Consider the following 288,358-nt stretch of genomic DNA (forward strand, 5'->3'; position numbering starts at 1 on the left):
AGTGGCATCGTAAAAATTTGAATATGTTATGTCAAAACTTTCTTTATGTTGTTGGGGAAATTACAACAAAAATACTTTTTTTATAAAGTGGTTTTACTTTTCATATTCGATCAGCTGGTGTGATACCACTACCTGGTAGTTCTGCCATGGTAAGAATATGAGAATAATGCCTCCAAAAACTCAAACTTTCTGCTGGTAGAATACGTTTACGTTTGTCCATAATTTATCCCACCGAAATGGCTTAGATTTGGTATCTAGTGTCCGTTGGGGTAATACATGCATTCCTATAAGAATTTTCGGTACAGGTCCACGTTTTTATATAGCCCCCATAGAACGGTTCCGCCGATATTGATTGTTTTGAAGGCTGTAGCCACGTTATCCAACCGAATTAGTTGAAACTTGGCATTTAGTCTACGTTGGGAGTATAAAATATTCCGACGGAGAATTGTCTGCACAGGTTCATGTTTTGATATGACCCCCATAGAAATGTACCGCCCGAATTTTGCTAATATTAGATAGAAAATAATAATAAAAACAATTATAAAATATTTTGTTGCACTTTGTTGCAGCTAAAACTTTACAAATTTGGTAAGAACTATATGTACTAAAAATAAAATAAAAAATCTACGCGCCATCCCGCGACACTCCCTACTAAGAAGCTTTAACAAAGTACAGAATTTGAAAGAAAAGCGGATGTCACGTGATTTACATATGTGTAAAATCCGAGTTACAATAAATAACATATTATATAAAATATTTTTTGCTCACCTGTCTTCACGAAAAACTTTAAAATTACTTTGTAGGAAGACTGCATACGACGATAGCAAATTTACTACTAAAATATATTATAAAAACCAGTCCATAAATTGTGAACAAAAAATTAAACGTTATTTTGCTTTGGCTGATGTAAAACAAAGTATTTTAACTGTCGTTAGATTCTGTGGACACCTTAGATCAATACTGCACCAATAATTTTTACATAGGCGTATGTGATTTTTTTAAGTTTTGGCGCGCTATATCTGTATTTTTTCTACTGTTCGTTTGGCCCAAAAAACATCAATGTGACACCAACACGTGCCTTATTACTTTATACAAATATTTTGGATATACATATGTATATAACACAATTATGGGGTCAATTTATATAGTCTTCCATAATAAAACAAAAAACCATTAAATATTTTACATTTTCTCATAATTCATAAAAACACATGTATGTTACATTACAGATACGTATATTATTTTCATTGTTCCAACAATACGAACTACGAAGTTTTACTGCTTCGTCCTTTTCAGTAGTACCACAAAGTAACAGGCAAAATTCTCGTTGATCGTCCACATTACCTTGCTATGAATAGATTTTCTGTTATTGGTGCCGCCAATAATAATGATTTTGCACATCCTTAAACATCCTTATGACATCAATTAGTAACCTCATACTGGTGTTATGATAAATACATTCCATATTGAAAAACTCATATTAAAATTTGTAATTTGGCTACAAATACTTTTAAATGTGTAAATAAACATAGCTTGGAAAAAAACCTTAGTGATGAACAGTACTGTTCGCTACAAACAAAATAGATGGGTATTTTTTGTTGGTACTGGTAATATTAATGTGGATTGTATAGCAAATATTAAATTTTTCTGAATAATCTTTTTCCAAAAAATGCTAATAACAAAAAAAGTAAAATTATTCTTTACTCATTCATGTAAATGATTTTATAATTCACTATTTTTATACCCTCAGCCTTTAGGCTATGAAGGGTATATACACTTTCATACGGGCAAAATGTGCCTCATCGAAATAATAGTTTTAGACCCCAAGTATGTTTGGACGAAATGTGTTTCAGACAATTTGGAGTCGATTGAGCAATGTCCGTCCGTCTGTCTGTCTGTCTGGCTGGCTGGAGCGCACGATAACTCTCGAAGGGATGAACCGATTCGGTTCAAATTTTGGCTTTCGTAATATTATTTCCAAACTTAGTTTAAGTTCGAAGATGAGCTATATCGGTCCAGTCCTTCCGGTACCTCCCCCACAAAAGTTCGAAAATGTTCGGAAAATTTGTACGCACGATAACTCTTGAAGGGTGTAACCGATTTGGTCCATACTTTGCCCATCGTGGAGCGTGTACCAGACTTAGATCAGGTTTTAATATGGACTCAATCGGTCCACTCCGTCGGGTACCTCCCACACAAAATTTTGGAAAAGTTCAGTTTAGGAACATCTCTCGAATCGCTTTGATCTTTGCTTTACCGTCTTGTATTCACTGCCCTCCATACGACGGTATAAGTTTCATCAGGGGCAAGTCCATACTTCCTGAGAAAATAGCCTGAAAGTTGCAAAAAACCCCTATGACACCGTGTGAGGAGGTTGGAGGGCAAAATAACTCTCGAACAGGTCTGCCGATTCGGTCCAAAGTTTGGCCTTAGTAATATTTTGTCCAAACATAGTTTAAGTTCGAAGATAAGCCATATCGGTCCACTCCCTCAGGTACCTCCCCCACAAAAGTTCAAAAATGTTCGGAAAAATTGTGCGTACGATAACTCTTGAAGAGAGTGGCCGAATTGGTCCATACTTTACACATCCTAATATATCTACCAGATATAGATCAGGTTCAAATATGGACTATATTTGTCCACTCCATCCGGTACCTCCCACTGAAAATTTCGGATACATGTTCACTTTAAGACCTGCTTTCGAATCACTTTGATTTTTGTTGAAGCAACTTGCATTGCTGCCTCAATTGCGATGGTAAAAGTTGTTTCAGGGGCAAGTTCATACTTCTTGAGCAAACATCCCTGAAGTTCTAAAAAACCCCTATGGTACCATATGTAGTGGCTGGAGATCCATTCTTTTTAGTATCTCCTCCGCAAAACTTTTGATATTAAATCCTAATCAACATTTTTGTCAGTTCAAACGCCCAAAATTCTTAAAACTCCCTAAATACATGCGTTTTTTGGAAAAAAATTGTTTCAATATACACAGGCTGAGGGTATATCTCTGTCGGCAAAGCCGACTGATACTTTTTTACTTGTTTTAAACAACATTATATTTTCTAGTAATTTTCTCAATATTTATAAACGATTAAAATGTAATTAATTTATACAATATTGAATTTTATTTATTATATTTGCCTTCTTTCCCAAGAAAGCATATAACAATTCATATTTCCTCATAGTTAAAAAAACACATGTGTGGTACATTACCGGTACGTTATTTTTTAGTGAACCGACCAGTGGTACACTACGATATTTTAGTGTACCGACTGCGGTACGCTACGATTTTTTAGTGTACCGACTGCGGTTCACTACAATTTTCGTTGTGCTCCGGTACGGTACGCTAAAATATTTTTTAGTGGTTGCGTACCGGTACGGTACACTAAAATATTTTTTAGTGATACCGTACCTGGTACGGTACGTTATTTTAGTGTACTGTTTCTTTTCGAACACTGGTTATTTTTGTTTGACGAGATGTGGCTTTGTTTTTAAATTGCTTACTTAGACCATAGTAGCATCTGTTGGCCAATACAATTCTTCTTCTTATTTCACAACTGATGTTGTTTGTTGTATTTATGGCAGTGCCGAGGTAGACGAAGTCTTTACCTCAAAATTGTAGGTACCAACTTCCACAGTTGCTCTGAGCTCTATGGACGCTTTGCGCGTCGACACCATCAATTTGGTCTTTTCGCCGTTTACCGCCAGACCCACTTTAGCAGATTCTGCTTCGATCTTCCTAAAGGTATCAGTTACTTCCTTTACTGATCGTCCCATGATGTCTATGTCATCAGCATAGGCAAGTAACATGTGGCTATTGGTGTAAATTGTGGTATTTCTTTTGACATTTGCATCTCGTATTACCTTTTCCAGCAAAATGTTGAATAGATCACTCGAAAGGCTGTCTCCTTGTCTGAAACCTCTTTTGGTACAAAATTCTTCGGAGAGGTTCTTTCCAATTTTAACTGAGGACCTAGTATCAGTTAAAGTCACCTTACAAAGCCGTATGAGCTTTGCGGGGATACCAAATTCAGACATTGCGTGGAATACCTTTGATCGGAAGGGACTGTCGAATGCTGCTTTATAATCGACAAGAAGGTGAAATATGTTGATCTGCATCTCTTGGGTCTTCTCTAGGATTTGCCGCAGGGTAAATATCTGGTCAATGGTGGACTTGCCAGGTCTTAAGCCACATTGGTATGGTCCAATTATTTCGTTGACCATTGGCTTTAGCCGTTCGCACAATATCCCTGACACTATCTTATAGGCAATAGGGAGAAGACTTATGCCCCTATAGTTGGAACATACAGTCTAATATCCTTTCTTGTTGACGGGACATAGGATGCTCAGGTTCCAATCGTCGGGTACGCGTTCTTCCTGCCAGATGGTGCTAACTAGCTGATGCATACACCTTATCAGCGCTTCGCCGCCGGTTTAAAATAGCTCGGCTGGTAAGCCATTGGCTCCTGCTGCTTTATTATTCTTCAGCCGGTTGATTGCTGTTTTTATCTCATCTTGGCCAGGCGGTATACATTCTATACCATCTTCTGGGATTGGATCTGTGGTATCATCGTCTTCGCTACTATTGGATACCAGCAGATTGGAGAAATGTTCCTTCCATATACTGAGCACACTATCTGTATCTGTTACCAGATTACCTTGCTGGTCTCTACAGTAGGATGTGCCTGTACCAAAGCCATCTGTTTGATGTTTCACTCTTTGGTAGAATTTTCGGACTTCATTCTGGCTCCTGTACATCTCGATATTTTCACACTCCCGCTTTTCCATTTCTCTCTTTTTCTTGCGGAAAAGACGTTTCTCTTCTCTCCTTTTCTCCCGATATCTCTCTCGCGCGATACGCGTTGCTACTGATTGCAAAGTAGCTCTATATGCCGCATTTTTCTCTTCGGTAGCGGCACGACACTCCTGGTCATACCATGAATTCCTTTGTGGAGATCTCTGGAATCCAAGTATGGATTTTGCGGCTGTTTGCATGGAGTGAGCAATATGTTGCCATTGTGTTGTTATGTTATCGGGACAAGGAGTCCTCGCATTAAGCAATTGGGCTAGTTGAGTGGAATATGCTGTGGCTATTTGTTGTGTTTGCAGCCTATCGATGTCCAACTTCGGCGTTGTGTCTGTTCGTGCTTTATTTGCAACGTTTAGACGGGTACGTACCTTTGCTGCAACAAGGTAGTGGTCCGAATCAATGTTTGCGCCTCGGAACGATCGTACATCCAACACGCTGGATTAATGTCTTCCATCTATTACAACATGATCAATTTGATTACTTGTTCTTTGATCTGGAGACAGCCAGGTGCCCTTATGAATATCGAGATGATTAAATCTGGTACTGCTAACTACCATGTTTTTGCACCTGCAAAGTCTATCAGCCTCATACCATTGTCAGATGTTTCACTGTGGAGACTGAATTTCCCGACTGTTGGGCCAAAGATATTCTCCTTTCCAATTTTGGCATTAAAATTGCCTAGAATGATTTTAAGGTCATGGGCAGGGCAACGGTCATATGTTTCTTCTAAGCGCTCGTAAAATATATCTTTGGTCTGTTCGTCCTTTTCTTCAGTGGGAGCATGAGCGCAAATAAAGCTGATGTTGAAGAATTTAGCTTTTATTCGAATTGCAGCAAGTCTTTCATTCACTGGGGTGAAGCTGGATACCAGATATTTTAGTCTCCGACTAACTACGAATCCGCAAACAAACTCATGCTTTACGTCATGGCAGCTATAATATAGTGCGTCACCTTTAGGTGTTGTTGTGACGCCTTTCCCAATCCATCGTATTTCCTGTATGGCAGTAATATCGGCTTTGTACTTTTCAAGTTCGTCTGCCAATGCGAAGACTGCACCTTCTCTATAAAGAGTGCGAACATTCCAGGTGCAGATTCGCAGATCATGGTCCTTAAAACGTTTGCGGGGTTCGTCAACTTTAGAGGGGTTTGTTTTTCTTTTCTTTCGTTTTTTCATAGTAGGATGTTTTTTCTAGGGGAGGGTTACTAACCCGACGCCCAAACCCAAGTTTTTAACGTTCTTATGGGTGATCGCGCGGCACATGTTAGCTCACTACCTTTAACGGGTGTTAAAGACAGTTCCTCAGGTGACACCACGGGGAGGTCAGTGTCCACTTGAGATGAAAGAGGGACCAAGATAAATCCTGGGCTTTGCCATGTTAAAGCCGGTCAAGACCGTTGCTTGATATCATTCATCCCCTACGTCACCCAAGATGTGGTATATCAAAATTCATATCTCGACGAGATAAAGGGATTTTGAGACGTGTTTCTGTCCGTCCATTAAAAACTGTAATCACGCTACAGCCCCCAATTATGGACCAATCTTTACGAAATTTTGTACGGACTTACAATAAGGATGAAGCTTGCAATTTATCATGGTGATCAGATAATATTTAGCTGGTTAAATGGATCGAAATTTTTGTTTGAAAATGGGTAAAATTTTTATATACATCTTATATTTTCATTTCTGGAAGAAACACTCCATCCCCGTATGCCATATTCGGAAGACGAATTTTTAACCTTTCCACTGGTGTCAATTATGCTGATATACGTGGTCAGTTATAGCCTAATATATGCAGGGATTGCACAGCTTAAATTATGAAAAGTGTAACCATATTCACGCTAGAGGTCCCATTTATAGCTCAAAACTAACAAAATTTTGCACAAGGTAAGGGTTTTAGTCAATCATGATGCCAATAATTTTGGATATTGATCAGATAGTATCTTGCGGGTAAAATTGACCATAATTTTGTGAAAAAAATATCCTAATTTAAATTTTGGAATATATTTTAATTGCGGTGGGTCATATTCCGGCAAATTATGACTACAAAACTTGGTGCAAATTACATCAACGTAGCGGATAGTTAACGGAACTGTCTAAAATACATATACATATGTGGGTTCCTTTATGCTTTGGCTTGTCCGTAAGGAAATACATTTACCGTGCCTGCTTCAAAATGTCGCAATCATGATAGACAATTTCTAAGTCTTGATAGAGATATTCCCAGTATTTAAATTGAATTGGGAGGGTTACTAACCCGACGCCCAAACCCAAGTTTTTAACGTTCTTATGGGTGATCGCGCGGCACATGTTAGCTCACTACCTTTAACGGGTGTTAAAGACAGTTCCCCAGGTGACACCACGGGGAGGTCAGTGTCCACTTGAGATGAAAGAGGGACCAAGATAAATCCTGGGCTTTGCCATGTTAAAGCCGGTCAAGACCGTTGCTTGATATCATTCATCCCCTTCGTCACCCAAGATGTGGTATATCAAAATTCATATCTCGACGAGATAAAGGGATTTTGAGACGTGTTTCTGTCCGTCCATTAAAAACTGTAATCACGCTACAGCCCCCAATTATGGACCAATCTTTACGAAATTTTGTACGGACTTACAATAAGGATGAAGCTTGCAATTTATCATGGTGATCAGATAATATTTAGCTGGTTAAATGGATCGAAATTTTTGTTTGAAAATGGGTAACATTTTTATATACATCTTATATTTTCATTTCTGGAAGAAACACTCCACCCCCGTATGCCATATTCGGAAGACGAATTTTTAACCTTTCCACTGGTGTCAATTATGCTGATATACGTGGTCAGTTATAGCCTAATATATGCAGGGATTGCACAGCTTAAATTATGAAAAGTGTATTCATATTCACGCTAGAGGTCCCAGTTATAGCTCAAAACTAAAAAAAATTTTGCACAAGGTAAGGGTTTTAGTCAATGAAGATGCCAATAATTTTGGATATTGATCAGATAGTATCTTGCGGGTAAAATTGACCATAACTTTTGTGGGAAAAATATCCTAATTTAAATTTTGGAATATATTTTAATTGCGGTGGGTCATATTCCGGCAAATTATGACTACAAAACTTGGTGCAAATTACATCAACGTAGCGGATAGTTAACGGAACTGTCTAAGATACATATACATATGTGGGTTCCTTTATGCTTTGGCTTGTCTGTAAGGAAATACATTTACCGTGCATGCTACAAAATGTCGCAATCATGATAGACAATTTCTAAGTCTTGATAGAGAAATTCCCAGTATTTAAATTGAGGTAATATACAATGATCCACGGGGTCTTGAAGTTTTTTTGGCCCCTCTTAGGCAATGGTAATATAATAGCACGAAATATTGGTCCTTTTTATACCCTCCACCATAGGATGGGGGTATATTAAGTTTGTCACTACGTTTGTAACTACTCGAAATAATCATCGTAGACCCCACAAAGTATATATATTCTTGATCAGCGTGCAATTCTACATCGATATAGCCATGTCCGTCCGTCTGTCCGTCTGTGGAAATCACTCTAGCGTCCGAACGGATTGACGTAGGTTGATGAAATTTTGGGAAAATATGTTATATTTACGTAGGACTTTTGGTATTGAAAGCGGGCTATGTAGGTCCACGCTTTCGTATAGCCCCCATACAAAATGACGCGTGACGCGTCGTCGTTTTAAGGCATTTTTAAGATATTTGGCCCATTTTACCACCGAATTGGTTGTAATTTGGTACTTTGTGTCTCCAGAGGCCAACAAATATTCCTACCAAAGTTGGGTTATATAGGTCCACGTTTTGGTATAGCCCCCATATAAGGTCCCATATAAAGTACGCGTCATTTTAATATATTTTGAATGTATTAGACCCATTTGACCACAGAATTGGTTGTAATATGGTATTTTGTGTCTTCAGAGGCCAAAAAACATTCCTACCAAAGTTGGGTTATATAGGTCCACGTTTCGGTATAGCCCCCATATAACGCCCCATATAAAGTACGCGTCATTTTAATATATTTTGAATGTATTAGACCCATTTGACCAAAGAATCGGTTGTAACTTTGTATTTTGTGTTTCCAGAGGCTAAGAAACATTTCTACCATAAAATGTTTATATAGGTCCACGTGTTGATATAGCCCCCATAATACAATATCTCCCGATTTTCGATATTTTGAACGTTTTAGCCTCATTATCACACCGAGATGGCTGAAATTTGGTATTTAGTCTTCTTTAGGCGTATAAAACTTTCCCCCAGAAATTTGTAGGTATAGGTCCACGGCATCATATAGCCCCCATAGAACGGTACCTTCCGAATTTCGGTATTTTGAAGGTTGTGGCCACATTAATCCACCGAAATGGCTGACATTTGTGGTGGAGGGTATAATAAGTTCGGCCCGACCGAACTTAACGCTTTTCTTACTTGTTTATTGGTCGATTCTGTAAAAATCGCTAAAAGCTATTATAAAGGCCTTTTGATATTTTTTGTCAGTTTTAATTTTTTAAGAAGCAATCCGTCTACCCGTTATGACTAGAAAACGAATCCTACAAAATTTTTTATATAGCTCCAATAGCATATTTTACCAAATTTAGGTATAGCCATATATTGAAATCCAGCCGATTTTAACAATTTTTTGTAGGATTAGTTCTTTGAGGCCCCAGTGGTACGTCTTAACATATTTCAATTGTGCTCAAACTTTGCCAATTTTAAAATAAAACAAGTGAGCAAAAGCTATAGTCGGGACGGAGCCAACCATGTGGTACCCTACACCACTACCCCTGTGCATAAGCTTTTCACTGGTAAACATTTCTTTTTGGGAATATAATCCGACTACCACCAAACATTATATGCCTCTTTCTCTCTGGGACCCCCATAAGCAATCAAAATTTCGTGACCATCCGATCAAAATTATGACCTGTAGCGTGATTGCAAAAAATGGAAGTAGTGGATGCATTACCGACAATAAAGAATAAAACTTTGAATTTGTCTCCACATGGGTTTTCCCCATTCCGACCCCTAAATGTTATCCGACTATCACCGAAATCAATATTCCTCTCCCTCTGTGGGGCCCCAAAATTTCGTGACTATCCGATCAAAATTTCAACCTGTAGCGTGATTACAAAAAAAATGAAAAAAATGGATATATTACTGACTTTTGCGATATCTCGGTTGTTTGCCCACTTACGCCATCATACTTTGCATCAATATAAAGGAGATCTTTCTTTCTTCCATTGACGGGCTTTCCTTTTGGAATACTCCTACCAGAAGCGGAGATATTCGCATAAGAAATAAGCTTTTTACTTATTCCGACTCCTGAATATTATTCAACTATCCCCAAACTAATAATAGGCTTCTTCCTCTGAGGGACCCGCATTAACTCCCAAAAAAAACGTGACGATCCGATCAAAATTGCGACCTGTTGCGTGATTACAAAAAAATCGGAAATAAAACGTAGACCTTTTCTCCAAATAAGTTTTTGCCAATTCCGACCCCTGAATATTATCCGACCATCATTAAAATCAGTAGGCTTCTTCCTCTGTGGGACCCCCATTAACTCCTAAAATTTCTTGACGATCCGATCAAAATTGCGACCTGTGGCGTGATTACAAAAAATCGGAAAATGGAATGCATTACCGACTATTGCCATATCTCTGCCATTTGACCACCTACGACAACCTACTTTACATCGTTGTAGAGGTGATATTTCCTACTTTCCTTGCCAGGTTTTGCTTTTGATATACCTTTTAAAGAAACAGAGATATCGGCTTTGAAATAAAATGTTGACTTTTCTCCAAATAAGTGTTTGCCCATTCCGACCCCAAAATATTATCCGACCATCACCAAAATCAATAGGCTTCTTCATCTGTGAGACCCCTACTAACCCACAAATTTTCGTGACCATCCGATCAAAATTGCGACCTGTAGCGTGATTTCCAAAAAATAGAAAAATGGGATGTATTACCGACTATTGCGATATCTCCGTTATTTGGTTACCTACGCCAACCTAGTTTGCATCATTGAAAAACGGGATCTTCTACTTTCATAGACAAGCTTTGCTTTTGGAAAATTTTCAACCACAGCTGTGTATTCGTCAATATAATTAAAATCGCAAAAATGAAAATTGGGGTTTTATTTGCGACTATTTTGATATCTTCTTTGTTTGATCAACTACGAGCACCCACTGTACATCATTAGAAAGGTGATATTTTCTACTCTCATTGTCAGGTTTTGCTTTTGGTATACCCCATACAGAAGCTGAAATATTCGCTTTGGAAAAAAACGTTGTCTTTTTATTCACCTAAGTTTTTTGCCCTTTCCGACCCCTAAATATTATCCGATCATCACCAAAATCAATAGGCTTCTTCCGCTCCGGGACCCCCATCAACGTCCAAAATTTCGTGACGATCCGATCAAAATTGCGACCTGTAGCGTGATTACAAGGTTTAGATGGACAGACGGACGGACGGACGGACTGACGGACGGACACACATAGCCAGATCGACTCAGCTCGTCGAGACATTCATTTTGGTATATATAAGTATGGGTCTACGACCATTATTTCGAAGCGTTACAAACTTTTTGGCCAAAACCAACTTATAATACCCTCCCCACATAGTGGTGTAGGGTATAAAAAATAATTTTATAGGAGTTCAACCTAAATAATCCGACATCGATTTTTCTCTTTGAGTTAAAAAACAGTTAAAACCAGCCTAGTTATTATGTTTGTATGCCAACATAAGGCTAAGATATGTCGCAGTCATATAAAAAAACTTCCGTGGAAAACATATACCAAGGGTTAGTGGTGTAGGGTATCACAGGGTTAGTGGTGTAGGGTATCCACATTGGTGACCCCGTACATTAAACACGAATTGCAAACTTGGAGTCAATAACAACGAACCAATTCCTCAATCATCTCAAATTTTGCCTCTACAAATTTCAGCAACAGTTGCCGGTAAAATTCCATCGGTTTGGAAACCAAATACTAAATTGTGGTTCTTTCAAGTGGAGGCAGTTTTTAAAGTCAAAAGATTTACTCGGGATTAAACAAAATTCGTTCATATACTATGCAATCTGGACCCTGAAACACTGGAGTTTGTAGCGGATATTATTTTGGCCACTGATTTTCATGTATGCAAATACGAAGCATTGAAAAATAAGTTAATTGCTGCGTTTACGGAATCAGACGAGAAAATGCTTCGCAGGCTCTTGGTAGGTCATGCAATTGGTGACCAGAAATCAAGTCATTACTTGCAATTTATGCGCAATAGAGGACTGGTTCCAATAAGTGATTCAGTTCTAAAATCATTGTAGCTAGAGCAGATGCCCGAAAATGTGCGTATTATCCTTGTTGATAACAAAGGTACATTGGATGAAACAGCGGCACAGGCAGACAATATCATGGAACAATTATCTCCGTCCATTTCGATGGTTTCAAATAGCAAAATTTCCCTTAATGCAATATTGGACAAAATAGATGCACTTGAGAAACGTCTCAAAGCACGAGAAGTAGAGAAAGGAATATTGCTTTTAAAGACAAAGCTTTAAAATATGTTTCTCCATGTTCGTTTTTAAAAAAAAAACTAAGGACCTGTTTATGTATGTCGATAAGAAAACGAATGCGGAAGAAAAACTACCAAATTTGAGTGTGTATTTCAAATTTGTTTTTTGTTTTGAAGCAAAAGCAAATGAAATAATATTTCAAAAACTAAAGTTTGGGTGTCTAAAGTTTGGGTGTCGAAATACATAAACTGGGGGTAATTTTGTATTCGGACATCAAAATTTATGCTTAATACTTCATGCCGCCTTTTTATTAGAGATCAATGTTCCAAATATGATTTGTTGGTAGACACTGGAGCTGACGTTTCTGTTGTATTAAAATCCTTCCTCAAGAAGTCAACACTTATCATAAACAATAACAGTACTGCCGTTAATCTTTTTGCTGCGACTGGTACACCAATTAAAATATCCGGAACCAGTATTGTCTCATTGGTCTCCGGCGCAGTATCAAATGGAGATTTGTTATAGCGGATGTAACCAAACCAATAATTGGTTCAGACTTCCTAACATATTTTCACATTCTTCCACATTTGAAAAATAAACAACTAGTTGACGGTAAAACATTAATGAAGTCTCAAGCAGAGCTTGCAAATATATCATGGAATAGCATAACTACAATACCGATAACTCTCCATTGTCAAAATTAAAAATTAAAACCTCTCGGTACGGTTGCAAACGTCATTATACTAAAAGTTGGACGAATAACTACTCGATCTTAAAGATAAATTTACTTTCATACCGAATTCGAAAAGCCGAATTAAATCTAAATATATTGGAAATTTCTATATAGAATCAATTTACAGCTAATTCGGTTTTAAAACTGGAAACAGTTTTACGGTTATTATCTCAGAAAGTAAGGAGTTGTCCTCAAAATATACCATCTTATTATGAGCCGCGGGTTTAAGCTGCTGTAAAAATATCAACACCATCCGATACATGTTTTTATACTACACTTTAGAGAAAAATTTTGGAATTTTGTGTGGAAGGAGTGGACCATATTTGAATTTTATCTATATCTGGAAGAAATATTACGGTATTCAAGGTTTAAAACAAATCGATTACCCCCTTCGAGATGTTATGTAGGCACCATATTAACGAAAATAAGTAAGCAATCGTTGAATATTCTTAACTTAAAAATAATATATTCTTAACTAAATATGAATAATTAGTTTTCTTTCCTCTTCACAATTTTAGGTGTAGATATTTTTTGACCATGGATGCCTAAATTAGGCCAGAAAATGTGTCTAAAATGTCTTCAACCAATCAAAACCTTTATATGAACTTATGTTGACAATTTTTGTGGATGTTTTGACCACTGGGTACCTCAAATGGCAGATATAGATAGTTCGGTCAACAAATGTTGCTAAGCTTATCAAAACACCTAAAATCGCGATAAACAATTACACGGGGCTATACCAAACCATTGACGCCGGTTGACGATTTTTGGGTAGAGAAGTTTTGTGACCAATGGGAATCACAAATGCAGAATTACAGGTAGTTAGCAAATTTAGCTTGGGGATATATCAACCACCGTTGTCTCGCAAACTATTTTTCAAACCGATATATTCGTAGATTTTGAATATGTTGCGTTCTTAAGAAGATAGAAATAAAAAGATACCCCGCTCCCTCCAAAATTCAACAAAATATGTAGCATTTCATGTACTTTTGGAGATATAACATATTTAAACAAGAAAGAACGCTGTTAAGTTCGGCCCAGCCTAACTTGTTATACCCTCCACCACCAGTTGTATTGAAGTTAAACTGAACAATTAGTTTCCTTTCGTTTATGAAGAAGAATAAATACCAAATTGCAGCAATTTCGGTAAAACAATGTGACTAACTTTCAAAATACAGAAATTCTGGAGGTACCGTTCTATGGGCGCTATATGGAGGCTTGAACCTGTATAGACAAATTTCGGGGGAAAATTTTATACGACCAACGAAGACTAAATTCAAAATGTCAGCTATTTCGGTGGAATATTGAAGCCACAACCTTCGGAAGGAGTGCACCTATGGGGGCAATATAAAGGCGTACACCTATACCGACATATTTAGAGGACTAAGTTTTGGTATAGCCCCCATATAAGGATACCACCCGAATTAGCCATAAATTTACATTTAGGGCAGACGGACATTGTCAGATCCAGTTCGGATTTTATGGCCTCATCTAAACCAGGCTAATTCTACACTTTTTTGTACTTATTAGGCCTTTATCTGTTTTTAACAATATTGTAGCCCTAAACTAGTAGAATTTATCTTTTAAAAAAACACATAAATCTATAAAATATAGAACATTTTACATAATTGCTGAAATTCTTCTCAGTATCGGCTAAACTACTGGGAGTTGAACCAAGTAACCTTTTCCAAAAATCTTCCAAATAAAGTTCTCAACAATTCTTTAAAACATTCTGAAACTCTAAAATGCCTACTTCATGTTGTTTCAGCGGTATTTCGTATCATATCTTTTACAACACGTATTTCAAACACAGTTCACACCAAGAGTTTATTCTAGCATTTCGGATTTCACTACATTATTGACATTTTTAGTAAATCGTCGTTGAAAAATTTACTGAAAACAATGGCAGAGAGGCATGACATGTTCTGAAGAGTTGTGTATTACATTCCAGGGAACATTTTTCTAAAATAAAATATTCAGAAAAATTAACGGTTTTGGAGATACGGTGCGAAATGTATAGAAACTGTGGAATTTTTGCATATATTTTGAAATTTGAGGCAATAAATGTTGTTTTTCGAGTTTATTATTTCTCCAAATATTTTATTCTTGTCTTTATCTTATCTTTATGGAAGATACCAAGCAACGGTACTGACCGGTTTTAACATGGCAAAGCCCAGGATTTATCTTGGTCCCTCTTTCATCTCAAGTGGACACTGACCTCCCCGTGGTGTCACCTGGGGAACTGCCTTTAACATCCGTTAAAGGTAGTGAGCTAACATGTGCCGCGCGATCCCCGTGGTGTCACCTGTTGAACTGCCTTTAACATCCGTTAAAGGTAGTGAGCTAACATGTGCCGCGCGATCACCCATAAGAACGTTAACAACTTGGGCTTGGGCGTCGGGTTAGTAACCCTCCCCTAAAAACAAACAGCCTACTATGAAAAAACGAAAGAAAAGAAAAACAAACCCCTCTAAAGCTGACGAACCCCGCAAACGTTTCAAGGACCATGATCTGCGAATCTGCACCTGGAATGTTCGCACTTTTTATAGAGAAGGTGCAGTCTTCGCATTGGCAGACGTACTTGAAAAGTACAAGGCCGATATTACTGCCATACAGGAAATACGATGGATTGGGAAAGGCGTCACAACAACACCTAAAGGTGACGCACTGTATTATAGCTGCCATGACGTAAAGCATGAGTTTGGTTGCGGATTCGTAGTTAGTCGGAGACTAAAACATCTGGTATCCAGCTTCACCCCAGTGAATGAAAGACTTGCTGCAATTCGAATAAAAGCTAAATTCTTCAACATCAGCTTTATTTGCGCTCATGCTTCCACTGAAGAAAAGGACGAACAGACCATAGATATATTTTACGAGCGCTTAGAAGAAACATATGACTGTTGCCCTGCCCATGACATTAAAATCATTCTAGGCGATTTTAATGCGAAAATTGGAAAGGAGAATATCTTTGGCCCATCAGTCGGGAAATTCAGTCTCCACAGTGAAACATCTGACAATGGTATGAGGCTGATAGACTTTGCAGCTGCAAAAAACATGGTAGTTAGCAGTACCAGATTTAATCATCTCGATATTCATAAGGGCACCTGGCTGTCGCCAGATCAAAGAACAAATAATCAAATTGATCATGTTGTAATAGATGGAAGACATTCATCCAGCGTGTTGGATGTACGATCGTTCCGAGGCGCAAACATTGATTCGGAACACTACCTTGTTGCAGCAAAGGTACGTACCCGTCTAAACGTTGCAATTAAAGCACGAACAGACACAACGCGAAAGTTGGACATCGATAGGCTGCACACACAACAGATAGCCACAGCATATTCCACTCAACTAGCCCAATTGCTTAACGCGAGCACTCCTTGTCCCGATAACATAACAACACAATGGCAAAATATTGCCCACTCCATGCAAACAGCCGCAAAATCCATACTTGGATTCCAGAGACCTCCACAAAGGAATTCATGGTATGACAAAGGAATTCATGGTATGCGGCATACAGAGCTACTTTACAATCAGTAGCAACGCGTAGCGCACGAGAGAGATATCGGGAGAAAAGGAGAGAAGAGAAACGTCTTTTTCGCAAGAAAAAGAGAGAAATGGAAAAGCGGGAGTGTGGAAAAATCGAGAAGTACAGGAGCCAGAATGAAGTCCGAAAGTTCTACCAAAGAGTGTAACACCAAACAGATGGCTTTGGTACAGGCACATCCTCCTGTAGAGACCAGCAAGGTGCACAATTTACACCAATAGCCACATGTTACTTGCCTATGCTGATGACATAGACAGCATGGGACGATCAGTAAAGGAAGTAACTGATACCTTTAGGAAGGTCGAAGCAGAATCTGCGAAAGTGGGTCTGGCGGTAAACGGCGAAAAGACCAAATTGATGGCAAAGCGTCCATAGAGCTCGGACCAACTGTGGAAGTTGATACCTACAATTTTGAGGTAGATAAAGACTTCGTCTACCTCGGCACTGCCATAAACACAACAAACAACATCAGTTGTGAAATAAGAAGAGGAATTGTATTGGCCAACATATGCTACTATTGTTTAAGTAAGTAATTTAAAACAAAGACACATCTCGTCAAACAAAAATAACACTATACAAAACGCTGATACTACCCGTGCTAATGTATGCGCAAGCAGATAAGGCAGTGCTTGGTGTGTTTGAGAGGAAAATTCCTCGAAAGATCTACGGGCCGATTTGCCTTGACGGTGAATATCGACGTCGTATGAACCACGAGCTCTATCAGCTATACAAAGACATGAATATAGTTAAACGTATCGAGATGCAACGATTGCGTTGGCTAGGCCATATCATGAGAATGAGCGATGATGAACCCACTAAAAAGGGGTATGAATATATGCCACATGGCGGTGCACGCAGAATAGGCAGGCCTAAGCTTCGATGGAGCATACAAGTGGATGAAGAAATGAAAAGGCGCGGTATTCCAAAAAGTCAAGCGAAAAACAGAGAGGAATGGAGATCTTTTCTTAGTTCGGTCTATATAACAAATGTTCTGTAATGGGCCAACTAAGTAAGTAAGTAAGCATCATGTTAGCATCATGGAGTATTTTGTGATTCTTTCTTTGGGCATAGGTCAATAAAGTATAGGGTTAAGCAAGAAATCGGAAGAGAACATAAAAAACTTGTAGGCTTCTACCAATTTTTCTACATTGATGCTAACACAGTTCCCACGAAAATTAATTCTAATGGTTGACATTATGGGATCCCTCATAAAACACTTCATTTTAAAGAATGGCGGTGCACGCAGAATAGGCAGGCCTAAGCTTCGATGGAGCATACAAGTGGATGAAGAAATGAAAAGGCGCGGTATTCCAAAAAGTCAAGCGAAAAACAGAGAGGAATGGAGATCTTTTCTTAGTTCGGTCTATATAACAAATGTTCTGTAATGGGCCAACTAAGTAAGTAAGTAAGTAAGTAAGCATCATGTTAGCATCATGGAGTATTTTGTGATTCTTTCTTTGGGCATAGGTCAATAAAGTGTAGGGTTAAGCAAGAAATCGGAAGAGAACATAAAAAAACTTGTTGGCTTCTACCAATTTTTCTACATTGATGCTAACACAGTTCCCACGAAAATTAATTCTAATGATTGACATTATGGGATCCCTCATAAAACACTTCATTTTAAAGAATTTTAATCATGCTATATGGAATATGTTAACAGTTCGCGAATTCTGAATGGGTGAAACTCGGATTCATCGATTGTAAAACATTTGTGGTTTTTACCATATAACCCATTTTCCAAATCGATCTATGTTTTACAAAATATTACGGTGGCAAAATTTGGACCAAATCTGTTCATAAGTTCTAGAGTTATAGTGCCCACCAACCAGACAGGCAAACGGGTGGGCAGGGATTTTGATCTTACCAAATTTTGATCTTATCTTATATATAATCGATTTTTGTTTTAATATTACTCTTAGGAAAATTATTCCATCCAATATCTGAACCGATTTCTGTCAAAATCAGTAAAAATGTTCAGAAGGGTGAGAAAATTTCGTATAATAAATTTAGTTTACCAGATTTAGCGATATATAAAAAGTGTTATCCTAACGACATCATATGGATGCAAGTTTCCACATGTGAAGGAAGAAGTAACAACGTAAATCGTGGACTTGACCAACCCAAATAAATTAATAACGATTTTAAGTATTTTTTTCTCACATGCAAAGCTTGAAGGACAAGGGGAGACATCTTTCGTGTCAATTTTTTTAGCCTTATTCCAAATGTTGTTCACTGGTATTAGATCTCATTTTTATCGCCAAGTCCCACCTGCAATTCGCACGGCAACACTTGTATTTTATCTGCATGACAAAGAAAACAGGAAGCATAAAGTGACATTATTCTGAGGAATTTTGGCACTGTTGACATTTTTTATAGAATCGACACCAGAATTCTGGGTACTTGGCGAGCACGCGAATTGTTGCATCACATAGCATCAATTTTGGAAAAAGTCCACATTAAATTACTAGAATGATATCCGTTCGATTTTCTTTACAATTTACAATTTAAATTTTAGTTATTCAACGGCCCCATTTAACAAGAGTAAGCAAATGCGGTCATTGTGTTTCCAAACTGAATTATCCTCTGAATACCCATCACCTTGTACGGTGGAGTTACAAATTCAACAATTAAAAATAATACAAATTTAAAATATTTGTTCTCTCTTACCTATCGAACATGAAATATTCTGTATTTGACATTTTTATAAATTCAAAATCTGACCATAGAATTGAGTTGTTTTGGAATTGCTTTCCACTCTACTGGCACTTGGAATACATAGGTACCTGCATATATGTGTGCTTGGTAAAGGTACTCCAGTGAGTCATTCAGAGTGTCGCACATTTCAAGTGAAACCGTCCATGGCAAACATGTGAGAGGGCATGAACGCCATCTAAAATTCCAATTAAGATACAATTTGTTCTCTTTAGACTTTCAACGAGAAGTTTTTCATTCTGCTGGAGCAATTGAATTTTTTAGAAGCACTTTACCAACACCACTACTGCTGAGCAATGGCTCAGAATGAAAACCAACAAAGATGGGTTTTTTTGACAAATTCTATTGGAACAGACTCATGATGTGAGGGTGTAGTATAGGTTCAGTTCGTTTGGTTTTTATTGATACAATTACTTTAGTCGCTATGAAATTCAGATGCGATGCGTATTTGTTAAGCCAATTTACATTGATCCTTTGTGAAATCATTCGTTGAATAGAGGTAGAAGGCTGATGAATGATGCTACTGACATAGGTACGGGACCAAGTTTTATTGATGGTGACGAGTACCTGCTTTTGAATTCACAAGAGAGATTATAAAGAATGTTTTACTTTAAATCAATTTGACAAAAAAAAAAAAATAGTCATCCTCCAGTCATGGCCAATAATAAACAAAATTGACAGTTTTGTAGTGGCAGAAATACGAACACACAAAACATAACAAATGCTAGCTAGTCAGCCAGCCAGTCAGTCGATTCACATTTACGGATTATTGATATATTACCTATCTAGAGCATATCAAAGAGAATTTAAAAAAGAAACACGTAAGAACGGCACTAAGTTCAGCCGGGCCGAACTTTTTACACCCGTCACCACGAACTGTATTGAAGTGAATAAGAACAATTAGTTTCCTTTCGTTTATGACAGTACTAAGCTCTTCCTCTTATTACAGACTGATAATATTCCCTTCAAAAGAGCTCATATGTGGCGCCATCGTAGTTCTTTCTAAAACATAGATCAATTTATCGATGCATTACTTCCTCAACCTCGTATCTTAAAAAAGTGCGATTTTGACTTTTTTGTATCAAATGATTGTTATTTTTGTGTTTTATTACTGCAACCACTTATTATTCCAATATGTTGCGCGGTTCTCTAAATATTAATAAAATATATTCTCGTATCTCATTCACTCCAATTTTCATAACTGCCTCAAACTCGTATCTTAATACCTGAGCAATAATGTCTGACTGACAAACAATGCCCGGCGGAAGGTTACTTGCTTACTTAGCTGGCCCATTACAGAACATTTGTTCCACAGGCCGAACTAAGAAAAGATCTCCAATTCTCTCTATTTGTTGCTTCGCACTCTGGAATGCCTCGTCTTTGCATCTCTTCATCCACTTGTTTGCGCCATCTATTCCTTGGCCTGCCAATTCTGCGTGCACCGCCAAGCGGTGCGTATTTATACGCCTTTTTAGCGGGTTCATCTTCGCCCATTCTTATGATATGACCTAGCCAACGCAATTGCTGTATCTCGATACGTTTAACTATATTGATGTCATTGTATAGCAGATACATCTCGTGGTTCATACGACGTCGATATTCAACGTCAACGCAGATTGCTCCGTAGATCTTTCGAAGAATTTTTCTCTCAAACACGCCAAGCACTGTCTTATCTGCTTGCCCAAGCACCCAGGCTTCGGAACCATACATCAGCACGGGTAGTATCAGTGTTTTGTAAAGCGTTATTTTTGTTTGACGAGTTGTGGCTTTGTTTTTAAAGTGTTTACATAAGCCAAAGTAGCATCTGTTGGCCAACACAATTCTTCTGATATTGTCTGCTGTTTTTACGACGGTGCCGAGGTAGACGAAGTCGTTTACTTCCTCAAAATTATAGGAACCAACTTCGACAGGTGGCCCGATCTCAATGGACGCATTGCGCGCAGTTTACCGCCAGACCCACTTTAGCAGATTCTCCTTCGACCTTCATAAAGGTATCCGTTACTTCTTTAACTGATCGTCCAATAATGCCTATCTCATCAGCATAAGCAAGTAACATGTGGCTATTGGTGCAGATTGTGCCACTTCTTTTGCAGTTTGCCTCTCATATAACCTTTTCTAGCTGGATGTAGAAAAGATCACACGAAAGGCTGTCTCCTTGCCTGAAACCTCTTTTGGTACAAAACTCTTCAATTTTAACTGAAGTTCTTTTGTCAGTTAAAGTCATTTTACAAAGCCGAATAAGCTATGCAGGGACACCAAATTCAGACATGGTTTGGAATACCTTTGAACGTAGCGGGCTGTCGAAGGCTGCTTTATAATCGACAAAACGGTGGTAGGTGTCGATCTGCATCTCATGGGTCTTCACCAGGATTTGCCGCAGGGTAAATATCTGGTCAATGTTGGACTTGCAAGGTCTAAAGCCGCATTGGTATGGTCAATTATTTCGTTGACCATGGGCTTTAGTCGTTCGCACAATATCCCTGACACTATCTTGTAGGCGATAGGGAGAAGACTTATGCCACTATAGTTGGAGCAAAAAATCTTATCTCCTTTCTTATGGACGGGACACAGGATGCTCAGTTTCTAATCGTCGGGTACGCGTTCTTCCTGCCAGATGGAGCTAACTAGCTGATGCATACACCTTTTTAGCGTGTCGCCTCCGGTTTTAAACAGCTCGGGTGTTAGGCCATCAGCTTCTGCTGCCTTGTTATTCTAAAGCCAGTTTATTGCTGTCTTTACCTTATCTTGGCCGGGTGGTATACATTCAATACCATCTTCTGGGATTGGCCCAGTGGTATCTTCGTCGGCTTCGCTACTATTGGATACCAACAGTTTGGAATAATGCTCTTTCCATATCCTTAGCACATTATCTGTATCAGTTACCAAATTACCTTGCTGGTCTCTACAGGAGGATGTGCCTGTACCGAAGCCATCAGTTTGATTCTTGACTCTTTGGTAGAATTTTCGGACTTCATTCTGGCTCCTGTACATCTCGATTTTATCACACTCCCGATTTTCCATCTCTCTCTTTTTTCTGCGGAAAAGACGTTTCTCCTCTCTCCTTTTCTCCGTGTTTCTCTCTCGTGCGCTACGCGTTGCTACGGATTGTAAAGTAGCCCTATATGCCGCATTTTTCTCTTCGGTGGCAGCACGACACTCCTGATAATACCATGGATTCCTTGGTGGAGGTCTCTGGTATCCAAGTATGGATTGTGCGGCTGTTTGCATGGAGTGGGCAATGCTTTGCCATTGTCCTTATATGTTATCGGGACGAGGAGTGCTTTGATTAAGCAGCTGGGCCAGTTGCGTGGAGTATGCTGTGGATATCTTACCGATGTCCAACTTCCGTGTTGTGTCCAACTTCCGTGTTGTGTCTGTTCGCACTTTGTTTGTTACGTTTAATCTAGTACGTACCTTTGCGGCAACAAGGTAGTGGTCCGAGTCTATGTTTGCACCTCGAAACGATCGTACATCCAACGTGAACAGTTTGACTTCTTGTTCTTTGATCTGGCGACAGCCAGGTGCCCTTATGAATGTCGATATGCTTAAATCTGGTGCTGCTAACTACCATGTTTCTTGCAGCTGCAAAGTCTATCAGCCTCATATCAATGTCAGATGTTTCACTGTGGAGACTGAATTTCCCGACTATTGGGCCAAAGATATTCTCCTTTCCAATTTTGGCATTAAAATCGCCTAGTATAATTTTAATGTCATGGGCAGGGAAACGGTCATATGTTTATACTAGTTGCTCGTAAAATATATCTTTGGTCTGTTCGTCCTTGTCTTAAGTGGGAGCATGAGCGCAAATAAAGCTGATGTTGAAGAATTTAGATTTTAATCGAATTGCAGCGAGTCTTTCATTCACTGTTTTAATCTCCGACCAACTACAAATCCGCAACCAAAATCATGCTTTGTGTCATGGCAGCTATAATACAGTGTGTCACCTTTAGGTGTTGTTGTGACGGCTTTCCCGTTCCATCGTATTTCCTGTATGGCAGTAATGTCGGCCTTGTACGTTTCAAGTGCATCTGCCAATGCGTAAACTGCACCTTCTCTATAAAGAGTGCGAACATTCCAGGTGCAGAGTCGCAGATCATGGTCCTTAAAACGTTTGCGGTGTTCGTCAACTTTGGAGGGGTTTGTTTTTCTTTTCTTTCGGCACATGTTAGCTCACTACCTTTAACGGGTATTAAAGGCAGTTCCCCAGGAGACACCACGGGGAGGTCAGTGTCCACTTGAGATGAAATAAGGACCAAGACAATTCCTGGGCTTTGCCATGTTAAAGCCGGTCAGGACCGTTCCTTGGTATCATCCATCCCTTACGTTACCCAAGATACAGTGTTATAGTACCATCCAATATTCTCATAACACCTACAAATATTATTTAACAGAATCATGTCTCTAAAAATTCCCTTACACGCGCAACCCAATTTTCATAATTTTTACAATTAAATGAAATAAAAACTAAAATCATTTTTGTTGTTCTTTTTGTTCTTCCGCTTAAATAAACGAAAGAACAAACACACAAACATACCCTCTTTAACAAGTACACATGCCACCTTAACTTTCATCATCCATAAACAAAAGAAGAAATAACATTCGATTTTGCAATAGTAATTCAGGTTGTACTTCCGTTCAAATAAACGCGCTGCCTAAAGATTGCATTATTAGCATTTCTTTTCAGCAGACAAAATTCTAATTAATTTGACAACTTGTAAAATTAATTCGGTGAAATTGTGGTTGACATAAACATTTTAATCTTTATATATAAAACTCAATTGTCGTTTGTTGGTAATTGAATCAGTTGAAAACGGCTAAAGCGATTTGGATATTTTTTTGTGGAAATGTTAGTCATAGTCCAGTTTAGGTTTTTATGCAAAGAAAAATTTGCCACGCCCACTTTTCCGCCCACTTTTATAAATATGTTATATCTACGGAACTACTCAATAGATTTTCCTGAAATTTGCAGGGAACGTAAAGTGATGGCCCCCGGTTGAAATATGCTACATATTTGGTTGAATTTCGGATCGGGCGGGGTACCTCCCCTATGCCCTATTTTTGTAAAAAATGCAATATTTGCAACAATTACAAATGTATCGCCTTGAAAATTAATTTCCGAGTCAATGGCGATTGTGTCTCCGACCTTACGTGCTTATTTGGGGCATTAAGACTGGACAACGCCCACTTTTTTAAATATGTTATATCTACGAAACTACTAAATCGATTTTCCTGAAACTTTCAGCGAATGTACAGGTTTGGTCCCCGACTTGACTTTCGGATCGGGCGGGTACCTCCCATATGCCCTATTTTTGTAAAAAATGCAATATTTGCAACAAATACGAATGTATCTGTTTGGGAATTTATTTGCGAGTCAATGGCGATTGTGTCTCCAACCTTACGTACTTATTTTGTAACTTAAGATCCGACCACGCCCACTTTCTAATTAGGTTATATCTACAGGGTATTTTCAAGAAAATCGCGATTTTTCTATATCAAATATCGTTCGTTGATAATGGCATCAATTGAGAACGGCTGGACCGATTTTCGACCTGGGTTTTTATGCAAAGAAAATTTGACCATGCCCACTTTTACGCCCAATTTCTTCAATTTTCTATTTTTATCATTTCAAAAAAACTACTGAACCGATTTTCCTGAAATTGCCAGGAAATGCACAGAGATGGTCCCCGCTTAAAATAGGCTACAAATTCAGTTGAATTTGGGAAAGGGCGGGGAACTTCTCCTATAGCCTGCTTTTTTAAAAATGTTATATTTACAATAATTACGAATGTATCTATTTGGATGTTAATTTGCGAGACAATTGTGGTTGTGTCTCCGACCTTTCGTACTATTTAAGAACTACAGACTTGACCATACCCACTTTTTAAAATATGTTACATCTACAAAACTACTGAACAGATATTCTTGAAAATATCAGGGAATGTACAGGCATATTTTCTTGAATTTTGAAGAGGGCATATTTAAAAAAACGCCTTACCTTTATGAATAAGAATCAAATGCTGTCATAACCCAACTTAGGTTTTTTGGAAAGAAAAGTTTACTACGCCCCCGAAAACAGGCTACATATTTTATTGAATTCCAGAGGGGACGGGGTACTTCCCATATGCGATATTAAAAAAAAAAACGTTGTATTTGCCAAAATTTTGTATGTATCGGAATAAAAATTTACGGATTAATCTACAATCTAGGTACTTCTTTGGGGCCTATGTCATAACTCCAATACTACTGAAGGGATTTCCATAAAATTTGCAGCAAAAGCTCAATGTTTGCCGTTGTTATGTGGGGTACCTTCCCCATGCCTTTCTGTTAACGCTATATGTATAAGCCAAACTTATGATTATATCGGTCAGCATACATTTTGGTAGGCGATGAAGTTTTGTGCACCCTAGGACCGGACCAGGCCCGCTTTTTTAATATGTTATATCTTGAAAACTGATGACCACGCCCACTCTTTTCAAAACATTATTTTTCCAAAACTACTGAACCTAATTTTCAGCAAATATTCAGGAATGTCCCGTGGTCCAAGATGCTATATATTTGTAGACGAATTTCGGGGCCTATCATTTTATAATCGCTGTATTTGCTAAACTTATGCGTGCATCAGGTTGCAAATTAGTTTTCGAGACAACCGTGGTTGTCCCCCGATCAAGAAAAACTATATATTTTCAAATGTACTTAAATGGTGAGGTTCAACGTTCCATCAGCCATGAAAAGATAAAACATATACATAGGTCTGAATAAGCGGGAGAATTCGATTTAATATTTTTTTAACTTTTATTATTAGATCGCTTTAGGATAAAGACACTGACATGGACGATAATAAATCCTAAAAGGCACTAATTGGCGAAAAATCCGACAAAGCCCGTAAGAAAAAAGAAACGTTACAGACAAAATCTGTTGATAAATTTAAAATCCTTCTCGGTTTGACAATGGACCGAAGAAGAGAGGTAGAAAATACCTACTTTTGAATTAAAGCTCATTACGACGGGCCAGCAACGCGGACCGGGGTCTGCTAGTCTTTATATATAAAACTCAATTGTCGTTTGTTGGTAATTGAATCAGTTGAAAACGGCTAGAGCGATTTGGATAATTTTTTGTGGAAATGTTAGTCATAGTCCAATTTAGGTTTTTATGCAAAGAAAAATTGGCCACGCCCACTTTTCCGCCCACTTTTATAAATATGTTATATCTACGGAACTACTCAATAGATTTTCCTGAAATTTGCAGGGAACGTAAAGTGATGGCCCCCGGTTGAAATAGGCTATATATTTGGTTGAATTTCGGATCGGGCGGGGTACCTCCCCTATGCCCTATTTTTGTAAAAATACCATATTTGCAACAATTACAAATGTATCGCTTTGAAAATTAGTTTCCGAGTCAATGGCGATTGTGTCTCCGACCTTACGTGCTTATTTGGGGCATTAAGACTGGACAACGCCCACTTTCTTAAATATGTTATATCTACGAAACTACTGAATCGATTTTCCTGAAACTTTCAGCGAATGTACAGGGTTGGTCCCTGATAAAAATAGGCTACATATTTTTTGACTTTCGGATTGGGCGGGTACTTCCCCTATGCCCTATTTTTGTAAAAATGCAATATTTGCGACAAATACGAATGTATCGGTTTCGGAATTTATTTGCGAATCAATGGCGATTGTGTCTCCAACATTACGTACTTATTTTGGGACTTAAGATCCGACCACGCTCACTTTCTAATTAGGTTATATCTACAAAACTACTGAAAGGATTTTCAAGGAAATCGCGATTTGTCTAAACTTTTAAATGTTTTAATAGTATACAAAAGTTGTTTAACATACAGAAAAAATTGTGCCCGTGCACTTTTATTGTACTGTTGGGTAATTTCATTTTCGAGTTTAAAAAAAAATTATTGTTTTGAATTTTGACAGTTTTCAAAACTGTTAATTTTTGTTTGCACTTTTTATCAATGAACACAAACAAATGATACGATCCAGTACCAATCACACAAAGTCATAAACTGTTCAACTATCAAATTGTGGATTAACTTAATCGTGCGACGAAAAATAAAATAAGATTAATTGTAAATTGAATACAATTGTGAATTTCAAAAAAAGATAAATAATTTTTTTTAAACGGTGATAAGTTTTTTGTAATTAGAATTCCATTGTAAGTACATTGCAATCGTTTCGTGAATTGAAATAAGTTACATGGTTTTATATCAACAAAATATATAGATTAACCTGTGGGTTTTGAAGTTATTAGCGGTTGCAAGGTAAGAAAAAAGTGAATAAATTCACTCGCGTTGTAATGCCGCCAATAAGAAGGAGCAATTTAGGTCGCAGAACTCGCAATGCTTCAAATCAACAATATTTTCGATCTACTCAAACTGCGGAGCAACTGCAAGAGCGAAATGAAATTGAACGAAATCGGTTATCACAAATACGTTCAGTACGTAGACGTGAAGGACGCGAAGGTGTCAACGAAGCAGATATGCATCGAATGAACCACGATGAACCAAATGTTCGTGCAAGAAGACAAACAAATGTTGCGTTCAATACTCATCGAGCTGCATTCCATTACAATAGGACGATTGATTACAGTGCTGACCAATTAGTTGCTATTGGTTCGATGAGCGTTGTATGTCCACACTGTAACGCATTGAAATATAGGAATGAATCTCCTGGTATGTGTTGCGCAAGTGGCAAGGTAAAATTGGCACCGTTGATGCCACCACCAGAACCATTGCGCTCATTGCTTTCTGGAACAGGAGCACAGTCCAAACATTTCCTGACACAAATCCAAAAGTACAACAATTGTTTCCAAATGACTTCATTTGGCGCAACAAATGTTGTTCAGAATAATTTTATGCCTACTTTCAAGGTAATTTCAATACAATCACAGCATTTCGTTTTGTTAATGTAAATTAAAAACTACAGATTCAAGGCCAAATATATCATCAAGCAGGTTCACTTTTGCCAGTTCCGGGTGCTGACCATAAATTTCTGCAGATTTACTTCATGGGCAATGCACCACAAGAAGTAGATCAGCGTTGTGCATATAACAGTTCGGTACAGAGACCAATAGTTGAGCAACTGCAACATTTTTTTCATCAACATAATCAATTAATTGCATTGTTCAAAACCGCAATAGACCGCATGCCCTCTGACAATCACAAAATAGTTATTAGAGCCGATAAGACTCCTGCGGGAGAACACTCAAGGCGTTTCAATGCACCAACAATTGACGATGTTGCTATTGTCATAGTTGGTGAAAATTTCGAATCCCGTGATATTGTTCTACATCGACGAAATAGTCAGCTACAGCGTGTGCACGAAACCCACCGATCATATGATGCGTTACAATATCCCATCATATTTTGGCAAGGTGAAGACGGTTATGATTTCTCGATCAAAATGATAAATCCGCTTACAGGTGAATAGCAAATCTAAAATTTCTCTAATATAAAATTCATTCATTTTGGCACTACATTTAATTTACAGGCGCTGAAACCAACAAAAAAGTAAGTTCAATGAACTATTATTCATATAGACTAATGATTCGTCAGAATGAAGACAATCACATATTGAAATGTCGTCGTCTTTTCCACCAATATGCTGTCGATATGTATGTAAAAATTGAGACAGAACGACTTAAATTCATCCGATTGAACCAGAAAAAACTCCGTTCCGAAGAGTATATTCATCTTCGAGATGCCATAAATGCGGACGGAAACGCCCAGAATGTCGGCCGAATGACAATTCTTCCGGCAACGTACATCGGAAGTCCGCGACACATGCATGAATATGCCCAAGACGCCATGTCGTACGTTCGACAATACGGCACAGCAGATTTATTCATAACATTCACTTGCAATCCCCAGTGGATAGAGATTCGGCAAGAGTTATTCCCTGGCCAATCACCCTCCGACCGCCATGACATCACTGCAAGGGTCTTCAAACAAAAATTAAAATCACTGATGGATTTCATTGTGAAGCATCGCGTGTTCGGTGAGACGCGCTGTTGGATGTATTCAGTGGAGTGGCAAAAACGCGGATTGCCACATGCACATATTCTGATTTGGTTAATTGAGAAGATAAGACCAAATGAAATCGATGATGTAATATCAGCTGAAATTCCTGATGAATCAGAAGATCCAGACTTACATGAGGTTGTTACTAAGAACATGATCCATGGCCCCTGTGGATCGTTAAATATCAATTCTCCCTGCATGGTCGACGGAAAATGTTCGAAGCGTTTTCCTCGACCATTAGTAGCTGAAACAATAACCGGAAATGACGGTTACCCATTGTACCGTCGTCGTTCAACTTCGGACAATGGAAGATCTACAATGGTGAAAGTGAATCAGCAGGACATTGAAATTGATAACAGTTGGATTGTTCCGTATTCTCCACTACTCTCCAAAACATTCAAAGCACACATCAACGTCGAATCTTGCCATTCTGTTAAATCCATCAAATACATATGCAAATATGTGACCAAAGGCAGTGACATGGCAGTGATTGGAGTAAATGCGGAGAATTCCAACGATGAACTCACTCAATTTCAAATGGGCCGTTATGTTAGCAGTAACGAAGCACTTTGGCGCATCTATTCATTTGCCATTCACGAAAGACATCCACCTGTTGTTCATTTAGCCGTGCATTTGGAAAATTGTCAAAGAGTGTACTTTACTGAGGATAACGTATTACAACGAGTTGATCGACCGCCTTCTACAACACTGACCAGCTTTTTTGAACTGTGTCAGAATGATGAATTTGCGCGAAGGCTTCTATATTCCGAAATTCCAAGGTATTATACTTGGAATAAATCAGCAAAGAAATTTCAACGGCGAAAGCAAGGAAATTCAGTTGCAGGTTACCCCAATTTATTTTCCACCGATTCATTAGGTCGAATTTATACAGTCCATCCAAAAAACGATGAGTGCTTCTATTTACGTTTGTTGTTAGTCAACGTACGTGGCCCAACATCATTTCAAGATTTGCGTACTATAAATGGTGAACTGTGTGACACATATAGAGAAGCGTGTCAGCGTTTGCGATTGCTGGAAAATGACTCTCATTGGATATACACTCTCGAAGATGCAGTGCTTTCGTCAAATCCTCATCAAATACGAACACTATTTTCCATAATTATCTCAACATGTTTCCCATCCAAACCAACTGATTTGTGGAACAATTACAAAGATGCTATGTGTGATGATATTTTGCATCAGATTCGTATAACAACATCAAATCCAAATTTACAACTGAGCGATGAAATTTACAACGAGGCTTTGATATTAATTGAGGACATGTGCTTGATGATGTCCACCAAGCCATTATCTGACTTAGGCATGGCAGCTCCCAATCGCCCGATGCACCACGCATTCAATCAAGAGTTGCGACGCGAAAAGCAATATGATTGCGATGCCTTAAGGGAATTAGTTCGAACGAGCGTTCCCCTGTTAAATCGACAACAAAAATATGCGTATCAAACCATTATGCAGGCTGTGAACAATGGCACTGGAGGATTCTTTTTTCTGGATGCTCCCGGTGGAACTGGAAAAACTTTTTTGCTTGCGTTGATTTTAGCAACGATACGCTCAGAGAATGATATCGCACTTGCACTAGCTTCATCAGGAATTGCAGCTACGTTGTTGGAAGGCGGTCGAACTGCCCATTCAGCACTCAAGTTGCCATTGAATATGCAAATAAATGAAAATCCAACATGCAACATTTCCAAGAACAGCGCGATGGCCAAAGTTTTGCAACAAAGCAAATTGATCGTTTGGGATGAGTGTACAATGGCGCATAAAAAGTCTCTAGAGGCATTACACAAAACGATGCAAGATTTACGAAACAATCAAAACCTGTTTGGTGGTGCAATGATTCTGTTGGCAGGTGATTTTCGTCAAACATTGCCAGTGATTCCACGCTCAACTCCAGCCGATGAGCTTAATGCATGCTTGAAGTCGTCCGTCTTATGGAAACACGTCAAGAAACTCAAATTGACTGTGAACATGCGTGTCGAGCTGCTGAACGATCAAAACGGAGAAGTATTTTCAAAAATGTTGCTGGACATTGGCGATGGCAAAATCTCGGTTGATATTTCGACCGGTTGTATTCAATTTCCAGTCGGCTTCTGCCAGTTCACTGAATCAAAATCCGAACTCATCCGAAAGATTTTTCCAAACATTGCACACAATTATAAAAATCATGATTGGTTAAGCGAACGTGCTATATTGGCTGCGAAAAATATTGATGTCGACGAATTGAATTTTGAGATTCAATCTGAAATAGATTCTGTATCTATGACGTACAAATCGGTGGATTCAGTTACTTCCCAAGACGATGTCGTCAACTATCCAACTGAGTTTTTAAACTCGCTAGAGTTACCCGGATTACCGCCTCACAACCTCCAACTGAAAGTCGGGTCGGTAATCATAATGTTACGAAACATAAACCAACCACGTCTTTGTAATGGCACCAGGCTTGCGGTTAAAAAACTGATGAATAACGTAATCGAAGCAACAATACTTAAAGGAAAGTACAAAGGTGAAGACGTATTGATACCACGGATCCCAATGATTCCGACGGACATGCCATTCGATTTTAAACGCTTGCAGTTTCCGGTAAGGCTTGCATTTGCAATGACAATTAACAAGTCTCAAGGGCAGTCATTGAGAGTTTGCGGCATTAACCTTGAAAATCCATGTTTTTCGCATGGCCAATTGTATGTCGCCTGTTCCCGCGTGGGAACACCATCAGCATTATATGTTTTCGCGCCAGATAACAAAACAAAAAATGTCGTGTATCATAGAGCATTGCAATGAACGAAATTATGTTATTACAGCTAAACAATCGAAAAACTATTTATTTTTACAATTATTGGTGATTGTACCATGCCCCAAACCTATATAACAAATTATCACTACAAACGTTGTTTTTTCACATTTGCAATAGCTTTCTACAAAATTAAGAGCAGAACAGAACAACGTCTGTCGGGTCAGCTAGTATTGTTCTAAGTTAAGGAAAAAATATATAAATAGCTAGTAAAATTATTGTAAAGTCAGTCTAAAGATAAATTCAAAAGTGAACTCGTGAATAAAGTGATCATCTGAAAGAGTGATAAAAAAAGTTTTTTTTTTGTTTTATTACAAGAAGGTGATAATAATTGGCGCAGTCGGTAGGATCCGCAATATATGTATCGTACATATATACGTGTTAACGTTTAATTGCGGATTTCGCGAGTGAATAAAAAAGAGGAATTAAAAAAGTCCCTAGTTCCAAAGGACCTTAAATAAAAGATCCTACTGAACATTTTAAAGGTTGCTGAAGATCCTTTAATAAAAAAAGGGAACTCCTCTTGAACACTTTTAAAGGATGCAGAAGATCCTCTAAAAATATATATACGTGTTTTACAAAGTATATGAAATAACATTCCTCTTGAACACTTTTAAAAGGATGCAGAAGATCCTCTAAAAATATATATACGTGTTTTACAAAGGACATGAAATAACATTCCTCTTGAACAGTTTTAAAAGGATGGAAAATATCCTGTAATACAAAAAAAATATATACGTGATTTAATGGACCTTAAAGACAAGATCCTCGCAAACATTCTAACAAGGATATAGAAGATCCTTTAATACAAAGACTTTTTGAACATTACAAAAGTTAATACAAACCCAAAACTCCAATAAACCTAAACGTAGCAAAAGACGATACAAAAATAAATCCTTGAAACAACAAATTTAAAGAAGACCTAAAGAACAAGAACCAACGAACCTGTAAGGCAATAATCAACAAAGGACGTGAAAATCTCAACTAAACTTTGAAAACCAAGAAGACCATTGCAGCACCAGGAAATTAAAACATAAAGTCGGAAAAATGGTAGAACCAAACGCCCCTCTCTCTGTTCGTATCGATCCATTGAAATATTTAGATCGATTACCCGAATTCAGTGGAGACAGAAGTGACTTACAAACATTCATAAATTTGATAGAAAGAGTTTACCCTATTTTAAGGGCATACGACGAATTATCCCAATATCTCTTTAGTGATATAATAAAGAGTAAATTGAAAGGTAAGGCTAGAGAAATTATAGAAATAAATTGCCAGGATCAATCATGGGAAGAAATAAAAGCCGTATTGGTAAATAATTTCAGAGAAAAACTCAGTTTGGAAGAACTTTTTGACAAACTTAAAAGCACTACTTTCAAAACAAATTGTGCAGAGTTCTATAAGGACATAAAACAGAATCTGAGAAGTCTTAATAATAAAACTGTTACTGTAGTAGGCTCTGGGCAAGCAGCAAATGAGTGCGCAAGAAATAATATGCGAACAGCTCTCAAAGAAAAAATGCCAGAGCCTATGAAAACGATTCTAATATGTAGGAATCCTGAATCTTTAGAAGATGCCACGGATATCTTATTTCAGTCCGGTTACGCATACTGTACTAATTCAAATACAGTATTCGGACCAAATAGTAAACAAACTACAAACAATACAAGGACAAAACAAGACAATAGAGGAGTTCAACAAAACACAAATGGCAATCAAGTTTTCAGACAAAACTATGTTCCGAGACAAAATAATACAACAGGAAATAATGTTAGATTTAGTCAAAATAACGGGAACAGTTGGAATAACCAACAACGTATTTGGTCACAAAATTATCAAAACCCACAACCAAACCACGGACCTCGACCAAAAACGTACCAGTCAAACAACCAACCACGGTCAGAGCCTATGGATATAAATATGGTTCAAAATAATATTGAACAGACTATAGGTATAGATGATATATATCATTCCACCGACGGAAGAATTTTGCGACGACCCAATTTCATACGGAGTTCTGAAGAGGTAGATAACGGAGAAAATTGTGATCAGTGTTTTGACACACCCGAAAATTTTCATATACAGGCCTTAGCGGAGAGTTACCCCATATAATAGTAAAAGGAAGACTAAAATTTTTAATAGACACGGGAGCCACACATTCCATTGTGAACCCTGGTCTGTGCAATCCCAAATGGAAGATTAAAACTGGACCATTAACTCTCAGGACTCTTCAAAATCATGTGAGAACTACAACTATCTATAGAGTTCCACTATTTTCTGAAATTGGTGATCCAAACGACAATATAAATTTGATTGAATGTAAGTTCCATGATTTCTACGATGGGATAATAGGAAATGACGTTTTGAAACGATTTAGAGCAGTAATAGACTATACTAATAATACGTTAAAAATAAACGATAAACAAATTGCGCTTCTATATGTAAAAACTAGAACCATTCAATTTGTAGTTGGTCAAAAAAATGGTCTAACTCATATTTCTGAACAACGAAATGACAAGGGCGAATTGGTCCTCAAAGAAGGATTATACAATATTGAAAATTACAAGCTTGAAATAAAAACGTCTATAAATAGTTCTAACATAGTAAGAGTTACTGATTCTACCACAGTTGATGCAAAAAACTTCTGTGTATGTAATGAAGAATTCCAACAAGGAGAACCGGCATTGGACCAAATTCGTACATCTCATATGAATTTGGAAGAGAAAACCATAATTATGAATATAATTAAACGATATAACAACTTGTTTTATCAACCTGGTTCAAACTTAACCTTCACCAATGCTATAAAGCATAAAATAAATACGATAAACAATATCCCTATCCATTCTAAATCGTACAGATATCCATATATCCACAAAGAAGAAGTAGAAAATCAGATTCAAGAAATGTTGGATAACGGTATCATACGGCACAGCACTTCCCCATATTCTGCACCCATTTGGATAGTGCCAAAAAAGGAAGATGCAAGTGGCAAAAAGAAATGGCGTCTCGTAGTGGACTATAGAAAGTTGAATGAAGTAACCATCGACGACCGCTACCCAATTCCAAATATCGACGAAATCCTTGATAAACTCGGGAAATGCATGTATTTTACAACAATCGACTTAGCCAAAGGTTTCTATCAGATAGAAGTAGACGAGAAAGACATACACAAAACAGCCTTTACAGTTGAGGGAGGCCACTACGAATTTCTGAGAATGCCATTTGGGTTGAAAACAGCACCCGCGACTTTCCAAAGATTAATGAATACAATTCTTAAAGAATATATTAATAAAATATGTCTGGTCTACCTCGACGACATTATAATGTTCTCCACATCCCTCCAAGAGCATACAGAATCTATAAAGCTAATTTTCAACAGACTTGAAGAAGCTAATTTAAAAATCCAACTAGATAAATCCGAATTTTTCAAACGAGAAACCGAATTCCTTGGGCATATTGTTACACAAAATGGTATAAAACCTAACCCCAAAAAAATAGAATGTGTTATAAATTTTCCGTTACACAGAACTGCAAAACAAATTAAACAATTCTTGGGGCTCACAGGATATTACAGAAAGTTTATTAAGGACTACTCACTGATTGCTAAACCAATGACCGTATTTTTAAAGAAAGGAGCTAAAATTGACCCTACTGATGAACAATATCAACACAGCTTTAATACATTTAAATTGCTACTGACAAACGACCCAATACTTATATATCCAGACTTTTCCAAGAAATTCACTCTGACGACAAACGCTAGCAACTTTGCGCTAGGCGCAATACTTTCTCAAGAAGACCACCCAATTTGTTATGCTAGCAGGACACTCAATGAGCATGAGATCAATTACAGTACAATTGAAAAGGAATTACTAGCAATAGTTTGGGCTACCAAATATTTCCGCCCATACCTTTTCGGACGTAAGTTTATCATCGAAACCGATCATAGACCATTGACTTGGCTTTTCTCGATTAAAGAACCAAACTCTAAGCTCGTTAGATGGAGACTCCGGCTATCAGAATTTGACTACGAAATAAAATATAAAAAAGGAAAGAAAAATAGCAATGCCGACGCATTATCTAGAATCGAACAAGGACTTCCAAACATTAATTTGACACTATTTGAGGACCCAGTCATCAAAGAAAGTAACTCACCCATTAATACGTATAAAACTCAGATTATAATAAAGAAAATCTTGTCAGGTTCAGCTAAAATCAAGACAGAAAATATATTCAAAAATGTTAGGAAAACTATTGGAATCAAAACTCTTGACAGAGAATATGCAATCACCCTATTAAAAAACCATTTTGACCCAAATCATCTAAATGCAATTATAATTGATCCTGAATTTTTCGACACATTTCGTAACACATATTTAGAAATGTTCTCAGAGAATAAAAGCTTTAGAATAATCAGATGCTTTAAGAAATTAGAAGATGTCGAAGACGAACTTAAATTGACAGAACTCATACAAAAGGAACACCTAGACAAAAATCACAGAGGAATACAGGCTGTATTCGAAGAACTAAAAATACAGATATATAACCCCAAACTGAAATTAAGAATAACTCAATTCATAAACAATCGTGAGATATGCGCTCTAGAAAAATATGACAGAAACCCTCCAAAAATTCCGTTTAAAATCACAGAAACTCCAAGCAAACCACGTGAAATAATACATATTGACGTTTTTTATACACTAGAAAAATGTCTCTTTTGACTATTATCGATAAATTCTCAAAATTTGCTGTGGCTTATAAATTACTCGGAAGATCGTGGACAGAATTTAAAACAAAACTTTTACAATATATAAACACCTATGGGAGAGTAGAAAAGATTATCGTTGACAATGAACTTGGCTTTAAAGCCATCCCAATGCGACAATTTTTATCCGATGAAAACATCGATATACATTTTACATCAAACAGTAATCATACATCTAATGCTGATGTAGAAAGATTACACAATACTATTAATGAGCACATTAGACTCCTTAGGCACAACGATCAAAATAAAGACGAAACCATAGAAGAGAAAATACTTCGAATAATAGGATTCTACAACAACACAATACATAGTACTACTGGCATCAAACCCATAGATTTCATTAATGGAAAAATTCATGAAGATAGATACTTGGACATTTATGAGAAAACGGTCTCAAAGAATTAAAAATACATTAGAAGGTTGAACGAAGACAGGAGAGATGAAGACCTAAAAGAAGGGACCAATTTCATAAGAGAAATAAGAGGTGGCAAAAACCACCGCAAGTATAGGAAAATAGATGCTATAAAACTAGACGGAGAACACATTGCAAGCAAGACAACAGGACACAAGTACTACAAGACACATGTTAGACCAAAGAAGCGTTATCAGGACAGAGATAACACCACAATAACTACTAACAAATAACTTGCCGACTCTTTTTAGATGACGACATGGATATTGATTATATTATTCTCTGTGACCGTTGCACCTCAAACTATCGACATCCAGGACCTAACAAACAACAATGGATATATACCTATTAAGACGGAAGAAGTAAAAGTAATTGAACACTACAATAAAATAATTCACATCATCAATACGACCTACTACACAGAAACTTTAGATCTAATACTGCAAAATATACATTCCTTGAACGTGACAACTACTGAAAAAAAAACCCTACTGGACACAACAAACAAAAATTTTGTTTTACTAAAGAACAAAATAGAAGATCTTAATCCACATTTCAGATCAAAACGGGGATTAATAAACATACTAGGCACAGGTCTGAAATTTATAACTGGATCAATGGACAATGACGATGAAATAAAAATTAACAACTCCCTGCAGTCACTGTATAAAAATCAGAAGACATTGAACAACAGAATGGACAATTTGACTTACGTCAATAATTTTATATCCGACCAAATACAAAATATTACCCATCACATAAACCAGAAACAACTTTTAGTAGAAAAATACCTCAACAACTTTAAAAACTATCTACAAAATAAAATTGCAACAATAGAAGACGAAATCTCATTTATAACACAAATCTACCAAATAAACAATGACATCTCACTTTTAAAAGATCACATAGACAATATCGGACAAATAATATTCTGAAATAAATTAGGCATCATTCCCTCAAATATTTTAACAAAAACTGAACTAGACTTAATCAATGACTTTGACAGTTACACAAACATAAAGGTTGCAGTCGCTATTGACAATACTAATATTATAATTATTTTACTAATTCCAAATTACTGGGATAATATCCTATCAAAAATTGTATTTACACCCATTCCAAACAATCATAATAAATCAATAGTTTTAAATAGAAATGAAGTTCTAATAGATATCAACAACAATATTTTCGATGTAAACATAAAAAATAATATGCAAAAGAATTTGGTAAAAATTAATGACACATGTTTGAGTAATATCATAAATTTTAAAGAAGCATATTGCAATATGGAAGAACATAACCATACTGCTGTCACCGAAATTGTCCCAGGTATCATAATTTTCCAAAACTATTTCAAAAGCGTAACACATAACTGCAATAAAAATAATATAAGTATGACAGGAACTTTCATTATAAGATTTAAAAATTGTGAAATCATAGCCCTGAACAAAACGTACCATAACATTAAAATCAGAATACATGACAAATTTATACTACCAAACATTATAACTAAGGTCAAAGAAAACCCAAATCAAATGCCAAAACTTAAATTAGAATCATTATACCTAAAACAACTAAAACATGAAGAAACTATTCAATCAATTATATACCACTACAGAAATTCAAACGCAATTGGCATAAGTATAGATCTAACAATCTTTATTATTATTATTTGTCTAACTATAATGTTTATAACAAGAAAAATGTCAACCATAAAAATTTCGTCGGAGCCTCAAACTAGCAGTGGGGGTGTTATAGTACCATCCAATATTCTCATAACACCTACAAATATTATTTAACAGAATCATGTCTCTAAAAATTCCCTTACACGCGCAACCCAATTTTCATAATTTTTACAATTAAATGAAATAAAAACTAAAATCATTTTTGTTGTTCTTTTTGTTCTTCCGCTTAAATAAACGAAAGAACAAACACACAAACATACCCTCTTTAACAAGTACACATGCCACCTTAACTTTCATCATCCATAAACAAAAGAAGAAATAACATTCGATTTTGCAATAGTAATTCAGGTTGTACTTCCGTTCAAATAAACGCGCTGCCTAAAGAATTCATTATTATCATTTCTTTTCAGCAGTCAAAATTCTAATTAATTTGACAACTTGTAAAATTAATTCGGTGAAATTGTGGTTGACATAAACATTTTAATATTGTTCTAAGTTAAGGAAAAAATATATAAATAGCAAGTAAAATTATTGTAAAGTCAGTCTAAAGATAGATTCAAAAGTGAACTCGTGAATAAAGTGATCATCTGAAAGAGTGATAAAAAAATGTTTTTTTTTTTGTTTTATTACACTGTGCAACATTTTTGAGCCAATCGCGTGCAAACAACTTCTGTCCAGAATTCTATGAAAGTAGAGGACCAATAGGCAAAAACCATATTTGGGTTTTGTATTCTTAGATCGGGTTCGGTTTTTATGGCCTCATCTAAACATGGTTAAAAATCTAATTTTTAAAACAAATCAGGGCTGTATCTCTGAAACGAATACGAATCTTGTTTTGACATCTGCAGCAAACTTGTAGATAAGAGCAAGAAGAATAGTGAACACGAAAAATTGCAGTTATTGCCTCAAATTTTATAATATATCTAATAATTCTATAATTTGTGAATATTTCGCAGCGTATCTCCCAAAATCTTAAATTCTTCTTAATGTTACCTTACGGGAAAATATTCTCTGGAATGTAATACACAACTCTTCAGAACATTATATTTTTGTAAAATGCCTCTATCGCCTTGTTTATAGCAAATTTTTCAACAACAATTTTGTAAATATTTCAATAATTCATTGAAATCCCCAACATGAGAATAAACAGCCTGTGTGAACATTGTTTAAAATAAGTTTTGTAAAAGGTATGTTATGAAATACCCCTTAAACAACGTGAAAAAAACCATTTTAGAGTTTCAGAATGTTCTGAAGAATTGATGGTCACATTATTTGGAACATTTTTAGAATGGTTACTTGTTTCAACTCCCAACAGTTTAGTAGTTACTGACCAGAATTCCAGAAATTATGTAAACTTTTATATATTTTAACGAGTTTGATGCGTAAGATGCAGCTTTTCCTAGTTCATCTGGTTGACACATAAGTTCTAATACTTTAGGGCTACAATATTGCTGAAGACTGCAAAGCAAAATTCTTATTAGTTTCGGAGATAAAGGTCCGATCACTGGAAAAAAAGGCTAATTTTAGCTTATGAGGCCATAAAATCTAAACCCGATCTACGAACACAAAACCCAATTAAGGTTTTTATAGTCTCAATATGTACTTTCAGAAAATGCCCATTAGAAGTTGTTTGCATTTCCAGTGTTGCACAGTGTTACAAGAAGGTGATAATAATTATACAGCTCCCAATTATTATGATAGAACTTTGTAATTTGGTACAGAAGTTTCTATTACTCCTAGAATGTTTGGTATTGAAATTGATGTAGCCCCCATAGAACAATACCTCCAGATTTTCGGTATTTTAAAGGTTTTAGCTTCATTATCACACCGAAATGGCTGAAATTTGGTATAAAGTCTTCGTTGGGGGTTCACAACTTTCCACCTGTAATTTTTCGGTATAGGTCGACGCCTTCATATAGCCCCCTCCCGATTTCCAGTTTTTTGAAGGTTGTGGCCTCAATATTCCAACGAAATGTCTGAAAGTTGGTACTTAGCCTTCACTTGGGGTATTGAATATTCCATATAAAGTTTGTCGGTGTAGGTCTACGCCTTCATTTAGCCCCCATAGAACGGTACCTCCCGATTTTCGGTGTTTTGAAGGTTATGGCCTCAATATTAATCCAAAATGGCTGAAATTTGGTATGTAGTCTTCGGTGGGGGTATGAAACTTTTCACCTGAAAGTTATCGGTATGGGTCCAATAACTTTTAGCTTATATATGTACAATTGAAATGGCTGGAATTTGGTATTTAGTCTGCGTTGGGGGTAAAAAACTTTCCACGCGTAATTTGTCGGTATAGATCCACGTTTTCATATATCCTCCATAGAACGGTACCTCCTGATTTCCAGTAGTTTGAAGGTTGTGGCCTGAATATTCCACCGAAATGGCTGAAATTGGTATTTAGTATTTATTTGGGGTATTTAACATTCCACATTAAGAATGTCGATATAGGCCCACGCCTTCATGTAGCCCTCATAGAATGGTACCTCCCGATTTTCGGTATTTTGAAGGCTATGGCCACAATAACCCACCAAATGGCTGAAATTCGGTATTTAGTCTTCATTGTTGAAGTGGAATACCCCCAACTTTCCCTCATACATTCGTCGCTTTGGTCCACGCTTTCATATAGCTCCCATAGAACGGTACCTCCCGACATTTCGGTATTTTAAAGGTTTTGGCCTCAATATCCCACCGAAATGACTGAAATTTGGTATTTAGCCTTCGTTGGTGGTATAAAATTTTCTGAAATTTGTCCGTACAGGTCGACGCCTTCATATAGCCCCCAAAGAGCGGTTTCTCCCGATTTTCAGGAGCATAGTTCAGTCGAATTGCTGTCGATGAATCCTCTTGAAGTCTGCGAAATCTCTCATAAAGTTCTTAAGAATTTCTTTGTACCCTAAGATTTACGTATACCAATTACTGTTCTGTGGATAAACAATCTTTATATATAAAACTCAATTGTCGTTTGTTGGTAATTGAATCAGTTGAAAACGGCTGGAGCGATTTAGATGATTTTTTGTGGAAATGTTAGTCATAGTCCGGTTTAGGTTTTTATGCAAAGAAAAATTGGCCACGCCCACTTTTCCGCCCACTTTTATAAATATGTTATAATTACGAAACTACTCAATAGATTTTCCTGAAAATTTCAGGGAACGTGTAGTGATGGCCCACGGTTGAAATAGGCTAAATATTTGGTCGAATTTCGGATCGGTCGGGGTACCTCCCCAATGCCCTATTTTTGTAAAAATGCAATATTTGCAACAATTACAAATGTATCGCTTTGAAAATTAATTTCCGAGTCAATAGCGATTGTAACTCCGACCTTACGTGCTTATTTGGGGCATTAAGACTGGACAACGCCCACTTTTTTAAATATGTTATATCTACGAAACTACTAAATCGATTTTCCTGAAACTTTCAGCGAATGTACAGGGTTGGTCCCCTATAAAAATAGGCTACATATTTGTTGACTTTCGGATCTGGCGGCATTGGGGCCCTATTTTTGTAAAAATGCAATATTTGCAACAAATACGAATGTATATGTTTGGGAATTTATTTGCGAGTCAATGGGGATTGTGTCTCCAACCTTACGTACTTATTTTAGTACTTAAAACCGACCACTCTCACTTTTTAATTAGGTTATATCTACAAAACTACTGAATGGATTTTCAAGAAAAGTCGCGATTTGTCTAAACTTTTAAATCTTTATAAATAAAAACAAATATCGTTCGTTGGTAATGGCATCAGTTGAGAACGGCTGGACCGATTTTCGACTTCTTTATGCAAAGAAAATTTGACCAAGCCCACTTTTACGCCCACTTTTTTCAATTTTCAATTTTTATCATTTCTACAAAAACTATTGAACCGATTTTCCTGAAATTGCCAGGGAATGTACAGAGATGGCCCGCTTAAAATAGGCTACAAGTTCAGTTGAATTTCGGAAAGGGCGGGGTACTTCCCCTATACCCTACTTTTTTTAAAATGTTATATTTACAATAATTGCGAATGTATCTATTTGGAAGTTAATTGGCGAGGCAATTGTGGTTGTGTCTCCGACCTTACCTACTTTTTTATGAACCAAAGACTTGACCATACATACCCACTTTTTAAAATATGTTACATCTACAAAACTACTGAACCGATTTTTCTGAAAATGTCAAGGAATGTACAGACATATTTTCTTGAATTTTGAAGGGGGAGTATTTAAAAAAAACGCCTTACCTTTATGAATAAAAATCAAATGCTGTCATAACCCAACTTAGGTTTTTTGGAAAGAAAAGTTTACCACGCCCGAGAAAACAGGTTACATATTTTATTGATTCCAGAGGGTGCGGGGTACCTCCCCTATGCGATATTTTAAAAAAACGATATACTTGAAAAAATTATGTATGTATCGGAATAAAAATTTACGGATTAATCTACAATCTAGGCACTTCTTTGGGGCCTATAGGCCCGACCAAGCCTGTTTTTTAGTATGTCATAACTCCAATACTACTGAAGGGATTTCCATAAAATTTGCAGCAAAAGCTCAATGTTTGCCGTTGTTATGTGGGGTACCTTCCCCATGCCTTTCTGTTAAACGCTACATGTATAAGCCAAACTTATGATTATATCGGTTTCAGCATACATTTTGGTAGGCAATGAAGTTGTGTGCACCCTAGGACCGGACCAGGCCCACTTTTTTAATATGTTATATCTTAACAACTGATGACCACGCCCACTCTTTTCAAAACATTATTTTTCCAAAACTACTGAACCTACTTTTCAGAAAATATTCAGGAATGTTCCGTGGTCCAAAATGCTATATATTTGTAGACGAATTTCGGGGCCTATTATTTTATAATCGGTGTATTTGTTAAACTTATGAGTGCATCTGATTGCAAATTAGTTTTCGAGACAACGGTGGTTGTCCCCCGATCAAGAAAAACTATATATTTACAAATGTACTTAAATGGTGAGGTTCAACGGTCCATAAGCCATGAAAAGCTAAAACATATAGGTCTAAATAAGCGGGAGAATTCGATTTAACCATTTTTTACTTTTATAATTAGATCGCTTTAGGATAAAGACAGGGACATGGACGATAATAAATCCTAAAAGGCACAAATTGGCAAATCCGACAAAGTCCGTAAGAGAAAAGAAAGGTTACAGACAAAATCTGTTGATAAATTTAAAATCCTTCTCGGTTTGACAATGGACCAAAGAAGTGAGGTAGAAAATACATATTTTTGAATTGTCAAGCATAAAGTCGATAAAAAGTTGTCATCAAAACTCATTACGACGGGCCAGCAACGCGGACCGGGGTCTGCTAGTAAATAATAATTTTCCATCTAAAAATTTCATTCACAGTCGATCTTTGCTTATAAGCAGCATAGCAGCATACCACCTTAACTGAATTATTAAACAACAACATCAACATTCTTTCATTCAACAATGGCTGACAATCAAATGAATACTTTGATTACCGCAAAATAATCGTTTAAATGTCTATAAACACAAATACACGCAGAGATATTACTCAGCATCGTTACTTTTATGATTATTTCTTGTGCATGATATTCGCTGGTCCTCACTCCATGCATCTTTCTTATTTCTGTTACCTTAACCAGGTTTATGTTTTGGCGCTCATATGATGCGGTTATGTTGGTTAGTTGGTTGTTACTGCATCTGTTACCACTTTCCTTTTTTGAGGATATTGGTGCTTAGCACAGTTCAGTTGAACATTTTTGTTTTCTTGGTTCCGTTTATACTGCATTTCCATTGTGTAGCACATTTTGTTTGTAATGGGTATGCGTTTGGTATTCTTTTATTTGTTTGCTGTGTTTCGTTTATCACACCATTATTTAGGCATAATGTAACGTGTGTGCGATACTTGTACCATGCCATGCCTTTTGGCTGAGTTTAATGTTTGCAATGTTTACGAGATATGCGGTTTTTTTATTTTAAACTATAAACGTCTCATTTGTATCGATGTTTTATAATAAAGTTAACTGTGGAAATGATTAAAGAATAACAAATATCATATCATGTTGGCTTTTGTAAATTGACTGGTATTGAAAAGATGTAACCCCATATCGATACAAAGGACAAAAGAGTGATTATCAAATAAATTTTAAATTGTAGGTTATGGTTGCATCTTAATTCGTATGTATATAAGTATATATGGGAATTTCTTAGTGAAATCAGAAACTTTTTTTAAAAAGTGGTTTTTGATTTCCTTTATTATACCCTACACCACTATGTGGGGAAGGGTACACTGTACAACACAAAAAATAATTACAATATAATTCGGCCAGATTTTGAAAGAGGGCCGAAAAGTTTACCTCGGGAAGTAACCTAAATAGGCGTGGCAAGTTCAGCTCATTTCTACTGTTTTTAAAATATTCGACATCAGATTCCTTGGAATCCTTGTATTTTAGGTATTACTCGTAAGTGTCATTAGCAATATTACTGACAAAAATAAGGGGTATCTTTTTATGCGTCACTAAAGGGGTCTTTTTGGTCCTTATTTCCAAAAACGTTTAAAAACTCCTTTAAAAGGTTATCGTATCATATAAAAATATTCTACAAAATTATTTGCCATAAAATTTTACTATAGGTCCTCGAACACACCAAAACTCTAAATCATACCTAAACGCAAGGAATCTGCCAAAAGTAAAATCACGTTTTAATGTTAATGTTGTTTGTACTTTATCTGAGTTTATTAAGTTTTGTCCCACAAATCTTCATTCAATCAAAACCTGTAGAAATGGGCGGAACTTGCCACGCCTATTTAGGTTATTTCCCGACGTAAACTTTCAAAACGCCTATACACGTGTCTTCTTTTTTTCGGTCCACTTTCATAACCTGTGCGGGGTTTTTTGTAATTTTAAAAAAGTTAAATTTTGTTGTACTGTTGTATTATAAGTTGATTTTGGCCAAAATTTTGTAACGCATCGAAATACTTATATATACCAAAATTAATGTCTCGACTAACTGAGTCGTTCTGGCTATGTGTGTCCGTCTGTCCATCTTACCCTTGTAATCACGCTAGAGATCGGATCATCGCCAAATTTTGTGTGTTCATGCGGGTCCCGCAGAGGAAGAAGGCTAATAATTTTGGCGATGGCCGGATAATATTCAGGGGTCGGAGTGGACAAATAACTTATGTGGAGAACATTCAACGTTGTAGTCATGTGCCAATATCTCCGCTTCTGTTAGGCGTATTTCAATGGAAGAAGATAAGTTTTCTTTTAATTTTTCCATTTTTTGTAATCACGCTACAGGTCGCAATTTTGATACGATCGTCAGGAATTAATACGGCTCCCAGAGAGGAAGAAGTTTAGTAATGACCGGATGTAGTCGTATTCCAAAAGGAAAGCCCGTCAATGAATGAGGAAATACTACCTTTATTATGATTCAGAATAGGTTAGCGCACAACCCACTTATACATTTTTCATTTAAATTGTACTGACGAGTATCTCAGCTTTGGTTGGATTCGTTTCAACAATGGAGACATTCTGTTACCAAAACTGGAGAAATTCTTGCGATGTTGAAAAAGACGCTGGGATATCCCAATTTCCAATATATATGGAATTTTATTTCCATTTCAGATGTTTCTGCTTCTGCTAGACATATTCCAAGTAAAGTTTTTAATTTAATAACAAATGCCTCTGCTTCTATTTGGTGTATTAAAGACATGTAAAATGCTAATCAAGAAGACCAGCAAATCGTTCAATCAGTACCAAGTAAATGTTGACAGTCGTCAAATATAAAATTATAAAGTCAAATAGGTGAAAACATTAGTATCTTCCTAAAAGAAATGTTTAAGAGTGAAAATCTTATGCATAGGAATAGTGGTGTAGGGCATCACATAGTCTGCCCGTCCCGACTGTAACCTTTGCTCACTAGTTTTTAGTTAAGATCGAAAAAAATAACTCGACTTCGACTCAGGGCAATTTTTGTGGAAATATTACATTAAATGCGGGACACCAATTTCTTTCAAAAATCATTACATATATTGTACTAAGTTGAAGTCTAGCCACTCCATCATGTCCAATCCTACTGATTACACTGTGACATAAAATGGAAGTCAACGTGTGGGTTTGTATAATTCCCTTTGGGATTGAAAGCCCCTATTGAGTATATAAAGAACTCCAAAGGGTCCCCATTGATGAAGTTATGAGTTATCACGTAAAGATTTTTTGACATCTTTGTTTGGCGATATTGTTTCAACAATTTTAGATAGCATGTTTTCAGTTAAATGAGGAATATTTGTATAGAATATTTTGTCCTTCTAGCTCAGTTCCTTCCATGTCCTTTTTGTTCTAGAATTGATAAAGAAACACAAGATCCGTTTTATTACATGAAAAAATTCGACAAAAGTGTTCCTCCGAAAAGTTTATATGGATTCCCCACATCCAAGATATCGATATTGCCACGATTTTATTGTAGTTTCTCAGTTTTACTCGTTCCTTTCTCAAAAAAAAAAAGTATGTTAATGTATTTCAATACATTTCGTATAAGTTACACGGAGCGCCTTAACTAACTTTAAACGAAAGGTGCTTAAATTTCAAGGTGGAGTTTCAAGTAATTAACTTTCAATGTGAAAATTTTTTTTTAATGCATCCAAATTAGTTTATTTTGCATTTTCATATCCATCAGATAGTAAAAGAACACATGTAATAATGGCCCATAGAAGTTCAAATTGGGACAATGCCTTAACTAACTTTAAATGAAAACTGTTTTCACCTGAGGAAAAATCCAAAAACAAGAAAAAAGTCGCTGGAGGGATTTTCAAATAAATCGCGGTCAAAGGTCACATTTTTAGGGTTTCATAGGCTTTCGCTATTTTTCTCGGAAACGGCAAGTCCTATCGAAATGGGACTAAAGAAAATATTGTAGAGGATTTTCACTGCTACAACATTTTTTAGCCCCATTTGCCGCTTCCAAGCAAAATGCGAACTTTGACCGCGATTTATTGGGATTTTTTTGTTTTTTCTCATCTATGAACATTCTGAATCTGCAAAAACTTCACAGGTGTAAACACTTTAAGGGCGCACCGTGGATGGTAACTGCGTTCTTACTTTTTTACAACCCATATCACTGTATCATATTTTGATGAGCTTTTACATTCCATTAGATAAAATCTTAATTATTAGGTGATTCGATAAAAGTCTAGTAAAGACATCAATATCTAGTAATTCATCGATCGATTTTATTTTTCAAATTGTGTGCTTCACCGTTTATGACCAACAGGTTCAATTTTTAAGCCAACAATTGAAAAATTGAATTTTCTATCCATTATTTCTAATATTTTTTACACATTCGGTCAATGAAGGCCTAATCTTTGTTGGACAAAATATTCTATAAAAATATTCCTCATTTAACTGAAACATGCTATCTCAAATTGTTGAAACAATATCGCCAAACAAAGATGTCAAAAAATCATTACGTCATAATTCAGAAACTTCATCTATGGTATCCTTTGGGTTTCTTAATATACACAATAGGACCTTTCATTCCCAAAGGGAATTTTACAAACCCAGACGTTGACTTCCATTTTGTGTCACAGTGTAATCAGTAGGATTTCCCATAGTGATCACAATGTCTTTCATAGGAGTCCAACAGGTCCTTTAATAGAAGACAAGCAGTAGACCATTGTGAGAAGACCAGTAGGTCTTCTGGCAGAAGACTTGTAGGACTAATATAAAAGTGGTTAAAGGCCCAGTTATAATTAGATTGCCATAAAGTTTTACTTTTGCTTGCAAAAAAAAAAAAAAAATTAAAGAATTAATTGGACCAAAAATATTCTCGACATGCATTCTGTTGTCCTTGATATGACTACAAAAATATATATTATATTCGAACGAATGCCCTTTCTAAAGAATATGTTGGAAAAAACCACCAGATTATCTTATATGGGCCCAAATATAGGAAAAATTTAAACATTTGTAAACATTTTTTTTTTCATTTTTAGTGGTATAGGAATTTACCCTCCGAGCCGACCCGGAGTTGGAATGGGAGCCGGAGTCGTGAAAAAAGTGGTCTGGAGCCGGGGTCGAGCAAAAAATACCTCGGCTTCGAAACCCTGGTTGGCCCGTCCGACTACAGTCCCCCTATAGCCCCGGTTTTAAGCTAACTATGCATATACAACTCCCCTAGGTTATGATAGCTCAATTATATAAAAAGTTTCACAAATACTGACCTACGTCCTTATAAGACGTCATTTGATGAAACGGATGTCGTCCAAACATTCCTAGTGTCTAAAGCCATTAGGTTTCCAGGAAGTGGTCGGCCTTCTGGCATTTTAAACGTATTTTGATATCTTTTTAAGAATGAAATTTTATCCGCCGAAAATTAATGCTAAAAGTAGTGATGTAGTATCACATGGCCCGTTTGACTATAGTCTTTTCATATACATATGGGGATTTCTGAGTGAAATCGGACACTTTTTCAGGATGAGGTTTTTGATTTCCTTTATTTTTTGCTGTGGTGATGCTGCTGATTAACAAAACATTTTAGTATATTTTCAGATTTTTTTGACTAACGGTTCCAGAGATATCGCGCTTTGAAAAAGTCAAATTCTGTAAAAACTACATGCAATGAAATACTCATAACTTCTTTAATATTGGTCCAAATTGAAAAAATCTTTTTTTTATGTTTTGTTGTTTTATCAGCTATTAAATAAAAAATAGCAAAAAAATTGCACAGTGGGCTTGGATGCTATTTTCGCGATTTAATATTTAAAATCAATTTTTAAAAATGTTCAACCCCTTCGATTTTCTTTAAATTTTTTTGTATTGAACTACGTTCAATTACAAAAATTTTAAGTCCTATCTGGTAATGGGATTCGGACGATTACTATTTTTTCCGAATTTTTTAAAATTTTTCAATACAATTTTTCCTTAATACCTTTGTCCAAAATTTGTATTTCCTGTATTTTTGAAGCTAAGAGTACATATTTATCATTATATATTATATATTTTTCATAAAAAATAGAAAAAATGCACAGTGGGCTTTAATAGAATTTTCGCTGATGCATTTTCAAAATCGAAAAATGACGCAGTTTTTATAATGTTTGAGATAAATTCATAAATATAAAATCAAAATAAATATTTATAAATGAAACTTTTAATTTTTTTAATAAAATAATAAATTTTGGACAAAGGTATAAAGGAAAAATTGAATTGACAAATTTTAAAAAATTCGGAAAATATAGTAATCGTCCGAATCCCATTACCAGATAGGACTTAAAATTTTTGTAATTGAACGTAGTTTAATACAAAAAAATTTAAAGAAAATCGAAGGGGTTGAACGTTTTTTAATTTGTTATATACAACTGTTTCCTTTTGTGCTTCCCTCTAATTTATTCTTTATATGTATTTATTAACATTCCATCCCCCAATAATTGTAGGTAGGATTTATCTATATTAAACACAAACAAAACTATTGTTTCTACTTCCTATTTTATTTGGACAACTACATATGCTATTTTTTTATATTTTCTTCAGATGATTTATTGACAAATAAATGTGTACCTTACATTTTATTTGTTTACTCGTTGCTCTGAAAGAACTCGTACAGATTTGTTGCTTTAATCATTTATAGGATCTAAACTTACCACGGAAGTCCGCTTGGTTTTCTTCATAAAATTAAACAAATGGCGTAACGACGACTTCAAAGGAAAATCATTGTTATGCGAGAACAATACATTTATATTAGAAGAAATATATAAATAGAAATAAACAAGATTTTCGATGTATTTTTTGCTAAGAGGGAATCATTAAAAACTATTTTCATACAAATAAACAAGATTGATGAAAGTGGAAGCCTGTGAAGAGTAATCTATTTCAATGCTTTGTGTATTTTTCTACAAATGATTGAATGTGAATTATAAACGTTTTTTCACATGCTTCAATTGTTCCGATAGAGGTAACTGGTTTTAATCATCCACAACAAATGAAAAACAGAAAACATGGTAATGTGTCAAAGTGAAATTGGGATTCCAAACATATTCTGTTTCGAATGGTTTTTATTCGATTTGCTTGGTTGATACATTTTACACATGACAGCATTCGGAGGTGGAGAGAGATTGGAGTAAAATTAGTCCTTTGTGTCATTTATAAATAAATAAAGAATTGATATAATTGGTGTAGTGTATCTACGTATGTTTGTGTGTGTGAGTATTTGATACGGAGGAATCATAAATTTATTTCGCATGTTGGATTCGATGTTTATAACTAGTGGAAACGGACACACAATTTTAGGAAGGTTTTTAGATGTTGGCATGTAGAGAGGGTGGATAATAAGCACCGTTATGCTCAATGTGACAGTTATAGTAACAGAAGAGGGTTTAAAATGTCCACTCTTTGGGACTGAGAAATGACGAACATTTTCCAACTTTAAATTAACAAATAAAATACAAATGCAAGGAGATTTATCATTGTTTGAGAGGATAGGTTAACTGAAGCATGATGTCTTAAAATTTGGTTTCAGTAACTGGAAGACTTTCGCGGTTGGAAGTATTCTTAGTTTGGCTACATGAGCACATTCATGTATATATACTTTATTGTTCCATGTTTCATCCGAATAATACTAACAGTTCCTCCAAGTCTTAACGATGCATTACTCCCACAAACTCGTATCTTAAAACTAAATTTTTTCAGAAGAGATGAAAAAGCGATCGCTTTGTGATATATCAGGGCTTGGGTAAAAGTTTAAAAACAATCATTACGGAATTAGGTATACTCAATTTTCTAATAAATGCATTTAAACTTTTACACAACCACCGATTTCTCAAAAAAAAAAAAAAAAAAAAAAAACTAGTGAGCAAAGGTTTTAGACGGGACAGGCCCGACTGTGTAATATCATATGCCACTACCCCTGTGCATAAGATTTTCATTCGTAAACATTTATGTTGTTGGCGTTTTTTATTGTTGGACTGCAGAATTTTACATCTTTGTGTTTATTTCAGCTTTAGTCCATATTTTGTTGTAATTCAATTGTTTGAATAACAACAAAATACTTTAAAGTGGATATGAAATTGATTAGTTGCGGGCGAAGGGTAGGGAATACTATAGTTTCAGTTGTCACCAAACAACTTCATCAGTTCCCTTTTTCGCCGACTCTGTACCGATAAACAGGTCAATAAATCCCAATCCCTACCCTTCGCCCGCAACTAATCAATTTCATATCCACTTTAAAATATTTTGTTGTTATTCAAACAATTGAATTACAACAAAATATGGACTAAAGCTGAAAAAAACACAAAGATGTAAAATTCTGCTGTCCAACAATAAAAAACGCCAACAACAATAATAGGCATCAGCACGGCCTTGTTAACCAATGCGTAATGCAAAAACAACTTTCTTGTTGTTTTTACCCCCGCTTATTGAAGCAACACTCCTATGTTCATATTCTTTGCGAAGCAAAGACGACATAAAAACAGTGGTGGATATGAAATTCTTTAGTTCCACTCAAATTGTAGGGTAAACAGCTTTAGGGCCATACAGCAAATTTCTCATTTTATTTAATTTGCTAGATGGCTTTATTGACCTGTTTATCGATACAGAGTCGGCGAAAAAGGGAACTGATGAAGTTGTTTGGTGACAACTGAAACTATAGTATTCCCTACCCTTCGCCCGCAACTAACCAATTTCATATCCACTTTAAAATACTTTGTTGTTATTCAAACAATTGAATTACAACAAAATATGGAATAAAGCTGAAATAAACACGTAAACATTTATTTTAGAGAGATACTAAAGTTTTCATCAAAATACCTTTTATACCAAATAATGACTTAAAGCGAACTGAAGCAAAATAATTAATAATTTTATATTTGACTACTGTCGACATCTACTTGGCACTTATTGAAAGCTTTGCTATTCTTCTTTATTAGCATTTAATAATACAATTGTTCCACAAACATCCCAGACGGGACAGGGGAGACTTCTATCATATCAGTGAGTGCACGGCGTGTCTTACGACACCACTTTATAGAGAAGTTTTACATGGCTGAAATACTCAGGAAATGTCGCCAACATTACTGAGGGGTATTTTGCCACCGTTGAAAATGTTTATGTTGCCTGGGAATAGAACCCACGACATTCTGCGTGCAAGGCGGCTGTGCATACCATTGCTCCACAGTGGCACCCAGCATTTTACATGTCTTTAATACACCAAATAGAATCAGAGATATTTATCATTAAAATAAAAACTTTAAAATAGTTTAGCGCCTTTTGCAATAACTCTGATATTTTACCACAAATGCCACATTTTGTATTAATTTAAAGCTCAGATGGTTTAGTTTCATTATCAAGCTATCTCCTTGGAATATGTCCAACAGAAGCAGAAATATCTGACATGGAAATAAAATTTCATAAATTGGAAATTGGGATATCCCATAATTTTTTCAACATCACATGCATTGTCTTCATTTCTGAAACAGATCCAACTAAAGCTGACATACTCGTCAGTACAATTCAAATAAAAAACAAGTAAAAAAGCATTAAGTTCGGCCGGGCCGAACTTTTCATACCCTCCACCATAAAATATTCATTCCTGTCCCCAACTTTAAGTTAGTACGTTAAAATGTCACATAATGTTCATAAAATGCTTCATTCGGGAGGCCCTTTTTTATGGTGCCTATTTAAAATTTTTGGGTGGGCTAGAAATTGGGAGGTATTGTTATATAGGGGTTATAATAAAATATGGACCTATGTTGACAGTTTTTGATGGGAGCCTTTAATGTCAAATAACTCCTAATTCGGTTAAAAAATTTAGCTAGAATCCTCAAAATATCGAAAATCGGTACATAACGTGGGAACTCCAAACGTCATTAACAGCTAGTTCGGAGGTATCTGCGCTATACGAAAATATGAACTTAAATGAACAATTTTTGTTGACTTTTAAATTTCAAATTACAGAAAGTTCGTCCAAAAAATAAAGCTAAGGTACGGAAAATCGGGAGGTTTGTTTTGGGGCTATACAAAAACATGGACCTACGTTCGGTTAAACATTTTAAGTAAAATCCTTAAAGTACCGAAAATCGGGAAGTATCGTTATATTGGGGCTATGTTGAAAATTGTTGATGCAGATGTGTGGTGACCACTACAACCTTCAAATGTCAAATTACAGTTAGTTCTGTTAAAAATTGTAGCTGAAATTGCCAAATTACTGAAAATTGGGAGGTACCGTTACATGGGAGCTATATCCGAACAAGGATCTATGTTGACATTTTTTGATGGAGAGGTGTTGTGACCACTAAGAACTTCAAATGTCAAATTACTGCTAGTTCGGTTTAATATTGTAGCTAAAATCATCAAATTACTGAAAATCGGGAGGTACCGTTATATTGGGGCTTTCTTGACAATTTTTGGGGGAGAGGTGTGGTGACCACTAAGAATTTCAAATGTCAAATGTTCAAATTACAGATAATTCGGTTAAAACTTGTTGGTAAAATTCTCAAAATACCTGAAATCGGGCGGTAACGTTATATGGGGGCTATTCCAAAACATGGACCTATGTCCACTAGTTATATAAGTTTATTGACATTTAAGAACCCTAAATGTCAATTGATAGCTAAATCGGTCTGAAAATGTAGATAAAAACGTCAAAATGCGGTAAATCGGGGGTACTGTTATATGGGGGCTATACCAAAACTTGGACCTAGGTCCCCAACTTTTGTTATATAAGTTTAGTTACACTTAAGAACCCTAAATGTCAAATTATAGCTATATCGGTCTGAAAATGTAGCTAAAAACGTCAAAATACCGTAAATCGGGGGGTACCGTTATATGGGGGCTATACCGAAACGTGGACCTATGTCCACAAGTTTTGTCACATAAGTTTATTGACATTTAAGAACTTCAAATGTCAAAGTATAGCTACATCGGTCTGAAAATGTAGCTAAAAACGTCAAAATACCGTAAATCGGGGGGTACCGTTATATGGGGGCTATACCAAAACGTGTACCTATGTCCACAAGTTTTGTTAAATAAGTTTAATGACACTTAGGAACCCTAAATGTCAAAATATAGCTAAGTCGGTCTGAAGATGTAGCTAAAACCGTCAAAACCGTAAATCGGGGGGTACCGTTATATGGGTGCTATGTCCACAACTTTTGTTATATAAGTTTACTGACATTTAGGAACCCTAAATGTCAAATTATAGCTCCATCGGTCTGAAAATGTAGCTAAAAACGTCAAATGACCGCAAATCGGGGGGTACCGTTGTATGGGGGCTATACCAAAACGTGGACCTATTTCCACAACTTCTAAAATATAAGTTTATTAACACTAAAGAACCCTGAATGTCAAATTATAGCTACATCGGTCTGATAATATAGCTATAAACGTCAAAATACCCTATATCGGGGGGTGCCGTTATATGGGCGCTATACCAAAACGTGGACCTATGTCCACAAGTTTTGTTATATAAGTTTATTGACATTTAAGAACTTCAAATGTCAAATTATAGCTTCATTGGTCTGAAAATGTAGCTAAAAACGTCAAAATACCTTAAATCGGGGGGCACCGTTATATGGGGGCTATACCAAAACGTGGACCTATGTCCACAACTTTCGTTATATAAGTTTATTGAAACTTAAGAACCCTAAATGTCAAATTATAGCTAAATCGGTCTAAAAATGTAGCTAAAAACGTCAAAATACCGCAAATCGGGGGGTACCGTTATATGGGGACTGTACCAAAACGTAGACCTATGTACCAAAACGTAGACCTATGTACACAAGCTTGGTTATATATGTTTATTAACACTTAAGAACCCTAAATGTCAAATTATAGCCAAATCGGTCTGAAAATGTTGCTAAAATCGTCAAAATACCGTAAATCCGGGGGTATCGGTTTATGGGGGCTATACCAAAAAGTGGACCTATGTCCACAACTTTTGTTATATAAGTTTATTGATACTTAAGAACCCTAAATGTCAAATTATAGCTAAATCGGTCTAAAAATGTGGCTAAAAACGTCAAAATACCGCAAATCGGGGGGTACCGTTATATGGGGGCTATACCAAAACGTGGACCGATATAGCCCATCATCGAACTTGCCTGCAAACAAAAGACGCATTTTCCCAAAATTTCAGCGTCCTATCTCCATTTTTGTGGATGCTAGAGTGATTACCACAGACGGACGGACGGACGTGCTCAGATCGACTTAGAAATTTACCCTGATCAAGAATATATATACTTTATAGGGTCGCAAATGAGTATTTCAATGCGGAAAACGGAAAAACAAACTTAATATACCCTCCATACTATGGTGGAGGGTATAAAAAACGTTAAGTTCGGTCGGGCCGAACTTTTTATACCCTCCACCATAAAATAGTCTTGATTAAAATGAAATAATTAGTTTATTTTCAAAATGTTGTTGTTTGTTATTGTTGACCTGGTAAACTTTCAATATTGATGTAGATGTTTCGGCTGAAGGTGATTAAAAACTCAGTGTTTTATTTTGATTTTATTTTTCCTTTTTAAAGCATTGTGGCGTTTTTTTTTATTGGGATAGCGTTTGCAGTTTTGTTTTTTCAAAATAATCCCATTGTTGTTGTTTTAATATTTTAAAACAACTATTTTATTAGTGGAAAAGATTTGGCATTGTTCGCCAAGGGGTAAGGCAGGGAATACTATAGTTTCGATCCACGCCACTGGATCTCATCAGTTCCCTTGTTTCTTGTTTGTGTATATTCTCCACCGAAGTTATTTTTCAATAACTTCTTCAACAAGAAACTTGTTATACCCAAATATCAATCGTCAGCTCGAAGTATAAAGGTAAGCAAAGAAAAAAGTTCAATGAGAAGTTTTTCCTTGGCAACCTCATAAAACTCCGACGAAAGTGTCTGCGAAAACAATTCAAACCTCTTCCACTTGTATGTGTCGTCGAATTTCGACAAATGCACACACCAAAATTTGGTTGGTCTGCTTTACAGCAAAAACAACACACGTCGTGCCAGTGTTTTCAATTTGAAGCATTGTGGCGTTTTTTTATTGGGATAGCGTTTGCAGTTTTGTTTTTTCAAAATAGTCTGGCTTAATCCCATTGTTGTTGTTTTAATATTTTAAAACAACAATTTTATTAGTGGAAAAGATTTGGCATTGTTCGCCAAGGGGTAAGGCAGGGAATACTATAGTTTCGATCCACGCCACTGGATCTCATCAGTTCCCTTGTTTCTTGTTTGTGGATATTCTCCACCGAAGTTATTTTTCAATAACTTCTTCAACAAGAAACTTGTTATACCCAAATATCAATCGTCAGCTCGAAGTATAAAGGTAAGCAAAGAAAAAAGTTCAATGAGAAGTTTTTCCTTGGCAACCTCATACAACTCCGACGAAAGTGTCTGCGAAAACAATTCAAACCTCTTCCACTTGTATGTGTCGTCGAATTTCGACAAATGCACACACCAAAATTTGGTTGGTCTGCTTTACAGCAAAAACAACACACGTCGTGCCAGTGTCTTCAATTTGAAGCATTGTGGCGTTTTTTTATTGGGATAGCGTTTGCAGTTTTGTTTTTTCAAAATAGTCTGGCTTAATCCCATTGTTGTTGTTTTAATATTTTAAAACAACTATTTTATTAGTGGAAAAGATTTGGCATTGTTCGCCAAGGGTAAGGCAGGGAATACTATAGTTTCGATCCACGCCACTGGATCTCATCAGTTCCCTTGTTTCTTGTTTGTGGATATTCTCCACCGAAGTTATTTTTCAATAACTTCTTCAACAAGAAACTTGTTATACCCAAATATCAATCGTCAGCTCGAAGTATAAAGGTAAGCAAAGAAAAAAGTTCAATGAGAAGTTTTTCCTTGGCAACCTCATACAACTCCGACGAAAGTGTCTGCGAAAACAATTCAAACCTCTTCCACTTGTATGTGTCGTCGAATTTCGACAAATGCACACACCAAAATTTGGTTGGTCTGCTTTACAGCAAAAACAACACACGTCGTACCAGTGTCTTCAATTTGAAGCATTGTGGCGTTTTTTTATTGGGATAGCGTTTGCAGTTTTTTTTTTCAAAATAGTCTGGCTTAATCCCATTGTTGTTGTTTTAATTTTTCCTTTTTATTTATCCAATATTTCGATTGTCATCGACAATCATCTTCAGGGATATTTAGTTTGGAAGAAAAGCGTCTACGCGAATTTAACGTCAATGCTAAAAATTGTAGGAGGAAACGTTTTTCTACCATGAATACCCTAAATGCCTAAACTCTAATCTAAACAAGTAAAAAAGTATCATGGACTTGTCCACGGAAAACAATATACCGCTGTAAGCAGGACAACAACGTACAGTATCGGTATACATTTCCAAAGGATTTTCGAACAGACCTTAAACTGCACTTAGACACAAGTGTTGAACTTTTGTGGAAGTTAAAATAAATTTGGAGTTTGGACCAAATTTGTTAAAGAGATATTGTGCATACCATTTAAATTGCATTTTTTAAATATTCGGGGGAAGTACCGGAAGTTGTGGACCCGTATTGTCTATCTTCGAACTGAAAATATGACAAAATATGAGGAAGGCCAAATTTTGCACCATATCTGTTAGTTCGGGAGTTATATACCTTTCGGGCTGTTTTCTCAAGAAGCACTATGGGCCCAATGGCAGGTTCTTGATGCAACAAGTCACTGGAAGCTGCTGGACCTTTCAAATTTAGCCCCGATATTTATAATGAGCATAAAAATACATCTGCAAAATGTGGAAGGAATCGGTTAAGATATAGGTATAGCTTTCATATATGTGTTTCAACCGATTTTATCCGATTTTATATTTAAGGCGCACTAAGGTCACAATTTGCATCCAATCGCTTTAACATTTGATATGGTAAATCCTGTTCAATTTAGAATCACGTCCGGAAATTTTGGTTCTGATCGGTTCAGGCATATATATCTAGATATATATAGAAAATTATTCAGGTCTGCCATCATATTGACAAGTCCCACTCCCAGCGAAGCCCAAAACTTAAAGTATTTTTCTACAAGTTTACGGAACCATACGGGAATAAAATTTCCTACACATATAGTACTCACTATTACCTTCTACCACATATATGAAGTTTCGCAAATACGTCGCAATACCGAGAGTTCTATTCCAAAAACCATATAAACTACAATATAAATTACACACAAAATACACCACACGTCTACATCAAATATTCCTTACCAAATCTAACTTTTTTAATTCTTAATCAGAATATTGATTTACATACCTTTACACGTGTTATCCATTAAAGAGCTGTTTATTATGTTAACGGTTTTTAATTGTCGAGCGAAACAAATTTGTTCTTCGTTTGATAGATTTTTATAAAATTTTAAAATGTAAGATGCAATATCGTTTGCACACCGGTATGAGTTCATGAAGCGTTGCCAGGTTGAAATGATTTTGTTTCTAAGTGGCTCAAAGTGTTAAGAATCTAATCCCGTTACTATTTTATACTTTGGTAAAATGTCCAAAGTATCCTCAAACCACACAAAAATGTTGGATTGGACAGACAGGGCACAAATATGAACATAAACCAAGTTTCGACAATATTTAGAGATCAAAAGTTTGGATCAAATGGGTTGACATTATTGCGAATATTTTCGAACTTTTGTGGGGGAGGTACCGGAAGGAGTGGACCTATAAGCAGCACCTTCGACTTTCATCTAATATTCGAAAAAATATTACAACATCCAAAGTATGGACGAACGCAGTATTCGGTTCGAGCTCTCCAGCCACTACATATGGTGCCATAGTGGTTTTTTGCAACTTTCGGGCTGTTTTATTAAGAAGTGTGGGCTTGCCCCTGAAAAAAAACTTGTACTGCCTTAACCCTGCCTTTTTAAATATGTATAGAGAAAAGTATGAATGTATTGGTGAAAATGGTTTGTAACTATGCTATTATCTTTCCGACAGTGAATACAAGTTGTTACAACAAAAATCAAAGAGATTTGAGAACAAGTCCTAAACTTAACTCTTCCAAAATTTTGTGTGGAGCGAAGAAGGAGTGGAGCGATTGAGTCTAAATTGAAACCTCATCTAAATCTGATAGAAATATCGCGATGTTTCTGCCTTTAAGAGTGATATTGCGCACAAATTTTCCAAACATTTCCGAACTTTTGTGGGGAGGTACCGGAAGGAGTGGACCGATATAACCCATCTACGGACTTAAACTAAGTTTGGACAAAATATTACAAAACCCAAATTTCGAGAGTTATCGCGCGCAGCATCCAGCCAGACAGACAGACGGACATTACTAAATCGACTCCAAATTGTCTAAAACGGATTTCGTCCAAAAATGTGTTTAGCCAAGTGAAAGTGTCTACCAATCTTTAAAATTTTTGGTGGAAAATTTTATAACTGCAGGGAACCTCAAAAGTCAAATTACGGGTAGTTCCGTCAAACAACGTAGCTAAGACCCTCAAAATACCGAAAATCGGTAGGTACCGTTATATGGGAGCTATACCAAAGCACGGTTCTATGTTGACGATTGTTGATGGAGAAGTTTCGTGACCACCGAGAACCTCAAATGGCAAATTACAGCTAGTCAGTTAAAAATTGTAGCTAAAATCCTCATAATACTGAAAATCGGGACGCATCTTTATATGGGAAAGTTTCATGACCATTTAGAACCTCAAATGTCAAATTACAACTTGTTCTGTTAAAAATAGAAGCTAAAATTCCCAAAATACCTAAAATCGGGGGGAACCGTTATATGGGGCTATACCAAAACATAGACCTATGTTGAACATTTTTGGTGGAGAAAGTTCGTGAACACTGAGAACCTTAAGCGTCAAATTACAGATAATTCGGTGCGAAATTGTACCTAAAATTCTCAAAATATCGAAAATCGAGACGTACCTTTATATGGGAGCTATACCAAAAACATTGACCTATGCCCATAATTTTTGAAATATAAGTTGTTGATCACTAGGAACCCTAATTCGGTTTGAATTCCGGCTATCATCAAAATAAGTAATCTTCTTCGCCTCCGGGACCCAAAATTTCGTGACGACTTGATACAAATTGCGACCTGTAGCGTGATTTCATAAATATGAAAAAAGGGGATGTGTTACGGACTATTGCGATATCTCCGATATTTCGTCACCTACGCCAACCTACTTAACATCATTATACAGAGGGCATTTTCTACTTTCATAGTCAGGCTTTGCTTTTGAAAAGCACCCAACCAAAGCTGTGATACTCGTCGTTATAACTATAATCGAAAAAAGGAAAAGGTGGGTTTTATGTGGTACTATTGGGATATCTTCGTTGTTTGACCACTTACGACAACCTCCTTTTCATTGTTAGAGAGGTGATATTTTCTAATTTCATTGTCAGGTTTTGGTTTTGGTAAAAACGTTGAGTTTTTCTCCAAATAAGTTTTTTTGTCCATTCCATAATTGCGACCTGTAGTGAGATTGCAAGGTTTAGATGGAAAGACTGATAGCCAGACGGACGAAGGGACGGACACACATAGCCAGATCGACTCATCTCGTCAAGACATTAATTTAAAACCATTATTTCGATGCGTTAAAAGTTTTTTTGGCCAAAACCACCTTATAATACCCTTCCCATATAGTGGTGTAAGGTATAAACATACTAGTTTACGTTTAGAAAATCTTTTGTTTAATATTGTAAGGAGTAAGCAAATGTACCAATAAAACTGGACTTTTAATGATTTCTAGGAGCAAATCTTGGAAAAAAAATACTATTATGTTCCAGTCAGAAATTTGAAAAATTTACTTTCCTTCATGTACTAATTTAACAAAATTTTCTTTCGCTTCTTCGTATTTAAAAAAAAAAATATATATATAAAATTTGTATTGAAATCTTCATTTGAAAAGCATGAATTTTGGTACTCCTCTAAATATCAGATTTGCCAATTAATGAGTTTTATGCCTGACCTGCCTTGAAAACACAAAGTGTTTGTCTCCAATGTCTTGTCGAGATTTGGAGTTTATTTTTAGTTAGCAATCGTAGATTCAAAAAGGTTAAGCGAAGTTTTGATGTTTTGCAATTATATATTGTCGTTTCAATTTCATTCAATGGGAAAAAGGGATTTATTTCCGTGACTAAAAACCGCAATCTTTTTCCAGCCCTAAAGCATTAGCCATCTAATACAATATCAGAACGTCAAATTCGTTCTTTTGTTCCTAAGGAAAGAAGAGGCAATAAGAAAACAACTTAAGGTATGAAAAGAACATATGAGATTGGTGGCTTAGGGTAGGGTTGGTTTTACGGTAAAAAAATATTGCTGACAGTACAAAAACGATAATATTCACAGATTAATTTCTAATACCTATTGCGACAGATTAATGGGGGTATTTTGATTGCCTATTTGTCGGCAACAAACGAGTTTGTGGTTATGCAATATTGTTGCTTTGTTTTCCTTTCGGCTTCTTGGGGCAATATGATTGCCCATTGACAAAGTAGCACCTCAAGTCAATATCGTATTATCAGCTCAAGAATTCATTCAGGTTACCCGCCCCGCTACCATTGCCTGTGTATATGAAGCTATTGACTAAGACCAATCCTTGGAGAACTTGTTGTTGTGTGTAAATGCGTGCTTGTGTTTGGGATTCGCATTCGATGTGCAAATACATTCACAACATTTAAGCGGATTTACATTTGTTTGTGTTTTTCATGGAGCAGTGTCTTATGTTTTGTGTTGTACAGTCATCAATTTACTTGATTTGAATTCGTTTGGAATATTTGCCATAATGGAAGGAGCGAGGAGTATATTCTTAAAATTACTTCTTTTGGAGGGATTTAAATACAATAAAGCTTTAGAGGGAAACCACGATGAACGTTATGGAAGGTTTCGTTAATAATAGAGAAGTGAATTTTTAAAACGTTAAGTGAATAATGGGAATTCATGATATATTCAAATGAGCAACTAGAAACTAGATTTTCAAATGTTTCTACAAATAAATAGGAACACAAATAAACGCGGAGTTCAAAAAAATAGAAGTAACCAAAAACTATGAAACGTTTATGCTAAAAATTGGAAAACAAACCATTTTCCGTTATTTAATTATTTAAAGTAAAAACAATTTTTGTCCTCCATTGTTCCTCCTAAAAATCTTCAAGAAATTTAAAAGTTATGCTGTTGTATTAGTTTTACAAATATCCATGCCTATTGTCGCTTATAGGTTCTCGTAAAAATCTTTAAAAATTCCAAGCTAACAGCCCGCCAAGAGTGCTCCTAAAAATCTATAAAAATCCCACGCTAACTGCCATCCTAGAGTTCTCCTAAAAACATAAAAAAATCCACTCAAATTGTCGCCTCTGAGTCCTTCTAAAAATATTTAAAATATCCACGAAAATTCTCCTCTGTGGGTTCTTTCCAAAAATCTTTAAAAAATCCAAGCTTTGTGCAGTCCAAGAGTTCTCCTTGAAATCTTTATATAAATCCAATATTTTTGTCGTCTATGGGTTCTCGTAAAAAAACCTTTAAAAATTCCACGTTTATAGCCGACCAAAAGTTCTCCTAAAAATCTTAAAAAAAAAATCCAGAAAGCCTAAAATAAATCCAAGCTCTTCGCAGTCTATGGGTTCTCCAAAAAATCTGTAAAAAACCCAAGCCTTTTGCCGTCCAAAGGTTCTTTTAGAAATCTTCAAAAATATCCAAGCCTTTTGCCATCTAAGGGTTCTCCTAAAAATATTTAAAAAAAATCCACGCCAATATGTTCTCCTAAAAACATTTAAAAAAAATCCACGCCAATATGTTCTCCTAAAAATATTTAAAAAAAATCCACGCCAATATGTTCTCCTAAAAATATTTAAAAAAAAATCCCCGCCAATATGTTCTCCTAAAAATATTAAAAAAAATCCCTAAAAATATTTAAAAAAAATCCACGCCAATATGTTCTCCTAAAAATATTTAAAAAAAAATCCACGCCAATATGTTCTCCTAAAAATATTTAAAAAAAAATCCACGCCAATATGTTCTCCTAAAAATATTTAAAAAAATCCACGCCAATATGTTCTCCTAAACATATTTAAAAAAATCCACGCCAATATGTTCTCCTAAAAATATTTAAAAAAATCCACGCCAATATGTTCTCCTAAAAATATTTAAAAAAATCCACGCCGATATGTTCTCCTAAAAATATTTAAAAAAATCCACGCCAATATGTTCTCCTAAAAATATTTAAAAAAATCCACGCCAATATGTTCTCCTAAAAATATTTAAAAAAATCCACTCCAATATGTTCTCCTAAAAATATTAAAAAAAAAAAAATCCACGCCAATATGTTCTTCTAAAAATATTAAAAAAAACCAAGCCAATATGTTCTCCTAAAAATTTTTTAAAAAATCCGCACACATTTGAATCTATGGACCATCTAAAAATCCTCGCGTATTTAAAACTATGGACCATCTAAAAATCTTTAAAAATCCACGCGTATTTGAAACTATGGACCATCTAAAAATCTTTAAAAATCCACGCGTATTTGAAACTATGGACCATCTAAAAATCTTTAAAAATCCACGCGTATTTGAAACTATGGACCATCTAAAAAGCTTTAAAAATCGACGCATATTTGACTCTTTGGCACAACCTACAAATCTTTAAAAAATCCACGTATGTTTGCCTCTATGGACTATCTACAAATCTTTCAAAATCCACGCGTATTTGAAACTATGGACCATCTAAAAATCTTTAAAAATCCACGCGTTTTTGAAACTATGGACCATCCAAAAATTATTAAAAATCCACTCGTATTTAAAATTATGTACCATCTAAAAATCTTTAAAAATCTCCGCGTTTTTGAAACTATGGATGGTCCATATTTTCCTCTATGGAACCTCCTAAAAATCTTTAAAAAATCCACGCATATGTGCCTCTATGGAACCTCCTAAAAATCTTTAAAAAATCCACGCATATGTGCCTCTATGGAACCTCCTAAAAATCTTTAAAAAATCCACGCATATGTGCCTCTATGGAACCTCCTAAAAATCTTTAAAAAATCCACGCATATGTGCCTCTATGGAACCTCCTAAAAATCTTTAAAAAATCCACGCATATGTGCCTCTATGGAACCTCCTAAAAATCTTTAAAAAATCCACGCATATGTGCCTCTATGGAACCTCCTAAAAATCTTTAAAAAATCCACGCATATGTGCCTCTATGGAACCTCCTAAAAATCTTTAAAAAATCCACGCATATGTGCCTCTATGGAACCTCCTAAAAATCTTTAAAAAATCCACGCATATGTGCCTCTATGGAACCTCCTAAAAATCTTTAAAAAATCCACGCATATGTGCCTCTATGGAACCTCCTAAAAATCTTTAAAAAATCCACGCATATGTGCCTCTATGGAACCTCCTAAAAATCTTTAAAAAATCCACGCATATGTGCCTCTATGGAACCTCCTAAAAATCTTTAAAAAATCCACGCATATGTGCCTCTATGGAACCCCTTGAAAATCTTTAAAAATCCACGCGTATTTGAAACTATGGACCATCCACGCATATTTGCCTCTATGGGACCTCCGAAAAATCTTTAAAAAATCCACGCATATGTGCCTCTATGGAACCCCTTGAAAATCTTTAAAAATCCACGCGTATTTGAAACTATGGACCATCCACGCATATTTGCCTCTATGGGACCTCCGAAAAATCTTTAAAAAATCCACGCATATGTGCCTCTATGGAACCTCTTGAAAATCTTTAAAAAATCCACGCATATTTGCCTCTATGAGACGTCCTCAAAATCTTTAAAAAATCCACGCATATTTGCCTCTATGGAACCTCCTGAAAATCTTTAAAAAATCCACGCATATTTGCCTCTATGAGATGTCCTAAAAATCTTTAAAAAATCCACGCATATTTGCCTCTATGGAACCTCCTGAAAATCTTTAAAAAATCCACGTATATTTGCCTCTATGAGACGTCCTCAAAATCTTTAAAAAATCCACGCATATTTGCCTCTATGGAACCTCCTGAAAATCTTTAAAAAATCCACGCATATTTGCCTCTTTGGAACCTCCTGAAAATCTTTAAAAAATCCTCGCATATTTGCCTCTATTGAACCTCCTGAAAATCTTTAAAAAATCCAAGCATATTTGGCTCTAAGGGACCTCCTAAAAATCTTTAAAAAAATCTCACTATTTGCCCCTATGGGACCTCCTAAAATTTTTTAAAAAATTCACGCATATTTGCCTCTGTGGGACATCCTAAAAATTTGTCTCTTTGAGACCTGCTAAAAATCTTTAAAAAATCGACGCATATTTGCTCTATGGGACCTCATAAAAATCTTTAAAAAATCCACGCAAATTTGCCTCTATGGGACCTCCTAAAAATCTTTAAAAAATTTCCACATATTAGGCTCTATGGGAACTCCTAAAAGTTTTAAAAACTCTCCACATATTTGCCTCTATGGGACCTCCTACAAATCTTTAAAAAATCTACGCATATTTGTCTTTATGGAACCTCCTAAAAATCTTTAAAAAATCCACGCATATTTGGCTCTATGAGACCTCCTAAAAATCTTTAAAAAATCCAAGCGTATTGGCATAGATTTTCCTAAAAACTTTAAAAAATCCATGCATACCCAGCAAAAATTTGGTAGGCACATGTCATTACTTTCTGCATTACCAGGTAATGAGTACTCATTACCCTCCGCATTATCACACAGTACATATATAACATCCTAAAAATTTGTCTCTTTGAGACCTCCTAAAAATCTTTAAAAAATCGACGCATATTTGCTCTATGGGACCTCATAAAAATCTTTAAAAAATCCACGCAAATTTGCCTCTATGGGACCTCCTAAAAATCTTTAAAAAATTTCCACATATTAGGCTCTATGGGAACTCCTAAAAGTTTTAAAAACTCTCCACATATTTGCCTCTATGGGACCTCCTACAAATCTTTAAAAAATCTACGCATATTTGTCTTTATGGAACCTCCTAAAAATCTTTAAAAAATCCACGCATATTTGGCTCTATGAGACCTCCTAAAAATCTTTAAAAAATCCAAGCATATTGGCATAGATTTTCCTAAAAACTTTAAAAAATCCATGCATACCCAGCAAAAATTTGGTAGACACATGTCATTACTTTCTGCATTACCAGGTAATGAGTACTCATTACCCTCCGCATTATCACACAGTACATATATAACAGTTAACACATAACTAGTTACATCCTTACTTACTACTTACTTACTAAGTAATGAGTATGGTGGCACAGAGCTAGTGTGTCCGACTACAAATTCTAGAGTTGTGTGTTCAAAGCTCAGCGTCGGCATGTGTGTTTTTTGTTTACAAAATTTCAAAAACATGTTGATGTACATGGATGAGTTTAACCAACCCTTGCTGTTCGAGCGAGTGGCCTAGTGTGTAGTGTGTTTGACTACAAATCAGAAGTTCGTGTGTTCAAAACTAGCATGTATCGAATGAAAAAGAAAAAAACAAAAAAATGTGTAGTGTTGAATTTGAATATAATTTCACCTCAATTTTTTCTAAAAATAGATCTATGCTTTTTAGCTTCTTTTCGACTGCCGGTATGTGGTTATGTATGTACTTAAAAAAACATGTTTAAGGAAGTACTTCCGCCCTATGACATCCCCATGTAAAAATAATGACTTTTACGGTATATTTGTAATTAGTTACTACTGGCAAATTTTATTGAATAAAGTCATTACTTAGTAATGACTTTTTTTGCTGGGTAGTGCTGAATAAGGAAAAAAAATCATGCTTATTGCCTTTTATGGGTTCTCCCAAAAATTTTAAAAAAATCCACGCCTTTTGCCGTCTTTCTGTTATCCTAAAAATCTTAAAAAAATCCACGTTGATACCGTCTATGGGTTCTCCTTCATGCTCATAACATCTTTAAAAAGGCCACTCTTATTATCCTCCATGAATCCTGCTAAAAATCTTAAAAGAATTATTGTTTTTGTCCTTTATGGATCCTCCTAAAATCTTTAAAATGTCCACTCTTACTGACCTCTATGGATCTTCCAAAAATCTTAAAAGGATCCGCGTTTGCATCCTCACTATATCCGTCTATGGGTTCTCCTTCATGCTCATAAAATCTTTAAAAAGGCCACTCTTATTATCCTCCATGAATCATGCTAAAAATCTTAAAAGAATCATTGTTATTGTCCACTATGGATCCTCTTAAAATCTTTAATAAGTCCACTCTTACTGACCTCTATGGATCTTCCAAAATTCTTAAAAGGATCCACGTTTGCTATCCTCACTATATCGCATTAAAAAACTTCCTCTGTGACACTCGTTATAAAATGTTTACATTAGTGGGACGCATTTGGGCTTTGTTTGATTTTATAATTTGTTTGGGCTAAAGTTTCCAGTTCTTTCATACGGATTTCGTGCCATTTGGTTTGAGATTTTGTCGCTACCGCCAGCTTCTTGACACAATTCGCTGACTATTTTGTTTATTATGCCCTTAGGTTGTAAAGGCATTTAATTTTTTAACCCCTATACTTGCTATACACGGTGATATTAAAACAGTAATGCTGCCTAAGGTTCATCAATGAAAGACATTTTGATGTTTTTGCCCGTTTTCCAATTTTCATACTATTTCGCACTAATCTGATTATTTTTCAAATGAAATAATGAGTAAATCGTACTTGTCCTATAATGACATTTAATCACCTATAGTAATAGCAGCAGTTATGCAAATTTACAGAAAAACATTTTCACAAACATCATTTATGTGAGATTTCCTTATACCTTAAGGCGAAAATATAAATCACACATTTTTCATTAGTTGTGGTGTCATTTATATCCCCAGGGATGAAATATAAATTATGGCATTGTTTGTATGGCCGTATGGTGGGAGTTAATAATTTATAACGTTATTAATAATGACATGGAAATATATATTATTTTAATATAATTATTTTGCCGTGGGCGTTTATCGATACTGAAATAGTGATATATTTGGCTCATGTTGATAGCGACTTGTTAAATTGGTAGATTGATATGGCTGCACATTGAGATAAAACCATGTAAATTACTTTTGAAGAATGTTTGTTAATTTAAAGAAATTTAAAGTGGTATGGGAAGCATGGTGCCAAAGATCATGAGAGCTAAACATTTGTGTGAGATATTGCAGAACATATATTCTGGTCATACTTTATATGACCCAATTATCTCATTGACCATAGGCTTTAGTCGTTCTCACAATATCCCTGACACGATCTTTTAGGCAATCCGGAGTAGACTTATGCCCCTATAATTAGAGCATACTGTCTTATACCTCTCTTCTGGACAGGGCACAGGATACTCAGTTTCAAATCGTCGGGTACTCGTTCTTTCTGCCAGATGGTGCTAACTAGCTGATGAATACACCTTATCTGCATGTTGCCTCCGGTTTTGAACAGCTCGACTGGTAAGCCATCGGCTCCTGCTGCATTATTACACTATGCAACACTGAAAATGCAAACAACTTCTAGTATGCATTTTTTGAAAGTACATTTTTAGACTACAAAAACCCTAGCTGGGTTTTGTCCTGTCAGATCCAGTTCGCATTTTATGGCCTCATCTAAATAAACATGGTTAAATATTGAGTTTTAAAAGAAATTCGGGGCTATATCTCTGAAACCAATGCGAAACTTCTTTTGACTTCTGAAGCAAATTTATAGATAAGAACAAGAATAAAACATTTTGAGAAATACTTACTTTCAAATAATTCTCAGTTGATATTGTTTGCACAAGATCACCTTAAAAATGTTGCACAGTGTTATTCTTCAGCCGATTTATTGCTGTTTCTACCTCATCTTGGCTGGGCGGTATACATTCAATACCATCTTCTGGGATGGCATCTGTGGCATCTTCGTCGTCTTCGCTGCTGTTGGATACCAACAGGTTTGAAAAATGTTCTTTCCATATCCTGAGCACACTATCTGTATCAGTTACCTTGCTGGTCTCTACAGGAGGAGGTGTCTGTAACAAAGCCATCAATTTGATGCTTCACTCTTTGATAGAATTTTCGGACTTCATTCTGGCTCCTGTATATATCAATTTTTTCACACTCCCGCTTTTCCATCTGCTCTTTCCTGCAGAAAAGACGTTTCTCCTCTCTCCTTTTCTCCCAATACCTCTCTCGTGCACTACGCGTTGCTACGGATTGTAAAGTAGTCCTATACACCGCATTTTTCTCTCCGGTAGCAGCACGGCACTCCTGATCATATCATGGATTCCTTGGTGGAGGTCTCTGGTATCCAAGTATGGACTTTGCAGCTATATGCATGGAGTGGGCAATGCTTTGCCATTGCGCTGATATGTTATCGGGATAAGGAGTGCTTTGATTAAGCAACTTGGCTAGTTGAGTGGAATATGCTGTCGTTATCTGTTGTGATTGCAGCTTACCGATGTCTATCTTTCGTGTTTTGTCTGTTCGTACTTTGTTTGCTACGTTTAATCGGGTGTGTACCTTTGCTTCAACAATGTAGTAGTCCGAGTCTATGTTTGCTCCTCGAAATGCTCAATGCACATTCAATGCTCAATCAATTTAATTTCTTGTTCTCTGATCTGAAGAATTTTGCTTTTAATCGAATTGCAGCGAGTCTTTCATTCACTAGGGTGAAGCTGGAGACCAGATGTTTTAACCTCCGACAAACTACAAATCCGCAGCCAAACTCATGCTTTGTGTCATGGCAGCTATAATACAGTGCGTCACCTTTAGGTGTTGTTGTGACGCCTTTCCCAATGCAAGGTATTTCCTGTATGGCAGTAATGTCGGCTTTGTACTTTTCAAGTACATCGACCAATGCGTAAACTGCAAATTCTCTATAAAGAGTGCGAACATTCCAGGTGCAGAATCGCAGATCAAGGACCATGATCTGGGTTTTTGTTTTTTTTTTGTTTGCATAGTAGGCTGCTTTTTTTTGGGTAGGGTTACTAAGCCGGCGCCCTTTTCTACCTTTTAGTACTTGTCGTAAACTTATTATTCGATTCGAATATTTGCTGAAGTTAGTACATGTAGTCGTGATTACAACTATATAGTTTTTTTGTAGGCAGTGCATGGATCGGATATAATGTCCCGAAAAGTCTAAGAACCCCTTCGGTAAAAGGGCTGGTTGGTACGAAAGGAGTGACAAACTTCAGTCGGTCTCCATACATTTAAACACTTTTGAATTTTAATCCACTCAAAGATCAGTTCTCTGATTATGTTTAATTATACAATCCACCATAATATAGTCAGTATAATTAAATTTGTCATTCAGTTCGTAACACATCGAAATATTCGTCGAAGACCCTATAAAGTATAAATATTTTGACAAGCATAAAATTCCAAGTCGAAATGGCAATGTCCTTCTCTCCGTCCTTCTGTTGCAAGCAAGATACAATTTTTAAGATTGAGATATAATTTGGTATAGGAGTTTCTATTACTTCTAGGATGTTTGGTATTGAAAATTGGCTATATCGGTCTACGTTTTCATATAGTCCATTTAGAACTGTATCTCCCTATTTCCTGTACTTTGAAAGTTTTGTCCTCATTATCACACCAAAATGGCTGAAATTTGGTATTAATTCCTCGTTTGGTATAAAACTTCCCACCTGAATCGGTGTAGGTCCAAGCTTTCATATAGCCCCCTTAGAACGGTACCTCCGGATGTTCGGTATTTCTAAAGTTGTAGCTTCAATATCCCACCGAAAGACTGCAATTTGTTCTTTAGTCATTCATTGGGTTTTAAAATATTCCAGAGGAGAATTATCAGTATAGGTCCGCGGGCTCTTATATCCCCCATAGAGGCGTACCTCTTGATTTTATGTATTGTGAAGGTATTACCGAAATATCGGAAATTTGCTATTTAGTCTTTTTTGAGCCTAAATATTTTTATATAGATCGAATTTCGGTATTTTTAAGGTTAGCCACATTATTTACCGAACTTTCTGAAATTTGGTATTTAGTCTTCTGCATAAACGAAAGAAAACTATTTGTTCCATTTAGCTTCAATACAACTCGTAGTGGAGGGTATAACAAATTCGGCCTGGCCGAACTTAACGCTTTCTTACTTGTTTAAAGTTATAAAGGCCTGGGTACATAAGATGCCTCGCCTGCTTGTCTTGCTTGCTTCTGATAAAAGAATAAAGAAGGCCGAGCCAATTTCGAACTAGGTTGCCGTTTTTTCTTTATTCTTTTTTTTTTGTATTACGCCAGAATTGAAGTAAAGAAGCAAGACAAGCAGGCGTGCCGGCTTACGTATTCAGGCCTTAGGAGCTCTCATGGGTGACCGCGGCAATGATGGTTCAATAATCGCCATCAACCAAAGGATCATAGGCATTTGGACATTTAATCTGAGACTCTCTCTTCCCTCACATTCACAGAAGCGTGTAAAAGACTATCCACAGTCTGTGGATGTGACCGAAAGCATACCATGCTTTTCCTATTTACTTATTATAAATAATTTTCTCTGAAAGAACGGTAAAGTTATTTGACGTTATGAAATCGCACATGCCGTCTACCTGATATGGGTGTGGTGTGGTATGGATATGGTTTAAACGAAACATACGCTGCATACCCCAAAGTTTATATTCAAAAGTAATTTATCGCCTTATTAAATTTCTATTTGCTTGTGGTCTTTGCATCCACCCGTATGAGAAATACCTGCATAAATAATTATGTATGTAAACGACATATGCAAATATGAAGAACATTTATTTGACAATCCTCATTTTTGCCCCACTCGTACATAACCTGAAAACAAAATTGTTTTTTAATAAAATGAAAATGAGCGATGAAAAGTTTATTCCAGATGTCATAACTCATAACAAACATTGACGGTTGAAAGAACAATAAAAATGCAATTTGTTGTTTAATATATATACTTTTTTAATTTAATAATTTCGGTTATTATTAAAATGAAGAAAAAGTTTTATAACATGCCGCAGAAATTTGAGTAAACAAATTTTGAGAATGTAGAACAGTGATTACAAAATTAGAAGCCTACAGGTACATATATAAGAGGATTGATTAATGTTAAACCGACAGTCTCATCATTGGATGCTAGATGATGGAAATTGGCATCACGATTGTCAAAATCATTGCTTGTTTATTTAGTTATAAACTATTCCTGATATAAACTTTAAATATTTTTTACTTTACATCTATATTTCATGAATATATTAAAACATTTTTTTATCTCAAATTCCAATAAAACCTAAGAATTGGTTAAATTTAAAATTGGAACAAGTAAAAAAGTATCAGTCGGCTTTGCCGACAGAGATATACCCTCAGCCTGTGTATATTGAAAAAAATTTTTCCCAAAATACGTATTTATTTAGGGGGTTTTAAAAATTTTGAACCGACAACCGTTGAACCGACAAAAATGTTGATTAGGATTAAAGATCAAAAGTTTTGCGAAGGAGATACTAAAAGGAATGAATCGACATGAACCGTTATGGAAGTGGATCTCCAGCTACAACATATGGTGCAATAGGGGGTTTTTACACTATACGGGTTGTTTGCTCAAGAAGTATGAACTTGCCCCTAAAAAACTTTTACCATCGTAATTGAGGAAGCGAATGCAAGTTGCTTCAACAAAAATCAAAGTGATTCGGTCTTAAAGTGAACTTATCCGAAATTTTGTGTGGGAGGTATCGGATGGAGTGGACAAATATGGTCCATATTCGAACCTGATCTATATCTGGTAGATATATTAAGATGTGTAAGGTATAGACCAATTCGGCCACTCCCTTCAAGAGTTACCGTACGAAAAATTTTTCCGAACATTTCTGAACTTTTGTGGGGAGGAGTGGACAGACATGGCTTATTTTCAAACTTAAACTATGTTTAGACGAAATATTACTAAGGCCATATTTTGGACCGAATCGGCAGATCCGCTCGAGAGTTATCTTGCGCTCAACCACCTCACACGATGTCATAGGGGTTTTTTGCAACTTTCATGCTATTTTCTCAGGAAGTATGGACTTGCCCCTGACGAAACTTGTACCGTCGCATGGAGGGCAGTGAATACAAGTTGCTACAACAAAAATCAAAGCGATTCGAGAGATGGCCCTAAACTGAACTTTTCGAAATTTTGTGTGGGAGGTACCCGAAGGAGTAGACCTATTGAGACCATATTGAAACCTCATATTACTCTGGTAGAAAGTTTACGCTATACAAAGTATAAACCAAATCGGTCACGCCCTTCAAAAGTTATCGTGCGCACAAACTTTCCGAACATTTTCGAACTTTTTTGGGGGAGGTACCGGAAGGAGTGGACCGAAGTAGCTCATCTTCGAACTTAAACTAAGTTTGGGCAAAATATTACGAAAGCCAAAATGTTCATTCGTTCGAGAGTTATCGTGCGCTCCAGCCAGCAGGACAGACAGACGGACGGACATGGCTAGATCGACTCAAAATTGTCTGAAACACATTTCGTCCAAACGTACTTGGGGTGTAAAACCATTATTTCGATGAGGCACATTTTCATCGTATCAAAGTGTATATACCCTCCGTAGCCTAAAGGCTGAGGGTATATTTAATGAAATGAAAATTTCCATACTAAATAATATTGGAGACAAGAATGTTGTGTCGTAAATACCTTGCCAATTTACCTACCTAAGTCAGTTTACTCAATTTTAGAAAAGTACCTCAATCATGTCTCACAGCCATAAATGCTGGTTTTCACAAATGAGAATAGGAAGGATGTTAACGTGATCATCTACACCATAAACCACACACACGCACGTGCAAGTTCAAGGTATACAATATTTACAAAAGCAGGACAAACGAAAAATATGTATGTGCGTGTAAGCATGTCCTTAACTACGTGACGAACGTTATGGAACCAAAGGTCAATAAAAATCAATCATTTTAAGAGCTGGTGTGATAGTAGTGCTAGTGTTGTTCTCTCCCCGCAACTTAAAAAACCAATTTGTTTTGGGTTCTAATCTGCATTGTCCTCTGAAGATACAAAGAAAAAGAAAATAATGTTGGAAAAGAAAAAATGCGTTGAACTTCAAAATAACATTTGTTGTATACACAACAACAACCAACACAAACGGAGGATATGAAACAAAACACATACACCATTACTTTTTACAAATAAAGATATATGGCTTCCGGTCATGTTTAAATATATATAAATTATTTCGAAATTTTAAGAGGATACTTTAAAAATTTGCCGCTTGGTTAAGGGTTTTGTAAACTTCTTCAGCCATGTTAAAAGGATGCCTTTAAAAGTTAAGTGTAACATAATCTTTAACTGAGCTGGCAAAAGAATCCTTTGAAGATTTATTGCCATACATAAAACCGATATTTGATGAGTGCAATAATATTGGTAGAGTATCTTTGCCTGTGGGTTTGGGAAATTTAATGCTGGCATTTAAATTTTCGGAAGTCTAATTTATCTTACAGTTGCTACAACTTTACTTTTAACATCCTCCCTTTTTGTTGTTGTATGTCAAAAGGGCAAAGAATAATGAGTATGATATTTAATATTGAAAATACTTAAGGGGTTCGTGTACTATTTTTTATAGAATTTACTAGCTGACCCGGTCCGCGTTGCTGGCCCGTTTTTAGTTTTCCGTGTAAACATTTATAACCCATCTACATATTTATATATCTACACCTTTTCAGATTCAATTCGAATCATTTTAGTTGTAATTCGAGAATTCCATTTTTAATTCGTAATATTTTATTTGTAATTCGATAATTGCATTTGTAATTCGAAACATTTCAATTGTAATTCGAATTATTCCATTTGTGTTTAGAATTTATCTATTTGTAATTTGAATTATTATATTTGTAATTCGAATTATTCCATTTGTAATTCGACTTATTTTACTTGTAATTCGAACTTATTGGAAACTTAACAATTTATAAAATAAAATTTTTAGCAAAACTCTTTTTGCTCCCTTTCTAACACTTCGAATTTTTTTGATCAGAAAAAAATGAACTAATGTAGCGATGTTCTGCAGCTGAAATCAAGATACAGCCCGCAATATTTAACAGGATGTTTGGTATTGGAAATGGGTTATACCGGTCCACGTTTTGATATAAACCCCATGGAACTGTACTTCCCGATTTTCGGTATTCGCCATTAAATGGGATTTAGTCTTCCTTGGTGTATAAGCATTCCCATTCTGTGTCCAGTTTTTGATAAAGCACCCGATGTTGGGTATTTGCAAGATTTTAGCCAAATTATTAAACTGAAATGGCTATAATTTGGTTTGTCGGGGGTCATAAGTACTTCTGCAGAGTATTTTCTCTACAGGTCCACTTTTTGATAAAGCCCCCATAGAACGATACTTCATGAATTTCTATAGTAAAGAGGTTTTGTTTAATTTTCCCACCGAAATGGTTGTTGTTGGTCTCCGTCGGGGGTCGTGAACATACCTGCAGAGACTTGTCGGTTTAAGTCAACGTTCTGATATAGGTACCATAGAACAGTTTGGAGGTTTCCCACCGTCATGGCTACAATTTAGTCCCTACTTTCTGCATTACCAGTAAGCTGAATAATAATGGGTTACTTCTTAAAATTTTTAGAAGGAAAAACTACATTGTGATTATGGGTTCGACTGTAGTCCTTGGCAATATTTGGTTTTCTCTGTCATAATTGTTCGTAAAGAAGACCTGCTCACCTAGGGACCTAGCTGACCCGGTTCCGCGTTGCTGGCCCGTCGTTTTAGATTCCATGTAAGCATTAGTAATCTATCAACAATTTATGTATCTAATATTAATACCTCTAGATTTTCGAACCGAATTGACGATATGTCGATGTTTTGGTATAACCCTCATACAATGGTATCTCCAGATGTAGAATAGAAAGTTACTTTAATTATAGCTTCCACCATACGATGTTTAAGGGTATAATTAACTTTGTGATTCTGTTTGCAACACATCGGAATATTCGTCGGAGAACCTATAAAGTATGTATAAATTTGTGATCAACATAAAAAATAAGTCGATATAACGATATATGTCTATCTGTTTAAATCAAGATACAGCTCGCGATATTTAACATAGAACTCTTCATATTGGTACAGAAGTTTATATTTATTACTCGTAGCATGTTTGGTATTGAAAAGTTATTATATCAGTCCACATTTTGATACAGCCGCCATGCCACTGACCGCCCGATTTGCAGTATTTTCAAGGTTTTAACAGCATTATCTTACCGAAATGACAATAATTTGGTATTTAGTATCCCTTGAAGGCCTAACATATTTCTGTAATAAATTATCGACATAGGTCCACGTTTTGATAGAGCTACTCTAAAACGGTACCTCCCGAGTCTCGATATTTTGAAGGTTTTAGTCTCGTAATCCCACAGAAATGGCTACAATTTGGTAGTAAGTGTTCAGTGTGTGTATAAAATATAGAATATTCGGTACAGGTCCAGGTTTTGTAAATAGTCATCGCTAGATTTCTAACTTCGGTATTTGTATGTGTATAGCCACATTATTCATTCATTATTCATATGTGGCCTCCATTGAACGACACCTTCCGGTTCTCGGTATTTTCAAGGTTTTAGCGGCATTATTCAACATTATTTGGTATGTAGTCTCCTTTAGAGGTATCAAATATTTTAGCAGAGAATTGTCGGTAAAATCTACGTTTCCATATAGCCCCCATAAAACGATACCTACCGATTTTTAGGGATTTTTTTTCAACCGAAATGTCTGAAACTTGATTTTAATATAATTTATGCTGGTGGGTAACGTCGCACAGTGGTTCAGAATCGTTTTTTTCTGGTCAAACACACACTTTTATCCATGTAATTTCAATAAATTGGAAAAAATGTTAAGCGGACGGAACGGGACGGGTACAAAAGTATACATGGGCTGGAAGAGGAGACTTTCGGACATCTTTCTGTGAAAACAGAACTTTGTTCCATGTTGTTCCACAAAAGTTCTAGTCCACTAAATTTGGAATTTCATAAAATTTAGTACCCGAGGAAAAATAAAATAGATCATGTTGTGTAAACGCTACGGTAATGTACTAAAACGGCCACAAGCCTACCTTACAAAAAAGAAGTGAACACAATAACTGTTATAGTTTCAGAGAAATAGCTTCGTCTTTCTCCAGAAATTTGCAAAAATTACTTATTTCACAAAAATGGGGAAAATATTCGTCTTTAGGGGCACGCCAGCTTTCAATATTTGGGCCTAATTTTTTGGTTTCCTTAGTTTCAATATATTTACTATCGAATCCCATAAGAAATTAAATATCTTTGACAAAACAAAATTTTGATTTTTGGCCAGGAAAATCGATTCCTGAACCATTGTGCGTCGTTTTTACTTGTTGTTAGCAAAGTGCTGTTCCATTGAGCACGTTTTTATTTTCCACTTTTAAACATGAAAAAACGGTGATTCATAAAAAATGACTTCAAACTGCTAGTTGAATTTATCTAGACTCTGCTGTATTTCAAGCCCTAAAGTTAATGTTTACGGCGTGTTTGCTGCCCCTTATTAAATTAGTGAATCTGATCAGAAAGAATAATGTTTTCAAAAATTGGATGCAATCGCGATATTCTGATTCAAAAAACCCATTATTGACAGAGGCCACAACTACTATTGTTTTTACTAATACGTCTAATAATCTCTGAGTCTCGCGATTTGTTAAAACCTGTTATGGGAGAGGTCCCCCATCCCCTCCATTTTCTGTATTCTACCACCTTATGAACCTGCACACACGGAAGTCTAATTTAGAACATCATGCTAGTCTTAAAGAATTTATATACATTTAGATAGATCATAGCATAGCTTACCCGTCGTTTTAGTGACCATTTCACATTTTTAGACGTTCCAGTTATTTAACCATCTTACGTTTTGCCTGATTTCTCAATCAATTTTTTTGGAATTTCGATCACGCAGCATTTTACATTGTTGTACTGTATTCCAAAATGTGGGGTTGATCGCGCTTTCCCACTTATTGAAGTCAGTGTTTTTGTAGTCACGCTTACTAAATTAAGGATATTATCTATAATAATACATTTTGAAAAATTGGGCTCACCACGATATTCCACTTCCGAGATGACCATTCAGGATCGAGGCAGTATTTACCATAGTATTGCAAGTAAATTTAAAACAATACGTTCAAAAGTATCCTTAATTTCACGTTTTCTTAAAAAATTTTGTGGGGGAGGTACCCTGGTCACTCCACTGACCAGTATGAAAAATAGCTAAAAACCTATTCTCAGACCTAAAAACTCCACATTCAAAATTTCATCGAATTCGGTCCAGCCGTTTCGGAGGAGTTTAATTTCGAACATCATGGCAAACTCGAAGAATTTTATATATATATAGATATTGATATCCCAAGAAATGTATTATTTAATAAAACCCTATTTCTCATAACTCAAGTGATTATACTCTTTAATTTCTACTAGGACGACATTTAAGAGAAAGCTTTCGCTTTTAAAATTCCTAAAATCGATTGCTTTACCAGAGAAAATTATATTTATTGGGGTGATTAATATTACTTTGCATTAAAATAACACTGCACACACAAAATAATTAAAGGTAGAATCGAGCAGATTATGAAAGAGGACCCAAAAATTTAAGACAGGTATATCGGGATCTTGAAAGTTTACGTCGTGAGGTAACCTAAATATTAGGTCCAATATTTCGCTTTGTGAACTGTTTTGCAAATATTAGGAGTAAGATTCCTCGTAAAATACGAACGTCACCCTTAATAAATGATGTTGAGTATATACCCAAATTGGAGCAAGTTTTTTCATAATAGTTGTTACGTTTACAGATTTCTTTTCTTTAGAAACTTACATTAAAATTTAGTGCGTAACCTTTTTTCTTTGACGTTCACCTCAAGAATGACGTTTTATGGTAGATTTTGGTTCGAATCTGAAACATTTGAAATTATCAAAAAAACAGGAAATCAACATTAAAATTCTTGTTTTTATACCTCAGTTATTGCTGTAATTTTAATAAAATTCGTTACGTCCACATATACAGTTTATTCTGAGATTTATAGTGAAATTTGACGTAGAATATTTCATTCCTTGACACCATATGTTTTCAAAAAAAGTGCAAAATAATTGCAATCAAAAATTTAACAACAAATTTCAGTTTTTTTACAGTGTTTTACTTAACTTGCTTTGGTGTCCGTTTAGTTCAATTTTGGTAACTCGTTTTAAACACAGTTGCAGTTGACCAATCACACTAAAACTTTGCACACTTTTCAGATTTGCATGACAATACATGAATATAAAGTCAAAACCAATATTCGTTATGTTTACACTGTTTTTATATTCTTTCATTTATCTTGCTTTTCAAATCTGGTAACTCAATTTTGACACAGTTGCAGTTGACCAATCGAACTAAAACTTTATCCACTTTTCAGATTTAGATGACAATACATGAATATGAAATCAAAACCAATATTGGTCCTTTTTTACAGTGTATTTTTAACTTGTTACATTGTTTCATTTATCTTTGCATCTGGTAACTCATTTATTCAAATCTGGTAACTCATTTTTGACACAGTTGCAGTTGACCAATCGAACTGAAACTTTGCACACTTCTCAGATTTGGATGACATTCCATGAATATGAAACCAAAATCAAAATGGGTCCATTTTTTCCTATAGCCCCCATATAGCGGTACCACCCGATTTCAAGTATTTTGAGGATATGGTTGTATTTTTGGATTTGGAGTTCCCAATGGAACGGTAATTTGATTATGGGGTTCTCAGTGGTCAAACAAATTTCTTTACTAATAAAAAATTTAAAAATAACAAGTAAAAAGTCGTTAAGTTCGGCCGGGCCGAACTTTTTATACCCTCCACCATAAAATAGTCTTAATTAAAATGGAATAATTAGGGTCCTTTTACAATTTTAGGTGATACAACTTTTCGACAATGGTAAGACACCTACTGCCTCCCACTATTGCTTAAATTACACTGTGAACACAAATGTTGAGACAGAGATAATTCCTTTTGGAGATGAAAGCCCGAAGGACAGATGCGACGTGAATCGAATTTCCGTGTTATGGCGTGAGGAAATTTTTGCAAGAGACCCTGTAAGCCATCATGAATTAGCATTATATCTTTGTTTGTTGTTTTTGTAGAGCACATAAGCAACAGTGAACAAAGATATAACGCTAATTCCTGATGGCCCACAGGGTCTCTAACAAAAATTTCATCACGCCATAACACGGAAGTTCGACTCACGGCGGATCTGTCCTTCGGGGTTCATAATATACTCACCAAGGCCTTTCTTCCCCAAAAAGAATTTTTCGTGCCCCAGACTTTCACCTCCATTTTGTTGCACAGTGTTATCTGATCTAATCTAAAAAAATGTGTTCAGCTAGGTGAAAGGTACCACCTACGGGGCTATATCAAAGAGTCAACCTATCTTTAAATTTTTTGGCAGAAAAGTTTTATAGCTGCAGGGAACTTCAAGAGTCAAATTGAGGGTAGTTTCATCAAAACAATGTAGACCCTCAAAAATGGACCCATGTTGACGAATTTTATTGAAGAAATTTCGTGACCACTGAAAATTCCCGAAAATCGGGAGGTACAGTTATATGGGGGGATATACCAAAACATGGACCTATATTGACGATTATTTTTGAATAGACAAAATTGTAGCTAAAATTCTCAAAACACCGATCATTACAGCTGGTTCGGTTAAAAATTGCAGCTAAAATTCTCAAAATACCGAAAATCGGGAGATACCGTTATATGGGGGCTATACCAAAACATGGACCTATGTGGACGATGTTTCGTTGGAGATGTTTTATGACCACTGAGAACTTCAAATGTCAAATTACAGCTATTTCGGTTAAAAACTGTAGCTAAAATTCTCAAAAAACGGAAATTGGGAGGTACCGTTATATGGGGGCTATACCAAAACATGGTCCTATGTTGACGATGTTTGGTGGAGATATTTCAAAAAGACCCTCGGGTGCAAAATTACAGCACTCTATCTCAATTATTGCGGATGCTAGAGTGATTACAACAGACGAACAGACAGACGGACATGGCTAGATCGTCTTAGAATTTTATCCTGATCAAGAATATATATACTTTATAGGGTCGCAAATGATTAGTTCGATGAGTTACAAACAGATTGACAAACTTAATATACCCTCCATACTATGGTGGAGGGTATAAAAAAATAATTTAAAGAAATTAAGTTACAGTGTTTTATTTATAAATGCACTGAAAACTAGAAAATCATTTTTCGCTTAGCTTCAATATGTATATTCTTCTTCATGATTGAATTTCTCAAATAAAACAGAAAAATAAAATATATATGAACCCGCTGCGAACAACCCTTAAAGAAGATTTAAAAACTTTATTAGAAGAGTACCAAAATGACCCCTTTACCGAGACGTTCTTTCATAATCTTCCGTGGTTTCTTGTAATTTAAAAAATATAATTTTGTTGTACAATGTAATTTTACATAACGACTACATCAGACATAATCAGTTATTCCTAAAAACTACTTATTTTACTCACTGGAACGTGTTTAACATATGACAAAACCAAGGGTTAAGGGCGTTGGCAAACAAACTTTATATACCCAAACTTTATGCTAACGTGTATGGGGATTTCTGAGTAAAATCTGACACTTTTTTCAAAAAGTAAATTTGATTTCCTTTATTGTTGCTGTGGTGCTGCTGCTCATCAGCAATACATTTTAGTATATTTTATTTTTTTACTAACGATTCCAGAGATATCGCGCCTTGAAAAAAGTCTAATTGGAAAAAAATCATTTTTGTATTTTTTGTTGTTTTATCCGCTACTTCGTTGGCGAAAAGCTCAAATTAATAGAAAAGAGGATACAAACAGACTGAAAGAAAAAGCTACGTAATATGAATGAAATCCTACGTCGTATCAATGAAATTATTCATTGATTTTGAACCAACGTAAGCTTCATTGAATAAATGAAAAAAGTTTCATTGAGTTTCATTAAAGTAATATTAACGAATTTGTTCATTAATGCAATGAAACTTCTTTATTGATGCTATGCAACTTCTTCATTGATGCAATGAAACTTTTTCATTAATGCAATGAAACTTATTCATTGGTGCAATGTAACATTTTCATTAATGCAATGAAATACTTTCATTGTCGTAACGAAACTTCTTCATTAATGCAATGAAATACTTTCATTGCTGTAATGATTCTTCTTCATTTATGCAATGAAGCCTTACGTTGGTTCAAAATCAATAACACATTTCATTGATGTAACGTAAGATTTCACTCATGTTATGAACTCATTTCATACTCACGTAACACGGTGCTCTTGAGTCAAATTTAAATGGAAGGTGCTTACACCTGGGAAGTTTTTGCGGATTCTGAAACTACAATGTTCATAGATGAGAAAAATCAAAAAAATAAAATAATTGCCGGAGCGCTTTTTAAATAAATCGCGATTCAAGTTGACATTTTTAGGGGTTGTTGAGGTTTTCACGATTTTGCTTAGAAACCACAAGTCCTATCAAAATAGTACTGAAGAATATGTTGTAGCTATGAAAATTCTCTACAAGATTGACCTTAATTATATTTTCGTATGAGATGAGAAAAATCCAAAAACAAGAAAAAATTGCTGTAGATATTTTTAAATAAATCGCGATCAAAATTCACATTTTTAGGTGTTTTTTAGGGTTTCACGATTTTGCTTGGAAACCGCCAGTGTGGAAATTCTCTACAGGATTGAAGTTTATGATTTGTTCTCAGGCTGTACCATTTTTGAGATAAAGAAGCTCAGTTTACATTTTTGGGTTTTTTTGTTAGGGTTTCGCGATTTTGCTTGAATACGCAAGTCTTATCGGCATGGGACCTGAGAAAATCTTAAAGCTGTGAAAATTCTCTACAAGACTGGCTTATGTAATTTTTCCTAGGTTGTACCATTTTTTTTTTTTTTTGATATATAAGTTTAAGTTTGGAAATTGCAGTCATGGCATTGTTTTAGAGGGAAACGATACAGAATTGGATTGAATTTGAATAGTCCCAATTTCAACTTCTATATCGCATAGTTGTAAAACCTACGAAAATAACACTAAGGTCAATTTTGATAGCTACAACAATTTCTTTATTCCCGTTTTGATAGGACTTGCGGTTTCCAAGCAAAATTGCAAAAACCTAAACAACTCCAAAAAATGTCAACTTGAATCGCGATTTATTTCAAAAGCGCTCCGGCGATTTTTTTTTTGTTTTTTGAATTTTCTCATCTGTGAACATTGTAGTTTCAGAATCCGCAAAAACTTCCCAGGTGTAAACACCTTCCATTTAAATTTGATTCAAGAGCACCGTGGTAATGAACAAAAATTAAGTCAATGCTAAATATGTTTATTTCGTTTTATTGTAATTAATGTTCACCATGAATACAACAAGCTATTTTCATTCCTCAGGTATTGACCACATTAATGATAGTATTGGGCGTTGTCATCTGTAAGTAAAATTGAAATAATAAACAAATTGTTAACAAATTAACTGATTTTCTAAACAATAACTTACCTCCAACTTTTGTCGCGGTGTCATCTCCTGTGAACGTCGATGATCTTGGGATACAGCATTTGGTTTCTTAAGGGAGTAGTGCTTCATAGACCACGGAAACGAAGATATAAAAACTATAAAAAATAGTTAAACCAATATTTGAATTTTCATTTCACATTAAACACTACATACTTACTTTCAGCGAAGTTAATTATTCTCTTGGGCATTGTCATCTGTAAGCAAAATTGAAAAACAATTTTTAGTAATTTATATAGTTTCCTAAACATTAAATTACTTTCATTTTTGCCGTTCTACAGCAAACTATGGGCAATTCAATGTATACGCTGTTAGGATACAAGATTTCCTTTTTCTAAATTTGAGGTTGTTCGTTGGCCAATAATAACAGTTTCTCCGCCATTCCACTCATCTTTAGATTTTCTATTGAATGCTTCCATTACAAAGAAAAATGTAAATGAAAATTCACTTAAAAGAACAGGTGAACACATAAAAGAACAATATTTGCATTTTCTTTTCATATTAAACGCATTACACTTTTTAAAGTTGAAAACACCAGACGTAAAATAACTTTTTTCATCCTCACTTGATTGTGGTATAGCGCAAACTAAAACAAAGTTCTTGAACATCGTTTGATGTAGCTAAGAAAACGGTATTTGTTTTGCAAAGAGAGAGAGAGAGAGTAATTTTGCCTACACGTGTTTTCTGCTTTTTAAATACACACAACAACAGCTGGAATTCAATCAACAACAATATCGAAGAACTGAGAATAGCATTCTTTTTAATGCGAATGAATATTTATGTATACCAATGCCAATCGGCGACAGTAGAGAACTAGCTTCTGCTAGTTTTTGTAAATATTCATTCATACATATTAATGTATGTGATTCCATTCATATGTATGTATGTAGCCTATATATGTGTTTTTTTTTTTGTGATTGTCAAAAATATAATTTGTTTAAAAGAGAAAAAAATAATTAGAAAACAAATGTTATAAATTAACAGATTTACAAAGAATACAAATACAAAAAGAGTGGTAATACCTATACATAAGATAATATTGATAAGATAATATTAAAACATAAAAAAAACATTGTTCCGCAACATCCCATACGGGACAAGGGAGACTTCTCTCATATCAATGAGTGCACCCCGATTCATATTTAGCTCAAATGAAATGGGACCTACTGTTTATCGCCGAGTTCGAACGGCGTGTCATAAGACACCACTTGTGGAGAAGTTTTTCAAGACTGAAATACTCAGGAAATGTCGCCAACATTACTGAGGGGTATTTTGCCACCGTTGAAAAATGTTTGATGTTGCCTGGCCGGGGAATCGAACCCCCGACCTTCTACGTGCAAGGCGGGCGTGCATACCATTGCACCACGGTGGCACCCGGAAAGACAATATTAGGGATTTCAAAAATATTTCATTTATTTAATGAAACTGTTTCATTAATTTTTGGAGCATACCAAAAACATCGAATATATATTTGTAAGCATTTTTTTAAATAGTTTGCGTTGTAGTTCTTTTTTACCCATTATATTTAGTTTGAATTCAAAACTTAAATGTTTTTCTTAACTTTACAAAAATTAAAAGTTTCATTACCTCAATGAAATCCGTTTCGCTTGTACAATGAAACAAAATATCATTAAATGTCACTAAATTTTTAAGTAAAATAAAGTTTCATAGCACGAAAGAAATATTTCTTTATATTAATGGAACGCTACATAGCATCAATGAAAAATAATCAATTCATTAATAAAACGAAGCATTTTGCTTTCAGAGTATTTTGAACATTGACAATTTATAAAGTAAAATATGCACATTTTTTTCAAATTACAAAATTCGTTTCCTAACCTGCCTAATACTTTTCGTACACTTAAGGCGGGTTTCTGTAAGACGATTCGAATTCAAATTCGTTCGTATTAATACCAAACACATTAAATGCGACACTCGTTCCAAATTTTAGAATTAGAATCCTTTCACCCTATACAAAATTTAGTGATTTTTGCAAATTTATAGTACCTATTCCAAAATCAACCTCCAGAATTATCCTTTCATTCTAAATGGTAACAAATTTTGTACCATTTATTACATTTGGTACGCTTATAGTTCCAAAAGGACCTCAGTATCTCAACATCACTCACCAATAGTTACCATGCTACCAAATTTCGGAATTCCCGATATATTCCATTCCAGTACATTTGGTACGATCATGGTTCTAATTTTCCCTTCATATCAACATGTGACCATAATGCAAAATTTTAGGATTCCAGTTCTATTTCTTCATCTAATACCAAAATTATTCTGAATGTTGTACCATTTAGCACTTTTCGAACACTTATAGTATGCATTTACACAATTTCAAAAATCCTGAAAACCAAATACAAAATTTTGTACAATTTATTACTTTAGGTCCTTTATGCTACATTTAGTACCTTTCGTAATAATATAGTACATATTTCAAAAACTTTCCCTGTAACCAATACAAAATATTGTACCATTTAGTACCTTTCGTACACATAAGTACCAATTTCCAAAATGACCAGCTATATCTATTCACCCAAAGAGTACCAAATTTAGTACACATAAGTACGAATTTCCAAAACTACTTCATGTCTCAATCTAACAGTAATCTAAATTTCAAATTTCAGGATACCAGCTTTATCCTTTACCCAAATACAAATTGTACCAAATTAAGTACCATTCAGTACAAATGAGTAAAATTTTCCAAACCTATCTTAATTCAAAATTTCAGGATTTCAGTTCCTCAAATTGTACCCGTTCCTCAAAATTGTACCAAATTTAGTACCATTTAGTACTTTTCGTATATATAAATACGAATCTCCAAAACTACCACCATCCTACACTCTAACATCAAACTTAGTTCCAAATTTTAAGTTTCCCGCTCTACCCGTTAACCCAAATCAAATTGTACCAAATGTAGTATAATTTAGTACACATAATTACGAATTTCCAAAACTACCTTCATGTCTCAATCCTACACTTCAACAGTAATCTTAATTTCGAATTTTAGGGTACAATATATAGAATTGCTACTAATTTTAGTAACTTTTTGTACTTTTCGTACACTTATCGTATGGATCGTATTTCCGAACACCTTTTGGTACATCTTTCTAACTCTCCATCAGTGATTCTCATTCCCGATTTCATCATTCTAGCTTTACTGGTTCGCCTAATACAAAGGGTACTATATTTAATACCTTTTAGTACTTTTCGTACCCTGTAGTCGGAATTTCTAAAAACCCAACCTTATCTGACACCGTTGGACCAAGAAAGTTTCAATTTTCTAGCTTCGGCCGTTTGGTCTGGGCGTTAATGAATCAATCAGTCCGTCAGTGAGTCAATTACTTTACTCTTTCATTGGTATAGATTGGAAAAAGTAGGAAAAAATTGCGCAGTGGGATTGGATGCAATTTTCACGATTTAATATTTAAAATTAATATTTTATAATGATTGTACTCTTGGATTTTCTCTTTTTTTTTTTTTTTTTTTTTTTTGTTAAATGAATGATTACCATATTTTCGCATTTCGCATTGAAATAATCATTTACGACCCTATAAATATATTCTTGATCAGTGTAAAATTCTGAGCCGATCTATGCATGTCCATCTGTCCGCCTACGATAATCACTCTAGCATCCACAAAAATGAAAATAGGACGCTGAAATTTTGGAAAGATGCGTCTTTTGTTTGTAGGCAGGTCAATATGCTTCATGGGATATATAGGTTTACGTTTTGGTATAGCCCCCATATAACGGTACCGGCCGATTTCAGATATTTCGAAGTTTTTAACCATATTTTCAAACCGAATTAGCTATAATTTGACATTTAGGGTTCCTAGCGATCAACAAGCTTATATTCCTAAAATGGGCATAAGTCGATACTTTGGTAGTTCGGTAGTTCCCGATTTTCGGTATATTGAGGATTTTAGTAACAATTTATAACCGGACTACCTGTAATTTAACATTTGATGTTCACTGTGGTCACAAAATATCTTCACAACAAATTTTCGACATAGGTTCTCGTTTTGGTATAGCCCCATAGAACGGTACCTTCTGATTCCCGGCATTTTGAGGATTTTAGCCAAATTTTTTGACTAAACTACCGGTAATTTAACATTGTCAACATATGTCCAACTTTTGGTATAACCGCCATATAACGGTACCTCTCGTTTTTCGGTTTTTTGAGGATTTTACTAAATTTTTTCCCATTATTGACAGAGGCCACAACTACTATTGTTTTTACTAATACGTCTAATAATCTCTGAGTCTCGCGATTTGTTAAAACCTGTTATGGGAGAGGTCCCCCATCCCCTCCATTTTCTGTATTCTACCACCTTATGAACCTGCACACACGGAAGTCTAATTTAGAACATCATGCTAGTCTTAAAGAATTTATATACATTTAGATAGATCATAGCATAGCTTACCCGTCGTTTTAGTGACCATTTCACATTTTTAGACGTTCCAGTTATTTAACCATCTTACGTTTTGCCTGATTTCTCAATCAATTTTTTTGGAATTTCGATCACGCAGCATTTTACATTGTTGTACTGTATTCCAAAATGTGGGGTTGATCGCGCTTTCCCACTTATTGAAGTCAGTGTTTTTGTAGTCACGCTTACTAAATTAAGGATATTATCTATAATAATACATTTTGAAAAATTGGGCTCACCACGATATTCCACTTCCGAGATGACCATTCAGGATCGAGGCAGTATTTACCATAGTATTGCAAGTAAATTTAAAACAATACGTTCAAAAGTATCCTTAATTTCACGTTTTCTTAAAAAATTTTGTGGGGGAGGTACCCTGGTCACTCCACTGACCAGTATGAAAAATAGCTAAAAACCTATTCTCAGACCTAAAAACTCCACATTCAAAATTTCATCGAATTCGGTCCAGCCGTTTCGGAGGAGTTTAATTTCGAACATCATGGCAAACTCGAAGAATTTTATATATATATAGATATTGATATCCCAAGAAATGTATTATTTAATAAAACCCTATTTCTCATAACTCAAGTGATTATACTCTTTAATTTCTACTAGGACGACATTTAAGAGAAAGCTTTCGCTTTTAAAATTCCTAAAATCGATTGCTTTACCAGAGAAAATTATATTTATTGGGGTGATTAATATTACTTTGCATTAAAATAACACTGCACACACAAAATAATTAAAGGTAGAATCGAGCAGATTATGAAAGAGGACCCAAAAATTTAAGACAGGTATATCGGGATCTTGAAAGTTTACGTCGTGAGGTAACCTAAATATTAGGTCCAATATTTCGCTTTGTGAACTGTTTTGCAAATATTAGGAGTAAGATTCCTCGTAAAATACGAACGTCACCCTTAATAAATGATGTTGAGTATATACCCAAATTGGAGCAAGTTTTTTCATAATAGTTGTTACGTTTACAGATTTCTTTTCTTTAGAAACTTACATTAAAATTTAGTGCGTAACCTTTTTTCTTTGACGTTCACCTCAAGAATGACGTTTTATGGTAGATTTTGGTTCGAATCTGAAACATTTGAAATTATCAAAAAAACAACATTAAAATTCTTGTTTTTATACCTCAGTTATTGCTGTAATTTTAATAAAATTCGTTACGTCCACATATACAGTTTATTCTGAGATTTATAGTGAAATTTGACGTAGAATATTTCATTCCTTGACACCATATGTTTTCAAAAAAAGTGCAAAATAATTGCAATCAAAAATTTAACAACAAATTTCAGTTTTTTTACAGTGTTTTACTTAACTTGCTTTGGTGTCCGTTTAGTTCAATTTTGGTAACTCGTTTTAAACACAGTTGCAGTTGACCAATCACACTAAAACTTTGCACACTTTTCAGATTTGCATGACAATACATGAATATAAAGTCAAAACCAATATTCGTTATGTTTACACTGTTTTTATATTCTTTCATTTATCTTGCTTTTCAAATCTGGTAACTCAATTTTGACACAGTTGCAGTTGACCAATCGAACTAAAACTTTATCCACTTTTCAGATTTAGATGACAATACATGAATATGAAATCAAAACCAATATTGGTCCTTTTTTACAGTGTATTTTTAACTTGTTACATTGTTTCATTTATCTTTGCATCTGGTAACTCATTTATTCAAATCTGGTAACTCATTTTTGACACAGTTGCAGTTGACCAATCGAACTGAAACTTTGCACACTTCTCAGATTTGGATGACATTCCATGAATATGAAACCAAAATCAAAATGGGTCCATTTTTTCCTATAGCCCCCATATAGCGGTACCACCCGATTTCAAGTATTTTGAGGATATGGTTGTATTTTTGGATTTGGAGTTCCCAATGGAACGGTAATTTGATTATGGGGTTCTCAGTGGTCAAACAAATTTCTTTACTAATAAAAAATTTAAAAATAACAAGTAAAAAGTCGTTAAGTTCGGCCGGGCCGAACTTTTTATACCCTCCACCATAAAATAGTCTTAATTAAAATGGAATAATTAGGGTCCTTTTACAATTTTAGGTGATACAACTTTTCGACAATGGTAAGACACCTACTGCCTCCCACTATTGCTTAAATTACACTGTGAACACAAATGTTGAGACAGAGATAATTCCTTTTGGAGATGAAAGCCCTTGGTGTGTGTATATTAAAAACCCCGAAGGACAGATGCGACGTGAATCGAATTTCCGTGTTATGGCGTGAGGAAATTTTTGCAAGAGACCCTGTAAGCCATCATGAATTAGCATTATATCTTTGTTTGTTGTTTTTGTAGAGCACATAAGCAACAGTGAACAAAGATATAACGCTAATTCCTGATGGCCCACAGGGTCTCTAACAAAAATTTCATCACGCCATAACACGGAAGTTCGACTCACGGCGGATCTGTCCTTCGGGGTTCATAATATACTCACCAAGGCCTTTCTTCCCCAAAAAGAATTTTTCGTGCCCCAGACTTTCACCTCCATTTTGTTGCACAGTGTTATCTGATCTAATCTAAAAAAATGTGTTCAGCTAGGTGAAAGGTACCACCTACGGGGCTATATCAAAGAGTCAACCTATCTTTAAATTTTTTGGCAGAAAAGTTTTATAGCTGCAGGGAACTTCAAGAGTCAAATTGAGGGTAGTTTCATCAAAACAATGTAGACCCTCAAAAATGGACCCATGTTGACGAATTTTATTGAAGAAATTTCGTGACCACTGAAAATTCCCGAAAATCGGGAGGTACAGTTATATGGGGGGATATACCAAAACATGGACCTATATTGACGATTATTTTTGAATAGACAAAATTGTAGCTAAAATTCTCAAAACACCGATCATTACAGCTGGTTCGGTTAAAAATTGCAGCTAAAATTCTCAAAATACCGAAAATCGGGAGATACCGTTATATGGGGGCTATACCAAAACATGGACCTATGTGGACGATGTTTCGTTGGAGATGTTTTATGACCACTGAGAACTTCAAATGTCAAATTACAGCTATTTCGGTTAAAAACTGTAGCTAAAATTCTCAAAAAACGGAAATTGGGAGGTACCGTTATATGGGGGCTATACCAAAACATGGTCCTATGTTGACGATGTTTGGTGGAGATATTTCAAAAAGACCCTCGGGTGCAAAATTACAGCACTCTATCTCAATTATTGCGGATGCTAGAGTGATTACAACAGACGAACAGACAGACGGACATGGCTAGATCGTCTTAGAATTTTATCCTGATCAAGAATATATATACTTTATAGGGTCGCAAATGATTAGTTCGATGAGTTACAAACAGATTGACAAACTTAATATACCCTCCATACTATGGTGGAGGGTATAAAAAAATAATTTAAAGAAATTAAGTTACAGTGTTTTATTTATAAATGCACTGAAAACTAGAAAATCATTTTTCGCTTAGCTTCAATATGTATATTCTTCTTCATGATTGAATTTCTCAAATAAAACAGAAAAATAAAATATATATGAACCCGCTGCGAACAACCCTTAAAGAAGATTTAAAAACTTTATTAGAAGAGTACCAAAATGACCCCTTTACCGAGACGTTCTTTCATAATCTTCCGTGGTTTCTTGTAATTTAAAAAATATAATTTTGTTGTACAATGTAATTTTACATAACGACTACATCAGACATAATCAGTTATTCCTAAAAACTACTTATTTTACTCACTGGAACGTGTTTAACATATGACAAAACCAAGGGTTAAGGGCGTTGGCAAACAAACTTTATATACCCAAACTTTATGCTAACGTGTATGGGGATTTCTGAGTAAAATCTGACACTTTTTTCAAAAAGTAAATTTGATTTCCTTTATTGTTGCTGTGGTGCTGCTGCTCATCAGCAATACATTTTAGTATATTTTATTTTTTTACTAACGATTCCAGAGATATCGCGCCTTGAAAAAAGTCTAATTGGAAAAAAATCATTTTTGTATTTTTTGTTGTTTTATCCGCTACTTCGTTGGCGAAAAGCTCAAATTAATAGAAAAGAGGATACAAACAGACTGAAAGAAAAAGCTACGTAATATGAATGAAATCCTACGTCGTATCAATGAAATTATTCATTGATTTTGAACCAACGTAAGCTTCATTGAATAAATGAAAAAAGTTTCATTGAGTTTCATTAAAGTAATATTAACGAATTTGTTCATTAATGCAATGAAACTTCTTTATTGATGCTATGCAACTTCTTCATTGATGCAATGAAACTTTTTCATTAATGCAATGAAACTTATTCATTGGTGCAATGTAACATTTTCATTAATGCAATGAAATACTTTCATTGTCGTAACGAAACTTCTTCATTAATGCAATGAAATACTTTCATTGCTGTAATGATTCTTCTTCATTTATGCAATGAAGCCTTACGTTGGTTCAAAATCAATAACACATTTCATTGATGTAACGTAAGATTTCACTCATGTTATGAACTCATTTCATACTCACGTAACACGGTGCTCTTGAGTCAAATTTAAATGGAAGGTGCTTACACCTGGGAAGTTTTTGCGGATTCTGAAACTACAATGTTCATAGATGAGAAAAATCAAAAAAATAAAATAATTGCCGGAGCGCTTTTTAAATAAATCGCGATTCAAGTTGACATTTTTAGGGGTTGTTGAGGTTTTCACGATTTTGCTTAGAAACCACAAGTCCTATCAAAATAGTACTGAAGAATATGTTGTAGCTATGAAAATTCTCTACAAGATTGACCTTAATTATATTTTCGTATGAGATGAGAAAAATCCAAAAACAAGAAAAAATTGCTGTAGATATTTTTAAATAAATCGCGATCAAAATTCACATTTTTAGGTGTTTTTTAGGGTTTCACGATTTTGCTTGGAAACCGCCAGTGTGGAAATTCTCTACAGGATTGAAGTTTATGATTTGTTCTCAGGCTGTACCATTTTTGAGATAAAGAAGCTCAGTTTACATTTTTGGGTTTTTTTGTTAGGGTTTCGCGATTTTGCTTGAATACGCAAGTCTTATCGGCATGGGACCTGAGAAAATCTTAAAGCTGTGAAAATTCTCTACAAGACTGGCTTATGTAATTTTTCCTAGGTTGTACCATTTTTTTTTTTTTTGATATATAAGTTTAAGTTTGGAAATTGCAGTCATGGCATTGTTTTAGAGGGAAACGATACAGAATTGGATTGAATTTGAATAGTCCCAATTTCAACTTCTATATCGCATAGTTGTAAAACCTACGAAAATAACACTAAGGTCAATTTTGATAGCTACAACAATTTCTTTATTCCCGTTTTGATAGGACTTGCGGTTTCCAAGCAAAATTGCAAAAACCTAAACAACTCCAAAAAATGTCAACTTGAATCGCGATTTATTTCAAAAGCGCTCCGGCGATTTTTTTTTTGTTTTTTGAATTTTCTCATCTGTGAACATTGTAGTTTCAGAATCCGCAAAAACTTCCCAGGTGTAAACACCTTCCATTTAAATTTGATTCAAGAGCACCGTGGTAATGAACAAAAATTAAGTCAATGCTAAATATGTTTATTTCGTTTTATTGTAATTAATGTTCACCATGAATACAACAAGCTATTTTCATTCCTCAGGTATTGACCACATTAATGATAGTATTGGGCGTTGTCATCTGTAAGTAAAATTGAAATAATAAACAAATTGTTAACAAATTAACTGATTTTCTAAACAATAACTTACCTCCAACTTTTGTCGCGGTGTCATCTCCTGTGAACGTCGATGATCTTGGGATACAGCATTTGGTTTCTTAAGGGAGTAGTGCTTCATAGACCACGGAAACGAAGATATAAAAACTATAAAAAATAGTTAAACCAATATTTGAATTTTCATTTCACATTAAACACTACATACTTACTTTCAGCGAAGTTAATTATTCTCTTGGGCATTGTCATCTGTAAGCAAAATTGAAAAACAATTTTTAGTAATTTATATAGTTTCCTAAACATTAAATTACTTTCATTTTTGCCGTTCTACAGCAAACTATGGGCAATTCAATGTATACGCTGTTAGGATACAAGATTTCCTTTTTCTAAATTTGAGGTTGTTCGTTGGCCAATAATAACAGTTTCTCCGCCATTCCACTCATCTTTAGATTTTCTATTGAATGCTTCCATTACAAAGAAAAATGTAAATGAAAATTCACTTAAAAGAACAGGTGAACACATAAAAGAACAATATTTGCATTTTCTTTTCATATTAAACGCATTACACTTTTTAAAGTTGAAAACACCAGACGTAAAATAACTTTTTTCATCCTCACTTGATTGTGGTATAGCGCAAACTAAAACAAAGTTCTTGAACATCGTTTGATGTAGCTAAGAAAACGGTATTTGTTTTGCAAAGAGAGAGAGAGAGAGTAATTTTGCCTACACGTGTTTTCTGCTTTTTAAATACACACAACAACAGCTGGAATTCAATCAACAACAATATCGAAGAACTGAGAATAGCATTCTTTTTAATGCGAATGAATATTTATGTATACCAATGCCAATCGGCGACAGTAGAGAACTAGCTTCTGCTAGTTTTTGTAAATATTCATTCATACATATTAATGTATGTGATTCCATTCATATGTATGTATGTAGCCTATATATGTGTTTTTTTTTTTGTGATTGTCAAAAATATAATTTGTTTAAAAGAGAAAAAAATAATTAGAAAACAAATGTTATAAATTAACAGATTTACAAAGAATACAAATACAAAAAGAGTGGTAATACCTATACATAAGATAATATTGATAAGATAATATTAAAACATAAAAAAAACATTGTTCCGCAACATCCCATACGGGACAAGGGAGACTTCTCTCATATCAATGAGTGCACCCCGATTCATATTTAGCTCAAATGAAATGGGACCTACTGTTTATCGCCGAGTTCGAACGGCGTGTCATAAGACACCACTTGTGGAGAAGTTTTTCAAGACTGAAATACTCAGGAAATGTCGCCAACATTACTGAGGGGTATTTTGCCACCGTTGAAAAATGTTTGATGTTGCCTGGCCGGGGAATCGAACCCCCGACCTTCTACGTGCAAGGCGGGCGTGCATACCATTGCACCACGGTGGCACCCGGAAAGACAATATTAGGGATTTCAAAAATATTTCATTTATTTAATGAAACTGTTTCATTAATTTTTGGAGCATACCAAAAACATCGAATATATATTTGTAAGCATTTTTTTAAATAGTTTGCGTTGTAGTTCTTTTTTACCCATTATATTTAGTTTGAATTCAAAACTTAAATGTTTTTCTTAACTTTACAAAAATTAAAAGTTTCATTACCTCAATGAAATCCGTTTCGCTTGTACAATGAAACAAAATATCATTAAATGTCACTAAATTTTTAAGTAAAATAAAGTTTCATAGCACGAAAGAAATATTTCTTTATATTAATGGAACGCTACATAGCATCAATGAAAAATAATCAATTCATTAATAAAACGAAGCATTTTGCTTTCAGAGTATTTTGAACATTGACAATTTATAAAGTAAAATATGCACATTTTTTTCAAATTACAAAATTCGTTTCCTAACCTGCCTAATACTTTTCGTACACTTAAGGCGGGTTTCTGTAAGACGATTCGAATTCAAATTCGTTCGTATTAATACCAAACACATTAAATGCGACACTCGTTCCAAATTTTAGAATTAGAATCCTTTCACCCTATACAAAATTTAGTGATTTTTGCAAATTTATAGTACCTATTCCAAAATCAACCTCCAGAATTATCCTTTCATTCTAAATGGTAACAAATTTTGTACCATTTATTACATTTGGTACGCTTATAGTTCCAAAAGGACCTCAGTATCTCAACATCACTCACCAATAGTTACCATGCTACCAAATTTCGGAATTCCCGATATATTCCATTCCAGTACATTTGGTACGATCATGGTTCTAATTTTCCCTTCATATCAACATGTGACCATAATGCAAAATTTTAGGATTCCAGTTCTATTTCTTCATCTAATACCAAAATTATTCTGAATGTTGTACCATTTAGCACTTTTCGAACACTTATAGTATGCATTTACACAATTTCAAAAATCCTGAAAACCAAATACAAAATTTTGTACAATTTATTACTTTAGGTCCTTTATGCTACATTTAGTACCTTTCGTAATAATATAGTACATATTTCAAAAACTTTCCCTGTAACCAATACAAAATATTGTACCATTTAGTACCTTTCGTACACATAAGTACCAATTTCCAAAATGACCAGCTATATCTATTCACCCAAAGAGTACCAAATTTAGTACACATAAGTACGAATTTCCAAAACTACTTCATGTCTCAATCTAACAGTAATCTAAATTTCAAATTTCAGGATACCAGCTTTATCCTTTACCCAAATACAAATTGTACCAAATTAAGTACCATTCAGTACAAATGAGTAAAATTTTCCAAACCTATCTTAATTCAAAATTTCAGGATTTCAGTTCCTCAAATTGTACCCGTTCCTCAAAATTGTACCAAATTTAGTACCATTTAGTACTTTTCGTATATATAAATACGAATCTCCAAAACTACCACCATCCTACACTCTAACATCAAACTTAGTTCCAAATTTTAAGTTTCCCGCTCTACCCGTTAACCCAAATCAAATTGTACCAAATGTAGTATAATTTAGTACACATAATTACGAATTTCCAAAACTACCTTCATGTCTCAATCCTACACTTCAACAGTAATCTTAATTTCGAATTTTAGGGTACAATATATAGAATTGCTACTAATTTTAGTAACTTTTTGTACTTTTCGTACACTTATCGTATGGATCGTATTTCCGAACACCTTTTGGTACATCTTTCTAACTCTCCATCAGTGATTCTCATTCCCGATTTCATCATTCTAGCTTTACTGGTTCGCCTAATACAAAGGGTACTATATTTAATACCTTTTAGTACTTTTCGTACCCTGTAGTCGGAATTTCTAAAAACCCAACCTTATCTGACACCGTTGGACCAAGAAAGTTTCAATTTTCTAGCTTCGGCCGTTTGGTCTGGGCGTTAATGAATCAATCAGTCCGTCAGTGAGTCAATTACTTTACTCTTTCATTGGTATAGATTGGAAAAAGTAGGAAAAAATTGCGCAGTGGGATTGGATGCAATTTTCACGATTTAATATTTAAAATTAATATTTTATAATGATTGTACTCTTGGATTTTCTCTTTTTTTTTTTTTTTTTTTTTTTTTGTTAAATGAATGATTACCATATTTTCGCATTTCGCATTGAAATAATCATTTACGACCCTATAAATATATTCTTGATCAGTGTAAAATTCTGAGCCGATCTATGCATGTCCATCTGTCCGCCTACGATAATCACTCTAGCATCCACAAAAATGAAAATAGGACGCTGAAATTTTGGAAAGATGCGTCTTTTGTTTGTAGGCAGGTCAATATGCTTCATGGGATATATAGGTTTACGTTTTGGTATAGCCCCCATATAACGGTACCGGCCGATTTCAGATATTTCGAAGTTTTTAACCATATTTTCAAACCGAATTAGCTATAATTTGACATTTAGGGTTCCTAGCGATCAACAAGCTTATATTCCTAAAATGGGCATAAGTCGATACTTTGGTAGTTCGGTAGTTCCCGATTTTCGGTATATTGAGGATTTTAGTAACAATTTATAACCGGACTACCTGTAATTTAACATTTGATGTTCACTGTGGTCACAAAATATCTTCACAACAAATTTTCGACATAGGTTCTCGTTTTGGTATAGCCCCATAGAACGGTACCTTCTGATTCCCGGCATTTTGAGGATTTTAGCCAAATTTTTTGACTAAACTACCGGTAATTTAACATTGTCAACATATGTCCAACTTTTGGTATAACCGCCATATAACGGTACCTCTCGTTTTTCGGTTTTTTGAGGATTTTACTAAATTTTTTCCCTGCGGTCACGAAATATCTGCACCAAAATTTGTCAACAAAAGTCAACTTTTTTGTATAGCCGCAATATACCTTCCGATTTTCGGTATTTTGTGGATTTGAACTAGTTGTTTTTACCGAAATACCTGTAATTTAACGTTTTAGGTTCTATCACGTTCTGCTTGGTATCTTTCCTATCCTAATCACTTTAAACGCTCACTATGTTCAGTGTTTCAAACAGAATATTTACAAACTATGTTCGTCCGTATATCATCTATTTACCAGTCGAGGATGACGTTTAATCACAAAAAAAGAAAATATTTCTTGTCAGGTGTTTTTTAGATCACCTCCATAAAGGAATTAAAATAAAAATGTGGAAATTAATAAATTAAAATTAATATGACATTCTTATTATTTCATAAATTTGGATATTATTTATGAAAAATTCCATTACTTTGAAAACAAACCCCGAAAAAAATTAAAAAAATATAATTTTTTAAATGGTTTTATTTAGCTCACCCCGTTTGTTTTATTTATTACACTGTGCAGCAGCATTTTTGGGGGGTGGAAAATTTCTTTTGGAGATGAAAGCCCTTGATGAGTATACTAAGAACCCAAAAGGAAATTTTCGCCATAGGTCAAGTTTCTGAGATATCGCGCGACGAAGTTTTTGATATTTTCCCTATAATACTTTGGAAAATAGCTCCATATCTCCGTTTGGCGTGGTTGTAGCTTCATTTTGAGGTGACATGTCTTCAGTCAAATCGATTGGTGAATCTTTTTGTATAACATTTCATTCTTCTAACTCAATGCCTTTCATGTCCTTTTCGTTCTTTATTTCTTGAACCGTAGTGAAAGTACCACAAGATGAGATTTTTCAGCATCCAAATATTCTACAAAAATGTTGCTCAGAAGATTTTAGGTACGGTTCTCTTTGACAACTAATCGATTTTGTCCCGTTTTCATTGTCCTTTTTGACATTTAATCGGTTTTGGTTCAGAAATAAACTAAGTTTTGTTTTTCTGTATATTCGTCATTGGGTATTTATTGGTATGTACACATAACCATTGGTTATTGCTTATGTAGACATCTGGGGTGCTGAAATATTTACCACAAATAGCTATTGTAATGATGAACACGTTAATAACAAATTTTCTTGGAGGATAGATCCGGTTATCTCAATTTTTGAACCGGATATTCCGACATTAAAACCGATTTTTGAACCGGTTTTAAGTAACCGAGTAACTTATATGTATACCGTGAAAAAGCTTATAGAGTTGTCAATCAAACTAAATTATTTCGCTTCTGAAAACGTTGTTAGTTGCAGTTCTAGAACAAAATTACCGTTTTCTTGAACCGTTTTTAAGGAAAAATATCAATACGCGCAAATATGGAGATCAAAGGCTGGGGGGCGAAAAATTCTTTTTGGCGATGAAAGTCGATGAAGGTAATATTACGAACCCGGAAGGACAGTTAAGCCATAGGTCAAACAATATACTATAAAAACTTGAAATCCAAGATGGCGGCCGCTACAAAATTGCGGATAACGTAGGTTTTAACAATCTTATCAATATGGGTATCATATGAAAGTGCTCAACCAGTAGAATACAATGTACTATATAAAATTAAAATCCAAGATGGCGGCCTCTACAAAATGGCGGATAACTTAAATTTTATCAATCCCATCAACATGGGTATCAAATGAAAGGTCTCTACAAGTAGAATACAATTTACTATGCAAAATTGGAATCTAAGATGCCCGCCGCTACCAAATGGCTGATAACAATTTCTTATCAATCCCACCAATATGGGTATCAAATAAAGGGCTTGACAAGAAAAATACAGTTAGAAATTGAATCTGTAATTTAGGTATCTGATTAATCCAGCCTAAATCTACCAACCAAGTCAAGATTTTTTATCGTGTTGAGGACTTTGTGGGGTTAGGGTGGCTAAAAATGATACGTCTTTAGCCGTACAGCACCCAAGTTAAGGTGAAAGGTTAAACCGCGCCGAGAACTGTATGGCATTAAGGTGGATAAAAATGATATGTCGTTAGCGTTTTCCCCTCAAGACTCAGGCGCATCTTGTTGTACATAGCCTTGCCCCTTTATTGGACCTCTGGGGGGTCGACCGTTTAAATGTCCATTACTCGTGGGAACAAAATGGTAAAAAATATATATAAAAAATACAAACACAAATAAAACAGAAACTGCAACACAACGTAAACGAAGGCTTCAAAAAGCGAAAGAAAAAGTATAAAACAAAACGAGCTAAAGAAAGTGAAGGTGATAGAAATAGTCGATTACAGAAACGACGGGAACAATTAGCCTCAAAAACATCAGAGCAATATGAGGCTAGGTTAAAAAAGCAACGTCAGCGATATACACAAATGACGGCGTCAGAAACGCCTGCAGAATATGAAGCCAGGTTAACAAAGCAACGTGAGCGGTACACACAGATGATAGCGTCAGAAACGCCTGAAGAATATTAAGCCAGGTTAACAAAACAACGGGAGCGATACACACAGATGTGTGTTGAGTTTAATACAGTCGTGGGAATTATAAACATATGCATAGACTAGACTAAAATAAAACCGTGGGGCGCGTCAATTGTCTACAATCGTTGATTAAAATGTTTGTTTTGTAATGTTAGAGCATATTAGGCAGTTGTTCAACCGACACCGATGGACGTGTGATAAGTAGTGCTAGAATGTGGAAACAAGCTAGCAAGCTCGATTATAAGTGAGTTTTAGGGTTTCATAGTGGTGAGCGAGTAGTACTTTGTCGATTAAAGACAAACCACGAGCAGTGAAACGATTCCTCGCCAGCCAGCAGTGTGAATGTCCAACGATAAACTAGTTGAAACATCTCTTTTATTTACATGGAGTGTAACGAATTAAACGATTCTTCCATCGCACATTAAGTCGATAATTTGTAGACAATTGACGCGGTTTTATTTTAGTCTCGTCTATGCATAGGTTTATAATTCCCACGACTGTATCTATTTTATTAGTTTTTGGTTTTTAGTACATTTATCTTAAACATTGCAATGCATGTTTAACATAAAACCGTTTAGCTTAAAAAGTTTTTTACCTATTTTTATTAACATCAAAGTTTTATGAAAATATTCCATATAAATTATGTCCATAGTGTTGTATATTCAGCATTTGTTGCTATAAGAATGTTAGATCTCTTAAATGATTTAAAAACGTATATTTCAAATCCAATAAAATATTTCATGAATACCTATTTAAACATACAATAAGCGATGACGACGAGGAAGACAATGATAAATTAAATGGCATATAACTTTTAAGGACTAAAGAAAACGTTTCCAAAACATTGCATGACATATTTATGTGATGCTGTCACTTTTCAATTGTTGCAAGAGCTGGCAGATTTACTAAAAAACAAGTAAGAAAAGCGTTAAGTTCGGTCGGGCCGAACTTTTTATACCCTCCACCACAAATTTCAGCCATTTCGGTGGATTGATGTGGCCACAACCTTCAAAATACCGAAATTCGGAAGGTACCGTTCTATGGGGGCTGTATGATGGCGTGGACCTATACCTACAAATTTCTGGGGGAAAGTTTTATACACCCAACGAAGACTAAATACCAAATTTCAGCCATCTCGGTGTGATAATGAGGCCAAAACCTTCAAAATACCGAAAATCTGGAGATATCGTCCTATGGGGGCTATATAAAAACGTTGAACCTATATAAACACTTTACGGTGGAAATGTTTCTTAGCCTCTGGAAACACAAAATACAAAGTTACAACCGATTCTTTGGTCAAATGGGTCTAATACATTCAAAACCTATTAAAATGACGCGTACTTTATAAGGGGTCTTATGTGGGGACTATACCAAAACGTGGACCTATATAACCCAACTTTGGTAGGAATATTTTCTGGCCTCTGAAGACACAAAATACCAAATTACAACCAATTCTGTGGTCAAATGGGTCTAATACATTCAAAATGTATTAAAATGACGCGTACTTTATATTGGGCCTTATATGGGGGCTATACCAAAACGTGGACCTATATAACCCAACTTTGGTAGGAATATTTTTTGGCCTCTGGAGACACACAGTACCAAATTACAACCAATTCGGTGGTAAAATGGGCCAAATATCTTAAAAATTCCTTAAAACGACGACGCGTCACGCGTCATTTTGTATGAGGGCTATACGAAAGCGTGGACCTACATAGCCCGCTTTCAATACCAAAAGTCCTACGTAAATATAACATATTTTCCCAAAATTTCATCAACCTACTTCAATCCGTTCGGACGCTAGAGTGATTTCCACAGACGGACAGACGGACAGACAGACAGACGGACAGACGGACGGACATGGCTATATCGATGTAGAATTGCACGCTGATCAAGAATATATATACTTTGTGGGGTCTATAATGATTATTTCGAGTAGTTACAAACGTAGTGACAAACTTAATATACCCCCATCCTATGGTGGAGGGTATAAAAACACACACACATACACATCTACAACCACTTGAATCACTGAATATATAAATATTTATCGTCAACATTACTTTTTAAATATCATTTCTGTTTAAATAACATATGATGACAAGTACTTTGATGCAAGAAGACGGCACTTTTTGGAATTATTTTGCCCTCACCCCATACAAAGACTAACAACAAATTGTTGAAAAGACACCACATTTGTATGAAAGCAAAGAAAATGCGTGCCCGTTGAGGCGCGTGTGTTTTTTGCTGTGTCTTGAAAAAGACATTCTCCAAGGACTTAATGAAATGATGTTCGTTTATTCAGAAGATGTTGTTGTTGTATAATTCCCTGGCTTCATTTGGCGATGCTTCATCATTTTCGCCTTTTGAAACACCAAGTTTAAGGGAAGTAGCTCCCTGTCTGTCGTTGTGCGTTATGAAAAGGCTACACGCTTGGGCAGCTGTGGTTTGTGAAAAGAATGAAAGGATGTCATTATGTGTATGCATTCTCTGGGTACTATCACCACCTTGAATCATTTATGAATTCTCATTTTTGGACGTATAGGTCGACTTCCGTGGCGAAAAATTTTCCATCCACCATCTGTTCGATTTATGCCTGTTTATGTTTGTCGGGCCAGTGATTTCACCTGGCAAATGTTTATGTGGAACGTGCGTGTTAAAATTATATTAAATTGTGTTTTCTCGTGAAGGAATTGAATATATTTGTGGCTTTGTGGTTAACTTCTGTAACGGTAGTTGGGTAACGAGGGTGATATCAACAACCTTAGCAGAAGAAAGAAGCCTTTATGTGTTATCGTTTTATAAAAATGTTCAATAGAGATGTAGTAATATTGAATAGAAGGCAACCTCCATTTTACTTTTTGATTTAAAATTCTCTTCAATTATCAAACTTAAATTGTAGCTTTTCAACCAATGCACAGTGGTGGCACTTACATGGGAAGGTGTGACAAAAATACTTCAAGATGATATATCGAACTGAAATTTTTAACAATTTGTCCTCGGGGGCTAGAAACACTCTAACAGAAATATTGGAGTCCTAGGTCCAAAATTTCGCGTGGTTCCCATGCGAGTCATTCTGAATTCAAGTATTTTACTGTAGCCAACATATTGTTTAACCGAATTCGCTGTAATTCGGTGCTAGGCGTTGTTAATCCATAGTAAACCACTCTGCGAGAAACTGTCAACATTGGTCCATGATTTGCTATACCCCCATATATGATTTCTATCTCGATTTTATGTATTTTACAGATATTTAGCAAATTCTAAACGGATTAGGCTTTAATAGTTAAGTCGGAGTTTAGAACAGGATTTTATAAATAAATGTGACATTGGTCCACTTTTGGCCACAACTTCCCTAGGGTTATCATATATTTTTCTGTACTTTAAAAGATTTAATCTCCTATTTTCTGCAGAATTACCTGTAATAACGTATTTTTGGTTCTTATGCGGGGAAAATTTCCACGTTTTGACGTGTTGCAACATTAGGGTGTCCAAAACAAGAAAAAATATTTATTAAAGTGTATACCCCCAAAACATTTTATTTTTCAGTCGCGAGTTTTCAGAGCTTCTCCAAGTTACCATGTTAAAAGAAAAAAGAAACTAATAGCACAAAAACATTATTTTGAACATAAATATAATAAAGGATAACAAAAATAATTTTAAAAATTCAAAAAATATTAATTCAGCAGCTAAAAAATGGAGTTAAACTTTTGGCCATAACTGCCAAAACCGCAAATTTCCGCAAAGAGTCTATACAGTTTTGAAATCTACAGGAGCTAGGCTTCAATTTGGTACTATTGACCATTTGTGCGAATTTGAGGAAAGTGACTAAAAGTTTAAGGAAATCCATACATCTATATTAAATAATTTCATTTTTACCAATATTATAACCAAAATATTTGGCAACCCTTGCAATTTAGAGGAATTTTCATAACTAGAAAATTGAAGCTTAGGCAATTTACTAAATGATTCAACTTAAGTTAAGGCGTTAAAAATAGTCCTTTGTTTCATAAATTCGGTTAGAATATAACCATTTTTTCTCATTTTTAAATACATTTTTTTCCTCAAAATTAGTCATGTTTGTGAGGCGTTTTCTCCTTAAGAACAGCGAAAAATTGAAAAAATAAGCTGAGTTTCGAAAAATTTGGAATGTTTTGAAGCCATTTGCATTTTGAAGATTTTAAAACGACGACATGAATTTTTTGATTTTTGTCGTTGGGCGCATCCACTGTGCAATGTTTAAAAAAATTGTCGTTACTTGCCTCGAAATCGTGGTTAGATTTCAGCATTAAATACTCTCAGACAGACTCATCCCGATAACATATCAGCGCAATGGCTAAGCATTGCCCACTCCATGCAAACAGCCGCAAAATCCATACCAGAGACCTCCACCAAGGAATCCATGGTATGATGAGGAGTGTCGTGCTGCCACCGAAGAGAAAAATGCGGCATATAAGGCTACTTTACAATCCGTAGCAACGCGTAGCGCACGAGAGAGATACAGGGAGAAAAGGAGAGAGGAGAAACGTCTTTTCCGCAGGAAAAAGAGAGAGATGGAAAAGCGGGAGTGTGAAAAAATCGAGATGTACAGGAGCCAGAATGAAGTCCGAAAATTCTACCAAAGAGTCAAGCATCAAACTGATGGCTTTGGTACAGGCACATCCTCCTGTAGAGACCAGCAAGGTAATTTGGTAACTGATACAGATAGTGTACTCAGGATATGGAAAGAACATTTTTCAAATCTGTTGGTATCCAATAGCAGCGAAGACGACGAAGATACCACAGTCCCAATCCCAGAAGATGGTATTGAATGTATACCGCCTAGCCAAGATGAGGTAAAGACAGCAATAAATCGGCTGAAGAATAATAAGGCAGCAGGGGCCGATGGCTTACCAGCCGAGCTGTTCAAAACCGGAGGCGACACGCTGATAAGGTGTATTCATCAGCTAGTTAGCACCATCTGGCAGGAAGAACGAGTACCCGACGATTGGAACCTGAGTATCCTGTGCCCCGTCCACAAGAAGGGAGATAAGACTGTACGCTCTAACTATAGGGGCATAAGTCTACTCCCTATTGCCTACAAGATCGTGTTAGGGATATTGTGCGAACGACTAAAGCCAATGGTCAACGAGATTATTGGACCATACCAATGCGGCTTTAGACCTGGCAAGTCCACCATTGACCAGATATTTACCCTGCGGCAAATCCTGGAGCAGACCCAAGAGATGCAGATCGACACCTATCACCTTTTTGTCGATTATAAAGCAGCCTTCGACAGTCCGCTGCGCTCAAAGGTATTCCAAGCCATGTCTGAATTTGGTATTCCCGCAAAGCTCATCCGGCTTTGTAAAATGACTTTAACTGACACGAGGTCCTCAGTTAAAATAGGAAAGAACCTCTCCGAAGAGTTTGGTACCAAAAGAGGTTTCAGACAAGGAGACAGCCTTTCGTGTGACCTCTTCAACATCCTGCTAGAAAAGGTTATACGAGAGGCAAACGTCAAAAGAAGTGGCACAATCTACACCAATAGTCACATGTTACTTGCTTATGCTGATGATATAGACATCATGGGTCGATCAGTAAAAGAAGTAACTGATACCTTTATAAAGGTCGAAGGAGAATCTGTTAAAGTGGGTCTGGCGGTAAACGGTGAGAAGACCAAGTTGATGGTGTCGACGCGCAATGCGTCCATTGAGCTCGGACCGACTGTGGAAGTTGGTTCCTATAATATTGAGGTAGTAAAAGACTTCGTCTACCTCGGCACCTCCGTCAACACAACAAACGACATCAGTTGTGAAATAAAAAGAAGAATTGTATTGGCCAACAGATGCTACTTTGGATTAAGTAAGCAGTTTAAAAACAAAGCCACATCTCGTCAAACAAAAATAACGCTCTACAAAACACTGATACTACCCGTGCTGATGTATGGCTCCGAAGCCTGGGTACTTGCGCAAGCAGACATGGCAGTGCTTGGTGTGTTTGAGAGAAAAATTCTTCGAAAGATCTACGGACCAATCTGCGTTGACGGTGAATATCGACGTCGCATGAACCACGAGCTGTATCTGCTATACAACGACATCAATATTGTTAAACGTATCGAGATGTAGCGATTGCGTTGGCTAGGCCATATCATAAGAATGAGCGATGATGAACCCGCTAAAAAGGCTTATGAATACATGCCACATGGCGGTGCACGCAGAATTGGCAGGCCAAGGAATAGATGGCGCAAACAAGTGGATGATGAGATGAAAAGGCGCGGTATTCCAGAGTGCAAAGCAACAAATAGAGAGGAATGGAGATCTCTTCTTAGTTCGGCCTATAGAACAAATGTTCTGTAATGGGCCAGCTAAGTAAGTAAGTATACTCTCAGACAAATTAAAGACTTTGTCGTTCTTCTGTCTGTCTGCCTGGAAGGCAGGATAACTCATTCCGGTACCTTCCATACAAAATTTTGAAAAAGTGCAGTTAAGGCCTTCTCACGAATAGGTTAAATTTTTTGTTGCAACTTGTATTCGCGGCCTGTAAAAGTTTTTTCTACCTGAAAAAATGGCCCGAAAGTTGTTAGAAATCGTTACTATTTGTAATGGCTGGTGCACATGCTAACTATCTGCCCCATTGAAATAATGTTTAAAGACACCACATCCGTCTGCCTGGCTTATTGCAGCACACGATACCTCTCGAACGGAGTAACCGATTGGGTCAATATTTTGTACATAGTTATATTTTCACCAAACATAAGTTATGTTCGAAGATGAGCTATATTGATCCAGTTCTTAAGTACCTACCCCACAAAAGTACACAGAACATCCGTTTAAAAAAAAAAAAAATAAATAAATAAAATAATAATAATAATAAATATTCGATTATTTTGAAGTCCAGCTAGTATAGATTAGGCCACAAAAATGTTCAAGTCGATCGGAGCAAACTTGACAACGATATGAGCATTGGAAAGGAGCAATTTATTATGATTTGTATGTTGCATTTGTGGGGGAGGTAGCATAAAGAGAAGATCGATATCGGCCATTTTAGAAGTTAAACTAAATGTCGACAATACATTAGGAGATCCAACGTTTGGATAAATTTGGTTGCCCCGTTCAAAGGAATATCGTGCATACAATTCTAGTGACAATTTTTAAATATTGGAGGGAAGTACAGGAAATTGTTGCCAATCATCGGACTGAAAATAAGTTTGAACTTGCCCATGAAATAGCATTCACCGTCGTAATTGAGGCAGCGAATACAATTTGCTTCAACAGAAATCAAAGTTATTCGCGAGCAGATTTTAAAGTGACTTTATCCAAAATTTTATGTGGGAGGTATTTGGAGAAGTGAACCGATTAAGTTAATATAGGAACCTTATCTAAGTCTGGTAGAAATTTCACGATGTGCAAAGTTATCGGTTACTCCCTTCAAGAGTTATCGTGCACAGAAATTTTCCGAACATTTTCGAAATTTTGCGGGGGAGGTACCGGAAGGTGTGGGCAAATATACTCCATATTCAAACCTGATATACATCTAGTAGATATATTAGGATGTGTAAAGTATGGTCCAAATCTGTCACTCCCTTCAAAAGTTATCGTGCGCACAATTTGAACTTCATGGGGGGGGGGGGGGGGGGTACCTGAAGGTGGGCACCGATATGGCTTATCTTCGAACTTATACTAAGTTTAGACAAAATATTAAGAAGGCCAAATTTTGAACCGAGTCTTCAGATCCATTCAAGAGTTATCTTGCGATCGAACCACTATACCCGGTGTCATAGAAGTTGTTTACATTTTCAGGCCCCTGATGAAACTTATACCGTTATAACGGATCAAACGATTCGAACCAAATTTTGCAATTTGTAATATTTGTCTAAACTTAGTTTAAGTTCGAAGATAAGCCACATTGGTCCACTCCTTCAGGTACCTCCCCCACAAAAGTTCAAAAATATTCGGAACATTTTTTCGCGCGATAACTCTTGAATGGTGTGACCGATTTTGTCCATACTTAACACATCCTAATATATCTACCAGATATAGATCAGGTTAGAATATGGACTATATTTATCCACTCCATCGGGTACCTCCCACACAAAATTTTGGATAAATTCACTTTAAGACCTGCTCTCGAACCAATCCCTATTTGTTGAAGCAACTTGCATTCACTGCATCAATTACGGCAGTAAAAGTTTTTTCAGGGGCAAGTCCATACTTCTTGAGAAATCAGGCCGAAAGTTGTAAAAAACCCCTATGGCGCCATAGGTAGTGACTGGAGAGCTCGAACCGAATACTGTGTTCGTCCACACTTTGGATATTGTAATATTTCTTCCAATATTAGATGAAATTCGAAGGTGGTGCTTATAGGTCCACTCCTTCCGGTACCTCAACCACAAAAGTTCGAAAATATTCGCTAAAATGGTACGCTCGATTTCTCATAGTCGTAGCAACCGATTTGGTCCAAACTTTGGATCTCTAAATATTGTCGAAACTTAGTTTATGTTAAAATTTAGGCCCTATCAGTAAAATCCTTGTGGTACCACCCACACAAATTTTCAACATTTTTGTGTGGTTCGAGGATCCGTTGAACATTTTTACCGAAGGTTTTCCAAGTGTTCCTGTTTACAGCGATATTATGTTTTTCGTAGGCTAGTGTAATAAAAAAGCCTATCTATCGATCGATATCCCCGCAAATTTTTGAGCTTTAGTCCTATCCATACTTTTGTCGGTTCATACGTCAAAAATGTTGAAAACCTCCTTAAATACACAAGTTTTTTGGAAAAAAGGATTTCAATCCACACAGGCTGAGGGTATATCTCTGTCGGCAAAGCCGACTGATACTTTTTTAGTTGTTTATTGTTAATTTTGCATGTTTTCATACAGAGTCAAAAACTCCCAAAATACTTCGCCTCTTGGGGATTGTGTTAAAAGAAGAAATGTTCAAAATCAAATTTCACGATGAGTCTCTGAACAAATGTAATCTGCAACCATAACAGATAATCTATTTAGCAGCCCTTTTTTGATACATAGTTTAAGGCCATATTTTTCGAGTTTTGGACAGATTGTCCTTATCCTTGGACATTAGAAATATTTTGTTGATGGTTTTTCATTATGAATTTGCCCAGAAGATGTTGTTTATTCGATTTAAACTGTTTTTGTAGTATATGGGATGAATATATATTTTAAATAAAAACAAGTAAGAGAGGGCTATAGTCGGACGGGCCGACCGATATCCTACATCACTTGCCCTGAGCATTAATTTTGTACAAATTTTTAATTATTATTGCATTATGAACGAAACAAAAGCATTTAAAAATAGCATTAGATGACTTTTACCGAATTGTCCAAAGTACAAGTAAGAGAGCATCAGTCAGATGTGCTGGCGAAGATATATCCTCAGCCTCTGACCAAAGAAGGAGCAAACACAATAATTTTACAGTATATAAAATATATTGATTTTGTATCACGAATTTGCTTCAAAATTCGTGTAAATCTGTAGTCCCGTAATGTGGAGCTATGTATACCAAATCACAGAGGTGTACCAACGATTTTTAGTAAGCAAACATCTAATTCATAGAGAACTCTAAACACTAAATTACGTTAAACTAGGTTTGGATGCAATTTTTTAAAAGGTTTGAGAGTTATCTTGCATATCAGACACTTTAGTGTATGCCCGCAGGGTTTTTTGGAGCTTTCGGCAATTTCAGGAAGTATTGACATACTCCGGAAAAAATTGTATCGTTGTAATAGGGAGCTTGAAAACAATTTTCTGCAAAAAAAATTTTAATAGATCCGAGACGAGTCCCCACACCGCACTTTTTCCAAATTTTGTGTGAGAGGTACTCGCAAGACGGGACCGATATATTCCATGTTCCAACCTGATGCACGACTGCACAAATCAGAAACTCCCTACGAGAGTTATCTTGTTAATTTGTCATTTTGGTTGGTGTCGTCAAGGGTTCTTGATGTTTTAGGCCAGGAAGTAAGACCTTAACTTGTACCATCGTAAAGGAGACCGAAGGACAACCTGCTGAATAGAATCAAAATAATCCGAGAGGAGCTCTTAAACTTTTGTGTTTGTGTGAAAAGTACCCGAAGGTGTGGGCCGATATAGTCCATATTTTAACCCTACGTATGTCTTGAAGGAATAATATGATGTGCAAAGTTGGGACCAAATCGATTGCTTGCTTCAAAAGTTATCATCTCAAAATCGCTTTATCTCGTCGTGATATGAACTTAAGTATACCACATGGGGGTCTGCGACGAATATTTCGCGGTGTTACATTAATTTTTCGAAAAACAAACTTATAATACACTTTTCACATTGTGGTGTAGGGTATAGATATACTTGGGTTTTGGGCTGTATGGCTAAACGCAACCCTCAAACGGATGATATTTAGACGGTCAGGGCCCTTGGAATCGTACATTCCCTACGTCACCCTACATAGGAGATCAGTAAAATAAATTTTGGAGATTAATTCAAAGCTTGACATTCATAATTGTTACTTTAGTTGGTCATATAAACCCTCAAAAATCTATATTTGTAGTCCTTTTGTGTATGGTACTTTTTAGATGCTGATAAAAGTCTTTCAAATTCCCCTCCAAAAAACAATATTAGAAAAATCCATTAAGAATGCTGTAATCACCACAACTAAAAAATCTTCAATTTCGTTGATGGAAAGTCTTAACAGTACTGTGTGGCGTATGATATTTACAATTTATGGTAATAATCATCATACGCATAGTGGAACATTTCGGTAACAAAAGTTCATATGGTAATATTTAAAAAAGTTTTACAATCGTTGAAGTTGAGGTTCACCATTTAATAAGTCGCGAACTGTTAATATCTATATATATAAAAGAGCTTAGTGATGAGTGAGTGAGTGAGTGACTGAGTGACTGACAGATCATCGCCCAGACGAAACGGCTGAAGCTAGAAGCTTGAAATTTGGAATGTGGGTTGCTGTTGGCGTGCAGGGGTGAGATAAGGCTGGGTTTTTGGAAATTCGAACTGGAAGGGTACGAAAAGTACTAAAAGGTACTAAATATGGTACCCTTTGTATTAGGCAAACGGGAAGAGCTAGAATTCTGAAATTTGGAATGAGGGTAACTGATGGAGAGTTAGAAAGATGTACCAAAAGGTTTTGGGAAATTCGACCTCTAAGTGTACGAAAAATACTAAATTTAGTACCAATTGTATATTTTTAACGGATTTAGCTAGAAACTTGGAATTTGGTATGGAAATGAAGGTTGGGAAGTGGTGTTTATAAATGGAAATGGTTTGTGAAATTAGTACTCATGTGTACGAATAGTACTAAATGGTACTAAATTTAGTACAATTTGGATTTAGGTGAAAGGATAGAGCTGGAAACCTGAAATTTGGAATTAAGATTACTGACGGAGTGTAGGATTGAGATATGGGGGTAGTTTTGGAAATTCGTACTTATGTGTACGAAAAGTACTAAATGGTACTAATTTTAGTACAACTTGGATTTGGGTGAACGGATAGAGCTAGAAACCTGAAATTTGGAATTAAGATTACTGACGGAGTATAGGATTGCGATATGGGGGTAGTTTTCGAAATTCGTACTTATGTATGTGTACAAGTTCTAAATGGTACTAAATTTTGTACAGCTTGGATTTGGTTGAACGAATAGGGCTGCAAACTTGAAATTTGGTATTAAGATAACTGTTGAAGTGTACGACTGATATATGCGATAGTATTAGTACTTATGTTTACGAAAATTACTAAATGGTACTAAATTTGGTACAATTTGGAATTGGTGAACGGATAGAGCTGGAACCCAGCAATTTCGTACTTATGGGTACGGAAAGTATTAAATGGTGCTAAATTTGGTACAATTTGGTTTTTGGGTGAAAGGATAAAGCTGGAATCCTGAAATTTGGAATTAAGATTATCTTTGGAGTGTAGGATTGAGGTAATTTTGGAAATTCGTACTTATGGGTACGGAAAGTACTAAATGATACTAAATTTGATGATTACTCTTGGACTGTAAGATTGAGGAAGTTTTGGAAATTCGTACTTAGTTGGTACGAAATGTACTAAATGTTACTGAATTTGGATTTGGGTGAACGGATAGAGCTGGAATCCTGAAATTTGGAATTAAGATTATCTTTGAGGTAATTTTGGAAATTAGGACTAATTGGTACGGAAAGTACTAAATGGTACTACATTTTGTACAATTTAAATTTAGGTGAACGAATAGAGTTGAAATGATGAAATTTGGAATTAAGATTACTTATGGAGTGTAGGATTGAGGTAATTTTGGAAATTCGTACTTATGGGTACGGAAAGTTCTAAGTTTGGTATAATTTGGATTTCGATCAACAGATAGAGCTGGAATCCTGAAATTTCGAGTTAAGGTTACTGTTGGAGTGTAGGATTGAGGAAGTTTTGGAAATTCATACTTATGGATACGGAAAGGATAGAGCTGGAACCCGGATATTTGAAACTCGGATATTTGAAACTTAGATTAATGGCTCTAAATTTGGTACAATTTAAATTTGGGTGAACGAATGGAGGTGGAATCCTGAAATTCGGAATTACTGTTGCAGATAACTATCTATCTAAATTAAGATTACTGTTGGAGTGTAAGTTTCAGGTGGTTTTGGAAATTCTTACTTTCATACGAAAAGTATTAGTGGTAATAGAGATAGAGGTGGGATTCGGAAATTTGGTATTATAGCCGCTATTGGTGTGTAGGGTTGAGATATGGATGTTGTTGTGGATATACGTACAATAAGTTTACGAAAATTACTATATGGCACAGAATTTGGTTCAAATTGTTATTATGTAAAGGTATAGCAGTTGGCGTTTAGAGTGAAGATAGAGAGGATGTTTTGGAATTTCGTACTTATGTATACGAAAAATACTAAATCGCGATTGGGATATAGTTTTGGATATAAGGAAAAAAATTTTGAAATTTATACATATTACAAGTACTAAATTTGGTACCAGTTTGGCGTTCCATGAAAGGATATGGGCGGAATTTCGAATTGTTGTGTTGGTGTCTAAATAAGGAATTTTAACTACATACAAATTCTGAAAATAAACTAAGGGCTGGCTGATTTATTGAGAAATACGAAATGTACTAAATGGTATTAAATTTGACGTTGGGTGTAGCAATGAAGCTGGCATTATATATTTAGTGTGTGAAAAATACAAAATTGCAATAAATTTGCTATTGGGCCTAGGAATAGAAGTGGAATTCCGATTTATTATTTATTTGTCAGGTTCATTGTTAGAGGTGGTCGTACAACAAGTGTACTAGAAGTATTAAATAATACTAAATATTTAAGCACTGGTATTGAGTGAATCGATAAATGAAATTTGTTATGAGGATCGCTGTGTAGATTGGATCAGAATGTTTAAATGTATGAAAGGTTTCTACATGTAACAAGAAGAGCTAAAACTGTACAATTTGAGCTATGGTCCTGGTTTTTAAAAATTGTACTGAATAGTGTACTATTGTTTTTATGTTAACAGGAATTCGGTTTCTAAATAATGTACTGAAATCAAAAAGCAGTCAAGGCCTACGTACATAAGCTACCTCGCCTGGTTGCCTTGCTTGCTCCTGATAATAGAATAAAAAAGAAAAGGGCAACCCAGTTTGAAATTTGTTCGGCCAACTTTATTCTTTTATTTTTATTATGTCAAAAATGAAGCAGGAAAGCAAGGCAACCAGGCAAAGCAGCTTATGTACCGAGGCCTTAAGTTCATTCGAAAAGGTAGATCTATGCGGCTAATTTTTTACAAGAAGGATTTTACATTCTGAGAATAAAAATGCCTAAAGTAAAATAACAGGTTTTGAATAAAAGTTTTCCACATTTTGATATCACAAAATTTGGTTGGAAAATATGAATACAATTTTCAAATATAGCATGGACGAAATATCGTCATTTTTCAAAAATGTATTTTGACATTCATTAAAAATTGTTTTCAAAATTTGTCTGTATATTGAATATTTTTTGGAATTACCACAAGGAGCATATTTTTCAGTGAGAACAATTCAAAAAATTTTAAAAATTAACATAATGAAAACCCTGATATAGAAAGCTTTTCGTAATCAAACGAATGTTTTTTAATTTTTTATAAAAACCAAATTTTAAACGCATTCGTTTTTTACAAAAACTGGCTGAATATATAAATTCAAATAGATAGATTTTCGGTGTTCACCATATTAAATACTGTTTATTTGTATATTATTCCTTTTCCACATACGAAGTAGCGGGCATTTTGCTAGTATTTTATAAAATATGAATACATTTATATATATTGAAGTGTTTTAGCTACGATCTCATAATATGGACCATAACAAATAATTTTCGTGGAAGCTGCGCTGGTGGTAATATAAAAAAATGGGAAAAATGTGTTGAAGTTTACAAGTTTTTTTGTGTTCTTTCTTGATTTCTGGCCAAACCACGGAAAATTCAAACCTATGCTCAAAGAAAGAACTAAAGAATACCCCTTAGGCAATATGGTTCTAGTGTATGACTTTTCGATATATACACTGTATCCCCCTAAAATCGACGCTGACATTTTGAAGTTTTGATTTCAGCGTTTTTGGAATTTTTCTTATAATTAGATGGTGCAACTAGATAATAATCGAAACTAGTTTATAGGATTGTAGAACTCGCGATTCCACGTCGTTCGATGTATATCTCATGAGTGTGCTCCGTACAGCTTCCTAGTAATAGAAGTCCAAAGGCGAAAATTTGGTCCGTAAATTTTCTGAAAAAAACCTATTTTTTGGCTTTAAAATTTACAACTGTGGTACAGGTACCCCTGAACCCCGCGTGATTTTAGTTTTTTTACGTGCCGGATCTAATAAGCCCATTCGGGTTCGAATCCATCCACTAAAACGCCGGATATAGATACCTTGAAAGTAGGACAATCTGCAAAAATATATTTTGACAATTCCGCGAATTGAACCGCGATTTTCTTTGATTATTTTTACATAAATGTAATCCTTTATACGCGATTATTATATTTGCCAAAAAGGTGTGTCACAAATTACAAAGATTCGGGAGTAATATCCCTATTTATCCCAAAATAGAATGTGGTGGCACATCCGCAGTTCTTGACGAATCTGTCTAAAATAATTTATATTGACGTATTTTTAATAGGGGGCCATTGAAATCGGATGCACCTTATAATCATATGCACATCGCGTAATTTTTCCCCACTTGAAGGTTTTTTGAATAGTAAGATGCAACTGATGGCACACTTTGGCCGCTGAATAAAACATGGGAAAATCCATGCATATTGATAGACATGGACTCCCTGTATCCGAAAAGCACATGCACCCCAACTGATTTCAACGGATTCGCGAATTACACGCCTTTTAATTTTTGTGTTTTTTCTTTGGTTGTAATTTCAATATTACTCTCTACTTCTTATTTCTATTGCTTATCACAGAAAGCAAATATACTTTCACGATGACTAATTACTTTTCTCGTAGAAGTTTAAGCAAAATACTTCAGGATTTGGATCGAAATTTAGCGAAATAATAGAATAACTCCGAACATTTATTTTTCAAATTTTTCGTATTTAACCAAAAATATATTTTTGAAATAATTTCCAACGATAAGTTTCCGTTCTTTGTTGTTGCTGTAATATGCAAGTTATAAACGCGATCTTTATAATTTTGGTCTCACATTTTTCTAGGCGTTGTCTAGATTCTGTACGTATTTTTAAATTATATTTTTAGAGATTTTTTGGACTTTGATTTAGAATAAATAAAATTTATCCCAAGATTTCTTCAATATTTTTTGATTTACCGCGAAAATAAAAATAAATTTAGCAACTATTTTAGCATCTACGGATAGATATCACATTCTGCTAACGATTCATATATACATGTTCTTATTACAACTCAATAGGAATTTTTAAATATTTTTTCTTTACAAGAGAGTAAAACCGCATATAACTTTTGAGTGCAGCATCCAATTTTGTGAACGCGAACAAATTTGAAACCACGATTTTTTTCTTAACCCATGTACCAAAAATGGCGGATGTGCTCGCCAAAAAAGTTTTTAATTTTTTTTCTATGTAATTGTAAAGGAAATTTGAAATTTACCATATGCTTCTTGAAATTAAATGTTTAAATTGGCAGAGGATACATATATAAATGTTTAAATTGGCAGAAAATACATATGTATAACATCCCGTATTAGTTCCCGATATCATTTCTTTACGTGCTTGTAATAAGTGTTGATGTTCCGTTCGAAAGGGTGTTTGTATGCGTGTTCATCTTTACCACATCTTATGTTAATATTGGGGAGGTGTGTGCGCATTGATATGAATGTGTGTAAACACGCATCTACCCGTATTATTTGTATATATTTACAAAAGCGTGTTTGTTAGTTTATTTCCAAGATATAGTGGTGAGAAAACAATTGGAATCACCCTTCTTCCTTGTCAAGAATTCTTGCTACTGCCTTGATGGCTGTAATGAAAATAATTTAAATACTTTTTGTTATAATGTCAACAATGTTTTTGCCGCTTATTTATGTAAAATATACACAATGTTGTCTACACTATTAACAATCTGGTCCCCATTGTCGTTGTTATTGTAATTATCATTACATGCATACATTTGTATATACACACTGTCTTGGAAAATAATTTGTATGTTGTTCTTCAATGTGTTATCGTTGTGTTATTTTTGTTAACATTTCACATGACAATGAAGCTTTATTTCTCAAAGGAGTAGCAATCTGTAAGTTCCTGGTAAACAAAGTTCTACCTTTCCTGTAGTAATTACTTGAAAAAAGAAAAAAAAAACAACTGGAGGTAGAGAACAAAACTAAATGAGTCTCGTACTTTGTTTATTTTGTCTTTTGCATTATTCTCTGTCGTTTAAATGTTGTTGGTATTTAATTCCATTATAAAAATCTTAAAGGTTATAAGTAAAACAAACATAACGACAGATTTATGGTAGTGACGGTTGTTTAAAAATATATATTTTGAAATAGATATACCCCTAGGTAACAAGATTTTATATGACTTCTGCATCACCATATTTACCACAAACCTCAGGAATGCCTTGAATTAATTTTGTTGTGTCACTTAAATTATGTTGATGTATTACAGTCCCGTCACATACAAAGATATTCTTTCACGGTTGAAATGTGAGGGTACATTTTTGTGTGTCGTATAAACGAGTCATCTCGAATAGCTGTGGAGAAGGTTTATATACATAAGAAGGAAAAATTCTTTTCAAGGGTTTGCATGATTTTAGATTATTACTCTAGAATATTTTTGTCGAAAATACGTTATATACTTTTTATACCCTCAGCCTTTAGGCTAAAGAGGGTATTTACACTTTGATACGACCAAAAATGTGCCTCATCGAAATAATGGTTTTAGACCCCAAGTATGTTTGTACGATATCCGTTTCAGACAATTTTGAGTCGATCTAGCAATGTCCGTCCGTCTGTCTGTCTGTCGGTCTGTCTATCGGTCTGTCTGTCTGTCGGTCTGTCTGGCTGGTGCTCACGATAACTCTCGAACGGATCAATCGAATCGGTTCAAATTTTGGGTATCGAAATATTTTGTCCAGATTCGATTTAAGTTCGAAGATGGGCCATATAGGTCCACTCCTTCAGGTACCTCCCCACAAATATTCAAAAATTGTCGCAAAACTTGTGCGCACGATAACTCTTGTAGGGAATAAGCGATTTGGTCCATACTTTGCACATCGTGTAATTTCTATCAAACATAGATTAGGTTCCAATATGGACTCAATCGGTCCACTCCTTCGGGTACCTCCCACACAAAATTTCGGAAAAGTTCAGTTTAGGACCTGCTCTCGAATCGCTTTGATTTTTGTTTACGCAAGTTGTATTCGCTGTCCTCTATACGACGCTGTAAGTTTCATTAGGGGCAAGTTCATACTTCCTGAGAAAATAGCCTGAAAGTTACAAAAAACCCTATGACACCGTGTGTAGTGGTTGGAGATAACTCTCGAACGGATCTGCCGATTCGGTCCAAAATTTGGCTTAATTCAAGTTCAAAGGTGGATTATATCGGTCCACTCCTTCCGGTACCTCCCTCACAAAAGTTCAAAAATGTTCGGAAAATTTGTGCGTACGATAACTCTTGAAGGGAGTAACCGATTTGGTCCATACTTTGCACATTATGAAATTTCTACCAGACTTAGATAAAGTTCCAATATGGACTCAGTCGGTAAACTCCTTCGAGTACCTCCCATACAAAATTTCGGAAAAGTTCAGTTTAGGACCTGCTTTCGAATCGCCTTGGTTTTTGTTGTAACATCTTGTATTCACTGTCCCCTATACGAGGGTACAAGTTTCCTCAGGGGCAAGTCCATACTTTCTGAACAAATAGCCTGAAAGTTGAAAAACAAGCCCTATGACACCATATTTGTGGGTGGAAGCGCAAGATAATTCTCGAACGGATATGCCGATTCCGGCCAAAATTTGGCCTTTGCAGTATTGTTTCCAAACTTAGTTTAAGTTCGTAGATAAGCCATATCGGTCCACTCCTTCAGGTACCTACCACACAATTGTTCAAAAATATTCAGAAAAATTGTGCGCACGATAACTCTTGATGGGAGTGACCGATTTGGTCCATACTTTACACATTCTCATAATATCTACCAGATATAGATCAGGTTCGAATATGGAATATATTTGTCCACTCCATCCCGTACCTCCCACACACAATTTTGGATAAGTTCACTTTAAGACCTGCTTTTGAATCACTTTGATTTTTGTTGAAGCAACTTACATTCGCTGCCTCAATTACGATGGTAAAAGTTGTTTCAGGGGCAAGTCCAAACTTCTTGAGAAAACAGACCGCAGGGTGTAAAAACTCCCTATGGCACCCCCACGGTCTATGTCGGCCCATTCCTTTAAGTACCTTTTCCGCAAAATTTTTGAACTTTTATCTTAATCAACATTTTTGTCGGTTCATACGACCAAAATTTTGAAACCCCATAAATAAATAATTTTTTTGTGAAAAAAATGTTTCAATTTGCACATGCTGAGGGTATATCTCTGTCGGCGCAGCCGACTGATACTTTTTTACTTGTTTTATCTCGGTTTCCACTTGTTTTCTCCATTGATTCTTGGCCTGCCAATTCTGCGTGCACCGCGATGGCAAGTATTTATACGCTTTTTAGCGGGTTCATATGAAATAGACTAGACAAGCACTGGTTGCACCTTGATACGTCTATCTATACTGATGTCGTTTTATAGCAGATACAGCTCGTGGTTCATACGACGCCGATATTCACCGTCAACGCCCGGTCCGTAGATCTTTCGAAATTTGTTTCTCTCAAACACACCAAGCACTGCCTTGTCCGCTTGCGCAAGTACCCAGGCCTCGGAACAATACATCAGCACGTTTAATATCAGTGTTTTGTAAAGCGTTGTTTTTGTTCGACGAGATTTGGCTTTGTTTTTAAATCGCTTACTTAAGCCAAAGTAGCATCTGTTGGTCAATACAATTCTTCTGATATTGTCTGTTGTTTTTACGGCGGTGCCGAGGTAGACGAAGTATTTTACTACCTCAAAATTATAGGAACCAACTTCGACTGTTGGTCCGAGCTATATGGATGCATTGCGCGTCGGCACCATCAAATTGGTCTTCTCGCCTTTTTTCGCCAGACTCACTTTTGCATATATATACTCCTTCGACCTTCATAAAGTTATCAGTTACTTCCTTTACTGATCGTCTTACGATGTCTGCATCATTAGCATAAGCAAGTAACAGGTGGCTATTGATGTAGATTGTGTCATTCCTTTTAACGTTTGCCTCTCATATAACCTTATTCAGCAGGATGTTGAAGAGATCACACGAAAGGCTGTCTCCTTGTCTGAAACCTCTTTTTGTACGAAACTCTTCGGAGAGGTTCTCTCTTATTTTAACTGAGGATCGAGTGTCGGTTAAAGCCATTTTACAAAGCCGAATGAACATTGCGGGGATACCGAATTTGGTCATAGCTTGGAATGCCTTTAAACGTAGGGTGCTGTCGAAGGCTGCTTTATAATCGACAAAAATGTGGTGTCGATCTGCATCTTTTGGGTCTTCTCCAGGATTTGCCGCATGGTAAATATCTGGTCAATGGTGGACCTGCCAGCTCTCAAGCCGCATTGTTATATGCTAATTATTTCGTTGACCATAGGCTTTAACACTCCGCACAATATCTTGTAGGCAATAGGGAGAAGTCTTATGCCCCTATAGTTAAAGCATACATTCTTATCTCCTTTCTTGTAGACGGGACACAGGATGCTCAGGTTCCAATCTTCCTGTCAGGTGCATAGACCTTATCAGCGAGTCGCCTCCGTTTTAAACAGCGCGGCTGGCATTTCAGCCGTACCAAAGCCATCAGTTTAATGTTTCACTCTTTGGTAGAACTTTTTCCTATCTCTCCTTTTCTCCCGTTACATCTTTCATGAGCTACGCATTGCTACTGATTATAGAGCAGCCCTGTATGCCGCTGCCCCATTATGCAGGGGTAGGACAAATGTCATATGCTTCTTATAAGCGCTAGTAGTGTATATCTTTGGTCTGTTAGTACTTGCCCTCGGTTGTAGCATGAACGTAGATAAAGCTAATGCTGGAGACCAGATGTTTTATCTTCCGACCAACTACAAATCCGTAACAAAAATCTTGTTTTGTGTCATGTCAGCTATAATAGAGTGCGTCAACTTTAGGTGTTGTTGTGCCGCTTTTCCCAGTCCATTGTATTTCTTTTATGACATAACCCGACGTCCTAACCGAAATTTTAACGTTTTTATGGGTGAACTCGCAGCACATGTTAGTTCACTACTTTTAACGGGTGTTAGGGGCAGTACCCCATGTAACACCACGGGGAGGTCAGTGTCCACTTGAGATGTTAAAGCCGATCAGGACCGTTCCTTGGTATCTTTTATCCCTTACGTCGTCCAGAGAAATTTTACATGGTTGAAATATTAAGGAAATTTCGCCAACAAAACACTGAGTGGTATTTTTCCACTGTTAAAAACTTGATGTTACCTGGCCTGGGAATCGAGCCTGGGCATTCAAAGGAGGGTGGTCATAAGGTCGATTGCCTCATCGTTGGAATCACATGGAATTTATCTGCCCGTCCTTCTATTCGGCAGAGACACATTGGCGCTGATGTTGAAGAATTTAATTTTTAAACGAATTTTCCCTAGTCCCTCATCCAATTTCATTCGTTTTTATTACTCAAAAAAAAAAAAAAAATAAAATGTTTGCTATTCATTGCATTCCCAGTCAACTGTTTTTGGTGTACAGCATTTTAATGATTCGACAAATGCATAAATTTGATCGCTGTGAATAATTAGTCGACCACCTTCATGACTAATGTAGCCGGAATAGTAGTCACTGTCGAGCAATATTTGTAGAGGAAATGAAAATGTAAAGCCAACATGGTAAAAGTCTCCAAAATTCGTTTGTAATTCCATTTGCCCTGCAGCTACAAGGAGAGCATACAACAAGAACTGGGTATAATATATGCATAAAGTAGTGTGTTTCTTTTTCCAACAGTTGCAGTTTCATCATGTCTTTGGTTGGTTGGTTGTCTGACTTGTTCGTCGCTTATGTAGTACTTTACCAAAATTTTATGGTTTGTTAATTTAAGCGAAATAAATTATTATTTGTTGTTGTCCATTTGCTCGTTTCATTTTACTTATTGTTCGTGGTATCGTATTCGTGCCTGTCAGTTTCTATTCTGACTTGTCGCTGCCATTTTCAACAACGTGCGTTTCTTTAGAATTCCGTTTCCTTGAAGGGGATGATGGAATTCTTAAGAAAAATTAAATAAAAAAAATCTTCTCCTTCAGCCCGGTTAGCTGGAAATTTTTTTGTGATTTTTTATATGGAAATAAAACGAAAACGACAACGAAATCACTTAAAAGGAAATAATGAACTTTCATTTGTGCGTGTTTCTTTGTTTGTTGATTGTGTAATGAAGTCCCTGTATTCTTAGTAGCTCGGTGCTCACTCATTTACTCTCTCTCTCTCTCTTTGTCACGATTTTTGGTGGCAAACAAATGAAATTGACCATAATATTTCGAAACATATTTCAATGTACTTGGACTGATGCCTGGCTCCCTTGTCTCCTTCTTGTCTGTTGATGTTATATGTGTTTGTGTAATCAATTTTTATTTGTTCTTTGAGCTTCCACTTGTAAATTATGCATACTTACATTCTTATATTTGTCTCTTTTCAATTAAATGATGCATGCAAATCGTTGTACAACAATTCCTTATTTATTTGTTCCTTCTTGCTTTCGTTGGTCGCTTCATTCGGTAGGTACCAAGCAATTATCTTTGGAATCTTACATGAGCCTACTAAGTTAAATTGCTGTTGCGCAGTTTTTTTTGGAAATCTCTTTAATTGTTTGAGCCATGTTAGTGAATACTCGGCTTATTAAGTGAAACATATATGGGAAATGTTGTCAATTATTTCATATTCCATTTCAGAAAAAAATATTTTTTTTCGCCCACATTAAATATTTTTGGTACATACGTTAAGAAAAAAATTCCAGTACGAATCCGCTCGAGTCAATTCTTGGTTTTTGCGGACAACCGTTATTATAAAAACGCTAATTATTTTAATGAGCACAATTGTTCAACAAAAGTTAGATAAGGTAAATAGATGTTAGCCAGTATTCGGCGAATTTACAAAAATTTTACAAAAGGTTAAATGTAATTCGACTTTTTATGCTTATATATACACGTTCATAGGGCAAAATATGCCTCATCGAAATGATGGTTTTATACCCCAATTGAGTTTTCCAATCTTTATGTATTTACATGTTTGTATTTATACTCCTAGTGAAGACATGGCAGAATAATAGAAGGTAATGCCACTAGGATGGGTGCCACCGTGGTGCAATGGTGGGTTCGATTCCCTCGTCAGGCCCTCAGTTATGTTGGCGACATTTTCAGAGTATTTCAGCCATATAAAATTTCTCTACAAATGGTTTCTTAGGACACGCCGATCTGACTCTGCGATAAACTGTAGGTCTCATATTACTTAGCTAATATGAATATGGGTGCGTTCATCGATAAGAGAGAAGTCTCCCTTGCCCCTACTGCGATGTTTGTGGGACAATTATTAAATGTCATTAGGAAAATCTTGAAAGCCATATTTCATTTTCGATTAAATTTGAAAAAATATTCTAGTGGCATATTTTTATGAAAATTTTCAAATTAACAGTTTTAAATAATTTAATTTATTACCGAAAATTGGGACCGAAATTTTGGAGGTACCGTTATATGGGGGCTATACCAAAATATGGACCTATGTTGACGATGTTTGGTGGAAATGTTTCATGACCACTGAGAACCTCAAATGTCAAATTGCAGATATTCGGTTTCAAATTGTGGCTAAAATTCTCAAAATACCGAAAATCGGGAGGTACCGTTATATGGGGGCTACACCAAAACATGGACCTATGTTGACGATGCTAGGTGGAGATCTTTCATGACCACTGAGAACCTTAAATGTCAAATTGCAGATAGTTCGGTTAAAAATTGTGCCTAAAATTCTCAAAAAACCGAAAATCGGGAGGTACCGTTATATGGGGACTATACCAAAACATGGACCTATGCCCATATCCTTTGGGATATAAGTTTATTGATTACTAGGAACCCTAAGTGCCAAATCGTAGCTAATTCAGTCTGCAAATGTGGCGAAGAACGTCAAAATACCTCAAATCCGGAGGTACCGTTATATGGGGCTATACCAGAAAGTGGACCGATATAGCCCATCTTCGAACTTGACCTGCCTATGGAAAAATGACCCTCGGGTGCAAAATTTCAGCACTCTATCTCAATTATTGCGGACGCTAGAGTGATTACAACAGACGGATAGACGGACATGGCTAGATCGTCTTAGAATTTATCCTGATCAAGAATATATATACTTTATAGGGTCGCAAATGATTAGTTCGATGTGTTACAAACAGAATGACAAACTTAGTATACCCTCCATAATATGGTGGAGGGTACAAAAAACCTAAAGATGTGAATTTTGACAGCGATTTATTTAAAAATACCTCCAGCGATTTTTTCTTGTTTTTTTGGATTTTTCTCAAAATCAGAAAAAAAAATTCCCAGGAGTAAGCGGGTTTCACTTTAAGTTAGTTAAGGCGCACAATGTATGAACTTGTTTTATAAGGTAGAGATACAGTTAATGCATTGTTCCAATTTGAACTTCTATACTCAATAACGGTAAAACCCATGAAATTATCATAAAAGTCACTCTTATAGAGAATTTTCATAGCTACAATATTTTTCTTAGTCCCATTTTGCTAGGACTTGCGGTTTCCAATCAAAATCGTGAAAACCTAAAAACCCCCTAAAAAATGTCAACTTGAATCGCGATTTATTTAAAAAACCCTCCGGGGATTTCTTTTTTGTTTTTGATTTTTCTCATCTATGAACATTGTAGTTTCAGAATCCGCAAAAACTTCCCAGGTGTAAGCACCTTCCGTTTAAAGTTGCTTCAAGAGCACCGTGATTACTGGAATACAGGAAATAGGCTGAATTGGGAAAGACGTCACAAGAATACCTAAAGGTGACGCACTGTATTATAGCTGCCATGATACAAAGCGTGAATTTGTCTGCTGATCTGTAGTTAGTCGGAAGTTAAAACATCTAGACTACAGCTTCCCTCCAATGAATAGAAGACTTGCTATAGTACCGATGAAAGCGAAATTCTTCAACATTATCGCTATCTGAGCTCATTTATATTTATATATTCTACGATCGCTTAAAATAAACATATGACAGTTGTCATGCCCATGACATTCAAATTATTCTAGGAGATCTTAATGCCAAAATTGGAAAGGAGGATATCTTTGAACCAATAGTCGGGAAATTCAGTCTCCACAGTGGAATATCTGACAACGAGGCTGATAGACTTTGCAGCGGCAAAAAACATCTAGAAAATCATAAGGACACCTGGCTGTCTCATATTGTGATATAAGGGAGACATTTATCGAGCGACTCGGACCACTGCCTTGTTGAAGCAAATAAATAAAGTACGAACAGACACAACACGAAAGTTAGACATCGGCAAGCTGCAACCACAACCGGTAGCCACAGTATATTCCTCTCAACTGGTCCAATTGTTTAATCAAAGCACTCCTCGTCCTGATAACAAATCAGCATAATTGCAGAATATTGCCCACGCCATGCAAACAGCCGCAAAATCCATACTTGGAAAACAGAGACCTCTACCAAGGAATCCATGGTATGACCAGGAGTGCCGTGCTGCTACCAAAGAGAAAAATGCGGCATATATGTTAACTCTACAATCAGTAGCAACGCGTAGCGCACGAGAGAGGTATCCGGAGAAAAGGAAGGATTAGAAACGTCTTTTCCGCAGGAAAAAGAGAGAATTGGAATTGGCGGGAGTGTGAAAAAATGGAGATGTACAGGAGACAGAATGAAGTCCGAAAATTCCACCAAACGGTGAAACATCAAACTGATGGCTTTGGAACTGGCACATCCTTCTGTAGAGACCAGCAATAATCTAGTAACTGATACAAATAGTGTGCTAAGGATACGGAAAGAGCATTTTTCCAAACGGTTGGTATCCAATAGTGGCGAAGTCGACGAAGATACCACAAATCCAATCCCAGAAGATGGTATTGAATGTATACCACCCACCCAAGATGAGGTAAAGCAGTAATAAACCGGCTGAAGAATAATAAGGCAGCAGGAGCTGATGGCTTACCAGCCGAGCTGCTTAAAACCGGAGGCGACACGCTGACATATACCACCTCTTTGTTGATTATAAATCATCCTTCGACAGCACGCTACGTTCAAAGTTATTCCAAGCCATGTCTGAATTTGGTATCCCCGCAAAGCTCATTCGGCTTTGTAAAATGACTCTAACTGACACAAGATCTTCAGTTAAAATAAGAAAGAACCTCTCCCAAGAGTTTTGTACCAAAAGAGGTTTTAGACAAGGAGACAGTCTTTCGTGTGATCTTTTCAACATCCTGCTAGAAAAGGTTATACTGGGGCAAACGTCAAAAGAAGTGGCACAATCTACACCAATACATATTACTTGTTTATGCTGATGATATAGACATCATGCTAAAGTGGGTTTGGCGATAAACGGCGAGGAGACCAAGTTGATGGTGTCAACGCGCAATGCGCCCATTGAGATCGGACCAACTGTTGAAGTTGGTTCCTATAATTTTGAGTTTGTAAAAGACTTCGTCTACCTCGGCACCGCCATAAACACAATAATCAACATCAGTTATGAAACATAAAGAAGAATTGTATTGGCCAACATATGCTACTTTGGCTTAAGTAAGTAATTTAAGACCATATAGTAAGAATGAGCGATGATAAGCCGGCTAAAAAGGCATATAAATACGGGCCACAAAGCCCGGCTTATGGAACAAATGGTCTATAATGAGCCAGCTAAGTATGTTCTGAGGCACGCTTCATCTTTCACTTTACGCCTTAAGCATTTTGTTAACTTCATTTACGCTTATTTTTCGAGTCTTTTATGAACGGACTAGGTTGTAGTCTTCTTTTGAAATATCCTAATGAATATAAGCTAAAAGAAATTCGCAAAAAATGCTAGTAAATGGGGTGAACAAGATCCTTGTAGCGTAAAATGAGAGGTGAGGTCTGATACACACCTCACCTCTCATTTAACGCTACATACCCGAATATCAATGTGAGGATCTATGTTGACAATTTTTGGTGGAGAAATTTTGTGATCACTGGGAACCTCAAATGTCAAATAACAGGTAGGTCGGCAAAAAGTAGTTAACATTTTCAAAATATCGAAAATCGGGAGGTACCGTTATATGGGGGCTATACAAAAACATGGACCTATGTAGAAACATTTTTGTAGAGTAGTTTTGTGACAGCTGGAAGCCTTAAACCTAAAAGTTAGGTAAAATGCTAAAAATACCGAAAATAGGGAGGTACGGTATATGGGGGCTATACCCGACCATGGACCTATGTTTACATATTTTTGGTAGAGTAGTTTTGTGGGAAGCCTCAGACGTCAAATTTCAGGTACTTCTGTCAAAAATGTAGCTAAAATCCTCAATACCAAAATATGAACCTATCGAAAATCGGGAGGTACCGTTATTTGAGGGCTATACCTAAAAATGAACGGATATAGCCATCTTCGAACTTGACTTGCCTATGGAAGAAAAAGATATTCGGGCGCAAAAATGTAGCGCTCTAGCTCAATGTCTGATCGGCGCGAAATTTTAAGTTTACGACAAAGAAGAAGCTTGCAATTAACCATGATGGTGAGATAATATTCAGCGGGTTAAATAAACCCAAACTTTTGTGTGAAAATTTGTAAAATTTTTAGTACAGTGACTATACCTTTATTCCTGGAAGATATATTGCATCCTTGTTAGTTGTATTTTAAAGAGGAACTCTTGAATCGTTCATTGATGGCAAGTATGTTGATGTACATGGTCAGATAACAGAGTTACAACCTAGTATATACAGGGATCCCAGAGTTTTAATTGTGTGTAGTATAATAACAATCAAGGTCACAGTTATAGTTCGATTGGCACGAGGTAAGAGATTCCATTAAAGAATATTCCAATAACTTTTTATAATGAAATTTATCTACCATAATTTCTGCGGGAACATATCCAAATTTAATTCCATATTTTAAATTCTGTGCGGCATATTCCGACAAATTACGAAAACGAAACGTGAAAACAAACTCTGCTGTCTAACACCTAATGGAGTTCCTTTATCCTTGTGGTTTGTTTGTAAAGTACTACATTTACCTTCCATGTAGAGTTGTTCCATATAGTTCAATTGAACAACGTTGTTCACAATCTAGTTCCATGGACTCCGGTCGTTTGTATGAAAAAACGGTGTTTGCGTAATTTCACACGGTAGTTTGTATGACGTTACTCATAACTTTTTTTTGAACTAGGGCAGTGAACTGTGAACTAGACTGCAGAACTCTACTAGCATGCTAAAAAATGTAGTAATCATGATAGAAAAGTTTTGAAATTATGATACAAAAATTAATTCCCAGTTTTTAAAATTGATGTTAAGTGCAATGCTGAACGGGGTCTTAGAGTTTTTGTTCTACTCTTGGTTAAAAATTATTGTGATACCTTGCAATGCTATTTCAAAATGTCTTTGGTGTTTTTTCTCAATACAAATTTTAATTTTTTGATATGTATGTTTTAATATGTATGTTTACAACAAATTCAGCGGAAAACTACTCCCTAGGGGAAAAGGATGTAGATTATTTAATGGGCGGCCCTGTCGGACAGGGCCTGTCCGACTATAACCCTCTTTTACTTGTTTATTATTATAAAAGCATTCTAAGACAAATATATTTTAAAGTTTTTCGCTTTCTATGGGTCCTTAAAAACTATTTATTGGCAATTTTATGTGCTAAAAACATAAAGCCAATTTGGTAGCTATTTAAGCCTACAAAAAACCTTACCTTATATTTTATTTGAAATGTTAACTCTTCTAAAAATGCCCATAAAAACTTTATACCCTTTATATATGGTTTTATCTCACAATATGTAGGACATAAAAACTGGTTAGCAGGAACTGTTTGTCACTTTGCTGAAATGCAAGCAGGCAATCCGGCAAATCATTTGAAACACATAGTAACGTCGTTACGGAAAAATAGTGACCAAACAATAAACTATAAAATTCTGTTGAATGACCAAACATTGTATAGTTTCCGTTAACATGACAAAGTCATGCAAAAATCTAAAAAAAAATTTAAACGATGTCCCAAGCATAAAATGTATAACACATCTTCGGCCATACAATTGTACAGATTTTTGCCCTTGTTGCAGTACACGGTGCGCCTGAGCTAACTTTAAATGAAATGCGCTTGTTGTGGATTCTGATACTACAATGTTCATAGATGAGGAAAATAAAAAAAAAAATCGCCGGAAGGCTTTTCAAATAAATCGCGGTCAACGTTCACATTCTAGGGTGTTTTAAGTTTTCAGGATTTTGCTACCGAAATAGCACTAAAGAAAATGTTGTAGAGTATTTTCACTGCTACAACATTTTCTTTAGTCCCGTTTCGATTGGACTTGTCGTTTCAAGCAAAATCCTGAAAACCTAAAAAAATCCTAAAATTGTTTCTCATCTACGAACAATGTTGTTTCAGAATACGCAAAAACTTCTTAGGAGTAAGGATGACATTGTTCTTTTCATGACATTGTTCCTTCCATGACATTGTTCCATAAGGAGGCGATACTGTCAGTACATTGTCCGAATTTGAACTCTATATATCAAAAGTGGTAAAACCTAATAAGATATCATAAATATCAACCTTGTAGAGAATTTTCACAGCTACAACATTCTTATACCCTACACCACTATGTGCAAAGGGTACTATAAGTTTGTTTTGGAAAAAATTCGTGTAACACCGCAAAATATCGGTCCTAGACCCCCAATGTCAGGGACGTACGCAGGATTTCATTTCGGGGGGGGCCCAACTTGGCCAAAAATCTTGAAAAATTCAAAAATTATGGCCACTTATAAGTATCAGAAAAGCCATTTTCATGCATTTTTTTATAAGAAATCTATTAAACCTTGAGTTACCTTCTAACTTTTTTTTTGTATAATCTTTCTGATGCCCGCCTATAAAGCACTGTTTTTACTAAAGCAGTTTGCGGTACCCACTGTAGTTCGAAAAAGAATAAACCGATCAGCATATATTTTTGTGGGATCATTACGAACCTAATAATCGTGTCCATTATCGAAACGGAATTAAAAAAATCAATTTTTGAAAATTTTGAACAGTTAAAATCAAAATTTCGGTTTAAAAAAACGGACTCCGTCAGCAGTTTTTTAAAGACTCTCTCGGTTAAGCACATGGTTTATGTGTATAATAGTCCCAAAAAACATATAAAGACCGGTGCATCCATTTTCGAGCTACAGTGGACACCGCTTTCAAAAGTGCCACTTCGAGGAAAAGACGCTTTTAGATTCTATGCTACTTACAGAACACAATAAATGTTTCCCTTCGAAAGCTAATATCTCCGTAAATTTTTGTCCGATGGACAGGAAAATTTTGGCACATATTCCATTCTACATGTTCGATTTTTCGAATTTTATTTGAAATATTGGTACAAAGTATATAAATTCAGTAGAAAGAATTCATAATATTTAGGATCTTAGCCTAATTTTTAAGAATATCGGGTGCCGTTGTCGTTGCTTCCAAATGAAAACATTAAGAAAAAATTAACAGTTTTGGAGATATGGTGCGAAATCTATACAAATTATATAATTTTTAGAAATATTATAAAATTTGAGGTAATAATTGTAGTTTTTTCCAGTTCAATATTTGTCCAAGTATTTTATTCAGACCCTTATCTACAAATTTGCGTCAGAGGTCGGAAGAAGATTTGCATTGGTTTCAGGGACATATCCCCGTGTTGCTTTAAAAAGTCGATAATTAATAATGTTTAGCGGGGGCCATAAAATCCAAGCTAGATCTGACTCAACAAAACGCAGCTAGGGCTTTTGTACTTTGGGTCTTTACTTTCAAAAAATCCTCACTTCAAATTGTTTGCACAAGATTACCTTAAAAATGCTGCATAGTGTTATTTACCGGAAGAGATAGAGTCTGATACCCCGGTTACACTTAACCGGATTAACCAAGTGGGTTTGGATTTCAAATGTCAATTCCATTACGCAAACGTCAAATAAATACTCTCGAAGTGGGTTAACCCGGCATAAAACTATAGTGTAACCGTACTATGATTCAGGATTATTTTTTTACTTTTAACATAATGTTAAAAAAGAAGCAGTATATTTTTTCTTAATTGTACGATTAGAAGTTTTTGGACTCGATGACAAACACTTTGATGGACTTAGTTCTATATAGTTTTGACAAATAACAATCGATCCTTATTAAACCCCACTTAATTATTCGCTAATAATAAGCTAATTCATTTTAGAAATGGATCTTATTTTGAGAGACACTCCTCTCGATAGTTACCGCGCCCATAAGCTATTTTAGTTGGTCACCGTAGCATTGAGAGCTTTGTCAGGAAGCATGAACTTGTCCACGAAAAATAGGATATCGCTGTAAACAAGACTACAAAATGTCCAAAGGATCCTCGAACAGTCTTTAAACTGCAGTTATGTTAGACTTGTATGAGTGACCTGAAGATGTTGTCCAAACATATTCTCTTGGAACTTGATGTACTTTTGGAAGTAATTTTGCGAGTGGACCGAGATAGTCCATATTAGGTTCGGTTTTAGACCGAATCGGTTTATTGAAAATTGTTGAACTTTTATGGCGGAGGTACCGATATGACTTAAATTTAATTGGGACAAAACATTACGAGATCCATAACTTGGACCAAATCGGTTGATCCGTTCGACAGTTATCATGAGTTCCAACCTGCCAGATAAACAGAGATACAGACGGATGGACGGTGGTAAGTACTTCCATCATCTCCAAACATATTTATGTGGAGTCTAAAATCATTATTTTGATGAGACCTATTTGCATCGTATTCTAGTGTATATAATCTCGTAACCTTAAAGTCTGAGGCTACAATTAAACGTCGGTGATGATAAGGAAAAAAACAAGTCACGCACAAAAATGCATTTGTCTTCTTTATTTTCTCATACTGTTTAGCAGCAAATTTGTCTAAAATAGAGTAACAAAATTTTAGCGATGGCAGTAAAACAAATTTCTAATTCACTTTCAAGATGTATTCCACGAAGGACCGACCCTTCATACATTGTACACAATAGACATTTTTTCATATACTTCCATTCCACAGCGGTCCCACTTGTATGGGAAGGTGCGTCAAAAATATTTATAATCGTCGGATCAATCTGATTTTTTCAGTATATGCTAAAAATAAGTAAAAAAATATTTTAGCCAAAACATCATCAATATGGGTCCAGTTTTTCCTATAGCCCCCATGTAGCGGTACCACCCGATTTTAGGTATTTTGAAGCTTTTATCTACATTTTCGGCCCTAATTGGCTGTACTTTGGCATTTGGGGCTCCCAATGGTCAAAAACCTTCTGCGCCAAAAATTGTGGTCTTAGGTCCAGGTGTCGGTATAGCTCTCATATTACGATACCTTTCGTTTTCAGGTATCTTGAAGATATTATCAAAATTTTCGGCCCGAATTGGTTGTAATTTGCCATTTGGAGTTCTCAATGATCAAAAACCTTTTTTAGGACTTGGAAAAAAACCCACAAGAAAGTATTATAAAAATGTGATTTCCAGCACATTTTATGCGAATAATGTGTACAATTTTTTATGTAAAAGTAATTATAAAACCTTGTACTAAAACTTCCATTTCGAAAAAAATAATTTTATCCTTTCAATTTTGAGTTACTTGCCTTGTAAGAAGTCACAACCTTACTGATGTTTTAAAAGTTTCTAAGTGATTATACGCAAATGTCAACTTCTTCTGTATTGTTTTGTTAAATAGTGTTATAAATTACAAAAACAGTGCTGGAATACTAAAATATAATATGTTTAGAGAAAACTTGCTAAATTGTCGCAGAGATTTGCTGATATCGATTTTTGTCGCAGGTTGGGACCAGTGTGCATTCCCACAAAACTGAACTCGTTATTTTTGTTGTTACAGGATGAGTTTTAAGCCTCGAGAGCGCTATATAGTTCGAATATGACATTAACTTGGAGTATATTCATTAGGAATTCGCATTTGATAGTGGAATGATATGACATGAAGAAGTAATTCAGATTTCATTGGAAGTTTCTATCAAAAACAGCATACAAACAAAAAATTTTTAAATATTTTCTTACAAAACTTGTTAATGATGTACATTTTCTGATCAGAAACTTAAGAAAATATAAGTTTTAATTTGAAATCTCCAAAAATACAAACAATTTTATGAGAAAAAAATATAATAACTAGTACAGCAGCTTAACAAATTTTGTTCGACCACACCATTTCGGGGGGGGCCCGGGCCCCCCGTGCCCCCCCCCCTGCGTACGTCCCTGCCCAATGTGGTATACCATTTTTCATATCTCGACGAGATAAAGCGATTTTGAGATGTGTGTCCGTCCGCCCGTCCGTCTGTCCATTATAAATTGTAATCAAACTCCAGGCCGCAATTATGGACCAATCGTCACGAAATTTGCATGGAGGTCGGGTTCAGACCAGAATAGGCACCTATTGTTATTGGCGATGATCGTGAAATATTTAGCGAGTGAAATGGACCAAAAACATAATTTTTATCAGATTTTCTAGCTGTTCTGTAGTTCGCAATAATAGTCCGATCTCCTCCAAATTTTAACTGAGGTAAAAGTATATGACACAGAAGAAGCTTGCAATTTGATATAGTGATCAGATAATATTCAGAGGGTTTAATCTACCACAACTTTTGTGTGAATATTGTGAAAATTGTTTATATACAGCTTATATATGCATTCCTGGAACTTACATTCCGCCCTCGTAAATAACATTTGGAAGACAAATTCTTGACCTTTCTATTGATATCAATTATGTTGATTTACGTTCTCAGATAACATATTTTTAAAAAATATAAAAATGTAATATTTGTTCCATATTTTACTTCCTGGAGGGCATATACCAGCGAAGTAGCCTACATATGGAAAAATAACTACTGACCTTTCCCCTGATGCAATTTGCAATAGTGTGTCTCCTGGTAGATAACAATCCTACAGCCTAATATATAATAGGTTTTGTATAGAATACAACATTTTCCTCCAATGCTTCAATTTGTCTCTATTATTATAGAGAAATTCCCAGCATTATTTCAAATTACGTGGAGTCCTAGTATATTAATTGTCCAATTGAATTTTTTATACATATGTATATTGCAGCACGGATTCGGATCCGGATTCGGTGTCGCTACCGTTAAAGTTTTTTTGAAATATTAATTTTGGTGATGGCACCCACCTTTCCTGCCGTATAATTAAATATGCATACTTTTGGAAGTCATAAATTTATTTGCATGCAAATTATTTGAATTTCTAGTCGTTATTAATTGTTTTTAAAAATGAACCTGACATTCAAAGAAAATTTATAGATGTACCAGAAGGGGCTACCAATTTCAATTTTCCAATTTTAGAACTTTTATTAGAAATGTATAATGATATACATAATTGTTTCACAAACATGCCAGTAGGGATAATGGAGGCTTTTCTCATATGAATGAGTGCACCCCGATTAGTACTAGCTCAATGATAAGGGACCTACTGTTTATCGCCGAGTCCGTAGGACTAGGACAACGCATGTAGAGAAGTTTTTCATGACTGAAATACTCAGAAAATGTCACCATAATAACTGAAGGGTATTTTGCCGTCGTTGAAAATTTCATGTGGTCTGGCTTTGGAACCGAACCCGGGCATTCAGCGTGAAAGGCGGGTGTGCATACCATGGCACCACGGTGGCACCCTTTTAGATATGTCAAAGCATGGAAATTTAACATTTTTTGATTTTTGAAGAATAGACTGCGGAGAAATTTAATATGCTCAATGCAAAAAAAAAAAATCATTACGTATCTTCGTTTCTTATATTATTCCATAGAGTGGAGCTATATTCCAACTTCACGTCCATCTTGTACGCAGAATGTCGTGGGTTCGATTCCACGGTGAGGTAACATCAAACTTTCAACGGTGGCAAAATACACCTCAGTGATAAGGTGGCAGAATGTGATAAGGTGGCAGAATCGACATTTCGTACAATAAGCTTATTTGTTCCATAAAGGAATTTTGATTTGCTGAAAGCTAATTCCCAGGAGCATCACATGGTCGGCCCCGTCCGACAATAACCTTTGCTTACTTGTTTGTAATACAATTTCGATAGAACTTGCGGTTTCCAAGCAAAATCTTAAGACCCTAAAAACCGTAAAAATGTGAGCAAATCCGCGATTTATTTCAAAAAAGCCCTCCGGCGATTTTTTTTATTATACCCTCAGCATTTATGCTAACGAGGGTATATGGGAAATGTTGCCAATTCTTTCATATTCCATTTCCATAAAATTTAAATTTTTCTTTTCGCGCTACATTAACAGATTTTGGTTCATAGGTTAAGAAAAAATTCCCCAGTACAAATCCGCTCGCGAGCGAATATTTGGTCGTTGCGGACAAAAGTTATCGCGGTTTTACTTCTGCTTTTAAGAACAAATTCTTATTAAACCGCTAATTTTAATGATCACAATTGTCACTAAAAAGTTATCACTAAGCGACGTCAGTGAGAAGACTTCACAATCTTTGTAAAATGTTACTCAATATTCGCGGTATTTACAAAAAGTTTACAAAAGTTTAAGTGTAATACGACTTTTTTTTACAAAATATAGGTCAATTTACCCGTCAAATATTACAAAAAAATTGTTTTAAATAAAAACTTCACGGGGAATCAAATGAGACCAAAATTATATTGATCGGGATAATAGTTTGGATGTTATAGCCAAAATAAGCACATATTTGGGTAACAAAAAAAAAAAAAATGGTTTGAAAAAATAGTTTTCGCATGCATTCTAGAGTTGAAAATATTGGAAAAAATCTATAGGATTACTTCTTTTAGCTTTCTTGAATCTCCTAAGAAAATTGGCGGATTTTGCTTTATCTACATTCACATAGAAGGTTTCCCATTGAGGGAAATTTTCGGGTTGTTGAGATAAATCATTAGGCTTCTTAAAAGGAACAAGTAAAAAAGCATTAAGTTCGGCCGGGCCGAACTTTTCATACCCTCCACCATAAAATATTCATTCCTGTCCCCAACTTTAAGTGAGTACTTTAAAATGTCAGATAATGTACATAAAATGCTTCATTCGGGAGGCCATTTTTTATGGTGCCTATATCTAACTGTTGATAATTTTTGGTGGGCTAGAAATTGGGAGGTACTGTTATATAGGGGTTATAATAAAACATGGGTCTATGTTGAGAGTTTTTGATGGGAGCCTTTAATGTCAAACTACTCCTAATTCGGTTAAAAAATTTAGCTAGAATCTTCAAAATATCGAAAATCGGTACATGACGTGGGAACTTCAAATGTCATTAACAGCTAGTTCGGAGGTATCTGGTCTATACGAAAATATGAACTTAAATGAACAAATTTTGTTGCAGAATTTTTGTTGACTTTTATATTTCAAATTACAGAAAGTTCGTCCAAAAATAAAGCTAAGGTACGGAAAATCGGGAGGTTTGTTTTGGGGCTATACAAAAACATGGACCTACGTTCGGTTAAACATTTTAAGTAAAATCCTCAAAGTACCGAAAATCGGGATATCGTTATATTGGGGCTATGTTGAAAATTGTTGATGCAGATGCGTTGTGACCACTACAACCTTCAAATGTCAAATTACAGTTAGTTCTGTTAAAAATTGTAGCTAAAATGGCCAAATTACTGAAAATTGGGAGGTACCGTTACATGGGAGCTATATCCGAACATGGACCTATGTTGACAATTTTTGATGGAGAGGTGTTGTGACCACTAAGAACTTCAAATGTCAAATTACTGCTAGTTCGGTTTAATATTGTAGCTAAAATCATCAAATTACTGAAAATCGGGAGGTACCGTTATATGGGGGGTTTCTTGACAATTTTTGGTGGAGAGGTATGGTGACCACTAAGAATTTCAAATGTCAAATGTTCAAATTACAGATAATTCGGCGGTAACGTTATATGGGGGCTATTCCAAAACATGGACCTATGTCCACTAGTTATATGAGTTTATTGACATTTAAGAACCCTAAATGTCAATTGATAGTTAAATCGGTCTGAAAATGTAGATAAAAACGTCAAAATGTCGTAAATCGGGGGTACCGTTATATGGGGGCTATACCAACACGTGGACCTAGGTCCACAACTTTTGTTATATAAGTTTAGTTACACTTAAGAACCCTAAATGTCAAATTATAGCTATATCGGCCTGAAAATATAGCTAAAAAACTCAAAATACCGTAAATCGGGGGGTACCGTTATATGGGGGCTATACCAAAACGTGGACCTATGTCCACAAGTTTTGTCACATAAGTTTATTGACACTTAAGAACAATAAATGTCAAATTATAGCTACATCGGTCTGATAATGTAGCTAAAAACGTCAAAATACCGTATATCGGGAGGTACCGTTATATGGGGGCTATACCAAACCGTGGACTTATGTCCACAACTTTTATTATATAAGTTTATTAACACTTAAGAACCCTAAATGTCAAATTATAGCTACATCGGTCTGAAAATGTAGCTAAAAACGTCAAAATACCGCAAATCGGGGGGTACCGTTATATGGGTGCTATACCAAAACGTGGACCTATGTCCACAACTTTTATTATGTAAGTTTATTAACACTTAAGAGTCCTAAATGTCAAATTATAGCTACATCGGTCTGATAATGTAGCTAAAAACGTCAAAATACCGTAAATCGGGGGGTACCGTTATATGGGGTTATACCAAAACGTGGACCTATGTCCACAACTTTTGTTATATAAGTTTATTGACACTTAAGGGGGCTATACCAAAACGTGGACCTATGTCCACAAGTTTTGTTATATATGTTTATTAACACTTAAGAACCCTAAATGTCAAATTATAGCTACATCGGTCTGAAAATGTAGCTAAAAACGTCAAAATACCGCAAATCGGGGGGTACCGTTATATGGGGGCTATACCAAAACGTGGACCTATGTCCACAAGTTCTAATATATAAGTTTATTAACACTTAAGAACCCTGAATGTCAAATTATAGCTACATCGGTCTGATAATATAGCTAAAAACGTCAAAATGCCGTATATCTGGGGGTACCGTTATATGGGGGCTATACCAAAACGTGGACCTATGTCCACAACTTTTGTTATATAAGTTTATTGATACTTAAGAACCCTAAATGTTAAATTATAGCTAAATCGGTCTAAAAATGTAGCTAAAAACGTCAAAATACCGCAAATCGGGGGGTACCGTTATATGGGGGCTATACCAAAACGTGGACCTATGTCCACAAGTTTTGTTATAAATGTTTATTGATACTTAAGAACCCTAAATGTCAAATTATAGCCAAATCGGTCTGAAAATGTAGCTAAAAACGTCAAAATTTCGTAAATCGGGGGGTACCGTTATATGGGGGCTATACCAAAACGTGGACCGATATAGCCCATCATCGAACTTGACCTGCCTGCAAACAAAAGACGCATTTTCCCAAAATTTCAGCGTCCTATCTCCATTTTTGTGGATGCTAGAGTGATTACCACAGACGGACGGACGGACGGACGGACGGACGGACGGACGGACGTGCTCAGATCGACTTAGAATTTTACCCTGATCAAGAATATATATACTTTATAGGGTCGCAAATGAGTATTTCAATGCGTTACAAACGGAAAAACAAACTTAATATACCCTCCATACTATGGTGGAGGGTATAAAAAGAGCTCAAATAAACCGTTTCAATTTATATGCGTTTTTAAAATATGTGTAAATCACGTAATTATACCCTCCACCATAGTATGGAGGGTATATTAAGTTTGTCATTCCGTTTGTAACACATCGAACTAAGCATTTGCGACCCCATAAAGTATATATATTCTTGATCAGGATAAAATTCTAAGACGATCTAGCCATGTCCGTCTGTCTCTCCGTCTGTCTGTCCGTCTGTCCGTCTGTTGTAATCACTCTAGCGTCCGAAATAATTGTGATAGAGGGCTGAAATTTTGCACCCGAGGGTCTTTTTTCCATAGGCAGGTCAAGTTCGAAGATGGGCCATATCGGTCCACTCTTTGGTATAGCCCCCATATAACGGTACCTTCGGATTTGAGGTATTTTGACGTTCTTCGCCACATTTGCAGACCGAATTAGATATAATTTGGCACTTAGGGTTCCTATTGATCAACAAACTTATATCCCAAAGGATATGGGCATAGGTCCATGTTTTGGTATAGTCCCCATATAACGGTACCTCCCGATTTTCGGAATTTTGAGAATTTTAGCCACAATTTTTAACCGAACTATCTGCAATTTGACATTTGAGGTACTCAGTGGTCATAAAACATCTCCACGAAACATCGTCAACATAGGTCCATGTTTTGGTATAGCCCCCATATATCGGTACCTCCCGATTTTCGGTATTTTGAGAATTTTAGCTACAAATTTTAACCGAACTAGCTGTAATTTGCCATTTTAAGTTCTCAGTGGTCATGAAATATCTCCACCAAGCATCGTCAACATAGGTCCATGTTTTGGTATAGCTCCCATATAACAGTACCTTCCCGATTTTCGGTATTTTGAGAATTTTAGTCACAATTTGTAACCGAACTATCTGCAATTTGACATTTGAGGTTCTCAGTGATCATGAAATATCTCCACCAAACATCGTGAACATACCATGTTTTGGTATAGCCCCCATATAACGGTACCTCCCGATTTTCGGTATTTTGAGCATTTTAGCTACAAATTTTAACCGAACTAGCCGTAATTTTCCATTTGAGGTTCTCAGTGGTCAGGAAACATCCCCACCAAACATCGTCAACATAGGTCCATGTTTTGGTATAGCCCCCATATAATGGTACCTCCCAATTTTCGGTATTTTGAGAATTTAAGCTACAGTTTTTAACCGAAATAGCTGTAATTTGACATTTGAAGTTCTCAGTGGTCATAAAACATCTCCAACGAAAAATCATCAACATAGGTCCATGTTTTGGTATAGCCCCTATATAACGGTATCTCCCGATTTTCGGTATTTTGAGAATTTTAGCTGCAATTTTTAACCGAACTAGCTGTAATTATCGGTATTTTCAGAATTTTAGTTACAATTTTGTCTATTCAAAAACAATGGTCAATATAGGTCCATGTTTTGGTATATTCTCCCATATAACTGTACCTCCCGATTTTCGGGAATTATCAGTGGTCACGAAATTTCTTCACTAAAACTCGTCAACATGGGTCTATTTTTGAGGGTCTAAATTGTTTTGATGAAACTACCCTCAATTTGACTCTTGAAGTTCCCTGCAGCTATAAAACTTTTCCGTCAAAAAATTTAAAGATACGTAGGTTGACTCTTTCATATAGCCCCTTATGTGGTACCGTTCACCTCCCTGAACACATTATTTTAGATTAGATAACACTGTGCAACAAAATGGTGGTGAAAGTCTGGGACACGGAAAATTCCTCTTGGGGAAGAAAGGCCTTGGTGAGTATATTATGAACCCCGAAGGACAGATCCGCCGTGAGTCGAACTTCCGCGTTATGGTGTGATGAAATTTTTGTTAGAGACCCTGTGGGCCATCAGGAATTAGCGTTATATCTTTGTTCACTGTTGCTTAAGTGCTCTACAAAAGATATAATGCTAATTCATGATGGCTTACAGGGTCTCTTGCAAAAACTTCATCACGCCATAACGCTTAAATTTGACTCACGGCGCATCTGTCCTTCGGGGTTTTTAATATACCCACACCAAGGGCTTTCATCTCCAAAAGGAATTATCTCTGCCCCAACATTTGTGTTCACAGTGTAATTTAAGCAATAATGGGAGGCAGTAGGAGTCTATCATTTGTCGAAAAGTTGTTCCACCTAAAATTGTAAAAGGACCCTAATTATTACATTTTTATTAAGACTATTTTATGGTGGAGGGTAAAAAAAGTTCGGTCCGGCCGAACTTAACGACTTTTTACTTGTTATCCTAATCACTTTGTCCGCATGTGTTTTTTTTTTCATGTACAGCAGGACCATATATTTGAATTTGTATATATTTTTCGAAATATAATTTGGAAGCTAAGATGTAGCATCGGCTGCATCCACCGACGTAGCCAGGGGGGGGCCCGGGGGGCCCGGGCCCCCCCGAAATGATTTTAGTTCCCATAGGATATAAGCTTATGTTACACATTTTTTAATTTTTGCGCAAAATTTTAAACTGTTTTAAATTGTTCAAGAAATGTGTAAAGTAGTTGGAAGTATTACAGAAAATTATTTAACTACATTGGTATACTTATTGTCCAACATATTTGAAAATATAAAAATAATGAACAAGCTAGGCTTTTTGGGCAATTTTATGCATAGTTGTTATTAAGTTTTAAGGTGTTGTTTAAGCGTTTAATCGATATTTTGGGCTGACTGTAAGTGTTACTGAGTTCAGAACAATACGCTTATTTGTAGGTAAAATATTACGTCCAATGGTTTGGCTTATAAACAACATCCAGAAAAAAACATTTTTGCGATATTTTGTTTTTGAAATTTTTTATAACAGCAATTCACGTTTTTATAATGAACTATGTTAAAATTCATAACAATTACAAATTCTTTTTTATGTTTGGAATTTGCAATAAAACAACTATATCAACCATTTTTATACCCTACACCACGATGTGGGGAGGGTATTATAAGTTGGTTTTGGCCAAAAAGTTTGTAACGCATCGAAATAATGGTCGTAGACCCATACATATATATACCAAAATGAATGTCTCGACGAGCTGAGTCGATATGGCTATGTGTCCGTCCATCCGTCCGTCTGTCCATCTAAACCTTGTAATCACGCTACAGGTCGCAATTTTGATCGGATCATCACGAAATTTTGGATGTTGATGAAGGTCGCGGAGGGCAAGAAGCCTACTATTTTGGTGATGGTCGGATAATATTTAGGGGTCGGAATGGGCAACAAATTTATGTGGATAAAAAGACAACGTTTTTTTCCAAAGCGAATATCTCAGCTTCTATAGGGGGTATACCAAAAGCAAAACCAGACAATGAAATTACAAAATATCACCTTTCTAATAATGTTATGTAGGTTCTCGTAGGTGATCAAACAACGAAGATATCTCAATAGTCGCAAATAAAACCCAACTTTTCATTTTTGCGATTTTAATTATAATGACGAATACCACAGTCTTGGTTGGAGACTTGTCAAAAGCAAAGCCTGACTATAAAAGTAGAAGAACCCATCTTTACAATGATGCAAACTAGGTCGGCGTAGGTATCCAACTAACGGAGATATCGCAATATTCGGTAATACATCCCATTTTTCAATTTTTTGGAAATCACGCTACAGGTCGCAATTTTGATCGGATCGTCACCTTTAACTGCACTTAAACAACTATTTTGGAGGTTTGCGAGGGAGGTACCCAAGTATGTCCCATTTTCGGGCAAAAACTAAGTTTGGAAAAAATATTACTAAATCCAAAGTTTGGACCAAACCTGTTGCTCCGTTCAAGAAAACTCGCGCATACCACTTTAGCTAAAATTCTTGAAATTTGGGGGGGAAATACCAGAAGAAGTAGACCGAAAAGCACCATCTTCGAACTATGTATATATAAGGCTCGCTGAAATATTGCGATAAACAAAGTTTGGACCAACGCAGTATCCGGTTCGAAAGTTGTCGTGCGCACTAGCCACTACACATGATTGCCTTAGGTGTTCTTTACAGCTTTCGGGCCATTTTCTCTTGAAGTATAGACTTGCCTCTAAAAAGGTTGTACTGTAGTAATAGGGGCCCCGAGAACACTTGTTGCAAAAAAGCAAAGAGTTTCCACCGAGTTCTTTTTATTTATTTATTTCATTTTTTTACTTATAATTAAATTATTAGCATAATGGAAGTGAGGCCATGAGCATTGAGGTCTTAAGCTTACACAGCTTATCCAGAGAGGTCTTAAACTGCACTTCGATGAAAATTTTTGAAATACTCTACGGAAGTTTGCCGAAAGAGTAGATCGATATGGCCATCTTCGAAGTTCATCAAAATTTGGGCAAAATATCATGAAGGTCAAATTTTGTACCGAATCGATTGATCTGTTTGAGAATTTTCGTGCTCTCCAGGCAACTACCAAGACGAACGGACATAGCTAAGTCGACTCCAAGTTTTCTGAAACAGATTTCTTCCAAACACACTTTGGCCCTAAAGCCATACTTTCTATGTCTCATAGACATTTTGGGTAAAGGCTGAGAGTATAAAAATTGTAGATTGGGAAAAATTGTGTTTAGGGATTTTTGCAAAAAGAATGTAGATATGTATACACCTTGGATTAGGCGACATAACTTCATTTTAAAATAATTTAAGACTGGACTCCAAAGTTTCCCTTGTCCCTGATCAATTTATGAGGTTAGGAAACCAGAATTTCTATAAGTGAAAATACACGATTTGGCGACAGAATTTGTCATTTACAGAACCGCGATTAGGTGCTAGAATTTCTTGATGGATAGCCTATTGCTCAGCATTAGTTCTCGGCCTTCAGAAATTCTTTGTGTCTACTTATCACGGATATTTGAAAATTAAATGTTTTGATATTTCCAAGGTTTTCCGATTGTATTCTCTTTCTTTTGGTCTTACCGAAAAGATATCACTGAATGTCATAACATTCACTGTAGTTGTGAATTATTTGATAAATGATACGCCCAAAAATGCATTGTTTTGACCATATATTAACTCTGACACATAGTCAAAAATGTTCTAAAAACAAGATAAAATTGGCCAGGAAGCCTTACGCCATTTGAATTCAAAAATAGTAATGAAAATTATTTCATCAGTAAAAAACGTCTAAAATAAGGTTTACATCTTTGCTAAATAAGACATTTTCGCTAACATGAACTTTCAAAATTTTGGTCAGGTGGGCCCCCCCCGAAATGAAATCCTGGCTACGTCCCTGGCTGCATCGTAACATTAAAAAACCTATAAAACATCACTAATTTGCGCGAAGTGCATACAATTTTGTTCCGCATCCGGTTTCAATGTCACCGTGAAAATCTACCTGAATATATCTCTATTTCAAGGCGATCAATCAAGAACGGTGGATGTAGCATCACATACTGTTTGTTGGGATAACATGAATGTAGCTCCCTTATCAGTGAAGATTTTAAATCTCTGTTTCCACAAAAACGAAGATGCTGCACTATTTTTTTCATTGCTGTGGGAACGGCCCGTAAAATACGCGATAAAACGTGAGATATTTTCAAAAACAATTTTAGGTGATTTTCCTGCCTTGGAATTTTTCGTATCTCGCATTTTAGTAGATGGATTTTCACGAGTAATGATTTATTAGATCCGCAACGTAAAACACTAAAATTTGCAATCAAGTTCGAGTAAATCGAATGAAAATTGACAAAATTAGGCCCGAAAAGTATTATTTTTAGAAAATTGTTAGCACACAATTTTCGTATTTGGATACAGATTTGTAGTGTGTAGGCTACATTCACGATACATATATCAAATGACTCAGAATCGTGAGTTCTACAATCCTACATATGATGTTTTCAAAAACCTGTTTGCGGAACGAAATTAGAAGAAATTTTCAAAAAAAAAACACTTAAAATATGGCTTCAAAATGTCAGCATCATTTAATGGTAGACACAGATCAAATTTTGAGAAGTTATACACTAGTGAGATGGTACTTATTTAGCTGCCTTCTACTTTTACGTTGACGGGAAAATCGTGAAAAGTATGGTTTTATCACAAATCGAGAGAGAACAAAAAAAGACACGTTGGCTTCAACCCATTTTTACCCATTATTTAACATAAATGTAGCCACAGATTCCACACAAATTAACTTTTAAGGCTAATATTTTTTGCCAAGTCTAAAAACATTTCATTTTATCTGAAAGCATTTAATTTGTGTGATATTCAACCACATTTCGCGGGTTATTAAAGGCTAAACCTTGGCTTCAACGATGTTAAATTTTCAAAAATATTGTCCATATACACTTTCATACGGACAAAATGAGGACGAAATCCGTTTCAGACAATTTGGAGTTGATTTAGTCATTTCAGTCCTTCTGTTTTTCTGGAGCGCATGATAACTCTGGCAAGGATCAATCGATACTTCTTTACATGTTTCTCTCATCTATGAACATTGTAGTTTCAGAATCCGCAAAAACTTCCCAGGTATAAGCACTTTTCATATAAAGTTAGTTCAGGCGCACCGTGAGTACTGTTTATCGTCCCATGATATAAAAAAAAGCTGTTGACAATGTACAAAAGCATTAGGCAGACATGCAAGGCTGACAAAATTGAAATTTGTGAAAATTAACTTCATTATATTCTCTATTCCCAAGTAATTGGTTAGTTTCCGAACAATTTTCCATTTTGACAATAAACAAAAAACTTAAATTGAATTTCCTTTCAATGTTTCTGACAAATAATTCCATTAGAAATTTTATCAACAAGAAATTATTATTCTTTTTCTCATTTTGAGAGTAGTTTTGGTCAGTTCTTATTTGGTTTTTTTTGTAGGGGGGAAGAGTACTTTGATTATAGCATAATTTCAAACCATATTTCTTAAAATTAAATTTGTTGTTGCTATTTGTTGAATGTGTTTGGGAATGTTGAAAGAATAGGGGTAGTGTATTTTACTATGTCTGTTTGGGTTTTAATGTTTTCAATCTTGGAAATTAATTGCTTCTTCCAGAATTAAATCTAAATACAAGTTTAAATACATACATATGTATGTGCAGTAGGGATATCATTCCCGAAATATTGTCTTGGTAATGAAAACGAGTATTTTAGTTCGATTCGGTGAATAAAGGTTCCGCACCGACTAAGATTTCTATATATGTACATTATAAACATTTTTATAAAGAATTTTTTTTTTTCATTTTTGACAAGTGTGTAGCAAAGCCTTCAGTCAATTCTCGAAATCTTGAAATTTTCCTCAAAAAATAAATTAATTTAAAATTTTTCTTTGTTCCTTCACAAACATTATTATTTGTTTGTGAAAATTGTATATTGACAATTAAAAAAAAAAAGAAAAACAAGTAAAAAAGCATTAAGTTCGGCCGGTCCGAACTTTTCATACCCTCCACCATAAAATATTCATTCCTGTCCCCAACTTTAAGTGAGTACGTTAAAATGTCAGATAATGTACATAAAATGCTTCATTCGGGAGGCCCTTTTTTATGGTGCCTATATCTAACTTTTGACAATTTTTGGTGGGCTAGAAATTGGGAGGTACTGTTATATAGGGGTTATAATAAAACATGGGCCTATGTTGACAGTTTTTGATGGGAGCCTTTAATGTCAAATAACTCCTAATTCGGTTAAAAAATTTAGCTAGAATCATCACAATATCGAAAATCGGTACATAACGTGGGAACTTCAAATGTCATTAACTGCTAGTTCGGAGGTATCTGGGCTATACGAAAATATGAACTTAAATGAACAATTTTTGTTGCAGAATTTTTTTTGACTTCTAAATTTCAAATTACAGAAAGTTCGTCCAAAAAATAAAGCTAAGGTACGGAAAATTTTGGGGCTATACAAAAACATGGACCTACGTTCGGTTAAACATTTTAAGTAAAATCCTCAAAGTACCGAAAATCGGGAAGTATCGTTATATTGGGGCTATGTTGAAAATTGTTGATGCAGATGTGTGGTGACCACTACAACCTTCAAATCTCAAATTACAGTTAGTTCTGTTAAAAATTGTAGCTAAAATTGCCAAATTACTGAAAATTGGGAGGTACCGTTACATGGGAGCTATATCCGAACATGGACCTATGTTGACAATTTTTGATGGAGAGGTGTTGTGACCACTAAGAACTTCAAATGTCGAATTACTGCTAGTTCGGTTTAATATTGTAGCTAAAATCATCAAATTACTGAAAATCGGGAGGTACCGTTATATGGGGGCTTTCTTGACAATTTTTGGTTTAGAGGTGTGGTGACCACTAAGAATTTCAAATGTTCAAATTACAGATAATTCGATTAAAACTTGTTGCTAAAATTCTCAAAATACCTGAAATCGGGCGGTAACGTTATGTGGGGGCTATTCCAAAACATGGACCTATGTCCACTAGTTAAATAAGTTTATTGACATTTAAGAACCCTAAATGTCAATTGATAGCTAAATCGGTCTGAAAATGTAGATAAAAACGTCAAAATGCCGTAAATCGGGGGTACCGTTATATGGGGCTATACCAAAACGTGGACCTAGGTCCACAACTTTTGTTATATAAGTTTAGTTACACTTAAGAACCCTAAATGTCAAATTATAGCTATATCGGTCTGAAAATGTAGCTAAAAACGTCAAAATACCGTAAATCGGGGGGTACCGTTATATGGGGGCTATACCAAAACGTGGTCCTATGTCCACAAGTTTTGTCACATAAGTTTATTGACATTTAAGAACTTCAAATGTCAAATTATAGCTCATCGGTCTGAAAATGTCGGTAAAAACATCAAAATACGGTAAATCGGGGGGTACCGTTATATGGGGGCTATACCAAAACGTGGACCTATGTCCACAACTTTTGTTATATAAGTTTATTGATACTTAAGAACCCTAAATGTAAAATTAAAGCTAAATCGGTCTGAAAATGTAGCTAAAACCGTCAAAATACCGCAAATCGGGGGGTACCGTTATATGGAGGCTATACCAAAACGTGGACCTATGTCCACAACTTCTAATATATAAGTTTATTGATACTTAAGAACCCTAAATGTCAAATTATAGCTAAATCGGTCTAAAAATGTAGTTAAAAACGTCAAAATACCGCAAATCGGGGGGTACCGTTATATGGGGGCTATACCAAAACGTGGACCTATGTCCACACGTTTTGTTATATATGTTTATTGACACTTAAGAACCCTAAATGCCAAATTATAGCTAAATCAGTCTAAAAATGTAGCTGAAAATGTCAAAATACCGCAAATCGGGGGGTACCGTTATATGGGGGCTATACCAAAACGTGGACCTATGTCCACAAGTTTTGTTATATATGTTTATTGACACTTAAGAACCCTAAATGTCAAATTATAGCCAAATCGGTCTGAAAATGTAGCTAAAAACGTCAAAATACCGTAAATCGGGGGGTACCGTTATATGGGGGCTTTACCAAAACGTGGACCGATATAGCCCATCATCGAACTTGACCTGCCTGCAAACAAAAGACGCATTTTCCCAAAATTTCAGCGTCCTATCTCCATTTTTGTGGATGCTAGAGTGATTACCACAGACGGACGGACGGACGTGCTCAGATCGACTTAGAATTTTACTCTGATCAAGAATATATATACTTTATAGGGTCGCAAATGAGTATTTCAATGCGTTACAAACGGAAAAACAAACTTAATATACCCTCCATACTATGGTGGAGGGTATAAAAACAAAATTCACCCAGACTGATCAGGGTTCATTTTGAAATCAAAACTATTTTGATTTTCATCAGTCTTGAAAAACTCACTCATACATTCTCAAATTTTCGAAAATTTACATACACTATTACAAATGCTGTCGGGCAGACTGATAGGTGAGTGGACACCTTTATAATAATGATGTTATAATAAAAATATATAAGAAAGAAGTGAACCACTACACCTGTGCATAAGCTTTTCACTCGTAAACGTTTCTTTTAGGGAGATACTAAAGTTTTCATCTATCTGGCTTTTATACAAAATGACCCAGCAAAATGTTCGATGCCAAAGATGACATTCAATCATGGGTGCAAGTGATCTAGCTTGTCATCTTTTTAGGATCTTCATCGATGAATTTTATATGAGCGTGGACCCCAAAAGATGACGTTCTTTTCTGGATCCTAAGCATGTCATTTTAACCAATGCGTTGACATGTCATTTCCACCAATGCTTTGGCATGTCATTTCCACCAATGATTTGACACGTCATTTTCACCCATGCTTTGACATGTCATTTTAACCAATGCTTTGGCATGTCATTTTCAACAACCCCTTGGCATGAAATTTTCATGTCTTGTTTGGAAAATGGAAATGCTCTATTGAAATATGGACAAACAAAACTCTTTATTAATTCAAACGAATTCACGAAGTAACTACAATTAATTGATCAGCAAAAAGTTTACATCCAAAATTGCAATGTAATCACCACCGCTGCAATGCAAAAGATTACTTCCTCCGTTCTCCGCAACTGATATTCTTTCATCTTACAAAAGGTTTTTTCAATTATCTTCCCATCACCAGTTCAGATTTCAACATGGACTTCAAATGCACTCCTTTAAGTATTTTTATTTCGTAAATTACTTTTATTTTATAACAACATTTTGGTAATTTATACTCTTTTGTTTAGTGCCGGAAATATGTAGGGATCTACAACCCGGCTTTCTTTAGGGATCTCTAAGAACAAAATGAAACGAACGGGGAGGAGAGACTTTTTATGGAAAATACCATTTATGCTCATAAAATACCTTAAATCGAGTGGTACCGCTGGATGGGAGCTACAGGAAAAAATGGACCCATATTGGTTTTGGTTTCATATTCATGTATTGTCATCCAAATCTGAAAAGTGTACAAAGTTTTAGTTGGATTGGTCAACTACAGCTGTGTGAAAAATGAGTTACCAGATTTAAAAAGAAAATTAGATAAAAAACTGTAAAACAGTGTAAAAATGGACCAATATTGGTTTTGATTTCATATTCAAGTATTGTCATCCATATCTGAAAAGTGTGCAAAGTTTTAGTTCGCTTGGTCAATTACAACTGTGTTAAAAATGAGTTACCAGATTGGAAAAGCATGTAAAATTGAACACTGTACAACACTGTAAAAATGGACCAATATTGGTTTTGATTTCATATTCATGTATTGTCATCCAAATCTGAAAAGTTTGCAAAGTTTTAGTTCGATTGGTCAACTGCAATCGTTTTAAAAACCAGTTACCAGATTTGAAAAGGGGGTTAAGTTAGACACCGTAAAACACTGAAAGAATGAACCAATATTGGTTTTGATTTCATATTCATGTATTGTCATCCAAATCTGAAATGTGTGCAAATTTTAAGTTCGATTGGTCAACTGCAACTGTGTGAAAAATTAGTTACCAGATTTGAAAAGCAAATTAGATAAACACTGTAAAACAGTGTAAAAATGGACCAATATCGGTTTTGATTTCATATTCGTGTATTGTCTTCCAAATCTGAAAAGTGTGCAAAGTTTTAGTTCGATTGGTCAACTGCAACCGTATTAAAAATGAGTTACCAGATTTGAACTAAACACACACCAAGGCAAGTTAAATAAAACACTGTAATAAAAACACACTCAAATTTGGTAGTGTTTCTTACTCATTCTTTTTTTATCGACATACATAAACAGGCCTTTAATATTTTTCAACACTAATTCAGAAAGCAGATTAAGTTAGTAAGCCTTTCAGATGAAGGAGGAAATCTACCACAAAAATTATTGTGGTTTTCTTCGAAAAAAAAAAAATCATGAATAAGTGTTTTTATTGTTTTTTTTTTTAGTCTGGGTGCCACCTCATAAGGCTCTCGAAGAACTCTAAACTTTTGGCTTATATCCATTTTAAAACCTGGCAATGAATTGGTTATAATTTTTACTGCGTGTAGTCCTTATGATTTGTATTTCCCCTTCATTTTCACAAATTTTTAGACGGATAAAAATTCCTTCCAGAATATTCTCGGGCTAAAAACGGTCAAAACCGACAAATACTCGAAGAACTCTAAACCGTTGACTTATATCCATTTAAAAACTTTTCTGAAATTGCTTATAATTTTTACTTCCATTATTTCCTATGATTTGTATTGCCCCTTCATTTTCACATATTTTCTGACGGATAAACGTTCTTCCAGAATATTCTCGTGCAAAAAGGGGCAAAACCGACAAATACTTTCTAACTTGTATTTTGTTGCTATTTTCCAATGTAAGATTCAGCAGAAACAATACACATATGAATTTTACTTCATATTTATGTTCTGTAGTTGAGTATAATATTCGAACGGATGCCCTTTCTAAATACTATGTTAGGAAAAATCAACAGATTAGCCCATTTTATTAATTTTAGCGGTATAGGAATTTACCCTCGGAGTCGAACCGGAGTCGGAGCCGGAGTCGAGAAAAACTTGGTCTGGAGTCGGAGTCGAGCAAAAAATACTTCGACTCTGATCAAAATATTGAGCTATGTTCACAGTTTTTAGTGAATAAGTTTTCGGAATCTCAAAACTGTCAGCCAGGGCAGACCTCCTGATACCCTACTCTGAACACTGTTGTACAAATAACTTTTGTACATACTTTCGGCTCATTTCGAGGCGCTGGAAAATTTGATAATTAAAAATAAATCTTTCACTAGAATTTCCAGCAGCCTAAGTAAATCAATAAATATTCTTATGAGCATTAGTTATAAATGGTAAATTATGTTCAGGGCACTTAGAAGATAGCGTTTAAGATACCACATGCAGCGGGAGCTGCTATCACTAGTGTTGTGTGTGCATTACGAGCGGTCGCACTTAAGATTTTATGACTCTTTTTATGACACACATCCCAGCAAAATGTTCGATGCCAAAGATGACATTCAATCATGGGTGCAAGTGATCTAGCATGTCATCTTTTTAGCATCTTCATCGATGAATTTTATATGAGCGTGGACCCCAAAAGATGACGTTCTTTTCTGGATCCTAAGCATGTCATTTTAACCAATGCGTTGACATGTCATTTCCACCAATGATTTGACATGTCATTTTCACCAATGCTTTGACACGTCATTTTCACCCATGCTTTGACATGTCATTTTAACCAATGCTTTGGCATGTCATTTTCACCAACCCCTTGGCATGAAATTTTCATATTGTTTGGAAAATGGAAATGCTGTATTGAAATATGGTTTTCATGAAAAACAAAACTCTTTATTAATTCAAACGAATTCATGAAATAGCTACAATTAATTTATCAGTTTAGTTTTTCAAAAGTTTACATCCAAAATTGCAATGTAATCACCACCGCTGCAACGCAAAAGATTACTTCCTCCGTTCTCCGCAACTGATATTCGTTCATCTTACAAAAGGTTTTTTCAATTATCTTCCCATCACCAGTTCAGATTTCAACATGGACTCCAAATGCACTCCTTTAAGTATTTTTATTTCGTAAATTACTTTTATTTTATAATTTTGTTATTTTATAACTACATTTTGGTAATTTATACTCTTTTGTTTAGTGACGGAAATATGTAGGGATCTACAACCCGGCTTGTTTTAGGGATCTCTAAGAACAAAATGTAACGAACGGGGAGGAGAGACTTTTTATGGAAAATACCATTTATGCTTAATTAATTTATTTTTAATTGTTTCTTTCCAAAAGTAGTTTCTTCTTTATTTTTAGATTCTTGTTCCTTTTCGTTTCGGGCTCTTATTTTCAAATTCCAAGAAGCGAGATTTGATTGATTTCATTCTATGTCAGATTTAGAACAGACAAGGGAACTTTTAAAATAGCAATGTGTGCAGTCCGATTCTATTTTTAGCTCGATGGTTGGGACTTCATATCAATACCAATTGTTTAGAAGTTTTAGTTGTTTGATATGCAGGAAATGTAAGACAACATCACGACGACAGTTCTAACAACTTTGGTCTGTTCCAGAAACTGCAAGAATCTACTTATTTTTACTACGATAACAATTTTTCCTTTATGTTATCCGAAAAATAGTAAAAATTAGTAGATTTTTGCAGTACTGGAACATACCAAAATGATAATAAACAGGTGTGTAAATAAAAACACAAACATCATCTCTATTGGATCGATGGAATGGGTACAAATGCTGATGAAAAGATCGGATCTATCACGACTTCCTTTGCAGTGGTTCAAATCCTAATGAAAAGATCGGATCTTCCACGACTTCCTTTGAACCAATGCAAAAGATGACATGAAATCACGTCATCGCAAAGAACCCCTTCCGTCAAATTTTGCTGGGGACTTAAGGTGAACTGAACCAAAAGAATTAATCGGGTATGCTCTGAGGCACATTTCACCTCTCACTTCACACTGCTAGCATTTTGTTCACCCCACGTAGTTTCATCTACGGCCCGGTATATGTAAAACATGTTAGTTATCGAAAATTTTGGCTACTATATACCACAGATGGGTGACGTAGGGGATGGAAGATACCAAGGAACGGTCCTGACCGGTTTTAACATGGCAAAGCCCAGGATTTATCTTGGTCCCTCTTTCATCTCAAGTGGAGACTGACGTGGTGTCACCTGGGGAACTGTCTTTAACACCCGTTAAAGGTAGTGAGCTAACATGTGCCGCGCGTTCACCCATAAGAACGTTAAAAAATTGGGTTTGGGCGTCGGATTAGTAACCCTCCCCTAGAAAAAACAGCCTACTATGAAAAAACGAAAGAAAAGAAAAACAAACCCCTCTAAAGTTGACGAACCCCGCAAACGTTTTAAGGACCATGATCTGCGAATCTACACCTGGAATGCTCGCACTCTTTATAGAGAAGGTGCAGTCTTCGCATTGGCAGACGTACTTGAAAAGTACAAGGCCGATATTACTGCCATACAGGAAATACGATGGATTGGGAAAGGCGTCACAACAACACCTAAAGGTGACGCACTGTATTATAGCTGCCATGACGTAAAGCATGAGTTTGGTTGCGGATTTGTAGTTAGTCGGAGACTAAAACATCTGTTATCCAGCTTTACTCCAGTGAATGAAAGACTTGCTGCAATTCGAATAAAAGCTAAATTCTTCAACAACAGCTTTATTTGCGCTCATGCTCCCACTGAAGAAAAGGACGAACAGACCAAAGATATATTTTACGAGCGCTTAGAAGAAACATATGACAGTTGCCCTGCCCATGACATTAAAATCATTCTAGGCGATTTTAATGCCAAAATTGGAAAGGAGAATATCTTTGGCCCAACAGTCGGGAAATTCAGCCTCCACAGTGAAACATCTGACAATGGTATGAGGCTGATAGACTTTGCAGCTGCAAAAAACATGGTAGTTAGCAGTACCAGATTTATTCATCTCGATATTCATAGGGGCACCTGGATGTCTCCACATCATAAAACAAGAAATCAAATTGATCATGTTGTGATAGATGGAAGACATTCATCCAGCGTGTTGGATGTACGATCGTTCAGAGGCGCAAACATTGATTCGGACCACTACCTTGTTGCAGCAAAGGTACGCACCCGCTTAAACGTAGCAAACAAAGTACGAACAGACACAACACGAAAGTTAGACATCGATAGGCTGCAATCACAACAGATAGCCACAGCATATTCCACTCAACTAGCCCAATTGCTTAATCAAAGCACTCCTCATCCCGATAACATATCAGCGCAACGACAATGCATTGCCCACTCCATGCAAACAGCCGCCAAATCCAGAAAAATGCGGCATATAGGGCTACTTTACAATCCGTAGCAACGCGTAGCGCACGAGAGAGATACAGGGACAAAAGGAGAGAGGAGAAACGTCTTTTCCGCAGGAAAAAGAGAGAGATGGAAAAGCGGGTGTGTGAAAAAATCGAGATGTACTGGAGCCAGAATAAAGTCCGAAAATTCTACCAAAGAGTCAAGCATCAAACTGATGGCTTTGGTACAGGCACATCCTCCTGTAGAGACCAGCAAGGTAATTTGGTAACTGATACAGATAGTGTACTCAGGATATGGAAAGAACATTTTTCAAAACTGTTGGTATCCAATAGCAGCGAAGACGACGATGATACCACAGTCCCAATCCCAGAAGATGGTATTGAATGTATACCGCCCAGCCAAGATGAGGTAAAAACAGCAATAAATCGGCTGAAGAATAATAAGGCAGCAGGAGCCGATGGCTTACCAGCCCAGCTGTTCAAAACCGGAGGCGACACGCTGATAAGGTGTATTCATCAGCTAGTTAGCACCATCTGGCAGGAAGAACGAGTACCTGACGATTGGAACCTGAGTATCCTGTGCCCCGTCCACAAGAAGGGAGATAAGACTGTATGCTCTAACTATAGGGGCATAAGTCTACTCCCTATTGCCTACAAGATCGTGTCAGGGATATTGTGCGAACGACTAAAGCCAATGGTCAACGAGATAATTGGACCATACCAATGCGGCTTTAGACCTGGCAAGTCCACCATTGACCAGATATTTACCCTGCGGCAAATCCTGGAGAAGACCCAAGAGATGCAGATCGACACCTACCACCTTTTTGTCGATTATAAAGCAGCCTTCGACAGCCCGCTGCGTTCAAAGGTATTCCAAGCCATGTCTGAATTTGGTATCCCCGCAAAGCTCATCCGTCTTTGCAAAATGACTTTAACTGACACGAGGTCCTCAGTTAAAATAGGAAAGAACCTCTCCGAAGAGTTTGGTACCAAAAGAGGTTTCAGACAAGGAGACAGCCTTTCGTGTGATCTCTTTAACATCCTGCTAGAAAAGGTTATACGAGAGGCAAACTTCAAAAGAAGTGGCACAATCTACACCAATAGTCACATGTTACTTGCTTATGCTGATGATATAGACATCATAGGCCGATCAGTAAAAGAAGTAACTGATACCTTTATGAAGGTCGAAGGAGAATCTGCTAAAGTGGGTCTGGCGGTAAACGGTGTGAAGACCATAATACCTATAATATTGAGGTAGTAAAAGACTTCGTCTACCTCGGCACCTCCGTAAACACAACAAACGACATCAGTTGTGAAATAAAAAGAAGAATTGTATTGACCAACAGATGCTACTTTGGTTTAAGTAAGCAGTTTAAAAACAAAACCACATCTCGTCAAACAAAAATAACGCTCTACAAAACACTGATACTACCCGTGCTGATGTATGGCTCCGAAGCCTGGGTACTTGCGCAAGCAGACATGGCAGTGCTTGGTGTGTTTGAGAGAAAAATTCTTCGAAATATCTACGGACCAATCTGCGTTGACGGTGAATATCGACGTCGTATGAACCACGAGCTGTATCTGCTGTACAACGACATCAATATTGTTAAACGTATCGAGATGCAGCAATTGCGTTGGCTAGGCCATATCATAAGAATGAGCGATGATGACCCCGCTAAAAAGGTGTATAAACACGGACAGCTTGGCGGTGCACGCAGAATTGGCAGGCCAAGGAATAGATGGCGCAAACAAGTGGATGATGAGATGAAAAGGCGCGGTATTCCAGAAAGCGAAGCAACAAATAGAGAGAATTGGAGATCTTTTCTTAGTTCGGCCTATAGAACAAATGTTCTGTAATGGGCCAGCTAAGTAAGTAAGTAAGTATATACCACAGATGTCTATTATCGTTAGATATAACAGTATTTGTAGGCAAAATTTTTTTGGTTTTATTCAGATGAACCAGAGTATATTTGTCATTAAAGTAAAAACTTCAAAATATTACAATTGTGATAGCTTAGCTCCTTTGGAATAGCTCTGATGTTTTACCATAAATGCCACATTTTGTATTAAATTAAAGCTAAGATGGCTTAGTTTTATTTTCAAACTCTCTTCTTGGAATATGTCCAACACAAGCAGAAATATCTGACATGGAAATAAAATTTCATATATTGAAAATTGGGATATCTCAGCGGCTTTTTCAGCATCACAAGCATTTCACCAATTTTGGTAATGCAATTGGGAGAATTCATTGTTGAAACACATCCATCTAAAGATGAGATACTTGTCAGTACAATTCAAATAAAAAGGTGGTATTTTCCTCATCCATAAAAAGCGGAGATATACGCATAAGAATAAATATTTGAATTTTTGTCCACATAAGTTTTTTGCCCATTCCGACCCTTAAATATTATCCGACCACCACGAAATTCAATGTGCTTCTTCCCCTCTGGGAGCCCTATTAACTGCCAAAATCTCGTGACGATCCTATGAAAATTGCGACCTGTAGTGTGATTACAAAAAAAAAAAAAAAAAAAAAAAAATTGAAAAATGGGATGCATTACCGAATTTTACGATATCTGTTACTTTGATCCATCGACGGACTTTCCTTTCGGAATACGCCTACTAGAAGCGTAGATATTCGCATATGAATAAAACGTTGAATGTTTTCCACATAAGTTATTTGCCCTTTCCGACCCATGAATATTATCCGGCTACCACCAAAATCAATATGCTTCTTCCTCTATGGACCCCCATTAAAAAATGAAACAAGAAAGAACGGCTTTTAGTTCGGCCCGGCCGAAGTTGTTATACCTTCCACCACGAGTTGTATTAAAGTAAAACTGAACAATTAGTTTCCTTTCGTGAATGAAGAAGATCAAATTCCAGAAATTTCAGTAAATAATGTGGCTAACTTTCAAAATATCCAAGTTTGGTCTTAATATTTTTCCTAAAAGGAAACATTCTTGAGATATCACGGTTCTAAAAAACTCATCATTTATATGCACATATTTAGGTGAAACGGCTTTAAAGTGACCTTTGACACTGAATAACTTCGTTTGCACACGTGGCACCGATGGGGACTCTTAGGACGTTACTTCTAATGCAAACCCTTTGTGGGAATTTTTGCTATTTCACCCTTATACGCATCCCAAACGTCAATCCAAGGAAGCAATCTCAAACATTTCTTTGGCACTCCCTTTCAGAATAAACAAATCGTTCACACAATATTCTCCGCATTCTTCTTTTCGGTAGCATCACGATACTCCTGGTCGTGGTTTGTGCAGGGCATTGGTATCCAAGTACGAATTTTGCGCCCGTTTGCATGAAGTTAACAATAATTTGTCACATCGCTGTTTTGTTATCGGAAAATGGGTTATGATGTGGCTATTGTTGTGATTACCAAATCCAAGTTTTAATCGTTTGTATCATTTTAGGTCATTGCTTTTATCGTATGTAAAGGACAGTTGTTTTTATACCTCCACCATAAATTATATAGGAACCATATTATGGTGGATGGTATAAATAAAATTTAAAAACCACTGGGAAACTAAATGTCTAATTACAGGTACATCGGTCAACAAGTGCAGCTAAACTCTTCAAACCCACCAAAATATAGAACTATGTTGACAATATTTGGTGACAATTGGGGAACCTCAAATGTGAAATTACAGCTAGCTTGGGGACAAAAATGCATCTAAAGTCCTTATAGTACTTTAAATTCCGGGGTACCGTTATATAGGCCTATACCAAAACATGGACCTATGTTGACTAATTTTGGTGTAGAGGTTCGATCACTGGGAACAAAAAAATTTCAAATTCTAGTTGGCCTAAAATCCTCAAAATACCGAAAATCGGAAGGTATCGTTATATGGAGGCTATACCAAAGCATGGACCTGTGTTGACAATTTTGTCAAATTACAGGTAGTGCGATCAACAAATGTAGCTAAACTCTTCAAAACACCTAAAGTCGGGGGTGCTGTTATGTGGAGGTATAACAAGACGTTGGCCGATATAGGGCATGTTCTAACTTGACCTTTGGAAAAAAACACTCGGGTGTAAAAATATAACCTTCTATCTAAATTATTGTGGACGCTGGAGTTATTACAACAGCCGGACATTTCTACATCGACTAGGAATTTTATCCTGATCAGGAATATATATGCATATTTTATAGGGTCGCAAATGATTATGTGAATGCGTTACTAATGGAAAGCTCTGAAAATACTTCAGTTCGAAGATGGACAATATCGGACAACCCTTTTGAGTACAAAACTCAAAATTTTCTCTTATGTGCCGTTTAAGGGCTATCGGAGGATTATTGTAAAATGTTTCCAAATATAGTCCTTTGGTCTTGTTTACAACAATATAAGGGCCTTAAAGCTCTACGGTGACCAAATCAAAATTACATTATAGCTATCGAAAAGAGTGACTTCCACATTAGATTAAATTCAAAATTCCTTCTTACGAAAGTTCCACATTTTGCCGCTTAAGTCCTCTTTAAGTCCACCTCTCAGATCGTTTTGAAAGTTTAATGGTGGATAGTCCTTGTGATCGTGACTGCATCAATATATTTTTTAGCTTTTATGATACCTACCCTTGAAGTTTTCCACATAATCTGAATGTAGTTTAGGAATACGTCGGACATACATATCTCCATTAAAATCTTTGCATAGAATTTTTTTCTTTAAATTAAAAGAATCCTTTTTAATTCGTAAAGTTTCCTAACCCATTTCTTAGCTATTTGTCATTATCATTGTTATCCTGAATTGAATTCAATTGAAAAAGGAAAAGTTCATTGAAAAACAGAACGTTACTTTGTGTCAGTTCTCTGTTAAAGTTTGTGAAAGAAATTTCCCCGTTGAATTGTGTGATGCTATCATTATTACATTTCTTCCTTCATATCATCTATTTACCTACCTACCAACATCTGTAATTTATGGCCATATCACAGTCACATCGCAGCAATTCAGAAGAGGAGAGAATAGAAATTGGGTTAACACTTAAACTTCACATACATCCTTTGCTCTTTTGCACAAATGTTTACTGTCATCTTTATCATGGTCGTCAACCATCCTGCAGCATTGTCGTCTGCCTTTGAATGTCATTCATTCACGACTGCTACTGATGCACCGCTCCTTTTTGAGGCGTTACACCATTGTGTCTGTGAATATTCCAGCAGTATCTGTATGAATGGAAGATAATTTCATTGCTATAGATATCTAGGACACAGATATGGGAATTGGTTTCAGCAAAAGAAACAGCAGTAGTAACAGCTGGTCGTGGAATATATGATGGATTGATGTTATGTTGTAATATGTTTGTACATGTGTATAGATATAAAGGTGGTACATCACGATGGCACCATAGTTATAATACCCCGTCATTGTCAGTGTAACAATGGACCAACAAAACATTATTACATGAAACTGATTTAGATTTTTATTCATCATTCATCCATTTATTTATTTATGCAATGACAATATCTGAGAGTGTTGCTATTAGTGAATGTGAAATATTTTTTTATTAAATCAAAATTCACCGCTATCTCTCTCACTATAGTCAATAACTCATTACAATAAATAACAAGTAAAAGAGGGCTATAGTTGGACGGGGTCGACCATGTGATACCCTACACGACTCCCCCTGGGCTCTAGTTTTCCGCGAAATTTATTTATATGATTGCGAAGTATCCCTTGTTCCTTCGCGAAAGTTGTATGTTATATTCTTCTTCTTCTTTATTTGACGATCCGTATTCGGATTTTGGCGATCATACAATTACAAATTGAATATTTTAGATATCTATTGTGTAAATTTATTCTGCAATGGTGAGTTCTCTATTCCTCGCAGCATTTATAAGGTTGTTCTCATCTGGTGTATTTGTCAAATCTAGGATATTTTTTATCCATGACATTTCTCTTCTTCCTCTTGGCCTTTTTCCCTCAATTTGGCATTTTATTATGTTCTGGATGAATGAGTATTTTTCGTTTCTCATTATGTGTCCGAAATAAGATGTTTTCCTGTTTTTTATGGTGGCAAGCAGCTGTCGTTCTGTGTGCATTCTTCGTAGCACTTCTTCATTTGGTACACGCTCTGTCCATGGAATTTTTAGAGTTCTGCGATAAATCCATATTTCAAACGCGTTCAATTTATTTTCGTCCGTTGATTTTAATGTTCATGTTTCGGCAGCATAAAGTAAAGTGGACCATATGTAGCATTTAATAAATCGCATCTTCGTTGCAATGTTGATGTCATGACTTGTTAATGTTTTATAATATTTGAAAAATGATTGTCTGGCTACTTCAATTCGGCACATTATTTCCTTTGACGCATCCCATTGGTCATTTATGAGGACTCCGAGGTATTTAAAATTCCTTACCCGTTCTATTTCATCATTTTTTATTATGAGCGATGTGCTGTTTTGGTTATTTCTCCTATATGTTATATTAATTGATTTTAAATATAAAATCGCGAAAATTCCATCCAAGCCCACTGTGCAAATTTTTTTCTATTTTTTATTAGATAGCTCCCAGCAAAATAAATTGGAAGTAGTGCAATGTAGACTAGTTCCTTCAACGCATGTTTTGATGTAGTTCAAACGGAGTCGTGAAAGAGGCACTCCATTCCTTACATTTTAACCGCATTGGGATGCGATCCAATGAATTACATCCTTTCCTCACATTTTAACAGCATCTGGATGCAGTTCAATCGGAGTCGTGAAAAAGGCACTCCAATTCCTTACATTTTACCAGCATTTGGATGCGATCCAACGATTGACATCCATTTCTTACATTTAAATTGCATCCGGATGCAGTTCAAGGGAGTCGTGAAAAAGGCACTCTGTTCGGTACATTTTACAAGCAGTTGCTTCGTTTCCAATTTGTAGATACCTACAAATAAAGAATTTTTTCAATGATAGAAAATGTGTGCATCAATTTCTAAAATTTTTATATAAAATAAAAAAAAATACAATTAAAAGTTGGGAAAATTTTTACGGTAACTCACGAAAAATTTCCTAATGAAGTGCTGTTGAAGTACACGTTGAAACAAGAACCCTTTAGCAGATGAAGCAAAAACATTTCATCTTGGATTAAATGGAGAGCGAATGAAACAAACTCAGTTGCGAGTGAATGTAATGAAGAAATTTCAAAATCTGTGTTAATGCATTAAAGTTCTTATTATTCTTGTTTTACACAAACAATAAATTCGTTTTATTATGTTGGGATAGTTTGTAATGGCTTGCATTTTTATTGCATTTTTAAACTGCATAAAAACAGATTCCGAAGAGTGCCTTTTAATTCAATCCTGGATGCAAATTGGACTGCACCCTATTCTGCCCTAAAGGGTTAGTTAAAATGGATTCCAAAGGGATAGTTAAAATGCAGTGCTATGGAGTGCATCTTTCAGTAGTCACGCTCTTGCAAAAATCATGAGTGAAAATGCATAATTTGATGCACTTCCAGATCACTTGTACATATGATTTAACTGCATTTTTGAGGTAAACATTTTATTAGCAGTTGTTAGAGATCCCTATATGTACATAAATCAGATTGTACATCTCTACAGGCAGCGGTTTCATTTTCCAAAAAGAGATAAGCGTGTTAACATTTCCAAACATTTGTTAATACAAACTCAATAATATTTAATTTGTGAAAATTTTTCCGGTAACTCACGAGAAGAAAATTTCCGAATGGAGTGCTGTTGGAGTACATGTCGAAATCTTAACTGGTGATGGGAAGACAACCCATTTAGCAAATGAAGCAAAAACTGATCAGCTTGGAACAAATGGAGAGCGGAGGAAACACGCATGTTTGCGATTGAATTCAATGGAGAATTTTCATAATTTGTGTTAATGTAATAAAGTGCTTAATATTTTTGTTTTACACAAATAATAAATGCCTTTCATTTGTTCTGGCATATTTTGTAATGGCTTGCACAATTTCCGCAGAATGCCTGTATCAAAACACGTGCTTTGGACTGCCTCCTATTCTACCCCAAAGGGTTAGTTAAAATGCAATGCCAAAGGGTCAGTTAAAATGCAGTGCCAGAGGGTCAGTTAAAATGCAGTGCCAAAGGGTCAGTTAAAATGCAGTGCAATGGAGTGCCTCTTTCAGTAGTCACGCTGTTGTAAAAATCATGAGTGAAAATGCATAATTTTATGCACTTCCAGATCACTTGTACATATCATTTAACTGCCTCTTTGGAGGGAAACATTTTGCTGGGTAGTCAAAAAAATGTTTTGCTGATAAGCCGCCACAGCAAAATATCAAGAAAATCAAAAACTTCATTTGGAATAAGTGTCCGATATCACTCAGAAACCCCCATATAAAAATTGTGTATAATGATTTGAAAGAATAAGCAAACCAATAGAAAAAATGTAATCAGCTGTTTGCTATGGCCTACCTTGTAATGATTGGACCATGAATATACATGGTAATAATTCAAAAAAATTGCACATACATACACCGGCATTCCTGGAAAATTTAGGTGAAATTTTCCTTATTTTATGGAAGAATACAAATATCAAAATACACTGTAAAAACATTAGAAATAGGTTTTGGGCGAGTTCTTTACAAACAAAACGATGAAGCAACCCACTTATATGTTTGACAGTGCTTTCGTATTTTATTGATATAGTTGGCATCAAAGGAGAGGTAAACAGTTGCTTTTCAAGTTTTGTTTCCATAATTTATCGGAATATGCCCCAGAATTTAAAATATGGAACAAATTGCACTCAAAGTCTGGATGTGTAAAATTCTTTTTGGAGATGAATGCCTTTGGTCAGTATATTAAGAACCCAAAGAAAAATGTTCGCCATTGGTCAAGTTTCTGAGATATTTCGTGATGAATTTTTCGATATTTCCCCTATAATACTTGGAAAAATAGCTTCTGTTTGGCGTTTTTGTAGCTTCGTTTAGAGATGACATGTCTTCAGTCAAATCGATTGTGGAAACTTTTTGTAGAACATTTCATTTTTCTAGCTCACATCCTTTCATGTCCTTTATTTCTTGAACCGTTGTAAAAGTACCACGAGATGAGATTTTCAAAATCCAAGTATTCTACAAAAATATTGCCCTGAAGATTTTTGGTACGGTTCTCATTAAAAACTAATCGATATTGTTCCGTTTTCATAGTAATTTTTGACATTTATCCTGCTTGGTTCAGAATAAAACTATGTTTTGTTTTTCTGTATATTCGTTGTTGGGTTCCTTTTGGATTCGTAATATACTCAGCAAGGGCTTTCAGTTTCAAAAGGAATTTTCCACCCAAAAAATGCTGCTGCACAGTGTTAAAAAATTTTGAATATTTTTCCCAAAAAATTATGGTCATTTTCGCCCGCTAAATATACCCGATAATTATCCAAAAATATTGGAATTTTCCTTGCCCAAAACTCTTACCTGGAGCAAAATTTTGTCAGTTTTGAGCTATACATGCGACCTGCGTGATTATGGCGACGCAACACACAATTAAAACTGTGGAATTTGTATATTCACTAACAAAAATAGGCCTATTCTGGTCTGAACCCGACCCTCATACCAAATTTCGTGACTATTGGTCCATAATTGCGGCTTGGAGTTTGATTACAATTTATAATGGACAGACGGACAAACGCACGGACGGACGGACACACATCTAAAAATCGCTTTATCTCTTCGAGATATGAATGTTGGTATACCACATTGGGGGTCTACGATATATATTTCGCGATGTTACATGAATTTTCAGAAAAGCAAACTTATAATACTCTTTTGTGTATAATTATAACGCGACCTTAATCTGAACTGAAGTCTTGTGTGAAAAACTGAAATAAAGAAAATAAAGCATTAAAAAAAATAAAGCATTGAAATCTTAACAAAAATTTGTGAGTATTAAACTAGATATAGCTGCGAAATCTAGCGTAGTTATGGTTACACTACACACGAATAAAACTGTTGAATCCCTGTATAAACAACGATGTAACTCTGTTATCTGACCATGTTCGTCAATATAATTGACATCAATGGAAAGGTCGAGAGATCGTCTTCCAAATATAACCCACGTGGGCGGAATGTGCCTGCAGGAATGAAGATATAAGATATAATATATTAAACATTTTACCAATTTTCACACAAAAGATTCGGTCCATTTAGTGGGTAATAAATAATATCTGATGATCATATTAAATTCCAAGCTTTTTCTTTGTCATAAACTCAAACTTTATTTAAAATTTAGCGCTGATCGGACTACTAGTGCAACCTACAGAGCAGCTACAAAATCGGATAAAAATGTCGTTTCTGTTCATTTCACTCCCTAAATATTTTTTGCATATACATATATATTCTGGTCCATTCAAAATTTCGTGATTGTGCCGTGGAGTTTGATTACAATTTCCAATGAACAGACGGACACACATCGCTAAATCGCTTTATCTCGTCTAGATATGAAATATGATATACCACATTGGGGGTCTACGACGAATATTACGCGATGTTACATGCATTTTTAGCAAAACAATGATACAAATCCAATCCCGCAGTGTGGAGTTGAGTATAAAAATTGGGATTTGGGGCGTCTTAAAAAGACTCTTAAAAATGTTATTTTCAAATTCCAAATTCTACCGACCATAGATTTTTTCTTTCTAAAGTGTTATCTAAAAACCTTTTCCGTTAGTAAATTTATACATATTGTTGTTGTCATTTGTGTGGAAAATTGTAACTTCCATTTCCTTTTTAGATAGCGATTTTTGTGAGTTAGAAAAAACTAATAGTTTTAATGGCTTCATGGCTTGGTACTGATGATTTTGCTTTTTTGCTGTTTTGTTGTGTCCATCAACCATAGTTGCCTTTTAGTGGTTTGCGATTTTTTGTTTTAACTTTCCAATGTTGTCAGTTCGAATTTATATTTTGTCATTCACTTTGGTGGCATTAATTTTTCAGTTATATTTCAAATCGATGTTTTCGTTCAACACATTTATGTATAATGGGTTATAGCGTGATGTTTTTGACCATTTATGACAGTGGACTTTATTTATTGTTTTTGTTGTTAATAGAATTTGCAATGCCAAAATAGGAAAACATTTGGTTGTTTTTCTAAATGAAGCAAGTGCTTTTTTCTTTTTGTTATCATTTTGTTTGAGATATTTTTAATTGTAGAGATTTGAGTCTTGAATTAGCAAGTTTTCAATCCCTTGTATAATACAGTGATTTCAAAAAGTTGCATTATTAATACTAATGCAAAAATGCAAGACGATTCTCGACCAACCGTTAAATGGCACTTAATCAATAAAGAAAAGATTTTTTTGTGGGAGTTTTGAGTCAAATGGGCTATTCCCTTCACTATTCTTTGTATTAACCAGCCAGACAGAAGGACATTGCGACTGCAAATTTTATAAAACGAACTCTAAACTTTTACTTCAATAAGGTGCATTTCTAATCGTGAAAAAGTGGAGATACCAATTGTAGCCAAAAGGTTATTTGTTATTAATTTTCATTCACGATTTATTGTTACACCAAAAGATCTTTAAGATTCCTAATTTATTTTTGACTTTGGTCGCCCATTAAAGATATACCTCAATTGGATCAAACATCCCCACTGTTCACTCCTTCCAAAGCCCATATAACTCTTACAAGTTATTTACGTTGGCTGAGTAAAGACACGCCATTATTTAAAGGACTTTTACATAGTAGATGGCAGATAATGGAAGGTAGTGGATTAAAGTAAAAAGAAGCAGAAAACAATAACGACAAAATTAGAAGATTAAATAATAAATTAAATTATAAAAAATTAGACAATTTCGCGGACGAAGGCAATGAAGAAATATCTGTAGTGGGCACATGAAAAATGGTGTACCATAAACTTGTAGATACCTTGTTATCTTCTTCAAACCCAAAAGGAGGAAGAGAAAGAAATAATAGGCAGAGGATTAGAGTTAATGGCAAGGACATCAACTACTCGGGTATTACATGTAATTATATGTACTAAAACCCACAAAAAGGACAGAAAAAGAAGAATAACAACAACTAAAATCAGTTATCATAACTGAGGGCGATGATGAGTATTTGGAGGTTATTTTTAAAGAGGTTCATGAGCAGATTTGTTTGTGTGATACTAATGTCTTACTCATAAAACGTTTTGACAAGAATGTCAAATCCCATATTAGCATTTAAAGAACTTAAACGGATTTATGTGAGTTTAATTTTATAATTCAGAAAAACTTACACCACAAAGAAACTGAAAAATGCTGTTCATTGAATTTAGCAGTACTATAGTCGATTTTGCTGTCAATATAATGTTCGAGTGGGTTAAAAATCCACTTGAATCCTCTTCACATATTCATATTCAATTTAATCTATGTTGTTTATGTTCAAACTTTGCAATTTTGATTTCGTTAACATTTCAAGGCATATCTTTTACCTCATCTACTCACAGAGTGACACATTTCAAAACACTATGCAACACTGAAAATGCAAACAACATATAGTATGCATTTTTTGAAAGTACATATTTAGACTACAAAAACCCCAGTAGGGTTTTGTCCTGTCAGATCCAGTTCGGATTTTATGGCCTCATCTAAACCGGGCTAAATCTACACTTTTTTGCATTTATCAGGACTTTATCTCAGAAAGGAATAGGAATTTGGCATTGCTGTCTTTAGCAATATTGTAGCCCTAAACTAGTGGATCTTATCTTTTGAAAAAGCCACATAAGAAAAACTCCATCTAGGGCATCAAAATCTATAAGATATAGAAAATTTTACATAATTGCGGCTAAATTATTGGCAGTTGAACCAAGTAACCTTTTGCATAAATCTTCCAAATAAAGTTCTCAACAATTCTTTATAACATTCTGAAACTCTGAAATGCTTACTTCATGTTGTTTTAGCGGTATTTTGCATCATATCTTTTACAACACGTATTTCAAACACAGTTCACACCAACAGTTTATTCTCGCATTTCGGATTTCACTACATTATTGACATTTTTATTAAATCGTCGGTGAAAATGTACTGAAAACAACGGCATAGAGGCATTTTACAACAATGACATACTCAGAAGATTTGTGTATTGCATTCCAGGGAATATTTTTCCAAAAGCCAATATTCAGAAAAAATTAACGGTTTTGGAGATATGGTGCTAAATGTATAAAAATTGTGGAATTTTTGCATATATTTTGAAATTTGAGGCAATACATGTAGTTTTTCGAGTTCATTATTTCCTTAAATATTTTTTCTTGTCCTTTTCTACCAATTTGCTTTAGAGGTCAGAAGAAGAGATATAGCCCCGAATTTCTTTAAAAACTCAATATTTAACTATGTTTAGATGGGGCCATAAAATCCGAGCTGGATCGGACACAACAAAACCCAACTAGGGCTTCTTGTCGTTTGGGTCTGTACTTTCAAAAAATCCTCAGTTCGAATTGTTTGCACAAGATCACATTATAAATGTTGCACAGTGAAATTAAACTTTCGAGAAAAACGCGATTTAAGTTGCCGATTGAAATTTGACTTCCCAACATAAAAATGTTATTACAAAAAAGAAAAAAAGAAACTACTTGGTTTTGTAAAGAGCTATCCAGATATCAGGCTTAATATCTGTGCAAGATCAAACATGATTTAAAGTGTTTTAGAGCTTCATAAACTCAAAAAACTTTTTTGATGATTTATGCCAAACTTCTAGAAAATAACCTGTAACTCGTTGAGTTTTAGAGATATCAACTTGCAAATTTGACAGAAAATAAAGTAGAAGTGGTAGAAACAAGCAAAAAAGTATCAGTCGGTTTTGCCGAAAGAGATATACGCTCAGCCTGTGTGGATTGAAATACGTTTTTTCCCAAAAAAGCTTAAGTATTTTGTGGGGTTTTCAAATGTTGGGCGTATGAACCGACAAAAATATGGATTGGATCAAAGCTCAAAATTTGCGGGGGATATCGATAGATAGAGCTACGATAAACATAATATCGCTGTAAACAGGGTCACTAGGAAACCCCCGGTAAAAATATCCAAAGGATTCTCGAAAGGACCCTTACCAAACAAAAATGTTGAACATTTGTGTTGTTGGTACCCCAAGGATTTAACCGTTAATACCCACATTTTAACATGAACTAAGTTTGGACAAAATATTTCGATATCCAAAGTTTGGACCAAATCGGTTGCTCCGTTTGTGAGATATTGCGAATATTTCCGAACTGTTGTGTGGGAGGTACCGGAAGGAGTGGACATAAGCACCACCTTCGAATTTCATCTCATATTCGAAGAAATATTACGATATAGAAAGTGTGGACGAACGCAGTATTGGATTCAAGCCACCACAAACGGTGCCATAGGGGTTTTTTTACACCTTTCGGACAGTTTGCTCAAGATGTGTGAACTTGCCCCAGAGAAAACTTTTACTTTCGTAATTGAGTCAGCGAATGCAAGTTGCTTCAACAAAAATCAAAGTGAATCAAGAGCAGGTTATAGTGAATTTATTCAAATGGACTGGCCAAATATAGTTCATATTCGAAACTGATCTATATCTGGTAGATATAATAGGATGTGTAAAACATGGCCAAATCGGCCACTCCCATCAAGAGTTATCATGCGCACACTTTTTCCGAACATTTTTGAACCTTTGTGGGGGAGGTACCTGAAGGAGTGGACCGATATGGCTTATCTTCGAACTTGAACTAAGTTTGCACAAAGTATTACGAAGGCCACATTTTGGACCGAATCGACAGATCCGTTCGAGAGTTATCTTGCACATCAACGACTACACGGTGTTATAGGGGTTTTTTGTAACTTTCAGGCTATTTTGTCAGGAAGAAATGGACTTGCCCCTGATGAAACTTATACCGTCGTAGGGGGGGGCAGTGAATACAAGTTGCTGCAACAAAAATCGAAGCTATCCGAGAGCAGGTCCTAAACTGAACTTTTTCCGAAATATTGTGTGGAAGGTACCCGAAGGAGTGGACCGATTGAGTCCATATTGGAACCTCATCTAAGTCTGGTAGAAATTTCACGATGTACAATGTGTGGACCAAATCGGTTACTTCCTTCAAGAGTTATAGTGCTCACAAATTTTCTGAAGATTTCAGAACTTTTGTGGGGGAGGTACTGGAAGGACTGGACCGATATAACCCATCTGCGAACTTAAACTAAGTTTGGACAAAATATTACGAAAGCCAAATTTTGGACCGAATCGGTTCATCCGTTCGAGAGTTATCGTGCGCTCCAGTCAGCCAGACAGACAGACGAACATGGCTAAATCAACTCCAAATTGTGTAAAACACATTTCGTCCAAACATACTTGGGGTCTAAAATCATTATTTCGATGAGGCACATTTTGCCTGTATGAAAGTGTAAATGCTGAGGTTATAAACATGCATATCAATGTACATATTGCTAATTTACTCAAAGAGTTACACATCTCAAAAAATTAACTTTCGAGAAAAACGCGTTTTAAGTTGCCGAATGAAATTTGATTTCCCAACATAAAAATGTTATTGCACAAAAATGAAATAACTACTTGGACCATCTTTCAAAAGTTTGCTCACTAAAAAATTTTGGTATATGTCAATGATCTGGTATAGCCCCACATTACGGTACCTAAAAATTTCACGTATTTTGAAGAAAACTCGTGATACAAAATCAATATATTTTTGTGGTCAGAGGCTGAGGGTATATCTACGTCAGCACTGCTGACTGATACTTTCATACTTGTTTGGATAAAAATCTAATAAAAAAACTCTTGGAATTTTATGACACACTTCAATGATTTGCACAAATTTGATTGTGCACAATGTTATATTTTTACATACGTTTTGTGTAATAATTTTACTGGAAAACGTTGCTTGAAAAATGAAAAACATTGTTGGAACATATCACTGTCAGCAGAAATTGATTCATGTATTTGTAGTTACCACAAATATTCCCGGAAAATGTATTTTTTATTTGTATAATAAATGTTAGGGGAATTTAAAAACATTTAATGCAACATTTATAAATATGATTTTAAATACTTTGCAGCCCTTTAAATGAAACAGTTTTAAGAAATGACTTTTTATACCCTCCACCATATGGAGGGTATAATTAAATTTGTCATTCCGTTTGTAACACATCGAAATATTCGTCGGAGACCCTATAAAGTATATATATTATTGATCAGCATAAAATTCTATGTCGATTTGACCATGTCCGTCTGTCCGTCCGTCCGTCCGTCCGTCCGTCTGTCTGTCTGTTGAAATCAAGATACAGCTCGCAATTTTAAAGATAGAGAGTCAAAATTTGGTACAGAAGTTTTTATTACTTGCAGGATGGTTGGTATTGAAAATGGGATATATCGGTCCACGTTTTGATATAGCCCCCATAGAACGGTACCTCCCGATTTTCGGTATTTTTAAGGTTTTAGCTTTATTATCCTACCAAAATGGCTGAAATTTGGTACGTAGTCTTCTTTAGGGGTATAAAACTTTCCCCCAGCATTTTGTCGATATCGGTCCACACCTTCATATAGCCCCCATGGAACCGTACCTCCCGATTTTCGGTATTTTGAAGGTTTTAGCTTCATTATCCTACCAAAATGGCTGAAATTTGGTACGTAATCTTCTTTAGGGGTATAAAACTTTCCCCCAGCATTTTGTCGATATCGGTCTACACCTTCATATAGCCCCCATAGAACCGTACCTCCCGATTTTCGGTATTTTGAAGGTTTTAGCTTCATTATCCTACCAAAATGGCTGAAATTTGGTACGTAGTCTTCTTTAGGGGTATAAAACTTTCCCCCAGCATTTTGTCGATATCGGTCCACACCTTCATATAGCCCCCATAGAACCGTACCTCCCGATTTTCGGTATTTTGAAGGTTTTAGCTTCATTATCCTACCAAAATGGCTGAAATTTGGTACGTAGTCTTCTTTAGGGGTATAAAACTTTCCCCCAGAATTTTGTCGATATCGGTCCACACCTTCATATAGCTCCCATAGAACCGTACCTCCCGATTTTCGGTATTTTGAATGTTTTAGCTTCATTATCACACCGAAATGGCTGAAATTTTGTACTTAGTCTACGTTGGTGGTATAAAACTTTCCCCCAGACCTTGTCGGTATCGATCCATGCCTTCATATAGCCCCCATACAACGGTACCTCCCGATTTTTCGAATTTTGAAGGTAGTGTCTTCAATATTCCACCAAAATGGCTGAAATTTGGTATTTAGTCTTCAATGTGATATAAAACTGTTCGCCAGAAATATGTCTGTACAGGTCCACGCTTTCATATTGCCCCATTTCTGACTAAAATTCCTCGGTATAGGTCAACGTTTCGATATAGCCCCCATAGAACGGTACCTCCGGATTTTCGTAATACTGAAGATTGTGTCGTCAATATCCAACCGAAATGGCTGAAATTCGTTATTTCGTCTTCCATGAGTTATAAAATATTCCAGAAGAGTATTATCAGTATAGGTCCACGTCTTCCTATATATCCCCATAGAAGCTTACTTCTTGATTTTCGGTATTTTTTTAGTTTTAGCCACATATATATAGAAATTTGGTATTTAGTCTTCTTTGAGCCTAAAAACTTTCCGTCAGAAATTTGTCGGTATAGATCGACGTTTTGAAATAGCAACCATAGGATGGTGCCTCACATTGTTTTGCCGAAATTGCTGAAATTTAGTATTAAGTCTTCTTCATACACGGAAAAAAACTAATTATTCCATTTTACTTCAATACAACTTGTGGTGGAGGGTATAACAAGTTCGGCCCGGCCGAACTTAACGCCGTTCTTACTTGTTTATTTCTGTTACTGATACGAAGCTGGAATGGGAAAATTTATCTGTTTCTGTCGAAAATATCATACAACTCCATTAAGATACTTTACTGAGAGTGAAAAAAAATTACGATACTTAATATCTTTTATTGAAATTGTTTTAAGTTATGCAAGTGCATGTGAATCCGCTTCTTTAAATTCCTTAATGCATTCGTTAAACAAATTTCAAGAATTTAAGCCATCATATTCCATTCATACTTTTCGTATTTTAAGCACATTTCTTCATATGTATTTGTTGCAGTTCTTTTATACATTTTTTTATTTTACGATTTGATATTTACACAAAAACACATACGCAAACACATATACACAATTTTTTTTTGTATTCACACCTTAGCTCTATTCATTGCTTTTCTCTTAGAAATCTCCCCATTGACATTTTGTCCTTTGCCGTTTCATAATTTTGCATCGGATCACTTTCATCGTTTATTTTTCCTGGGGCTAGACGAAATAAACCTGACTGTGCTGTGAAGCTATTTTAAAATGCAGTGGAAGTCGTGTGTGAATGTATGTGTGAGGAAGTATACGATTTCCGTTTCAGTGGGACTACTACCACTGGTAAAACTGAAAAACTAAATCTGAAACAAGTTCACTGGCTCACCGCCAATCCCCGTTATGAGTAGTTCTTTATGTAGCAAAAAGTCATGCAAATACCCACCAGGACATAATATTAAAACCACATAAAAATTTTGCAGAATAATATTTGCTATCATTAAATTTAATTTTGATAAATGATCGAAATAAATAAGTTAAAGTTAAGAACCAAGTAATGGTCATGATAAAAATATAAAAAATATATAATATAAAATAAATATACCCAGCAAAATAATTTGGAAGCAGTGCAATGTGGACTAGTTCTGTCACGGCATGTTTTGATGCAGTTCAGAGAAGTCGTGAAAAAGGCACTCAAATTCCTCACAGTTTAGCAGCATCCGGATGCAGTCCAAACGGAGTCGTGAAAAAGGCACTCCATTCGCTACATTTTATTAGGAGTTGTTAGAGATCCCTACATGTACATAAATCAGCTTGTACATCTCTACAGGCATTTTCCAAAAAGAGATCAGCGTGTTAACATTTCCAAACATTTGTTAATACAAACTAAATAATATTTAATTTGTGAACATTTTTCCGGTAACTCACGAGAAGAAAATTTCCAAATGGAGTGCTGTTGGAGTACATGTCGAAATCTTAACTGGTGATGTGAAGACAACCCATTTAGCAAATGAAGCAAAAACAGTTCAGCTTGGAACAAATGGAGAGCGGAGGAAACACGCATGTTTGCGATTGAATTCAATGGAGAATTTTCATAATTTGTGTTAATGTAATAAAGTTCTTAATATTTTTCTTTTACACAAATAATAAATGCATTTTATTTCTTCTGGCATATTTTGTAATGGCTTGCACAATTTCCGCAGAATGCCTGTATCAAAACACGTGCTTTGGACTGCCTCTTATTCTATCCCAAAGGGTTAGTTAATATGCAATGCCAAAGGGTCAGTTAAAATGCAGTGCCAGAGGGTCAGTTAAAATGCAGTGCCAAATGGTCAGTTAAAATGCAGTGCAATGGAGTGCCTCTTTCAGTAGTCACGCTCTTGTAAAAATCATGAGTGAAAATGCATAATTTGATGCACTTCCAGATCACTTGTGCATATCATTTAACTGCCTCTTTGGAGGCAAACATTTTGCTGGGTATATATATAAAATACTCCTGTCGCGGTGATAGACTTTAAACTCCTCCGAAACGGTTGGACCTAATTTGATACAATTTTGTATGTGGAGCTTTTAGGTCTGAGAATAGATTTTAACCTGTTTTTGTACTGGTCAGTGGAGCGCCTAGGGTGCCTCCCCCACTATTTTCTTAAGAAAACGTGAAATCAAAGATATTTTTTAACGTATAGTTTAAAAATTGTTTGCAATCCTATGGTAATTACTGTATTGACCCTGATAGGTCGTCGCGGAAGTAAAATGTCGCAGTCAGCAACATTTTTTCAAAAGTATATAATTACAAATAATATCATTAAAGTTAGTAAGCGTGGCTTCAAAAGCGCTATAAACACTGACTTCAATAAGTTAGATATCGCGATCAACTTCACAATTTGGAATACAGTAAAATTCCGATAATTTGAAATCACACCTTACCAAAATTCAAAACAATCGATTGGTAAGTCATCCACAGTTCTTCAAAATGTCTGAAATAGCAGCATTCAATTCAAATTCTCAGGTTTGAGGATCGTTTTTTAGCGAAAATACTTCTTGTGGTCCTGTCTGCAGCGATGTTTTTCATGGGGAAGTCCATGCATGGTAAATTGTACTAAATTTAGTACAATTTAGTGGAATCCTGAAATTCGGAATTAAGATTATTGTTGGAGTGGAGGATTTAGATAGTTTTGGAAATTCGTACATATGTGTACAAAAAGTACTAAATGTGATACAATTTAGATTTGGTTAAAGCATCGAGCTAAAATCCTGAAATATAGAATTAAGATTACTGGTGGGGTGGGCAATCGAAGTTATTAAAATTCCTATTTTCGTACAAAAAGTATTACATGGTACTAAATTTGGTATATGAATAGAGGTGAAATTCTGAAATTTGGTATTATAGTCGGTGTTTGTGTGTATGGTTGAGATATGGATGTGGTTGTGGATGGTTGAAATTGTGAAATTCGTTATTAGGATAGCTAAGCAGTTGGCGTTTAGAGTGGAAATAAATAAAGGGGAGGTTTTGCAAATTCGTACTTATATATACGAAAAGTACTAAATATTGCTATGATTGTTTTTTGGAGAACATATAAAGCTGTAAATGACTATCGCGGTTGGGATATAGTTTTGGATATAAGGACGTAATTTTTGAAACTTATACCTATTGTAAACACTAAATTTGGTATCGTTTTAATGTTACATAAAGGGATATAGCTGGAGTTTCGAATTTTTGTATTATGGTCTAACTTGGTGTTTAGCTGAGGAGATTTTCAAATGCATACAAATTCTGTAACTAGGTATGGAGGTCGCTAAGGACTGAATTTGTATTTTAAATACGAAAAGTACAAAATGGTACTAAATTTAGTGTTGGGTGAAGCTAGAATTGTGGGTGCCACCGTGGTGCAATGGTATGCACGCCCGCCTTGCACGCAGAAGGTCGGGGGTTCGATTCCCCGGCCAGGCAACATCAAAACATTTTTCAACGGTGGCAAAATACCCCTCAGTAATGTTGGCGACATTTCCTGAGTATTTCAGCCTTGAAAAACTTCTCCATAAGTGGTGTCTTAAGACACGCCGTTCGGACGCGGCGATAAACAGTAGGTCCCATATCATTGAGCTAAATATGAATCGGGGTGCACTCATTGATATGAGAGAAGTCTCCCTTGTCCCGTATGGGATGTTGTGGAACAATGTTTGTGTTATGTAAGCTAGAATTGTATAATTAGGGTGCGAAAAGTACGAAAGTGCAATAAATTTGGTATTGAGCTAAGGAATAGAAGTGGAATCCTGATTTTTAAGGGTATTAGAAGTACTAATTGTACTAAAAGTACTAAATAGTACCAAATATTGAAGCAGTGGTATTGAGTGAACCGATAAATGATTTTTCTTATGAGCATTTTTATAGAGATTTGATCAGAATGTTTATGAAAATACCCCTTTAAAATATATGAATTGTTTCTACATGTAATACGGAGGATTTAAAAAAATTGTACTGAATAATGTACTACTGCTTTTATTATTCAGTACACTAATGCGAAGGCGGTTTCTAAATAATGCACTGAAATAAAAAATAAATTAATTAAAAAAAAAAGTTATCTTTTTAACAAAATTGGTACCCCCTGAGAACAAAATGGCAGAATTAAAATATCTCAAAAAAAAAAAAAAAAAATAGCTGTTATATAGGGGCCATGACAAAGCGTGCGCATTAAGTGGCATTTTTTGATATCACAAATTCCGAAATTACAGCCACTTAGGTTGGAAAATGTGGATAAGATCTTCAAAATTCCGGTACCGTTCTAATAAAACGTTGACTGAAATTTAAAATGTGCGTTCCTATTGATGTATGTGTGCGATAGGATCTTTTTGGATATTCGAACTAAAGGTAAACGAACAGTACTTAAATTAAATTAAGTATCAATTAAAATAGGTATTAGTACATCAAAATTTTCAGTGTCCACCATTTTCATATTAAAAACTGTTTACTTGTATATTATTTACTTTCCGCATACGAAGTAGCGGACATTTTGCTAGTAGGCTATAAATCTAGTTTCCTTTGCCCTATTTTTTAAAAATGTTATATTTAAAATAATTAGGAATGTATCGGTTTGGAAATGAATTTGCGAGACAACGCCCACTTTTTAAAACTTGTTACATCTACAAAACTACTGAACCGATTTTCCTGAAATTTTCAGGAAATCTTGTACATTTCCTGATAGTCCCCGAAAACAGGCTACATATTTTACTGAATTCCAAAGGAATTCCTCCCCTACGCGATATTTTAAAATAACGCTATATTTGCAAAATTACGCATATATCACTTTAAAAATTTACGGATTAATCTACAATGTAGTACTTCTTTGGGGCCTAAAGACCCGACCACACCTGTTTTTTTTTAATGTTATATCGCCAATACTACTGAACCGATTTCCATCAAATTTGCAGCAATTATGAATTTCCGAGCAGGTAAGGTACGTTCCCCCCGCCTTTCTTTGTATAAGCCAAACGTATGATTATATTGGTTTTAGCATAAATTTGGGGAGGTAATGGGGTTGTGTGTACCCCAGGTATATATTTGGAGCCAAAATACCGCCAACTTTTTTAAATATGTTATATCTTGAAACCTGATGACAACGCCCACACCTTTCAATACATTATTTTTCCAAAACTACTGAACCTAATTTCATGCAAATTTCAGAAAGTATTAAGGAATATCCCGTGTTCCAAAATGGTCTATATTTGTAGACGAATTTCGGGAGCCTATTGTTTTATAATCGCTATACTTGCTAATCTTATGAGTGCATCGGCTTTCAAATTAATGTTCGAGACAATGGTGGCTGCGCCCCCGATCAAGAAAAACGATATATCAACGATCCATCAGCCATCAAAAACTAAAACATACATATAAGTCTCAATAAGCTGGAGAATTCGATCTAACCGTTTTATTTAACTTTTATAATTAGATCGCTTTAGGGTAAAGACAGGGGAAATGGGCGATAATTAATCCTAAACATCATTAATGGGCAAAAAATCCTACAGTCCGTAAGAGAAAAGAAAAAATCTGTTGGTAAATTTAAAATCCTCCTCGGTTTGACAATGGACCGAAGAAGTGAGGTAGAAAATAACTACTTTTGAATTGTCAAGTATGAAAAGTTGTCATTAAAACTCATTATGAAGGTTCGGCAATGGGGACCTGGGTCCTCTAATATAAAATATTAAAATATGTACTCGTATACAAATTGACCAATGTAAACAACTAACGGAGGCAGAGGTAGTAAATAAGGGAGAGGAGCAGGGGTTGCAATGAACTGTCAGTGTAAGGCAATCTGAATTTCGTGAGCGTAAATTCACTCCGCTCACAACCAGTTAGAGTCTGCACAAGTTGTGAGCAAGAGTAAATTTACGCTCATGAAACTCACATTGCCTCACTCTGCTCCAAATGAATGAAATAGAGAGAGAGCGAGAGAGAACTGAAGAATGGTTACAGAGTTGGGTAATCTAGTTCCTAGTTCAGTGTACAAGTTCCAAAACGTATGAGTAACGTAATAAATTCTAACTTGTGATATTAAGTATACGCACTTTGTTCATACAAATTATATAGGCCATTGGAACTGCGTAGTGAACATTAGGCCGGGGCGATTTGTATGGAAGGAAAAACGTGTTATCGGGCGCCTGGAGTTTCTGACTCTTGGGATTGTACTGAGCAAAAAAGTCAACTAGACGATATGTCTACGGTGAAAATCGAGCCCCCGGATTTTGACTTGAAGTTTTTTTTCAAGGATTTTTGCATATTTTGGCATATAACAACCAAACCACTGAGATTTTCGATCCAACACAAAGACAACAATTGTAGCCAAGACAATAATAACGAACTCTTTAGTATATCGCAAAAGCATTGGAACGCTCCTTCAGGAAGTTATGGCCTCGAGAAGGTGCAAATTTTTCGGAAAATATCGATAAATGACACTGTGCTACAAAATGGGACTCAAAGAAGAATATTTCATCCCTCTAACTCAATTCCTTTCAAGTCCTTTTCGTCCTTTATTTCTTGAACCGTAGTGAAAGTACCACAAGACGAGATTTTACAGCATCCAAATATTCTACAAAAATGTTGTTCAGAAGATTTTAGGTACGGTTCTCATTGATGACCAATCGATATTTCCCCGATTTCATGCTCCTTTTTGACATTTACCCGGTTTTTGTTCAGAAAACTATGCTTTGTTTTTATGCATATTCGTTATTGGTTTGTGGTGCTTCTGAAATAATTACCATAAATAGCTTTTGTAATGACGGACACGTTAATAACAAATTTGATTGGAGGATAGATCCGGTTAACTAAATTTTTGAACCGGATACTCTGATATTGAAACCGATTTTAACCGTATATGTATATCATTAGAAAGCTAATAAAATGGTGAATCTTTGTGTTGGATCGAAAATCTCAGTGGTTTGGTTATTATATGCCAAAATATGCAAAAATCATTGAAAAAAACTTCAAGTCAAAATCCGGGGGCTCGATTTTCACCGTAGACATATGGTCTAGTTCACTTTTTTGCTCAGTACAATCCAAAGAATCAGAAACTCCAGGCGCCCGAGATGATGTTCAAATCGCCCCACTCTAGTGAACATATACATATGTAGTTCATTTGACACAACTCTAGCAGTCTCCAAATTTTGTCAAAATAAGTGCGATGTTAGTACAAGTCATATTTTTCAAAACAATAGTGTAACGACCAAAAGTCGCGGATTGATGCTCGTTTTTGGCCACATAAAAATATGGATTTATTTTCTTTTGAATTTAATAGTTTTGTTAAATGAAATGTAATTTTATTTTATTATGCGTATTTAAAAAGAAACAGGTGTTTATTTTGATTGATAAAAATTTATGAAATACAATAAGTACTTTAAGTTTATTAAATGTTAAACTAGTTTTAATTTCAAATTAACGGACAAACTGATCACCTAGTGACAAAGGAGAGGAACTAACATGCGGTACCCTGGCGGTCAATAGTCAAACGAATCAACATCAGTATACGATCAGCTGGGCTACCTGTGTTGGTGTGATGGCCAGCCGCCACCAGCGTGTATAAAAGGAAGTGCTGTGAAGACAATCGGGGCAGTCGTCTGTTGGCGGTTGTTGAGTCAAGTGGTGTGAAAACAAAACCTTGGCTTTTGTGGGAGTAGAGTAGATTGTAGTTTCTGCGTAGTCAAGTGGTGTTGCAAAACAAAACCTTGACTCTGTGGAAAAATAGAGTAGATGTAGTTTCTACGTGGTCGAGTGGGGTTGTAAACGAACCTCGACGCACCGTAGAAATAGTGTCTGTCTCGTCGAGTGGGGTTGTAAAACGAACCTCGACGCGCAGAAGAATTAGTGTTTGTCTCGTCGAGTGGGGTTGTAAAACGAACCTCGACGCACCGTAGAAATAGTGTCTGTCTCGTCGAGTGGGGTGTAAACGAACCTCGACGCGCAGAAGAATTAGTGTTTGTCCCGTCGAGTGGGGTTGTAAAACGAACCTCGACGCACCGTAGAAATAGTGTCTGTCTCGTCGAGTGGGGTGTAAACGAACCTCGACGCGCCGTAGAAATAGTGTCTGTCTCGTCGAGTGGGGTTGTAAAACGAACCTCGACGCACCGTAGAAATAGTGTCGGTCTCGTCGAGTGGGGTGCAAACGAACCTCGACGCGCAGAAGAAGTAGTGTTTGTCCCGTCGAGTGGGGTTGTAAAACGAACCTCGACGCACCGTAGAAATAGTGTCTGTCTCGTCGAGTGGGGTTGTAAAACGAACCTCGACGTTTCGACAACACCTCAGCGCGTACCCGACCGCCTCTGCATCATCCGGACGCCGGTGCCGTGTTTACGCCGTGCCTCCAGCATTTGTCGGGCCACGGCTGTGCCAAAACATATGCAATTGCACCGTCGTCATTCAACGAGTCGCTGCCATCCGTTCTGACGACAGATTCATCGAGCCGCTGCTGCGCTAAAGCCTGTGCCTACCGCCTTGTTCCCAATTTGCTGTGTCCCGCTGCCGCCGCGTACAAGCCTCCTCAAACCTGATTCGTCCAGCATATCATCTCGTGCCAAAATTTCTTCGTATAAACTTGCCCGACCATCTATGTACCAGTATATTTAGTGTTAAATAGGTGTAGTGTTAGTGTGATAAAAATTAGTTAATAAAGTGTGTTTATAACGTATTTTGGAAAAAAAAGGAAATCAACTGATGTGTTTCTCTCTCTAATGTCTCTAAATCAAAAATAAATTTTTGTGACGACCCTGGCCCCGCTGAACCTACCCCAGCTTCAAGGTAATAAATACGTCGTCACAATGGCGCCCGAGCAGGGACATTAAAAGAGAGAGCACATAAAATAAACGAAAAACTATTGGAAAAAAAACTTAATAAAATCAGGTGAAAGTTATACTAAAAAAAAAAAACAAAACAAAAATGACTATCAGAATAAGTGATTAATAAACAACCAAGAAAAAAAATCGGGAAAATTGTTTATAAGCTTACGAGACCTTAAAAAAATTCAAGAAACGAAAACAGTGATACTAAAAACAGTGTGTTCATGATACAGTGCAAAAAAAAATATTATTACCACGTAAAAAAGTTTAAAAACATCAACAGCTATGTTGCGAATGTCGTGGGCATATTCTTTAAGGCAAGAGGAACTAATCGCTTATTTGACGGAATTCGAAATCGATGCCACAGGAAAAGTGGACGACCTCCGCAAGAGGTGGGCGAAGTTCTTAGGTCTAGACCACGACGAAAAAGAATTATCCCGATTATTGGAGTTACAAACTAAGCATGACAGTTTGAATGCACCATCATCCTCGAATGCCCGATCTCCAGCAAAATTGACAGTTCCACAGAAAGAAGAAGGCGCAATACTTATATCGCCGGTAAAAAGTGAAACCTCTAACGATCCCGTCTCCAACGTAGTGAAACCGCCCATTAATGGATCAGGTGAACAAAGCTTAAATCAAAATCAGTCGTTAAGAGCAGAATTCGAACGCCCTGTCACCAGTAAATCCAAGGCTGACCCAACTAGATTACAACCGCCACAACAAATTTTAGACCAAATCCATAAATGGAACGTGAAATTCGACAAGGGCAAGGATCCTTTAGAGTTCGTGGAACGGGTGGAAGAACTTGCCGTAATGTACAACATTGACTTACACCAACTAATAATTGTCATGCCGGAATTGCTTCGAGATAAAGCCCTGATCTGGCTCAGAAATAATAATAGCCATTGGGCAACCTGGAGTACCTTTAAAAGGGACTTCCTAAATTTCTTCCTTCCTCCGAGGTATTTCGAAAAATTGGGCGATGAGATCCGGAAAAGAATTCAAAGGCCTAGAGAGCCCTTCAAAGAGTATGTACTGGCTATCCAAAATCTCATGCAGCACTCCGAAATGACAGAGGAGGAAAAATTGGAACGAATCTTTAGAAATTCACAACCAGAGTACCAATGGTATATTAAGCGGAAAGATTTCATGTCACTCACTGAATTGATAAAACTCACCGATGATCTGGAAAGTATACCAAATCCTGGACGCTACGAACCATCGAGATACGAGCCTAACCATGCTAGAAATAACGATCATCCCAGACAACACCTTTACCGAACGGAAGGACAAGATGAGAATACACAAGGGAACGAAAATGCCGAGGACTCACAAGAACAGGCCTCCTCACTCAAGAGACACCACGAAAATGGCACCTCGTTTGAATGTGAAGACCACCGACTTACGGCGAAGGTGCTCATCGAAGGACGACTGGTTACCGCCACTGTGGATACGGGAGCCACTAGTTGCTTCATTAGAAAGGAATTTGTCGACGGATTGAAGAAAAAACCAATTTACAACAGACAAATCGCTAACGTTGTTCTGGCAGATGGCACTACGGTAAACATAACAAAATCCACGGATCTGCGTCTTACATTTGTAAATCAAAGCGCCACTGTGCCATTCCTAGTTATGCCACAATTCAAAGAGGACATACTACTAGGCTTAGAATTTATGAAACGATTCCCCACAATCATCCAGTGCGCCGGGCTCAGAGTGGAATTGGTTAAGTCATCACAACTAACAGAGCATTGCATTATTGCCGTTGAAGAAAGCGGTGTGCAAGATGAGGTAAGCAAACCAAGTGAATATGGAGGCAGTGTCTCACAGCATATTAACGTGAAGAATGACAAGCTCACGGACCAAGAACGAAAAGGGGTTAACGATTTTCTGGCAAAAGAATTACCGAGTTTTCAGCGAATTCAAGGACTCTCCAACATTGCCGAACATAAAATTGTAATGACCGACGATCGTCCAATAAAACTGCGATATGCTCCACGGAATCCGGCGATGCAAGCAATAATCGATGCTGAAGTCAACAAACTGATCGAACGCGGGTGTGTTGAGCCGTCAAAGAGCCCATATAGTTTTCCCATAACACTGGTCCGAAAGAAAAATGGGGACTGGCGCACCTGCATGGATTTCAGACAACTGAACAAACGATCAGAACCCGATGCGTATCCGTTACCAAGGGTGGACACTATTTTAAACCGGTTAAGGAACGCGCAGTTTGTGAGTAGCCTGGATTTGAAAGACGGGTACTGGCAGATCCCCCTGGCAAATGAGAGCAGGAAATATACAGCATTCGCCGTAGCTGGAAAAGGACTTTACCAATGGAAAGTCATGCCCTTTGGTTTACACTCAGCACCGGCAAATTTTCAGCGTGCGCTCGATAGCGTGATAGGTCCAGAAATGGAACCTCACGCTTTCGCCTATTTGGACGATATTATCGTCACAGGAAGAACCTTCCAGGAGCATCTGGAAAACTTGCGGGAAGTATTTAGGCGGCTACGTGCGGCTAACCTAAAAATCAATGCAGACAAATGTGAGTTTTTCCGAAACGAGACCAAGTATCTAGGTCATGTGGTGAGTAGCGAAGGCATAAAAACAGATCCGGAGAAAGTGGCAGCTATCGCCGAAATGAAAGCCCCAACCTCAGTCAAAGAGGTACGCAGATTTTTGGGGGTAGCATCATGGTACCGTAAATTTGTGCCTCAATTAGCAATCGTCTCACAGCCATTAACCAGTCTTCTGAAGAAAGGAAAGCATTGGAAGTGGGGACCAGAGCAGCAAGCGGCATTTGTGGCACTAAAAACAAAACTCACGGAGGCACCAGTGCTTGCATGTCCAGACTTCAACAAACCATTTTCTCTCCAGACGGATGCCAGTGATTATAGCCTTGGGGCTGTACTCACGCAAGAACTAAACAACGAAGAACGAGTCATAGCGTATGCCAGTAGACATTTAAATGGTGCGGAAAAAAACTACTCGGCTACGGAAAAAGAATGTCTGGCTATTATTTGGGGTATTCGCCAAATGAGGCCGTATTTGGAAGGATATAAGTTTGTTGTTGTGACGGATCATCTTGCCTTAAAATGGCTAAACTCAATCGAAAACCCTTCAGGCAGACTTGCACGCTGGGCTCTGGAATTGCAACAATATACTTTCGATGTGAGATATCGAAGAGGGAAACAAAATGTGGTTGCAGATGCGTTGTCGAGACAGCCCGTGGAGAGACTGGAGTTAGCCACTATTAAAGAAAATGACTGTACGTGCCCTTGGACTAACAAATTGAGAGAAGGTATCCAGAAGGATCCGAAGAAGTACCCGGATTATGCCATTATAGAAGGTCAGGTGTATCGTCATTTGCCCCAACAAATAAATGAGGATGATTGTATACCCTGGAAACTATGTGTACCAACATCCTCTCGAAATCAGGTCTTGATAGAAAACCACGACAGCCTAGCAGGTGGACATATGGGAGTCAGAAAGACAAGTCACAAGGTAGCCAACCGATATTACTGGCCGGGTATGTTCCAGGATATTAAGAGGTATGTGAGGAAATGTGACTCGTGCCAAAGATTTAAAACCAGTCAACAACAACCGGCGGGAGAAATGCTAACCAGAACACCCGAAGAACCATGGGCTACAATCTGTGCAGATTTTGTAGGACCGCTTCCTAGGTCTACCCATGGCAACACGATGCTCCTTGTCATAGTAGATCGGTTCACCAAATGGACAGAATTAATCCCCCTTCGTAAGGCCACAACAGAAGGATTAATTAAGGGTTGCCGAGAAAGAATAATCGCGCGTTATGGAGTTCCCAAGATGCTGATAACAGACAATGGGGCACAATTCACGAGTAAGCAGTTTGAGAAGTTTCTTCGAGAGATGGGAATACGGCACCAACTCACCGCGCCTTATACGCCTCAAGAAAATCCCACAGAGAGGGCCAACAGGACGGTGAAAACCATGATTGCCCAAGTTTCACGGCAGAAACATAATCGATGGGATGATGCGCTACCCGAAATAATGCTGGCCATAAACACAAGCGTGTCCGAATCTACTGGATATTTGCCTGCTTTCTTGACGCAGGGCCGCGAACCCAGATTACCACAGGCCCTGTATGATCAGGTCACGATAGGAACAGGCGCAAGGGTGATTCCACCGGAGGACAGAGCGGCGGAACTTAAAGAAATATTCGTTATTGTTAGGCGTAATCTGTCCAAAGCGGCCCAAACACAAAAGAGGCATTATAATTTACGACGGCGTGCGTGGAAACCAAAAATTGGAGCAAAAGTGTTATTACGACTACATCCGCAATCCAAAGCCATAGATAGCTTTGCTGCCAAACTGGCTCCTAAGTACGGAGGCCCATATGTAGTGAAAGCATACAAGTCACCGGTAATCGTGGAAGTCAAGGGAAGCAACAATGAGGTCCGAGTAGCACATTTGAGTGGACTGAAACCATACTGCGAATAAAAAAAAAAATAATAATAAATAAATAAATAGCTATATAGATATGTAATACAACTTAGAAGAGGCATAGAAAGACTCCCACTGCAGTAGAGTAGTTGTATCATACCCATTCAATTTGACTAAGGTAAATACATCCCACTAACTAATGTAATTCTCTTCTCCCATCGTTGTAGATTTAATCCGAAGTAAAGGAATAGTGTCAACAAGATTCGTAAGATAGAATAAGAAACTATATATATAACATTTCCACGTAAAGAATCATCAACTGACATACGAATATGGAGCAAGAGAGTCCTAATACGAAGAAATTTAAAGAGTCGAGAAAGAGGTTCAGGGAACACATGGAACGAGTAGAAGCCCAAAGGCGGAGGGCCAGTTTCATTGAGGATGATGTGGGTCCTAGCACCAGTCGGAAGGCTCGCCAATGCAATTTTAAGCCATGGAACCCCCAACCCCGAGCCCCACCAACTTCCACTGAGTGTACAAATAATATATTCTTTAGAATTTTCGAGACGGGTCATGAGAACAGCCCAACCAATGATCCTGAGAACAAAACTGAAACGTTCGTAGAGAATAAATCTAACATGGAAAATATTCCACGAACGCCGACATACATAGTGGGTAGCGAATCCTCACAAGATAACGGAGGGGCGTCCGTTCCAGCCACACCAACTACGTCTGAATCCCAGTTGCCCGGAACCCCGGGGAAAACATATGTCCATGAGTCAGATGAGGAATCGACCATAACCCGGTCCGAGTCAAAGAGAGGTGAAGGGTCATCCACAACAATGGACGAAGACGAAGATGTGCTAAGAAGCCTGTATGGTTATGGGGATAACACCATCACACTACGTTCCCCATCACCAAGGCCGCCCTCCAGTTCAACGTCTATAGATTCCGACGATGAAGACTATAGCCCACCCACGCCACCACCAAAAAGGGGACTGGGTTTTATAAAACAAACCGACCGACAGTACCGTTATTTGGGATGCAAGTGTTACGAGCGGACGGTAACCGTAAAGTTGTTGGTACCCGACGGGAACCAATCCCCGGTTCGGGCCTTAAATGACCAAGAACAGGTAGCGTTGGTAAGACCACATACAAGTAGTGAGAACGAGCAATCAGGCGAAACATCCGGTTTGGAGGCCCCGATACCCAATGGAACTGAAATCGAAAATCCGGGAACGCCGACCGTATTGCACTCATCTGTAGTACCGCATGAAGAAGATTCTCGATCCTCAGCCGCTACCTTCGAAACCGTCTCGGAAACTCCCAGTCAGAACTTGTGGAAACAGTGGGAGAAATTGGTGGACGGGCCTAGTCCAGTGGCCATTGAAGTCTCGGGTACGGAAGTCAGGAGTCACCCTGGGTTAAAATGCCAGTGGGCAGAGATATCTCCACAAACCATAATACCGGTACGCCGCAAAAACGCGTAGAAAATAAGAGCAACCGAGGGGTTTCTCCGTCACCAACCGCTACGCCGGACTCATCCACCAGTCTCTCATCGACCTCATCATCCACCAGTTCCTCATCTACTCCATCATCTACCAGTGTCCCATCTGCATCATCAAACAACGGGACCCCATCGACATCTGTCAACGTTGCACCGTCCGTGGTCAGGTCACCGGCATCTACTACGTTCACCGCATCGAATCGGCAGACTGTGACGACATCTCCCAAAAACTATTACAACAGTATGTCATATATAATTGAAATTTTCATCCCGATTGCCGAGACTAATCCCGAAGAACCGACGTCAACCACGGCCACATTAGTTGCCCCACAGCCAACATCGCCAGAAAACACCGGGCCTACCGAAAATTGGAAACCTGTAGAGGAAAAACATTTTTCACCAAAAATTAAAAAAAGGTAGACAAATTATTAAACATAAAAAAGGAAGGCCAACGGTACCGCAAGTTAATTAAAACACAAGGAAAGCAATACCGCATCAATATAGCCAAAAATGGAGAAGTGAAGGTCCATGTTCGACCCTCTGCTGAGGCCTCCAACCTTCGATCCGGTTCGCCATAGACGAAAGATAACTGAATGGTAAGAGGCGAATACCACCGATAAGTTTCCTCTATGCTTCCGACCGTTAAATGCAACAGCCGAGTGAAAGCTTTCTCCGGAAACGAACAAAAATCAGAGGGAAGAAGAGAGGCAATGTAACGACCAAAAGTCGCGGATTGATGCTCGTTTTTGGCCACATAAAAATATGGATTTATTTTCTTTTGAATTTAATAGTTTTGTTAAATGAAATGTAATTTTATTTTATTATGCGTATTTAAAAAGAAACAGGTGTTTATTTTGATTGATAAAAATTTATGAAATACAATAAGTACTTTAAGTTTATTAAATGTTAAACTAGTTTTAATTTCAAATTAACGGACAAACTGATCACCTAGTGACAAAGGAGAGTAACTAACATGCGGTACCCTGGCGGTCAATAGTCAAACGAATCAACATCAGTATACGATCAGCTGGGCTACCTGTGTTGGTGTGATGGCCAGCCGCCACCAGCGGGTATAAAAGGAAGTGCTGTGAAGACAATCGGGGCAGTCGTCTGTTGGCGGTTGTTGAGTCAAGTGGTGTGAAAACAAAACCTTGGCTTTGTGGGAGTAGAGTAGATTGTAGTTTCTGCGTAGTCAAGTGGTGTTGCAAAACAAAACCTTGACTCTGTGGAAAAATAGAGTAGATGTAGTTTCTACGTGGTCGAGTGGGGTTGTAAACGAACCTCGACGCACCGTAGAAATAGTGTCTGTCTCGTCGAGTGGGGTTGTAAAACGAACCTCGACGCACCGTAGAAATAGTGTCGGTCTCGTCGAGTGGGGTGCAAACGAACCTCGACGCGCAGAAGAAGTAGTGTTTGTCCCGTCGAGTGGGGTTGTAAAACGAACCTCGACGCACCGTAGAAATAGTGTCTGTCTCGTCGAGTGGGGTGTAAACGAACCTCGACGCGCCGTAGAAATAGTGTCTGTCTCGTCGAGTGGGGTTGTAAAACGAACCTCGACGCACCGTAGAAATAGTGTCGGTCTCGTCGAGTGGGGTGCAAACGAACCTCGACGCGCAGAAGAAGTAGTGTTTGTCCCGTCGAGTGGGGTTGTAAAACGAACCTCGACGCACCGTAGAAATAGTGTCTGTCTCGTCGAGTGGGGTGTAAACGAACCTCGACGCGCCGTAGAAATAGTGTCTGTCTCGTCGAGTGGGGTTGTAAAACGAACCTCGACGTTTCGACAACACCTCAGCGCGTACCCGACCGCCTCTGCATCATCCGGACGCCGGTGCCGTGTTTACGCCGTGCCTCCAGCATTTGTCGGGCCACGGCTGTGCCAAAACATATGCAATTGCACCGTCGTCATTCAACGAGTCGCTGCCATCCGTTCTGACGACAGATTCATCGAGCCGCTGCTGCGCTAAAGCCTGTGCCTACCGCCTTGTTCCCAATTTGCTGTGTCCCGCTGCCGCCGCGTACAAGCCTCCTCAAACCTGATTCGTCCAGCATATCATCTCGTGCCAAAATTTCTTCGTATAAACTTGCCCGACCATCTATGTACCAGTATATTTAGTGTTAAATAGGTGTAGTGTTAGTGTGATAAAAATTAGTTAATAAAGTGTGTTTATAACGTATTTTGGAAAAAAAAGGAAATCAACTGATGTGTTTCTCTCTCTAATGTCTCTAAATCAAAAATAAATTTTTGTGACGACCCTGGCCCCGCTGAACCTACCCCAGCTTCAAGGTAGAAAATACGTCGTCACAATAGGTGTGAGGTCAGGGGAGCAGTTCTCCGCTTGATATGATAATATCCAATATTTAATTAATTCTCTTTCTATTTGTCTATTTGAATTTAATTGAATAACTTATTAAAAGTTATACTGAAAATAATCTAATATGACACGTTAAAAAGGTGGTTAGTCCATCGGATGGGAGGATCCAACGATAACATTTAATAGTAAAGTAGGCATTGCGATAACAATACAATAGCCTATAATGTTACTATGGGTCAGAGAAAGCGGGTAATCATATTGGGAAGGTCCCCTAATAGATACAAATACTATGTATGATTCAATATAAGTGTGAGAAATCTGAACCTTGGAACAATTAATCTTGTATCAGTGTATGTAGTCGCGAAAATATAAGGCTGGCAGGTTCAGAAGAGGCAATTACCACCATAGCATTTCTGACTCAACACAACATTAAATTTATATCGACTTCTTAATAACGAAATTGCAAGAATGGGTTACCGCGAGGGGACACAAATACGTAATAAACTGTACCTGGGAATTATTAAAAGTCAGGGGAGGTTGTCCTTTAAACAGTCACAGTATTAGGAATATATAACATGGGTAGAAATAAGAGAGAAGTATCCCCAATAGGACACCAATATTGGATTTTTGATTCATTATTTAAAGGAAAAGTCTCTTATGTTAGCAGTGATTATTGTGGTACGCGTGTGCTTACAGTGGTAATGGAATTAACCAAGGCAAGAAGTAACCCTAACACATTGTCATATGGCGTGTGGGCACAAAGGAAGCAGTACAATTATTTGGCCAATCTTTTCATATGGCATATCTTAATCTTTATTAGAGCTCAAATAATCAATGTTTGTAGTAGTTATCTTTCGAGTAATTTATTCATCTAGGAATAAATTAATAACTTAGAAAACACTACCAGCTTATAATAAAAATGAAGAAAATAATTTATACCTCCACCATACCATACCTAAGCTACACCAAAAACAATGAACAGGAAAATAACGAATTTTTTATCTCATACTAAAATACAAAATAACCGTACCCAGCAAAAATACAAAATCCCCAACTAACCCATTATTTTAACATGGGCGTGTCGGGCGACATGCTCTTGTTAAAATAATGGGTTAGTAGGGGATTTTGTTATGAATATTTTTGCTGGGTACATATTAATGTAATACAAGGTAATTCATATATATTAGGTTTAATCGGGGATGCGAAGCGCACCGGGTTCAGCTAGTAAAATTTAAAATATCCTGTGGAGTAGTCCGGTTGTATTCAACTATTCTTCTTTAGAAGCGCGAGAAAAAAATAATATTCGGGTTATGTGTCATAAATGTCTTAAATGGAAATTCAAGCTATTTCCGTAAATTAGTTTCCTTCTATTTAAATACTTTCATTGATAGGAGATTGGTGTTTCAATAACAACTGCAACTATTGAAGGACAGACAATTCATATTATATCAACAATTTACAATAATCGGAAAAGGAAACAAAACCATAAGGAAGAACAGCACTTGTGCTCTACTACAGCTTAGAGCCCATCATAGTTGATATTGCTTTGTATAAAATATACAAGCACATTGTAAACAGATGATTGGCCAAAAAACAGCTAAAAGCTAAAATCATGTTCAAGTCGTTATTTATATTTACGCCTCAATCAATTGGTGATTGTGGTGGCCATCACATTCCCATTCAACGGATGGTTGATTCAAAAAACTGGAATTTCATAGACATTTTACTAAGCTACTCATTTGAAAGTGGTCCGTCGGCTGAGAGTGTGTGTGCGACATATGAATATGTTGTAGAAATGTATTAGTGTGTTGTGTTTCAAAATATTTGTGGACTATAAAATTGTGATCCCCGCGTCTTTTAAAGTGATTTATGTATGCGAATTTTCTTGCTAGACCCTAATGTATCAACATGGTTGTTGTTTAGTATTTTGCCCACGCATTGCCGTTTTATGTTTAGTTTTACATGTATTTTGCCAACAAATTTATATTGTATTGTATTCAAAAGTGTAAAACATCAATGCGATTACAGTTCCGGCTCAAATGTGCTGAATCATATCCTTCCATCCTGCCCATGAGTTTTAATACCCTTACACACACTAAAACCTATAATGTGTGTGTCAGTTTGAGTAGTACCCCAGTTGTTCGGATAACTAGGGAATAACTAGCTATTTTGCTGGCTACTGGTAAACACCCCTAGTTACCACCCAATCTACTCGCAATGTTATAGACTGGAGAATTTAACATGGGGATGTCATAGGAAGGGGTCTATTGTCCCCTCACTGCATTACCAGTAACCACCCAATTCGATAGTCATGTGAAAGGCAATTGTCCTCTCACTGCATTACCAGTAACCACCCAATTGGATAGTCGTGTGAACGGCAATTGTCTCCTCAGTGCATTACGAGTAACCAGTCAATTCGGTAGTCAGAAATGATAGCCAAAAATACTAGTAACTTGAAGTCAGATAAATGGGTTAATGCATATATGCATTAGCCACACTTTATTTTAATACATGGAGTGCAAATATTTTACAAAGGACAATATAATCTTGTATACATACAGATCTTGATCCTTGATTCTGGAACTAGTGTATGACTACTTGATACAGCGACTGATGTTTATTTGATCCTTGGAATGTTTTTCTCCTGGGCCCTTCAGATCATTCAAAAGTTCCTGAAATAAAATGTATAAAAGTTTAATGAAATGTCGCGATAATGAATTGTGACAAGACATATATCAATACTTACCACATATATATTATAAATATTCTTCATCAATTATTCATCCTTCTTATGATTTAGCTGGTAACACGTTCTTTTTTCATCTTAAATTTTTTCACAACAAACGCATCAATAAGTTTTTTTAATTATGAATAAACAAACAAAATGACAGAATATCTTTTCTATTTTGTTAAAAAAAAACAAATAATGTGAAAATAGATTACAAGAGAGAAATATTGTCTATTACACTATCCATCGGTAGTCTATAAAATAGTCAATATATTACACGCCGCATTACCTGTAACTAGTGAATTGACATGATAGGCAGGGAAGCCCATTTCCAGTGGCAAAAGCAGGCTATAGGCTGTTTTGTGTGCCATTTTTGGATGTAAAGTAACTAGGATCAAGGAGTAACTAGTTACATGCCTATGTCAAAGTAGACAATTGCTATTTATTGAACAACTGGGACTATCCTAACACTATTTTCATTGAAACATGAAAAGGAGACAAATAACAACATAAGCACAATGTGACATTTGACATTTGTATTATAAAAGAGTATTAAAAATATAACCGAACACAAAGAATTTTATCGATGTTATACCACTAACGTCAATGACAGAGTTTTTTTTTGTGATAAAAATGACAACTATTTCCAATACCACATTCAGGGGAAAAAATAGAATTTGTGGTTGGTTAAAAAAACTTAATTTATTTTTAAAGAATTTAATAATGTTTTTGTAAATTTCTATACATACAAGCTTTAGACTCACGAAGTTATACACAGTGCGCCCTAACCAATTTCAAAAATGTAGAAAAATAGGTAAAAATGGGTTGAAGCCAGAAAGTTTTTTATGTTTCTGGCTTAATTTTACATTTTATAGACCTACCTGTGCCCAAAGAAAGACTCAAAGGATACTCCATGGGCAACATGATACTAGTGTATGATTCTTCGATATATCCACTAAAATTTATGCTTACGTTTTGAAGCCGGAATTTCGGGGTTTTTTAGTATTTTTTAATAATCATAATAGTATTATAGAACTCGTAATTTTACATCGTTTAAAGTATATCTCATGAGTGTGCTCCGTACAACATCATAGTAATGGAGTCTAAAGGCCAACATTTGGTGTGAGAATTTTTTACAAGTGTCATCCAATTTCCTTTGAACCCCGCGTGAATGACCCCTTCCGCATTCGAATCCATCCACTAAAACGGTGGATTTATACCTTGAAAATAGAAAAATCTAAAAAAATATAGTTTGACAAATACGCGTACTAGGCCGCGATTTTCTTTGAAAAATTTTTCACATATGGAATCCTTTAATCCTTTATTATGTCATCAATTACAGAGATATGCGATTTTTTTAAAAATATTTTCGCCTGCTGCGCTTTTAGGTTTTAAAAAATATTTGCATATTTCTTCAAAAACTGTGTGCTTTCTTAAATTTTTAATATATATTTTTCCTCTGCTACTCTCCAAATCAATTCAAACAGAATTGGAAAAAATAGAAAGTAGAAGGGGTTTCAATATGTTAAAATTATAAAAATTATAGCCATTAATTAGTTATTACAAACTATTGTATGTATTGTATGATTATCTTTAAAAATCCTTTTTGCAAATACACCCCAATTTTACTGATTAATTTACACACCAAATTTAAATTTGGGGCGTAAATGGATAGTTTGGGGCCTAATTGTATTTTCGGCGTTTGGGGTGATATTGCATTTGCCAAATGACCCCCAATTTCATCCATTTTTGCCCCAATGACATTTTGCGATATAAAAGTAATATTTTTTTGGGAGCAAATTTCCTAGTTTGGGGCCTTTTTGTATTGGGGCCATATTTCAAATTGAAAAAACGCCGCAAAATTTGGGCTCCATTTTCATTTCTATTTATGCTGTTATTTCATGGGGCCTTATGTCTGTACGCCCAGATTTTGTACAGTGGAACGAATTCGGTGCGAAAGTCGGCCAAGACTTCCTAATATCATAAGATTTTACTTCCGGTTAAAAACTCAGAAATTCATACTATAGTTCATCAGAAATCGGATCGGATTCGATCCGAAAGTTGGCAAAATCATCCAATTTTCATCCGACTTTCGCCATATGTCTTTCGGTCAGAATTCGGACCGATTTTGCAACAGAACTCGGATGTTTGTTCCGACTTTTGGTTTGCTTGGATGTTATTTATTGCATACTTTTCCAAAAGTTAAAAAAAAGAAACAACACGGTTCACTATCCACACACGGACGTGTTTAAGTGTCAAAATAAATAAATATTCACCACCACCAAAGAAATGAGTACCCCTTTCAACCAAAGTTCAAACTCACACATGTTGACGAATCGAAGGCAAAAGAGGAAAAAGGTCTTTTGTGGTTTGACATAATAGAATGATAGAGAGAGGTGCGGAGCTGACGTGGTTGAGAGTTTTGATAGTATGAAATGGTCGGCTATTGTTTGTCTGTGAACTATGGCAGGCAACCTGCACCAGCAGCAGTGTTTTAACGTTTATTGGCCTAAAATTCTGATTCTTTGTACAAAAAGCCAAATATAAATGGGTCACTATAAAAGTCTAAAATGAAATAGTGTTAAAAATGATGGCCATGTGTTTGTGCATATTTGTGTGTTGCTGTATTGAAGTGTTTGTTTTTGCAGTGTACATTGACTTGCAGTGGGGTTTATTGTACACAATTTATAGTCACTGAAACCGTTTCACTTCCTATTTCGCCTTTAGTCATACATACTTAAAGTTTGGCGAGAGACAGCAATCAGTCAAGCGTGTATAGCTGAGGGCTTTTTTCGTTTGTCCAGCTTAGCCATAAAATATTGAATGTGTTTTCCATCCTTGCTACTGCCACTGGCGTTCTGTGTTTCTGTATGTGCGTGTGTGTATTGTAGACAGCCTGCCAGCCATTCGATCGATTGTTGATAAATGTTTCAATATTAAGCCGTTTTTTCGTCACTGACGTTGTTGTGTTGTGGTTTTCCGTTTTATACTGACCTAGAGGATAACGTCAAAGACCAAAACCAAGAAAAATGTCTCAATAAATTAATGATATTTAGTTTTTGCCCTACAACAGTTTTTGTGGGTATGTATTTTCCACAAGCACCTAACGCTACATAAATACATACATATATGTATGTCACTGAACCGGATATTGTCAGTGTTTTATATAGATTGACCTTGCTCTGAAATTGTTTGTCTAATAAATTGCTTAATCAATCAGATGTAGCATTTACTTACCAGCAGTGGAATTCTGTAACTCATTTTTTGAGTTACCGACAAAAATCGGTAAAACTAGGTAAAAATCAGTAAATTGGTAAAACTAGAGATTAACCGATTTCGTCCAGACTTTGTATATGGAAACTTTTCTTCCAAACTTAAATAATGTTCAGGGATTAACTATATTTTTCTATCACTTCGTGTACTTCTCCTCGTAAGTTCAAATATATAGATAAAGGAATTATGTAATGATATAAAAAAGTTACTTTTTGTTTTTATTCAAATGACCTTGAGCCTAACAAAAACTATGGTCTATCTGTCCATTGCGAAATAATGGAAATAATATATAACGTGTCGCAATCATACTTACATATATTCCCACAACATCACTGAAGGGAGACTTCGCAATCATATAAATAAATTCCGTGGAAAATTAATGCTCAGGGGAAGTGGTGTAGAGTACCACATGTTCGGCCCCGTCCGGCTACTGCCTTCTTTTACTTGTTTAATTTACAGAATTTTTTAATCTGGACACAGAAAAACAACAACAACTAAATGACTGATGAACACGATAACTTATGAATTGAGTGTATGATTTTCCAAATGAATATCAAGTCAAAACGATCAATATTTTTGCACAAGCGCAGCTTAGGGGTTGTTCTTCAATCATTTTGACATGTTTACCGGTGACAATTCTTGTGGTCATAGTTATAATTACATAATTTTCTTCGTGATAAAGTCCATACTTATTCAGATAATGATCTGAATGCTGTAAAATTCATATTGTATGGAATGTATTTTGGGCACTATAAATGTCGATAGGGGGACTTCACAAGATATTGGGACCAATAGAAAAATTGCATATAATATGCCTGATGATCGGACTTTACCACCAGTGAAAAGTATCATAATAGTTCGATGTGTCGAACTTAGGAAGACTTGTTTAATGTACCTATTAGGTCATCATAGGTCAACTTGAAAGAAAAATAATAAAAAATCATATATATTTATTATTTTATATATAAAATTCTTATCTTTCATCTTCGTGGGGAATTTAAGTCCACAATTCCAATTATTCCTGTTTTTTACAGTATGAGTCTGTTCGCAAAGACCACTAATACTTTTGTATTTGTATTTGTTATTGTTATATTTGAGTTGTTCGCCCTTTTTGCTTCATTTCACTTTAATGCGAAATGTGTTGCAGCACCATTGACATTTTGACTTGACGTCAATTGTAAGTGTGGTTTCATTCAGTGTGTTATTGTGTGCATTTTGGCAAAACGGGATTAAATGATGTCAAAACAGAATCTTTCGCCTTTTTGTATTTCTCTTATTTTGTAGTGGTAATACATATTTATCATACGAAGGTTAAATAAACCTCAACTGTTAGAAAAATGTGTAGATTTTTTTGTATTTCAAATATTTTTTTCTTGTTCTTATCTACAAGTATGCAGCGGAGGTCAAACCAAAATTAATATTGGTGTCAGAGATATAGGCCCGATTTGCTTTAAAAAGTCTATATTTACACACTATTACCTTAAAAGTGTTGCACAGTGTAATTGTTGAGTGCTTCCATATACATTTAATAGTATCTATAATAAGTGTAAAACAAACAGTGACTTGTTGAATCTCAAACACCACTATCATTGGCATGACATTAATAGATGAATGGTCTTGCAAACAGTCATCCATCACTTTTAATTGCTTGGGTTTTAACGGCTGCAAACAGAAAGTAAGAGGAAAAGCTACAGATGACAGAAGTATACAAAATTAAAACTTACAGACAGTTCAACATTATTTGAGGATAATACCTATGCGCATTAGGACAATTCGGCAAAAACTAAGTAAATTTTAAAATTTTTGGAGAGACCCAATGAAGTGTTTTTATTGAAAACTAGCAGAACCCGGTCCGCTTTGCTGGCCCGTCGTAATGAGTTTTAATGACAACTTTTTATGGAATTTATATTTGACAATGTGAGAATAGGTATAAAGTGATTACCATCAAATAAGATATTTTGCTCCTCTAAGAAATGAGCCTCACATAGAGGAAGGGCTCAGTACATTCATAAACGGAATGAAAATAATTGTTTAAATAAATTTTTGTAAAATTTAAAATTTTTCTATTACGTGTTTTTTGCAATTTTTCTTATTTTATTCGGAACATAACAAACTCTTCCTTATGGAATTAATAGTCAAATTCTTAAGAATCCATTTTATGGCTGGCTACATTCCAACGAAAAATTGTTCAAACGCATAATTCCTTCGTAGACATATTTAAAAACGAAATGAAAACGGTACTTAAAAAAAAAAATATTTGAATGGAGATTGTAAGTAGAACAACTATATATGTATGTGCATATGTATATTAGGGTTGTGATTTTTTTACGACCTCATGTACATGTGTCATGTTTTGATGAGTTTTTACTTAAAATTACATAAAATCATAATTGATAATTATAAAGTCATTTGAAAATGTTCTTATATGAGCTTTATTGACAAAATTTGAAGTCACTGTAACTAAAAAAACCTTTGAAGCCACACGACATAACAAAGCGGCATAACCGTTAATTTTTCATATAGTTAGTTAGTTTTTCATACATATAAAAAGTGATTTGTGCGTGACCTTTTTCAATATTTAAAAATAATGAAACTTATTTTAGATATTAATAGGCAAAAGTTTATTCATTGTTGCTACAGGAAATCGTTTTTGAGAAAAAAGGTCAAAAGTCTAACCCTAGTGTACGTAGACATATGTGAGAGTCTTAAAGAATGAAAATGTTGTTACAAGCACCTCATCATATGTGTATGAGTACCACCTTTACAAAGGATGCAAAGAAACGTACATCAGTTTGCTCAAAAATATTGGCAACGTTCCATGTGAAAGGAAGAAATGAAACGGCTGCATTAAATTCTTCTTTTAAGATTAAGTTTGTAGGTATGTGCGAAATTGTGAGCACACATTAATAAAATTCATAATGACGGCGCTATGAAATTTCCATAATTTCTCATTGCACTTTCTTTGTCTTAAGTCTCATAAGCAGGGTAAAAAAAACAAATAAGAGAGGGTTATGGTCGGACAGGGCCTACCATGTGATACCCTACCCCACTACGCCTGGGCACTATTTTCCAATTTCTTTTATATGATTGCGACATATTTTAGCCGTCCGGTCATACATACATAAGTTGATATACATGGTAGCATACGAGAGATATAGAACATACATACAATTATGCGCCGTCATTACTGGAAACGTAAGGTATTATTTTCCGTATTTTATAATCGGGGCTTTTTCGCTACATATTGTTAAAACAAGTTAGAAAGTATCAGTCAGCTGTGCCCTCAGCCTCGCACACAATGAAAATAAGTAAACTCAATGCTTATAACGTCTCTATGATTTTTTGGTCCAATTTTCCAAGAAGAATGGACTTTGACCCCCAAAAAAGTTGTACCGTCGTAACAAGGGCCACAAAGACAAAAAAAAAATTCAAAAAATATTGAAACAATCCGAGACGATTCCTTAAACGGCACTCTTTCCAAATTTGTGTGGGAGGCAGTGTTCCGATGTAGTCCATATTCGGACGTACATAATCTAAGTCTCTAAGAAGTAATACGATATACAAAATTAAGACCAAACCGGTTTCTGCTTTCGAGGGTTATCACAGGCACTAGTCAGTTTAGTTGGCGTCGTCTCAGGAAGTATTGACTGGCCCCAAAAATATTGCACTGTCGTAGGCGAACATGTTGCAAAAAAATCAAAACGGTTCGAGAAGAGCTGTTAAACTATACCTTTCTCAAGGGAGTGGTCCGATATAGTCTATATTCAAACCTGTTATATGCATGGAAGTAATATTTCCACATCTCTAGTTGGGAACAATTCGGTTAGTCCCTTCTGGAAGTATTAACGGAAGAGGTAGACTGATATGGTCAATCTTGAACTTAAACTAAGTTTGGATAAAATTCACGAGACCTAATATTTAAACCAAATAGGTTGATTCTTCGAGAGTTATCGTGCGCACCAGCCAGCCAGACAGACTGACGGAATTGGTTAAATCGACTCCAAATTTTCTGAAACGTATTTCTTCCAAACATACTTGGGGTCTAAAATCATTATTTTGATAATCTCGTTGGCATAAATGTTGAGGGTCTAAACAAGTATAAAAAGTATTTTAGAAATAGTATTCGGTGATTTTTATAGAATCTATCAAGTACTTTTAACCAAAGGTATCACAAAAAAACTTCAAGACCCCGTACAGCATTGAAATTTGTAACAATTTACAACCTGGGAATCCTTCTTTCATGATTTGAAATTTTTTCTATAATATCATGATATTTTATAACATGAAATGTAGTTTTATGCATGAAAATCATAACAATAAAAAACACTTATATGTTAGGCAGTAGTTCAGTTATCTAACCGCTGCACGGTGGTCGAAAGCAATGATCTAGCGGCGCGAAATTAATAACTTGCACTGAAATTTGGCACAAACTCAGCTTGTACCTGTGTGTAGTAATGGGCCAAATATGAACAATATTGGCTGATGTTTTGGTAAAGCCCCCATATAACGGTACCTTAAGATTTTCGGTATTTTGAGGATTTAAGCAACAATTTCGTAGCAAATTACCTGTAATTTGGTACTTAGGGTTCGTAGTGGTCACAAAATATTCGACGGTGCCCGGTCTCACAATTAGGAGGGTTGGCGTTTTTATTTGGGATGACGACTTCTAAACAACTTTAATTTATTAGTGGGAGGGCTGACTATTTTGAAAAACAAATAAAAAACACCAACCCTCCTAATTGTGAGACCGGGCAAATACATGGATTTCATGAAATACATGGATTTCATGCCACAAAGAACACAATCCTAATTCTCTGTGTGGTCGCCTTGCATCAACGAAACGATGAGCTCGCAATTGCGGCAGACTTCCTTTCACTTCTGCAGATTTACTTTCACATTTTACCAAATTTATCTATGACGTAAGTATTTTCATCATATTCATTCATTATTCCATTACATTTAGCTGACTTATGGCAAAACATTTAAACCTTGCTGCTGGAGTTCAGAGGCATATTATCCACATTATATATGTATATCAACTATTTTCATAATATACAAGAATTTTTAACACAAATTAAATGAACACACATTTATTTACACCGCAATGCAACAATGTCTGTTACAACATGCTTATATGCTGTTCTTATCTGTATTTGCCTATACCAAAAAGCAGTACCGTTCTGCTCAGTCAACATCCTGTGTGGTTTGTTTTAATATAAAAAATTTTAAATAACTACTGCAACGCGACACATCCGAACATATAATGTGTATTGTTATAGCGGTGATATTGGCTCCAAAAACATCTGTTCCATTTTCAGTGTGCGTTTGTGTTGGTTGGGCTTTTGTGTCCCATTGAACCATAATGTAATTGTTTTGACATCAAATACACATAAAGTCACCAAGACTGCAGACTAATTTTATAAACGAAACTAAACCAAAATATGTCGGTTAGATGACAAATTAAATACTTAAATATGTAGACGGGGGATAAACATATTCATACCTTGCTTGACTTATATGTGGTTTGTAATCACGTGTTACCATGTAGTTTTAGTTATATCGATATGTAATTAAAATAATGGTATGCTGTAGAATACTATATGAAATTGAAATTTAATGGAAATTCAATTCCGAGAAGTAATAATTGTGGTGAAATAATCACGGCAATAAATAATATGGAGGAGGTTTTAAAACCATTTTTTGGGTTTCTAGTCGCTATTTGTGGATTTTTAGATGTCTTTAAATTTGAAAATAAAAAAATATTTTTGGAACCACTAACGGTAACAACATGTACCAATAAATGCACAATTTTAGACAACAAAAGATTTGAATCTTCGGAGCTGGCTGCCGAAGACATTAACATTTATTTGCAGCAATCCCAATAAATATCGATTTGTTCAGGTTTCATTGGATACAATTAGAGATTTTTTATGCGTGATTTCAACGATTTTAGAAACAAAATAAGACAACAACAACCATGGATATGTTAAAGGTCTTTAGGAGCAAATTAGGACAACACGAGTATTTGTAGATCGAGTTTGGATTTTATAGTCTGCATAGGCAGGTCAACTTCGAAGATGGGCTTTAACGGTCCAATGTTTGATATAGCTCCCATATAACGGTACCCCGGATTTTCAGCATTTTGAGGGTTTTAGCTACAATTTTTAAGGGAACAAGCTGTTATTTGACATTTAACATTTGACACTACTCCACCAAAAACTGTCAATATTGAACCATGTTTAGGTATAGCCCCCATTTAACGACATCTCACGATTTTCGGTATTTCAAGGGTTTAAATACAATTTTTAACCGACCTAGTTTGGGTTATTAGGGTCACAACACTACTCCACCAAAAACTGTCAACATAGATCAATGTTAAGGTATAGCCTCCATATAGCAATCCCTCCTGATTTTCGGTATTTTGAGGGTTTTAGCTACAATTTTGAACCGAACTAGCTGTAATTTGACATTTATTTTTCTGAGGGGTCACAACACTACTCCACCACAAAACTGTAAGACAGCAAAAACTGTCAACATTGGTCCATGTTTAACTATTGCCACCATATAACAGTACCTCCAAATTTTCGATATTTTGAGAGTTTTAGGTGCAGTTTTTATCCGAACAAGCTGACATTTAAAGTTGTTAGGGTCACAACACTACACCACCAAAAACTGCCAACATAGGTTTATGTTTAGGTATAGTCCCCATACATCCCGACGTTCGTTATTTTGAGGATTGTAGTTAATAATTTTAACGAAACTAGCTGTAATTTGACATTTGAGGTTCCCATTAGAAAAAACCAAAAAACAAAAAAATTCCCGGAGGGATTTTTAAATAAATCGCGGTCAAAGTTCTTTTAGGTTTTCATGATTTTGCTAGGAAACCGCGAGTCGAACCGCGAATCGTATCGTAATGGGACCAAAAAAATGTTGTAGCCGTTAAAAATCTCTAAAAGATTGATCTTTAAGACTTTTTTTCTAGGATTTACCATTTTTAAGATATTGAAGTTCAAAGTGGGACAATGGACTGACTGTAACGTCTCCTTATTAAACAATACAATGGCAGCAATTTCCCAACTTAAACTTATATATCTAAAAAATGGTAAAGCCTAATAAAAATCACACAATCAATCTTGTAGAGAATTTTTACAGCTATAAGATTTTCTGAGGTCCCATATCGATAAGACTTGCCGTATTCATGCAAAAACGCGAAACCCTAACAAAAAAACCTAAAAATTTAACCTGAGCTTCTTTATCTCAAAAATGGTACAACCTGGGAACAAATTGTTAACGTTAATCCTTTAGAAGGTTTTCACAGCTACAACATTTTCTAAAGCTCCATTTCGATAGGACTTGCGGTTTCCAAGTGAACTTTGACAGCGACTTATTTAGAAATGCCTACATCGATTTTTTCTTGTATTTGGATTTTTCTCATCCAACAACATTGCTGTTTAAGAATCCACAAAAACATCCCATATGTAAGCTGTTTTCACTTAAAGTTACTTAAGGTGCTCCGTGCATGACATTGCTTTATAAGGAGGCGATACAGTCAGTCCATTGTCCCAATTTGAACTTCAATATCTCAAAAATGGTAAATCATAGGAAAAAGTCATAAAGGCCAATCTTGTAGAGAATTTTTGCTGATTTTTCTCATCTATGAATATTGTAGTTTTGGTATAGCCCCCATATGACGGTACCTCCTGATTTTCGGTATTTTTAGGATTTTTGCTACATTGTTTGACGGAACTACCCATAATTTGACATTTTATGTTCCTGCAGTCACAAGAAGGTGTATTTTCATGTGATGGCTTTATCAATGCATCACATGAAAATACACCTGAGTGAACACATTTTTTTATATAAGATTAAATAATTAAAGCATTTGAATTATCCGTGGTCGAACAATTTTTGCACCTAAAATTGTGGGCAGGTAAGGAAACCACTTATTCCATGGTGGTGAAGACTATTTTATGGTGGAGGGTATAACAAATTCGGCCTGGCGATTTTTTACATGTTTTTTATTATACCCGACATGTGTCGCGACACAACGATGTGGAAGTTTGTTTTTCCCAAAATTCATGTAACTCCGCGTGTCCGTCCGTCTATTAAAAATGGTAAAAATTGCATTGGTCCAGTCCGCAATTTTGGACCAATCGTCACGAAATGTTGTACGAAGGTCAGTTTCCCACCAGAATAAAAACCTTTCGTTTTTGATTTGTTTGGGGGACAAAATGGACTAAAAACAAAATGTTATCTCTGCAGGTCGCAATGATGTTCTGATCGTCTCGAAATTGTAAGTTAAATCTGAGTTTACGAAAAAAGAAGCCTGCAATTTAATATAACGATCAGGTAATATTTAGCGGGTAAAATGGACCAACAGAGGTGTGTTAAAATTGGTAAAATTTTTAGTATAATGACTATCTTTATTTCTGAAAAATATTGTTCACCCCCTTTTATTTCGAAGAGGAACTTCTGACATTTCTATTGATGCCAATTATGCTGATGAACGTGTTAAGATAGCAGATTAACAAGCTAGTGTATACTGGGATCCCACCATAAGCATGCTAGAGGTGGCAGTTATATTTTTATACTGAAACATTTTTGCACGAGGTAAGAAATTTGGTCGAGGAAAAGCCAATATTTTTAAAAAATGATCGGAGAGCATATTTCGAGTTAAATTAACCATTGACTGTCATTGTCGGAAAAATATCCAAAAAAATAAATATTGACCTCTCCTGTAATGCAAATTATATCAATAATAAATGATGTAAAAATATCTATTAATTATATCAATAACCTAACGTGTCGCTATATTATAAAATAAATTCAGTGGGAAACTTACTCCCAGGGGAAGTGGTGTAGGGTACCACATGGTCGACCCGTCCGACTGTAGCCCACTTATACTTTTTTTATTTTTCATAGAAGGACGTGTGTTTTTATAGTGGGTGGGTTACTAACCTAGTGCGCAATACAAGTTTTTTATTATTCTTATGGATGGACGAGCGGCATGTATGTATGTTAGCTCACAATCTTTAACGGAACGTGAGACCAATGATGATTATCAAATTTAGTTAAAATCTGAGCAGATTTATATATTTTTCCCGGATTTGATGTATATTACCATATGTCTAATTTTGATAAAAATAAACAAATTGCGAAGCCTTGAATTTGAACTTTTCCTTATGTGTTGTCGTTCTTCTGACCACATTTAGCAGTGGCTTTTAAGCAGTTTTGAGATGACATGTCTGCAGTCGAATCGAATGAGGATTATTTTCGTAGAGCACTTCGACCTTCTAACTAGCTTCCTTCCATGTTCTTTTCGTCCTTTATTTTAAGAACCGCTTATAAGTACCACAAGATGACGTTTTTCAGCTTCGAAATGTTCTGCAAAAATGTCGCTCAGAAAATTTTAGGTACGGCTCTCATTGACAACAAGTTTTGTCGCCCTGTTTGCTCAGAAAAAAACTGTGTTTTGTCTTTTTGTATGTTCTGTAACGAATATACAAAAAACAAAATATAATCTTTTTCTAAACAAAAACAGGGTAAATGTCAAAAATGACTATAAAAACGCGAAAAAATCGATTAGGTGTGAATGAGAGCCGTACCTAAAATTTTCTGAGCGATATTTTTGCAGAACATTTCGAAGCTGAAAAACGTCATCTTTTGCTACTTTTATATCGGTTCTTAAAATAAAGGACGAAAACGACATTAAAGGGGGCGAGTTAGAAGGTCAAAGTGCTCTACGAAAATAAACCTCATTCGATTTGACTGCAGACATGTCATCTCAAAAATAAGCTAAAACAAAAGTGAACAATCCCACGGCAGCGGGTTCTTTCGTACCGGATTGACCCGGAACAACACAAAATAATCGTTCCGGCCATCGGCTGCCACCTCAGTGTACATATGTTTGTATTTGTTTCGTTTTTCTGGTTTTTGGTCCGTGCCGGGATGGAGGAAAACCCAGGACCAATATATCTGTGCTCAGTTTCTTCACCCACATTCAACCTTTGGTGAGACGCAATAGATGTCAGGAATGGTTGTATCTAAAGGGTCGCTCTGGACATGTCCACGTGATGGACTACGACAAGAAACCAAGCTGAACGACAACCGCAGCTTAGAGCATTGTGATGGTTACAATGTGCTAAGGAAAGATCGCACCAGAAGTGGAGGTGGGGATTAGCTTTCCTATTGCACCAGTCTGTCCAATACAGACCTATCTCGCTTGAGCCTGTCTCTAATGACCCGTACATGGAATGTATGGGGGTAGCAGTCAGGTGTGGAACTGCCGAGATAGAGTTGCTGAACGTATACATCCCGCCGAGAAATAGATTATAGGCCTGACAATAACCCGCTCTTGGAAGGCCATAATCGTCTGGTCCTGGGGGACTTTAATGCGCATCATGAGATGTGGCATTCGTCCCTCGGAAACGACCAGAGAGGTACAGCGCTGGCTGAGCAGATTGATAGCTCTAAGTTTTGCACGGTCAATGAGGACGCCCCTACCAGAATTAGAGGAGAGTGTCACAGTTCGCCAGACAGAACAATCGTGTCAACTGGTCTGACAAATGACGTTGTTTCCGAAGTCTGGAAAATCGGCAGGGTGGTCCCACTACGGAAGCCAGGCAAGGATGCCAGCAAAAGTGAATCGTACAGGCCGATTTCACTTTTGTCGCCTGCAGCAAAGACACTTGAGGCCTTACTACTCCCCAGTATCAGAAATACCTATCAAGATACCGATCATCAGCATGGATTCCGTAAGCAGAACAGCGCTGCACGCCATTACCACATATATCTGTCATGAACTCAACCAGAGACGACCGTGCGATAGAACAGTGATGGTGGCGCTTGACTTATCAAAAGCCTTTGATACAGTCTGGCACTCCACGCTGTTTGAGGACATTGAGCAGACAACCCTCCGGCCAAGCTTCAAACGTTGGATAGTCAACTATATGTGTGGACGCCAGTCGTAAGTGGAATTCAGGAATAAGAAGTCCAAACCCCGTAGAGTGAAACCGGGAGTCCCCCAAGGTTGGGTGATATCTCCGGAACTGTTTAACCTCTACCTCTCCTGTATTCCGCCCCCTCCAGACGGCATCGAGATCGTAACGTATGCGGAAGATTGCACGATCCTGGCGTAGGGTACCTATCCTGATGACATCTATGAGAGACTGAACAACTATTTAACAGATCTTACCACCTTTTTCCATTCGAGGAATATGCAGATTTGCGCCACAAAATCTACAGCCACTCTGTTCAACACATGGACAGCGCAGTTTGGACGTGAGTTAAATGTCGTGGTCGACGGTAGCAGAATTCTGACCACGAACTGCCATAAAATTATAAATTTATTTCGTGCGCACACGCCACAGCTATCTGCGACATGCTGAAAAGTAGGAACAAGGTAAGATAAAGAAACCTTGTTGACCACATATAACGCGATAGGTCGGTCTGTGGTAAGCTATCAGGCTCCAGTCTGGTCCACGAGATTATGTGATACGAATTGGAAAAAGATTTAAACATGCCGGAATGCCGCCCTGAGAACAGCAACAGGGTGCCTCCTCAAATCTTAAGTGGACCATCTACATGAGGAGACAAAGATTCTTCCAGTAAAGCAAAACAATGTGATGCTTTCGTTGCAGTACTTGCTTGGATGTTACCGTGTGCGCCATCCCAATCACCATCTTGTGGGTAGGCCCGGCACATACAGGCAGATCAGGAAGGATATCCATGCTCTAGAGGGAGAGGTCTAACGATACAGGAGAGAACCTTTGATCAACAAGCATATCAAGCAGGTTTGAATAGCATTCACACGGACGCAGTTGCCAAGGCCTTAAGCCATAATAATGTGAATAAAGTACTCGGAGTACATCCCCCATCTATCGCAGCTGAGGAGCTTCAGCTGCCACGACAAACCAGAGTAGTTTTGGCTCAACTACGCTCGGGATATTGCAGTCGCCTAAATTCTTATTGGGCGGAAATCGATCGCGCCGTGCAAGACATCTCCCCAGTATGCGGCATGGGCCCGCACGACTCAGAGCACCTTTTCAACTGCCCCGCCAAACCTAATTATCTAACTCCAGTGGATCTGTGGCTACATCCCATCGAAGCAACCATTTTTCTGGAACTGGAGAGAGACCCAGAGCCAGATTGAACAGAGGAACGAACATACAAACATAATAAAAAACACTGGTACAACAACAACACAGTGAACAAAGATATAACGCTAAGTCTCTAGCAAAAACTTCATCACGCCATAGCGCGGAAGTTCGACTCTGGGCGGATCTGTCCCTTGGGATTCTTAATATACTCACTAATGGCTTTCATCCCCAAAATTAGTATTCACGGTGTTATAAGCAATAATAATAAAATTGTAACCACAAATGTTCAATGATTATTCTACAGGTGATTAATGCCTATTATCCTTTTACCAATTCTTTTTATGGATATTACTTTTACGCCGTATTAATTGTAATGTTATTGAAATACAAACAAATTCAAAATTTTAAGATGCCCTTTTGGGGGATTTAAAATTATCAGATTCGTTTTCAAGACATTTAATAATTTACCTTTCTATTGTAAAGGTCATCTTTGGAAAACCTTAATTTAAATAATCCGTTAAACTGACATATAAACCAGTGAAAGACTCTAACAAATCTGACCTTTTATACAAATAACGAGAACAACTGAAAAGGAAAATACATAATTGTGTAGAAAATGAAATCTTCTTGAAAAGTTGTTTTGAATATTTTTATAACAAAAAACATTTTAGTCTTTTTGACCAGTTCTCAGTGATGAAAATTATTAACTAGATATTTTTTTTCTTGTTTAGAATTCCAAATAGAATTTTGTTATTATTTGTGTTGGCTTGTTATGGAGGAAGTTTTTATTCAGTTTATCCTTAAATTATTTAAAAAAGGTGCTTGCTTTAAAGAGAAATGTAAAAACATTTTGGGATAATCGTTTTTCTCTTCTTTTCTGTTCATCCATCCACCCTTAAATATTTTTATACAAATTTGTGTTTGAGTATTTCAGGGAGCATGATTAATATACCTCTGATAAAATATTTTTCCGGTTTGAAAGATATTTTTGAAAAGATATGTGAAAGCAGAACAAAAATTTTAACAAAATTGTGTTAAGACATCAATTTCAGCTCCCCATTAAGAAAAATGAAAAACACAAAAACTGAAATCCTTTTTTTTTAACATTTGTTTTGGCTAAAGCATGGATTTATCATCAGTTTAAACACAAACACTCGTACACTTCATTTTCCATATTCTTTGCGTATTTCTTTCGAACCCTTGCTTGTTTTCCCGTTATTGCTGCTGTTGTGGTCTGGACAAGTAACTTTGTTATCCTTTCAAATCAATTTGATATACTAAAGGGGATGTTTGTCGTGGCTTTAGATTTTATTTTATTAACAATTGTGTTTAGACGTACATAACAGGGACAATTGTGTTTAGATGTGCATACATCTATATGTAAACATATATATGGCAATAAACATTTGATCTGGTTACATGTGCCATCAACAGTCACCTTCTGCTTAACCAAGTTTAGCTATTGTAATAATTGTTTATACCCTACACCACTACTACGGGAGGGTAATATAGTCTGTTTTTGCTTCAAAATTTGCATTACATCGAAACAAAGGACGAGCATCCCCTTTATATGTATTAAAACAAGTAAAAAAGTATCAGTCGGCTTTGCCGACAGAGATATACCCTCAGCCAATGTATTTAGGGCCTTTTCAGAATTTTGTGGCCCTTTTTGAACATTTGAACTTGCAGACAAAAATGTGGATTACGATTAAAGTTCAAAAGTGTTACGGAGGAGGTACTTGACGGAATGGACCGACAGTGTTCATGATGAAAGTGTATCTTATTTTGGGAGTTATATCTTTTCCATGGATATCGCGCCCACTAGTCATTTCAATGGGTCATCGTATAACATTTGGACCAGGATGCCAGGAAGCATGAACTTGTCCATGGAAAACATAATATCGCTGTAAGCATGTATACATTTCCAAAAGATCTCTGAACAGACCTTAAACTGCACTTAAACAAAAATGTTGCAGGGAAGGTACCTTAAGGAGAGGACCAATATCTGCCATTTTAGAAGTAAAATAAATTTGGACAAAATATTAGAAGATACAAAGTTTGGAACAAATTGGTTAAAAAAATATTGTTCCACAACATCACATACGGGACAAGGGAGACTTCTCTCATATGAGTGCACCCCGATTCATATTGGCTCAATTATATGGAACCTACAGTTAATCGCCGAGTCCGAGTGGACCGAGTGCAGGAGTGGACCAATATGGCTTATCTTTGAACTTGAACTAAGTTTGGACAAAAATTACTAGGGCTAAATGTTGGACCTAATCGACAGATCCGTTCGAGGTGTCATAGGGATTTTTACAACTTTCGGGCTTTTTTCTCAGGAAGTATGGCCTTGCACCTGATGCAGCTTGTACCGTCGTATGGAGGGCAGTGAATACAATTTCCTACATCAAAAATCAAAGCGATTCGAGAGCTGGTCTTAAACTGAACGTTTCCGAAATGTTGTGTGGGGGTACTCGCCGGTGTGGACCGAGTCCATATTGGAACCTCATCTAAGTCTGGTAGAAATTTCACGATGTGCAAAGTATGGACTAAATCGGTTACTCCCCTCGAGAGTTATCGTGCGCACAAATTTTCCGAACATTTTCGATCTTTTGTGGGGAATTTACCGAAAGGAGTGGACCGATATAACCCATCTTCGAACTTAAACTAAGTTTGGACAAAATATTAAAAGCCAAATTTTGAACCGAATCAGTTGATCCGTTCGAGAGTTATCGTGCGCACCAGCCAGGCAGACAGACGGACGGACAGACATTGCTAAATCAACTCCAAATTGTCTGAAACGGATTTTGTCCAAACATACTTGGCCAGCTATTGCTGATACCGTTTTATTTTTTATTAAATTACACTGTGCAACACTGAAAATGCAAAGAACTTCTAGTATGCATTTCCTGAAAGTACATAGTGGGACTACAAAACCCGGCCCTTTTTTCCATTGATCCTGGCTTTATCTCAGGAACTAATAATAATTTTGCTTTGCGGTCTTCAGCAATATTGTAGCAACTAGCGCATCAAAATTGATAAGTATATAAAAGTTTACATAATTTCTGGAATTATGGTCAGTTACATCCAAACTATTGAGAGTTGAACCAAGTAACCTTTCGCAAAAAATTTCCAAATAATGTTCTCAGCAATTCCACAGAACATTCTGAAACTGTAAAACATTTATTTCATGTTGTTTAGGAGGTATTTCATATCATACTTTCTACAAAATATATTTCAAACAACGTTCACACAGGCTGTTTATTCTCATATTCGAAATTTCAATGTATTGTTGATATATTTTTCACATTGTAGTTGAAAAATATGTAGAGGCATTTTACAACAATGATATGTTCTAAAGAGATTTTTTGCAAATATAATATTAAGAAAAATTTAACCGTTTTGGAGATACGCTGCGAAATATATACAAATTACGGAATTATTAGATATATTATAAAATTTGTGGAAATATATGTATGTGGTTATTCGTGTTCATTTTTTCCAAATACATTCTTCTTGTTCTTATCTACAAGTTTGCTGCGGATGTCATGGATGTCGAAGATATAGCCCCGATTTGCTTTAAAAAGTCAATATTTAACTATGTTTAGATGGGGCCATAAAATCCGAACCCGATCTAACAAAACAAAATCCAAAGAGGGGTTTTGTCTATTGGGTCTGTACTTTCATAAAAACCGCATAAGAAGTGTTTGCACAAAATAACCTTGAAAATGTTGCACAGTGTTATTATACCTACTGCACAACAAAGATTTAAATACATAAGATTGGAAAACTCAATTGTTAACTTTTGTCAATAGATGGAGTTAAGCTCTGTTGTTACGATATCATAACAACATTCTGTTAAGTGGTTAACTATTTCAGGCGTTTTTAACCGCCAAGTTCATATTCAGTGAACTGGAAACTGCTATGGAATACAATCCTGAGTCCAACTTTTTGCTTTCCTACAATTTGTATAAGCCGAATTGCGCTTTAATGTTGGTAAAATGTTTATATACTTTGTTTCATAAACATTTGTGCATTATGCATCTTTTTCAGTCTTTACAGCTCTATGTCTTTGTCCACAATAAGGGAAGGGTATTAGAAGTTCGTTTTGCTAATAACACTGTGACACAAAATGGAACTCAAAGTCTGGGGGTTAAAAATTCCGTTTGGAGATGAAAGCCCTTGGTGAGTATATGAAGAATCCAAAAGGAAATTTTCGCCATAGGTCAAGTTTCTGAGTTATCGCGTGATGACTATTTTGATTTTCCCCTTTAATACTTGGGAAAATAGCTTCATATCTCTCTTTGGTGTTATTGTACCTTCGCTTTGAGATTACATTTCTTCAGTCAAATCGATTGGCGAATCTTTTTGTAGAATATTTCATTCTTCTAGCTCCATTCCTTTCATATCCTTTTCGTCCTTTATTTCTTGAACCGTAGTAGAAGTACCACAAGATGAGATTTTTCAACATCCAAATTTTCTACAAAAATGTTGCCCAGAGGAGTTTAGTTAAGGTTCTCTTTGGCAACTAATCAATAAGGTCCCGTTTTCATTGTCCTTTTTGATGTTTACTCGGTCTTGGTTCAGAAAAAAACTATGACTTGCATAGAGCATAAAGAATCAATCAGCAACTTCAAATAGCTCCAAATCCTTAGCAACACCGGATAAGATGACCAGCAGTGGAGACCAAACATAAAACTAACGATGGCAATGGCATTTCATTTAAACGTATAACCCAAAACCTTTGCAATAAATGTCCACAATGTGGCTATAGGCGGTCTAATGAAATAACTTCCTCTACCTTTTGCATGTCCACCAACCTGCTGATTGTATTTACACAGAGAATGACCCGGGCAATGGGAAAAGGGAAGTAAATTCATTTGACTTCAGTTCTGTCTTTGTCGTAGTAATAAATCACATGGTAGTTTTTGTGTGTGTGTGTTTGTCCAGCAACTAATACACAATTTCAAGTGGGCAAGAGGAAGAAGGAAGTCTCTTTCGTAGGCATTGACTGACTTCACAAGAACAAAAAAGAAAAAACTTAATTTTTCTTAGTTTTCGCCTCATTTCACTGCCATTCGCCGGTTCGTTTGAACAGTTGTTTGGTTTGTGCCGTAAGGCCCTGGGAAAATGATACTCTCTCGTTCGGTTGTTGTTATTGTATTGTTTAATCCTTATCCAGTAAATTGTCATTTTTAGGTTTTAAGGAAATCTTTGTTTTTTCTGCGGAAGAAGATTAGACTTCCTTTTAAATTCCGATACTATTTATTTTAATGACAATTCTCTTGTAGTTTTTGTTGCTGCTGTTTCACTTTCTTCAAGTTCCCTTTGTTATAAAGACATAAAGGGTGGACAGACTATGTGCCAAGTGCCATAAATACAAATTATTTGATTTAAGGATTTGTAGTAACACTCTTAAAAGGTATACTAGAAAGAAAAGTAAAGTAAGTAAATAAAGGTAAGTATTGGTTGGAGGTGAAGTTTATACGGCATATATATTTTCGATGTTCAATGCCGATATAACTACCACTCAAGAAATACGATTGATTGGGAAAGGCGTCACAACAACTTAATAGCGGCGCACTGTATAACAGACGTTCTGATGTAAAACACAAGTTTGGATGATGTTTCAGGTACAGGCTCATTATTCAATGGAGACCGTCTGGTAGCAGATATAGACAGTGTGCCTAGGTTAAGGAAGTAACATTTTTCCAAACTGTTGGTATTTAATACTAAGTAATACGTCGAAGATACCACACATTCAACGCCTAAAGATGGTATTGAGCATATATCGCCCGGTCAGGATGAGGTAACTACAGCGACGAATCGGCGATACACTTTATGTATGCATCAGCTAGTAGCAACATCTGGCAGGAGAAGTGCATGCATTACAACGTGATCATCCCATGACACGTCCACCAAGAAGGAAATATGTCTGCCCTCTATTTATTAGATAGTGTCCCTAATAGGGTGTGGAGGAAAAGGCTATTGTCAATGAAATAATTGGATCAGTCTGTGTGTCTTTAAACCATATTCCTTCTTATACTGCAAGAATACATTTTGGACGGTTTTGCTAAACATTAAATTATAACGTTGCAACGAAGGCAAAAAGAGGTGTTTGGACATTTCGGGTATCATTTCCTACAGCAAAGAAGAGAAATTCCTTTAAATGGAATTTGCGTAGGAAGTACCTAAAATGGAACTAAAATTTTGGATTTTTTGGAACTTTTAGGCGATTGTGTCAGAAGGTATGCTGTTGCAAACATAAAAATAATTATATCGTTTTAATCAGAATCACAAGGACTGCTTTCTATGAAAATTTCAAAACAATCCTCGAACAGTCCTTAAACAGCACCCATGCGACAATTTTTAACTCTTGTGAAGTAGGTACCGGAAAGAGTTCTCCGATACAGTCCATCTTCGAACTTTATGTAAGTTTTAGAGAAATATTACGATATGAAAAATTGTGCGGGAAGTCATCTAAGTTATTTTGGTACTTGGTGTACGTGCAGAAGAAGATTTACGACGTCCCAAGTTTCGGTGGAATCAAATTCTCAATAGGTACTCATAAGTAAACTTAGTTGAAACAAATAAAAAGTATCAGTCGGCTTTGCCGTCAGAGATATACCCTCAGCCTATGTTAATTGAAACGTACACCTACGGACAGATCGAATGTATTTAGGGTCTTTTCAGAATTTTGTGGTCCTTTTCGGTATACATTTCCAAAGGATCTTCGAACAAACCCTTAACTGCACTTTGACCCAGATGTTGGACTTTTGTGGGGGAGTTTCCTCGGGAGACGATCGAAGTTAAACTAAATTTAGACAAAATATTAGGAGATCCAAAGTTTGGACCAAACAGGTTGCCCCCGTTCAAGAGATATCGTGCATACAATTTTAGTGAAATTTTTTTTAATATTGGGGGATGTACCCGACCGGTATTGTCCATCTTCGAACTTAAACTAAGTTTGGACAAAATATGACGAAGGCCAAATTTTGGACCAAATCGGTTGATCAGTTCGAGAGTTATCGTACTCTACACCCACTACATATCGTCCGTGTCATGCTTAAGTGTTCTAAATACCATTTTTGACTTGTTGAGATAGAGGTGGTTTCTAGAGTTTTCCGGCATGCTCTTTCTGAATTTTTGTCGGCTTTTATCTGCTCCAGTATCCGAGATAAACACGCTCCGCTCTTTAACCTTGTTTTAGCTATAAAATTAATATTTTAAAAACTTACAAGTTTAAAAACACATTTCGGACGGGGCCGACCATGTGATACCCTACACCTTTACTCCTGGGAATTAGCTTTCCACACATCAAAATTTCTTTATGGGACAAATAAACTTATTGTAAGAAATAACACTGTGGATTCTGGTAGTATATTACAACGTCGCCTGAAAGTAACATAAGCTATACAAATTTATGAAATTCCGCTATGATCTGGAGGTAAAGCATCACAATCGGAGGTACCTTCAAAAAATTTAGATTTTATATGCGTATATCTATAGAACGTATATCTATAGAGGTCTGGGGGAGAGATTTTGATATATCTCCCATATAAATATTTTCGACCGTTTTAATGTATTTGATGCACCAAACACAATATATATGTCCAATTTTAATGAAATTTGGAATGTGTGACGGATATTAGTCCAGAAATATATATATATTTTAGCCGATTTCATGTATTTGATGCACCAAGCACGCTATATATGTCCTATTTCAATGAAATTTGGAATGTGTGACAGATATTGGCCTAGTAATAGATGTTCCAAATTATATTGAAATCGGTACAGTTTTAGATAGAGAGCCCATATATATTTTAGGCCGTTTTCATGTATTTGATGCACCAGACACGCTATGTATTTCATATTTCAATGAAATTTGGAATGTGTGACGGTATCTGGCCTAGAAATAGATTTGCCATATTGTATCGAAATCAGTTCAGAGTTAGATATAGCTCCCATATATATTTTCGACCGATTTTTATGTATTTGATGCACCAAACACGCTATGTATTTACCTGTATTTTACTTATGACATATCTAAATCATTATTGGAGTTAAAATTATCAATACAAGTAGGAGTTATCCTAAGAGTGATTTAAGGTGTCACAATTGCTTGGAAGAATTAATGCCATGAATAAAATAAGTTACAAGTGTCATCAAACATATGGTACTCAAACATAGTGTTGCTCCTAATTTAATTCTCTCCTACAAAAGGGAGAGTAGACTCATATTTTAAATGTGACCTACCTAGGAATACTTATAGTCGGAAAGGATATAAGAGGAGCGTTAACTCCTTAACTTAACTTATAAACTCCTTCACATCACAGAACGGACTGAGAACACATTCGTATATGCTGTATTTATGCATTTAAATATTTAATTAATCGACGGTGTCATGCTTAAGTGTTCCATACGCCATTTTCCCGTTTTGAGATAATCGCATTTTAATGTTTGCATCAGAACTGCTTGGAGATGACTGAAGAAAATATTTATATTTTTGACAAGATGTATTAGTAAAAGTGTACAGAACAACTTTGCCTAAAGTTAGGGATATATCTGTTAAAATAAAAAAGTTATAGAGATTTTTTTATCAAGTTTTGTCAACTTTTTCAATATCCACACTTATGACACTAATGTAAAATATTGTAAACCACATGAAACAAAGTGACAAAAAAATTTTCCCATCTTTGCTTCAATAAATTCAAACCTTCTAAATCGAAAATTAAAGTTCCGATTTTTGGAATATATTATTAAATTAAGTTATTTAAATATTAATTTCATACCTATAATGAATTTAAGGTTTCGGGCTGAGAGGTGGATATATCGGAAACAAGATCAGATAAGAAAAAGCCGACAAAAAATTCAGAAAGAACATACACGAAAACCCTGGAAACAACATATATCTGAAAGTCAAAAATGGCGTATGGAACACATAAGCATAACACCGACGTAATGTTAACCTTTAAGTTAATATAATTATAGTCATTCCTTTATATATTTTCTTAGTCGGGGTAGCGAAGCGCACCGGATTCAGCTAGTTATATAATTAGTTATGTACAATACCACTACGTAATATTACAAACAAAATAATCAACATTATTTCTTACCGGGCAATATATAATAACTAGCAAAGTACCCGCTACTTCGTATGCGGAAAGGATATATAAAACAAATAAAAAATATATAATATAGAGCGATGAACATGGACAAATTTTTGTACTAATACCTATTTTAATTGATATTTATTTTCATGCAAGTACTATTCGTACCACATTTTCCTCACTCCTACACATCAAGAGCCAGCCATAATTGTTGAGATATTAACCCACCAACCGCGATCCTCATTTCCAGCTCTATCTGTTCCCCCAAAACCATTTATAGTACTGTTTAGTACTTTACATTTAAATACGAACCTTCTCCTAATATTTCGAAATTCCCTTTATACAATAACAAATTGTACTAAATCCAGTACCATATAGTACAATTTATGGTACATATTTCCTAAATCTGACGTTATTACCAAATAACAACAGTAATCTTAATTCTAAATCTCACGAATCCAGGTCTATTCGTTAGTCCAATACAAATTGGACCATGCATTGAACCATCTTCCTATCCCCAAGACTACCAAGTCCTAATTTTATCAAATTTAGTACTTTTTGTAAACATAAGTACGAATTTCCAAAAGAAACTCCAACAGCAATCTCAATTCCAAATTTCAAGATTGCAGCTCTTGCCGTTCTCTCAAATCCAAATTGTACTAAATTTGGAACCATTTAGTACTTTTCGCACCGATAACCAAAAAGTTCCAAAACTACCTCAATCCTACACTTCAACAGGTATTTTAATTCCAAAGTTGAGGATTGCAGCTGCATCAGATCACCGAAATCCAAATTGAACCAAATTTAGTACTTTTCGTACCAATAGGTAAACATTTTCAAAACTACCTCAGTGCTAAATTCAAGCAATAAGCTTAATTCCGAATGTCAGGATTCCAGATATATCCGATCACTCAAATCCAAATTTGTAACCTATTAGTATTATTCGTATCCGAAGTACGAATTTCTAAACCTACTACCTCTATCAACACTCCAACATCAATTTTAATTCCGAATTTCACGATTCCAAATGTATCCTATCATTGAAATCCAAATTGTACCAAATTTAGTACCATTTAGTACTTTTCCTACCCATAACTAAAAATTTCCAAAACTTTATCAATCCTGCACTCCAACGGTACTCCTTATTCCAAATCTCGGGATTCCAGATATGTATATCTGTTCACGCAAATCCAAATTGTACCAAATTTGGTATTATTCCATAGGTCCGAATTTCCAAACCTACCTCTATCCAACACTCCAACAGTAATCTTAATTTCGAATTTCAGGATTCCAAATGTACCCGATCACCCAAATCCAAATTGTACCAAATTTGGTACCATTTAGTACTTTTCGTAGCCATAAGTACGAATTTTCAAAAGTCTCCCAATCCCACACTCCAATAATAATCATAATTTCAAATTTCACTATTCCTGCTCTATCCGATCACTCAAATCCAAATTGTACAAGATTTGGTGCCATATAGTACTTTTCGTACCCATAACCAACAATTTCCAAAACTACCCCAATCCTACACCCCAACGGTAATCTTAATTCCAAATTTCAGAATTCCTGCTATATCCGTTCACCCAAATCCAAATTGTACAAAATTTAGTACCACTTAGTACTTTTTGTACCCACAAGTACGAATTTAGTACTTTTCGTTGCCATAAGTACGAATTTCTAAAAGTATCCCAATTTCACTATTCCAGCTCTATCCGATCACTTAAATTCATATTGTACCAAATTTGGTACCATTTAGTACTTTTCGTACCCAAAAGTACAAATTTCCAAAATACCTCTATCCTACACTCCGACAGTAATCCTAATTTTAAATTTCAGGATTCCAGCTCCATCCGTTCCCCCAAATCCAAATTGTACCTTATTTGGTACTATTTAGTACCTTTCGTACCCATATGTACGAATTTCGAAAACTACCTCTATAGCTCAAACCTACACTCCAACAGTATTAATAATTTCAAATTTCAGAATTCTAACTTTATCGCTTCGCCCAAATTCAAATTGTAACAAATTTAGTACCATTTAGTACTATTCGAACACATGAGTACACATTTTCAAAACCACCTCCTTATATCAGTTCATCTTCTAAACCTTGATTTTCATTCCAAATTTCAAGATGTTAGCTCTATCCGTTCACGTATTACCAAATGGCACTAAATTTAGTAACTTTTCGTACACTTATAGTTCGAATTTCCAAAAACCCTTTGGTACACCTTTCTAACTCTCCATCAGTGAACCTCATTCCAAATTTCAGAATTCTATATTATATGTAGTACCTTTTAGTACTTTTCGTACCGTTCTAGTTCGAATTTCAAAAAATCCAGCCTTATCTGACACCTTCGGACCAAGAGTGACCCTCACTTAAAATTTCAAGATTCTAGCTTTAGCCGTTAAGTCTGGGCGTTGATTATCAGTCAGTGAGTCAGTCAGTCATCATTACTCAACTCTTTTATAAGTATAGAAGATAATGACAATGTATCTAAATTTAACAAAAAACGGAAATTAGAAATAATTGTAGTATTGAAAGTCATGTGTTAGCAAATAAAAAATTTTCTTAATTTTATTACATTATTGTACTATAGGTACGGTGACCAATGTTTTTGGATGAAAATAGAGTACAAATACCAGGCCTACTACATAAGTTTCTGGGCTATACAACAATGCCAGGTGCCATTAACCACTTCCATTGGAAATCTTAATTTTCTTAATTTTCTAGCATAGGCGTACCTAGTGCGGTTTGACGTACCACGTATTGCGTTTTTACAGGGCTTGAAGGATTAATTTGCAAAAAAATATGGCATTTAATTGTGAACATTTTCGTCCGACCATTTTTCACAATTGTCTACGTGAAGAAGCAACATCCTATAGTCAGTAGTCACCAGGGTTTCGTAGTTTGAGTCGAGCAATTATGTCGAAAAATAACTTGGCTCCAACTCCGGGCAACAATTTTTTCTACATTTATCAAAAATGGAAAAATGGTACAAGTAAATTTAAAATTCCATGACAATCGAATTAGAGTTTCAACTTTAGCGTGAATTTGCACGCTGGGACGATTTCTTAATATACGATAAGAAATGTATAAATATTTTGGAAATGTTTTGGATCCCACACATTCTTGATCTATAATATGATCAATGATATTCCAAGAAGATAAGGATCTCAAATTGCTCATATTCCCGAGCGAAACCACTTCGGAACCTCTTACACAGAGTTTCAAATTTCGGCGACCTTGTAATTTTATTATAATCGTAGAAGTTTTAAACAACGAAGTTTTGTAGTTGTGTATTATATTCAACAAATGATCTTTCAAGGAACACCTCAGAAAAAGGCCAACATATAGGAAAAATTTGTAAACTTGGGTATATTTTATTCATATTGAATGCTATTTCAAATTACCCTCGGAGTCGACTTCGGAGTCGGAGTCGAAACAAAATTGGCTCGAATCCGAAACCTTGGTAGTCACATGGAAAAAGTTTGCCGTAAAGTACATTGAGTTTTTGTAAAACTGAATTGTAGAGGAGGATCCTCTCCGCTATTTACCAAACGCTCAATATATTTTACGGCAAGCTTTGTACGTGCAAGAGAAACGACATAATTTGTCAGACCAGGTGACACGAAGCTTATGTCTGTGACGATTGGCTCTAATTCTGTTAGAGGCGTCCTTATTGACCGTGCATAACGTAGAGCTCTCTCCCAAAAACTTAATTTACTTTACCAAAAAAATGTACGTGTGACTGCTGACATAGCTCTGTGGAAAACTTTTTGAATTCAATCGTGGTGGGCTCTCGCTTAACGAAGAAAGTAGTAAAGGTCATCCAAAAACTGACCTTGTGACAGAAAACATTGAACATTGGAAACCGTGAGTAAATTGATAATGCAAGATCACCATGATTGAGGTATCCTTGAGCATTTCTTTCACGGGCTTACATGAAAACTTGGCCGTAAAAAAGGTTCACAGTGCTCTTGAATCAAATTTAAATGGAAGGTGCTTACACCTGGGAAGTTTTTGCGGATTCTGAAACTACAATGTTCACAGATGAGAAAAATCAAAAAACAAAAAAAAAAAAAAAATCGCCGGAGCGCTTTTTAAATAAATCGCGATTCAAGTTGACATTTTTAGGGGTTGTTTAGGTTCTCACGATTTTGCTTAGAAGCCGCAAGTCCTATCAAAATAGGACTGAAGAAAATGTTGTAGCTATGACAATTCTCTACAAGATCGACCTTAACCGTATTTTCGTAGGTTTTACTATTTTTGAGATATTGAAGTTCAAATTGGGACAATGCACTGACTGTATCGCCCCCTTATAAAACAATGTCATGAAGGGTGCGCCTTAACTAACTTTTAATGAAAACCGCTTACACAGAGGAAGTTTTTGTGAATTCTGAAACAGCAATGTTAATAGATGAGAAAAATCCAAAAACAAGAAAAAAATCGCTGAAGGGATTGTTAAATAAATAAATGTGAATTTTGACCACATTTTTATGTGTTTTTTAGGTTTTCACGGTTTTGCTTGCAAACCGCAAGTCCAATCGAAATGGAGCTAAAGAAAATGTTGTAGCTGTGAAAATTCTCTACAGGATTGATGTTTATGATTTGTTCTCAACCTGTGCCATTTTTGAGATAAAGAAGCTTTTTTTTTTTTGTTAGGGTTTCACGATTTTGCTTGAATACGGCAAGTCTTATCAGCATGGGACCTGAGAAAATTTTATAGCTGTGAAAATCCTCTACAAGACTGGATTTTGCAATTTTTCTTAGGTTGTACAATTTTTTTAGATATATAAGTTTAAGTTGGGAAATTGCAGTCATGACATTGTTTTATAAGGAGACGATACAGAATTGAATTAAATTTGAATTGTCCCAATTTGAACTTCTATATCTCAAAAGATGTAAAATCTACGAAAATATCAGTAAGATCAATCTTGTAGAGAATTTTGATAGCTACAACATTTTTTTAATCCCATTTTGATAGGACTTTCGGTTTCCAAGCAAAATCGCAAAAACCTAAACAACCCCTAAAAATGTCAACTTGAATCGCGATTTATTTAAAAAGCGCTCCGGCGATTTTTTTGTTTTTTGATTTTTCTCATCTATGAACATTGTAGTTTCAGAATCAGCAAAAACTTCCCAGGTGTAAGCACCCTCCATTTAAATTTGATTCAAGAGCACCGTAGGTTTCTATCGATGGATTCCGTACCGATAGGTGCAAGAAACTTAAATTTAATACGATCGCTGTATGAGCCTTAAAGGATGCGTATAAGCCCGAAACAAAACAGCAATCGACAGAACATGTTTTTGACATGTTCAAAAATCACGTTTTGGAGGCGTTTGACGTTTGAGTGCGTGTAGAAGTGTTTAAATCAATTGACAGTGATTTAAAACCACCGATTTAATTTAAACAACGACAATATTTGGTTAAATTTCTGCCTAGGTTTCTATTATCTCATTGTATAGAGGACATAGAGTACATGTGATGAAAATAGAGGACAAATAGAGTACGGACACCTAAAATAGAGTACTGTCCTCTATAATAGAGTACGGTTGGTCACCGTAACTATAGGTGGTAATAGACTTCGTTAATGTTATACCCAATATCCGTGGTCACTTAAATCTTTTTTATCGACCTCTTTGGGGAAACGTTAATAATAGGTATGGTGACAAGATAAGACATTTGTTAAATTACTAACAATAATATTGGCAGGGTAATATATTTTACCGTGTAATATTTGATATAAAAGTGAATATATTTTGTTTCGCATACACACAAATAGAATCATTTTGTCTAAAATCTTTATGTCCAATAATACAAAGGAAATCACAATAAACTGTAGTAATAATTAATTTCAATGTCGGCAAAGGTTTTTATTAAATTTTTGACATCTTTGTTTATTTTTGTAGACCCTAAATAATTTTAAAATTTTACTCCCGCAGCATGCATTGGGTTTTACGAAAAAAATATTAATGCCACTACGTTATCAATTATAGAAATTAAAATTGGAGATTTATGTCCATTTTTATTGAATCAATATTTATTCCAAAATTCTATTGTAATTCTTCAAAAATGCCGTTGACTAACCCTCTTGGTGTCATTTGTAGTTTGACACCTTTAATAATAAATACAACAACATTCATCAACAGTAAAAGTTCACAATACAAGTTATCTCAAAATACTAGGGGTTATTTTAAACAAACTTTAATTGTTGCTGCAACAGTTGTGGTAGCCAACCGAATGAACAATACCATAAAACCCGGAAACCAGAAACAACACCAACTAGTACAACTCAGGCTCTACAAAAAGTACTAGGAGTGCACATTTCACTGAGTACTGCTTTTCCAAAACATTGTTTACCATAAACTTAGAAGGGCGTAGTTATTGTAGTTATGTTGTGGATGTTGCATTGAAATGCTCTAAAATTGTTCTCACTCAGTCATGTGCGAAACCAAGCTATTGAGGATACTTGGGAAATTGTAGACTGCCCGAATTTTTCCTATAACCACTGCCAACACCACTTTCGCAAACGCCAGCACCCAACTCTGGTTTTAGGGTAAAGAAAAACGTTTTCTATCGCCACAAACTTCTTCAAAAATCTGCAATGAGTGTATGGGTTTTTTGTTTGCTGAATAAAACAAAAATTTGTTGCATGTCGCCGCCAAAGGTGTGTGTGTCTGGTTATCTCCAAAGTTTTATATCTTATAAGTGTTCCGTTTCCAAATTAAAATATATTTTCCAAACATCTGAATGCAAATGATTGGATATGAACATTATGAATACAAAAATATTTTGTATGGACTTTAAGAACTTTGTCCATTTTTTTTTTTTTTGGGAAACTACGGGTACGGTTAGACCTTGGAAAAGTAAAATGGTAAATACTAGACAAAAAGCATATTCAAACAAGTAAGAACGACGTTAAGTTCGGTCGCGCCGAAGTTTTTATACCCTTCACCACAAACTGTTTCGAAGTAAATAGGAACAAATATTTACAACTCCCCAGCAAAATTTGAAGGAAGGGGTTCCATGCGATGACGTGATTTCATGGCATCTTTTGCACGGGTTCAAACAAAGTCGTGAAAGTTTCGATCTTTGCATTATCTTTGAACCAATGCAAAGGAAGTCATGAAAGATCCAATATTTTCCTCAGCATTTGAACCCATGCAAAGGAAGTTGTGAAAGATCCGATCTTTTCATCAGCATTTGAACCCCTTCTATCGATCCAACAATGATGAATTTTGTGTTTTTATGTATACAAATTTTATATATTACAAAGATTAAATATTAACAATAGGCTTGATGTTGTGGGAGACTCGAAACCACAACCAACGTTGTTAAAACTCTGGTCGTAATGATAATGTCATTGCAAAGGGTTGTTGAAAATGACATGCCAAAGCATTGGTGGAAATGACATGCCAATGCATTATTGAAAATGACATGTCAAAGCATTGGTGTAAATTACATGCTTTGGATCCAAAAGCGAATAGGATCTTTTGGGGTCCACATTCATATAAAATTCATCGATGAAGATGCTAAAACGATGACATGCCAGATCACGTGCACCCATGATTGAATGGCATCTTTGGCATCGAACATTTTGCTGGGTCCTCATGCTAACCTTAGCAAATGCATATGCTTCTCTCTCTCACCAACACTGTACGTTAACAAAACCGAACGATAAACATAATTTAAGTGTTGATTTTTATACCCTCAGCATTTATGGTAACCAGTAATGGAATTCTGTAACTCATTTTACGAGTTACAGAATTCCGCTACAGGGGTATATACACTTTCATACGGGAAAAATGTGCTGATCAAAATAATGGTTTTAGACCCCAAGTAAGTTTGGAAGAAATGTGTTTCAGAAAAAGTTCAAGTCGGTTTAACCATCAGGGGCAAGTCCATACTTCTATAGCAAATAGCCCGAAAGGTTTAAAAAACCCCTTTGGCACAATGTGTAGTGATTGGAGCGAACGATAACTCCCGAACGGGTCAGCCAATTCGGTCTAAAATTTGGCGTTCATAATATTTTGTCCAAACTTAGTTTAAGTTCGAAGATAGACCATATCGGCCCACTCCTTTTTGTACCTCCCCCACATAAGTTTGAAAATGTTCGGAAAAATTGTGCGCACAATAATTCTTGAAGGGAGCAACGAATTTGGTCCATATTTTTCGTATGGTAATTTCTCTACGGGACCTATTGTGTGTTACTTTTTATACCCTCCACCATAGTATGGAGGGTATATTAAGTTTGTCATTCCGTTTGTAACACATCGAACTAATCATTTGCGACCCTATAAAGTATATATATTCTTGATCAGGATAAAATTCTCAGAGGATCTAGCCATGTCCGTCTGTCCGTCTGTTGAATTCACTCTAGCGTCCGCAATAATTGAGATAGAGAGCTGAAATTTTGCACCCGAGGGTCTTTTTTCCATAGGCAGGTCAAGTTCGAAGATGGGCTATATCGGTCCATTATTTGGTATAGCCCCCATATACCTGTACCTCCGGATTTGAGGTATTTTGACGTTCTTCGCCACATTTGGAGAACGAATTAGCTATAATTTGGCACTTAGGGTTCCTAGTGATCAGCAAACTTATATCCCAGAGGATATGGGCATAGGTCCATGTTTTGGTATAGTCCCCATATAACGGTACCTCCCGATTTTCGGTACTTTGAAAATTTTAGCCACAATTTTTAACCGAACTATCTGCCATTTGACATTTGAGGTTCTCAGTGGTCATGAAACATCTCCAAGAAACATCGTCAAAATAGGTCCATGTTTTGGTATAGCCCCCATATATCGGTACCTCCCGTTTTTCGGTATTTTGAGAATTTTAGCTACAATTTTTAACCGAACTATCTGCCATTTGAATTTGAGATTCTCAGTGGTCATAAAACATCTCCACGAAACATCGTCAACATAGGTCCATGTTTTGGTATAGCCCCTATATATTGGTACCTCCCGATTTTCGGTATTTTGGGAATTTTAGCTACAATTTTTAACCGAACTAGCTGTAATTTGCCATTTGAGGTTCTCAGTGGTAATGAAACATCTCCACCAAACATCGTCAACATAGGTCCATGTTTTAGTATAGCCCCCATATAACGGTACCTCCCGATTTTCGGTATTTTGAGAATTTTAGCTACAGTTTTTAACCGAAATAGCTGTAATTTGACATTTGAAGTTCTCAGTGGTCATAAAACATCTACAACGAAACACCGTCAACATAGGTCCATGTTTTGGTATAGCCCCCATATAACGGTATCTCCCGATTTTCGGTATTTTGAGAATTTTAGCTACAATTTTGTCTATTCAAAAATAACCGCCAATATAAGTTCATGTTTTGGTATATCCCCCATATAAACGTACCTCCCGATTTTCGGGGATTTTCAGTGGTCACGAAATTTCTTCACTAAAATTCGTCAACATGGGCCCTTTTTGGAGGGTCTACATTGTTTTGATGAAACTACTCTCAATTTGACTCTTGAAGTTCCCTGAAGCTATAAAACTTTTCCGCCAAAAAAATTTAAGATAGGTTGACTCTTTGATATAGCCCCGTAGGTGGTACCTTTCACCTAGCTGAACACATTTTTTTAGATTAGATTGCATAACACTGTGCAACAAAATGAAGGTGAAAGTCTGGGGCACGGAAAATTCCTCTTGGGGAAGAAAGGCCTTGGTGAGTAAATTATGAACCCCGAAGGACAGATCCGCCGTGAGTCGAACTTCCGCGTTATGGCGTGATGAAATTTTTGTTAGACACCCTGTGGGCCTTCAGGAATTAGCGTTATATCTTTGTTCACTGTTGCTTAAGTGCTCTACAAAAACAACAAACAAAGATATAATGCTAATTCAAGATGGCTTACAGGGTCTCTCGCAAAAACTTCATCACGCCATAACGCGGAAGTTCGACTCACGGCGCATCTGTCCATCGGGGTTTTTAATATACACACACCAAGGGCTTTCATCTCCAAAAGGAATTATCTGTGTCCCAACATTTGTGTTCACAGTGTAATTTAAGCAATAGTGGGAGGCAGTAGCAGTCTATCCATTGTCGAAAAGTTGTTCCACCTAAAATTTTGAAAGGACCCTAATTATTCCATTTTAATTAAGACTATTTTATGGTGGAGGGTATAAAAAGTTCGGCCCGGCCGAACTTAACGACTTTTTACTTGTTTTCTTTAGGTCCGAGGCTGAGGGTATATCTCTGTCGGCCAAGCCGACTGATGCTTTTGTACTTGTTTTACTCAAGATTGCCAAATTTCAATTATTCCGTTTGAATAATATGACTAAAGCTTTCAAAATTAGGAAAATCGGGAGTACTGTTCTGTATAAAAAGTTGACCTATTCCGAGAAATTTCATTTCGGTTGAACAATATGTGGAGGCACTGTTTTATGGGGGCTATATGAAGACGTGGAGCAATACCGAACAATTTCAGGTGGAAAACTTTACACCCCCAGCGAAGACTAAATACCAAATTTCAACCATTTCGGCGTGATAATGCGGTAAAAACCTTCCAAATACTGAAATTCGGGAGGTACCGTTCTATGAGGGCTAAATAAAGGCGTGGACCTATACCGGGAGATTTTAAGTGGAAAGTTTTGCACCCACAACGAATACTAAATACCAAATTTCAGCCATTTCGGTGTGATAATGAGGATAAAACCTTCAAAATACGGGAAATGTGGAGGTACCGTTCTATGGGAACTATATCGACACCTCCAAATAATAGTATGCTAAGTCTAAAAAGTGAGTTTTGCAGGAGAAGCTCTCAAAGTTTGGAAATTTTTTTGAACTTCAGTACTATGCTAAGTCAATATTTGTTTATAACTTCTGTTCGGCTTGACCGATCATTACCCAAATTAGACAGAATTTAAGTTAAAGGACGTTCGACACCTCCAAATAATAGTTTGCTAATTCTGAAAAGCGAGTTTTGCAGGACAAGCTCTAAAAGTTTGGAAATTTCTTTGACCTTCAGTACTATACTAAGTAAATATTTGTTTATAACTTCTGTTCGGATTGTCCGATCATTACCAAAATTTGACAGAATTTAAGTTAAAGGACGTTAAATATAAAAATGTAAAGAACTTGAAAACATGCTAAGTCGACTTAGCATACTATTATTTGGAGGCGTCGATATGAAAGCATGGACTTACATCAAAAAATTTCAGGTTGCAAGTTTTATACTCCCAACGTAGACTAAATACAAAATTTCAGCCATTTCGTTGGGATATTGAGGCCACAACCTTCAAAATATCGAACATCGGGTGGTACCGCTCTATGGGGACTATATGAAGTTGTAGACCGTAATAGGCCATTTTAAATACCAAACATCCTAAGTGTAATAGAAACTGTTGTACCAAATTATAAAGCTCTATCTTTAAAATTGCGAGCAGTATCTTTACTTCAACAGACGGACGGACATGTCTATTTCGACTTAGAATTTTAATTATACCCCCATAGCCCTAAACTAGTACGACTTATCTTTTGAAGAGACCACATAAGACAAACTCCATCTACGGCATCAAAATCGATAAAATATAGAACATTTTACATAATTTCTGAAATTCTGGTCAGTATCAGCTAAACTATTGGGGGTTGGACCAAATAGCCCTTCGCAAAAATCTTTCTAATAAAGTTCTCAGTAATTCTTTAGAACATTCTGAAACTCTAAAATGCTTACCTCATGTTGTTTCAGCGGTATTTTGCATGATATCTTTTACAAGACGTATTTCAAACACAGTTCACACCAACAGTTTATTCTCGCATTTCGGATTTCACCACATTATTGACATATTTATTAAATCGTCGTTAAAAAATATACTGAAAACAACGTGATGAGGCATTTAACAACAATGGTATGTTCTGAAGAGTTGTTTACTACATTCCAGCCAATATTTTTCCAAAAGGAAATAATTAGAAAAAATGAACGGTTTTTGGAGATATGGTGCGAAATATATACAAATTATAGAAATTTTCGAAATTTTATAAAATTTGAGGCAATAAATGTAGTTTTTCGAGTTCATTATTTTTACATATATTTTATTCTTGCCTTTATCTACAAATTTGATTCAGAGGTGAGATGAAGATTCACATAGGTTTCAGAGATATAGCCCAAAATTTCTTTAAAAAGTCAATATTTAACCATGTTTAGATGGGGCCTTAAAATCGAAGATGGATCTGACACAACAAAACCCAACTAGGGTTTTTGTCTGTACTTTCAAAAAATCCTCAGCCCAAATTGTTTGCACAAGATTACCGTAAAAATGTTGCACAGTGTAAAATAAATTTCTCCTTATCAGAATCAGACTATTTCCGATAAGTATATCACTGGAAGAAAACATCACATTTTTCTGAGGGTACTTCATCCACGTAAAACTTCTCCATATGTGATGTAACATACGTGTAATATATCGTTTAATCTATTTCAGAACAATTTGTTTTCAAAAGCACATTTTTTACATACTTACTTACTTAGCTGGCCCATTACAGAACATTTGTTCCATAAGCCGAACTAAGAAAATATCTCCAACTCTCTCTGTTTACTGCTTTGCTCTCTGGAATACCGCGCCTTTTCATCTCTTCATCCACTTGTTTGCTCCATCTAAGCTTAGGCCTGCCAATTCTGCGTGCACCGCCATGTAGCAGGTATTTATAAGCCTTTTTAGCGGGTAAATCATCGCCCATTTTATGATATGGCCTAGCCAACGCAATCGTTGCATTTCGATACATTTATCTATACTGATGTCGTTGTATAGCAGATACAGCTCGTGGTTCATACGACGTCGATATTCACCGTCAACGCAGATTGGCCCATAGATCTTTCCAAGATTTTTTCTCTCAAACACACCAAGCACTGCCTTGTCTGCTTGCGCAAGTACCCAGGCTTCGGAATCATACATCAGCACGGGTAGTATCAGTGTTTTGTAAAGCGTTGTTTTTTGTTTGACGAGATGTGGCTTTATTCCTAAACGGCTTACTCAGTAGCATCTGTTGGCCAACAATATTCTTCTTCGTATTTCACAACTGATGTTTTTGGTTGTGTTTACACCGGTGCCGAGGTAGACGAAGTCCTTTACTACCTCAAAATTATAGGAACCAACGTCAACAGTTGGCCCTATCTCTATGAACACATTGCGCGGCGCCACCATTCACTTGGTCTTCTCGCCATTTACTGCCAGACCCACTTTTGCAAAGGTGTTTTTTACATTCTTTACCGATCGACCCATTATGTCAATGTCGTTGGCATAAGCAAGTTACTTGTTACTTTCTTAAAACACCTTTTTTAATAGCATTAAAATGAGTGATTCCGGCCTCTTTTTTCTTAAAAAAAAGATACCTCAATTTTTAAATACAGCTGAAATGCTACAGATTTTTGCTTTTTATTGGGCTACGCGGCATTTTAACGAACAATAAAGAAACAATTTATTAACTAACTCAGAATTCAACGAAATAAACTCTTGCCCCAAATCTCTAAACAAAACTGCAGCAAGTTGGCAAAAAAGTACAAAAATATCATTTTTTACATCGTTGACAAAATAAAATAAACTTTATTCTGATTAGGCAAAAAAATGGCTAGAAGAAGAGGACTAACCTGAACTGAATGAAATGGAACCCATGAATAGACGATAAATGGCAAGAGGAAGTACATTGTTGAAATAAATGGGACGGGCATTATTAGAATATGAAGGAAGGACATTAAAAGGGATGGTATTAAAATAACCATGGACAATTGTTTAACGAAGTGCATGAAAACTTCAACTATCCACTGCATCCATAATGAAATAAATTGTGTGAAAAGAAGAATATCAGGTGAAGTTGAATTTAGGTGCAACCTCGGTTGTTAGCTGATGTTAGGTAAAAGAAAATGCTGCTTTACAAATTGAGTACAAAATGCGAAAAACATTTGAGTGTAGACTATGATGGACAAAGTAGTTTTAAATTTATTAGGATTTGTTATTTTAGTAAGTATACAGATTTTCGACAACTATGTAAAAGTGATTAATTTATTACGGGTTATTGTTATAATTGCAATTGTATTAGTATTGACCGTATACCTAATATAAAAAAACGTAAATTACATTGCAAAAACCATTTTTTGTTGTATATTCGCAATGCTTTGAAATGAAAATCACAAGGAAAACTAAAAAAATCTCTACAATTTCCAACTAACTTTGCACAAACAGTTGTTTTGAGAATGATGACAAGAGAATGAGACAATTGTAAAAAAAGTCCAATTAGTTTTTGCAATTTGTTAGAAACAACGATTGAAGTCGTAGTTGCATCAGTTGTTGGCAATTTTAAACTTCGACTTGCAGCAAACTATTAGACATAAATTTGGGAAATGAAGAAAGATACTAAGGGGTAGTTTACACTATATGTAAATGTCATATGACACGAAATAAAAACATTTCATATCTACCCACGGAGGCAATGTGGAGACGTAGTTTTTTTACATTTTTGCTGGTAAGGAAAATCTCCAATATTGCACATATTAGCGAATATATAACGATGGAAAATTTCATGTCATATGACATTTACATATAGTGTAAACTACCCCTAAGGGGATAATAGAGATAAGCAAGGAACGGCCCTCTTGTCTTCAGTTTGGAAAATACATGATTTTTGTTGGTTCTTCCTTTACTAGATACATACAAACATTGGTTGAGGCTTCACACATTGAATCAAAATCGTATTTTGCTGACCAAAATTCTACAGCTTTATAACTGATAGAGATATCTATATAGTCCGGTCAAAATAGACATGCGTATAAGGGGGAAATAGAAAAAATTCCCACAAAGCTGAATTTTGGTGGAGAGCTAGGGTTGGCCATTAGAAGCAACGTCCTAAAAGTCCCCATCGATCCCATGTGTGCAAAACAAGTTATTCGGGGTCAAAGGTAATTTTTGGAGGCATTATTCAGTTTTTTTAATTTTTCTCAAAAACGGTAAGACTTAGCAAGAGCCGGCTAAAGTACTAGTTGTAGATTTAATAATTGTCTACAAGAGTGGTCTTTATGATTTTTAAAAAAGACTTACCATTTTCGAGATACCGCGATCTAAAGGTCAAATAAAAAATTAGCCGCGTAAGTACATTATGAGGCGAACCGGTTAAAGTAATGACACTTTGTGTTAGATACTTTCATAAGCTTCCAAACGATATCCACTTTGCAGTAATCGGTTCAGTAGAACCGGGTCTAACCCGGTTTTTAAATTTGGCCTTTCGGGTCGAATAACCGGCGAACCGGATCCGCAACCGTTAAAAATTATACATTTCCGTAATCAGCGCAACAAACCCTACCTTCTGACAAAACTTGAAAAAAAAAATCGGAGAGTTTTCGTTGGGGTCGTTCCCGTTGGACTTTCGATTATACATGTGGGTTAAATGGGCTATTTTTGCATAAAATGACTCTAACATTGAATAACTCTATTAAACTTGCTCCGATTTTGTTGGAATTTTTTTAGAAGATAGCTACAATTTCGCTCTTCAAGAAAATATATATTTTTTTGGGGGACAGACCCGATTACTTCGCTTATTTTAGCCGGTTCGTCTGAATATGTGCATATTTCCCTTATAAGTGCATAAAAATCATGTGTTTTTTAGAACAGCTATATCTCAAGAATGGTTCCTTTTAGGAAAAAATTATAAAGATAAAACTTGTAGATAATTTTTCTGTCTACAATATTTACTTTAGTCACTTTTTGATCAGATCAACCGTTTTCAAAAAATAAATCCGAGAACCTAAAAACCATTAAAATTTGACCTTTGACCCCGAATAACTTTTTTTGCACACATGGGATCGATGGGGACTTTTAAGACGTTGCTTCTATTGGCAAACCCCAGCTCTCCACCAAAATTCAGCCCTGTGGGAATTTTTGCTATTTCAATGTCTATTTTGACCGGACTAATATCCTACACCACAATGTGGAAAGGGTATTATAAGTTTGTTTTTCCGAAAATTAATGTAACACCGCGAAATATTCGTCGTAGATCCTCCATGTGGTATACCAAAATTCATATCTTGACGAACGATATTGAGATGTGTGTTCGTCCGTCCGTCCATTACAAATTTTAGTCAAACTCCAGGTTGCAATAATGAACCAATCGTCACGAAATTTTGTATGCAAGTCGGGTTCCCACCAGAACAGAAATGATTAGTTTTTGGTGGTGATCATGAAATATTTAGGGGGTGAAATGTACCAAACACAAAACTTTTATCCGATTCTGTAGCAGCTCTGTAAATCGCAATGATGGCCGAATCGACGCGAAATGTTCTGTAAGGTTTGGGATTACAACAAAGAATATGTTTGCAGTTTAATGATAAGATAATATTTAGCGAGTGAAATTGACCAAAACTTTTGTGTGAAAATTAGTAAAATATTTAGTATAATGATTATAAATTTATTCCTGGAAGATATGGTTAACCCCGTAATTTATATGAAGAAGAACTCTTGACCTTTCAACTGATGTCTTTTCTTGTTCTTGCACTGATAGTCCTGACATTGTTGGCTCTTTTATACCTTATTCACCATGTGTTATGAAGTGGATTAATGGCGACATGCTTGTGTCAATGATCATCAAATAACAACGTAATTGACCATCATTTGCGATAAAAACATGGGAAAGCTGATTGACAGAGATTTTATCAACAACCGTTTCGGAGACTGTCCCATCCCTCAACAACGAAAGCATGTCATTGTGTTTATGTACTGGAAGAATCGTTGTCTTCTTATGTAGTTTCAGGGCGGTATTCTGACAGGTTTGAATAATTTTCCATCGCGGACTACATAGCTTACCACAGACCGACCTACCGCGTTATAGGTGGTCAACAAGGTTTCATTATCTGCCAACCAATTGCTGCCGGCTAGGGACTTTAGGAACTTGAGGGTTGGGATTCAGGAGAGGTAGAGGTTAAACAGTTCCGGAGATATCACCCCACCTTGGACAACTCCATGTTTCAGTCTAAGTGTCTTGGACTTCTTGCTCCTGAACTACGCTTACGATTGGCGTCCACACATATGTATAATTGATTATTGAACGTTTCGAACTTGGTCAGAATGTAGACTGCTGTGCTGCTTACGGAACCCATGCTAACTGGATAGCTACTTCTGACGCCGGGGAGGACTAAAGTCTCGAGGGTCTTTGCTACGGGCGACAAAAGCGAAATCGTTCTGTAGGATTCACCTTTGCTGGCACCCTTGCATGGCTTCATTAGCGTGACCACCCTGCCCATTTTGCAGACTTCGGTAACGATGTGGGTGGCAAGCGACGGATTGAAAACTTTAGTGAGAAACTCGACTCGCGACGCATCTAGCTGTTTCACCAGCTGTTGCACTTTTATCACCGCCGCAACTTATTTTGTTTCACCTTACAGCAGGTTTTTTATATCATCTTCCCGTCACCAGTTCAGATTTCGATATGGACTTCAACTGCACTCCATTTTTCTTGAATTACTTTTAGTTTGTAATTTTATTTATTTGGTTTGGAAAGAAATGATGACACCAGTAGCGACTCGTCACTTGTAGGGATCTACAAGTCGAATTGATTTTAGGTACCTTTAGAAAACATATATGTATGTATTTGCATCTAACATCCCAGAAGAGACATGGAAACTTGTATAGTATAAAAAGTCCGATTATATTTTTAGCTCGATGAGTGGAGACTTCCTAGCCTATTGTAAATAATAAACCAAGGCAAATGAATAATGTAGTGGTATCGACATGTTTGAATAGGTTATATAAAAAAATTGCTTTATGTTGTTGAGGAAATTATAACAATAACATTTTACCACCACAGGGTTTGACTTTTCATATTCAATCCGATAGTTTCATACCACTACCTTATTCAGATAAAAAGATCTAATACCTCACAACTTTATTTAAACCAATGCAAAAGATATATTGAAATCATGGCATCGCATGGAATAACTTCCACATAATAACGTACATTAACATAATTGGTATCAGTGGCAAGATGAAGAAATCTTCTTCCAAATTTGTCTTACGTTGGCGGTACGTGCCTTCCAGGAAGAACGCTATAATATCTATATTAAAAATTTACGAATTTTCAGATAAGTTACGAATTTTCGTATACCCCCTCCCGAGGGGAAAGGGGGGAGAATGTTACGCTCGTGGTTTCTTAAAACACTCTTCGCAGCAGCACAAAGCTGTAACCAGCGCATTGGCTTGATATTTACACGGGAAATATTTTTGGCCACTTTCTCCATACAAGTGGATCCACTGTGCATTGTCCCAATTTTAACTTCTATTTTTTAAAAATAGTAAAACTTAGGGAAAAGTCATACAGGGCAATCTCGTAGAGAATTTTCACAGCTACAACATTCGCGGTGCTCTTGAAACAATTTTAAATGGAGGGTCCTTACACCTCGGATGTTGTTGCGGATTCTGAAACTACAATGTTTATAGATGCAAAAAATCAAGAAAACAAAAATATCGCCGGAGCGCTTTTTAAATAAATCGCGATTTAAGTTGACATTTTTAGGGGTTGTTTAGGTTATCACGATTTTGCTTAGAAACCTCAAGTTTTATCAAAATCGGACTAAAGAAAATGTTGTAGCTATGAAAATTCTCTACAAGATGGACTTTATGGTATTCACGTACGTTATATCTCAAAAATGGTAAAAACTACGAAAATACCATAAAGGTCGAACTTGTAGAGAATTTTCATAGCTACAACATTTTCCTTAGTCCCATTTTGATACGACTTGCGGTTTCTAAGCAAGATCGTGAAAACCTAAACAACCCCTAAAAATGTCAACTTAAATCGCGATTTATTTAAAAAGCGCTCCGGCGATTTTTTTTTTGTTTTTTGATTTTTCTCATCTATGAACATTGTAGTTTCAGAATCCGCAAAAACTTCCAAGGTGTAAGCACCTTCCATTTAAAATTGTTTCAAGAGCACCGAGCATTTCAATCCCATTTCAATAGGACGTGCGGTTTCCAAGCAAAATCGTGAAAACCTAAAAAAACCTAAAAATGTGAACCGTTATCTTTAAAAAGTATGGAGGGTATATTAAATTTGTTTTTCCGTTTGTAACGCATTGAAATAATCATTTGCGACCCTATAAAGTATATATTCTTGATCAGGGTAAAATTCTAAGACGATCTATGTCCGTCCGTCTGTGGTAATCACTCTAGCATTCACAAAAATGGGCATAGGACGCTGAAAGATGCGTCTTTCGTTTGCAGGCAGGTCAAGTTCGATAATGGGTTATATCGGTCCACGTATTGGTATAGCCCCCATATAACATTACCGCCCGATTTCAGGCATTTTGAAGTTTTTAGTCCCATTTCAAACCGAATTAGCTATAAATTGATATTATTTGTTCCTAGTGCTCGACAAACTTATATTCCAAAAAATATGGGCATAGGTCCATGTTTTTGTATAGAGAGAGAATTTTAGCTAAAATTTTTAACCGAACTAGCTGTAATTTGACATTTGAGGTTCCCAGTGGTCGTGAAACTTCTCCACCAAAAATATAGGTTCATGTTTTGGTATAACCCCCATATAACGGCACCTCCCGATTTTCGGTATTTTGAAAATTTTACCTACTATTTTTAACCGAACTAGCTGTAATTTGACATTTATGGTTCCCAGTGGTCATGAAACTTATCCCTTAAAAGTCGTCAACATAGGTGCATATTTTGGTATTGCCCCCATATAACGGTACCTCTCGATTTTCGATATTTTGATAATTTTACCTACAATTTTTAACCGAACTAGCTGTAATTTGACATTTAAGGTTAAATGGTCACGAAACTTCTCCACATAAAATCGTCAACAATCAACAATCGTTAAAAAATTTTCAACAACAACGTTACCTTCTGATTTTCGGCATTTTGAGGATTTTTGCTTCATTTTATGACCTAACTACCTTAAATTTGCCATTTGAAGTTCCCAGTGGTCACAAAAAATCTCCACTAAAAATTGTGAATGTAGTTCCATGTTTTGGTATATCCCATATAATTGTACCTCCATATTTTTGGTATTCAGAGGATTTTAGTTACAATTTTAGACCGAAGTATCTGCAACTCGTCATTTGAGGTTCTTAGTGGTCACAAAACTTCTCCACCTACATGTAAGGTTGCCAGCAGAGTGAAGACATTTCTATATGCATTTTTTACCTCATTTAGGTATCAGTGGTCACAGAATATCTTCGACTCAAATTGTGGACAGGATAGAAAATAAATATTCCGTTTTAGTTCAGAATTTTTTATGGTGAAGGGTGTAAAAAGTTCGGCCCGGCCGAACCTAACACTTTTTCTTTTTTCTTGTTTTTTTTTTCATATTGAACATTTTATTTTCAGAATCCGCAAAAACTTCCTAAGTGTAAGCACCCTCCATTTGAAGTTGATTTAGGCGCACTTTGATGTTAGGGAGTAGTACCTTAATCTAACTACTACATTGATATAATTTGCATCAAGTGAGAGGTCAAGAGTTGGTTTTCAAGTTAACTTTTCGTATGGTGTCCGAATATGGCACCAGAATATAAATTACTGTTAAAATTAAATTTGGATATTTTTCCCACAAAAGTGGAAAATTTTACACAGTAAATACTATACGTTCATTATCAACAATTATTGACACTATCAGGGCTTTGGAGTCGGAGTCGGAGTCTAACAAGTTTTGCTGGAGTCGGAGTCGTAAAAAAAGCTCGACTCCGAATGCATTTCCTATATTTGAGATTATTATCTCTAATATTTTTTTTTGTTTTTTTGATATGTTGATGCAGAACAAAATGTTGGGCAAAATTTACCTTTTTATTTGATAGATCAGTGGTAACTCTTCTAGTTAAGTGCAAACATCAATGTATAGGTTGTGAGCGTGAATAAAGGGCACAAGGGAGGCCCTGCCTTATATTGGCATACATAGATATCTCTCTGTAAACAGTTTACATGTACTGTCGGAGACAAGTAGAGAAATCTAAACATATACAAAACACACATTCAGGGTTTACGAACCACAGAGCAAAACAATTATTTACCTATAAATAATCCTTTAACAGATCGAGAGGGATCCAATATTCAGAAATCCTTTTACTGCAATTTTTTATCTTTTTCGGAGTCGACTCCGGAGTCTGAATCGTGAAAAAAGTAGCCTGGAGTCGGAGTCGGCCAATTTTTACCTCGACTCCAAAGCCCTGATCACGAGGAGATAAAGCGATTTTTAGATATGTGTCCGTCCTTTAAAAAATTTAATCCAAATCCAGGTCGCAGTTATTGACCAATCATCACGAAATTTTGTGTGGAGGTCGGGTTCCGAGCAGAAAATAACTTTATTGCTATTGGTGATAAACGTGGGTGAAATGGACCAAGAACAATATTTTTATCCGAATTTACAGCGGCCCTGTAGGTCGCAGTGATAGTCTGATCAACGCGAAATTGTAAGTAAGCTTTGGATGTACGACAAGGAAGAAACTTGCAATTAACCATGAGGATGAGGTAATGGTTAGGCGGTTAAACTTTGGGTGAAAATTGGTAAAATTTTTAGTATAGTGACTTTACCTTTATTACTGCAAGATGTGTTCCACCCACTAAGTTGTATATAGAAAAGGAATTCTTGACCTTTCCATTGATGCCAAGTATGTTTATGTACGTGGTTAGATAACAGAGTTATGTATTGCCTAATTGTTTGTAGTGTAACCATAATCACGATAGAGGTCGAAGTTATAAATTAAAAAACTGACAAAATTTTGCACAAAGTAAGAGTTTTAGTTGAGAAAGATGCCAATAACTTTGGATCAATATCCATATAGTATTTTGCGGGTAAAATTGACCATAACTTTTGTGGGAAAAATATCTCAATTTAATTTCTGGAACATATGTAAATTTCAGTTGGACATATTCCGGCAAATTACGAACACGAAACTTGAAAACAAATCCTTGACCTCTCCCTTGAATCAAATTACATCAAGGTATCGGTTAGATAAGGAACTACTGTCTAACATATAAGTGGATTTTTTATCGGTTTGGTTGGTTTATAAGGAAATATATTTATATGCTACAAAATGTCGCAATCATGATAGAGAATTTTTCAAGTCATTATGAAGAAATTCTCATTGAGGTAAATTACAATGATGTACGAGGTCTTGTAGTTTTTGTGCACCCATTGGGCAAAGGTAATATTATACCATGGAATATTGGTCGGTTCAGTAAACATCTCCGAAAGCTATTTCTAAAGATCTTTTGATATTTTTCCTTAATGAAAATTTTAATTTTTTGAAGAAGCAATCCGTCTATCCATTATATAATAAGGAAAATAGTATCTAACGTTTCCAATTATGTCAACTTATGTATGTATGGCCGGACGGCTGTCGCAATCATATAAATTCTGTCGAAAACTATTCACCATGGTTAATGGTGTGAGGTATAACATGGTCGACCCCGTCCGACTGTAGCCCTCTCTTACATGTTTTTCTACTACTACCTTTTTCAATTATTTTCAACTTAACCTTTCATCCTGCTAAGGATGTTGATGTTGTTGCAGTTGTCCCAAAAAAGTTATTTCAACTATTGTCATTTTATTTGCATTCTTTTGAATTTCATTTAACTTTCGCTAATTTCCGATGTTCTTGTTGGCGATGCACCACTACAACCGCTACCACTTCCACTTATTATATTCAAGCAAGAAAATAGAAAAAGTTCCAACATAAACAGATAACTAGACAAACAAGGGGAAAGTTTTTGACATGGCATCCACGGTATTTTTGCATTCAGTCTTTTTTATACCCTGCAGTAAAATCATTATTGTTATTAAAGTGGAATTTCATTTGAACTTCCTGGTTGGGCACTGCACTGCGTAAATACAGTGTTCTCTAACAAGTAATGTTAAAGATATTTGATTGTTCACGATGTCATCAAATAGTTGTTAAAAAAGTTCATGAATCTGAAATTTTTTTCTTACAATGAAAGTTACTTAGGATTAATGGTGTGAATGTTGACCGATATTTTAGTTTTCCTACGTCGCGTTGTGAGCGAACAGCAGTGGGTGCTAATAAACCAAAATACGGATAATGTTTTTAGCAATATGTATATTAAAATATAAGATAAAAATAAAAAATATGTGAGGAATTTATTTGCATTGAAATCTTCTATAGTACGAACAAAAAATATAAAACTGAGTTTCTACTGCGACTTGCAAAACTTAAATTAAAACAAAATTCCTTAAATTTTAGCATCCCATTGTGTTGAACAAAGTTTATTTTAGTTTTTTTATTTCTTCTTTCGCAGCAAACTTTTATCGAAACCTTTATCATAACAACTTCAACATCAACTCCCTCACTGGTCTTTTCATATTGACATTTTTTCATCACAAGTTTAATTAGTTGGTTATTAGTTTTTTTTTCTTTGAAGCTAACAATTTCATTGAAATACTCCACCATTCTTCTATATGTATACGAGTGTTGCGTGTTTATTGCTCTGTTCATAGTTCCGAACTCCCATGTTAATTATTATGATGATTGGCATAGTGAAAGACAAGCAAAACAACTTATTTCAAACTCTGTTATTCTTCTCAAACAATTGATTTGGACAGGGAGTTTTGTGCCCATTGACAGCACAGCACTACATCGGTCTTTAATGACAACAATGTCTGAAATAACATAAATATTCATAAACAATAAGGAAATGAAGGCATGGGCATTAGGAGATGTCAAGGAGGCACTTTTGATCGTCTTAAAGGCGACACATTCCAGAATGTATATAAGTTTCAGCCTAGACTTAAACAAACGCTAAACGTACCGTGGTGTCACATAGGGAGATAAAGCCGTTCTCTGTAGTGCACTACCACGACCACACAACCTTAATAGTTTTGTCTTGTAGCGATATGAAGAAAGGTTTATAAAAATGTGGTCTATGACGAATATTTCCTAAGGTTACATGAATCTCCATACTCTGGTACAGGGGCCAACCATGTGATACCCTTAGGGTTTTGGGTAGGGAAATCCCGCACCGGGAATTCCCGGGAAATCTCGGTTTTTTGGTAACGGGATTTTCCCGGGAAACAAAATCATATTTCCCGGGAAATCGGGAAATATCTTTTTACATTTATCACAACTAATATTGAATGAATGAATAAATTATGTCCGTCACTTATATACCATAGGATCAGAATTCGATTAGATTTTACAGAATCGATAAATTACAAAAGATTTGGAAATAACTTTCATGTACAAAAGTGTTTTCAGGGAAAAAGTTATATGAGCCGCACCAAAAACATGGACTATAACGACGGATTTTTATTCTGTTCCATTTAAGTGCGAATCAATATTTTCTATTTTAAAGTACGATTTTTACACCCTCAGCCATTGGGCTAAAGATGGTCCGGTTGGCTGGCTGGTGAGCACGATAACTCTAGAACAAAGCCACCGATCAGGTCAAAAATTTGGCATTCGAGAGTTTTTTTCAAACTTAGTTTAAGTTCGAAAATGGACCATATCGGTGGTCCACTACTTCCGGTACCTTTCCCATAAAAGTTCAACAATTATCGCTAAAATGGTGCGCACGACAACTCTCGAAGGGAATAACCGAATCGGTCATAATTTTGCATATTGGAATATTAGTTCCAGGCATAGAACGGATTCCACACAAGATTCGGAAAAAGTGAAGTTTAAGAGCTCCTTTCGGATCGATTTGAAATTTTTTCCGCAGTTTGTCTTTACGATCCCCCTTACGACGGTACAAATATTGTCGGGGGGCAAGTCCATACTTCCTGATATAATGCCTTAAAAGGTCCAAGAAATCTTGACGACAACAACTAAAATGGAAAATTGGCAAGATAACTAACGCAGGAAGTTTCTGATTAGTCCAAACTTTGCACATCATATTATTTCATCTAGTCATGTGTAAGATTGGAATATGGACTATATCGGTCCAGTCCTTCGGGTACCTCCAACACAAAATTTAGGAAAAGTGCACATTAACAGCTCATCTCGATTTTTTTTTTTAAATTCCATCCAAAAAGTTCTACTTGAAGGCCCTGTTACGACGGCGCAACTTGTTTTGGGAGGGCAAGTCCACTCTTCCTGAGTTAGGAGGAAGTTCGTAAGATAAATCTAACACAGTCTCTCTTTTAAGTGTTTGGCAATATGTTTTGTGTGCGGCCCTAGTTAAAACGGTACAAAATTTATTCGGTGCAAATCCATACTTCCTAAGAAATTGGCCCAAAAACTCAAAAAGGTCCTGGAAACGTCAGAAATATTTTGTTTGCTTATTTTCTTTAGGTCCGATGCTGAGGGTATATCTCTGTCGGCACTGCTGACTGAGAGTAAAGAAAGAAATTGCTTGTTTCAAGCAATCTTAAGCATAAGAATAAAACATACGATTTTCGAGGTCCGTAAAATTGGAATTTCTGATCAATAACGTCATTGATTGAGCCAATCACTTTCCATCGAGCGATTTCCTTATTATTGAATATTGGAAATGATGAATGTGAGCAAAATACGAACAACATGGTGCATTTTTAGATATTTTTTCCATTTTAATCCATAAAGCGAAAACGTGTCATCCATTTTTGAAAATATTGTGTTTTATATAAGTTACTATGGGAAGATAAAAAATCAAGGAAATATTGATCCACTCTCGTATTTTAAAATTTCCCGGGAATTCCCGGATTCCCGGGAATGGCGATTTTATGATTCCCGTTTCCCGGGAATGATAAAAACCGGGAAAACCCAAAACCCTAGATACCCTTCACAACTACTTCCGCATACTAGTTTTCTCCGAAATGTCGTTTATATGATTGCGACATACTCTAGCCGTCAGTTCATATATAAGTTAATATACTTGATAGCATACCAGACTGGAAACGTAATACGCATTTTTATACTCTACACCACTATGTGGAAAGGGTATTATAAGTTTATTTTGGTAAAAATTCATGTAACACCGCGAAATATTAGTCGGAGACCCCCAATGTGGTATACCAATCTTCTTATCTGGACGAGATAAAGCGATTTTGAGAAGTGTGTCCGTCCGTCTGTCCATTATAAGTTGTAATCAAACTCCAGGCCGCAATTATGGACTGATCGTCACGAAATTTTGCATGGAGGTCGGGTTCCGATCAAAATAGATCCCTATTTTTGTTGAAGATGATCGTCAAAATTTAGCGGGTGAAATGGACCAAAAACATAATTTTATCAAATTTTGTAGCGGCTCTGTAGGTCGCAATAATAGTCCGATCAACGCGAAATTTAAAATATGGTAAGAGTATATGACAAAGAAGCAGCTTGCAATTTGAGATGCCGATAGATAATATTTAGATAGTTAAATGGACCAGAACTTTTGTATGAAAATTGTGAAAAATTTTAATATACAGCTTATATCTTTGTTCCTGAAAGACACATTCTTCCCATGTGAGTTATATTTGGAAGACGATCTCTTGACCTTTGCACTGATGTCGATTACGTTGATGTACGTGAACAGGTAACAGAGATACAGCCTAATATATCCAGTTTATTGTTTGTAGTGTAGAAATTAACACTCTAGAGGTCGCAATTATAGCTCAATAGCCACGACATTTTGCACGAGGTAAGAGTTTAGGTAGAAGAAAATGCCTATAATTTTGCATGATGATATTATTTTGCGGGTGACATAGACCATTACTTTTGTATAAAAAATATACAAATTTTATTTGTGGTCCATATTTTAATTCCTGGAGGGCATATACCGGCAAAGTGGCCTACATATGGAATAATAACTAGTGACCCTTCCCCTGATGCAAATTGCAATAATGTGTCTGCTAGATAACGGGCATATTGCCTAATATATAATGGACTTTGTGTAGAGAACCACAAGTTCCTCCCATGCTGCAAATTGTCTCTATCATGACAGATACATTTTCAGTTCAGTTGTCAACTTGGATTTTTATACAAATATTGCAACATCGGGTCGAATTGCCACCTATTTTATACTTCAGGATTTAGGGTACAAACAAAATACGAACAAAGATGTCTCTCATCGAAATATTGGTTTTAGACCCCAACTATGTTTCGACGAAATTCGTTTTAGACAATTTGGAGTCTATTTAGCCCTGACCGTTCATCTGTCTCTCTTAATGTCTAGATTGCTGGTGCGCACGATAACTCTCGAACGGATCTACCGATTAGAACCAAATTTTATACATCGTATTATTTTACCCAAACTTTGTTTAAGTTCGAATGTAGACTATGTCGGCCCACACCTCCCCCAAAAAAGTTCAAATTGTTTTCGAAAAATTGTGCGAACGATAACTAACTAGCGAAGTGAGCAATCGACTTGCTTCAAACTTACCATATATTATTATTCCTTCCAGATAAAGATCGGATAAGACTATATCGGTCCACACCTTAGGGTACCTCCCACACAAAATTCGGAAAAGGGGAATTTAAGAGTCCTCTTGAATCGTTTTGAATTTTTTCAGCAGATTGTACTTGCGCCGCAAATCCACAAGATAACTCTCAAGGGGATTTTCTAATTGGTCGAAACTTTACACATCGTATTATTTCATCCAGTCATGTGTCAGGTTGAAATATGGACTATATCGGTCCGTCCTTCACGTACCCTTCTCACAAAAATTGGAAAAAATCAAACTGCAAACAGGACCCGTATCGGATAAATTTTTTTTTTTTTTTGAGGAAGGTTTTTTCACGTTCCCTATTCTCAAACTTTTCCAAAACTCAGAAGTTAGCTTAATAAAATTGATTTGGTATAGCCCCATATTACGATACCTACAGATTCCACGTATTTTGAAGCAAACTCGTGTTACAAAATAAATATATATTTTATACGGCAGAGGCTGAGGGTATATCACCGTTAGCGCAGCTGACTTATACTATCTTCCTTGGTGTGTAATTGAATATGAATAATTTTGAGATTTATAAATTTGTTTGCATGCATAATTTTTGAATTTCTATTCACTGTTAGTTATTTCTACCGGTATAAAATATATTTTTGATATCACAATATATGCCCACAATGAACTATTTTCGAAGCATATGTGAGGTACAAGTGCTCAATTTTTGGAGGATAGATCTTCAATAAACTCGCAATTTACCCAATTATCAAATATACCAAAATGCATGGTATATGGTAACATGGTGCGCCTTCGTCACTGGGCGGCTTCGCCAGTGCCGATTTTATCGCAAACTACATGAGCTAGAAAAAATCCGTCATCTCCCAAAAGTTGGCATTTGAGTCAAAGGTATGATAGCGGACGCACGCAGTTTTGTGTTTTCAGGGTATTGGGAAAAATAATTATGGTAAGTATGCTTTGTGATGTCTTCTTTACCTTTTGTGATATCAAAAACATATTTTGTACCGTTAGAAGACAACTACTGAAGAATATAAATCCCAATAATTCGCATGAAAAAAACAATTGCAAATGTCAATATATTAATATATTGATATATGTAAGGGGTGGGGCGCCTACGCCATGATAGGGGTGTGGTGGATTACGCATGTTTTGGTGTATAACTCGGGCATGTAGCCTTCAAAGTTTCACAACAATCTCAGCTTAAAGTCGAAATGTTTGTGCATAAATTTTTATAAAAGCCTGTTTTTTATTCAAAATTTGCAACTGCCATTAAATTGTCGGTGAAACCCGCATGAAAATAGTTTTTTTACGTTCTGAAACTAATAAGCCATGACGCGTCCTAGTCCGTCCACGGCGGATATGATACCCATCAATTTTCGAAAATCTGCAAAAAATTTTGAAAATTGCGCTCATTGAAACGCGTTTTGGAAGTGTAATTTTTACTGAAATGAATAGAGATATATGCCTGTTTAAAATGTGCGAAAACATATATTTTATTTTTTCGTCATATTTTCTTTGTATTTTTGCAAATAACATAGCTCCAAACTTCACGACATAGGTTTCATTTTATTCCTCACAACGTCTGGATGCTGCTATAATTTTTTTATATATTTTTTTGTAAGTCTAAGCGCTATTGTTTCAAAAATATATTTGTAAATACGTGAAATTATTTAACAAATTAAATTTTTCGCGAATCCATTGAAACTTTTCGATTTTTTGTTTTGCATCATCGCAAAGGGCGCGAATTCAGTTAACGATAATAGGATATAACAGCTTACTATATTAAGCCGCGATTTTTTAGAATTTTTTCTTATAAGCATAATTAAAACGGTCATATCTTCTGCGCGCAACGATCAAAGTTGGTAACGAAAACAGATTTGGAATGACGATTTTTTTCTTAATCTATGTACCAAAAATGATAGATGTAGTATCAAATGTTTTTTTTTTTTTTGATTTTTTTGAAATGGAAAAGACGATTTTAGACATTTTTCCTGATATACCCCCGTTAGCATAAATGCTGAGGGTATAAAAATATGATTATTAAAAAAATGTTCGCACAAAATTTCCGCATTTAGATGCAGATTTCTATGAAGCTGTGTAGACTATATTCACGACACATATATCAAATAAATCAGAAGCGCGAGTTCTACAATCCTATACGAGGGCAGTTCGGAAACTTCTTAGCCTAGCACAAAAAGCGCGGTATAAACAGAAACAAGTAAAAAAGCGTTATGTTCGGCCAGGCCGAATTTTTCATACCCTCCACCATAAAATATTCTGAACTAAAATGGAATAATTAGTTTTCATTCCTGTCCCCAACTTTAAGTGGGTACGTTAAAATGTCAGATAATGTACATAAAATGCTTCATTCGGGAGGCCCTTTTTTATGGTGCCTATATCTAACTATTTATGTTAACAATTTTTGGTGGGCGGGAAATTGGGAGGTACCGTTATATAGGGGTTATAATAAAACATGGACCTATGTTGACAGTTTGGGAGCCTTTAATGTCAAATAACTCCTCTTCTTTCTTCTTTATTTGCATATTCGATCTCCGAATATAAGCGACCAATACAATTATATATCATTATTTGTTACAAATTTTAAGGTATATTCATATATTATTCGTGATCTCCATAAAAGCTTCTCTATTTCTGGCTTCACTCAGTAGGAATGAGAAATTTTCAATGCCGGTCCATTTCAGAATATTGTCAATCCATGATGTTTCTTTCCGTCCTCTGGATGGCTTCCCTTCTATCGTTCCACCGATTATGGTTTGGAGCAGCTTGTATTTTCGGTTCCTCATTATATGTCCAAGATATGACACTTTTCTTCTTTTTATTGTTGTAATTAGTTCACGTTCTCGATTAACCCTTGTCAGAACTACTGAATTGGGTATCAAATGTGTCCATGGGATTTTTAGGATACGTCGATAAATCCACGTTTCAAAAGATTCTAGTTTCTTTATGTCAACGGCTTTTAGCGTCCATACTTCTGAGGCGTACAGCAAGACCGACCAGACATAAGTTTTAACAAATCGAATTTTTGTTTCCATGTTTATGTCATGACTGCATAAGACATTTTTGTATTTGAAAAATGCACCTCTCGCCATTTCTATTCTGCATCGTATTTCTTTTGTGTTATCCCAGTTTTCATTTATTTTGACGCCGAGATATTTAAAAGTCTGTACTCTATCTATATGTACATTATTTATTTGTAATTCGGTTGTTTCTTCGTTTCTGGATTTGGATATAATCATATATTTAGTTTTTGGGATGTTGATCTTTAACCCATACTTTTCGCTACAGATATTTAGACGAGTCAAAAGGAATTGTAATTCTGACAGGCTACTTGCAATTAACGTGGTATCATCTGCATATCTGATGTTGTTGACGAATGTTCCACCAATATATATGCCTTTACGAACGTTAGAGACTGATTCTTGAAAAATTCTTTCGGCGTAAATATTAAATAGTAATGGTGATAGTATGCAGCCCTGTCTAACTCCTCTCGATATTGCAATGGATTCTGTAAGTTCTCCATTAATGTCGACTTGTGCTGTTTGGTTCCAATATAGTTCCTTGATACACTGTAGTTCCTTTCCTTGGATGCCAATAGAAATGAGGATTTCCACCATTTTGTCATGCTGTACGGTATCGAAGGCTTTTTCATAATCCACAAAACAAATGTATACGTCCTTTTGTACATTTCTACATTTCTGTATTAAAACTTGTATAGAGAGTAGGGCTTCTCTCGTACCCATGCCTTCTTTAAATCCAAATTGCGATAGCCCCATGTATTCTTCACATTTTTTATATATTCTGGAATGTATAACTCTTAGAAATATTTTGAGAGCGTGGCTCATCAAACTTATTAGTCTGTAATCGGTACATTGTCTTGGGTGGTTTTTCTTCGGAATTGTGATGAAAGTAGATTTCAGCCAGTCCTGGGGGTATCTGCCTGAGTCGTATATGTAGTTAAAAAGTAATACTAAAAGCTGTATGTTTTCGTCGTCTATCAATTTTAGTAATTCGGAAGGAATTTCGTCTGGTCCACAAGATTTTTTATTACGTAATAATTTTATTGCAGATTCCACCTCAGTTTTAGATATTGGGTTCCCTGTGAGTGGTTGTTGGTTAGCCGAAACGTTGTTTGATCGGTTACTGTCAGTAAATGTTTGTTTTATGTATTCACTCCATACTATTATTTTTTCATTTGTCTCAAAAACAGCTTTGTTGTTAATATATAGTATTTTCGGTATTGATTTGTAATATACTCCTGAGGCTTCTTTAAGTCGTTTATGTAAATTGAAGTCGTCATGAAGCGCCTGCAGACGTTCAATTTCCTGACATTGCTTGTTTAAGTGCTCAATTTTTGCGGTTCGTATTGCCGATTGAATTTCTCTTTTAAGTTCAAAGTATATTTCATAATTTATGTGTTTATATTTTCGACGCTCTTCCATCAATTTGAGTATGTCGTTTGTCATCCATTCTTTATTTTTAGGTTTTTTGTAGTTTCCTAGGTTATTGCTGGCAATATTTTTTAATGTATTTTTGATAGAACTCCATATGTTCTCTACTTCCTCCCTGTTTATATTGTCTAATTCACGATTTATATGTTGCTTCACAACTGCGAGTGTATTATGGTTATCAAGTTTCTCCACAGCAAATTTCCTTCGCCCAACCGTTTTCCTTGCTAGGGATATTCTGCAACACATATTTGCTAATAGAAGATTATGATCGGATGGCACGTCAGCTCCTGGATAAGTGGATGTTTTCTTTATGCATGAGAAAAACCGTTTATTTATGATTATATAATCTATTTGATTTCTCACAATGTTGTCTTTTCGATCTTGTGGAGATTTCCAAGTATACAGTCTTCTTTTGGGAAGACAGAAAAATGTGTTTGTTATTTTCATTTTATATTCTTGGCAGAATTGAATCAGTCTGTCCCCTCTTTCATTTCGATCTCCAAGTCCGTATTTTCCCGATACACTAGGTACAGCTTCTTCTCCAACTTTTGCGTTAAAGTCACCTTGGATAATATTTATCTCATGGGATTTTGTGGTTTTTAATAAATATGTGATTTCGTCATAGAATACTTCAATTTCTTCATCACTTTTATCTGCAGTTGGCGCGTACGCTTGTATTATGTTTATATTCATAGGCTTTGCTTCTATTTTTATGAGCATTGTTCTATCTGATTTTGGTATAAATCCTATTACAGAATTCGCAATATTCTTTTTTACTATGATTCCAACTCCATTCCGGTGGTTGTTATTTTGATTGCCAGAGTGGTATACCTTTGTGTTGTTAGATGTAAACTCGCCATTATCAGGCCACCATGTTTCACTTACACCCAATATGTCTATGTTGTAATGGTTCATTTCGTTTATTGTGTTGGCTAGTTTTCCTGGTTCGTAGAGACTTCTTACATTCCAGGTACCGATATTTAGCTTTCTTTTTGTTTTACCTCCGGGGATTCTTAGCACCCTTGTATTGCCGGAGACTAAGGGCCGTGTATTTGATTCATTGTTCATAATTGTATGGTTTTCTAGGGAGGGAATACATCAGTGGTTTCCCCTTGCCTTCTGATGGGTTTATAGTTTTCCGTCCACATACTCAGCCGCTCCAATGGAGTACAGACGCTGTTTGCTGCCGCTTAATTTAAGGCAGACGCAGCTACCTGTTGGTCCGCGGGACGTATTTGATTTCCGTCCTACCACCCATATCTGGGAAGCTTTCCCCTATCCGCCACCTGGGGACGCGCCCTATAGGGGTTACAGGCTCCCCCTAGGGAAATAACTCCTAATTCGGTTAAAAATTGTAGCTAGAATCTTCAAAATAGCGAAAATCGGTACATAATTAATTAAATCATTAATAGCTAGTTCGGAGGTATGTGGGCTATACGAAAATATGAACTTAAATGAACAATTTTTGTTGCAGAATTTTTGTTGGCTTTTAAATTTCAAATTACAGAAAGTTCGTCCAAAAAATAAAGCTAAGGTACGGAAAATCGGGAGGTTTGTTTTGGGGCTATACCAAAACATGGACCTACGTGGTTAATCATTTTAAGTAAAATCCTCAAAGTACCGAAAATCGGGAAGTATCGTTATATTGGGGCTATGTTGAAAATTGTTGATGCAGATGTGTGGTGACCACTACAGCCTTCAAATGTCAAATTACAGTTAGTTCGGTTAAAAATTGTAGCTAAAATTGCCAATTACTGAAAATTGGGAGGTACCGTTATATGGGAGCTATATCCGAACATGGCCCTATGTTAAACATTTTTTATGGAGAGGTGTTGTGACCAGTAAGAACTCCAAATGTCAAATTATTGCTAGTTCGGTTTAATATTGTAGCTAAAATCATCAAATTACTGAAAATCGGGAGGTACTTTTATATGGGAGTTTTATCAATACATACCTTTCTTGAAAATTTTTGGTGGAGAGGTGTGGTGACCATTAAGAATTTCAAATCTCAAATGTTCAAATTATAGATAATTCGGTTAAAACTTGTAGGTAAAATTCTCAAAATACCGAAAATCCGTTATATGGGGATACCGAAATCCGTTATACCGAGGTACAGTTATATGGGGCTATACCAAAACATGGACCTACGTTCATAATTATTTCGAATATAAGTATTTTGGTCACTAAGAACCCTAAATATCAAATTATAGCTAATTCGGTCTAAAAATGTGAATTTAAACGTCAAAATACCTGAAATCGGGCGGTAACGTTATATGGGGGCTATTCCAAAACATGGACCTATGTCCTAGTTATATAAGTTTATTTACACTTAAGAACCCTAAAGGTCAAATTATAGCTTAATCGACCTGAAAATGTAGCTAAAAACGTTATATGGGGGCTATACTAAAACGTGGACTGATATAGCCCATCGACGCATTTTCCCAAAATTTCAGCGTTCTATCTCCATTTTTGTGGATGCTAGAGTGATTACCACAGACGGACGGACGGACATGCACAGATCGACTCAGAATTTCACCCTGATCAAGAATATATAAGTTAACAATAAAAGACTTCTTCGTCTTTTGGTGAGCTTAAATAAACTGTTTCTTTATTGAAATCCAAAAACTTATTCTACTTAAACTACTTAAGTTATAAAAGACAAAAAGTGCTGACACCATGATCACGCCACTAGACGTAACACGACTCCATCAATGTAGCCTAGCAAGAACACAACACAGCCAAGCAAGCAACAATGTTGTTTGTTAGTTCGGCAGGGATGTGCTAACTACCCCCTCACTTAAGTGGAGGCCGTCCTCGGTCTTCTTTATAGCCATTGCTACGGCAGATTTAAATCTTTGTTGTTCTCTTATCTTTGTCCTACGTTTGACGAGGCACAATATGAAATGGAGTATTCCGATACTCATAAAAACAACACCGCCAACTAAAATTGGTCGCATTCTTGCATCTTTTTCAAGGTCGCCAATATATTGTAAGTTTTGCAAGTTCATCTGATGGATAGATGACAAACTTAAAATTTCACTGTGGTTGTTTATAATAATTGAGGGGAATGATGGTGTTCCTGGTTTCCGCATATCAATGTTGTTTCTATTTACGAATAGTGTACCATTGACAGTCACATTTTTTTCAAAGGTTATGAGGAATGTGCCGTTTATGTTTCTTACATTTTCGGTTGCTTCTTTCACTTCTGCAATAGCGTCATTGACAATGATAATTCCATCGTCGATTTCTGCCACTTTATCAAGATTATTGCTTTGCGTATTACAGTGTGCTGATTCACCCGATATGAGTTGTTGAGCGCAGGTTTCGCTTGGCATAAGTTGACAATAGGTTGAAGATATTGTTTGCTTGCAATTTGTTGCTGAATACGTCTTGCCTTCGCAGTCTACTACAGTGTTGGTGTCAGCGAATTGGATAATTTTATTATCGTGAGGTACTGGGAATAAAGAAATTTTCTGGCATGTTCTTATTGGAATAGGATATTTAATGATAAAATACAAACAATATTCATTTGATATTACTTTTACTTTAGACAAAGACATTAGTTCTGATATGGTGAAATCTGTGTGTTGCTCATTGCTCTGATTTTTTATAAATATTTTTAAATCGTCCTGGTCCAAAACTGTTGGATTTACAATATTTATTTTAGCTAAAGTTACGGATAAAATTATATTTTGTAGTTCCATAACTATCATCCGATTTCTGGCCATTAAAATTTCAAATAGATTTACGGTATCAATTTGTTCCTTTCTACGAGTCCTTAGAATCGTGTTTACAGCGTTTGTTAATTTCTCGATTTCAATTTGTATTTTTGTATTTATTTCTATCTGTCTATTGTTGGAGTCTACAAGTTGTTTTTCGATTAATTTTGCTTCTTCCCAATCATCTGCATCTGGTGTACCCGCAATGACCTTAAGTGCTTTGCCTATCAAATTAATGCTTCTTGCATGCCGATGATGTATGGTGAGGGTTGTTAAAAGAGTATCAATATGCAATAAATCGGATTCTAATATCTTTTTTACATGAGTCTGAGGAAATATGCTAATTGCATTTTTAGTTTCACGTTGTATCTCAAAGTACGTTGTTAAGTTAGTTGTATGCCTTAGATACCCATAGTCATTCCAAACGATGGCTTTCCCATCCAAAATTGGGACATAATCGGAGTGTGAATAGTCAATAATCTTTGCACGAGTCAACGTTAGTATGAAAAGAAATTGTAGTAACAGCCTAGGTAAAAAACAAAAGCAGAAAAAAACATTTTATCAATATAAACTAAAATTTATCTGAGGTTGTCCTTATGGACCACCCTCCCCTTTATTAGGACAGTTGTCCCCAAATCTGCTTCGACAGTAGCTTCTTCATAAAGTGGTGTCATTTTATTTCCAAGTCTACGATTATTCCTAACAAAGACTTTATCCCCCACATTGTAAACTTTGTCATGACGACTTTTATTAAAGTAATGTAACTGCCTGTTTTGCGCGTTAGAGATTCGCTCTTTAATCTTTTGTTTTACCTCAGAGGGTGCAGAATGTATCGTATCAATAGGTCTTTCATTCGTGACAGAATGAATTGTTCGGTTGTATTCTATAGTTGATTGTAAGATGAGTTCGACGGTATCCTCGATCTTCCTTTCTATTTTCAAGCATCTTGCGATTTCGGCAAGAGTGCTATGAAATCTCTCTACCTGCCCATTTGAGGTGCTGTGTAGAGGAGGTGAATTGACAATATCTACATTAAACCTGTTTTTCAGAATTGATCTGATAGTCTCAGAGTTAAAGGACCTCTCATTATCACAGTAGACAACTTTGGTATTTGGAAAAATATTCATTAATTGGAGAATTGGTTCTTTTACGTCTAGAATCGTTCTGGACGCTATTGGCTGTACCACAGCGAATTTTGAGAATTTATCCACACAAGTTAAGAAATGGTTTTTATCAGTTGAATAAATATCAATATGTAGAATTTCACCGGAATAAGAAGGAACCTTTGTTTCTCCTATAACGTGTTTTTCTGGATGCCGATTGTATTTTGCTTTTGAACATGTCTTGCAGTTGGCAACAACCTCATTCGCTATTTTCACCACTTTGGGGAAATAGTAGTCTGAAAGGATTTGCTTAACATTCTCTTGGGCTGCCCGATGAGCTCTATTGTGTTCACTTACGACAATTTCTCTCTGGTCGCATTGGTTGAAAATGTCAGAGACAAATTTACTACAAAATCGGAACTTCGTTGAAGGGAACATTCTAATCAAATCGTGTTGAATGTCGGCCAACACAGGTAGGCCGCAATGAATAGCATTGACAACTTCAGTGTTGACTGCATCAACAATTTTGGCCAATATTTCGTTTTTATCTTTATATTGTACAATATGTCTCGTTTTGTTTCCGAAAAGTATAAAATTTCGAGTGGTGGGAAATTCCGACTCTTCCAGAATGATTTGGTTGCGAAAACAATTGACCGGTTTGTCTGAGCTTTCCATAGTGTAAGTGAATGACTCTTCACTATGGACTGTTGCCATGTCTGACGAATTATCGTTCTCCAACGCATGGACAAGTTGCCTTGATAGCGCATCTGCAACTTGATTTTCTTTTCCTGACTTATAATACAAGTTTGCATTATGTTCATCGATGAAAGCTTTCCAGCGCTTAATTTTTGCATTCGGATTACGATCCGAAACTGCATATGTCAAAGGTTGATGGTCAGTGAAGATGTTAAGAGTCTTCACACCATAGAGGTAATGTCTTAATGTTTTAAGAGCCCAGACTATTCCTAAAAGCTCCCTTTCGTTTGTTGCGAAATGCAACTCTTTATCCGACAATGCTCTAGAAATCATAGTGATTGGTCTTCCCTCTTGGGATAGGACAGCACCTAAACCATGTGCTGATGCATCAGTGGTAAGGTCGAACGGTTTTTTATAGTCAGGGTACATCAACATGACGTCCTCCGAAGATAGAATATTTTTCAGTTTGTGAAATGCATCCAGTTGGAAGGCGTTAAGATTGACTACAACCTTTTTGGATTTGGTTGCAGGAATTTTACCGTTTTCTCCTTTTAAAATATCAGTTAAAGGTTTTGCAATTTTGGCAAAGTCCTTGATAAAACATCTGTAATAATTTGCTAACCCAAGAAACGATCTTAGTGCGAACAACGTCGTTGGTTCTGGGAAATTTTGTATTGCACTTATCTTTGATGGTGCGGTTTTTATACCTTCTTTGGATACGACAAAGCCAAGGTATTCAACTTCAGATTTAAAAAAATTTGATTTTTCGACAGAGACTCTCATGTTTGCATCGAGCAGTTTCCTAAGAACACAGTCGATATGTTTTACATGATCCTCTTTGGTTTCTGAAAAAACAATAACGTCATCAACATAAACGTAACATGTTTTGCCTATTTCATCTCTTAGTATGTCATCTATCGCTCTTTGAAACATACTAGGAGCATTCTTTAGTCCAAATGGGAGACGGCAAAACTCGTACTTTCCGTTATTTACAGAAAATGCCGTTTTTTCCCTATCTCTTTCCGCGAGTTCAATTTGATGAAACCCGGATTTCAGATCTAAAGTGGTAAAGTACTTTGCTTTACCTAAATTTGATAATATCATTGTTACGTTCGGAACGGGATATTTATCACTAATTGTTTTGGCATTAAGCTTCCGAAAATCTATAACGAGACGTTTGTTTCGGTTGCCTAGATTATCGACACCTTTTTTGTCGACTACCCATACTGGGCTATTAAATGGTGACCTTGAAGGTCGAATTATACCATCTGCCAACAATTTTTTTATTTCTGAATTTACGAATTCAGATACACCCATTGGGTATGGATATAGTTTAGAATAAATAGGTTCTTCGTTCTCCATGTTAATGGTAGCAACGATATTTGTATTATAAGGTAGTGCTTCTTTAGGATCAGCAAAAACCTTTATTCGTTTTTTTAACATTTTCTGAAAATCCGCCTTAATTGCGAAAGGCACATCAATTTTATCGACGTCTATAAAATTAACATCTTTACATTCAAAAAATTCAATTAGTTCAGAGCCAGAATTATGTAGGATAAATCCTTTTTTTAAATCAATGTTTGCATTGATTTTCTTTAATAGGTCTAAGCCCACAATTCCATCAAATGTTGTTAGAGTTGGCAAAATGAAGAATGTAGAGTTCATGCCGAATAAATTTACAAAACATTTTTGTTTAATAGGAGTTTGTCCGTTGCCAGAGTGAACTGAAAAAGGAGTACTTACGGGAATTATATGCTTCAGTTCATTGAGAGGTTTTATATAATTTTTTGAAGCACCAGTGTCAATTAAAAGGCGTATTGGTTTCCCTGCTATCGTCCGCCTTATGAACGGTAGTAGGGACCTGCCTCTAAAAAAATTTACATAGTCACGGTCTTCATTTACTTCATCGTTTATGTCTCCACATTCGGATTGAGCTATGTCACAATAGTGTCCCGCCTGCTCTTCTCCTGAATGGGATTCTGGAATCATATTATTCACTTTTTGAAATTTTGGGCCCGTACTCCGGCCAGACCCAGCTTGACGCTTAAATGGTTGTCTGTGAGAAGTTTTACCGTTACCATAATTGGTCGGTTGTCTGAATTTAGACGAAGTTGGGTCCAAGTCCATGTCCTCTATTTGATCTCTAGCTTGTAAATTAGCATCACCACCATTTTCGTAATGTGGATTTTTCTGTTTATGATAGTTTTGTTGTTTATAGTTCCAACCACTATCAGACGGTTTTCTTGGCTGAATTTTTTTTGAGGTTTCAGACCTTAACTTTTTTTCATCATTCCTATTATATGCCAGAATCGCTGTACGTACAGCGGATTCTATTAATGCAGTCATTTCTTCACTGTTCATATTGTCTTTTCAAACAAAAAATTGTTACGACTATAACAAGATCTAAATCACTGTGTTTTTTTTTTTTTTTTTTTTGCACAAAGATAAAAATGTTTTAAACACGCACTACACTTTGTTTTTTCTTAAATATTAAGTTCTTAATACCACCAGTTTTGGACACAATTTTGAAATTCAATGAGTGACACACTTACATGACTTTATGTTGTTTAAAAAGAGTAAATCCTTATATTTTTCAGCAAGTTTTAAGCGGGGTCTCTTAATCCAGCAAGTTTTAAGTAAGGCTTCCTTCCAGTAAATATTACTTTCAGTAAGTATTACGTTATTTAAAAAGAGTAGATCCTTAGATTTTTCAGCAAATTTTAAGCGAGGCCTCTTAATCCAGCAAGTTTTAAGTAAAGCATCCTTTTTCAGCAAAATTTAAATTTAAGATGATAGATCTCTTTTTTTAGATCTTCATATTTGTAGGACTGATTTAAACTGATAGATCTCTTTTTTAGATCTTTATATTTGTAGGGCTGAACCCGGTTGGGCGCCAGTTAACAATAAAAGACTTCTTCGTCTTTTGGTGAGCTTAAATAAACTGTTTCTTTATTGAAATCCAAAAACTTATTCTACTTAAGTTATAAAAGACAAAAAGTGCTGACACCATGATCACGCCACTAGACGTAACACGACTCCATCAATGTAGCCTAGCAAGAACACAACACAGCCAAGCAAGCAACAATGTTGTTTGTTAGTTCGGCAGGGATGTGCTAACTTATATACTTTATAGCAAATGAGTATTTCAATGCGTTACAAACGGAAAAACAAACTTAATATACCCCCCATACTATGGTGGAGGGTATAAAAAGTTAAGTGTTTTGGAAACTTCCATCTCTGTTATGAACACATGTTAAATTTTGTTTCGATCTGGCAAGTGCATGATATGGTATTAAATGATCGACGAATAAAAGTGCGTGAAATTGCTAATATCATGGGCATCTCAAATGATCGAGTCCATTTAATTTTGCATGAAGAACTACAGATGAAAAAGCTGTCTGCAATATGGGGGCTGCATTTGTTAACAGTCGATTAAAAACGCATAAGAATGAACATTTCTCAAGCTTGTTTGGATCGTTTTAAGCGAAATAAAATGGATTTTAAGCGTCGTTTCATAACTGTTGATGAGACATGGATCCACCACTATACTCCAGAGACAAAAGAACAATCCAAACAATGGACTGAAGCTGGAGGAAGCGCCCCAAAGAAGGCAAAAACAATTTAATCGGCTGGTAAGGTTATGGCAACGGTGTTTTGGGACTTCAACGGTATTTTATTGATTGACTATCTGCAAAAGGGTAAAACAATAAATTCAGAGTACTATTGCAACCTTTTGGATCAATTAAATGTACAAATTCGAGAAAACCGTCCTGGCTTACAACAAAAAAAATATTTTTTCATCAAGACAACACACCAGCGCACAAGAGTGTTTTAACAATGGCTAAAATCAACGAATTAAAATACGAGTCGCTTGACCACCCACCTTATTCTCCTGATTTAGCTCCCAGTGACTTTTACTTGTTCCGCGTTTTACCTCAAATGAAGATGCAATTACAGTTGTAAACCACTATTTTGAAGACCTTGAGGAAAATTATTTTAATCAAGGGATAGAATTGCTAGAAAAGCGTTGGACTAAGTGTATTGAAGTTTCAGGAGATTATATTGAAAAATAAAAATATTTTTGAAAAACTAACTATTCTCTTTCATTGATAGGCTAAGAAGTTTCCGAACCGCCCTCGTATATAATTTTTTGAAAAACCTGTTTGCGGAATGAAATTACAAGAACATTTCAAAAAACACTGTAAATCTGGCTTTAAAATGTCAGCATGATTTAATGGTAGAAACAGATCAAATTTTGAAAGGTAATACATTAGTGGGATAATCCTTATTTAGTTTGCTTCTACTTTTACTTTGACAGGAAAATCGTGAAAAGTGTGGTTTACTCACAAATCGAAAGAAAACAAAACATAGCCACGGCTTCTATCTTTTAAGGCCAATGCTTTTTGCCACGTCCAAAAACATTTCATTTTTTCATTTCATTATTTTCATTTAATTTGAATAATATACAGTATCGGCCAAAACTAAAGCACCCCCTCAGTACATTTTTTTGAAATGATAATTTTTTTATGAAAACTAAATTATAAATTTATTTTTTATTTTTCTTGTTATTTATTTATATCTTTATAATTGAAAAATACAAAAATAAGGAGATCAGAAGTTAATAAACAAAAGTTAAAATTCAAAAAACATTTAAGGTCGCAAATATAAGCGGTCAAAACTAAAGCACCCCCCCATTTGAGGTACAGCAAAAACTATTGAAATTAATATTTCGATGCTTATCCTCTATTCTGGATGACACAATCACATCTTTTAGGCATAAAGGATACTAAATTATTAATTATTGCAGGCGAAATAATCGGTTTTCGGAAAATTTAGCTTAAATCCTCAAAATACTGAAAATCGGAAGGTACCGTTATACGGAGGCTATACCCAAACGTGGACCCAGGTCCACGATTTTTGGTGGATATGTTTTTTGACCACTAAGAACCCTAAGTACCAAATTACAGCTAATTTAGTAGGAAAATGTGGCTTAAATATCCAAAATACCGAAGATAGGAAGGTACCGCTATAAGCAGGCTATACCAAAACATTAGCCGATATTGTTCATATTCATCCAAAAATGATGCTACAGCATTCTCTGGTCAAATACTAATTCCCTTAGGTTTAAAAATTAGCAAAAGAATGAATTGCAAGAGAACGGTAGACGCCGGCTTATTCTGTCGACGACCAGCAAAAAACCTTCCGCCTCCATGTTTTACAGCGTCTTTGCAATATTTAGGATTTAACGGTTGCCCATTTCGTCCAAGCTTTTTACCATCTGAATACTTTATATTAAACATAGATTCATCGGAAAACAGTTCAAATGGGTCTTGGCGAATGCCAGTTTGGCTCCTTCATTTTTAGTCGATATGAAAGGTTTTTTTTTGCTGGTCGTCGACTGAATAAGCCGGCGTCTATCGTTCTTTTGCAATTCGTTCTTTTGCTAATTTTTAAACGTTAGCGTATTGTATTTGACTAGTGGATGCTGTAGCATCATTTTTGGATGAATATGAACAATATCGGCTAATGTTTTGGTATAGCCCCCTTATAGCGGTACCTTCCGATCTTCGGTATTTCGGATATTTAAGCCACATTTTCCTACTAAATTAGCTGTAATTTGGTACTTAGGGTTCTTAGTGGTCAAAAAACATATCCACCAAAAATCGTGGACCTGGGTCCACGTTTGGGTATAGCCTCCATATAACGGTACCATCCGATTTTCAGTATTTTGAGGATTTAAGCTAAATTTTCCGAAAATCAATTATTTCGCCTGCGGTAATTAATAATTTAGTATATTCTATACCAAAAAGGTGTGATTGTGTCATTTAGAATAGAGGATATGCAACGAAATATTGATTTCAATAGTTTTTGTTGTACCTTAAATTGGGGGGTGCTTTTGTTTTGTCCGCTTGTATTTTCGACCTAAAATATTTTTTTAATTTTAACTTTTGTTTATTAAATTCTGAATCCCTTATTTTTGTATTTTTCAATTATAAAGATATAAATAAATAAAAAGAAAAATAAAATATAAATTTATAATTCAGTTTTCATAAAAAAATTATCATTTCAAAAAAATTTACTGAGGGGGTGCTTTAGTTTTGGCCGATACTGTATATTCACAAGTCGCGTATTTTAAAAGAGTAATCCTTCGCTTCAGCCATGTAAAATTTTCAAAAATATTGGTGATATAAGTACAATATAATTAAAGTTTTCTTAGTGGAAGCGCGGAAATAAATATAAACAAGTAAAAGAGGGCTATAGTCGGACGGGGCCGACCATGTGATACCCTACACCACTTCCCCTGGGCCCTGATTGCGACGTAGGGGATGGCTGACGTAGGGCATGGAAGATACCAAGCAACGGTCCTGACCGGCTTTAACATGGCAAGGCCCAGGATTTATCTTGGTCCCTCTTTCATCTCAAGTGGACACTGACCTCCCCGTGGTGTCACCTGGGGAACTGCCTTTAACACCCGTTAAAGGTAGTGAGCTAACATGTGCTGCGCGTTCACCCATAAGAACGTTAAAAACTTGGGTTTGGGCGTCGGGTTAGTAACCCTCCCCTAGAAAAACATCCTACTATGAAAAAACGAAAGAAAAGAAAAAATCCTTTTTTTTTTTGGTGTAATAATCGTTGACCTCAAATCCCTCAAAAGTTGACGACCCCCGCATTGGCAGATGTACTTAAAAAGTACAAGGCCGACATTACTGCCATACAGGAAATACGATGGAATGGGAAAGGCGTCACAAGAACACCTAAAGGTGACGCACTGTATTATAGCTGCCATGACACAAAGCATGAGTTTGGTTGCGGATTTGTAGTTGGTCGGAGGTTAAAACATCGGGTCTCCAGCTTCACCCCAGTGAATGAAAGACTCGCTGCAATTCGATTTAAGGCAAAATTCTTTCAACATCAGACAAGGACGAACAGACCAAAGATATTTTTTACGAGCGCTTAGAAGAAACTTATGACCGTTGCCCTGCCCATGACAATTATACTAGGCGATTTTAATTCCACAATTGGAAAGGAGAATATCTTTGGCCCAACAGTCGGGAAATTCAGTCTCCACAGTGAAATATCTGACAATGGTATGAGGCTGATAGACTTTGCAGCTGCAAGAAAAATGGTAGTTAGCAGTACCAGATTTAAGCATCTCGATATTCATAAGGGCACCTGGCTGTCGCCAGATCAAAAACAAGAAATCAAATTGATCACGTTGTGATCGATGGAAGACATGCATCATGTGTGTTGGATATACGATCGTTCCGAGGTGCAAACATAGACTCAGACCACTACCTTGTTGCGGCAAAGTTACGTACCAGATGAAACGTAGCAAACAAAGTGCGAACAGACACAACACGGAAGTTTGACTTCGGTAAGCTGCAATCACAACAGATATTCCACTCAACTGGCACAACTGCTTAATCAAAGCACTCCTCGTCCCGATAACACAGATCCAATCCAAGAAGACGGTATTGAATGTACACCACTCGGCCAAGATGAGGTAAAGACAGCAATAAACCGGCTGAAGAATAATAAGGCAGCAGGAGCTGATGACCTACCAGCCGAGCTGTTTAAAACTGGAGGCGACACGCTGATAAGGTGTATGCATCAGATAGTTAGCTCCATCTGGCAGGAAGAACGCGTACCCGATGATTGGATCCTAAGCATCCTGTGTCCCGTCCATAAGAAAGGAGATAAGACTTTATGCTCCAACTACAGGGGCATAAGTATTCTCCCTATCGCCTACAAGATAGTGTCAGGGATATTGTGCAAACTACTAAAGCCCATGGCCAACGAAATAATTGGACCATACCAATGCGGCTTTAGACCTGGCAAGTCCACCATTGACCAGATATTTACCCTGCGGCAAATCCTGGAGAAGACCGAAGAGATGCAGATCGACACATACCACCTTTTTGTCGATTATAAAGCAGCCTTCGACAGCCCGCTACGTTCAAAGGTATTCCAAGCAATGTCTGAATTTGGTATCCTCGCAAAGCTCATTCGGCTTTGTAAAATGACTCTAACTGACACAAGATCTTCAGTTAAAATAGGAAAGAACCTCTCCGGAGAGTTTTCTTCCAAAAGAGGTTTTAGGCAAGGAGGCAGTTTTTCGTGTGATCTTTTCAACATCCTGCTAGAAAAGGTTATACGAGAGGCAGACGTCAAAAGAAGTGGCGCAATCTACACCAATAGGCACATGTTACTTGCTTATTCCGATGATATAGACATCATGGGATGATCAGTAAAAGAAGTAACCGATACCTTTATGAAGGTCGAAGGAGAATCTGCTAAAGTGGGTCTGTCGGCAAACGGCGAGCAGACCAAGCTGAGGGTGTCGGCGAGTAATGCGTCCATTGAGATCTGACCAATTGTTGAAGTTGGTTCCTATAATTTTGGGGTAGTAGAAGACTTCGCCTACCTCGGCACCGCTGTAAACACAACAAACGACATCAGTTGTGAAATAAAAAGAAGAATTGTATTGGCCAACAGATGCTACTATGGCTTAAGTAAGCACTTCAAAAACAAAGCCAAAACTCGTCAAACAAAAATAACGCTTTACAAAACACTAATACTACCCGTGCTGATGTATGGTTCCGAAGCCTGGGTATTTACGCAATCAGATAAGGCAGTGCTTGGCGTGTTTGAGAGAAAAATTCTTCGAAATATCTACGAACCGATCTGCGTTGACGGTAAGTATCGACGTCGTATGAACCACGAGCTGTATCTGCTATACAACTACATCAATATAGTTAAACGTATCGAGATGCAGATGCAGCCATATAATAAGAATGAGCGATGATGAACCCGCTAGAAAGGCGTATAAATTCAAGCCACAAGGCGGTGCATGCAGAATTGGCAGGCTAAAGAATAGATGGCTCAAACAAGTGGATGAAGAGATGATAAGGCGCGGTATTGCAAAAAGCGAAGCACTAAACAGAGCGAATTTGTGATCTTTTCTTACTTCGGTCTATTGAACAAATGTTCTGTAATGGGCCAGCTAAGTAAGTAAGTACATGTAGGTCCTACGACGAATATTTCGCGGTGTTACATGCATTTTTCGAAAAACAAACTTAAAATACCCTTTCCACATTGTGGTGTAGGGTATAACAAATTAAATTTTCAACGGTAGCAAAATACCCCTCAGTGTAATATTGGAGACATTTCCTGAGTATTCCAGACATGTAAAACTTATCTACAAGTTGTGTCTCAAGAAAAGGCTGTTTGCCTCGTCTATAAAAACTAGGTCCAATTCATTGAGCTAATATTAATTGGATTACACTTATTAATATGATGAATGAAGTCTTCAATGACGCTTTTGGGATATTCGCTGGAACATATTTACATGCAGCTGATACATCAGTAAATTCGGTATTAAATTTTGAAATTGAATTTCAGACAATTAATTTTTGAATTTGTTGGATTTGCAACGTAACACAAAACAATTGCTTTGGTTATTTAATATCAAGTCTCTGTCCATATAAATGCATAATACATTATAAAAATATTTGCCTCTGTCTCCTTGTGCGTTAACTTTGTTTTGACAAACTTTGTAAAAAAGTTTAAAATATTATGAACTATTGGTATGTGTATCCAAACAAGTGCAGGTTAGTAATGTTTTGACTTTTTGTTGTAGATTTTGTTATCTACACCCGTTCCTGCTAGAATTGAGTGAAGGTGTGTGTGCATATTTACAAATATGTAGAGAAGTTTATCTTACTTTCAACATGGGAAATCAATTTTAATTTATTTTTATTTTTTGCACATGAAACATAAGTAACATTATGGCAAATAATATTTTGTTTTGTACATACAATTTTGTTGAAGCAGAATTGTTCTATTCATTGCTAGTAGAGTTAATGTAAAAATATAATACTGTTGTTACTGCTGTTGACACTTTTGGTAAACAATAGAAGCTGTTGGCCTTTTCTCGAAATAGTTGATGTTGTTGTTGCTTCTTTAGCTCATATTTACGTTTTTGCAATAAAATAAATATTTGAAATTTAGTATAACATAATTGTAGTTGTGCAAAATTCAATATGAATTGCAAATAGATTGCAAACAAATTCCGACTTTTATTATTCAATTTAAATTTATTGTTGGCGGCAATGAAAACGGTCATAGAGTTCATTGTAATACCTTCATGTAAATTCGTAAACAATTAAAATAAAAATTACATTGTTGGTCACAGAATTAGCACACCCCTTTGGGGCAAAATAATTTCAGTCAGCTAAGAGTTTTGATAGGACAAATTAAAATATTTTCGTAAACAAAATCCTTTTCTATAATGTATTTAACAGATTTAATGATATAAATGAATATTATTATCAGTGTTTTTTTAAAAATAAAAGTTTTGTGAAGACGCCCAAATTATCAAGGGGACATATAATTAGCACACCCTAAGATTTTTTAATTTAATTCAATTAATATACAAAAATTAATTTATTTTGAGGTTAATTCATATTCGGAACGTATTGAACAAATCATTTTTTGAAAGAAAAAATAATTAATCACCCCGGAATCTCAAAATATATCCCAATAGTGGACAATATTTCGAAATGTACCCTTAAACTTCAGAAAGTGGCTGAAACTTTAAAACTAAATGTACAATTGGATCTGAAATTATTGGAATGGTTAACCGATTACCGAAATTTAAATATAAAGTGAAAAAACTTTTCTAAAAGTGTTTAAGGTCGATAATTCATTCAAGAAAATTATCGATTTTTAAAGGGTTTATAGAAAGAAAATCAATAAATTGCACCCTTATGTGAAGAAGGACCAACTTATAACACCATTTGTGAATTAAAATTACACGTCTGAATAACACCAAGGACCTATCATTACAAAACTGCCCAATTAGCACTAGATAAACACGTAGCACATGGGTATGTTTAAAGGTATAACCCCTTTCTGGCCATAATGGATTTTGAGGTTTGCTGAAATTGGCTTAAATCCCAGAAAGTAGGCAAATACTATTCAAGATAAATGTTTTCTGGATTATTGATTTTAAATTTAATCGTTTTAAGCTCCGGGAAACATATTATCTTACGGTCTCACTAGACTATGTCCCATTTGCCTTATATTTAGATAAATTATTGAAATTTGCGTAGGTCCCATAGAGATGAACATAGGTTTATCGTGGCATACATCACGACATATCAGTAAAATTCAGTCCAGATGGATAAGTATTTATAAAATCAATATCTCAAAGCATCATATTACAGTTTTTTAATGAAAATTTTTGTGTCAAACGGACATTACAGATGCACACTGCTGGTGGGTACATCCCACTATTCACAAATTTACAAAGATGAACAAGAATATTAAGTTTTATTTGATGTTTCTATGAACTACTTGCCTCAATGAATTTGGTTACATGCGAAAAAATCGATAAAAAACACTAAAAAAACAGAAATTTCCATCAGTTCTTGGGACCCCATATAATTCCCTTCTGCCACTAAAATTTCGGAGACTGGTGGAGAGTATAACTAGCAGACTGGAACTTATTCCCAAACGAAAGGGATTTAAAACTGAATATGGACGAAAATATTGAAACTATTCACAATATTAGTAATTCTTTTAAGGTGTGCTAATTACGTGTCCAGTGAATTTAGGACTTTTTTTACATTTTTGGAGGTTATTCAAATTGACAGTTATGTTTCAGTTTCTGTATTGCGTTGTATTCTTTAAGCATACTACTGAGAATATATTAGTACAAATACTTTATTAAATACAACTACTTTTGACGATATTTTTAGGCAAAATATATGTTGGTAGTGGGGTGTGCTAATTGTATGACCAACACTGTATATCAATGAATATTTAAAGGGAATGTAATGTGTAGAAGACATAAGGGGATTTCTAAGTGAAATTGGACACTTTTTCAAAAAGTGGGTTTTTGCTGTGTTGATGATGCTTATCAGCAAAACATTTCAGTATATTTTTGACTAAAGGTTCCAGAGATGTCGCGCCTTAAAAAGTCGAACTATATGCAAATAGATTTAGATTGAAATGCAAATAGATTTTTTATTTCTACGTTTTTTATAGGCTCTCTAATTTAACGTAGGAAAAAATTTGCGTAGTGGGCTTGGATGCAATTTTCTCGATTTAATATTTAAATAAATTTTTATTAATGACTAGCAGACCCCGGTCCGCGTTGCTGGCCCGTCGTAATGTGTTTTAGTGACAACTTTTTATGGACTTTATGCTTTACAATTCAAAAATAGGTATTTTCTACCTCAGTTCTTCGGTCCATGGTCAAACCGAGAGGATTTTAATTTTACCAAGATATTTTGTCTGTAACATCTCTTTCTCTTACGGACTGTCGGATTTTTTCGCCATTGATGCTGTTTAGGATTTATTATCGTCCATGTCCCCTGTCTTTATCCTACAGCGCACAGTGGTGGCACTTACATGGGAAGGTGTGACAAAAATACTTCTAGATAAGCTATCGAGCTGAAATTTGTATCAAAGTCTCGTAGTGGCCTACAAATACTATAACAAAAATATTGTAGACCTAGGTCCAAGTTTTCGCATGGTTCCCATATAACGCATCATACGGATTTGAAGTATTTTACTGTTACCAACACATTTTCCACCGAATTTGCCATAATCCCGTACAAAAAGTTATAATTGTATAGTAAACCTCCGCGCGAAAAATTGTCGGTATTGGTCCATGATTTGGTATACTCCCTATATGACTTTTATCTCGATTTAATGTAGTTAAAATATATTAACCTAATTTTCAAACGAAGTAGGCTTTAATAGCGAATTCAGAGTTGAGAACATCACCTTATCAGGAAATGGATATCGATTCACTTTTGGCCACAGCCTCCATATAGGGTTACCATCCACTTTCTGTGCTTTTTAGGATTTAACCTACTTTTCCAGCAGAATTTCCTGTAATAATGTAATTTTGGTTTTCAGAGTGGGAAATTCCTTCTTAAATTGTTCAATATAGATCAGCGTTCCGGCGTGATCAAACATTAGGGTGTCCCCAATAACTACATTTTTTTTAAAGTGAATACCTCCAAAATATTCCCAAACAAACGCAAAAACTGTTTTATGGAAATGTTTTAACATTGTAAAATATGTTGTAATAAAGGCCCACGAATTAGTAATTGTTTTACAATAATATTTTGTACAGTATCATTATTTTTTATTTAGCTACATGAAGTATTCATTATATTTAAACATATCATACATACATCCTTAATAATTATTTATATTAAAACTTTTTACACGTCATCTAATAAATCACATACATCTTGTGAAAGAGATGTTGTCTTTTTAGATGGTAGTTTTCTTTGTTCAGTCACGAAGGGATCTGAACTTAGCAGCAGTCTATTAATTAAATCTTCATTCGTTGCAGTACGGGAACATTTTCTCGTATGACGGTATCTGTACATCTTTATATCTTTGTTTCTTGCTTCAGCAGCTTCTTTGGATAACTGCCCTATAGGCACTAACGCGTTTTCTATTATTTGCGGGCCGTCAATTAATATTTTATGTACCGATGGAGGAAAATAATACCAATAATATTTACGAACCAGAAGCTCTGCGGTCTGAAGTGTAAAATCTTTAAACTTGGTAATATTTATTTTGTGGCCCGAAGATATTGCTTGCAATATTGTCGAGCACCTTGTTATTAGCTCTTCATCCAAACCAGTAATTCTAGCAATTCAATTAATCTATTCTTTGTAACAATGTCTCTTGGTATATTCAACGTATAAAATTTATTAGTTAATTACACGAATTTCAATGAATATCTGATGAACAAATATTCTTGGACAAGTACAATTATATTTTGTGGGATCTTCATATACTAAACTTAATCCTATTGATTTCAAATTTGTACATTGCTTAAGTTACCATAGCAAATTAAATCGCTAATAGCATCGACAATAATCTAATTACAATATATAAGTACAAAAAACATTTCATTGGCCATACTTATAATAAATGATAATAAAAATAATTTTAAAAATTCAAAAAATTTAAATTTAGCAACTAAAAAGGGAGTTAAAGTTTTGGTCATAACTGCCAAAACCGCAAATTTCCGCAAAAAGTCTACATAGTTTTGAAATCTGCATGCGCTAGGCTACAAAGTGGTGCTAGTGGCCATTTGTGCGAATTTGTGCAAAGTGACCAAAACTTTAACGAAATCCATACATCTTTTTTAAATAATTGCATTTTTACCAATATTATAACCAAAATATTTGGCAACCCTTGCAATTTAGAGGAATTTTCATAACTAGAAAAATGAAGCTTAGACAATTTACTAAATGGATCCACTTAAGTTAAGGCGTTAAAAATAGCCCTTTGTTTCAGAAATTAGCTTAGAATATAACTATTTTCTCTAATTTTTAAATACACTTTTTTCTTCAAAATTAGTCATGTTTGTGGGGCGTTTTCTCCTTAAGAACCGCGAAAAATGGAAAAAATATGTTGAGTTTCGAAAAATTTTGAATGTTTTGAAGCGATTTGAGTCTTTAAATTTTTAAAACGACGACATGATTTTTTTGATTTTTGTCGTTGGGCGCATCCACTGTGCAGCGATCTAATTATAAAAGTTAAAAAAAAAATGGTTAAGTCGAATTCTCTTGCTTACTTACTGAAAAAGTAAAACATATAAGTCTCATGTTTTACTTTTTCTTGACTGATGGATCAATCTAACCATTTAAGGAAATTTGTAAATATATCGGAAAAATGTAATGACAAATATAAAAAACAAGTGAAAAAGTATCAGTCGGCTTTGCCGATAGAGATCTACCCTCAGCCTGTGTATATTGAAACAACTTTTTCCCAAAAAACGTATGTATTTAGTTTTAAAAATTTTGGGCGTTTGAACCGTCAAAAATTAAAGATCAAAATGTGCGGAGGAGATACTAAAAGGAATGGATCGACATTGACCATTATGGAAGTGGATCTCCAGCCACTACATATGGTGCCTCTGGGGTCTTTACACCCTTCGGGCTGTTTGCTCAAGAAGTATGGACTTGCCCTTGAAAAAAAACTTTTACCATCGTAATTGAGGCAGCGAATGCAAGTTGCTTCAACAAAAATCAAAGTGATTCGATATCAGGTCTTAAAGTTAACTTATCCGAAATTTTGTGTGGGAGGTACCGGATGGAGTAGACAAATGTTGGATCGAATCAGAAGATCCGTTCTAGAGTTATCTTGCACTCCAACCACTTCACACGGTGTCATATGGGTCTTTTGCAATTTTCATGCTATTTTCTCATGACGTATCGACTTACCCCTAACGAAACTTGTACCGTCGTATGCGGGGCAGTGAACAAAAGTTGCTAAAACAAAAATCAAAGCGATTCAAGAGATGGCCCTAAACTGAACTTCTCCGAATTTTTTTGTGGGAGGTACCCGAAGGAGTGGACATATTAAGTCCATATTGAAACCTTGTCTAAGTCTGGTACACATTTCAGGATGTGCAAAGTATGGACCAAATTGGTTACTCCCTTCAAGAGTTATCGTGCGCACAAATTTTCCGAACATTTTCGAACTTTTGTGTGGGAGGTAAAGGAAGGAGTGGACCGACATAGCCCATCTTCGAACCTAAACTATGTTTGGACAAAATTTTACGAAACGCAAAATTTGGACCGAATTCCGCTCGAGAGTTATCGTGCGCACCAGCCAGCCAGGCAGACAGACGGACGGACATGGCTAAATCAACTCCAAATTGTCTGAAACAGATTTCGTCCAAACATACTAGACCCCAAGTATTTCGATGAGGCACATTTTGTCCGTATGAAAGTGTATATGGTAAATTTCAAATTTCCTTTTCAATACCATTGACAAAAAATATTAAAATTTTTTTTGCGAGCACATCCGCGATTTTTGGGACTTAGGTTAAGAAAAAAATTGTGGTTTCAAAAATGTTCGCGTTCACAAAATTGGATGCTGCACCCAAAAGTTATAGGGGGTTTTATTTCCATATAAAGGAAAAATATTTAAAAATTCCCTTTGGGTTTTAATAAGAAAATAAATGTATAAATCGTTTACAGAATGTTATATCTATCCGCTGATGTTAAAATATTTCTAAATTTGTTCTTATTTTCGCGGAAAATCAACAACTAATGAAAAAATCTTGGAGTAAATTTAATTTATTCTAACTTAGATTTTATATAAATCTCAAAAAAATAAATTTAAAATTTCTACAGCATCTAGACAACGCATAGAAATATGTGAGACCAAAATTATAAAGATTGGGTTCATAAGATGCATATTACAGCAAAACAAAAGACAAAAACTTATTGTGGAAATATTATTTCAAAAACATATTTTTTGGTTTAATACGAAAAATTTAAGAAACATTTTTAGGAGTTATTCTACTATTTCGCTAAATTTCCATACAAAACCTTAAATATTTTGCTAAAACTTCTTCGAGGAAAATAGTTTGTCATCGTGAAAGTATATTTGCTTAGAATGATACGCAATAGAGTTAAGAAGTACAGAGTAATATTGAAATCACAATCAAAGAAAAAACACAAAAGTTAAAAAGCGTGGAATTCGCGAATTCGTTTAAATCAGTTGAGGTGCATGTGCTTTTCGGATACAGGGAGTCTATGTCTATCAATATGCATGGATTTTCCCATGTTTCATTCAGCGGCCAAAGTGTGCCATCAGTTGCATCTTACTATTCAAAAAACATTCAAGTGGGCAAAAATTGCGCGATGTACATATGATTATAAGGTGCATCCGATTTCAATGGCCGCCTATTAAAAATACGTCAATATAAATGATTTTAGACAGATTCGTCAAGAACTGCGGATGTGCCACCACATTCTATTTTGGGATAAATATGGATATTACTCCCGAATCTTTGTAATTTGTGACACCTCTTTTTGGCAAATATTATAATCGCGTATAAAGGATTACATTTATGTAAAAATAATCAAAGAAAATCGCGGTTCAATTCGCGGAATTGTCAAAATATATTTTTGCAGAATTTCCAACTTTCAAGGTATCAATATCCGGCGTTTTAGTGGATGGATTCGAACGCGAAAGGTCTTATTAGATCCGGCACGTAAAAAAACTAAAATCACGCGGGGTTCAGGGGTACCTGTACGACAGTTGTAAATTTTAAAGCCAAAAAATAGGATTTTTCAGAAAATTTACGCACCAAATTTTGGCCTTTGGACTCCTATTACTAGGAAGCTGTACGGAGCACACTCATGAGATATACATCGAACGACGTAGAATCGCGAGTTCTACAATCCTGTAACTAGTTTGAAAATATTATCCAGTTGCACCATCTAATTATAAGAAAAATTCGAAAAACACTGAAATCAAAACTTCAAAATGTCAGCATCAATTTTAGTGGGATGTATATATATCGAAAATTCATGCACTAGAACCATGTTTCCCAAGGGGTATTCTTTAGTTCTTTCTTTGAGCACAGGTTTGAATTTTGCGTGGTTTGGCCAGAAATCAAGAAAGAACACAAAAAAACTTGTTTACTTCAACACATTTTTCCCATTTTTTTATATTACCACCAACGCAGCTTCCACGAAAATTATTTGTTATGGCCCATATTATGAGATCGTGGCTAAAACACTTCAATTAATATAAATATATTCATATTTTATTAAATATATTAACAGTTCGCGACTTATTAAATGGTGAACCTCAACTTCAACGATTGTAAAACTTTTTTGAATATTACCATATACCCTCGTTAGCATAAATGCTGAGGGTATAAATATTATGAAAAAGTAGTAATTATTCGAATCCAACTACCAAATATGTCTTAAAATTTTTGTAATTGATATTGATTTGAGTTTAATATAAAAAAATTACAAGAAAATCGAAGAGTTCAATCATTGATAAGAATTAAAAATATTAAATCGCGAAAATTGCATCCAAGCCCACTGTGCAAAATGTTTTTTTCTATTTTTTATTAGATAGCTGATAAAAAAACAAAACCTATACATAAAAATATTTTTTTCATTTGGACAAATATTAAAGAAGTTATAAGTATTTCTTTGCATATAGTTTGTACAGAACTCAAGGCGCGATACCTCTGGAGCAAAATCTGCAAATATGCTGAAATGTTTTACTGATAAGCAGCATCAACACAGCAATACATAAAGGAAATCAAAAACCACTTTTTAAAAAAGTATCCGATTTCACTCAGAATTCCTCATAAGTACTTCACAACAAAGCGAAAAATATTTTCTATCTCCTTCTTTCATTTATTCAAAATTACAGGAATTAAAATTGTTTTTCAAAATAGGCTTAAACCCATAGTCGTTGTTTTAATTTTTCTAAACAATAATATTTTTATAGTGGGAAAAATTGGCGATGTTTACCAAGGGGTAAGGCAGTGAAGGCTATAGTTTCGGATCTCGTCACAGATCCTCATCAGTTCCCCTGTTTCTTGTTTTTCAACAAAAAAAATTTTACACCAATGATACACTCTAATCGAGAATTTCTTTGAAAATGGAAGTCGTCATCCCAAATAAAAACGCCAACCCTCCTAATTGTGAGACCGGACATTGTCGAAACTGTGATTTATTGCTCTAACAAACTATACCAACAAATTAGTTATGTTTTTTTTTTTTTTTTTTTTGAGACTCAACGAATGTTTTTATGTCGCCCGATAAAGAATATTTCTTGTTTTTTTTTTCTTTCCAATTTTTGAATATCATCTTTTTCTATGTACATACATACAATGTACCAACAGTACCAGTGTACATATGTTTGTATTTGGCCATTTGTAATTGCATTCCAGCTATGCGGGAACTAAACTTATTGAAATCATACTCCTTTTCAGTGGGGATATCATTTTTTTTTATTTATTTTCCAATTTCTTTTATTTATTTTTCAAAAATCGTTATAAATAGTTAATACAATTACAATTTTATTTCGTAAAGTAAATAAAGAAATTATTCAGCATGGTTGTATTTAAAACCGTCAGCTGGAGAATTGAGTAATTTATTTGTATATATAAAAATAGTTTTTTTTGTTTTTTGATCAGTTAATAATTAAATTCATTTATTAGCATATTTCGGTATTTAAGAGCTTCTTTCAAGAATCTGCATAAACTAATCCAACAAAAATCTTCACCACCATTTAGGATTGAAATAATTTCATCAAATAACATTTCAGTTTTGTTAAAATGTCTAGATCGTATACTTGTTAATATGGGGCACCGCCCTAGAAAATGCACGAATGTTTCCGCTTCTCCCATGTTGCACATGGAGCACCTCTGCTCATTCGTAGTCCTGTACCTATTGTGATTTAGCCAAAACAGGTCACCTCTAGCCTTCATTATGAGCGTGATATATTCTTGACTGTAATTCTTGCTGCAATAGATGGGTCCGATGCTAAAGTCTAGGAACTTGAATAATCTATATTCACTCTGATTAGCTTTTTGAATGTGTAAGTTGTAAGTCCTGTTCTTCATTTCCTGCAGCAGTTTTTTGCTTGCATCTGTCCAATATTTCTTACTTGTGTTGACATTTCTGTTGCATACATTATGCTCGTCCAATCTTAGCATGTAATCTTTGTACCAAGAAATGTTTTTGTTGCGTAGTTGTAGTGCAAGAATGTGTGGCAGTCTATGACCTTCAAGATCAAATAAAACTTTAGATAGGTAATTTAAGTGAAGCGAATACGTATATATAAATCCCGGTTCGTATGCCGTCTCCAGTGCGATTATGTAATTCGGGGTGCTTTCTGGTAGTCTTAATATTCTTTTTATGTAATAACGATACAGTTTGTCGACTTCTTCAAAATATGCGCCTCCCCATACCTGAGCTCCATAACTATAAATGGATCGACAGACTGATAGAAACAGTTTGCATTTTGCGGTTAAGTGTATTGAGGGGTTGGCGATAAAAGTTTTCCAAGTCGAGTTTAATGCCATTTTTGCCGCCTCTTCTTTTTTGATAAGATGCTTGCTAAAGGATAGTTTTGGGGTTAATACAATTCCTAGGTATTTGTACTCATTGACAATTCGCAAGGTTTCTCCTTTATATGTCCATTTTTCGTTTACCGCAAGTTTACCTCCCTTTCTAAACACCATAATTTCAGATTTCGCTTGATTCACTTCCATTCCCCATCTTTCGCAATATGTTTCCAATTTTAAGATCATTTTTTGCAGTGTATTGGGATTATCGGCCATTATGACTATGTCATCCGCGTACATGAGTAGTCGGATGTTTTTCTTTTCAATATAAAGTCCTCCCTCTAAGTGTTCATGAAGGTCGTTAAGGTATATTGCAAATAAAATGGGCGATAAAAGACAACCTTGTTTTACTCCAGTTACGGTATCAAAGTAATCAGACAGCTGGTTTCCTGACCACACTGCTGACTTGGTATTCTTGTATATCTCATCTACGAAGGTTATGATTTTAGCAGACAAACCTATCTCATGAAGTTTGTAAATTAGTAGGTCTCTAGGAATTCTGTCAAATGCTGCCTTGAAATCTACAAAGAAGGCGTATACTTTTTTGTTTTCATTAAACTTCAAATTTACTATAGCCGTTATATTAAATATGTTGTCGACAGTTGAGTATCCTTTACGGAACCCGGCCTGGTATTCATTTAATATCTGGTATCTATCTATCCAACTCACTATTCTTCTATTTATCATACCAATCATGAGTTTTCCAATACAGTTCATGAAGGTTATACCTCTATAATTGTTTACATCCGTGATATCGCCCTTTTTATGTATTGGAAATATTATTCCTGTACGAAAAGTTTCGTAATCATCGAAACCGTTTAAGATCCTTGTAAAAGTTTCACATAGGCGTTCTAAGAATAGATCAGGTGCATGAATGAAAAACTCGTATGGGATTTGGTCGTCTTATTAGTTTTTAAAGCGCCTTATTAGTTTTTAAAGTTCTGAATTGTTTGTGATAAATTTCTTGCTTGGTTTCTTCAACGTGCGTTTCCAAAAGTAAAAAAATATCGAAGTTATCTAAATATTCAAAGAAACGATGGTGAAGATTTTTATTTCCTAGACCATGAACATTATAGGATATAATATTTAAATCAAAAGTTCCATTTACTATAGTATCTTCAATGTTTAATTTATCTTTAGTTATATTTTTCGTTTTTAAATTATTTTCTTTAAGTGTATTAGTTCCTTTTAATAGTTTTTTGAATTTAAATGTGATACTAAGATATCGTAGTTTAAGTTTAAATTTTTAACATCATCGCCGAAAATACTTATTAGAACTTCTGTACCGCAACTTTCGCCGCAAACCAATTTGTTTGTAGAGTTCCAATGTAATGTTCTTCCATCGGTTACCAGTTGTTCCCCTCTCACGGCAATTCTTTTATCCTTTTTGATCTTATTTAGTTCCTTTTTAAGTAACAGCATTACCTTCTTCCGTTGCAATCTTATACCACTCAGATCACGTTCTATGAATATTGATGTTCCAGTCAGTAATTTTGTACTTTTGAGAACTTCTGTAGTGCGATTCTGTAACTCCTTAACGACAGAATTAACGACGAATGTCGGTAGTTAACGATAATTTCGGTAAGTGCTATTCTGTAACAAGTTTTAACGATTTTTGTCGGTAAATTTTGTCGTTAATTACCGAAAATTATTGTTAAGTTAACAACCAAAAAAAAGTAGTTGTTAAGTCTTAACGACAGTACATTATTGCTGTATTTTGATGATTTCTTTAAACAACGGCGTTTTTATATGAACATATATGAAAATAATAAAGAGGGCACACAAGGTAAATTCCGCCCTATTGAGAAAAATCTTCTTAAGGCATTTACATAAGTGTTGACTGTGTAGAATAACATGGGGCAGCTTCGACACTGTTGTGCTTTCGACAGCGCCAATTTTATTGAAGCTGCGTAAAGATCATCAAAGAGAACTTGTAGATATTCGATTAACTCATAACTTTCTCTTGGACCACCTTTGTGTAGCATCAATTAAATCGGCGCTGGCGAAGGCGCAACAGTGGCGAAGCTGTCCCATGCTACCCTACGTATGAAGACTGCGCTAACCTTTGTTTTACTTATTAAAGAGGAAAAACGTTAGCTAATGCTTCAAAAGAATTCAAGTGTGGCACTGCTATGTATGTCTTAAACACTATCTTTCTAAGAGGCTTTCGTTGGCTTTAATTTAGCATTGAGGCCAACACGTGAATAGTACTACTATAACCTACGTTGTTCTGTGATAATCTTATAGATTTAAACTCAGCATCACTAACAATCGGAATGCTAAAAGTGGATTTTCGAACTTTTCATACTCTCCGCTATGAGACATTTCATTTAATGTGGGCGTGAATTGAATATGTGAATATATAAACTCAAATGACGGTATCGTGGATCCACGATCAATGAAGGGGCTTAAGTCATGTCAAATATCAAAGCTCAATCAGCATATGGCGAAACTAGCTCTTTTTACACTGTTCTGAATTTCCATACAGCCACAACCCAAAATATGATCCCAACGGTTAATTAAAAAAATACAACTGCGCTTTTAAAAGAGATTAATGATGGTTTTATCACTTTTATTACTTTTAAATCACACATACAATAAAAACATCTTAAGAAATGCTCTTTACTGGCACCCATAGTCATCCAAAAGACACACATTTGAGACACATTCCTTCAAAAATCCGAATCGTTTCCTTCTTAAACGCTTTATGTTTTGTATTCGCGACGAAATAATGTTTTCAGCTTCAAAATATATTTTAATTAATATTAAAATATTATAATTGACATTTTTCTTTACATTGATATTCGTCGGTATGAGTTAACGATTTCTACAATCGGTAACATAAAGTTACAGAATACCACATTCGTTAACTCAACCGAATATTTTCGTTAACTACCGATGTCGGTTCGTTATTAAAAAAAGTTACAGAATCGCACTACTGCTACTGTTTTTGCTGATTTGAGTTCTACCAAAACTGTAACTTTTTCGTTGGTCTCGTGCAGTTTCTTAATATTTTCTATTTCAGTTTCAATATTCATTTTTAAGTTGAAGCGAAAAAGTTTGTTGACAGCCCCATGCAACGACTTTTCTCTTGGTAAACCTCTTATGATTAATTTACATCTTCCTAATTGATCTTCCAATCGCTGCAATCGTTTTTGTTCTTCATCTCTTTCCGCTCGCAATGTTCTTAATTCAGATCTAAGTTCTTCGTTCTCGGTTGATAATCTTTCAATGTCGTTTTTGACAACATCGATGTTGTTTTTGATATCATGAATATCGTCCTTTGTTGGCAGATTTTCTAATTTCTGATCCAACAGCTTCGACATACACGCATTCATCAGACTCATTAATTCCATTGTGGACATATTCCCTACCATTGTGGAATTGTCGGGAGACGTTTCCATCAATTTGCGTTTCGTATTTTGCTCAGTAAGTCCCACTGTGCTGGTACTGCTGAATGGTGAATTAACCGGGGAAACTGACATACTTTATGGCTTTATTCAAAAATGTATGGCTATTGTGAATTAGCAAATTCACAAACCTACGTTTATACTACCACTTAGATGATGTTTTATTTTATTTGCTTAAATTTCGGAGTATACTTTCAGGCTCACCAATTCTTCTTTTATTGACGTACCTTGGAATGTTGGCTAAACTTTAGATTGTGGCAACTATGTAAAAAACCATTATTCGACAGACAGAGTAAACACAGCTGTTGTTATTCAGCGATTTTCTTAACTCTTTTATCTTTTTGAGTTGAATCAAAACAAAATACTTTCCAGTGGTTATTTTTGCCAAAATTGTGTTTTAAAATTGTTTATTTTTAAAGTGTGCAGTGTTAAAACGATTGTTTTTCAACATTCACCGGTGGCAGAACACGTAATCTTTTAATTTTTCTAAAAAACGCTTCGAATCAAGGTAGAATGTTGGTGTTTACACGAAAATATTTGGAGCCTCGAATTAGTGCGACCTTCCCGGTAAGAATTTTACTCAAACCATTTTTTAGTATCGTGACAGGATCTAAACAGTATCGATATATATCTGGTGCAGCTTAAATTTTATACCGCATAAATCGGTTTAAAACAAGTAAAAAAGTATCAGTCAGCTTTGCTGACAGAGATTTACCTTCAGCCTGTGTATATTGAAACATTTTTTTCGCCAAAAAAATATGTATTTAGGGGGGTTTTAAAAATTTTGGATGTATGAACCGACAAAAATATTGATTAGGATTAAAAATCAAAAGTTTTGCGGAGGAGATACTTAAAGGAATGGATCGACATTGACCATTATGGAAGTGGATCTCCAGCCTCTCCCTTCAAGAGTTATCGTACGAACGATTTTTCCGAACATTTTTGAACTTTTGTAGGGGAGGTACCTGAAGGAGTGGACCGATATGGCTTGTCTTCGAATTTAACCTAATAAAATATTACTAAGGCCAAATTTTGGACAGAATCGGTTGATCCGTTCGAGAGTTATCTTGGGCTCCAACCACCTCACACGGTGTCATAGGGCTATTTTGCAACTTTGGGGCTATTTTCTCAGGAAGTGTGGACTTGCCCCCGATGAAATTTGCAGTGAATACAAGTTGCTAAAACAAAAATCAAAGCGATTCGAGAGCAGGTCCTAAACTTAACTTATCCCAAATTTTGTGTGGGAGGTACCCAAAGCATTGGACAGATTAAGTCCATATTGAGACCTTGTCTAAGTCTGTTACACATTTCAGGATGTGCAAAGTATGGACCAAATCGGTTACTTCCTTCAAGAGTAATCGTGCGCACAAATATTCCCAACATTTCCGAACTTTTGTGGGGGAGGTACCGGAAGGAGTGGACCGATATAGCCCATTTTCGAACTTAAACTATGTTTGGACAAAATTTTACGAAAGCCAAATCTTGGACCGAATTGGTTGATCCGCCCGAGAGTTATCGTGCGTACCAGCCAGACAGACAGACGGACGGACATGGCTAAATCAACTCCAAATTGTCTGAAACACTTTTCGTCCAAACATACTTGGGGTCTAAAACCATTATTTCGATGAAGCATATTTTGCCCGTATATATGGGAAATGTTGCCAATTATTTCATATTCCATTTTTATACCCTCCACCATAGTATGGAGGGTATATTAAGTTTGTTTTGCCGTTTGTAACGCATTGAAATACTCATTTGCGACCCTATAAAGTATATATATTCTTGATCAGGGTAAAATTCTAAGTCGATCTGAGCGCGTCCGTCCGTCCGTCCGTCTGTGGTAATCACTCTAGCATCCACAAAAATAGAGATAGGACGCTGAAATTTTGGGAAAATGCGTCTTTTGTTTGCAGGCAGGTCAAGTTCGATGATGGGCTATATCGGTCCACGTTTTGGTATAGCCCCCATATAACGGTACCCCCCGATTTACGGTATTTTGAAGTTTTTAGCTACATTTTCAGACCCATTTGGCTATAATTTGACACTTAGGGTTCTTAAGTGTAAACAAACATATATAACAAAACTTGTGGACATAGGTCCACGTTTTGGTATAGCTCCCATATAACGGTACCCCCCGATTTGCGGTATTTTAACGTTTTTAGCTACATTTTTAGACCGATTTAGCTATAATTTAAAATTTAGGGTTCTTAAGTATCAATAAACTTATATAACAAAAGTTGTGGACATAGGTCAACGTTTTGGTATAGCCCCCATATAACGGTACCCCCCGATATACGGTATTTTGATGATTTTAGCTACATTATCAGACATTTTCAGACTGATGTAGCTATAATTTGACATTTGGGGTTCCTAAAAGTCAATAAACTTATATAACAAAAGTTGTGGACATAGGTCCACGTATTGGTATAGGCCCCATATAACGGTACCCCCCGATTTACGGTATTTTGACGGGTTTAGCTACATTTTCAGACCGATTTAGCTATAATTTGAAGTTCTTAAATGTCAATAAACTTATGTGACAAAACTTGTGGACATAGGTCCACGTTTTGGTATAGCCCACATATAACGGTACCCCCGGATTTACGGTATTTTGACGTTTTTAGCTACATTTTCAGACCGATATAGCTATAATTTGACGATTAGGGTTCTTAAGTATAACTAAACTTATATAACAAAAGTTGTGGACCTAAGTCCAAGTTTTGGTATAGCCCCCATATAACGGTACCCCCGATTTACGGCATTTTGACGTTTTTATCTACATTTTCAGACCGATTTAGCTATCAATTGACATTTAGGGTTCTTAAATGTCAATAAACTTATATAGCTAGTGGACATAGGTCCATGTTTTGGAATAGCCCCCATATAACGTTACCGCCCGATTTCAGGTATTTTGAGAATTTTACCAACAAGTTTTAACCGAATTATCTGTAATTTGAACATTTGACATTTGAAATTCTTAGTGGTCACCACACCTCTCCACCAAAAATTGTCAAGAAAGCCCCCATATAACGGTACCTCCCGATTTTCAGTAATTTGATGATTTAAGCTACAATATTAAACCGAACTAGCAGTAATTTGACATTTGAAGTTCTTAGTGGTCACAACACCTCTCCATCAAAAATTGTCAACATAGGTCCATGTTCGGATATAGCTCCCATGTAACGGTACCTCCCAATTTTCAGTAATTTGGCAATTTTAGCTACAATTTTTAACAGAACTAACTGTAATTTGACATTTTAAGGTTGTAGTGGTCACCACACATCTGCATCAACAATTTTCAACATAGCCCCAATATAACGACACTTCCCTATTTTCGGTACTTTGAGGATTTTACTTAAAATGTTTAACCGTACGTAGGTCCATGTTTTTGTATAGCCCCAAAACAAACCTCCCGATTTTCCGTACCTTAGCTTTATTTTTTCGACGAACTTTCTGTAATTTGAAATTTAAAAGTCAACAAAAATTCTGCAACAAAAATTGTTCATTTAAGTTCATATTTTCGTATAGCCCAGATACCTCCGAACTAGCTGTTAATGACATTTGAAGTTCCCACGTTATGTACGGATTTTCGATATTTTGAGGATTCTAGCTAAATGTTTTAACCGAATTAGGAGTTATTTGACATTAAAGGCTCCCATCAAAAACTGTCAACATAGGCCCATGTTTTATTATAACCTCTATATAACAGTACCTCCCAATTTCTAGCCCACCAAAAATTGTCAACAGTTAGATATAGGGCCTCCCGAATGAAGCATTTTATGTACATTATCTGACATTTTAACTTACTTAAAGTTGGGGACAGGAGTGAATATTTTATGGTTGAGGGTATGAAAAGTTCGGCCCGGCCGAACTTAATGCTTTTTTACTTGTTTCTTTTCGCGCTACATTAACGATTTTTGGTACATAGGTTAAGAAAAAATTCTCCAGTACAAATCCGCTCGCGAGAAAATTTTTGGTTGTTGCGGACAAATGTTATCGCGGTTTTACTTCTGCATTTAAGAAAAAATATTATAAAAACGCTAATTATTTTATTGAGCACAGTTGTCACTAAAAAGTTAAAAAGTGAAAAAGTGACGTCATTAAGTAGATTGCATAATATTTGTAAAATGTTACTCAACATTCGCGGAATTTACAAAAAAATGACAAAATCTTAAATATAATCCGAATTTTTTGAAAATATAGGTCCGTTTACCCGTCAAAAATTACAAAAAAATAACAGTTTTAAATAAAGACTCCACGGGGAATCAAATGAGACCAAACTTATAATCATCGGGATAGTAGTTAGGATATTATAGCCAAAATAAGCACATATCTGTGTTACAAAAAACAAATTTTGGTTTGGAATAATGGTTTTCACATGCATTCTAGAGTTGAAAATATTGGAAAAATTCTATAAGAGTACTTCTTTTATTTTTCTTGAAACTTCCAATAAAATGGGCGGATTTTGCTTTATCTACACTCACAAAGAAGGTCTCCATTGAGGAAAGTTATAGCGTTGATGAAATAAATCATTAGACTTTTTAAAATATGTGTAAATCGCGTAATTATCAAAATCGTTTTGTCCGCATGTGATTTTCATGTACAGCAAGACCATATCTTTTAATTTGTATATATTTTTCGAAATATAACTTGGACTCTTAGATGTAGCATCGGCTGCATCTAAGCATTAAAAAAATTATAAAATATCTCTAATTTGCGCAAGGTACAATAAATATTGTTCCGCATCCGGTTTCAGTGTCACCACGAAAGTCTACATCGATATATATCTATTTCAAGGCGATCAATTAGGAACCGTGGATGTAGCATCACACACTATTTTTTGGGATAAAATTAATGCAGCTCCCTTATCAGTGAAGTTTTAAAATCTCTGTTTCCACAAAAACTAAGATGCTGTACTAGTTTTGTTATTGCAGTGGAAACGGCCCCAGAATACACGATAAAATGCGCCATATTTTCGAAAACAATTTTAGGAGATTTTCCTACCTTGGAATTTCTCGTATCTCGCGTTTTAGTAGATGCAATTTTACGAGTAAGGATTTATTAGATCCGCAACGTAAAAATCTAAAATTTGCAACCAAGTAATCGGATGACAATTGTAAAAATTAGGCCCGAAAAATATGATTTCTAGAAAAATGTTCGCACAAAATTTTGGATGCAGATTTCTGTGAAGCTGTGTAGGCTACATTCACGATACATATATCAAATAACTCAGAATCGCGAGTTCTACAATCCTATATAAACCTGTTTGCGGAACCAAATTAGAAGAAAATTTCAAAAAACACTTAAAATCTGGCTTCAAAATGTCAGCATCATTTAATGGTAGACGCAGATCAAATTTTGAGAAGTTATACACTAATGAGATGATCCTTATTTAGCTGCCTTCTACTTTTATTTTCACGGGAAAATTGTGAAAAGTGTGGTTTAATCACAAATCGAGAGAAAAAAAAGACACGTTGGCTTCAACCCATTTTTTAACATAAATGTAGCCACAGCTTCCACGCAAGTTAACTTTTAAGGCCAATATTTTTTGCCAAGTCTAAAAACATTTCATTTTATCCGAAAGCATTTAAGTTGTATATTATTCAACCACATTTCGCGAGTTAATAAAGGCTTAACCTTGGCTTCAACTATGTTAAATTTTCAAAAATATTGCCCAAATACCTTCGTTAGCATAAATGCTGAGGGTATAAAAATTATGAAAAAGTAGTCATTATTCGAATTCCACTACCAAATAGATCTTAAAATCTGTGTAATTGATCGTAGTTTAAAGTAAAAAATTTCAAGAAAAGCGAAGAGTTCAATCATTGATAAAAATAAAAATATTAAATCGCGAAATTGCGTCCAAGACCACTGTGCAAAATGTTTTTCTATTTTTTATTAGATAGCTGATAAAAAAACAAAACATACAAAAAGATTTTTTTATTTGGACCAATATTAAAGAAGTTACAAGTATTTCTTTGCATATAGTTTGTACAGAACTCGACTTTTTCAAGGCGCGATATCTCTGGAGCAAAATCTGTAAATATACTGAAATGTTTTGCTAATAACAGCATCAACACAGCAATATATAAAGGAAATCAAAAACCACTTTTTGAAAAAGTATCCGATTTCATTCAGAATTCCCCATAAGTACTTCACAACAAAACGCAAAATCATTCCAATCTTCTTTTTTAATTTTTTTCAAAATTACAGGAATTAAAATTGAGAGGGTTGGCGTTTTTTATTTGGGATGACGACTTCTATATTGTTTTTCAAAATAGTCAGGCTTAAACCCGTAGTCGTTGTTTTAATTGTTTTAAACAATATTAATTTATTAGTGGGAAAAATTGGCGATGTTTATCAAGAGGTAAGGCAGTGAAGACTACTGTTTCGGATCTCGTCACAGATCCTCATCAGTTCCGTTGTTTCTTGTTTTTCAACAAAAAAAAATTTACACCCAAGTGTCAACTACTTGCTAAAATAGATACTTGTCCAGTGATACACGCTGATCGAGAATTTCTTTGAAAATGGAAGTCGTCAACCCAAATAAAAACGCCAACCTCCTAATTGTGAGACCGGGCACCGTCGAAAGTGTTGTTTATTGCTGTAATAAACAATACCAACAAATTAGTTATGTGCTTTTCGTTGAGACTCAACGAATGCATAGCAGTGGGAAAGATTTGGTTTTGTTTGCAAGTGAAGTTGCTCGAGTTTAGGTAGTGCCAAAGAAATTCTCGATCAGAGTGTTTCTTTAGACACGTATCTAGTTGAGCGAGCAATTGACACTTGGGTATAAAAAGTATCTTGTTTAAAAACAAGAAACTCGTTGTTTACAGTGACCTCAATTTGTAAAAAAATTAAATTTATTGTATGTCGATAAAGGACGACACCTAGCACTGTGCAAGACTAAGTTAATTAATTCAATCGTGGCCGACACTCGCTAAAAACGACGCTCGTCAGGGTGGTCCAAAAATGGCCGTCGTGCCGGAAAAAATTAAGCCGGGCGTGAACGGATAACGCAAGATCACCATGTTGTATACCGTGAGATAGAGGCATCCTCTTGCATTTCTTCCACCAATTAACATTGGCCACCACTGTAGATATAATTCCTATTTTACCTCGAACATTTTTCATGGAATATTTTAATCCATTAACAATCCAAAACGAAAAATGTCATCTGATGTAGTTCGAAGGTGATGCAGAAACTATAAAAATACCTGTATTCCAGATATGGGCGTAAATATAGCCAATCCGTCTGGAAATTCTATAAAACATTAACAAAGCTCATATCATCGAATTGAGACAGTTTTTTCCTTAAAGTCTTCCGTGAAATGTAAGTCAAAATATAGTTATCGTCTTTTATTTCATGCAATTTTGGCTTTCGTGAAAAATCGTCATTTTGGACCATAAAATCATCAAATCGTCATTTTTGAATTTTGGTCCAAAAAATCGTCAAACTTTGCTACCAGAATATTTGGAACCGCCTGAAATATCAGAAAATTGTTATGTATGTTTCATTCTCTGAACGTGATGGAGGTTCTCATTTTTCATCTCCATGCATATATTACGCATCATCGTGCGGGTGACGGGGTTCACATTTCTGATTATATGCACACCTCTAGCAATTATGATTTACTATATATAATTTTTCCAAGCACATACACTTGGGCTGAAGGTAAATTTCCTTAATAGATTTCTCAAAATTTTAAGTGCTATTAAACTTGTAAATAATTGCCAGACATGTTATGGGAATTCCAATTTTAAAACGAATATATAAATAAACGAGATTATTAAGTTTAGGTAGCTATGTACGGTATCTCAAGGTTAACTAATTATTAGATTATTCCATGACTCAATTATTCTAAACATTTTTTGATTTCTTAAGTTACATACTATACTATAGTTTTTAATTTGGAAGCCTGTAGTCATGTACTTAGTAACTGACTTTCTTAACAATGGCTTTGTAAGCCTTAATAACTAAGTAGTACGATATGATCCTACAACAATCAAGTACAGTTTCTCTTGATGTTATTATCAATTTTCAATTAATTCAATTTTTTTGTAGCAAAAGTTAGCTTGGTATGGATTTCTATGGGAATTATAGAAGATTTGCAACTAACTTTGTTTCATTTCTCTTTATATTTCGTTCCATCAACTTTTTCAAGTCTTTCTTCTTCCTATCAAAATATTTTATTCCATTTCAACTTTGAACACCAGAAAGGAAATAAATTACTTGTATCCACAACAACTTCCTTTATCCTTGGTGGGTATCAAATATCTATGATATAATTATTCACTGCATAGTATAATGAGGAATAGAAAGATGTTGTTTGAAAAATAAAACTTATTGGGTATTATTTTGTTCATGAAGAAAACGTATTAAAAGTTTTATGATACTGTAATTGAATTAACAGAATATATGTAGTTGTTGTTCCACCGACATCTTGTTATGAAATTGTTTACAGATTTAACTTATTGAAGATGATATCATTTGAACTTATGGGGACCAGATGTGATTTTTTAACTTTGTGAAATAAATTAAGACATCAATTACATAAATTGCTTCTTTTAATTGGCAACGTATTTTTTCAGGGAAAGCTTTGTTCATGCATGAATTTGTGATGTGACAAAAAAGAATTATAAACAAAATTGATATTGTTGTGTAGATAATATTTAGGATTTACAAGATAATATCTAGAATTTAATATTACCACGACTCTGCATATTTACTGAATAACTTTATCTGTCCTGGGTGAAGCACATTGTCACGACCGTGGTCAAAAATTGTCAAAACCAAAAACTTCTAGTGCAAATTTATTGACAGGAAACATATAAATTAATAGGAATCTGAATTTTGGTATTGATATGTCAATCAGTTTTTCCACATGAGAATTTTAATTGAACAATTATTTATAACAAATTTTGTGGGGGGGGGGGGTGTGTGGAATATTCGTTTTGGAGGAGAAATCCATTAATGAGTATATACAGAACCCCAAAGGGCAGATCCGCTGTGAGTCGATCTTTTGCTGGAGACCCTATAAGCCATCAGAAGTTAGCGTCATATCTATGATCGCTCTTATTTTAGGTTATTCTTTACCCATTTTGTACTTGGTGTTAGATTTTTCGATCAGTAAAATCACTTCTTTTTTTATTTTTGGATGAAAAAGGTAAAATTTTAAACAAGTTTTGGTATATATGTATATAATCTCATCGATCAGCAAATGAATAAAAATTCTTCTCTTGAAAACTCCCTCACCCCCTCGATGGTAGGGGATATTTTAGAAACTTATATTTGTGGATACTTTTTTAAAATTATAAAAAAAATTAAATTTAAAAAGTAATCATGGGGAATTATTACCAATATATAATGAACGTGATTTACATACATGCGCAAGCGCGACGTTACATATGTGCAAACACTGCTTCTTATCCTATATGTCAGAGGCTATATCAAAACGTGGAAATGTACTGAAAAATTAGGGGGGAAAGTTAGTATAGCCTTATATAAGACTAAGTACTAAATTTCAGCCATTTCTGTAGGATAGTACGGCTAAAACCCTGAAAAACCTCGAAAATCGGGCGGTGCCGTTCTATGGGGGTAATCCAAAAAGTGGACCAGTACTGACACATTTCTGGGGAAAAGTTTTGCAGGCCCAAAGAAGACTCAATACCACTCTTCAACCATTCTTTTTTATTAAAAAATGCTAAACTAAATCAATAAAACAGCTTCTGCACATAAATACATATAGTGTTGCTGCGCAAATGTTCGAAACTTCGAACACCATTTTGGAATCGGAAATTTTGAGTAGATTTTTGACAACAGTGGGTCCTAATTACCCTAAAAATGTATTTTTACAGTGTTTTATTAAACTTGCTTTGGTGTCCGTTTAGTTCAAATCTGGTATCTCATTTTTAACACAGTTCCAGTTGACCAATCGAACTGAAACTTTGCACACTTTTCAGATTTATATGATAATACATGAATATGAAATCAAAACCAATATTGGTCCATTTTTTCAGTGTTTTTACAGTGTTTTATTTAACTTGTTACATTGTTTCATTTATCTTGCTATTCAAATCCGGTAACTCATTTTTAACACAGTTGCAGTTGACCAATCGAACTAAAACTTTGCAAACTTTTCAGATTTGGATGACAATACATGACTATGAAATCAAAACCAATATTGTTCCATTTGTACAGTGTTTTAACATTGTTTCATTTATCTTGCTTTTTAAATCTGGTAACTCGTTTTTGACACAGTTGCCAATATGGGTCCATTTTTTCCTACCGCCACATATAACGGTACCACCCGATTTCAGGTAATTTGAGAATTTTGTCTTCATTTTAGCCCGAATTGGATATATCTTGGTATTTGGAGTTCCCAATGGTCCAGGAATTTCCCCACTAAAAATTGTGGACATAGGTCAATGTTTAGTTTAGTCCCGATTTAATTCGAATCTAGTACCACCCGATTTAATTCGAATCTAGTAACTCATTTTCAACACAGTTGCAGTTGACCAATCGAACTGACAATACATGAATATGAAACAAACCGTTTCATTTTGCCACCATTTTTAATTTAAATGCAAGCGTTTTATTTGAGAGATTCTACATGAGAAAGAATATACTTATTGAGGTTAAGCGACAAATTATTTTGTAGTTTTAAG

The 288,358-nt window shown here is 35.8% G+C and overlaps 1 protein-coding gene across 1 annotated transcript; it reads left to right on the forward strand.

The window, feature by feature from the left end:
- The first annotated feature begins 29,279 nt into the window (after positions 1–29,279).
- LOC141392525 (uncharacterized) lies at positions 29,280–181,296 on the forward strand. The gene is made up of 2 exons (XM_073965463.1): positions 29,280–31,779; positions 181,052–181,296. Exons 1-2 carry the CDS (start codon positions 29,280–29,282, stop codon positions 181,294–181,296), a joined length of 2,745 nt encoding a protein of 914 aa, XP_073821564.1.
- The last annotated feature ends 107,062 nt before the right edge of the window (positions 181,297–288,358 follow it).

Source organism: Musca autumnalis, unplaced genomic scaffold (assembly GCF_047663935.1).
Source record: "Musca autumnalis isolate F117 unplaced genomic scaffold, ASM4766393v1 scaffold_2, whole genome shotgun sequence".
NCBI classification, from domain to species: Eukaryota; Metazoa; Arthropoda; class Insecta; order Diptera; family Muscidae; genus Musca; species Musca autumnalis.

Excerpts from the sequence above, each read along its gene's own strand:
- LOC141392525 (XM_073965463.1), top strand. The coding sequence starts at position 29,280 with ATGGATTTCATTGTGAAGCATCGCGTGTTCGGTGAGACGCGCTGTTGG. Across the intron at positions 31,780-181,051 it reads CATAAACCAACCACGTCTTT|CGCGTACCCGACCGCCTCTG; the intron begins GTAATGGCACCA and ends ACAACACCTCAG.